The sequence below is a fragment of the Crinia signifera genome, chromosome 9 (assembly GCF_055691185.1).
Source record: "Crinia signifera chromosome 9, ASM5569118v1, whole genome shotgun sequence".
Lineage (NCBI taxonomy): Eukaryota > Metazoa > Chordata > Amphibia > Anura > Myobatrachidae > Crinia > Crinia signifera.
Window position 1 is genome coordinate 3,990,632 of NC_139225.1, and position 222,035 is coordinate 4,212,666.

Genomic DNA, 222,035 nt, shown 5'->3' on the forward strand with positions numbered 1-222,035 from the left:
ATTTGATGATTGGCAGCAGGAGGGCGTTCCGACTAATGAGGCCATTTCTATGATCTTGATATTTATTTCCATGCACGGAAAGCACTGGTCTGTCAATAGATCAAATGTTGGATGATTCTCTCTGAGACATACCTAAGTCCTGTACACAGACGGTTTGTTTTCTATCACATCTAATATTTTGTCTTTTGTTGTCCTTTAATAAAACGGTCGACATCCGTAAGCTGCTTAAATTGATATCTTTAAACATTACATGCTCCTCAACCAGGAAAATAATTTAGCTGGTTGGAACGAGAGGCTGCAAAATGAGAGTACGAATTGGGCTATATTTACTGAGGATTAGTGTCTACAGCTGCATCGCCGTTACAACAACAGGGATGTACTTTATGGCTGATATTAACTCGCAATAGGGTTTACTGTGTGAAAATGATTGCAGGCACTTCCACGTTGTCATCAGCAACGAGATGTAATGTAATAAAACTTTATTAGTCTGTCTTGGCAGGACAATAACGTCCTTCCATTGTCCGTGTTCAGGATATATCATTTAACCCAGGGCTGGCCAAACCATTCCTCGAGATCTAAAGCCCCGTACACACGGGGGAGATATATTGCTCAGTTTCTCCTTTTCATCAGCGACCAGAGACGGTCGCTGATGAAAGGGAACCTCAGCCGGCGGTGCCGCAGAGGTAATCCTGCGACCAGCGATTAGAATGGGGCTGAAAACGGGAGCGCGCACCCGGCGATTTATCACGGGGGCACACTCCCATCTCTGGCAATATGGTCGCCTGCGCCTGTGGGTCTGTGCATGTCTTGGTTATCAAAGAATGCAGAACATGTTTGAAAATGATCTATTTAGTATTAACTACACCTGTGCACCAGCTATGTGGTCTGGAAAATGTGGACTTTTGCTAGATTTGGTCAGCCCTGATTTAACCTCGGGTGAGATGGTTTTGGCCTACTTTACATTGTAAACTTATGTGGCAATACATAACAGAAATTGTCATCCACAATGGGGAAGAAAAATATATAGATGGCCCGGAGAGGTTAAAAAATAATATAACCGATTTGAATATTGGCCTCGATGTTCCTTGCAGCTAGTGTAATTTGCCATCTGCATTTTTAAACTGTCTGTACAGCCTGTCGCCTCTATTAATTGGCCTGTAGTCTGTGCTTCATTAAAAAAGGATGCACTTCATAATGCAAGAGAATGGTCCAACCTGTCACCCGGAACGGAGTCCAACAACCCCCCCCCAACATGGAAATTGGTAGTTATTAATTTATACAGCCGTACAATGTCCCATGTCCTGTAATAGGAATGATATACATTAAACGTGTGATAGGGATCATTGCAAAGAGTCGAAGACAGAAATGCCTCTGACTGAAGTGCGCTTTAATCTGTTTTGCTTCCTTATAGCAGCTGCTTAGGTGGGGTGGGTCGGTCCCCAAGGAAATCGAGAAAAAAAGGAAGGGTGATCAGCAGCGCTGAATTAATGATGGGGAATCAATTTTGTTAAAAAGAATACATTTAATGCAATACAAATGAATAAAATAATGATAAAGGATGTACATTTAAAAACAATAAAAAATGGTTAATCCAGATCTCACGTGGTAGGGAATGTCCACACTCGAAATGTGTACGACCTGCACTGTCCTCACTGTCAATGGTCCCTGTGAAGGGCAAGGTCCAAAAGGGAATGGAGACCCTTGTGGGGTGAGTGTAGTGGTTGAGGGAGTGGCTGATGTTTGGAGCCCAACTTCTACCTCACCATCATTTGTATCCAATTTGATATAAATGCTGGCGGCAGCCCAGTGAAACGCGTTTGTGGTGCTATTCTTGTTCCAGATCCGTGTTGTTTCAGTGGACCTCATCGGTGTACCTGTCCAAACATTTGATCCTCCTGTCCTGGACCTCCTAAACTTGATCGTTTCCTCAAATTGGATACAAATGATGGTGAGGTAGAAGTTGGGCTCCAAACATCAGCCACTCCCTCAACCACTACACTCACCCCACAAGGGTCTCCATTCCCTTTTGGACCTTGCCCTTCACAGGGACCATTGACAGTGAGGACAGTACAGGTCGTACACATTTCGAGTGTGTTATTACCAGTTATTTATATACTGTAGCGCACACATATTCCGCAGCGCTGTACAGAGAATAGTTGAACACTCACATCAGTCCCTGCCCCAGTGGAGCTTACAATCTATGTTCCCTACCACATGTACACGCACACACACAGACATTCTAGGGTTAATTTGTTGGGAGCCAATTAGCCTACCAGTATATTTTTGGATTGTGGGAGGAAACCGGAATACCCGGAGGAAACCCATGCAAGTACGGGGAGAATATACAAACTCTGCACTATTAGTCCATGGTGGGTATAACACCCATGACCTCAGCGCTGTGAGGCGGCAATGCTACCCATTACACTATCCATGCTGTCCTATACACACCTGTAACACAAAACTAAAAAACAACACTGGTACCGGATTCTTTGTGAAGTCAGAAGTTATTAACCTAGATTAACGAGTGAGGTGGAAATCACGGTTAAGTTTTACAAACACACGCACACAAACACACACGCGCACACACACACACACTGTTACATCCGCAGAAAAGGGAGAATGAAGAGATGTCAGAAGCTCTGACATAAAAAAGAATCCATTCGCTCCACAACTGAATCAACTTATACACTAGGACTTCAAGACAACATTTCCACATAAAAGGAAGCGGATGCAGATATCTGACAGAAGATCAGCGTATCCCTCAGTGTATGAGATGGCAAAGCAAGTTGCATCCTTTTATGTTACCTGCAGACAAAGGCTTAGGATGGCGGCTGTATATTCCTGCAGAAATACTAAGTACATCAACTGGTTGTTACCCGCGCACAGCTGGATCCTGCGCATCCTCTCGGAAATGATTAATAAATATTTATTTATAAGGTGCGATGACTTCACAGAGCTTTACACCTGGGGTAACAAGTGGGACTTGATGCAACAAAGAATAAGTTTAAACAATATTGTACCAGCTCGGCTTTCTTATCCGAATCACCCTTCACCGGCTCCCAGTTTGTGCATCTCTTCTATGCATTATATAAAAGATAATACAGCGCCAACTGTATAAATACAATAGAAGTCATCAAAGAGTTCCCAGGCAATATACAGTATTACTGCCCCAGGTCAACATTTGGGTCTTGAACCGATATTCAAATATGTCAACGAGAAGTCGTTTTGGACACTTAATTCAAGTGTTTTTATGCTGTTTGTTACCATTTACCTATATCAATTACCTAGCTCCCCACAGGTGCTGGCAATCATACATTATCCATACCTCCCAGCATGCCCCTCTCCATGAGGACACAATGCTCTGCTCCTGGGCTTCCCTGGTAATGTATAAATGCCAGCACCTGTGGTCAGTGGCGTAACTAGATACATGTGGGCCCCATAGCAAAAGTTTGTAAGGGCCCCTATTTATCACCTAATGCTGAATAATGTATACAGCACCTGATAATTTAACAGGCAAAGTGGGCCCCTCTCAGCTATGGGCCCCATAGCAGCTGCACCCTCTGCACCTATGGTAGTTACGCCCTTGCCTGTGGTGACACCTTTCTTATCAGTTACCTAGCTCCCCACAGGTGCTGGTAATCATACATTACCAGGGAAGCCCAGGAGCAGAGCATTGTGTCCTCATGGAGAGGGGCATGCTGGGAGGTATGGATAATGTATGATTGCCAGCACCTGTGGTGACACCTTTCTTATCAGTTACCTAGCTCCCCACAGGTGCTGGCAATCCTACATTATCCATACCTCCTAGCATGCCCCTCTCCAGGAGGACACAATGCTCTGTTCCTGGGCTTCCCTGGTAATGTATGATTGCCAGCACATGTGGTGACACCTTTCTTATCAGTTACCTAGCTCCCCACAGGTGCTGGCAATCATACATTATCCATACCTCCCAGCATGCCCCTCTCCAGTAGGGACCCAATGCTCTGCTCCTGGGCTTCCCTGGTAACGTATGATTGCCAGCACCTGTGGTGACACCTTTCTTATCAATTACCTAGCTCCCCACAGGTGCTGGCAATCATACATTACCAGGGAAGTCCCGGAACAGAGCATGTTCTCCCTGAAGGAGAGGGGCAGGTAGGCAACCATGGTTGTGCGTCCAAAATTTCTGCACCTATTCACCTGATCTTCAATTTCCAAATCAATGAACTTCTCAAGATTTCTGGAACTCAGGAAGTCCTCTGTTTCTACTGTGCAAGCTTAACTTGCAGAAAGGAGGCAGGATTGCCTATTTTCCAATAAGTTTCAATTTACTTAAGATTTTCAAAATTTAAAGAGGCATACCTCCCAACTGTTCCGATTTTCGCAGGATAGTTCCATTTTTTTGTGGTACTGTCCCGCATCCCACTGCAGCCTGCAGTGTCCCAAAGGCAAGGGGGGAGCGAAGTTGGGAGTCCCCCCTGCTCATTGCTGCTTTGCTGATCATTGCTGCTCTGCTGATTCAGGAAGACAGGGTTGCTGATTAGGTACCCCTGATGAAGTCTTGCATAAGATGAAACGCGTTGGGTATCTAAATCCATGACTGCATTGCAAAATTGTCAGGAACCAACCCGGAAGGGTGATATGTGATTAAATCTTGTCAAAGTATAGTACTGTGAGAAATTAAATGTTTTTAAATAAATAATTGTAAAATTTGGTTTGTTTTAATCAATTGTGATTTATTTTTATTTTTATTGAGAACCGGAAGGTCAATGGGAGGATGTTATATAGAAATTCACAACAAGGGCATAAGAACACCTCAATATTTTAAAACACTAGGTTATAACAAACCAATATTTATAAGCTGCTTTCCAATACCCATGATATATATATATATATATATATATATATATATTTCATTTAGTGAACTAAAAAACATAATTATTATTTTTGTTTGCTCTTGGACAAAAGCGCTATACTAAAATAAAATGCTGGGTGATATAAAGTAAAGAAAACTGGTAGTATTGTAAGTATAATTATCATTTATTTGGCGTTAGGTGAGAGGTCAATATGGCGGCAGTAGCCTGCGCAGTGTTCCTTTAACTGAACTTCCAATGCGAAGTGATGCGAGGGAGCAGTGTTGTTTGTGGTAATTAAATGAATTACAATTCATCGCATTGTTGCAGAGGGAGAATAGTACAAGTGTATTAGCATGTTCTGCTAACGCTTTCCCTGCTTATTTCAGGTCTGCGACAGCCCCTTAGGGGGGTGACCTCTGACCCCAGACTACAAGCGGAGCACTCCACAATGCATGTCAATGAGACATAGTCAGCTAAGCCCCCCTCCCTCACATTATCCACCGAGCCACTCAAGGGGAACTAATATAATGGTGGAGATGGGCACAGAGCAGACAAAGGAAGACAGGGAGAATATTAATCAGTAAAATAAACGAAGCACAAACAAGTCCGCTCCAGGAGGACGTACAAGCGCTGCGCCTGGTTCTTGTTACATTCGCAGGAATGTCAGATTTCCCACTGTCAGCTACCAGGTTATTTGTGTCTGGCAGCAGCTCTGTTCTCTGACATCACTGCGGCTGCTCATCAGCCACTGTCAGAACTAAGTTACCAGCAATCCAAGGGACATAGTACTCCCGGGCCGGGCCGCCTAATCACCTCGTAGGCGTCACCGTGAACCCACAGCTCTAGAACCCACATTACATTATGTCTACTGAATATGATTTTACATTGTTTGCATGTCGTATACATATCTTCAACAATAGGCATTGTCTTATAAGGAGAAAAGGAACTGTTGCTAAGAATTACAGCTAATAAGCAGATGGACACTTTATTCTGTGTTGGTTGCAACTGCACAGTGCTGGATTAACCAATAGGCTGATTAGGCTGCAACCAAGGGCATTGGGACTGGTGGTGGTGTGTGTATGGGGGGGGGGGGGAGGGGGTGGATAGGCTTTGGCTGGTGGCATTCGAGGATAAAAGTGAAGGCCTAATTTATTTCATGCTTGTTAGCTATCACCTGACCAATGTGCCTTGGGGGGGGGGGGGGGGGGGGGTAAAGTTCTAAAGCAGACTGCCAGTTGTGTTTTCCTTTAATGTGAGAATCCGCCCATGTACGCGGAATATCTGCGTGGCATACACAGTATCTCCACGATGATGGCTTTCCCACGTTGTCAGAGGAGGAACATTCTTGCTTTGAAACCCTTCGTCTTTTTGGGAATTCGAGGCAGCCTTAAGGATACACATTTGGGAAGAGCCCTGGTCTGAAATGTTTTTCCAAAACATATTATAAACTTTTTAAGTACCCCATATTGCCTACAATTCTCACATCCTGTTTAGGAAAGAAAGTGGGTTCTCTCCTCGGTCTTTGGAGGCTCACATTACAGTCACCCATAAGGACCCATTCCAGTACCCCAGTTACCATCCGATATGTCTTCTGATCAGCTAGGGTATGTATGGAGACCCTCGCAGAAACCATTAAACTCAACCCCAACATCACTAGCCTCAGAGTAGGCACCTGTAAATACAAACTAGTATTGTTCATGTGAGACCTGCTGGCTTTAATGTCTCTATCCCTAATTTAATGGCTAATTTCCAGAAGTTTGGCTCTGTAATTTTAAGGAGCTTCGGGGCAGATGTATTAAGCCAGGCGAAGAGATAAACTGGAGATAAAGTGGAAGGAGATAACACACCAGCCAATCAGCTGTGTTTGAAATATGACAGTTGGGAGTTGATTGGCTGCTGCGTTGTCTCCTCACCAGGCTTAATACATCTGCCCCATTATTCTAAATCTGTTCTGGCTCCTCCACACTCCATTGGTAGGCATACACAGTCCTTTCCTTTTATTGACAGACAGAAGTATCAGTCTCAAGTATCTTGGAGTTATACTACAGATCTCTCCTGACTTTTATGAAGTCTACTTTAAACCCAAACATCTTAGACTTCATTTGGATCTCAGAGAATGATGTTCTGATCGGTTCTCTTGGTTTAACAGAATTCCTATACTTGGGCTCTCCTGTTTGCTTTTAATGATGGCCACCTCCCTTTCCCCCTTTTTCCCCCTGCGTTCTAAAATTACCAGGCACACAACTCACTCTCTCCTTTCCTCTCCTTCTCTCCCTTACCTTCCATTTGGTGTAGTCTTCATCATGGTTTGTTGGGTTTCAATTGTCTTGCAATATGTATCCAAAGAAGAAAGTACTACAGCAGTTGTTCCCCAACTGGGTGGAGCGTGGCATCTGCATGGGTGCCATGGGTTGGAGGTCCAGGATAAAATATAATGATTTATGGTCAATGTGATTGGCAAAATGTGAGATGGTGGCTGCCAATCCTAATATATGTGGATAAACAGAAGCTCAACACTGTCCACCACTCATAGCTGACCCTAAGAATGGAAAGTGACCACAAGGGGTCTGCACGGGAGATGAACCCACCTGCTGTATGGTGTATGTCCATAAGCAGGCTGGAGAGGGATAGCCTTGCATGCGGACTTGCCCTAACCTACTGGTTCTTGCGTTCCAGCAGGTGGAGGAACACATGCACGGAGGGAGGTGTTAGAACTGAGGTGAGATTTGAGGGAGGCAGGGGTGTTAGATCTGAGGTGTAATTTGGGGGAAGCAGGGAGGATGGAGTGTTAGAGCTGTGGTGAGATTTGAGAGAGGCAGGGAGGAGGGGGTTAGAGCTGAGGTGAGATTTGAGGGAGGCAGTGAGGAATGGGTTGTTAGAGCTGAGGTTAGATTTTTGGGAGGCAGGGAGGAGGGGGTGTTAGAGCTGAGGTGAGATTTTTTTGAAGGCAGGGAGGAGGGGGTTAGAGCTGAGGTGAGATTTGAGGGAGGCAGGGAGTGTTAGAGCTGAGGTGAGATTTGTGGGAGGCGGGGATGATGGGTTGAAAGAGCTGAGGTGAGATTTGAGGGAGGCGGGGATGATGGGTTGTTAGAGCTGAGGTGAGATTTGAGGGAGGCAGGGAGTGTTAGAGCTGAGGTGAGATTTGTGGGAGGCGGTGAGGAGGGGGTTATAGCTGAGGTGAGATTTGAGGGAGGCAGGGAGGAGGGGGTTAGAGCTGAGGTGAGATTTGAGGGAGGCAGGGATGATGGGGTGTTAGAGCTGAAGTGAGATTTGAGGGAGGCAGGGAAGAGGGGGTTATAGCTGAGGTGAGATTTGAGGGAGGCAGGGAGGATGGGGTGTTAGAGCTGAGGTGAGATTTGGGGAAGCAGGGAGGAGGGTGTTAGAGCTGAGGTGAGATTTGAGGGAGGCAGGGAGGAGGGGGTTAGAGCTGAGGTGGGATTTTTATTTTCTTACTGTAGAGATAAGGTAGAGGAACATGTATAATAATGAAACCAGAGATATTGGACCTGATTCTCTTTAATGCATAATCTGTGTTTATTGAACAAATAAAACATTACAGAGAATTGCAATATACAGATGGAACATTAGGTCATTGACGGCACAATAAAAAGATATAAACTACACAAAACATTAGACAGAGAAAATCCAATGAAAACAAATAGACAAAATCACATAAATATAATTATATTGTGATTTCTCCTTTTTGTGATAATGGGAAAAACAGCAACTGCCAACAACAAAAATCAGGGCGAGGTAAGGGAAATGAGATGGGCAAAGCGACTCACTAAAGAGAGCGGGAAACAAATGAGCGGTCTTTTAAAAAAATGTGGTTCTTTTGGGTGGTCACTGACTCACTTTGAAATTTTGAAATCTGTTTGCTTTATTTACATTTCAGTTGATTCTAGTAATGTAAATCGAATTTCGTACATTAATCTCACAGGTAACGGTTATTTTCCGGATAAGGATAAATTCCCATACGCCGCTGGACCCACTTGTCCGATAAAGCCGCTAAAATGATTATCTCCACAGCGTCAGGCCTCAATGTGTTCAACACCACACACACAGGTGTATATTTTTGTGGGGCTATAAATGTAGGGGATGCAAATAATGATGCCCTCTGGATGCAATTAATGTTTTTACTTTATGAAACATGTGGGCATGGGGTGCCAATTTTCCCAATTCTCTGATCCTTACGTCAGCAGCAGGCTAATGTCGCAGGTATGCCGTACCTGGGCTTGCCATTATTATGATGATTTGCTGATACTTATCAGAGGAAGTTACATTCAGAACTGCTATTTTAATCAATGACTGAACTCGCACAGATCTGTCTACAATCCCCCAGCAGCTATCACAATGTGGATATATTTTGCTATGACAATTGTGCCGGTGTCAGTGCTTATAATCCAGTCAGCGTCATTGTGTGAGTCAACTCGCTTCTAGCTTACAGAGAGGTCTGATTCTATGACAGCAGTAAACCTGAAATTGCCATAAAATCACATAGAGAATAAAATAAATATATTTTAATTCTCTCTGTGATGTCAGTGCGATCAACAGCGACGGTTCCAGCTAGAGGTGACAGCTCCAGTGTGTGTGACACAGGTGAATCAACAGGAACAGAAAGTTCAAGCACCCTGAGGTAAAGGAAAAACAAATTCTAGAGCACCGCTATCTGATCTAAGCTAATAGAGACTGTTGTATGTGCTGAGAGACGGGAGATCCTCGGGGACGCTCTAAAAGAGACTGCTGTATGTGCTGAGAGACGGGGGATCCTCGGGGACGCTCTAATAGAGACTGTTGTATGTGCTGAGAGACAGGAGATCCTCGGGGACGCTCTAAAAGAGACTGCTGTATGTGCTGAGAGACGGGGGATCCTCGGGGACGCTCTTGGGAAGGGGCTTCACAATGCAGCTTTCAATGAACTCAAAGACGGTGTATGGGTCTTGATCAGCGTTAACATGTAAAACATCTTGATAAAATTGCTCCAGGTCCTCAGCGTTGGCGTGATACATGTCTAACCTCGGCTGGACCTTCTCCTCCGAGTCTGCCGGGTTCCGCTGCAGACGTCTGTACACTTCCACTCTGGAAGCTGGCTTGTAAAGGCTGTGATACCTGCACAATAATACACACTTGTTAAATGTACGTGACACCGAGAGGTTTCACCCAGAACCAAGTTTCTGAGATGCATTCCAGATATTGGTCTTGGTAGCCATTCTAGTCTATGAGCCATTTACCGGCACCCAAACTATTGTGTAGCCCTTGTCCACTGATATGTTTGATGTTACATCCCTGTCATCTTTAATTACTGATTGCAGTGAAAAGAAATTATATATATATATTGAATTGAAAATTAATTAGTATGTGCTTGGATGAGTTACAATTTGTTACTCATTCTGTGTTTTAGGGCCACCAAACCCTGCCTAATGGTAATGAGGGTAGGGTTGGTCAATGAGCTTAAGAGTGAAGTTGTTCTTATTTTTTCCCATAGAGCAGTGGTTCCCAACCTCGGTCCTCAAGTTCCCCCAACAGTTCACGTTTTCCAGGTCTCCACACTTAATCGCAAGTCAAATAATTAGCTCCACCTGTGGATCTTTTAAAATGTGTCAGTGAATAATGAGTGCACCTGTTGGGTGACCTGGAAAACGTGAACTGTTGGGGGTAGATCGAGGTTGGGAACCACTGTCATAGAAGAGAAATGTAGGATGTGGATATTGTTGCCCGATCCCAAACCTGAATCTTGCTTATGACACAAACAAACAAAAAACCCCAGAGGACAGGATCACACGGGAATCTTTGACGTCCAGGAGTTTCATCAGCGTGACGCTGTGAGACTGGGAAAAGCTCAAGTAATGATGCCAAAATCAATGGAAAATTCTGTTTCTCTGTCACACGAAACCAGAGTTCCCATTGATCATCTGTCGCTGCTCAGAATTCAGGAAACCCACAGAGTTCAAACACACCCATCTGAAACCTCACATGCCTACTGTTACCATCTCCTATCTGGGAGAAGCCTGGGGAGAAGACACAAGGGGCAGATGAAGGTGGTGGGTCATTACGACTGGTACCCTCATGGGTAAAATGCTGCAAATGGCGCTAATATCAAGAGACGGTGGTGTCAAATGACGTAGTGATCATACAAACACGTCCAACTGTGCAGGAGTTCTGGGGACTATCTGAAAAGTCATCATAGGGTCTGGAAGAGTATGTAAGTAGTTAAAAGCCCATCAAAATGACAGCTTCTGCAATGGACCTTCAGTGTTTACGTTCACTTCGAGCTGTGACAGTTTTTACGTTCAATTTGAGCTGTGACCGTTTATAACCCACAAACTCTCCACCCCCAGTCCCTATCTGCTATTATCTCCAATTTCTGTCTTCACAGCCCCCTCTCTCCATATCTAGCACGTTTGCAACAGATCAGTGTCCTGCAAAAATTGCTTTCACTTTCTGTTATGACATCTTTTAACACACAAAGGAGTAATTTGGTCTGTTGAGTGGCCACTGGTGGTACTTCACCTCATAGGGGTGAGGAGTAGTTAGTCTTTTATATATATATAGCCCTAGAAATTGGGGATAATTGCAATTGAATACTGTTGTAATTAATGTTAAAATGTAGCTGTGGTGGTTGTCAGTCCACGACTTTGATGATAAATTGTAGAGTTTACTAAAAAGTATGTTGAGCTATTAAACACAGTTTCAAAATCCAATATGAATAAACATAATGCTACGCAGGATAGTGGGGCAGATGTATTAAGCTTTAACAAGAGATAAATACAAGGGTGATAAGGAGAGGTAAACGTCCAGCCAATCACCTGCTAACTGCCGTGTTACAGCCTGTGTTTGAAAAAAGTCAGTAAGGAGCTGATTGGCTGGACGTTTATCTCTCCTTATCACCCTTGGATTTATCTCTTGTTAAGGCTTAATACATCTGCCCAGTGTAACACAAAACTGCCTTTAAAAGAAACGGGTTTCAATAAAAATTACATACAAAAAAAATATGTTTCTGCTCGAAACGCAATTCAATGTTCCTGCTTCCTCCCAGGCACTTGGCTGAAATGACATTTAGCACGTTAGGAGTCACAAGGCAGCTAGTGTAGTGTACGCTAATCCGGAGCATGTTCGCAAGGCCGCAGTTATCTCAGGCTTTATATAATCTTATTATAATCAGCGCAAATGTTGTTGTGCCGGTTGATGTGACCAGGCCGTCTCAAAACAATAACTGTCAACCAACCTCTCTCCGGAGATGGGATCTGTCATACGTAAAGACAGACGCTCTACAGCAACATCGTCTGGGATATCCAGGAAGAAGACCCTACCGAGAGAGACACGAGGAGATGGGATTAGATGAGATCTAGATGCGGAAAAAAACTCCATGATTCACATTTCTGAGGAAATAAATAAGACTGGATGAGGCTGACGCTTATATGGAACAAGCCCTCTCTCACTGAGAGCTACAGCAATGGTGACAGAATTAGGCAGCTGAATCAGGAGTATCTTCCCAACCGCAAGACACAATATGAAACTGTGTGTGTGTGTCTATATATATAATTTACAGTACGTCAATTTATATTTCAATTATTTGTACTGAGTACATTGTGTGTGTATATATATGTTGTTTTGCTCAAATCCACATTTATCCAAATGTACAAATATTTACGAGTCACACAAAAGCGACATCGGCAACAACCAGATTTCACCTGTCGCACATCTGTTACAAGCCCTTTCCTGGTGTACATTATTACGCCAGAATGCGCAAGGCCTAAGACGCTGTAATACTGCCTGTTGTGTTGTTAAACACAAGCATTGGTCGCACTAGCATCGGATTGGCGCATGTATACACAGAATCTAGACGCATGCGCACAAGAGATAAATCACACAACCGCGTCCAACATCGGCAGTGCGTCCTTTGTGTCCGCATGTAGTAACGATGTAATCCAGCCACACATAAAATAACGTGACATCATAGCTTCAGAATAAACATTCCAGCACAGTGACCTCATTGTCCCCTTCGGAGGAGTTAGCGGCCTGTCTCTATTCCTGTACAGAACTGTAAGTCGCACCGCAGCTTAGGGAGAAGGTTGCATTGATGCTTTGTGGACGGGTCAGTGCTTCTATTATTGTTATTTATTGTGGTATGGTTTTAAACGGACCACTTCCATATTAAGGGGGTCATTCAGGTTGGCTCATTCGCTGCTTAGCAAGCCTTCTAACGCCCCTGAAATTATTTTTCCCATGCTCCCAAATCTGTCAGTCTGGGCTGGTCGGGATCCAAGAACTGAGCTGGCGGCTGACATCTTGTGATGTCAGCCACTCGCCCTAGATGGCAGCTGTTCACTGGCGTTCGCATGGGAATGCCCCGTTTCCCCCAGCTGTGGCATTACCCTGCTGGATGTTTGGGCCCAGTGTTGGTTGCCAAAATACAGGGGACCCCTACTAGTTTTGTCCCCCTTATTTTGGAAACCAGGACGGCCCTTGAGTTGGTGCCGGTTTTAGAAATCCTGGGGATTCCCTATGTTTTGTTCTAAAACCAGGACCGGTTCTTTGAGCCCCAGGCTGGTTTGCTCAGGAGGGGAACCCCTCGCCGTTTTTTTTTTCCCCTAATTTTTACTTTTACACATTTTTTGGGACAGAACCGTGCACGGATCTCACTGATCTGTGCATGGTTCTGTCAAACTCGCCAGGCTGAACTATTTTTTTTCGATTTTTGATAATGTTTTCCAAAAATCGCACCCTATTACATTTGTGAGTTGTATACTTTATAAAGGGAAAACATTTGGATGCAAATTAAAGTGCGAAAAAAAAAAAATCGTAGGTGAAAATGTACGATTTTTTGAGGCAAAAAAATGCAATTCGCATCATATTAAATTTAGCCGTTTTTTTTTACTAAAAGTCTAAAAATCTCATCCTTTTACATGTCACCCCATATTTCCGCCACTAAACGATGCCTTTCAATCAATCAAACTCCGACATCTATGTGTACGGATATTTATTTGCTAATTGCTGCTGTGTAATTAGCGAATAAATGAGAGACTACTTAGGTGAATTTGGGGCATCGACTCCATCACACCACAAATGCTGCTGAAGCTTTTAATTCTCTTAGTCTGACATCTCTTTCCCATCACTTCCGACGTCTCATTTAAAATGACGTAAGTTGGCTAAATAGCATTTTACTAAATATCTATTCCGTTTAACTGCGAAGGCTTCATCCATTAACCACAGAATCAGGATTCCTGAAAAAGTCCCCAGGATAGAAAAGAATCAGCTCAACAATCAAGTGTGTAAATGTGATTTATTTATTTTTTTTGAATAAAAAGGACCCTGAATATTTTATGCATGTTTGTCACAAAACAGAAATAATAACGACTATACTGAGCTATTAGAATTAATATTTATGCTCCTTATCATGAAATATTCATGGGGACAGAGTGTGTAGGAAGGAGGGTGGGGGGTTTGATGCGGAGGTGGAGTGGTAGAACGGGGAGGGGAGGGTGATATAACAAGATTTAATATACATTGGGCTCTGTTTACTGGCTGGCTTGATGTTTAAAGATAGTTTGACAAGACTCGGTGGGAATCTGTCAGTCAGCCTTTGAATGGGAAGGGGGGACGCCTGCTACTGGTGACAGCATAAAGATTGAGTTTCCGACACAGATGTAAAAAAATAATAATAATAAAAAAAAAGTAAAGAAAAAAAAAACCCTTAAAGGGCACTCCTCCTTCTCGCTTCCTTTCCCTTATTTCATAGCCTGAGGCTCACTGTACAAGCGCACTCTACCCATCTCCCCTTCCATCAGCTGAAATTAAAGAATTAATGAGCAAGATATAGACTTTACAGCGGGCCCTCGGAATGTTTACGAGTTATTAAATTATAATGCGGGCGGCTGTATAATTTATCAGCCAATTAAAGGAAGTGTTAGTTGATTTGATGGAATGAGGACCTACAAAATGCATTTAACTAATAGAGAACCGCAGGCTTCCTTCCGATCGGCTCGAAGCCTCTTGGATTACGTTGCTAATTGCCTGAGTTTATGGGGCTGTCACCGATAGCCATGCATATTTTATTGTTTTCAAATACTTCAATTGTGTGTGTGCGTGTTGCTGCTGTAATATGTAGGAACCCAGCCAAAGTTTGGTGTAGTTAAAGTGCTCTTTGCGCAGAAGGCAGCCTGCTCTGGGGCAGGAGGGGGGGTACCGAGGGAAGGCGACGTACAAAATCCCCCTCCCTTCATTAGGCTGGAGGGGTAACACGAAGCCTCAGTGTTAAATGTCACTCTGCAATTACATGATTAAAAGGCACTAGCATAGGACAGTCTTTTGTTTTACATCTCGCTGACACTCATTGCGGTAGATGACTTCAAAGGGTTTGGGGGGGGGGACGTTTGGTTTTTAGAGAAACTAAATTATTAACCCATTGGGAGGATGCGTTCAAATGAAATGACAGCAACAACTTTGCACTATATACCAAGCTTCAGACACACGTCACTTTGTATGACACCGATGACACTCACCAATCCGTGTTTTAAAGTTTGGAGAACATGTAACAGCTCATATATTTGACATAAGTTAGGGGACATATTTGATGCTATCTTTTTGAAGGTTGGAAGCCGCGCTGACTCCATCTTGAAGCCATATGCATTTTTAGACACCACACAAGAAGGAGACAGGTGCCGCCATCTTGGTCTTGCACCGTGGGCAGTGGCACATCCCATACACCACACTGGCGTCCTGTGCCGGCAATGAACATAGGATGTAGGCAATGAGGATATGGATAATCCACTGGGTGGGTGAGATATACAGGGGCATCACCAGCATATGCAATATCGGATTGCAAGTCATCATCATTACCGGCTAATTACCGACACCCCTAGAGCAACTACAAAAACAAATAAGAAGTCTCCAAGAGCGGCCTTTTTGAGAAGACATCTTTGCTCTACTTGGCTTCTGTTTGCACCCCCCACACACACACACCCTTCCCCATTCTAAGGGAGGGCAGAAGTCTGCATTGGCACAAAGGTTTGTGTTCTCATGGGGCCTCCAAGAGACCCAACTACCACCTCAATGTGGCGTGAGACCGTGAGTGACATCTTTTCAATGGTTTTCTTTATTTTTTAAGCTAAAAGAAAGACTATTGAATCTGTTTGCTGCCATCTCAGCGGCTTCCACTGGAATCGTAGCAATACAGAGCACCAGGGTAGTAATACAAGATGGTACGTTGGTCTCAGATGCCCTGGGAGCATTGTCCACGTTAATTCAATGCTGATGAAAAAGCAGCTTCTTATTCTAGATCATAAAGAGCTTGTATCACTTTTAGTAGCTCTTATAAATAAGCCAATACACCTGGCAGGGAAGATCTTTCTTATACGTATCAGACTACAACGGTGATCTGATCTGTAGAAATACGCATTCGGAAAACGAGACCTGTTTGCATTAGCATAAGATTGACAAGGAGCTGCCAGCATCCTTTGGCCCTATTCACAAACAGCTGCTAACCCCGTCCAGGAGTAAAACTAGATTAGAAACGCAGCCTTCCTTTTATAATTAATTACAGGCCACAATTAGCACCGTTATCTCGGTTTTCATTAAGAGCAGGGAAAATAAAGGGGGGAAACTAGAAGGAGCAAGTGCATTTATGGAGAGCTCTGACACTGCGAGTAACAAGATAGCTGTTAATTAATAAAACTGTCAGGTGAATGGTCTCGTCTCAAGTCATCATTATCCGTTCCGTAATGAAATCTCACTATCTGTAGCAGCATCCGCCCCGAAGCTACCAAGTCAATTAACTTAATGCTATGCAAATGAGACGGCTCCCCTCGTTATTAGCTTAAAGCCCGCAATCGTTAATAGTATAATTGGGCCTTCAACAGGGTAATTAGACATGACTTTTTCCATTAGTCTTACAAGGCTAATTATTGTTGATGGGAGCGAGGGGACGTATCCCGGTGCAGTGTAGAGAGAGGGGCAGCTGGCTACGGCAAATATAGATACAGCCTTGAGGTTGAGATCATGAGACAGGTGGAATTATACAGCGGTTCCTTACACATAGTGGAGGCAGCCATATTGAGAGATAGATAAACACTGAGGAGAATTCAGCCAATCAGAACATAGCAATCTATGACCTGTCTGACTTGCTGGAGTTGGCTGCTTACACTGTGACTATGGGTACTTGTTGTCACACTCCCTAGCATGTCACATGTCCCTAGCATAGGAATGGACACTGAACATGTCCCTAGCATAGGAATGGACACTGAACATGTCTCTAGCATAGGGACGGACACTGAACATGTCTCTTGCATAGGGACGGACACTGAACATGACTCTAGCATAGGGATGGACACTGAACATGTCCCTAGCATAGGAATGGACACTGAACATGTCCCTAGCATGGTGACGGACACTGAACATGTCTCTAGCATAGGAACGGACACTGAACATGTCTCTAGCATAGGGATGGACACTGAACATGTCCCTAGCATAGGGATGGACACTGAACATGTCCCTAGCATAGGGATGGACACTGAACATGTCCCTAGCATAGGGATGGACACTGAACATGTCCCTAGCATAGGGATGGACACTGAACATGTCCCTAGCATAGGGATGGACACTGAACATGTCTCTAGCATAGGGATGGACACTGAACATGTCTCTATCATAGGGACGGACACTGAACATGTCTCTAGCATAGGGACGGACACTGAACATGTCTCTACCATAGGGACGGACACTGAACATGTCTCTACCATAGGGATGGACACTGAACATGTCTCTAGCATAGGGATGGACACTGAACATGTCTCTACCATAGGGACGGACACTGAACATGTCTCTACCATAGGGATGGACACTGAACATGTCTCTAGCATAGGGATGGACACTGAACATGTCTCTAGCATAGGGATGGACACTGAACATGTCTCTATCATAGGGATGGACACTGAACATGTCTCTAGCATAGGGATGGACAGTGAACATGTCTCAAGCATAGTAACGGACAGTGAACATGTCTCAATCATAGGGAAGGACACTGAACATGTCTCTAGAATAGGGAAGGACACTGAACATGTCTATAGCATAGGGACGGACACTGAACATGTCTCTACCATAGGGACGGACACTGAACATATCTCTAGCATAGGGATGGACACTGAACATGTCTCTAGAATAGGGAAGGACACTGAACATGTCACTAGCATAGGGACGGACACTGAACATGTCTCTAGCATAGTGACGGACACTGAACATGTCTCTACCATAGGGACGGACACTGAACATGTCCCTACCATAGGGACGGACACTGAACATGTCTCTACCATAGGGACGGACACTGAACATGTCTCTACCATAGGGACTGACACTGAACATGTCTCTAGCATAGGGACGGACACTGAACATGTCTCTAGCACAGGGACGGACACTGAATATGTCTCTAGCATAGGGACGGACAATGAACATGTCTCTAGCATAGGGATGGACACTGAACATGTCTCTAGCATAGGGATGGACACTGAACATGTCTCTAGCACAGGGACGGACACTGAATATGTCTCTAGCATAGGGACGGACACTGAACATGTCTCTAGCATAGGGACGGACACTGAACATGTCTCTAGCATAGTGACGGACACTGAACATGTCTCTAGCATAGGGACGGACACTGAACATGTCTCTAGCATAGGGACGGACACTGAACATGTCTCTAGCATAGTGACGGACAATGAACATGTCTCTAGCATAGTGACGGACACTGAACATGTCTCTACCATAGGGACGGACACTGAACATGTCTCTACCATAGGGACGGACACTGAACATGTCTCTACCATAGGGACGGACACTGAACATGTCTCTACCATAGGGATGGACACTGAACATGTCTCTATCATAGGGACGGACACTGAACATGTCTCTAGCATAGGGACGGACACTGAACATGTCTCTAGCATAGGGACGGATACTGAACATGTCTCTAGCATAGGGACGGATACTGAACATGTCTCTAGCATAGGGACGGACACTGAACATGTCCCTAGCATAGTGACGGACACTGAACATGTCTCTAGCATAGTAACGGACAGTGAACATGTCTCAAGCATAGTAACGGACAGTGAACATGTCTCAAGCATAGGGAAGGACACTGAACATGTCTCTAGAATAGGGAAGGACACTGAACATGTCTCTAGCATAGGGACGGACACTGAACATGTCTCTACCATAGGGACGGACACTGAACATATCTCTAGCATAGGGATGGACACTGAACATGTCTCTAGAATAGGGAAGGACACTGAACATGTCACTAGCATAGGGACGGACACTGAACATGTCTCTAGCATAGTGACGGACACTGAACATGTCTCTACCATAGGGACGGACACTGAACATGTCCCTACCATAGGGACAGACACTGAACATGTCTCTTGCATAGGGACGGACACTGAACATGTCTCTAGCATAGGGACACTGAACATGTCTCTAGCATAGGGATGGACACTGAACATGTCTCTAGCATAGAGACGGACACTGAACATGTCTCTAGCATAGGGAAGGACACTGAACATGTCACTAGCATAGGGACGGACACTGAACATGTCTCTACCATAGGGATGGACACTGAACATGTCTCTAGCATAGGGACACTGAACATGTCTCTACCATAGGGACGGACACTGAACATGTCTCTAGCATAGGGATGGACACTAAACATGTCTCTAGCATAGTGACGGACACTGAACATGTCTCTAGCATAGGGACGGACACTGAACATGTCTCTAGCATAGGGATGGACACTAAACATGTCTCTAGAATAGGGAAGGACACTGAACATGTCTCTACCATAGGGATGGACACTAAACATGTCTCTATCATAGTGACGGACACTGAACATGTCTCTACCATAGGGACGGACACTGACCATGTCTCTACCATAGGGAAAGACACTGAACATGTCTCTAGCATAGGGACGGACACTGAACATGTCTCTAGCATAGGGACGGACACTGAACATGTCTCTAGCATAGGGACAGACACTGAACATGTCTCTACCATAGGGATGGACACTGAACATGTCTCTAGCATAGGGACACTGAACATGTCTCTATCATAGGGACAGACACTGAACATGTCTCTATCATAGGGAGGGACACTGAACATGTCTCTAGCATAGGGACGGACACTGAACATGTCTCTAGCATAGGGATGGACACTGAATATGTCTCTAGCATAGGGATGGACACTGAACAGGTCTCTAGCATAGGGATGGACACTGAACAGGTCTCTAGCATAGGGATGGACACTGAACATGTCTCTAGCATAGGGATGGACAATGAACATGTCACTAGCATAGTAACGGACACTGAACATGTCTCTAGCATAGGGAAGGACACTGAACATGTCTCTAGCATAGGGATGGACACTGAACAGGTCTCTAGCATAGGGATGGACACTGAACATGCCTCTAGCATAGGGATGGACAATGAACATGTCACTAGCATAGTAACGGACACTGAACATGTCTCTAGCATAGGGAAGGACACTGAACATGCCTCTAGCATAGGGATGGACAATGAACATGTCACTAGCATAGTGACGGACACTGAACATGTCTCTAGCATAGTGACGGACACTGAACATGTCTCTATCATAGGGACGGACACTGAACATGTCTCTAGCATAGTGACGGACACTGAACATGTCTCTAGCATAGGGATGGACACTGAACATGTCTCTAGCATAGTAACGGACAGTGAACATGTCTCTAGCATAGGAATGGACACTGAACATGTCTCTGGCATAGGGACGGACAATGAACATGTCTCTATCATAAGGACGGACACTGAACATGTCTCTATCATAGAGATGGACAATGAACATGACTCTAGCATAGGGACGGACACTGAACATGTCTCTGGCATAAGGACGGACACTGAACATGTCACTAGCATAGGGACAGACACTGAACATGTATCTAGAATAGGGACGGACACTGAACATGACTCTAGCATAGGGACGGACACTGAACATGTCCCTAGCAAAGGGACGGACACTGAACATGTCTCTAGCATAGGGACCGACACTGAACATGTCTCTAGCATAGGGATGGACACTGAACATGTCTCTAGCATAGGGATGGACACTGAACATGTCTCTAGCATAGGGACAGACAATGAACATGTCTCTAGCATAGGGATGGACACTGAACATGTCTCTAGAATAGGGACGGACACTGAACATGTCTCTAGCATAGGGACGGACACTGAATATGTCTCTGGCATAAGGACGGACATTGAACATGTCTCTAGCATAGTGACGGACACTGAACATGTCTCTAGAATAGGGACGGACACTGAACATGTCTCTACCATAGGGATGGACACTGAACATGTCTCTAGAATAGGGACGGACACTGAATATGTCTCTAGCATAGGGACGGACACTGAATATGTCTCTAGCATAGGGACGGACACTGAACATGTCTCTAGCATAGGGACGGACACTGAACATGTCTCTAGCATAGGGACGGACACTGAACATGTCTCTAGCATAGGGACGGACACTGAACATGTCACTAGCATAGGGACGGACACTGAACATGTCTCTAGCATAGGGACGGACACTGAACATGTCTCTAGCATAGGGATGGACACTGAACATGTCTCTAGCATAGTGACAGACAATGAACATGTCTCTAGCATAGGGATAAACAATGAACATGTCTCTAGCATAGTAACGGACACTGAACATGTCTCTAGCATAGGGAAGGACACTGAACATGCCTCTAGCATAGGGATGGACAATGAACATGTCACTAGCATAGTAACGGACACTGAACATGTCTCTAGCATAGGGAAGGACACTGAACATGCCTCTAGCATAGGGATGGACAATGAACATGTCACTAGCATAGTGACGGACACTGAACATGTCTCTAGCATAGTGACGGACACTGAACATGTCTCTATCATAGGGACGGACACTGAACATGTCTCTAGCATAGCGACGGACACTGAACATGTCTCTAGCATAGCGACGGACACTGAACATGTCTCTAGCATAGGGATGGACACTGAACATGTCTCTAGCATAGTAACGGACAGTGAACATGTCTCTAGCATAGGAATGGACACTGAACATGTCTCTGGCATAGGGAGGGACAATGAACATGTCTCTATCATAAGGACGGACACTGAACATGTCTCTTATCATAGAGATGGACAATGAACATGACTCTAGCATAGGGACGGACACTGAACATGTCTCTGGCATAAGGACGGACACTGAACATGTCACTAGCATAGGGACAGACACTGAACATGTATCTAGAATAGGGACGGACACTGAACATGACTCTAGCATAGGGACGGACACTGAACATGTCCCTAGCAAAGGGACGGACACTGAACATGTCTCTAGCATAGGGACGGACACTGAACATGTCTCTAGCATAGGGATGGACACTGAACATGTCTCTAGCATAGGGATGGACACTGAACATGTCTCTAGCATAGGGACAGACAATGAACATGTCTCTAGCATAGGGATGGACACTGAACATGTCTCTAGAATAGGGACGGACACTGAACATGTCTCTAGCATAGGGACGGACACTGAATATGTCTCTGGCATAAGGACGGACATTGAACATGTCTCTAGCATAGTGACGGACACTGAACATGTCTCTAGAATAGGGACGGACACTGAACATGTCTCTACCATAGGGATGGACACTGAACATGTCTCTAGAATAGGGACGGACACTGAACATGTCTCTAGCATAGGGACGGACACTGAACATGTCACTAGCATAGGGACGGACACTGAACATGTCACTAGCATAGGGACGGACACTGAACATGTCTCTAGCATAGGGACGGACACTGAACATGTCTCTAGCATAGGGATGGACACTGAACATGTCTCTAGCATAGTGACAGACAATGAACATGTCTCTAGCATAGGGATAAACAATGAACATGTCTCTAGCATAGGGATGGACACTGAACATGTCTCTAGCACAGGGATGGACAATGAACATGTCTCTAGCATAGGGATGGACAATGAACATGTCTCTAGCATAGGGATGGACACTGAACATGTCTCTAGCATAGGGACATACACTGAACATGTCTCTAGCATAGTGACAGACAATGAACATGTCTCTAGCATAGGGACGGACACTGAACATATCTCTAGCATAGGGATGGACACTGAACATGTCTCTAGCATAGTGACAGACAATGAACATGTCTCTAGCATAAGGATGGACAATGAACATGTCTCTAGCATAGGGATGGACACTGAACATGTCTCTAGCATAGGGATGGACACTGAACATGTCTCTAGCATAGGGATGGACACTGAACATGTCTCTAGCATAGTGACAGAAAATGAACATGTCTTTAGCATAGGGACGGACACCGAACATGTCACTAGCATAGGGACGGACACTGAACATGTCACTAGCATAGGGACGGACACTGAACATGTCTCTAGCATAGGGACGGACACTGAACATGTCTCTGGCATAAGGACGGACATTGAACATGTCACTAGCATAGGGATGGACACTGAACATGTCTCTAGCATAGGGACGGACACTGAACATGTCTCTAGCATAGTGACAGACAATGAACATGTCTTTAGCATAGGGACGGACACTGAACAAGTCTCTAGCATAGGGACGGACACTGAACATGTCTCTGGCATAGGGATGGACACTGAACATGTCTCTAGCATATGGATGATAGACATTGAACAACAATGTATAAAAGAAACATTGATGTACATGGTAAATGTCTGATGTGTGATATATTGATGAGAGTTGCAATGTGGGCATCCATCACCTTCCACTGACCCCCTTGCTTGTTCCCCAGATCTATATGTGTTGTGGGCAAACTTGGCCTTAACATACAGTAAGGTCAAGCATCCGTGCCCAGCAGGGGTGCAATGGGGTAACTCCTAAACATTTGATAACTGCTGACCAGGTTTGCCCAAGATACCTTCTGTGAATGATAAGAGGTATTCAAATAATCTAATATATATAAAAAAAGAACAAATGTATTCTGTCCGCTCGATAATTGTCTGACATTGACAAGCTAACAATCGATCCTGTATTGATGTAGAATAATGAAACAAGAGCTCAGTTATCCGTCTTAGCATATCCCACAAACTACGCAGTCTCTGTATTAGAGCAGGGGGGGGGGGGGGGAGTGGGCACAATGCAGGGATCTGGCTCATGGGGCGGGTCGTGGAAGAGTGATCTGAGCAGGATTGTGGAGGACGCAGGGGACCAGTGTTGGGATGTGGATAACGTTGCATTACATGTGGATATATTATGCACTGTGTCACTATAGACATCCTGTTGCCTCCGGGCTATTTCTCTTGAGAGCGACTATGATGCAGATCATCTCATCTGGCGTCCTATATAATATATGAATGTATACAATCATACAAATGAGCGCACCAAACTGTTTGGCAATATACATGTTGTTTATGTTGAGGAAATATTTCCTTGGGGCACAGAATACTAAGGATTTTCTGTATTAACTTTTTTTGTTTGACTTGGGGCAAATGACAGTTACTGGCCCAGATTTTATATGGTCGGAATTCCAATGAATAAAGAGGCTTCAGCGACTCGCCAGGTCAGAATGCAAGAAGTGACGTCTCACTGGACATGCAGTCCTGCATCAAATGCACCTGGAAGTGCCAACGTCAACATACTGACAGTATAGGATAGGGGCCAGTGCACCTGCAAAAGGAGCACACACATATATATATATATATATATATATATATACACAGGGTTTGGCGGCGGCACTCACTGTATCAATAATAACTGACTCAAAGAGCTCAGATATATATTATGACGTTTCGGAATTTATTTCCGTCCTCAGATGACGGAAATAAATTCCGAAACGTCATAATATATATCTGAGCTCTTTCAGTCAGTTATTATTGATACAGTGAGTGCCGCCGCCGAACCCTGTGTATACTATTGCTGCAAAGCTTGGAGGGCACCGCATTGGTTGATATTATTAACATCGGAGTGCCGACCATCCAACCATCTCTATATATATATATATATATATATATATATATATATATATATGCACACACACACACACACTCAGCTAACTCCAGAGCAGCCCCATAAATGTGCACTCACCTGCTAACTACAAAGCACCCCCATAAACACTCACCTGCTACCGCCAGAGCACCCCTGTAACACTAGACAGCCCCATATATATGCGCTCACCTGCTACCGCCAGAGCACCCCTGTAAACACCGGACAGACCCATATATATGCACTCACCTGCTACCGCCAGAGCACCCCTGTAACACTAGACAGACCCATATATATGCACTCACCTGCTACCGCCAGAGCACCCCTGTAACACTAGGCAGCCCCATATATATGCACTCACCTGCTACCTCCAGAGCACCCCTGTAACACTAGGCAGCCCCATATATATGCACTCACCTGCTACCTCCAGAGCACCCCTGTAACACTAGGCAGCCCCATATATATGCACTCACCTGCTACCTCCAGAGCACCCCTGTAACACTAGGCAGCCCCATATATATGCGCTCACCTGCTACCTCCAGAGCACCCCTGTAACACTAGGCAGCCCCATATATATGCACTCACCTGCTACCTCCAGAGCACCCCTGTAACACTAGGCAGCCAGATATATATATGCGCTCACCTGCTACCTCCAGAGCACCCCTGTAACACTAGGCAGCCCCATATATATGCACTCACCTGCTACCTCCAGAGCACCCCTGTAACACTAGACAGCCCCATATATATGCACTCACCTGCTACCTCCAGAGCACCCCTGTAACACTAGGCAGCCCCATATATATGCACTCACCTGCTACCTCCAGAGCACCCCTGTAACACTAGACAGCCCCATATATATGCGCTCACCTGCTACCTCCAGAGCACTCCTGTAACACTAGGCAGCCCCATATATATGCACTCACCTGCTACCTCCAGAGCACCCCTGTAACACTAGGCAGCCAGATATATATATGCGCTCACCTGCTACCTCCAGAGCACCCCTGTAACACTAGACAGCCCCATATATATGCACTCACCTGCTACCTCCGGACCACCCCTGTAACACTAGGCAGCCCCATATATATGCACTCACCTGCTACCTCCAGAGCACCCCTGTAACACTAGGCAGCCCCATATATATGCGCTCACCTGCTACCTCCAGAGCACCCCTGTAACACTAGGCAGCCCCATATATATGCACTCACCTGCTACCGCCAGACCACCCCTGTAACACTAGACAGCCCCATATATATGCACTCACCTGCTACCGCCAGAGCACCCCTGTAACACTAGGCAGCCAGATATATATATGCGCTCACCTGCTACCTCCAGAGCACCCCTGTAACACTAGACAGCCCCATATATATGCGCTCACCTGCTACCTCCAGAGCACCCCTGTAACACTAGACAGCCCCATATATATGCGCTCACCTGCTACCTCCAGAGCACCCCTGTAACACTAGGCAGCCCCATATATATGCACTCACCTGCTACCTCCAGAGCACCCCTGTAACACTAGACAGCCCCATATATATTAGCTCACCTGCTAACTTCATATGAGTATGCTGTGAATGAGTTAGTGGCCCTGTATTTTGTCAGTGTTCATAGAAGCATCTGCACCCAGCCCATTCAAGACCTACAGTAATTGCAGCACGCTTTGCAGCGTCACCAGAATTTCCCAGTGTGCTCAGCTTCCTCTAGGGGCCGTAATACCTGCTTGCTGGAGAAGATTTATTAAACTTTGTCAATACCAATTTCTAGGGTAAATATGTCTTGTCGTTCTGCTTGCTAGATAAATCATGTTCTTCAGGCAATGTGGATGGCGGAGAATGGGGAATCCTGCCGATAGGATATACGTCTGTAGGAAAGGAAGTGCTGCAGAGATCACATTACAGTACTGCTATTACCATTGATGGCTTATTACTGAGCTGTATAGATTACATTGATGCCGGGAAGATTGATGGTCATTTGTGAGTTGGGTTTGGACTGTGATAGTTACATCTTGGTGAATAGTTTAGTGCAGTGAGGTACCTATAGGTGCGGGACGATGAAGGACTTATTCAGATATGTACGCAAATGCGGTGGATGACATACATCTCCCATGTGCAGGTGGGATCCTGCCTCATTAGGTGCAGTCCAGCTGCAACCGTTGGGTGAGTGATAGTCTGTAGCCAATAGAGGGGTGCGTCTTACACAACAGGGGGACGGGGGAGTCAGCCGCATTTGGTAGTTGGGCCATTGCTGGGGGGGACAGCTTCACTGGCTTTGGCTGTATGAAAACTCCAGCCACCCGGTTTAACCCAAGGGCTACTCAGATGGCCGATGTTTATGTAAATGATCTGATGCTGCGTCTTTGGATGCAGCAGCAGATCACAATAGTGTTTTGTTTTCCTGCTACGTACACCCCATGCTGCTTTCCAGGTCGGTCGGAGAATTAGTAAGGATTCTCGCACATGCTGGTGTACAGAGATGGGGATACAAACACGGCCATCGTGGGGAGAAGCTGGTCCGGAACATCACTTTGTATAGAACTAGCTCAACGCGTTTCGGTTTGTAAGGTTGGGTGTGGCGTCCGGCACCCGTAGGGTTACTCTTTCCTCTGGAGCAATGACAGACACGACCTGGACATTGGGTAATTACTAATCCCTGCTGGGAACTCTAATTTGATGGGGCCATAAAGCACAGCCCCTGAGCCACTTACCAACAAGCTCGAACTTATCACTCACTGCGAACTGACCAATCCTTTACCCTTCAACTTCAGGGGGTGCACACCACAATTCCCCATTTTCCCAAGGAGCTATGCCTTCTATTATTAATGCATTAACTACTTTATTTTATTTTTTATGTGTACATTGTGAAATGCTTATTATTATTTTATTTGTATAGAATCAAATATTCACTAATAGATACTTATGAGTGTATGATACACAGTGTTACCCAGGGCTGTTCGGTATGCGGTCACTGGATAGGTCTAAAGTCACTAGGTCGACCACTAATGGTCAACAGTGACTAAGTCGACACCTTGAAATGGTTGACATACAAAAGTTCGATATTGACCAAAGGTCGGTGCAAGCTTATGGTCGACATGAATAAGGTTGACATGAGTTTTTCTTTCTTTTGGAAAGGTGGTTTTTCATACTTTACTATCCATATGGGCATATACTGAGAATATAATAGTGTGCCAAGTGCAGCGAGGCCCGGTGCCCAAAGCACGGCGAGCCATGCGAGGGGATGCCATACACTCATAGGGTGCCCATGTCAACAGACACCAAATACAAGAAAACCTCATGTTGACCTTATTCATGTCGACCATAAGCTTGTGTTGTACTTGTGCCAAAGTCGACCTTGGGTATGTTGACCATTTCAAGGTGTCGACCTAGTCACTGTCGTGTCGGCCATTAGTTTGCTTAAACCAGACCTGGCCAAAAGGTAGATCCTGATCTACCAGTAGATCTTGGGGCATCCGCTGGTAGATCACGGCCAAATTAACAAAATACACGTGAACTTGAACATCTGACGTTTCAGAACGCCAGCTCCCGGTAGTGCCCCTGATGTCATGACGTCACCGGAACGCTGTGAAGAGCCCTCTGCAGCTGCTATATATCAGTCTGGCCCCACACCCACATATGCTGGGCTTACCGCTCTGTACCAGCACAGAGGCTCCTCACAGCACCAAGTACACCCTGAGCGACTCCTGGATGTAGTGTGTGGGGTGTAATTGTCTGATATGGGGGGTACAGTGGCTGCAGGCTGATGCTGCTGGAGTACAGCCGCCGCCTGCTCCATTAATATGATACAATACCCGAGTGGTTCCGTGCTTGTGTCCTGGTTATCAGTCGCTGGCTGACTAATAGATCCTATAACAGAAGAAAATTGCTGCGCGCTGTCGGACCACAGTGTAACAAATTATGAGCAATCACAAATATTCTGTTCAGGCAGGAGTCAGATGCGGGTACTTGGACTCCTCTAGGCAGGGACACAGCAAGCCAACAATGAACAATGAACCAACTGCAGTTGATTCATTGTTTATTGTTGGCTTGCTGTGTCCCTACCTAGAGGAGTCCTCACTCTACATGATCTAGGACCCATATACGATTACAGACGGAACTTGATGCAGCTGTGCTTTAAATACTAAGATCCTCAAAGGATCCGGCTTTTGGAAGGATATCTGCATTTTCCAAAATCCATATTCGAATACAGTTGGAACTTGATGCAGCTGTGCACTGTATATTAAATGATCCTCAAAGGATCCGCCTTTTTTAGAAGGTTCACATACCGGGAGTGAATATTCTCACTACCCACCAACATACGGAAATTTTGCCCCTGAGGAAGTCATATCGACGAAACGCGTTGGATGTATTTCCATGTCTTGTATGAATCATACTACACACAGATGAAAACTACATGTTTTTAATAAATGTTGTATTAAATCACTAATTGTGAATATCTTACTGGAATTTCCATTGATTCATGGTTATTGGTCATATTCTGGTGGTGGAATTTACAATAGGGGCGCACACTGTTTCTTTTTCTTCCATTTCTCCCACTTCCCCCACTAACAGGGGGGACTAATAGAGTTGCTGCCCCGATAGATATCAATTAGCGCATTGAAAGGGTATTTCTCTTGATATATATATGTATGTTTGTGTATGTACAGTTAGATTTACGGGTCTGCAGTAAGGGGTTTCCGGTACTTTCATGCATGCGGAATAGCAAAACTAAATATCAGCATATAGGCCACCTCTGAATCAGGCCCATTGACAATGGTAGATCTCCGCTAAATATGTGAACTAAAAGTACCTCCCAACATGACCCAATCCAGGAGGGACAAAATGCTCTGTTCCTGGACTTGCTGCCAGTAGTAGTTGCAGAGGTGGGACTGCACCAATGTTACAAATTCAAAAAGGGGAGCCACACCTGCCAGTGAGTCCAGACTGTGGTGTTTGGGGTGGCAGTTGGTGGGGCTCCCCTATCTGAATTGTGGACTGTGCTGCAGCCCTGCAACTGCCACTGACATGAATGTCTAGAAAGAGAGCATCTTGTCCCTCCTGGAATGGGTTATGATGGGAGGTATGATCCCGGGACACAAAAATCTGGCCACCCCTGCTAGAAAACAATGTAACTACAGTGACAATTGTGTTCATATAAAACCTCACATTCCTAAAGATTTATAGGGAAATCCTGCCGCCATCAAATAACATACCTCCCAACTGTCACGATTACAGCGGGACAGTCACGATTTTAGGGTCCTGTCCCGCTGTCCCACCCGCGGCAGGCATTGTCCCACTGCGGGGGATGGCAGTTGGGAGACCCCCCAATCTAATAGAATAGATGCTGTGCGCCTGCGCACAGCGTCTATTCTCGTATGAAAATGAGGTTGCGGCTAATTAGCATACGCCCCGCCCCCTTTTCGCCGCGCGAGTGTCCCTATTTCCCCAACACAGAAGTTGGGAGGTATGAAATAATACATTAGATTCTGGTGTGAATGTAATATTTAAAATAAGAAGTGAAATCACATTTCCCTCAGGTCAGTCATGCAAAAGAAAAAAGACCTGTGATGTCATAATGGGCCTCAAAGCACAAACAGCCAGCCCAGGCCAATCAGGTGGGGTCTGTGAGGTCATAGTGATGTCATAATCAGGGCTGTACTGAGGCTGTCTCACTCATTCACCTCACAGGACTCGGGCAGTGCGCAGCTCACCAGCAGGAGGACATACTCACATAAGGTTAGTGACTGGACTAGGGCAGGTTAGTGCGATGCGGCGGCAGACTAGGAGCGCGACTACTGTAATATATGACTGATCACCTGACCGACAGGACAGTATTGGATAAAAACAAATCTCCCACCTAGGGGGGCAGTACTAAGCAGCCACTAGGGCTGTGCCTGGGACACCTAAGGGCGGTGTCTGGATGGCGCTGGATAAACCCTGTATGGAGCGGTTAGGACGTGTCGCAAGGCACAAGGTGTCCTATGCTGCATCAAGTCCCCGTACGGATCCCTACTTATTAATGTGCAGAGGTGGGAGAGATGTATACGGTGCTGTACCCATTACTTTGTTATTATCTGATACTGTTGGTATAGTTATATCATACTTTGGGCTCTATGTAAGAGTGATACTAAATCCTGGCAGCATATTGTGTTAGTGTCCGTGTGATACACAGGATATGCCGCTGGTATTTACTATCACACACAGTATCTTTCCAGCGAGGACCAGCGGTGTCCCCTCCTCCGCTGCATCCTCTGCTGTGTTGCCAGCAGCCTGTTGGCAATGGGTTACTGACTAATGCACATACATGACGGCCGTCTGTGTATGTGTATAGAGATCAGACCCGGTGGGGACATAGGAAACAGAGTTAGAGCTGTCCTATATATATCATTGCAGCCCTAACCCCTTATAGCACCAGAGACGAGTCCTAAAGGGGTTCTGGCTGATTCTTACATGGAGTCCTAATACTAATGGGTAGCTAGCTACCTTGTCTCTTTCCCCCTACCTTGTCTCTTTCCCCCTACCTTGTCTGTCTCGCCCCTTTACCTTGTCTGTCTCGCCCCCCTACCTTGTCTGTCTCTTCCCCCTACCTTGTCTCTCCCCCCCATTACTGTGGACATGCGCGTGCCCCCCGGTGCCATCGGGTGCGTTCTTCATCATCCGGGGAAAAAGTTAAAATACAGATTTGGGGTGACAGAAGGGATGACGGGTTATATAAGGTTAGTGGGTGGGTGGTTTGGGCAAACTCTGCAAAGTCTCTTAATGCCTAGAGGGACGGGCAGTCCGTCAGCCATGGGTCCCCAGAGGTTTCCCCCACAGGGGGTTTTTCCTCTCCTGAGTGCTGATGGATGACTCCACCATCTTGTTCCTCTTATAGGACAAGTGTGTAAGAGTTCTGGAACAATCCTGTTCCAGAATTCCCTATTTTATAATGCAGAGCAAACATAATATATACATTTTACTTAAAATAAAAGTTTGAATTTATTTATTAAATATATTTTGTGTGAATTTGTCTTTATTTATATTAATAAATGCTCCAAAAGGTCAGGAGGTCGCAGTGAGGGCTGGTGGGTAAATGAGATTAGAGGTGGTAATGGAAAGTAAATGGAGTAGGCTTACACCATGATCTCTGAGGTGACCATACAAATGGGAGGGGCTTATGGAGTAGGCTTACACCCTGATCACTGAGGTGACCATACAAATGGGAGGGGCGTATGGAGTAGGCTTACACCCTGATCTCTGAGGTGACCATACAAATGGGAGGGGCTTATGGAGTAGGCTTACACCCTGATCTCTGAGGTAAACATACAAATGGGAGGGGCGTATGGAGTAGGCTTACACCCTGATCACTGAGGTGACCATACAAATGGGAGGGGCTTATGGAGTAGGCTTACACCCTGATCAATGAGGTGACCATACAAATGGGCGGGGCTTATGGAGTAATGAATCAATGCCTCCGACTAATATGCGCTCAATGTTCGGTAGGGAAACATTATATTTGTATGTGTTGTATGTGAATAATGCAAGTCGGTTATATGATATATGGGTTATAAACTCCTGAAAAATAATAATAATAATAATAATAAATACAAATAAAAAGAAGATTTAACAAAGGAGGAAGAGAAAGAGGAAGAGGAAGAAGAATTAGATTTCTACAATATTTTCTCCAGTTCGGCACAGGACACGTTACAGATAACATGAACGTATTACAGAAGTTTAGGTTTTCAGAGAATACAGAAATAATAAATAAAATACAAAGGTGTGACAGACATTTTGTGTTATCATTGCCAAGGATTATTCCTCCTACGCACATTGGGATTAGGAGAGATCATTGCATAATTATCAGAACCAGTCACGGCTCTTTCTACACAGGAGAGTCCCAGGGAGGCGGCCATCTTGGAAGCACAACGTAGGTTACAATGTGCAATTAGCAATACATGACAATAGGACATGAAATAAAAAGAAACCTATACCCCTTTCCCATCGCACCTACTGTGATTACCAGGTTCATGCCGGTTTCTTGCCGGTTCGACCCGGTAATTGGTGGGATGTGAAAGGGGTTACCGGGTCCTGCAAAGCGGTAGCAACACGGCAATATGAACCGGTAAAAAAGAAGGGTTCTTACCAGTTCGTTGCCGTGTTGCTTTGCGATGTGAACGGGTTAATAAGGTTGAGAGACCCATTTCCCGTTCACACCAATGGAGGAGGCAGTGCTTGGAGCAGCGCCAGCATTAAGCGTTGCCTCCTCCACCTCCCCCGATGATGCTCTGCCACGCCCCGGGGTGAGGTCAGTGAACCGGCAATATTGGCAGTTCGCTGAGTGGATGTGAACAGAGTAAAATGCAGGGTTGCCCAGGGACTGAGCCATTTCAAAGTCCCAGTGCGACCCTGCATTTTGTGATGTGAAAGGGGTAGAACAGGATTCACACTGCAGAGGTTCCAATCACAGACAATAATTACATAACTGACCGAAAGTAAAAAATAAATAAGAAAAACATTATTAATTCCGTGTTACATTTGGAAGATGTTAAACTCTGAATTGCATATAATATAGGCATGATCCCACGTGAATTGCTGACAGCTCAGGCGTGATAACTGTGGGCTGTGGTAATGGTTCCAGTGTATGTATGTATATGTATGTATGTATATATGTATGTATGTATGTATGTATGTATGTACGTACGTACGTACGTATGAAGGTATGTATGTATATGTATGTATGTATGTATGTATATATGTACCGTGTTTCCCCGATAATTAGACCTACCCCGATAATAAGCCCTACCCCAGATTTTGGACGCTGGTCCAAAATAAGCCCTCCCCCGAAATTAAGCCCTATCAAATTTCCCATGTATTTTTTTTTTTTTTTGTAACTGTAGCCCCCGCTCAGCCCCGCTGACCCCCGCTGCCCTCCGCTGCCCTCCGCTCACCTCCTCTCAGGCCCGCTCACCTCGCCTGCAACACCGCGGCTCCCGTTCCCAGGGATGCATTGCGGTAGGCGCGGCGTGACGTCACGCCGCGCACATCACCGCTCAGCTCAACGCATACAGACGGAGAGGAGTCCCTGCACAATAAGGTTTATACATGGCTTCAGGGAAACACTATAATGCTAATTACACCAAATAGCAGTCTTTCCTGGGAAAACCTGAGACTAGAACCAGGGGGGGGGGGGGGGGGGGGGGGGCAGGTGTGGGCGAAGCTCTTGGCTCATGGGAAGGCAGGACTTGTCTGGGTCTTTCTTACTGAGAATTTCATAAAAGGGAGATACCTGGTCCCAGTCACTAACTGGTCATCAGGAAGGTGTAAGCAGTAGCAGGTATTGTACAGTAGTTATCTGTTTTAGGTGTAGTACTGCATCTGTATGTGGGACATTTTTTTAAAGGCGCAGTGGGGCATGTTTTAATGGAGCAGTGGGGCATGTTTTAATGGAGCAGTGGGGCATGTTTTAATGGAGCAGTGGGGCATGTTTTAAATAAGCCCTCCCCCGAAAATAAGACCTATGGTCTTTTTTGAGTAAAAAAAAAAAATAAGACAGTGTCTTATTATCGGGGAAACACGGTATGTATGTATGTATGCATGCATGTATGTACTTGACAATGGTAGATCTCCGCTAAATATGTGAACTAAAAGTAGATCCCAGGACACGAAAATCTGGCCACCCCTGGCTTAAACCCCAGCAAAGCCAGGTACATTAGCTTGAAAATAAAAATAGTATTCCTGAGTCCTATGCTAATTGTACATGACAGTTCCGTGGCTTTTTGCTAAGCTATATAAGGGGAGATATCGCAAAAGTATTAACTATCCTTTAACATTCCAGGGAAGTCGGATGTGATATTGATTTTCCTATTTAACCCTTTCACTGCATTGGAACACGCTGTGTATTTTTAAATAAAAATCAATGAGGTTTAGGGAGAGGACAGATCCAGCCTGACAGGTCTTAAGCTGGTTCTCCGAAGGCGACCTCTGTTCAAACACAGGCAGTTCACTTACCGGCACCCGGTACGCTGCCAATGCCGGGAAGCTTGCAGTTCAAAGGTAGTGTGCATTTTAGATGGACTTGCTTTAAAAGTAATTGCTTCTGGTCTCTAGCGAGACTGACTGCAAACTGAGTAACAGACTTTCATAAACTAAGTTTTAACCCACGTGGAAGCGTCAATGACCCAATGATGTCTGTTCCAAATCTAATTCACCAAACTCTCTCAAGCAAAAGGGCTTCAAAGCCAGTCTTGTACAGCCGCTGTCTCATAGCCACGGATAGAAATGCTAGGAGGTCACAGGTGAATGTTCTGCTCGCATATAAAAAGTAAGAAACCGGCTTCATTTTCTGCCACGTTTTAGCTTTTTATTTCTCAAAGATTCCAAGTGTTAGCAATAGCAGCTGCCGTGTCATACCTATCAGCTCGATTTAATGCCCTGACCTTTAGGGGACCACACTGAATTCCCATTTCAAGCTACGTGACTTTTCTGTATGGGGGGGGGGGGGGGGGGGAGGGGGTCGCGTCTATTCCCGCTGAGCTGGAAGAGTTTCTGAAATATCACTGGTTGGATCTGATCTCAGTAGGGGAAACGGATTAATGATGTGGATTGTCAGGATTGTGTCATAAGAGAGAGAGTTTACTTTTTAAGCAAGTTACCTACTGATAGCATCATCCGTGTCCCATGCCGATTGGCCTCTCTCATGTCCTCCTATCAGATTCATCAGGCATTCTAGTAGCTTAAAAAGGACATTTATCACTGCTACTGATTGTCTAAGTATTGCCTACATTCAATATGAAAACTAAGACATTTCCAGAGGGGAAAACCAGACAGCATTGTAGAGATGTGTCCCCAGTATTAGTGGTCAGGCCATGCGGAGTGGTTTGAACCCACATTGTAGTAGTCAGTGCTAGGTGATTGCAAGTGATACCCCTCGCTAATGCACACTGGGGGTGACACGTGATAGGGTGAGATTTTCTGACTTTTGAGCGCTTTAGTAAAAAAACCTCTGAATTTGCCTGTTTGTGTAATAAGCACATGTAATAGGATGCGAATTGCGGTATAATTTGCACGTTTTGCCGGTGCATTTGCACATTTTGGGCTGCCAAATAATTTGCACACTTCAAATTGAATCCAGATGTTTTCCCATTATAAAGTATACTGTTGGCAAATGTAACAGGGTGTGATTTTACAATAGACAAGTTTCAGACTGGTGAATTTGACAGTATCATGCACAGATCAGTGAGATATGTGCATCGTTCTGTCAAAAACAATGTGGAAAAGCTTAAACAAATAAAAAAAAATGGCACGGGTTTCCCCCTCCTGAGCCAAAACAGCCACGGACTCATTGAGCCGGTCCTGGTTCCGAAAAGGGGGCGGGAACTGATCTCATGTGACCACCTTGCAACCCCAGCGGAACGCACAGTGTTTTCACAGGGACACCCATATAACGCTGGGCCTTCACCCACCGTTCGCACAGGGGGCCTGCATATTCTCACATACACAGGCCCCCACCATTGGAAACGGGGCTGAATTCGGGGGCTGAATTAGGCCCTATATCTGGATATTGAGCAGAATAATCTGAAACCATGTTTTGTTGAATATTCATTAATAAAAATTGACGCAAGTAAATCCTAATAATAAATAAGTTGATGGGTATTTCCTAAATAACACAGGGTATAGTTCTAAGCTGTTTTATTCTGTCGCGGTCTAAGTACAGCATTAAGATCCATTAAAACTGGGCACGATATCCGACTGAAGAGTTCAAATCTCACATGATAATGAATCTGGCTCTGTGAGTGCGGCACCGGCACACGGGCACATTCCATATCCAAAGATAAATATTCTAGAGCAGTCTCCGTAAACTGGCAGATAATGGCAGCAGGGACGGGTCACGGAGGTTTTATTAGCTCAATTAACGGGGAGTAAGAGAAGGCTTACACCAAGCTCTGCACACGCAGGGAGAACTGAGCTGCTAGTAATGGTGTTATTAACCTTTACCAACCAGCGGATTTGGCTGCAGAATCCGGCTCCATTCTGAGCTTCAGCTTTTTATTAATAGGCTGTTTATTGTACTTAATCCACACGGGAGTCAGCTGGGGAACAATTCTGGCGTCTTGTTATAGAGTCTGAAGAGTCAATATAGCACTTCTGCATTATAAGCTGTTATGCGGTAGAGAGCAGATGCTGCACCGTCCAATACATGATAGGGACAGGCAGGAAAACACAAGCTGCCTCCACATATATCCTACATCCTGGGCAAATGTGCACAAAGGTGGAGGTTTATCAAGCATCAAATCACAGGTTCTCAAACTCTGTCCTCAGGACTCCGCACTGTACACAGTTTCCAGCCGATAACTCGGTGTATCACCGACTGTCACCTTTTAACATGAACGATGAGCGGGCCTTGACTGAGTTGGGGAACCTGTGATCTAGACTCTTCTATAAATTCTAGCTAGAATCTGAATGCAGGACTTTCTTCGGGCTGCACCCACCCTATGGAATGCGTCCCATGCACAATAAGACTCTCCTCTAGTCTCCAAACCAACACGTTTTCCGTGAAAACACATATATTCAGTCAGCTTATCAAATTCCAGAACCAGCCGCATAACCTTCAACACAGCACTGCTGGAAGGTGAGTCAGGGAGAGCTGAGCAAGCCCCCAAACTGCTGAAAATGGGGGTTGTGGTGCCCCCTCCTGCCGCGGTCATGCCCCTGGTGTAATAGCTATAAACAGGACCTCAAACCACATTTATAAAGCTGGAGAGTGAGAGGATTTACACAAGCAGAGAAGGCTGCTGAATATTACTGAGCACTCCAGATGCTAAAACACCCTTCCCCTAAAAAACTATTACTATAATGGGCAATGGCTTAGAATGGGACCAAGACACGTCAAACACTTCATTGTTACTCCCCCGGACCATACATGCAGTAGCACCTATGTATGAGCTGTGAATGCAGTAGTGTCTATGTCTAAGCGGTGAATGCAGTAGCGTCTATGTATGAGCTGTGAATGCAGTAGTGTCTATGTATGAGCTGTGAATGCAGTAGTGTCTATGTATGAGCTGTGAATGCAGTAGCGTCTATGTATGAGCTGTGAATGCAGTAGCGTCTATGTATGAGCTGTGAATGCAGTAGTGTCTATGTATGAGCTGTGAATGCAGTAGCGTATATGTCTGAGATGTGAATGCAGTAGCGTCTATGTCTGAGCTGTGAATGCAGTAGCGTCTATGTCTGAGATGTGAATGCAGTAGTGTCTATGTCTGAGCGGTGAATGCAGTAGCGTCTATGTATGAGCTGTGAATGCAGTAGTGTCTATGTCTGAGCTGTGAATGCAGTAGCGCCTATGTGTAAGCTGTGACTGTATTAGCGTCTATGTCTGAGCTGCATAGCTCTGTATAATCTACATACAACTGGACATAGAGAGTGAAACATAATAGGTGGAGAGATTTAGAAAGTGAGAGATTTGGTAAGAGTTTTTTTTAAAGCGGCAATCAATTACACTGCAAAATCAAACTGGTATTGCAGTGTAAATGATTGCCGCTTTAAAAAACTGTAGATTTCTTACCAAATCTCTCACCCTATTACATTTCACCCAGAATTGATAAAACTATTCACATGTCTGCTGCAAGACTGCATCATCAAAACTGCAGGCGTGGTAAATAATTGCAGTGCAAGTATGTGCACATATGTGACTGTCACACCTCAGCTGGTAACCCTACGTTCCTGAGACTGTCACACCTCCTCTGGTAACCCTACTTTCCAGAGACAGCTTGGGTTTCCATGCTGAGCATCTGCTTTAGTCTTCAACAAATCCTTCTGAAAAAATGTAAGCTTGGCAAATGACAAGCGTAACAAGTCTGCCAATGTAAATATAAGACGTGCGCTTAGTTATCTCCAGCGTCCAAATTCTCTTCTAGAAAATTGACATCTTTACTGACAAACTGAAGACTTGAAACCAGTATGAGCAACGTACAACACAGGATATAACAGTCCTAGCCAATATATATATACTGTATATTTATTTATTACCAGTTGTTTATATAGCGCACACATATCCCGCAGCGCTGTACAGAGAATATTATTACCAGTTTCTTATATAGCGCACACATATTCCGCAGCGCAGTACAAAGAATATTTGAACACTCACATCAGTCCCTGCCCCAGTGCAGCTTACAATCTATATTCCCTACCACATGTACACACACACACACAGACATTCTAGGGTTAATTTTCCTTCTGGTAAATTCCTTCTCAGATGGACAAAACCATGTGCACTGCAGGTGGGGCAGATGTTATTTGTGCAGAGAGAATTAGATTTGGGTGGGGTTTTACTTCAAAGTGAGATCTATATTGCAGTTTAAAAATAAAGCAGCCAGTATTTTCCCTGCACAGAAACAAAATAACTCACCCAAATCTAATTCTCTCTGCACATGTTACATCTGCCCCCCTGCAGTGCACATGGTTTTGTCCATCTAAGAAGGAATTTACCAGAAGGAGTGAACCAGAATAAGGCACTTTGTTAGGAGCCAATTATCCTACCAGTATATTTTTGGAATGTGGGAGGAATCCAGAGTACCCGGAGAAAAACCACACAAGTATGGGGATAATATACAAACTCTACACAGTTAGGGCCTTAGTGGGATGGAACCAAGGTCATGGGTATATATATATATATATATATATATATATATATATATATGTATATATATATATATATATATATATATATATATATATATATATATATATATATATATATATATATATATATATATATATATATATAGCAAACGATGTGGCGTGCACACACTTTCTCATTCAATCGCCGGGGTGCCCGCTCCAATATAAAGGTATGCAGTCACGAAAAAAAGCTGCACACACCGGACTTGTCACAATGAAATAATTTCAGCCAACCATAAAGGTTATCAGCGACGTTTCGGGATTTTATTTCCCGTCCTCAGGCTTATACACATGTATAAGCCTGAGGACGGGAAATAAAATCCCGAAACGTCGCTGATAACCTTTATGGTTGGCTGAAATTATTTCATTGTGACAAGTCCGGTGTGTGCAGCTTTTTTTCGTGACTATATATATATATATACACATACATACATACATACATACATATGTGGCCCTGGTAGGCAGATCTGTACAGAAATAATAATTATTGGGGGAAGAGATAATCAGTCATTTTGCATTAGGCCATTACAAACATTGAGTAGCACCTACTGCTCCTTCATCCCAGCGGCGATGGCCACTGTGGGGGCTATTTCAGTAACAGTCAGGATGACGCTCCATCTGTGTTTTAGGCACCCCCTGTATACTCAAGGCCGGGGGTTCTCAAACTCAGTCCTCAGGACCCCACACAGTCCATGTTTTCCCGGTCACCCGGCAGGTGCACAGGTGCATTCATTACGCATTGACACATTTTAAAAGATCCACAGGTGGAGCTAATAATTTCCCTTGTGATTCTGTGAGGAGACCTGCAAAACATGCACTGTTTGAGTTTGAGAACCTGTGACCTAGGCAACAAGATCCCATGTCTGTGAAGCTGGCCTTAGCTTTATGGTTTAGCTATAGATGGCCACATGGTGACAGTCTGGGATAACCTGGTGTCAGTAAATACATTAAAGGGTGAATACCTACTGTAAATGTATCTATATGAGTCTATTCTCTTATAAGCACTATGGGCCTGATTCAGAGGGGGGGGTGTGTCACTGAAGTGTCAGCAGCTTGGTCATTGGTGTAGCCTAACTGAGACTTTATGCAAATACTGTATTTACCCGCACATCCGAATGTGCAAGGCCTGAGATGCCCGGTTTTCTGTATATACATTAATACAGACGAGTGCATCCTTATACAGACTATTATATATATACTATATATATTATATATATACTGTTGGAGGTGTCTGGTGGGGTTAAGCCACGTCTCCACAACAGTTGGAAAATTTTCCCTTTTCAACGATTTTCCATCTGATTTACATCCGACCTATTCAATTAAAGTGAAGATTTTTCGACTGTTGGAAAAATAGGCACTGCCGGAAAACACACGTATTGGCGAATTACTCAATTCAATCTATGTGTTTAGTATAATTTTCCACGATGCAGATTTGACTTTTTAACAAATCCGCATTGGTGGAAAAAAACGTCCAAAAAATAGCCGCTGTTGAATAATTATGTCCGGATTTTTCGGCTAGCCGGACCTCATTGAATACAGTATATTGGTGAATTTTTATTTCATGAGTAGAGAGTGATGGTATTTACTGAAAATGCAAAAACCAAAACACTCGCCGTGGCGTTTGCATCATGATGGGCAGGAAGGGCGGGCTGGTAGGGGGCGGATGCAGGCGGAGCGGCATTTGTCAGCTTGCTAGGCAGCGGATATGGATCCGAATCAGGCCCACAGTTTGGATTCAGCACAGAAGTGAGCAGAAGGGTTAATTCCGGTTTGCGGTAGATACGGCGACAGAATGTACAGAACCTTTCTAGAATTTTTTTTACCGAAGTGGAATTCTTTACAACTCCATTAGAAAAATGATATGGGGTTAGCGTGTGCCTTTATGGCAGCACTAGCAAATATCAAATATATATGCAAATATACAGGGGAATAAGTTTGTCTGAGAACCGTGACTTATATCCTCGGCTTTTATAGAACACTTACAGAACTGTATCGCAGGCATGAGATGACTCCAATATTGGGTTTGGAATTTGACAATATCATAAAGTATCTTTACAGCGAATGTAACTTTCTTAACTGTCCTACAAATATTATCTCCTTTTCAAATTTTTCTGGAGGCTAAAAAAGATACATACTGTAGGGTTATTTACTAAGATGGGAGTTCTATAGAAGATGGGATGTTGCTATTGGCAACCAATCTATTATCTTCGAGAAGGTGCTTAATAAATAATAAGTAAGGGGGTGTCTCTGATCTACTCGCTATTTTGCGAGTTCAGCCCCGTCCCAATGTTTAGGGGACTGCGCATGAGCAGGGCTGCCAACAGGGGGGGTCTAGGGGTACTAAAGTCCCGGGGCCTTCTAGTCCCGGGGCCCATATGGCAGCATTGCCATTAGTACCGCGCTGCCAGAGATGCGGACTGTGGAAAGCAGCACTAGCAAATTATGAATGTAGCAGCGGCACTAGTTGCCAGCCAATAGGAGCTTCCTGATTGGCAGCCAATCAGGAAGCCCGGGCTTTCATAGGGCAGCCAATCAGGAGCCTTATTCATAATGCTGGTGCTGTTGGTGGCTCTGTCAGCGTCTCTGGCAGGAAGGTGGAGGAGCCGATAGTGACCACCGGCTCTGCTATGTGGGGCCCGACCCTGCCCATTTGCTCAGTCCCGGGCCCCATGATTTGTGATGGCAGTCCTGCGCATGAGCATGGTTAATTATGCGCATGTGCACGTCAGGCTGCGTCTAATTGAACACTGCCCACTGCAAATTTGCGGCCCTGCAATCAGGTCTGAATGGGCCCCACATGTAATTTTTCTAATACAGGTTACAAAGTAAAAGCCAACATCTTATTGGTTAACACGAGCTTTTAACTCTTTTCTTGCTTGCCGGACAGTTTTCAAACAGTAAATAAATAAGCAATAAAAAGAGAGTCAGCAAGACCAAGTTTTACCTGTTAGGGACATATCCCGCATCTTTCAGCATACCAGCCTGCTCCACGTCCCTGGGGAATCCGTGCAGAACCCAACCACGTGTAGCACAATCCAATCTGCTAAGGCGGTCAGCCAGGACCCTCAGCACAAGGTTATCTGGCACTAAGAACAAAGAGAATGCAATCAGCTCTAGAGTAATGCGCCAAGTCACTGCTACGGACCAGCTTCTGTGCAAACACTATATTCATCTCAGTGTGCTGCAGATAGGCACCCGGAAACCATCAGCAAGTACCCCTATGAAATATCGTGCTCAATTTATTCATACGTCAGAAGTATATTAGGGGCCTATTAACTATTTCCACCTAAATATACAGTTTTCACTGGAGAAAGGAACATTTTACAATCTCATCTATTTATAAATTCCTTCATTTCTGTAAATAAATCACTGATATCTCAAAATCAGATGCCGACATATCTCTAAAGGGGCCTACACACGGGGAGATTTGCTGAGCATTCATCGTTCAGAACGCTCAGCAAGATTGCTCAGGGCACATCGATGTGTCATCACTGGCCCTGACCGGCAATCTAGCTAGATTTATCCAGCATGCTGGATATTAATCACCAGCGATAGCGACAGGCATGCTGGATATTAATCACCGGCGATAGCGACAGGCATGCTGGATATTAATCACCGGCGATAGCGACAGGCATGCTGGATATTAATCACCGGCGATAGCGACAGGCATGCTGGATATTAATCACCGGCGATAGCGACAGGCATGCTGGATATTAATCACCGGAGATAGCGACAGGCATGCTGGATATTAATCACCGGCGATAGCGACAGGCATGCTGGATATTAATCACCGGCGATAGCGACAGGCATGCTGGATATTAATCACCGGCGATAGCGACAGGCATGCTGGATATTAATCACCGGAGATAGCGACAGGCATGCTGGATATTAATCACCGGCGATAGCGACAGGCATGCTGGATATTAATCACCGGCGATAGCGACAGGCATGCTGGATATTAATCACCGGCGATAGCGACAGGCATGCTGGATATTAATCACCGGAGATAGCGACAGGCATGCTGGATATTAATCACCGGCGATAGCGACAGGCATGCTGGATATTAATCACCGGCGATAGCGACAGGCATGCTGGATATTAATCACCGGAGATAGCGACAGGCATGCTGGATATTAATCACCGGCGATAGCGACAGGCATGCTGGATATTAATCACCGGCGATATCGACAGGCATGCTGGATATTAATCACCGGCGATAGCGACAGGCATGCTGGATATTAATCACCGGAGATAGCGACAGGCTATGCAAAGTCGTTCGATATTCGAACGAATTGTGAATTCGTACAACAGCGATCAGTCTTGTGAAACGGATTGCAGGTACAAATACTGTAAACAGGTTTATTCTGACACTACAATTATAACTCTGCGTTATTGTCTAATAGACCTTACAGGCTATCCAGGGACGTGCACAAGTCAGTTTGTAATCATCTGATAGGTCAACAGCACTATCCCTGTGCTATACAATCAAATCAGCAAAACAAGGGACAGTGCTGCTTACTAATAAACAAGAAATGTACAGTTTGGCTTTGCCAGAAATAAGTGGTACACTAATCTAGCAGTTTTAATTAACCCATGCTGTAGAGACAGTTCTTAGGCACGGATCCGGAGTCTAGCTTAAACAGTGGATACATGAATTGGGATAATAGGAGAGTGAATTGTTTGTTTATTGTTTACTGCCATCTGCAGGCTCGAAGTGGGACCTGCATGTCCTGGATTATCTGCTGGAAAGGCTTGAGAACCACAAGCATCTGGGAAGGGTCAACATCGCTATAGAAGTGCTAATGAATCACCGGGGAAGAGAGTACACGCCATGCAAGAAATATTCCTTAAGGAACGCAAATGGCCATGCAAACAGCGACTCTAAGCACTGGTATGGAAACAGATGGAAGGCGAATTATTGTAAAGCAATACATTAGGAGCAAAACTAAAACTAAGGAACACGCAGCTCCTGCAGCCAGCAAGATTTCATATATATATATATATATATATATATATATATATATATATATATATATATATATATATATATATATATATGTTAATTATTCCATACATTGAGGAAACATAAGGTGTCATACAGGGCTTAAAGTGAAGGTGGTGGAACTCAATACACATACATAAAATGATATAAGTTTTGTAACATACTGGACTTTTTGCGTTTAGTAAAACCTCTATAATTTTATGTATGTGTATTTTGCATGTATTTAATTATGTATTCAACAGCACAATAATTGTTTATGTGCAAATCTTTAGTGAACCCCTGATGAAGCCTCACTAAGAGGCGAAATGCGTTGAGTGATTCAGCTTGTTAACACCAATTGTGCACTGACCAAATCTCCATGGAATTCTACTTTTTGAAAAAAAGAGACGTTTTAATAAAAATAATTATATGGACTTTGTTTGTACATATCATTTGAAATAACACTTGAAAGAAGGCTGAAAAGATCAATTGGGGGATCACATAACTTCATAAGGCGCTATCCCACAAGTGTTTGTGTATTGTTTGTACCAATTGTTTGTTAGTGAGGCAGCCTCATCATATACTTTCCTAAACTAAGCGCAAATCAGTATTGTTTTTGTATAATAATAATAATAATAATAATAATAATAATAATAATATAGTATGTTTATTCGTGATAAAGATGAGCCTGGCAAGTGTTACCTGTAAAGGCCAAAATCCCTTTACTCTATTTGTACACAATATAATAAAGCAGTGTTTCTTTAGGGGCCTACAAATGGAGCAATGTGCGCCAGCGATCTGAGCAATGCTAGATCGCTCAGATCTCTCAGTAAGATCGCTCAGCTCACAGCGATGTACCAGTGATGTGTGCTGAGCGATCTGACAGAACACTGGAGATCTGACTAGATTTATCCAGCATGCAGGATAAATCTAATGGCAACACACAGGGCCGGGCATCGCTACAAACGGAGAAATTGTTGGTAATTTTCTAAGCGATCTAGTCAGATCTAGTCAGATCGCTTAGAAAATTACCCAAAATCGCTGCATATGTAGGACCCATTAGACTCTGTATCCCTAAAAAGGTAGGTGGTCTAGAAAATGTGAACTTTTAGGAGTCCCGAGGACTGAGTCTGAGAAACACTATTATAATGAAGCATTAAGGCCGCCAGACCTTCATGCCACTGCTCTGAAGGAAGGAGTCACACACAATCCCCCTTGAACCGCCCAGGAGCTTGCGGTTCTTTTGCATACGATGTATAGTATGCGACCCCAGCAAGTGCTGCCGGATCCGAGAAATCTTACATGCAGCACATGTGATCTCCGGATCCGATGAGAATGGGACCGCGCAGCAGATAAAGCACTGTGATTTGACACTTTTCATCTGATTTCTCCTCCCGGTCTGTCATAATCGGGGGGCAAGGGCCCAAATTGTATAAGTGTATGGCCACAAGAGGATTGTATTTATAATCACAATATAAATATATTGCACGTTGTTGTTTATCACTGCCAATCGCTTGGGGAGACTAAACCATTACTGGGATTTGTAGGAGCTCTGACAAATGGGTCACAAAGGAAGGACAAACATTTCTGGGTAAATATTAGCTTTATAATATATATTGGTTCAATTTGTAGCTATCCTTATGGTGGTACTTTAGCTGTATGGTTAGCATTGCCGCCTCACAGTGGGCCATATCAAACTTCAAAAGTGATAACATGGAGAGTGATAAACAACCAGCCAATCAGCTATTACCTGTCATTTTTCAAACCCAGCCTGTAACATGACCGTTTGGAGCTGATTGGCTGGTTGTTTACTACTCTCCATGTTATCACTTTTTGAAGTTTGATACATCTGGCCCAGTATCAGAGGCCATGGATTTGTTTCCAGAAATCAAGATACTACCTGAGTGCATTGAGGATTTTTTTTCAGGGTTGCCCACTCCCCAGAATGGCTGGGAGGAACCCAGAAATTGCCCTGGCCACACCCCCAAACACACCCCTTTCCTGTCGTGTCAGTGGCTCCACCCCCCCTGCCACACTGAACTGGCTGCCCCCTCACGGAGAGGGCCAGTCTGGTCTATTTAGTAAGCCTTGGTGAGAGATAAAGTTGAATGAGAGAGAGAGCGAGAGATAAAGTACTGATCAATGAACTCCAGACATTTTTCAAACACAGCCAGTTAGGAGCTGCTTGGCTGCTACTTTATATATCTTCACTTTATCTCTATCCAGGGCTTAGTAAACAGAACCCTTAGTTTGTTCTTTCCATGTACAGGCAGGTGACTTGCCCTGGTCGAAATTCACAGGGCCATGCCTGGAAGCATCATTGGCATCAGACCAAGCTGGTCATGGTGTGTACCCATTACTGCGACTGCGGCAGGGAATTTACATTGTAAGCTTCACTGAGGCAGCAAGTGGTCTGCCTGAGTATCGTCCTCTGTGTTCTCTGTGGAACATCATTACACAAGACAAGTAACATGTAAGATGTGTAATGGATTAGAAGGTTCCCTAACGCTGACCGCACACAGCGATATTGCTAGCAATTACAAACAACACTGAATTTGCTGCATCTGTTTTTAAAATGAGCGCAATGCACGACAATGATTAACGTAAACAAATCAAGTAATAGACAGACTTATGCTGTGTACACACGGGGTGGCGATAGGGGCTATAATCGCTGGGAATATGGTCGCAGGCGACCATATTCCCAGTGATTGGAATGCGCACCAGCGATAAATCGCCGGGTGCGCGCTCCCGTTTTCTGCCCCATTGTAATCACTCAGCTAATTACCTCTGCGGCTCCCCCAGCAGAGGTTCCTTTTCATCAGCGACCATCTCTGGTCACTGATGAAAAGGAGACACTGAGCAATATATCTCCCCCCCCCCCTCCCGTGTGTACGCACCTTCAAACTTTAAAGTCAGTGATTGGACCATGCGAGCAGTCTTCTTGTACTACAAGGATCACGTGTTATTCGGCCAGTCAGACTAACAGTTACCATACACTACTGCCATTTCTTGCAGCAGTGTATGTCTGTCGACCTAAGTGGTGTCAACAATACGGCCGTATCCCCTTTCAGGTGCAAGAACAAAGGCATCAGTTAAATTGCAAACACATACGAACACTATTATGCTTCTGATTCAATTGTCAGACACATATTAGGTACAGTCTGCTGGTGCATCTATAGCAGGGGTTCTCAAACAACAAAAATGATTACAGGACCCCAGCAAGTGACCGCAGTATGGCCTCTACATGTGAGACATAGAGACATAGATACGTACATACATAGAGCAGCATTGGAGGGGCACAAAACAAGTGAAGTGACCGCTAATGGGATAGAGAGGCATATTAAGTGAGTAATGGGGTGGGGGGGGGGGGGGGGGTGGAAGAGGGAGGCAGTAATGGGGGGTGAAAGAGGGTGGCTGGGAGTATATGTATTTTTGTTTACTACCCTCGACCCAAGCCAGAGAGATCATTCCCTCGTCTCTAACCTCAGGTACACATATATCTCATTATATATTGCTCCGAAGTAGATTAAAACAATATTTTGTCTATATTGTCTAAAGTGCATGGGGTTCCCTTGGTCAGTCCGTACATGACACTCCCATAATGCCCCCACTGAATGGACCATTTATGCGTGCGCTACAAGCCACCCCATTTGCAACATTCCAACACAACAGCCCCTTTGAACGTACACTCTGCCTGCCCCAAAGTGGTTTTCAGAACCTTCCACACATGCGCAGTTACAGAAACCATCTGACCATTGACGTGTGTGTCTGTGAATCAGGCTCCTGGCTTAACTGTTGTGGATACTTTGTAGTTGTGTTTTATGTTACATCACCACCGTTTGTTACACATCATATGTGTGTGTCACAGCAGTGGTGGTACGCAACAAATAGAAGTGAATGGAATTTGATATTATTACAACTGAAGTGGTAGAAGAACTACCAGTATGGCCTACCACCGTATATTGGCCCATATTATATATGTATTATTGTGCTGTACGCTCCTCCATTAAATTCTGTCAGTTTCTGAGGTAACTTCAACAGTTAAAATGGCCGCCCACCCATAACCCATAAAGGAAGGAGAAAATAAAAAGCCAATGGATTGAAAATGAGCAATGTGTAATTTTATAGTATACCACTGTTTGAAGAGGTTTAAGTAACACACGATTGCTTTGGAACACAGGTGGGTCTATGTGCACCAGCAATGGCCCCCAGCAGGGCTGACCCCCCTCCTTACCTATGCGGTCAGTCATATATGGATCGGTAATGGGATTCTGGCCCCTGGAGCAGGGTTATAGAAAGGTGGGAGGTGAGTATGAAAGAGATTCTTTCCTTCCTTTCCTGGTAATGTATAGAGAAGGGAGTTGCTCTGCAGGGCTCTGAAAGCTAGTGAAAAATGTAACTCAACAGATTCAAACTGTCCTATTTCCACTTCAAAAGAGCAGAAGCAACCGAGCTCTTCCCAACTCATCTTCAAACGCCCGGTGCCCTAGAAAGTTTCCAAATAAAAAAACCGAAGGGATAAAAAAAAAAAAGGAAAATAAGTATTTTTTTTTTAAAGTCTCTTGTTCCCCCAAGCGCTGTACCCGTTACTGTAGCTGCTGTCTCTCCTTCTACTAATTATACCCATGTGTGTCTATTAATCAACTGGTAAATTATTTACACAGCCAAGTGCTGTTTGCAGCTACAGCGAACACACCAACAGTAAAGGGTTTCTGGAATGAAGCGTGAGGAGGTCCCCACTGAGTCTCCCCCTCCTCACTCCCCTTCTTATCCTTGTGCTTTCCTCTTCACTCTTCCTTACTGCTGGTCTGCCCAACTGCACCCCCCCCAAATCCTTCCAGGGGGGACATTTTACAGTGCAAATCCACCAGGTCAAAAGGGTTAGCTGAGTAAATTGTGGTAGATTACCTGACCATGTGCTCAGTGTCTGGGACTTTACATCAGGTGGAACTCCCTGCTTAGGTCAGAGAAAGCGGACATGGGACCACACAGGACCCGCTGCATAGCACATAAAGTGTACATTCCTTTCTGAACACCGAAGCTTGCAGTCTAATTCATCTAGAGTGTATATTGGGATTTGTAACAGGGTCTCTGAATAGTTGTTTTACATTAAACACATATGACGTACATAAAGGACATTATTCTGGTCCACGCGCAATGCTGTAAATTTCGCAGCGTTGCGTGTGGCTGTAATTTTTAGGATCGCTCACAGCAACGTTGGCACTCAAAGGGTTAAGGCAAAACCAGGTTTTTTTACCCCTAAATCATAATGTAGGGGCTGTATTTCTGTGATAACGCTCGGACCTCCAAATCACAAACTATTACATCTGGGACAAATGTTCTTGTTTGCTATAAACCCCGACACTGAGTATTTATGCCCAATATTGAAGAGGGAACGCATTGCCGAATGTCAGGTTTTACAGCCCAACTCTTAGTAAATAGGCCCCTTACTGGTATTTTAGGGGCTGGTGATATGGATTCCTTAGGAAATGTCTTGCCACTTTAACCATTGATTTTCAAGAGCCCAACTTGCTTTTCCCTCAATCACCTGTACTCAAGCAGGTACTCTCTCTAGAATATGCATGTCACCTGATGCCAAGCAGCAGCTGTAACAGCAGATACTCACCGCAGAATAGGGCAGGGCTCTGTACACACCTGGAAATCTGATCACACACACACACACACACATGCGCACAATCACACACACACCACACACGCACACCATCACACACACATGCGCACCATCACACACACACTATCACACACACACGCACACCATCACACACACACCACACACACACACACCATCACACGCTCACCATCACACGCATACCATCACACATACACCACACACGCTCACCATCACACACACACACCATCACACACACGCACACCATCACACACACACACCACACCATCACACATGCTCACCATCACAAACACACACCATTACACACACGCTCACCATCACATGCTCACCAAACACACACACACCATCACACCATCACACACACACACCATTACACACACGCTCACCATCACATGCTCACCACGCACACACACACGCACACCATCACACGCACACCATCACACACACACCATTACACACACGCTCACCATCACATGCTCACCATGCACACACACACGCACACTGGGGCAGATGTATTAAGCCTTAACAAGAGATAAATGCCAGGGTGATAAAGAGAGATAAATGTACAGCCAATCAGCTCCTTACTGACTTTTTTCAAACACCAACTGTAACATGGCAGTGGGATTGGCTGACGTTTATCTCTTCTTATCACCCTTGGATTTATCTCTTGTTAAGGCTTAATACATCTGCCTCACTATCACAAGCTCACCATCACACGCTCACCATCACACGCTCACCATCACACGCACACCATCACACGCACACCATCACACAAACCACACACGCACACCATCTCACACACACACACCCAGCGGCGTAGCTTTGTTTGGGGCACCCCCCCTCCCCGTCCGGCTGGCCCCCCGTGCCCCCTCCCCCCATTGACGCATGCTTACCTGTCCGCGCGTCCCGGCTCCCCTCCTGGCTTCAATAAATTCTATGCAGACGGACCACGATAAAATGGCCGCCCCTATACCGCAGACAGTTTCAGAGAACAGTCTGCTTTATGGGGCGGCCATTTTATCGTCTCCATAGCATTGTTGGAACCAGGAGGGGAGCCGGGACGCGCGGACAGGTAAGCATGCGGGGGATGGGGGGCGGGGGGATTACTATAGCACTGCAGCCCCCCGGCGCCCCCATATGCACAGCGCCCCCCCCCCCCCGCGACCGCGGGGGCTGCGGTGCTATAGTTACGCCACTGCACACACCATCACACATGCTGGTCAGTAGAGGTCATTTGCTGACTGGTTTCCGGGAATGCTGGAAATTAACCGGACTGATTTTGATTGGCTCCTTCTCTGGCAGAACACAAATGTTGGTGCAACTCAGGTACCTGAATTGTTCTTGGTAAATGAGACAGCATATAAAACGCTGGGAGACCAACCTTGCTGTGCGTTCTCCATGTATGGTTCAATCAACTGACCGACTTTTGTTTGGTCGGCGACGGCTTCCTTCAACACTTGACCGCATGAAACTGTTGATATAAATGGTGAAAAACTTTTACGTAGGTTTCATAGCTTCACCTGGGGATCTTTTAAAATGTGTCAGTGAGTAATGAATACACCTGTGCACCTGATGTGTGACCTGGAAAACATGAACTATTGGGGGTACTTGAGGAATGAGGATGAGAACCACTGGTCTAGGTCATAAGTTCTCAAAGTCGGTCCCCAGGACCCCAAACAGGGTATATTTTCCAGGTACCCTCACGGAATCACAAGTGAAGTAATTATCACCACCAGTGAGTAATGACTGCACCTGTGCACCTGCTGGGCGACCAGGAAAATGAGAGCAGTTTACATTTGATAAGCACTGGTCTAGGGAATGCATTTGCGAGTAGGTGGAGATAGCGCTAGGAACAAATGAACATTAATAATAATAAAAAGCCTTGACATCCAGGGACCGTAACCTGGTTTGTAATCCAGACTCCAGTATGCCGGCCGGCGTTGGATGGGTGCTATAGCAATCAGGACCTGACGCATTTCCCCGCCTTCATCTAGCTGTGGCTTTCTCAAAGATCAAGTAATCCCACTTAGCTAGCAGCTGGAACACACTATATTTAGGGTTGTTTTAGCGCTCACTCTCTGTTGCTGTCTGCCATTTGTTCATTAATAACCCTTGTACTTGAGAATGAGATCACACAAAGCAGACAGTCACAGAGTCATAGAGACTGGATATACAGAGACAAATGGCCTAAGAGACAATCTTACACTTACCGTTGACAATGTCATATTTGTTTGCCAGTAATGCAGCCTGGAGGCTCCTCCCACTGCCTGGCGGCCCATACAGAAGAACCCTTGGTGTATAAGGGGACAGGGAGCGTGGTTTGCTTAATACAAATGTAAGAACTGCAGAAGAGAAAAGAACCCAACATGTTAGTATACTATCTAACAACATAAAATACTCTCCGAACTAAAATAATACAAAGAAATGCAGGCGGTAAGTTAAGGAAGGTGTCGAAATTGGCTTGTTCATGTGGGCTGCAACCGGTATGCCGACATAAGGACACCCGTCTTCTCCATATGTTCTAGTGAGGATTTTGAAGTTTATTTGTAAAAATAAAGTAACCCAACACTAAGGGGTTCTGGATCGGAAGCAGTACAGCCTGATTCTGGTTCACTTTCAAAAGCAAATTCTCTCCCTAATGGACAAAACCATGTGCACTGCAGGTGGGGCAGATGTAACATGTGCAGAGAGAGAGTTAGATTTGGGTGAGTTATTTTGTTTCTGTGCAGGGTAAACACTGGCTGCTTTATTCTTACACTGCAATATAGATCTCACTTTGAAGTAAAACCCCACCCAAATCTAATTCTCTCTGCAAATGTTACATCTGTTTTTTTTTTTAAACTACTTACTTCACGATCCGTGTTGGCAAAGAGGGAGATCATAATAGTGTGCCAAGCGCAGCGAGGCACCGTGCCCAAAGCATGGCGAGCACAGCAAGCCATACGAGCAGAGCCGAATTTCCCATTAGGCACGTGAGGCACCGGCCTAGGGGCGGCACATGTTTGGGGGCGGCACTTGGATGCCTGTGATAGTACTGTCAGCCCAAAATGTACCAATAACTGCAAAATATCCACTGTACTGTACTATATTCCATCTTAAATAGAGTGTAAATGTATAGGACATGCAGATACTGCCCCTGTAACTGTCCTACTTAGTAAACATTATTGTTGTGCCTAGGGGCGCCCTCATCCCTAAATCCGCCCCTGCATACGAGGAGACGCGTTACACCAATTAGGGGTCCATGTTGACATAGACACTAAAAAAAACACCTTATGTCAATCATTCCCATGTTGACCTTTTGATTGTGTCGACCTTTTGACAATGTGGACCTACTGAATGTTGATCTTTTTCATGTGGTCGAGGTGGATCCGAGGGTTCCTGATGCTGAACAAGTCAGCCAGGTGATAGGCCGGGTGGGAGTGGGTTTAATTGTCAGAGTGTCAGGACGAGGCGGGTCCCAGGGCTCCTGATGCTGAACAAGTCAGCCAGGTGATAGGCCGGGTGGGAGTGGGTTTAATTGTTAGGGTGTCAGGACGAGTCGGGTCCCAGGGCTCCTGATGCTGAACAAGTCAGCCAGGTGATAGGCCGGGTGGGCTTGGGTTTAATTGTCAGGGTGTCAGGACGAGTCGGGTCCCAGGGCTCCTGATGCTGAACAAGTCAGCCAGGTGATAGGCCGGGTGGGTGTGGGTTTAATTGTCAGAGTGTCAGGACGAGGCGGGTCCCAGGGCTCCTGATGCTGAACAAGTCAGCCAGGTATTAGGACGGGTGGGCTTGGGTTTAATTACCAGAGTGTCAGGACGAGTCGGGTGTCAGGGCTCCTGATGCTGAACAAGTCAGCCAGGTATTAGGACGGGTGGGAGTGGGTTTAATTGTTAGGGTGTCAGGAGGAGGCGGGTGTCAGGGCTCCTGATGCTGAACAAGTCAGCCAGGTATTAGGACGGGTGGGAGTGGGTTTAATTGTCAGAGTGTCAGGACGAGTCGGGTCCCAGGGCTCCTGATGCTGAACAAGTCAGCCAGGTATTAGGACGGGTGGGAGTGGGTTTAATTGTTAGGGTGTCAGGAGGAGGCGGGCCCCAGGGCTCCTGATGCTGAACAAGTCAGCCAGGTGATAGGCCGAGTGGGCTTGGGTTTAATTGTCAGGGTGTCAGGACGAGTCGGGTCCCAGGGTTCCTGATGCTGAACAAGTCAGCCAGGTGATAGACCGGGTGGGATTGGGTTTAATTGTCAGGGTGTCAGGACGAGTCGGGTCCCAGGGCTCCTGATGCTGAACAAGTCAGCCAGGTGATAGACCGGGTGGGCTTGGGTTTAATTGTCAGGGTGTCAGGACGAGTCGGGTCCCAGGGCACCTGATGCTGAACAAGTCAGCCAGGTATTAGGACGGGTGGGAGTGGATTTAATTGTTAGGGTGTCAGGAGGAGGCGGGCCCCAGGGCTCCTGATGCTGAACAAGTCAGCCAGGTGATAGGCCGAGTGGGCTTGGGTTTAATTGTCAGGGTGTCAGGACGAGTCGGGTCCCAGGGCTCCTGATGCTGAACAAGTCAGCCAGGTGATAGACTGGGTGGGCTTGGGTTTAATTGTCAGGGTGTCAGGACGAGTCGGGTCCCAGGGCTCCTGATGCTGAACAAGTCATCCAGGTGATAGGCCGAGTGGGCTTGGGTTTAATTGTCAGGGTGTCAGGACGAGTCGGGTCCCAGGGCTCCTGATGCTGAACAAGTCAGCCAGGTGATAGGCCGGGTGGGCTTGGGTTTAATTGTCAGGGTGTCAGGACGAGTCGGGTGTCAGGGCTCCTGATGCTGAACAAGTCAGCCAGGTGATTGGCCGGGTGGGAGTGGGTTTAATTGTCAGGGTGTCAGGACGAGGCGGGTCCCAGGGCTCCTGATGCTGAACAAGTCAGCCAGGTGATAGGCCGGGTGGGCTTGGGTTTAATTGTCAGGGTGTCAGGACGAGTCGGGTGTCAGGGCTCCTGATGCTGAACAAGTCAGCCAGGTGATTGGCCGGGTGGGAGTGGGTTTAATTGTCAGGGTGTCAGGACGAGGCGGGTCCCCATTATTGTGTACACTGGATGTGGCTGAAGGTGTAGCCCCACTAATGTGATGACTTTAAGTAAAATATTTGTTACCAATTGCTGTGAGAGGCATGGTATGTTCTGTGGCTAAAAACCTACTGCTTTTACTGCACCTTCACTACACGGTTCTTACAAATGTCAGTTTTATATATTGTATCGTTTGTGTTCATCATTGAAATTTTCCCTGCAAGGCATTATAGATACTGTAGTTGGTGGTGTCATCAAACCCAAAAAAATATACAGGTATTCAGAATCATAGTTAGCTTTTATTTCTAGTTTCAGTGTAGCCTTGTTCAGAGAGGAACCTGCAGAACAGACAAAGGGCCTGAATCCCACCCGCTCACCAGCCAGCGTATACTATATATGCTGTCTAATGAGTGGGTAAGCGCTGGCCACCGCACCGTAGAACGTCCCCCCCTCACACTCACACACCCCCTCCCCTCTAGGTAACGTGTTCGAAGAACGTATTTGAAGAACGTGTTCGAAGAACTGATTTTTCTCCCGTTGGGAGATAAAAGTTAGTGAAAACTGAGTTTATTTCAACCGGAGACGGCCGAAACGGGTCCGGACGCTGACATCATGTGATGTCATGTGATGTCAGCCGCCCATCCTGAGCAGGCATTGGCCGACTGCATCCCCAGGGGAATGCCCAGCGTTTTCGTGGGGACACCCATAAAACGCTAGGTGTTCCCCTGCTCTGGCCCAGTGGCCGCACACACTGGAGTGAATGGTTCGTCGAGTGTGAAACTCGCCAAAGTCGCTTGCTCCCAGGGACTGCACATGTGCAAATACCCAACCCCCCCCCCCCCCCCCACCACCACCATTGTAACAAGGCCAAATTCATCCGCGTCCAAAGTTGAATCACTCCCAAGATAGAGGGGTAACGTCTTAGCTCCTGGGGTGGATGTCTCTTGTGGCATTCAGTGGTTCGCAGACCGTGAGATGATGGCAGATTATTATTTTGGTGACGATTACGTTATAGTATCTGTTTGTTGTGCTTAATTATGCTGCAAGTTTAGTGTAAAACATCTGACATGAACCAAACATTACTGCGATGTAGCAAAAATAGTTCATTTATTATGTGAGATGCAAGTGAGGGCACTTGAACGAAACCACCTCTTTCTACGCGATTGACTCGTTTTTCCTAATATCCTCCGGTCGGATAAAGGCAGAGAACGCTGCTGACAAACGCTGCTAATTTTCAGCAAATAACTGTAAGTTAATTAGGAGTAATAATCCCCCAGATGAGCTGCTTGACTAACAAACTCGGATAAAGAAGGAATTTGAAGCTTGATGAGCGTTGCGTGAGGTCTACTGGGGATTTCCTCGGATGGGCCCCTCTGTTTTTATTTTCCTTTCCCATCCCTAATTTATTTCTGCACATTATTAATTAATAATAATTAATATTCAAGCACCCATGTTTTTATTTATTGATTTGTGCATGAATTCTTTATGAAAGCTGATATCAACTTTTAGATGTAATTAAGCAATTTGAAAACTAATTAATATGTGATGTGAATAAAGTGACAATGTGATCGTTTATATATTCATACTTGTAAGGCGATGTGTTGTGTTTGACATGTCTATAGCAACAGGTCAATGTACAACTGGGTATTCAATTAAAGGTCCCGGTCAGTAAAGGAGAGGGACTTCATAGGGACTGGGATATCTGCAGACCACATCAATTCCTTAACATCTTAACAGCATTGTGTAAAGCAATGAATACAAAAAACATCATTACTTACTTCCCTCCTGCAGTCCCGCACCGTGAATGGCTGTCAGTCCTCTGATTGGTAAACAGCGCCAGCCATCTACCAATCCGCATGCTGACAGACAATTACTGTCTGGCTGCAGGCTGAGAGACAGGTATAGAATGCTGAGCGAACAGGCGGTATACCCTAACTTCCTCCTAGGAAGCTCCGGGGGGGGGGGGGGGGGCACCAGTCCGCCCCTGCTGGGAGGCCCCTAGGATAGCCAGGCCCTGGGGAGGCGAGGAGACTGGGGAGGGGGGTGGGGCAAGGAATACGAGATATGCTGTCACCTACGATACACAGCCACTGCCGCCCACTACTACTAGGTGACAGCAAACTGTGTAATTGTACAGGACAGCAGGTATTTTTCAGTGTGCCCCAACACCGCTGGCTCCCCCAAGCCACAGCTGGGGCTGCCACACCATAGTTATGCCACTGCATTTGCCCAGTGTGCTTATACTTTAAGATGGCCCTGCTTCTACTCTCTACTCATTTAAGTGTTAAATATAATGTTTTGCATTTATTATTTATTTTTACACGGAATGGGCCTACAGGACTTGGTGCTACATTCATTTTTTTTTTAACCCTAATTCATTTGTCAAACTAAATGAATCGACTCATCTGACTTTCGTCGACACAAAGCCAGAGTTCCTGAGGCTGTTCATGGTTCAGCACATCCGATATATCCTGCAAAGCTCTTACCCTCTCTACCTCTTGTGTTTCTATACTGTACATTGGTGCAGAACTGCACGGTTTGCCCCACTTTGGCCTAATTGCAAACTCTTGCCTTGTGAGAAGACGTCCATGCACGGCTGGTCCGCATTGATCTTCTTCAATACTTTGGAGAATATGTGGAGAATTCCAGGGATGTTTCTGTGATACTGGAGCAGCTGTTGTCCCGTTTCCTCCTCTGATATCCCTTCTGGTACCACCAAGTTCTTCTGAACTTCAGGATCATCCGGCCAATCAAAGGTTGTGTGGTAAACCTCTGCAATACATGCACATGTACTAAGCAAAATGTACTATGGGCCTTATTCTAGTTCACTCTTTCTGACAAAATCCTTCTTAGATGGACAAAACCATGTGCACTGCAGGGGGGCAGATGTAACATGTGCAGAGAGAATTAGATTTGAGTGAGTTATTTTGTTTCTGTGCAGGGAAAATACTGGCTGCTTTATTTTTACACTGCAATATAGATAAATCTAACTATCTCTGCACAAGTAACATCTGCCCCACCTGCAGTGCACATGGTTTTGTCCATCTAAGAAGGATTTTGTCAGAAAGAGTGAACTAGAATAAGGCCCTATATCCAGAATAGTCTCTTTATACTTCAATGGTGACATCAAATATATTATGTGTGTATGTATATATATATATATATTTCTGTTAGATAAATTATCTGTTTCTAGATAATTTATAACAAATGCAAGAAAAATACACAGCAATTCCAAGTATACTATTGGTTGTTTATATACATCCACCAATTTTGTATATGGCTGATTAGTCCGGTCTATGTTCCACATACATACGCACATACAACAGGCCTGATGCAAGGTTGACCGCATGGCGGCCATATTGTGCAACCACTCTGCATGTGCCAATAGAAATGTAGATATTCCCCGCCCATATCCTTATGATAAGTTTTATACCTGTAATGATTATCACTCACACCAGCCCGATGATCAGTGATTCAGATCTATCTAAATATGTATATTCGCGTAGGTATAACTTAAAATAAATCTGACACAACCTCTGTAAACTTTGCCAATGTGAAATGCTCCATTACTATGAGGCATTTGCAGGTGGAAAACATGGAAGATCTGTCTGCAAAATGATCTCGCGTTCAACTCGGCATCGTCCCCGACACGCACAATTTGTGACATACAACGTCTCGGTTACCTCCAGTTGTGGGGTCAATTCTCTTTCCCATGTTTCTTTCAATCAAGACAATGTCCGGAGCATCCAGCACCACTATAAGCAACACAAGTATAAGGATAAGACACAGGAGCATGTAATATCGCCACCAGACTAGCTGTAACAATGGTAAGGGCCCACACAATCGAGTACATGATGTTGTGGAAAACAATATGTTACTTACAGTAATAGAAAAGGATCATAATGATTATGATAATAATAATAACAATAATAACAACAGTATCTAATTCTTACCGATCTGCTTGTGAGCTAACATGTATCAGTGCAGTAAGTAACCAAGTAGTGAATTTATGAAGCGGGAACCACATGCAGGTATATAGTTATAGTGCATTGATAACTAGCTGTGTGCTCAGTGCTGTTTTAAGGACTCCTTACTAAGGAGCTCTGAGGGGTTCGGTTCATTATGTCGAAAGTGTCTACATCGGCATGCATGAAGTTGACACATAAAATGGTCACCACAAATGTTTTAGGTTTTTGTGATGTCAATTTTTATCTTGTAGCGCATGGACTGCCATTTTGTGTACTGTTTCGCTCGCCATGCTTCAGGTAAGGGGCTCACTCCGCCGCGCCTGGACCTTTTCCAACCGTAATCCACAAAATGGAAGCAATTGTGGAAAAAAAAACACGTCAACCATTATCATGTCAAACTGTTAAAAAATAACCCTGTGCTACAGTACTGTAATGTAATGCTACAGACCCGGACATTCTAGGAGCAGTTTTCAGAACTGCTCAGTCCAGACAGGTTTTCTGTATAGCCCTGGTTTATTACACAGTACAATAACTCACCAACATGATCAGGGGAAGATCCATTTATCTGTAGTAGTAATCCCTGTTCCCTGGTCCGGGGAAATCCCTCTAGGACCCAGCCCTGAAAAAATAAAAATAAAACAAGTAATCAGTGGGATATTGGGGAACAAATGTACCTGCAAATGTTTCCTGAATTTCCCACAACTGACAACATTTTTCTTGCACCAGTCTGGCAGGAACCTGACATTATCACTAATCTGTGGGTACTAATTATCCTGGGTTTGCTGGATGGGCCCAGCAGCTAAGGTTGGCAATGCCTCCTTTGCAGCACTGGTGAATGAGACAAAGAGCCCTGCCCTTTTCAGTAACTGGGCCCATTCCCGCTGCTGGCGGTCCTGCTGCTTGGTAACCTGTACCTTTTCACTATATAAAAAACTCTGTCAAATTCCTGCTGCCTCCATTCACATCTCCTCATGTCACTGCTCCTGTCACATGCAGCTCTGTCCTCACTGACATTCCTGATATACTCTGTGCTGCTGGGGACCCTGCACCTCCCACTATATAACTCCCAGTCTGTGGCTTCCTGCTGCCACCATTCCCCTCCTCACATCATGTCACTGCCCCTGCCACATGCAGCCCTGTCCTCACTGACACATCCCTCATCTCCTGATATACTCTGTGCTGCTGTGGATCCTGCTCCTCCCACTATGTAACTCTGAGTCTGTGGCTTCCTGCTGCCCCCATTCCCCTCCTCACATCATGTCACTGCCCCTGTCACATGCAGCCCTGTCCTCACTGACACATCCCTCATCTCCTGATATACTCTGTGCTGCTGGGGACCCTGCTTCTCCCACTATACAACTCTCAGTCTGTGGCTTACTGCTGCATCCATTCCCCTCCTCACATCATGTCACTGCTCCTGTCACATGTAGCCCTGTCCTCACTGACACATCACTCATCTCCTGATATACTCTGTGCTGCTGGGGACCCTGCTCCTCCAATTATATAACTCTCAGTCTGTGGCTTCCTGCTGCCTCCATTCCCCTCCTCACATCATGTCACTGCCCCTGTCACATGCAGCCCTGTCCTCACTGACACATCACTCATCTCCTGATATACTCTGTGCTGCTGGGGACCCTGCTCCTCCCACTATAAAACTCTGTCTGTGGCTTCCTGCGGCCCTATTCCCCTCCTCACATCATGTCACTGCCCCTGTCACATACAGCCCTATCCTCACTGACACATCACTTGTCTCCTGATATACTCTGTGCTGCTGGGGACCCTGCTCCCCCCACTATATAACTGTGTATGTGGCTTCCTGCTGCCCCCATTCCCCTCCTCACATCATGTCTCTGCCTCCTCACATGCAACCCTGTCCCCAGTGACACATCCCTGACATACTCTGTGCTGCTGGAGGGCGGGTCTGGCGGGATGGTGGCACATGATGTAGTGAGATTTCCTCTGAGCACCATATTAGCCGTATTCTGTGTGGTGTGCCCCATATTAGCCATATTATGTGTGGTGTGCACCATATTAGCCGTATTATGTGTGGTGTGCACCCTATTAGCCGTATTGTGTGTGGTGTGCACCCTATTAGCCGTATTATGTGTGGTGTGCACCATATAAGCCGTATTATGTGTGGTGTGCACCCTATTAGCCGTATTATGTGTGGTGTGCACCATATTAGCCGTATTATGTGTGGTGTGCACCATATTAGCCGTATTATGTGTGGTGTGCCCCATATTAGCCGTATTATGTGTGGTGTGCACCATATTAGCCGTATTATGTGTGGTGTGCACCCTATTAGCCGTATTGTGTGTGGTGTGCACCCTATTAGCCGTATTATGTGTGGTGTGCCCCATATAAGTCGTATTATGTGTGGTGACAAGACCGTAGAAAAATGACAAGATCGTAGAAAAATGGGAACGGGGGGAGGACAGGGCGATAAGTAAAGTATAACGGGGCAGGAAATGGATGCAAGGGAACAGGAATGTAACAGGGGTGGGTGTAGTACCTGAGGGTAGCTTGCAGATACTGGGTCAACTTACTAGTGTTGTAGACGCATGCTGTACGTGACCTATAGTTTGTTGGGGATGGACGGTGTAATAGTCAGCATTACTGCCTCAGAGCCCTGAGGTCTTGGGTTCAATTCTCACCATGGCCCTAACTGTGTGGAGTTTGTATATTCTCCCCGTGCTTGCATGGGTTTCCTCTGGGTACTCTGGTTTCCTCCCTCAATCCCAAAATATACTAGTAGGTTAATTGGCTCCCAACAAAATGAACCCTAGAATGTCTGTCTTCGTGTACATGTGGTAGGGAATATAGATTGTAAGCTCCACTGGGGCAGGGACTGATGTGAATGTTCAACTATACTCTGTACAGCGCTGCAGAATGTGTGTGCGCTATATAAATAACTGGTAATAATAACTACTACAGTATTTGGGTTTTTTCATACAACAAAAAGCAATTAATGCCAATAATGTTATTTATCGCTCTTAAATAAATAAAAACACATTAAATTATACCCTGAAAATGAAAGCATAAATACTTATTTTTGAAAAGCCGTATAGAGTGGCTGGGGGTAAAGTTTCCTGGAGGAAATAAGAGGCAGTATTGCTGGATGGGAGTAGTAGGCACTATACAGGGGGAGTTGGTCACAACCTAGCGCCCCGAGACTTTGTGCACATTAAACGCTGCGCAAGGCTGATAATGATTATTTCCTGTACATTTTACATTTTTCCTGGGGTCTCGGAAGCTCTCAGAGATACACAAGCACACAAATAAAGGGAGAAATCAATCAATCCTTTAATTAGAATATATTATCCGGCGCCTTGACACAACACACTGAAATGTCTATTCCACCACGGAGCTGTGCTGCTTTGTTCAGAACAGGTTAATTGATATTCTGATGTGCTTTACTTCTCTTGCTGGCGCTGCCTCCATACCCCCAGTGGTTTGGTTCTGTTTGATCCCACATCGAAAAACCGTATGCTGGGGGCACCCTCAGCACAGCTCGAAGCTGGAGGTCTCAACAGCTGTGCACAGCCGACTATCACAGGCGGGACGCGCTGATAGCAGATGCCACAGATAAGATGAAATCTAGGCTTATAAATATATATATGTGGACAGTCACAGGGTTAGAGGAGGCTGGGGAGCCGCACAGAAGCAAGGAAACACAAGCCACAGTCAGGGCTGACTTACAAACAGACTTCCTTATGTACTCCGAATCCTTAACACTGGTAATGAGGATGAGGTTACTCTGTGCAGACTCCGTACATGTCTCTAGGTCTTAGGCATAGTGTCGGACACGATTAACCGAAAACACATCGCTCATGCATATACATGACATAATATATTACTAGATTTAATAATGAGCAGGATCATATGGGATTTTAAAATTGTATATATATTCTTCTACTTTGGTCTGGAGTGCCGCATCGTTTGAACGTATATATATATATATATATATATATATATATATATATATATGTAAACACACACATACATATGCACACTGTATATATGCATGCGTGTATGTATGCATGTGTGTCCAAAGTTAAGGCAATCAATTGCAGGAAAATAGCCTCCGAGACACACCGGCTGAAGACGCAATCTTGCTTCCGTGCAGGGCAGGCTTGGCTGGGATCGCATTCGATATATCCCAGGTGGCTCATGGGGGCATCGCAGGTGACTTCTCCAAAGTCTCTGTAATGTATGGGGACCTTAAGAATAATTTCAAACGGTGTGTACATATACGTACACACAGTGCAATTTTGGCTATGGACGATTTTGCCTATGTACCATTTCCCTTTAACTCCCCGGAGGCCAAAACCACCGATATTGAGTATACACAATGTACAATTTTGACTATATCACGCTCCAAATGAAAGTGTTAATAGTTTATTTTTATCAATAAACAAAATACAAAGTGAATGAACAGAAGAGAAGTCAAACTTAAATAAATATTTAGTGCAAATATTTGGTGTGCCTTTAAAACAGCTTTAATACTTCTAGGTTAGCTTGCACAAAGTCAGAGATTTTGTAGGATTAGTCAGGTGTATGAGTAACCAATCATACCAACCAGGTAATAATAATCATACTGTTTACATGTAGGTTGAAACACAGTCATTAACTGAAACAGAAACAGCTGTGTTAGAGGCTTAAAACTGGGTGAAAAACAGCCAAACTGCTACAAAAGTGAGGTTGTGACAGTTTCATGTCACGGGTCATACATGTGACAAGACTTGGCAAAATAATGAGACACAAGGCAGTTATACTGCATCAGCAAGGTCTCTCCCAGGAAAATACTTCAAAGCAGACTGGGGTTTCAAGATGTGCTGTTCAAGCTCTTCTGAAGAAGCACAAAGAAATGGTCAATGTTGGGGACTGTAGACACAGTGGTCAGCCAAGGAAACAGCGCAACAGATGAAAAATACGTTATGCTTACTTCCCATTAAAATCAGAAATTTTGTTTTCTGAAGGGGTGAAGAGAAGTACAATAATAATAATGGGTACATTTACTAAGACGATATTCTATTGAAGATTGGCTGCTGCCCCCAGTGACCAATCAGATTCTAGCTAGTCTCTTCTAGAAGGTGCTAAATACATAAGTAGAATATGTTTGGTTGCTAAGAGCAACATCCCATGTTCAATAGAACTCCAATCTTAGTCAATTTACCCTTGATTGTCTGCAGGCAACAGTAATGGATGGTGGAGGTTCCTTGCAAGTTTGGTGGCTGCATCTCTGCAAATGAAGTTGGGGATTTGTTCCGGACTAATGGTGCGCTCAATACAGACAGGTAATTACCCATCATGCAATATCATCAGGGTGACTCCTAATTTATTCTGCAGCAGGACAGTGACCCCAAACATACAGCCAATATCATCAGGGTGTCTTCTGAGTGACTTTAATAATAGTCATTTATTCTGCAGCAGGACAGTGACCCCAAACTTACAGGATACGGTCGTATTATCGACCACACTTAGGTTGACAGTCATTAGGTTGACACCGTTGCGGCGTCAGGCAACTAGGTCGACAGGTGTCTAGGTCGACAAGGTACAATGTCGACATGGTTTTAGGTCGACAAATGCGTTAGTTCGACATGGGTTAGGTGTACAGGTCGCGAGGTCGACATGGGTTTTTTCACTGTTTTTTGAGCCGACATGTGCCGACAGGTGGTATATCATGCCCTACCATCCACTAGGGCGTGGCGGGAGAATAAAATAGTGTGCCGAGCGCAGCGAGGCACCGTGCCCGAAGCATTGCGAGCGAAGCGAGGGGCTGCAGTTCACTTCCAACTGTGTCCATGTCGACTGGGTCGACATTCGGGTCACAAAACAGTGGAAAAACCCATGTCGACCTTGCGACCTAACCTAGGTTGACCTAACGCATTTGTTGACCTAAACCCATGTCGACCTTGTCCCATGTTGACCTAGACACCTGTCAACCTTCATCCATGTCGACCTAGAACCCTGTCAACCTTGTGGCCTGTCGACCCAACGGTGTCGACCTAATGACTGTCGACCTAAGAGTGGTCGATAATACGATCCACACCTCAACATACAGCCAATATCATCAAGAACTATCTTCAGCATAAAGAAGAACAAGGAGCCCTGGAAGCGATGATGAGGCCACCACAGAGCCCTGATCTCCACATCATCCGGGCTGTCTGGGATTACAGAAGGACATGAGCAGGCTACATACACAGGAGATCTGGGGTCAGTTCTCCAAGCTGTCTGGAACCTCCTCCCTGCTGAGTTCCTTCAAACCTGTGCACAAGTCTACCTAGGAGGATTGATGCTGTTTTAAAGGCAAGGAGTGCTCGCATGCTAGTGCAGGTATTCGGGGGGGGGGGAGCATTCTGCGGGTGCCGTTCACCAGTTCATCTGCCTGGCAAACAAGTCTGAATCAGGCCCCCAGTGCTGTACAGGAGACCAAACACCCCGAATGCTGAGAATTACCTGCAGTAGACAGAAGGGGTGCTGCAGTGGATTTTGTCAGTGTTAAAAAAAAGAGTATATTAAGGGAGAACAATTTCCAAGGATCCGAATTCTGAAAACTCATCGGTGTCCCAAAACCATAGCTGGAAAATCTAGAGTTTATCTCAGAAGTCCTGAAAGTTTCTGTAGATGGAGTTACTGATGACTCTATATGGGTCGCACCTGTATTTCAATGGTTATGTTGCACATAAATCGTTTACATCATTTGCTGACAAGGAATCGCTGCCCTATGGAGTATGCACAGCACAACGATGGGGAAACAGCTGTAATTCACTCCCACCATCCAGCTATACTGACGGATCTTTATTCTGCGAAATGAGCGACTGGCAGAGCGAGATTCCTCCCAAGGCCCCCTCTCCAAGTTGTCTCTGGTGGGGTGGGGGGCACGGCGCTCAGTATTCAATGGGACATTAGCCAGCCAGTATGAGCCCCCGTGGGCAGACAAGTCATCAGCTGTACCCGTTCTAGCACAATGCCTGCCATAAGTTTCTCTTTCTGTGCTATAATACCTGGCAGCCGGCTCTCCTGTACGCCTCGGCGCACTTACATGAGATTTAACACTCTGCAGGAAGTCTCAGCAGGCCTGTTGATCAATAAAAAGCCTTCTCCTCTGAGGCTGCGCTTGACATCTTTAAACCGGGGGAGTGTCAAAAAAATGGGAAAGCAATCCTGCCCTTCGAATGTCAGAGCATGGGAATGCAGCAATTAATGCCAGCGCAACGACACAGCATGGAGGAATAAAACACACAGCTGCCAGCCGCCGGCCAGCATATCATTCCAATATGTTCCCGTTATACAGTCTGCGAGCAGGAGGGGGAACGTTGGGCGCCCTAAAAGCACAAATTGGACAAACTGAAAACTTATTGTGTTTTCTCCTTTCTTGATTGTTTTCTTCCGTGTCACTTTACTGGAAGTATAAAGACATCTTCGCCTGCTGGGGAATCTGAATGACATTTTAAGATACTGGCTATGACTAAGAACTCGCGCCCACATGAACGGTTCAGGGAGGAAAAACTGTCAGGCAAAAAATAATAACAAAAATAAGAGAGAATTTAATAAAAAAATTTTTGGGTTGAACCTACAAAAATCCTTGTCCCAATATAGGCCCTGATTCAGGTTGGGTTAATAAAGAGCCGAATTTGCAGCAGGGACCAATGTTGCGGGAGTATGCATGGGTATCGGTGAGTATTACATTTGCTGAGGCGTTCACACAGTGGTGCAGAAAGGGGGCGGGTGCATGGGGAGGTTCTCACAAAAATGGTGGGTGCAGCCAGAAAAACGTCACCCACTGGTTTTCCTTGTCACACTCTGCCTCTCCTGCCTCTCCTATAACCCTCTGCCTTTCCCGGTCACCCACTGCCGTCTTGCATATTGTGAACTTGGGTTGGGGTGGGGGAGGGGGGGGGCAAGTTATATTTTTTGAACCTGGGCTTACCACCCACAAGATCTGCCACTGCACCCAGCTGTATGTAGGTGAGTTCCTCCCTTATCCTATCACATGAAGGGGGAGATGTATCATGCCTTGGGAAGAACATTCTGTACCCTAGATGTAGTGCAATACATAGTAGGACATCTTCCCACAGTGGATGATAGGAGAGGTACAGGGAGAAGAACATTCTGTACCCTAGATGTAGTGCAATACATAGTAGGACATCTTCCCAAAGTGGATGATAGGAGAGGTACGGGGAGAAGAACATTCTGTACCCTAGATGTAGTGCAATACATAGTAGGACATCTTTCCACAGTGGATGATAGGAGAGGTACGGGGAGAAGAACATTCTGTACCCTAGATGTAGTGCAATACATAGTAGGGACATCTTCCCAAAGTGGATGATAGGAGAGGTACGGGGAGAAGAACATTCTGTACCCTAGATGTAGTGCAATACATAGTAGGACATCTTCCCAAAGTGGATGATAGGAGAGGTACGGGGAGAAGAACATTCTGTACCCTAGATGTAGTGCAATACATAGTAGGGACATCTTTCCACAGTGGATGATAGGAGAGGTACGGGGAAAAGAACATTCTGTACCCTAGATGTAGTGCAATACATAGTAGGACATCTTTCCACAGTGGATAATAGGAGAGGTACGGGGAAAAGAACATTCTGTACCCTAGATGTAGTGCAATACATAGTAGGACATCTTTCCACAGTGTATGATAGGAGAGGTACGGGGAGAAGAACATTCTGTACCCTAGATGTAGTGCAATACATAGTAGGACATCTTCCCAAAGTGGATGATAGGAGAGGTACGGGGAGAAGCACATTCTGTACCCTAGATGTAGTGCAATTCATAGTAGGGACATCTTCCCAAAGTGGATGATAGGAGAGGTACAGGGAGAAGAACTTTTAGTAACCTAGATGTAGTGCAATACATAGTAGGGACATCTTCCCAAAGTGGATGATAGGAGAGGTACGGGGAGAAGAACATTCTGTACCCTAGATGTAGTGCAATACATAGTAGGGACATCTTCCCACAGTGGATGATAGGAGAGGTACAGGGAGAAGAACATTCTGTACCCTAGATGTAGTGCAATACATAGTAGGGACATCTTCCCAAAGTGGATGATAGGAGAGGTACGGGGAGAAGAACATTCTGTACCCTAGATGTAGTGCAATACATAGTAGGGACATCTTCCCACAGTGGATGATAGGAGAGGTACAGGGAGAAGAATATTCTGTACCCTAGATGTAGTGCAATACATAGTAGGGACATCTTCCCACAGTGGATGATAGGAGAGGTACAGGGAGAAGAACATACTATGGGGGTTATTCTAATTCACTCTTTCTGACAAAATCCTTCTTAGATGGACAAAACCATGTACACTGCAGGTGGGGCAGATGTTACTTGTGCAGAGATAATTAGATTTGGGTGGGGTTTTACTTCAAAGTGAGATCTATATTGCAGTGTAAAAATAAAGCAGTCAGTATTTACCCTGCACAGAAACAAAATAACTCACCCAGATCTAATTCTCTTTGCACATTTTACATCTGCCCCCCTGCAGTGCACATGGTTTTGCCCATCTAAGAAGGATTTTGTCAGAAAGATTGAACTAGAATAAGGCCCTATATTATGTAGTGCAATACAGCAATACACAATAGGTTCTTCTTTTTTAAAACTTGGCATCAGCCCGATGGCCACAGCCCAGGGCCATCGGGGACAACACTGGGCTTCAGCATGGGAAGGTAAGTTCTGGAGGAGGCACCCCTTGTTTGGGGAAGTCCCCACTTCCCCAGGACCCCTGCCCATGCTGACTGGTCAGGGGATGAATGCTTTAGCTGGGGGGACTTGTATAAAAAGTCTCCCCCCGGCTGTGGCATTAACCTGCTGGCTGGTTGGGCCTGGTGCTGGTTCTTGAAATACGGTGGATCCCTACTCATTTTTTCCCCGTATTTTGGAAACCAGGACCAGCCCTTGAGCCTAGTGCTGGTTTTATAAAATCCAGGGGAACTCTATTTGTTTTGCCCCGTGATTTTATGAAACCAGGACCGGTTCTTTGAGCCTGGGGCTGGTTATGCACTTTTTTTTACACAAAATCGCACATGTCCGAAAATGCTAACATTTTCATGACTAAAAATCGCACCATATCGCACTTTTTTGCTGCTAATTCGCATCTCCTTAAATAGTCGAATTCTGGCAAAAACTGCGGTTTGAAAAAGTGCGATTTCGGAAATGCGATAAAATCGCATCCTATTAAATGTCACCCACTGTGTCTAGTTTTAAGAATAGGTCATTTACATCTACAGTTTGTCAGAGAGAGCAGGTCCCTCAAACCTCTTTGTGAACCAGATGCACTAAGCTTCAAAAGTGATAAAATGGAGAGCGATAAACAACCAGCTAATCAGCTCCTACCTGACATTTTTTAAACACAGTCTGTGACATGGCAGGTAGCAGCTGATTGGCTGGTAGTTTATCACTCTCATTTTATTACTTTTGAAGCTTAGTGCATCTGGCCCTGTTTCTGTTATTATCCATTTTTTTTTTTGGGGGGGGGGGGGGGGGTTTATTACTGTTTGTTCTCAACTGTAAGGTGCAACATAATATGCAGGTGCTATATACTGTAAGTAATAATAACAACATTATTACAAGAGATAGATAGATAGATAGATAGATAGATAGATAGATAGATAGATAACTGTCTCTGAAATTGTTATCCGACCACAAAGGAACCCCTTGTACTTTATAATCTAGGCAACATTCCAGTTGTCATATGAAATAATAACATATGTTATGTATAAAGCAATGAGGGTGCTACATAAGAAATAGGCCTAAAATGATTATTATGGATTACTGTACCAATAAAACCCATCTCAGGCTGACAGAGCAGTGAGGGGGGCTCAGCGGTCACAAATAATTGAAGTGCAGCATTTTGCATTGCAAAAACCTTAATTCTACCGTGTAAGTTCAAAGGGAGGAGCTGCATTATTGATTACAGCGTACAAGTTTCGGCATTGGAGCGCAACTAATCCCTTTCCTCATTTATTTCTTCCTGTCCGGGCTTTTTAGTTCTGGATCACAACATGCTGATTACAAGAGATTACGACTGCAGGGTGAAGTTTAACTGTGTCAGCGCTGTGCAGGAAGCTAGATATGTTGTTGTGCTGCTGTCCCTGCAGACTGCTGAATGGCATGCTGGCCTACTCTCTGAGTACCCAGAAGACCTCGGGCAGGTCTCACCGAGAGGCGACCACCCTGTGTCAGCGCTGTGCAGGAAGCTAGTTATGTTGTTGTGCTGCTGTCCTTGCAGACTGCTGAATAGCATGCTGGCCTACTCTCTGAGTACCCAGAAGACCTCGGCAGGTCTCACCGAGAGGCGACCACCCTGTGTCAGCGCTGTGCAGGAAGCTAGTTATGTTGTTGTGCTGCTGTCCCTGCAGACTGCTGAATGGCATGCTGGCCTACTCTCTGAATGTCCAGAAGACCTCCGGCAGGTCTCACCGAGAGGCGACCACCCTGTGTCAGCGCTGTGCAGGAAGCTAGTTATGTTGTTGTGCTGCTGTCCCTGCAGACTGCTGAATGGCATGCTGGCCTACTCTCTGAATGTCCAGAAGACCTCGGGCAGGTCTCACCGAGAGGCGACCACCCTGTGTCAGCGCTGTGCAGGAAGCTAGTTATGTTGTTGTGCTGCTGTCCCTGCAGACTGCTGAATGGCATGCTGGCCTACTCTCTGAATGTCCAGAAGACCTCGGGCAGGACTCACCGAGAGGCGACCACCCTGTGTCACCCACTACCCCAGTGAATTGGAAGCCCTAGTGTTTGTTGGTGCAATTTGTGCACTTTAGCATTATTGCGTCGGTCTCTCACTGCACCAGGGCACAAATTGAGGTATTTTACAGCAGGGTGAGCAATGCCGTGCTCCTCCCACAAACAACCTTTCACTTGGACCTTCCCGTCAGCATCTCCCAGACTGGTGGTTTAAAAATTTGGCAAGTTCCTATAAAGCATGGAAAAGAGACAGGTGTTTCAAACTGATGATCCAAGCAAGCATTCGCTTCAAAGATGGCCGCCCAGTTGCTTTCCGTTAACAATGTTCTTCACCAACTTCCTGTATAGGGACCGCATGTAACGGTATCCTTCCTAAACCAGTTCTGTTCCTTTCCTGAACCTTCATTTGTTGCCAAAAATTAAGGGTATTGTAGTATATGAAAATCTAGGAATTCTGGTGGTGATAAACAAGTTTCTCCTTTCCTATTGGACTATTATAACTATATTGTCCTTTCCTATTGGACTATTATAACTATGACAGAGACGTCCCCTAATGCCGCCAGAGCTGCACATGTGTATGAGAGCAAGCAGCAGGGGCCCGGATTTGTATTGAGACGCACTTATCATACTTTTGAGAAGGACACAATCATTAGACCGACAATATTAATGGGGTAGACATGCATTGGTTCGACTACTGAAGGTCGACAGGTCTTAGGTTGACACCTGAAATAGGTCGAAACGGGTAAGATTGACAGGGTCGGAAGGTCGACACGAGCATTATGTCGACAATGGGAAGGTTGACAGTCAAAGGTTGACATGACCCGTTTTTTTTTGAGTCAACATGTGCCGACAGGTGGCATTTCATGCCCTACCATTCACTACGGCGTGGTGGGAAAATACAGTATAATAGTGTGCCGAGCGCAGGCGAGGGGAGGCGGACACTTAGACAGTGTCCACGTCGACTATGTCGTCATTTGGGGAAAAAACCCACAAAAAACTCATGTGAACCTTCCCATTGTTGACCTAATGACTGTGTCGACCTGGTGAGACGCCCAGAAAACTGTCATTTTTACCACCGATCCACGTGACCACCCTCAAACAATGCCTGACAATTACTTACTGATAAATCCTCTGACACAACACCGCGCCCACACATGCACAGTGCGGCTTAGGCGCATACAAGGTCCACGGATAATCTCCCAAATGCGCAGAAATCATTTACATTTTGAATATTAAAGTTTAACACCCACATTTGATGGAACTTTTTCATACTGTCGGGAAAGTTGTCCATTTCTTTCACACGTTGGAAAGATCTAGCTACTGGGCGAGGAGGAAACCTACAGGAAATGTGTGCGATTCTCACTACAGAACACCGGAAATGAAATATTCATACTGCACATGAAAGAGAAATGTACAATGGTAAATCAGAGCGTGTCGGGGAATCCTGCAGTACATCGCTGGCCCCTATGTCTCAATAGGCTGACGAAGCACCAGCGCTTCTAGTCTGCCGGTACAGAATGTAACACCTGTCTCAGGAATCACAGAGGTTTACCTTGCAGATTGGGATGCCCCCTCTTTAACATTAAATGCTGTAATAGTAAATCTCAGGCGGCACAGCTAATGGATCATACAGAACGTGCTGAACAGCGCAGGCGATGCCTTCACGTTGGCATCTTCCTGCTCCCGATGCTTTTTATCCGTGCCACCTGCCCCAGGCAATCAACAAAGCTCTGCTTGTTCTGTCTTTCATCTCATTTGTTCACTGCAATTAGCATACGCAAGCTTTCATCATGAACTGCGATTCTGCTAACAGAGCTTGTTCCCACCGCTGCACCGCCACCACTTCTGTGCCGAAACGGCCGTGTCTTCTCTGAAACCACCTTACTGCTCAATGTCGGTTTGCCAATAAGGTTTTGGTTGATGGACTTTATTGATGGGTATTTGATTGTGGGGCATTTGGAAACAGATTCTAGTGATTGGAGGGGGGGGTGGTGTTGTCAGTTAGGTTTTGCTTTTGGACTCTAACGTGGTTACCTGGCGTAAATTATTGGTGAAAGGTTTAACTAGTGTGTATGCGTGTGTCAGAATGTCTGCGCACGTGTACATGACATGTTTATACGCAGCTGTCTATCCTTCTAAATGTGCAGCCAGTGTGTGTCTATATAGTATTGGGTATAATAAATAAACGGATATGAACATACGGTACTTTCCTAGCACGGCGCCCATCGCATCGTATACCATAAGCCATACAATGGTATGCGATGCGATGTTATGCGATGGCAGCCGATGTTATACAATTTTAAATCATATACCATTGCATTGTATGCCATTGTATGCCATATACAATGGTATATGATTTAAAATTGTATAAGCACCCTAATGGGTGTTTTCAATGTTAAATGGGCCCCCTATAAGATTATTATTGTATAAGCACCGTAAGGGGTGCTTACAATGTTAAAAGCACCCCCACGCCACCCCCACTATCAACACCAGCGGCAGTACGCATCCTCCGACCTTTTTTCATACCCCCACCATCCACGTAGGCATGGAGTTGATTCTAGATAGTGTGGCGAGCGGAACGAGTCACCGAGCCCGAAGCGTGGTGAGGGGATGCGGAATACATGTAAAGTAATAGGCGTGCGCTCGCCACGCTTCAGGCTCGGTGGCTCGCTGCGCTCGCCACACTATATAAAATCAACGCCGATGTGGATAGTGGGGGTATGAATAGGTCAGAGGACGCATACCGCCGCCGCTCGCCACCCTTCGGGTTGGTGTTGATAGTGGGGGTGCATTTAACATTGTAAGCACCCATTAGGGTGCTTATACAATTTAAAATCGTATAGGTGCAGAAATCGCATTGCATTGCATGAGACTATATGGCATGCGATGCGATACAATGCATAAGATGCCATGCGACAGAAAATCGAGGGCGTCGTGCTAGGAAACAAGTACAGAACATACTGATGAGACTCAGGAGGCCCCAAGCCAGACTGTCACGTTATATTCCAATCCTTTGTCTCCATTTAGGCTTCTAACACCAAAAAAAAAAAACACCTTTCTAACACATTTAATCTCTTCCAAACCGACCCCAGGATGCTGTAGGCAGATCAACAATAAATAGGTTGACCACTATTGGTCAAGTGTTGACACATAAAAAAAACATACCTTGGGTCTACATGGTCAAAATGTCGACACATACAATAGGTGTTGCCCAAAGCATGTTGGGCGAAGCGGTACACTTATATGGTGTCAAGGTATGTCAACCGATATCCCATGAAAAATGCATGTACAGCTATTCCATGTAGACCTATTGCTTGAGTATTGCGTTTACCTATTGCGTGCGTTCGGCGTTTACCTGCTGGCTGGGCGGATAATCTTCTATATTGGCAGTTCTAAAGGTGCCCACACATGGTACGTTCTGTGCTCGATGCATTTTGTACTAGATCATATCGCATCTAGTTCTAATCCCAGCGATATGTTACAACAGCGTGCGATTTGAACTAGATGCGATATAGTATAAAAAGTACTGGCTGCGCATACTTTTTTGGCTGGCGATGTGAACCACGCGGGAGCGTGCACCGCAAGCCAAAAGCCATGTGAACTGCAAGCAACCGAGAATCGCACCGTGTGTAGGCAGCATTACCCCCAAGGTTTCACATGCACCATTGCACAAATAGGAATATAGGCCAGCACACTGAGAAAATATTACAATAGAAGGTCACAGACTTGTGACCTCTGCCAGCGAAAGAGGGGCAGAAATTTATCATCGCTGGAACAGGTGTTACACCTGTGCCACCTGTGACTCTCCACTTATTTCGAAAGCGGCCAACTGGCACAGCTAGTTCCCATTCATACTAATTAATAGTTATTAAGAGAAGGTATTACCCATAAAAGCCAAGTAAATAAACCTCTCCGCTCCCTCCTGGAATTCAGTACGGACCCCGTTCAGTTCCTCTCACCCCTTCCTGCTTACCCGTTTCACACAGTCCACTTTTGACAGCCGCTCTTGGATGAGTCTGGACCACAGCGCGTCTGGGATTTCCTAGAGAAACACAACAAATACATAAATAAAAAGTACGCCATGAGATAAGAACTTGCACCAGACCATCTGTACTTTCTCTTGTAAAAGAAATGGGGGGGGGGGGGAGAGGGGGGAGAAATACACAACTTTCAGGAGAAAGGAGGAATAAGGAAAGAGCAGTCACTGTCTGCTGTCATCTTGTCCCGGTGGGTGGCGTGTGTCAGAACCTCTAGCTGCCGGAGAGCAAATCTGTGGCTTTGAGTACGTTTCCTTCCAAAGGTGTTTCCCGCTGCTCCCAGGCAGGGCTGGTGTCTAGTGCACAACTTTGATGTGTCATGTCAAAACAGACGTGCGTGTACCAGGGGGTCCACTTTACACAGCGTCGCCAAACCAATTTAACAAAAAGAAAAGCTAACTACTGTACCACAGGCCTAGTGGTGCCAGAGCCACAACCTCAGAAGTCTCTCCTCAGTTGTCACATCTACACCTTTCCTCAGGATCCTGATTTTATGTTAAAACATTGATTTACCTCATGTATGTATATATATTTTTTGTAATAATATATTTATGTCAAGCAAACAGGGAATGGTACTTGTTTCCTAGCACGGCGCCACCGATTTTAATTGTATGCAATCGGGTTGCAAAAATCGGGCCAATCGCACCACATGCAACCAAATCGCATGCGATGAGATCGACCCGACGACCTGATTTTTTACATTGGAACCAATGTTAAATGGTCCCTGAGACCCGATTTTACATTGGCCCCAATGTTAAATGCCCCCCAGACCCCCTTTTTCATTGTATGCCCCCCATTGTTAACGCCTCGCCATGATCAACATGAACCCGAAGCGTGGCGAGCGCAGCGAGGGGCGGCAGTATGCATCCTCCGACCTTTTCATACCCCCACTATCCACATCGCCGTGGAGTTGACTTTATATAGTGTGGCGAGCGCAGCGAGCCACTGAGCCCGAAGCGTGGCAAGCGCAGCGAGCCCCGCGAGGGGACGCGCATTACTTCACAAGTATTACGCGTGCGCTCGCTGTGCTTCGGGCTCGGTGGCTCGCTGCGCTCGCCACACTATATAAAGTCAACTCCACACCGACGTGGATAGTGGGGGTATGAAAAGGTCGGAGGAGGCGTACCGCCGCCCCTCGCTGCGCTCGCCAACACTTCGGGTTGGCGTTCATCGTGGGGTGGCGTTAACAATGGGGGGGGGGGGGGCATTTGACATACAAATTACCCATCAGGGTGGGTATACAATCAAAAATTGGGTATGGGGGCCATTTAACATTGGTTCCTATGTAAAATCGGGTCCATCGCATTGGTCGCATTGTATGCCATTATAATGGCATACAATGGACCCGATTTTACATAGGAATTTAACATTACATACAATGCTTACAATGTAAAATCGGGTCGGTTGCGTCGGTCGCATCGCATGCCATTATAATGGCATGCGATGGACCTGATTTTACATTTGTTGGGAAACCTCAAAAAAAGCCCGAAATCGGGTCGGTCGGGTACCATCGCATACCTTAAGTTAAGGTATGGATACTTGTTTCCTAGCACGGCCACACCGATTTACATCGGGGTGGTCATGTCGGAAAAATCGGGTCGATCGCATCGCATGCGATTTGGTCGCATGCGATGCGATCGACGCGACCGACCCGATTTTTTGATTGAATGAAATGTAAATCGGGTCCCGATTTTACATTGGATTCAATGTAAAATATTTCCTAGACCCCCAAATTTAACGACGTAAACCCCACCCCACGATAGACGAGGGGTGCCACCGAGCCCGAAGCGTGGCGAGCGCAGCGAGCCCCGCGAGGGGACGCGGATACCTGTGAAGCCCGCGAAGGGACGCGTTTACCTGTGAAGGTATCCGTGTGCGCTCGCCACGCTTCGGGCTCGGTGGCTCGCTGCGCTCGCCACACTATTCTATTCTCAACTCCACGCCCTAGTGGATAGTAGAGGAATGAAAAGGTCGGAGGACGCGCACCGCCGCCCCTTGCGGGCTCGCTGCGCTCGCCACGCTTCGGGTTGGTGTCTATCGTGGGGTGACGACGGGGACATCTATAATGTGAAATGGGTCATATTGGCCCATTTCACATTTTTCACATTTTTTTAAAGGTGAGATGGACTTAATCAAGTCCATCTCATCTTGTGCCATTATAATGGCACAAGACCGACGCGATCCTCACGATTTCAATGTTAAAAAATATTTTAACATTGAAGCCTATGGGGAAATCGGGGGCATCGCGTCGGTCGCGTCGGGACCAATGTTAATGGTCCCGACCGACGCGATGCCCCCGATTTTGTACCTTTGCCGGCAAAATGGACCTGATTTCAAAGGAAATCGGGTCCATCGTGTGGATCGTGTACCTTAACTTAAAGGTACACGATCCATAAGATTGTGGCCGTGCTAGGAAACAAGTACCAAGGTATGCAATGGGACCCGATGGGCGCCGTGCTAGGAAACAAGTACCCAGGGAATCTCTCAGTTTCCAGTGTTTTCTGTTGATTCCGCCATTTTTTTTAGATATTACCTAGTTTCTGCCTTGGCGTTGTTTTATGATTTATAAACGTGCGGTGATTCCAGAAGGAAATATGTCGACTTTGTTCAGTCATGAAATTTGCCAAAACGGACAAAGCCAAAAGGATTTTCAGAATTATTGTGCAGTCAGAAATCTCCTCGCAGGTTTATTGCGCTGCGTCCTGTAAACGAGCAATCGGTGGAAGCCAACAGGGTATCATAGGAAATATATTGTAGTAACAAACCCTTGCCTAATACCTTTATACAGTAGATAAACCAGCTTTATGTCAATGAGTGCATGTCATTTAATCCTAATATTGAAGGGGAGGAATTTAACATGCACAAGCTCTGCTAAGTTATCATTAACGACGGCACGGAGAATATGTCCTCTCATTAAGCGCGAGTGAAAAGCGAGTGGCTGATCATCGGAGGATTAACTGGCTCTGCGTATATACAAATCACTGGCACCCTCTATTGCTTCTAATCCCATCTAAAGATCTCAGGCATCCCTGCAGCTTAACAAAGAGGTTCGCAATGATGTCTGCTAATTGCACGCCGTTCCTTCTAGATGTACCAAGTGATGCAAAGAACTGCTGGTGTGAATGAGGGAAGACATCGAGTACTAGCGACGCAAGGATTCTGGGCTAGTAGAAATTGGGAAACATTGATTTATAGATAGAAGGAGAGCATAGAAAAATAAAAATCAGAGATCGGAAAAACCTTAAATAAATATGATGAAAAACATAGATCATGAGAATGAAAGTTTCCATTGCAGTAGAGTCAGAATCAGACCCATTAAGTTTTATAAGCTTCTCTATTGTGTGTGTGTGTGCGTGTGTGTGTGCGTGTGTGTGTGTGTGTATGTGCCGGGTATCAGGTTATCCCAAAAGCATCAGAATGTCTGTTTATTTTGGTCTGAAGAACTCCAGGATCCTGCTGGTGACCCTCTCCTCTAACTCCCCTAACCCTCCCCACTACCCCTAGCAGCCTAACCCTTCTCCCTTGTATGCTCCCACATCCATTCGCATGAGAGTGTACGGGGAAACAGAATCATTCGATGGTCATCCATTACACGTCAGCCTAGACTGACTTATTTGCAAGCGCCTGGACGCTGACATCCTGTGACATCAGCCGCCTGCTCCAAACGTGCTTCCGTGCGCCTGCGTTCACATGTGGACGCCCCCGGGTTTTTCTGGGAGCCCCCACCGTTTTTGTGGGAACGCTAGGAAACACTGGACGCCTGTACACCCCTGTCCGCACCGCTGTGTGCGAGCGTCTTACGACTGGTCTGCACATGTGTATTTATGTATTTCCCGATACGCATGTGCAGACCTGCAACATCGGACCCTGCAGTAGATTCAGCTCGTTACGAGCCAATGTGAATGAGCCCCTTAGTTCCTAACCCCTCTTCTTAGTCCCTAACTCCCCCCTGCGACCTAACCATAAACCACCCCTTGTGCCAAATCCTAAGGCTTCCTCCCCCTGTGGCTTAACGCTTAGAGACCCCGGAGGATTCATGATTGGGATACCGGCTGTTGGGATTACGGCATCAGGATTCTGATCCGTGTCACAGCTGTGATGTCTGTACAGTAGGTGCCGGTCAGGATTCTGATCCGTGTCACAGCTGCGGTGTCCGTATAGTAGGTGTCAGTCAGGATTCTGGCGCTTTCCATATACTGTGTGTGTGTGTATATATATATATATATATATATATTTATATATATACACACACACACACGCACACACACACGCACACACTTGTAGTAGTAGTTATTTCTGCAGAGAACCTTACACATGCCATTTGGGGATCCATTGAGAACACACGGAGCGGTGGTAATGTCTGCGGTAGTACGAGCGGGGCATTATTGTACATATAATTGATACTTTTCTGCGTGGATGCGTTTGGAAATAATGCATAAGTTCCAGCAGCTGTACCTGGCCTTTATCTGTGTACGAGAGCGCTTCTTCCACCAGTGCGGAGACATCATTTGACAACAAATTCTCTGGAGTGAGGTGAGTGGCATTCAGACGCCTACATAGCAGCTTTGCCTGTGGGGAGAGGAGAAGAGGAGTCCAACTTTTTGCAAAAGAAAATTGGTTTCAAAGGCCTTTTCTTTTCATGCCACGCGAACCTCTGGCGCCTTCCAGCTAGTGCTTTAAATAAATGATCTAATACCAAATGCATGTTTAAACACAGCGCTATTTCTCTGTTGTGTATGGAGGAAGGACATGGAGGGGTCAGAAACACACAATCAGGATGGCAAAACAAGTTATTACCAAAATATACAGTATATATCTTGTTGTATAATCTGTGTGAGCCTTTTAAAATGCACCAGTCAGCCGCACACACCGCCGAGGCAGCCATTTTGTGTGCTGACCCAATGCTCGGGAGTACCTAATGATGTTCAGTTTTATTTTGTATATATTCCTGTTTACCACACAATACAGATACCCCTAAGATTCACATAGTGTCTCCTGCCTCCACATCCTAATGAATTGGTAGCCTGCATTCTTATGAATACTGATTCGGTTTCACAATATGGCTGCCTCCACTGAGAGCGACAGCCCAGCCACGGCTGGAACAGAGCTCCATGCTGTCCTGTGCTTGACCCTTCCCCTAAATGTGTGATGTTATGACATCACACATGGGCGCTAGGCAGCGAACCCTTAAACACTCCAGCCGGCACTACAGTACAGGTGTCATGCAGGTGCCTTGCGGAAGCACATGTACTGCGCCTAGGGAAATGGGACACCTTACACACCCCTAGTTACAACTCTGACTGTACCCGAATCAGAGAGAAGCATCGCAAAGTGCTTAACGTGTTATTTTACGCATACGAGAAAAGTTTCTTATCCGCATTTCCAGAATTTTCTAGGATTTTGTGATATAATACGGTTTATTTTTTTCCCCAGAATTGCTTTGGATATGGATATTATTTTTTGCCCATTATTATATTGTATGATTTATTATTATGATTAGTATATGCTATATATCAGACACCGTGCATTTAGATTATGATGAGAAAGGCCACAGTATACGGATCATACTGTATATAGGTCACGAGGATCCTCCACCATTTATATATTTAAGGACTGTGCTATGATTGATTACAGCTGCTTAACTTTTACATTATTATTATTATTAATATTATTATAATAATTAAATATATCCCCCGAAACCATGTCCAGAGCTTTCTCTGCCGCCCATGAGTTGCAGGCATACGTACCATTGTTTGTTTTCCTGATGCGGGTGGGCCCAAAACGAAAATTCTTGGAACTGTGGAGCACAAAAATAGTCATTATAATCAAATTCAGCCATCACTAATCCTATAGTGCCAATGGGCCTGATTCGGACTCTGTCATACAAGTGCAGAAATCTTCTGTGATTTGCGCACTTCTGCGCATGTGTGCGTGCCAAAGCACACATGTGCGATCCCTGAAACGGTTATCACAGGTGATCGGGCAGCGACCTGATCGTTGTGTAAGAGCGGCCTGGATAAGGCGGGCCTGTCTGGACAGCTTGGGGGGAGGGACTACAACCAGACCTGCTTCTGGCTTCACAGCTGGGCTGCGCAGAAAGGGGGCAGACGGTAATGTGTGAGCGGTTTGCTGTGTAGTGAAGTACTCGCACTTTGCGCCAACAATGTGGACACATAGCATGGTGGGACAAGGCGAGAGGGGCAGCCTACTCCTTGCTGGGTGGCTTCCCTGCAGCCTAGTACTGGCAGTTGTCATTTTGCAAAGTTTCCCAAAATGACAATGGAGTCTGAATCAGGATATGCAGAAGACTGTTACAGGGCTGTGTGTTAGCTGGGCTGGAAAAGCGAAATATTATTGCATTGTAGCCTAGCACTGGATTCATCATTACATACTGTCACACTGATCAAGTATTGGCAGTTCTAGCATTCTATCCAGATATCTGTTATCCAAATTATTCCCCCAAAAAACGAACAGACATCTGTAACTGGCACTACTGGGGACATGATATGTAACCGGCACTACATGGGACATGCTATGTAACTGGCACTACTGGGGACATGATATGTAACTGGCACTACTGAGGACATGATATGTAACTGGCTCTACTGGGGACATGATCTGTAACTGGCACTACTGGGGACATGATATGTAACTGGCACTACTGGGGACATGATATGTAACTGGCACTACTGGGGACATGATATGTAACTGGCACTACTGCTAACATGATATGTAACTGGCACTACTGGGGACATGATATGTAACTGGCACTACTGGGGACATGATATGTAACTGGCACTACAGAGGGCATGATATGTAACCGGCACTACTGGGGACATGATATGTAACTGGCACTACAGAGGGCATGATATGTAACTTGCACTACTGCTAACATGATATGTAACTGGCACTACTGGGGACATGATATGTAACCGCCACTACTGAGGACATGATATGTAACTGGCACTACTGGGGACATGATATGTAACTGGCACTACTGAGGACATGATATGTAACTGCCACTAAATATGTGCAAGATTTATTTCTTAGTATTCAAATTCAGTGCATGAGATAGTACACAAATATGTTTTAAAAACTTGTTTCTTGCACAAATAAAATATTTGTGTGTGTATTTCATGTGGTTGGTGTGTTTATACAACATAAGTGCATTTTGTGTTCACACATTGGTAACTTCCTCAAGATACCTTATTGGAATATAAAAATATTTTAAAATATGGAATAATCCGTTATCCAAATAGCTTCGGATCCCAAGCATTTTGGATAAGGGACACTCATCCTGTATTCTATAGTATTCTAAAATTGAGTGAAAATTGGAGATGAATATTCTATTTGCTGCCAGGAAATTATTTTAAATACCATTGATGGTGTTGGTAAGTTTTTGTCTTTCTTAACCCTTTAAGTGCCGACATCTCTGTGAGAGATGTTCAAAATATCCGCTATAAATGCCAGCGTCGCTCACATTTGTTATATAAATTTAAAAAACAATGCTGTTTTTTTTTAATGATATATATATATATATATATATATATATATATATATATAATTTAAAAAAAAATAAAAAACCAACATTGTCCTATATAAGCTAAAAATTACAGGTCATTATGACAAATAAAAATGTTTGCGTGGACATTTTTCACACCTGCGGCATTAGATGCAAGCCAGCATCAGACTGTCACTGATTGGCTGTGTGATGCTGTTTTAGGGAAAGAGGTGGGGCCAGGCTCCGTGTTGAAAAAAATAAAAGGTGGCGCGGCGCTGCGGCAGCATAGGTGCCGTAAACTACTTGATGGTGGGGGAGAGATTCAATATCGCAGTATGAGGTGTCTGCTTGCAATACACCCCCATTATTGTATGCAAGCTGTGAGTGCCCCATACAGCCACAAAAATGCACAGGCCTGCTCCTTAAAGCCTTTTTTGGGGCACAAATAAAAATGACAAAATAAACCTGTACAGCTTCAAAAACAAAACAAAAAGGAAACGCCGAAAATGTTTACTGGCGGAAACCAAAAGCCGAAGGTTCTACAGATAAATAACCGCTGGCAAGTTTTTCAAACTCCCAAAATGACTTTTACCAGATCGCAACATAAAGGGATTTTTCGTCTTATAAAAACTTGATCATGTTACTCAGAAATGCTTAAAGTCAATTGGCCTGTGGATTTTTTATAACTCGCTAGTTTCCTTCCTTGATTAAACTCTCGGTTTTCTCTCCAAACCCAACTCCGCGCACCTTGCAATTCCAACTGTGCGTGCTGGAATAATTTATTAACATAGTCATGAAAGAGTGCTCTGTTGCCAAGATTAATCAACTTCTGCAAAGCACATCAAAGGAAATCTCCAAACCTCTCCATCCACAGATCCTTTTGAGGTTTAACGAGGAAAGTGATTTAAAATTCACAAGAAAACCCTCAAGGTATTGGATCTTTTATGCACAGCTTTTTTTTTGGACAAACGTTTGATAAAAAAAAGGAAACCCTCTATTATATGCCTCGTATCACACTTTAATATTGCCCCGGGCAACTGTAAATGTTCGGTTTGTACTAAATATGCTTTTTCTTTACCGTTCTTATTGGATGGAGTTGAACAAGTCAGTGGTCGTATACGAGGAATTCCACTCATCGCACAATGACGAATTACAATGATAGTTCTTTAAGTAATACTTTGCCGTTGTAATTGAGCGGTATTGGAATACTCATATTGCTTTGTCATGAGCTTCAGTTATAAACTTGTTACGGACATGACTGTATTGGGCAATCAACTGGAACAGAGGGTTCTCATCCCGATCCTCTCGTACCCCCACAGGTCAGGTTATCTGGATTTCTTTAATCGTGCTCAGATGACACTTGAAATAGGGCCGAAGGTCAACACAAGCATCAGGTCGGCAATGGGAAGGTCGACAGTCACTGTACCGAATGTCGGCATAGTCGACAAAGACACCGTCTAAGTGTACCGCTTCCCCTCGCATAGCTCGCTACCCTTGCCATACATGGTGCCTCGCTGCTCTCAACATAACTGTCGGGATTGTGGTATGGACATTACTACATCTTGTCTATAGTAATAGGCTCCATCCATTGTTGGCACCCGCCAGATCCCCTTCACTGGCGAGCGCCGGAGATAGGGACTGGGACGTGTGTGCGTCGCACGCGCGTCCCAGTATCACAGCGGCTGGGCAGCGTCTCCCTGCCCGTCTCCACTTCAGGGAGATGCTGCCCAGTTGTGGGGGGGGGGGGGGTTTGGGGCGGCGAGGGGGACCGGCGGCGACGGCGGGGAATGGCAGCATCTCTACTTTGAGACCTCTCCACTTTTTTCTCTGCTTCATACATCTCCCTACAATTCCATTACTAAGAGAGGTATTTAATATGGGGCTCCGACTGCCGGAACATCCAGACAGTTGGAATCCCAGCCGCTTTCCGTCTAATCCGACAGTAACTCGACAGTCGGAATTCAATCTATCAGCTGTCGAGTGTCGGAATGTCCGTGAATCGGCATAGAGGGCATTGGATTACATAAAAAACGTTCGAAAATTCATCCATCTGCCCAATCCGACAATAGAGATCCGCCATTAAAAAAAGTTGGATCTGACACCCATCAGAATAGGTGAGTGTCAGTAAATATAGGTTCATGCTGAATACCCCCCTATATTGGTAAAGTGGGAAAAGCCTCCCAATTCAACAGATTGCACCTTCAGTAATGGAAACATAGAAAAGCCAAAATCCGTTTCCTCGCCTTGTACCATTATTTCGGCTGTATTCACCGTGGAAACTTACGGGAAGTTTTCCTAAAGTTTCTAAGCTCAGAATTTAAAAAAAGAACGACAGAAAATTCTACTTTGCTTTTCAACTGAATTTTTTCGCCAAGGAAACCGAAATGTCTCCTGTGGGATTCCTCACACTCAATATGCAAGAATTTCAAGTGGCACATTAAATAAAATGGTGGTGGAGAAACAGCGCATTGTTTAGGGCTAATTAGACCTAATATTTCTTGCATGTTTATTTTGATTTATTTATTAATTTGCATCAGACCACTAGAGAAATAGATTGTTTGTGTGGGTATTGTGCTGAGGGAATTGTGCTGCTTATTAATGCACCGTGTACTTGGAGACATTAGGTTTTATTCTGATTATATCTGTGATTAGTAGCAATATTATGCCAAATATTCTCTCGCTGCTGACAGTGTACGATACGAGATCCATAATCATTACATGGATAAGTGCCAAGATTGGCTTATGGGATAAGGAAGAGGTAACCTATAGCAACGACTCACTTGAACTAGACTGATCAAAGCTAATTGGGTCCTATGGGATACTGCACATTGTTAGTGATACCTCGGGGACAATTCTGGTTCACATGTAGTGATCCAAAATCGGGTCCTGCCCTGATGGTCGGGGGTTGCTCACTCACTGGGCAGTTCACAGAGGGGAGGGAGGGAGGGGGTGGAGCTGGGCCATGGAAACCCCCAGCTTTTCAGGGGGGTCCCTTTGAAAATGCTTAGGGTTCCCATGGTTACGCAAGCGGGCTGATGCCTGCCGGAGCGGGCGTCTGACGTCACATGACGCCTGCCTCCCGCCTTGTCTTCATCCCAGGGGCCGCAGACTTCTCAGGGGAAATCATTCGATGGTCACCATGCGAGGGGATGTGTCTTCCTCACAGGGGATATGGCGGCGGGGGAGGGGGGTATTTGGCGTCACAGGAGTCAATTATACTACTTTCAGACCGCAAATGCCGTGTCGCACACGGGATTAGGACACGGGTCCCATCCCCAGAGCAACACGGCATTGCGGTCTGAAAGTTCCGACACCGACACGGCATATTGCCGAGTCGGTGACGTCACATGGGGCGGTGCTGGGCGGCGGCGCGTCATCGGGGGCTCGGGAGGAGGCAGTACTTGGAGCTGACAGTGCTGCCTCCTCCATACTGTGAACGGGACACGGGTCGCTCGACCCAGGCACCCGTTCACACTGCACTTGACACGGGTCATAGCCGTGTTCAACCCTGGTCATTACCAGGGTTGAACACCCGTGTTGCTCGACCGGTGGTGGCCTTTTCAGACCGCACCGTGACCCGTGTTTAGGCCCCGCGAACACGGCAATAAGCCGTGTTCGGAGTGCGGTCTGAAAGCGGTATAAGCAGAATGAGCCCCCTAGTACTTTTTCATTCTGGGGGAAAACAATCCACAGTGGCTCAATGCATTCTGCTAAATGTCTCCTCATCCATCCCACACCACTGAAATAACGAGGGAATCATTACAGCCGTCATGTTCCAGAGACAACACTGCTACAGCGCATGGTCAACATGAGTTTTTCACGTTCGCCCCCCCCCCCCCCTCCCCCCCCCTCCCCCCCCCTCCCCCCCCCCCCCCCCCCGACGACATGGACACTGTATCAGTGTACCCCTGCCCTAGCCATGCTTTGGGCATACGATTCTGTTCTCCCTCCACACCCTAATGGATGGTGGGGTATGAATACCGCCTGTCGGCACATGTCGGCTCAAATAAAAAGTGAAAAACTACTGTCGTCCTTGTGACGGTCGACCTCCCCATTATTTACCTAATGTCGACCTTCCGATCCTGTCAACCTTAGCCATGTCGACCTGTTGCATGTTTCAAACCTAAGCCCTATCGACCTTAAACGGTCAACCTAATGAATGTCGACATTCATAGTGTCGACCTAGCGACTGTATCCGTATGGCACGCGTCATGTCACTATAGCTATTCCTATTAGTGGGAGGGAATCAGTAAGTCCTAGCGCCAACATGCAAGAATGGCTGCCGTAGTGAGAGGGTGAAATCTCCGCCCTCCGGCAATCATTGCCACGCCCCCACAGAGCATCAGCTTAGTGCTGCTCCAGCAATCACTGCCACGCCCCCGCAGAGCATCAGCTTAGTGCTGCTCCAGCAATCACTGCCACGCCCCCGCAGAGCATCAGCTTAGTGCTGCTCCAGTAATCACTGCCACGCCCCCGCAGAGCATCAGCTTAGTGCTGCTCCAGTAATCACTGCCACGCCCCCGCAGAGCATCAGCTTAGTGCTGCTGCAGCAATCACTGCCACGCCCCCGCAGAGCATCAGCTTAGTGATGCTCCAGCAATCACTGCCACGCCCCCGCAGAGCATCAGCTTAGTGCTGCTCCAGCAATCACTGCCTCGCCCCCGCAGTGCATCAGCTTAGGGCTGCTCCAGTAATCACTGCCACGCCCCGCAGAGCATCAGCTTAGTGTTGCTCCAGCAATCACTGCCACGCCCCCACAGAGCATCAGCTTAGTGTTGCTCCAGCAATCACTGCCACGCCCCCGCAGAGCATCAGCTTAGTGATGCTCCAGCAATCACTGCCACGCCCCCACAGAGCATCAGCTTAGTGCTGCTCCAGTAATCACTGCCACGCCCCCACAGAGCATCAGCTTAGTGCTGCTCCAGCAATCACTGCCACGCCCCCGCAGAGCATCAGCTTAGTGATGCTCCAGCAATCACTGCCACGCCCCCACAGAGCATCAGCTTAGTGCTGCTCCAGTAATCACTGCCACGCCCCCACAGTGCATCAGCTTAGTGCTGCTCCAGCAATCACTGCCACGCCCCCGCAGAGCATAAGATAAGTGCTGATGCATTGTGTTCATACATTACCCCGCTTATTGCCGTGCCATCTTTTGGACAGCATAGGTGATATCAACAGGGTTACTCCTTTCACTCACATCTCCTCCTTTGTACATGGGAGAGAAGTGCTATCGGTATGACTAGGACGCTTCATGTGCCTAGATCAGGGGTTCTCAAACTCAGTCCTCAGGACCCCACGCAGTTCACGACAGGTGCACAGGTGCATTCATTACTCATTGACCCATTTTAAAAGATCCACAGGTGGAGCTAATTATTTCACTTATGATTCTGTGAGGAAACCTGCAAAACATTCACTGTGTGGGGTCCTGTATACCGACTTTGAGATCCTGTGGTCTAGATGATACTTGAAGTTGCCACCATTGTGTCCTGTAAATCCATGCCATGAACCATAAAACTAGGTGCGCTGTCTAAAAAGCTGGAGGTGCTAATTGTATATGGAGTGAGCGGAGTTAGTTTATACCTGCACTCAGTACCATTGCTATATATATATATATATATATATATATATATATATATTAACTAGATAATATGTAGCAACAATCCTGAGATGGGTAAAAAATCTGCCCTCTCAGCATTTCTCAGGATGAAATTTTGGGGGTTAAGCCCTGTACACACGTGGGGATTTATCGCCGAGCGATATATCGCTCGTGATGAGCGATATATCGCTCGTGATGAGAGATATATTGCTCAGTGTCCTGTTTGCATCAGCGGCCAAAGATGGTCGCTGATGAAAAAGAAACTGCCGGGGGAGCCCGGCAGTGGAAATCAGCATTCACATATGCTAAAGGAGCCGCCCGCCGCCCCACGCCACTCTCCGCCCCCTGCATGCTGTCACCCACCAATCTGAGTATACGCAGTGGGTTCGCGCACCCTGTCTTTGCACATGCGTAGAAATGCGCAGTGACAAAACATCGGACCCCATGCGAATGTGCGCCAGCAGCGAACGGACCAGAATAAGGTCCATTGTGTATTATAGGCATCAGCTATGATGTTCTGTTTGCAAACATAAGCTGCACATATCTCTGAGTATTCACAGCTGTACAGTGCAGAATCTGCCAGATGGGGGCAGCAAAGTTCATGAATCCCATTACACACCATATGCAGCTGTATGAATCTGATATTCTCCTCATTCCTCACGTTGCTGAATATAACGCACACAACCTGCTATTCCTTCATCTGAGCTGCCACTGAGTTTAGAATTCATTAACTGGAATCCAGCAACTAACTAATCCAAGGATCCCAGCAACCGACACGCTGGCAGATCCGGCAGGGAAAAGGGCCCAGTTCACTTCTGACAAAAAGCCATCATTACCCGGCTTATAACAGCACCGCCAATCGTACGGGGAACAGAGAGCATTAAACATTGATATCTGCAAACATCTGCTGTCCGAGCGCGCTGCAAGTTTCCACAGCGAGCGCATTTTATTAGCTCTCTGGACCAATCTATTGCGATTTGGAATGGTTTAAAGAGAAATATGTCTGTAAAAATATAATGAAGTGAGATACATTGGTCTCATTAGGCGATCATTACAACTACAGCCACCAGCCATAACAATAACATTGTACAGGTCACCCTCCTGCTGCCGAAACTGACCAATCGCAGCATAGATTCCTCAAGACCTCTGCAGGTGTCTTGTGGCAGGGCCGGACATGGATTCCTGGTGCCCGGAGCAAGACAATCATTTGTCGTCCCCCCCCCCCAAAAAAAAAAAAATAAACCATCACCACAATAAAGTCAGTTTCTGTCTATTAGTATATACAATCTATATAAAAACATATGGCACAATTAATAATTTTGCATCAAGCATACCTCCCAACTGTCCCACTTTTTGCGGTGTCCCGTTTTTATGGGGCACACAGCGGGAGGGGGGGGGGGCAGTTGGGAGTACCCATTGCCACTCGTTTGGCAGCGTTGAATAGACGCTGTCTATTCCCCGCAGGCACAGGGGTAGTAACGGCAAACCTGGGGCGTGGCCACATGCGAATGACGCAATTTGAAGGCCATGCCCCAAATTTCGGGCATGTGAAGGTCCCACCAGTCCACCATGGAAAGTTGGGAGGTATGCAACATGTATTATTAAAGTACCCAGACACATATAATAATTATATTAATTATATAAGGACCAATAGCAATCACTTATCCCACTCAATGGCCGCAGCAGCATGGATGGCCTCTTGGCGCACGCAGCACGGCAGTTGCAGTGCACGGCGCACCTTTCAGTGCATGCAGTGTGGTGTCCACTCCGCCGCCCGCCACGTCACATGCACGGTGCGACAGGGGGAGGAGAGGAGGAGAATGGCAAGTTGTGCCGCCCCTCACTGGGACCTTGTGTAGCTGGTGGTGGCCGGGAATACAGCGGCTGGTGGCCGGCTGAGAGTGCCGCGGTCAGTGCCCAAATGCCTCCCTAGTTCGTCCGTCTCCCCCCCCCCAGTTAAAGCCCTGCTTGTGGCATCTGGCACCAAGATATTAGTAGAAGTATAGCAACCAATCACATTCTAGAATTCCAGAATCTGGTTGCTACGGGCAGCATCACCCCTTTTCACTTTTTAGAAGCTTTAGTAAATGTGCCCCTCATTATCACAACTCTAAAGCTGGCCATACATCAGAACGGCTTCAGGCCCGAACGCACAATTACGATGGGTCGATGGATTTTCTTCTGTGCACACGGTGAGGTGTTTAGGTAGGATGGGAGGTCCTGCAGGTCGTGAGGCCCATTCTCAGATCATGCTGGCCATACATTACCATGTCCTCGCATGGCTCGCCATGCTTCGGGCACGGTGCCTTGCTGCACTTGGCACACTTTTATATTCTCACAGTATGAACCAAGCCGGTCTAAACAACAAAAAAAAAAACATGAAAAATCAGTGTCGACTTTTTGAGTGTCAACCATTTCCATGTCGACTTTCTGTCAATGTCGACCTATGGTAAGTCGGACATTTTTTAGGTGCAGATAACGGTTACTCAGGGTCCTGCCTCTTTGGCAGTTGAATGCTCTGTGTCGCACCACAGATCTGTCACCTTATAGATACTGTACCAATATTAGGGGTTTGATTCCTACAGATGAAACCTTGGAGCTTCAGGTCCGGATATATTAATTAAAAGATCATTATAAAAGTTAATTAGTAGTAAAGATGCCAGCGGAACCTAAATTCTCCTTACATTCGCATTAAGTAGCGCAATACGATCAGGAGAATTCACTTTCATCTCTGTGCAAGGCAGCAGCGCCCCCTGGGGGCCAAATTATTCAGCAAAATACTAGCCGCCAATGGTATAGCAAATCATAGCTCATACGTTAAGATACTTTATTTCACTACAGAAAAGCAGCTCTGAAAAGACATATGACTGGTGATTAAAGTGGTCAAGGAGAGGTGGTGGAACTCCCCTTTCCAGCTCCACCCCAATACCACGCCCCTGTTTTTTTATTTCAGCTGGGTCCAGCTTCCAGCGGTTTTCTGATGTGGGTGGCAGCGGTGGCGCTACACTGTGTACAGCTGTTTTTGCTGGGCTGCTAGCTAATGAGTGGACGGATGCTGAGAGGCAGGCAGTGATTCGTCAGCTGCAAATCACTGTGACTGGAGGGACACTGGGAGGGCTGTGGAGGCGGAGCTCTATTAAATGCTGGTTGCAGTGCTTAGTGCAGCCTGATCCAGCCTGTCTGCCTGCTGTTGGGGAAATTAATAATGACATTGTGGCCAGGCATGGTGGGCGGAAGGAGGCAGAACTGAGTTCCGGCTTCAATTACAACTGTCGGAACTCGGTTCCACCCCGTGCCGCCCCACTTTACCCCTGCATATAGAGCCCATGGTTACACACAGGCATGTCTATAACACAACTACCAAGGGAGTAAGCAGCACAATACTGCACCTATATCACACCGCTGAGGTCATGGGTTGGATTCCCACCATGGCCGTAACTGTGCAGAGTTTGTATATTCTCCCTGTGCTTGCGTGGGTTTACTCTGGGTACTCCGGTTTCCTCCCACAATCCAAAAATATAGATTAATTGGCTCCCACAAAATCAACCCTAGAATGAAAGTGTTTGTGTGTGTGGTAGGGAATGTAGATGGAGACCCTCGTGCGCCTCAATGGACGCGTCCATGATTTCCAGATCCAGGCGGCTGGCGATACGCCAGCAACGATGAGGCGGGCCCCACCTGTAGCACCTTCTAGAAGATAATTGATTGAATCTGATTGGTTGTTATGGGCAACATCCTATCGTAAAAATAACTCCTCCCATTTAGTATATTTACCCCCTTGTGTCTACAGTCACTAACTCTAATATCAACGGCATAAAGTACTCCAACCTGGAACACTGTCTATCAGTCGACCAATCAGATTCAATCTATTATCTTCTAGAAGATGCTAAATAAATAAGAAATAGAATCTGGCTGAACTCGCATCTTAGTACACAAACCCCAGAGTATCAAAATACAGCAAATCATAAACTGGCAATTAGAAATTGTACTAGTAACACAACAGACATAGGGGTCGGTCCGAAGGGTGCAAGTTGCCATTTGGGTGCTGTTTTAACACTGAAAATGGCACCCAAATTAAGCCTAACACCCGAATTTGGGCCGAATTTGAATAAAATTGCTCGCACCCCTATGGAGGTGCCCGGTGCCGTGATCCGAAAGAAATAGGATTGATCCCATACCCTACACTGCCGTTTAGGGACAGCCTGGCTTACCGTCATCGTTATCTGTACGTAAGTGGTCCAGCAGATACTGGATCGGGTCTTCTGGTCGGTCCGTGAGGAGCTTCTGAACCATTTTCTGGAATATAACACATAATAAATGTATAGTTTACTATTGTAAAGCGCAACGGAATCTGCTGCGCTATAGAAGAAACTGCAAATAAATAAATAATAATAAATAGTCAGTAACAGGTACTAGGGAATCTCCAAAGGTACCTGCGCCTGTTTTATGTTTAGTTTAGCACTGTACCTGCAGTGCACATGGTTTTGTTAATTTAAGAAGGACTTTGCCTTTGCGAGTGAACCAGAATAAGGGCCTAAATAGGAGTATTCATCCTGCAGTCAAAACAAACAGAAATCACTTTTTCTGAATGGTATGGGCTTATGGGGCCTACACACGGGGAGATGCAGCTGAGAGTTCTGAGGGATGCTAGAACGCTCAGCGAGAGCGCTCAGCACACAGCGATGTGTCAGTACTGGGTGCTGAGCGATCTGTCAGGGTCGGTGTTCTCTGCTTATGGTTTCATGCCCTATTCAATGAATTGGTATTTTTACCATGCAACAAACTAAGCGTTAACGAGCACTAACCTGTAGATTTATTGCAAAGTGCTCGAGGCGATGGGTTTCCCTGCGTGTTATATGCTGAGTCTGCATTTCAATGTCGATTTTCCCTCGCAGCCCCTGCGAATCCACACTTTTGGCTTATCATGCGGGTTCTCTAAATGTGTGGCCTGCCCTATTCAAATAGCTGCATTATCAGGATTCTGAACAGCGGGAAGCCGTTGTGGGTCTTCTGACTGCTGGCATCCCACCACTGCTTATGTATTCTATATATATATATATATATATATATATATATATATATATATATATATATATATATGTATCTACCCATGCAGGAGGCAAGCTAATGCAGAATACGGAAATTCCCCTAATTCTCAAGGTAAACCACCGACTGATACAACTGATCAAACTCTGTGCATTGGAATAATGACACCGGGTCAGAACCCAGAGGTTCTTACCTTCACCACTGTAACTACGTTGACAGGTGCGCTCAGTGGAGTACTGGGGTATATTTACTAAAGTGTGGGTTTACAGAAGTAGAGATTCCATCTATAATGTTCTAAAGGGTGCTAAATTAATGATAAGTAACATCTGATTGGTTGATATGGGCAACATTATTTATTATTATTTATTAAGTTTCTTAGCACACACTAGGGTGGCCAAGCCCAGGATCGGGATCGGCGGGATCCCTGGATTTGCCCCCCAAAATGCCTGGATTTCAATCCCAGGATTGGAGTTTCCAATTTCTGGATTAGACTGCACATGCGAAGCCTAATGCCGGGCAGCATCTGAGCGGGTGCTCAGCAGCTGCCCAGCCTCTCCCGTCACGGGCAGTGCGGCGCTGCGCAGCGTAACGATGTCAGAGGTCACGCTGTGCAAGCCGCACAGGCTTCCTCCGTCCTGTGTTGCACAGCTCACCTCCTTCCTGGGCCTGGCATGCCCACCCGCCCACCAACGGACCAGCACGCCCACCAACGGACCAGCACGCCCACCCGCCTACCAACGGACCAGCCCGCTCACTCACCAGCAAACCAGCACACACACCAGGTGACCAGCCTGTGCTCCATCAGCCCAGCTCACCCATCCGCCTGGCTCCACCTCTGTAAGTAAATATGCGGGGCGGCCGAGGCGGGGTTTTTTATTTAATTCTGGGATTGGCATCCCTAGCGCACACATATTCCGCAGCACTGTACAGAGAATAACATCAGTCCCTGCTCCAGTGGAGCTTACAATCTATATTCCCTGCCACATGTACGCACAGACATTCTAGGGTTAATTTATTGGGAGCCAATTAGCCTACCGGTATATTTTTGGATTGTGGGAGGGAAACCCGGAGCACCCGGAGGAAACCCGGAGCACACATCGTTAACGATAATAAGTTTAACCACTAGACTTTTTTTATTTTTTAAAGAAATCGCTGAGAAGGGCCCTTCAGGCGGCTGATTCGCAACCCATTGGCTTAAAAGAGTATTGCTCGCGATCTTGAAACAGCACTGACGCAAATATTTACTGACACAAGCATTTTACTGGCATGTTAGTCCACATTAAATGTGTCTAGAAAGCATTTGTGTGTTTATATATATATATATATATATATATATATATATATATATATAGATATATATATAAATAAATATATATAGAGTAGTACTACAAGTCTCAGCATGCCTGGGCCCTGCAGCCGGTGAGACACACAGCATTATCCCCCGAGGGTCCCATTACCTGGATGAGGTCAAACACCCTGTGCTCCTCGGCATACACTGCCATCTGCGGGGGGATTCTGAGGGGTTTCGCCGTGGCGTCCATCTCTGTCCCGGGGTAGCAGCAGCGGCCGGGTCACTAGGCCTCAGGTCCCGGGATGGTGGCAGCGGCGCTCCCTAGCAACCGCAAACATAGCAACAGGCGTTACCAAGGACGCGGAGACGCAGCAGCAGCAGCCTCCTGCCGGCGCCTCAGGTAGTTGTCCATGGAGTAGGTGAAGTCTGGATACATTCTGTGCACATCCTTTATCTCCTCAGTGGTCAGGTCTCGGACTCTATACTGTCCCAGCCTCTGTCTCACCAGCTTTACATCTGTGTGGATCAGGCTATATACAGTGTGCACAGCGCCGAGCTTCTCTTCCTGCATCCTCCTCACTGCATCAGATTTAGCATGACCATATAGCAAAACTGAAGCAGGGCATGCTGGGATGTGTAGTTCAGCAACAGCTGGAGTGTCAAGGTTATCCATCACTGACCTGATGCTTGTGTTGACCTAATGTCCCTGTCAAACTAAATCCATGTCAACATTTTTGAGTGTCGACCTAATGCGTGTCAACCTTCCTATAGTCAGGGGTGGATTGGCCCACCAGGAAACCGGGCCATTTCCCGGTGGGCCGGTCCAGATTTCCACCTGGCTGGGCCGCCGACTGTGCTACCAGGGCCGGCTGCCTAGTCCTGCGCTGCCGCCGGCGGGGACCTGGAGCGGGCAGCCCGCAGACAGTTCCATCAGGATGTCACCCCGGCGTTCGTCTATGTCAGCGCTGTGGCAGAAGCACAGTGGTAGCGGTGGCGCTGTCAGCGCTGGCAGGCAGGGTGCTGAACGGAGTCCTGGTGCGGCGCAGACCGTGCATCCTCCTGGCCAGCCTGCTCTTCACCGCCGGGGCAGTGGTGATGGCTGCTGCCCAGGACAAGGAGACCCTGCGGCCATGTGGTGGTGGGACTCGGCATCAGTGAGTGTTAGCTGACTGTTACATATCATTCCATATGTTTCAGAGATCTTTAGAGTACGAGGCACACAGAGACAAAGATGCAATGGACGGGCGTACCCCACTCACAGAGTCTATGGTGGTGTACAAACACGTAGCGTTTTCTTTATCCTGTTTTACCCTTGATTTTCATCTATATGATTCTCTCCTTTATTCTCCCGATGTTTGTGTACATAAAAAATAAAAGAATGTGATTTGTGTAGATTTGTATTAAAGAGTGATGGGTCCCATAGACAGGACCTAGAACTGGGTTGTTCCTTTTTGTAAGCGCACCTCACTCACCAAATGAAAGGTGGGGGTACATTTATAAAGGTTTCTTTTTAGGTGTGACAGGTTTTAAATATATGGATGGGCGTACCCCACTCACGGAAGTTTGGAAGATGTATAAGCCCGTAGCGGGTACTTTACTTTACGTCCTCTGCTTTTCAGACGATTTCAGGATCTCCCATCCATGTAGTGTATGCAAAAAAGTGAAAAAATAAACAATGTGTGGACTTGCTTAGAAAAGGGGTGGTGGGTCCCTTTAAATGGACCCACCACCCCTTTTCTAAGCAAGTCCACACATTGTTTATTTTTTCACTTTTTTGCATACACTACATGGATGGGAGATCCTGAAATCGTCTGAAAAGCAGAGGACGTAAAGTAAAGTACCCGCTACGGGCTTATACATCTTCCAAACTTCCGTGAGTGGGGTACGCCCATCCATATATTTAAAACCTGTCACACCTAAAAAGAAACCTTTATAAATGTACCCCCACCTTTCATTTGGTGAGTGAGGTGCGCTTACAAAAAGGAACAACCCAGTTCTAGGTCCTGTCTATGGGACCCATCACTCTTTAATACAAATCTACACAAATCACATTCTTTTATTTTTTATGTACACAAACATCGGGAGAATAAAGGAGAGAATCATATAGATGAAAATCAAGGGTAAAACAGGATAAAGAAAACGCTACGTGTTTGTACACCACCATAGACTCTGTGAGTGGGGTACGCCCGTCCATTGCATCTTTGTCTCTGTGTGCCTCGTACTCTAAAGATCTCTGAAACATATGGAATGATATGTAACAATTGGCTCTTTTCTCTCATTTGGTCGGTCTCCCACATCGAAAGCACATCGAGAGTGAATACCTAAGGTGGTGATTATATCGATTGAGAAATTGATGTTCTACATCGTTCATTTCATCGCGCCTCAGAAGTCCGGAACTCCAACTTTCTGTATTGTATGATCTTATATTTTGTTATTTGGTGATAACTATAGGATAGTACAGACTCGAGGCTGCGCCAGCGCCAGCAGGTAGCCATTTCCTATACTTCTTTTTTTGTATATAGTGTTAGCTGACTGACAAGTGTCGATACACTGAAAATGTCGACATGGCTTTAGGTCGACAGGGTCATTAAGCCAACACAAGCATTAGCTCGATGTTGGAAAGGGGGACAATCAAAAGGACAACACGGGGTTTTCATGTTTTTTTTGTCCCGAATGTTTACACATGGACACCGTATCGGTGCACCGCGTCCACTCGCTATGCATCGGGCACACTATTATATTCTCCCTCCATGCCCTAATGGAAGGAAGGACGTGAAATACCACCTGTTGGCACATGTCGGCTCAAAAAAAAAAATGTGAAAAACCCCATGTCAATATTTTCACTGTCGACTTCCCAATGTCAAATTAATGCGTGTGTCGACCTAATGACCCAGTTGACCTAAAGCCATGTCGACATTTTTCATGTGTCAACCTGAGGCATGTTGAACTTCAGTGGTTGACCTAGTACATGTCAACCTTTTGTGTGTCGACCTAGTGACCGCATATCCATTGTCAACGTGGCACAAGAAGCAATACGTTGATGGCGGAAATATAAAACAAATATATATTGGACAGGTGTATTACCACTGCATGCGCACACTGAGAACATCGGCCACTTGCGTCCAACATCGCCACCGCGTCCGCCTCAGTCTCAGTGTGCGGGCAGATAAATGAAATCTTTGCTCATACCTACCTTTAGAACCTACAAAATCTTGCTGCATACCTTGTACTGTGTGTCATTCGCAATCTAAGCTGATACAGTCTGTTTGTTAAATAATATTATCTGAAGTTTGGCTACTGGCCTGCAGCACATGGAAACGTATAGGAGTCTTGCACAGATAAATAGATTATCATAGTGGATTTCCTCCCTATAGTTTGGTAATTGTTGGTTTAGTAATCATTTGTTTACACGGTTTCTAGCGAACGAGAACGCTGGCTTCTATTATCCAGTGTTATATCAACTGACTCCCATTCACAGGCGCTGTTATTCTCTTGCATAACACACTCTAGATGGGAGAGTAAATAGTAACACTGGCGTCCTCTCTGTAAACTAAATGCTTATAGTGTTGGAGAACAGGGCGCTCTCACCCAGGAGGAATGTACAGAGCTGGCAGCTGCTCAGAGCCCTTCTCTTACTCTGTGCACGGAATGCAATAAGTGTCCCTGCTCTCTGGGATTAGGAAGTTAATGTGTAAGAACTAGTTATTATAATGGACAAAATGGTTGTCACAAAACTCGCTGCGCCCACAGTGTTCTTCCCAGATCTGTTCTTTTTTCATCTCTATGCTGCTCCCTTACACCCCACGCCATTGTCTGCTCCCTAGGAATGGGCACAGCACCATATATCATGTAGGCAGGTAGGTGGTGAATCGAGCAATGCTTCCCTACTGTATATCATTTTCACTTTGGCGGCAGTATGGTCCTAGAGTATTGGTTCACAACTTTCCTCAAGCTATTGTGCAAAATCAGCTGTGGACACCTCCTGGGTATGAACTTTACATTTCCGTTGGCCAATGTCTTTGATGATCCCTGTGGCTTTCAAGACTTCTGAAGGTTCTGAGACCTCTGTGTATGACCATTGGCTTCTCTCCAGTATATTCCCTGAAGGTTCTGGGACCTCCGTTTATGACCATTTGCTTTCCAATGGCTTTTCTCCAGTATATTCCTTAAAGCTACTGATACCTCTGTGTATGACCATTGGCTTTCCATTGGCTTCTCTCCAGTATATTCCCTGAAGCTTCTGATACCTCTGTGTATGACCATTGGCTTTTCTCCGGGATATTCCCTGAAGGTTCTGCGACCTCTGTGTATGACCATTGACTTCTCTCCGGTATATTCCCTGAAGGTTCTACGACCTCTGTGTATGACCATTGACTTCTCTCCGGTATATTCCCTGAAGGTTCTGCGACCTCTGTGTATGACCATTGACTTCTCTTCAGTATATTCCCTGAAGGTTCTGCGACCTCTGTGTATGACCATTGACTTCTCTTCAGTATATTCCCTGAAGGTTCTGCGACCTCTGTGTATGACCATTGGCTTTCCATTGGCTTCTCTCCAGTATATTCCCTTAAGGTTCTGCGACCTCCGTGTATGACCATTGACTTCTCTCCAGTATATTCCCTGAAGGTTCTGATACCTCTGTGTATGACCATTGGCTTTTCTCCGGGATATTACCTGAAGGCTCTGCGACCTCTGTGTATGACCATTGGCTTTCCATTGGCTTCTCTCCAGTATATTCCCTGAAGGTTCTGCGACCTCCGTGTATGACCATTGGCTTCTCTCCAGTATATTCCCTGAAGGTTCTGTGACCTCTGTGTATGACCATTGGCTTTTCTCCGGGATATTACCTGAAGGCTCTGCGACCTCTGTGTATGAGCAGTGTTCTCCCACCATTTTTGCAGGCCTCAATAACCCGGAAACCTTTGATTTCTACACTGTGAGTAAATTCGAAAACATTTCTGTGTATTCCCACCATCAAAGCTGGTAATCTGGCACCTGCCACAAACCTATTTGCCAAGAAGACCAAGGAGGAACATAACATTCATTCCTTGTGTTGTACAATGGCTGCAGGATACCCTCTGATAGGAGACAAATTGCTGGTGGGAGACAGAGAAGTGCTCCCCTCTCCTCCCTGTGCTCTGTGTGAGATCCTATATGCCCCAGAGGAATGTTGGCGATCCCCGGTAACCTACTGAAGAGGCGATATTATCAGCAGGTGATGGACAGTAATTGAAGCAACTCCAATAGGATTGAGATAGTCGTGATTATGAATCTAGGTTTGTCACTGGCTAAAGCTTTGTACCAGGCAATATTTGCACTTTTCAGACTGGGGCAACTTATTCATTCATATAGTGGGATCCATTAGACAACATAGGCTTCAACCAAGAGTGCTGTAGGAATTTCTGCAAGCCTGGATTAATTGCCATATTTGCCTGAATCTGAAAATTATGAAGAACCCATTGTGAAAAGTGGAGATGTTGCCAGGGCTGTGTGGGTGTGGCCAGTGACATGTGGGCGTGTATCGCTAAGTATATGAAAGCGGAACAACCACATCACTCGGTGAGTAAAATGGCAATACAGTTTTATAACGTATGATTTATGTCTGACGGGTAGCTGGTGATCATCATGCTGTCATGGCGATGGGTCTATTTTTAGGTGGAGGCCTGGAGCTGTAATCCTATCTGCCCCATTGTTAATCTGACCCTGAATTGAAGGGTCCAGATTAAAGTAATTCCATTTTTGTATATATTTTTTCCTTTTGACAAACAGAGGTCGCAATGGCCCCAAGCTAGTATATTGTCTGGGGCTTTAACCGTGCCAAGATCAGCTCAACCGTGCCCATAATTCCTTAACTCTTTGGGTGCCAAGTGAATTTGTCAAAATAGGTGTAAAAATTGGCAAGTAAACATTTTTTATTCATCATAACCTGTAATGTTACCTTATATAGGAAATATTTTTTATTTGCATTTATATAACAAATGTGAGCTGGGATTTTTAGTGGATATTTTGAACATCTCTCACATATTTGGGTGTATTACTATTTACAGTTTTGGTACTTGTTTAGTTTCACGGCGGCAGCACAAGGACACTGAAGCTAGGAATATTGGCAGCTTGCCAAACTGACTTGAGCTACGCTATCAGCGTAGCGCGGCAGCGCGTGCCGCTCTAGCTATGAATTTTGGCAGCCTGCCAGCTGCCTGTACGTTATCAGCATCCTACACTGACTCCACCAAGGCAGCCCAGCGCTGCTACCCCTAAGCTCCTGTGAAGCCTAGTGAGCACCTCTCACACAGCGCTTGTGCCCGCATGATATCCTCTCTCCTGTGGAGAGGGGATCATGCAGGCGCCGGCGGAGAGGCGCTCCATCTTTGTGATACGTAGGCGCGTCTCAGATGCTCCAGCAATGAGACTACTGCGTCTGAGCAGCGTGTGCCTCCCCCTGTCCAAAGAGTGGGTGCGGACGCAATTGCGTATCATGCACAATGAAGGAGGCATTTGCCAGTGCTCCATGTTACATACTGGCAAATGCCTCCATTTCATACCCCCACTATCCACACCATCCCAAAGGGTGGCGAGCGGACGCGTTACCCCGACCTTTTCATACCCCCACCAACCACGTCGGTGTGGAGTTGATTTTATATAGTGTGGCGAGCGCAGCGAGCCCCGTGAGGGGACGCGGAATACATACGTTCAAGGGAACGTATTATATATTGTGAGCCCATCTGTGGGAGCGTAGCCCCGATAGTGTCGTTATTTACTGACATGTTGGTTCGGAGGGCAACATAGATGATGGGCAATATATAAGCAGATGGGCTGTGTGTACAGGTGGGGACTGCTGGTGACTGACATCACTACAGGGTGCCTACAACACACTGGGAGACATTTACTAAGATGTGTATTCTACTTCACATGTGATGTTGCTATGGGAAACCAATCAGATCTTGTCTACTATCTTCTAGAGGGTGCTAAATACATAAGAAGTAGATTCTGATTGGTTGCCCATAGCAACATCACATGTGAATACACAACCTAGTAAATTTTACCCCATTGGGTGGACGATTGCTAAATGTATCTGCACTTACAAACCATCAGATATAATATCTCCCAACTGTCCTGATTTTTGTAGGACAGTCAGTTTTTTTGTTGTGACCCTCTTACGTCCCATCAGCGGGCAGCAGTGTCCCACAGGGGGAGGGGGGGGGGGGGGGGCAGCTGGGAGTCCCCTTGTCACTTGCTGAATAGACACAGAGGGAAAGGGATGGGGGGTATGGCCAGCAGCTCTCACAAGATGTCAGAGGGAGGTGTGGCTCATGGGAGCATGATCCCATGAATCCATGCTCCCTTTTGGCTAGGCTTCACCCCTTACGGGAGCGGGGGCGGAGTCCAGCTGCGCCTGTTTATAAAGTTGGTAGGTATGAGATAAGTCGCCGGTACGGCCAAACGGTTGATTCTTCTGCCAGATGTGTACCCAGCATTAGTACATAGACCCCAATACCTCTCTTTATCTCTATCCAAGCTTTGATACACCTCCCCCTCAGTGCCCTAGTGTTAGCAGATAAGCTGTGCATAATGTACGTCAGGGAATGTGGCGGCAAAGGGTTTGGCGTGAATCACTTTTTTTTTGTAAAGTGCTGTGTAATAGGACGGTGCTAAATAAGTTCATAAACAATACTGTGTTCTTTAATGTTGACATCGATATAAAGACAAAGTCTTGTAAAAATAAAATACAACTACAGGTATATTTGCCACACACACAGCCCTCACTTTCCTTAAGAGGAAGCAACCCCATTATGTATACAAAGGTTGTGCTGCAGATGACTGATCACAATCGTCGCCTAGCAACAGACCAAACAATCACACTCAGCTCCCCACACAGGCAGAGAGGAAGCTTATCATTACCTCCAATGCCTTACACTGCGAAGTCTCCCAGAGGTACAGAGCAGCTCTGAGCTACAATTACCTGCCCCAGGTAAGGAAAAGAATACACAGCATCTGATTTCCGCAGCACACGCAGGATTGCCATTGGCCATTGGGTTTTCTGGGGTAGGAATCAGGAGCTGTCACAGCATAGAGGTTGGGTAGCAAACAGACTTATGTATCTTTAATTATCACACTTTGCAACACAATATAAACATTACTGAGATTAACAATGAGCTAAAAATGTGTATTATAACTGCACACACTGCAATTTCTTACACACACACATATATATATATATATTTATATATATATATATATTTATTTTCTCACCTGGACGGTATTTCATTCTCCACTATTGCTCACTTATTACCATTCCTGCATGGGACAAGAATTTAAGGAATACTTTACATACTCATTGCAGGTAACCCTTCAAGGACACATTTATTTCCCAATAGATAATTAAAATCATCCAATTAACCCTTTGATACATATATAGGGAGGCTATCAGGATACAACTCCATTACATCAGCTACTATTGAAGACCTAGCCTATTGTGAGCTTTCAAAACAGTTCTATATGAAAGATCTTTTTTACCCCTGATGAAGTCTTTCCAAAGACGAAACGCGTTGGGAATGAAGCATCTGTGATTACAAACAACTGTTAAACATCAAGAAATAATACAGCCACAAGGAGTCATTGTAAACTTTTATTACATTGTTATTAATATTTTTTTTTTTAAATGTTTGAATGCTGTTGGTTTGTATATCTGCACTAAATTCTTGGCGCTGTTATCACTATTGGGTTCTTGTGTAGTTTCACGGCGCCAGCTACTTCCGGGCTGCGGGTTGGGTACGCTCGCCAAACTATCTAAAATAAAGTAACTTAACTCCACCCCAACGTGGATAGTTCATACCCCCACTATCCACGTTGGCATGGAGTTGATTTTAGATAGCGTGGCGAGCCACCGAGCCCGCAGCGTGGGCGAGCGAAGCGAGCCCCGCAAGGGGACTCAGACGCACGGCGCCATGAAACTACACAAGTACCCACTATTGTATTGTGTAATATATATATATATTTATTAGTGTTCACATATTCTCCTGTGTCTTCAGAGGATGGCACCTACCATGAATGAAGCCAAGCAGACCCTTAAGACTTTGGAACAACGGTATAGACTCCTGCAACAACAGCAGACAACTTTCATCACGGCTTTGGAGCGAACCCGTGAGAACGCCAATGATCGGGTCATAGGTGTGCGCAACCTGCAACAGGTAATGTACCATTATATAGTATAATGGGGCAGTACGGATGGTGTATTGGTTGGCATTACTGCCTCACAGCGCTGAGGTCATGGGTTCCATTCCCACCATGGCTATAACTGTGCGGAGTTTGTATATTCTCCACGTACTTGCGTGGGTTTACTCCGGGTGATCCGGTTTCCTCCCACAATCCAAAAATATACTGTATGACAGGTGCAGCACCGACTGGCAGCAGGGATGCAGAACAGGGAGAGCGCCACTCCTGCCCAGCGCCTCACTGCTTCGCATCCTCTGGGACCTGGTATCGGAGCCTCTCCTGCCCAGCGCCTCACTGCTTCGCATTCTCTGGGACCTGGTATCGGCGCCACTCCTGCCCAGCGCCTCACTGCTTCGCATCCTCTGGGACCTGGTATCGGCGCCTCTCCTGCCCAGCGCCTCACTGCTTCGCATCCTCTGGGACCTGGTATCGGCGCCACTTCTGCCCAGCGCCTCACTGCTTCGCATCCTCTGGGACCTAGTATCGGCGCCACTTCTGCCCAGCGCCTCACTGCTTCGCATCCTCTGGGACCTGGTATCGGCGCCTCTCCTGCCCAGCGCCTCACTGCTTCGCATCCTCTGGGACCTTGTATCGGCGCCTCTCCTGCCCAGCGCCTCACTGCTTCGCATCCTCTCGGACCTGGTATCGGCGCCACTTCTGCCCAGCGCCTTTACTGCTTCGCATCCTCTGGGATGTGGTATCGGCACCTCTCCTGCCCAGCGCCTCACTGCTTCGCATCCTCTGGGATGTGGTATCGGCGCCTCTCCTGCCCAGCGCCTCACTGCTTCGCATCCTCTGGGATGTGGTATCGGCGCCACTTCTGCCCAGCGCCTCACTGCTTCGCATCCTCTGGGATGTGGTATCGGCGCCTCTCCTGCCCAGCGCCTCACTGCTTCGCATACTCTGGGACCTGGTATCGGCGCCACTTCTGCCCAGCGCCTCACTGCTTCGCATCCTCTGGGACCTGGTATCGGCGCCACTTCTGCCCAGCACCTCACTGCTTCGCATCCTCTGGGATGTGGTATCGGCGCCTCTCCTGCCCAGCGCCTCACTGCTTCGCATCCTCTGGGACCTGGTATCGGCGCCACTTCTGCCCAGCGCCTCACTGCTTCGCATCCTCTGGGATGTGGTATCGGCGCCTCTCCTGCCCAGCGCCTCACTGCTTCGCATCCTCTGGGATGTGGTATCGGCGCCTCTCCTGCCCAGCGCCTCACTGCTTCGCATCCTCTGGGATGTGGTATCGGCGCCTCTCATGCCCAGCGCCTCACTGCTTCGCATCCTCTGGGATGTGGTATCGGCGCCTCTCATGCCCAGCGCCTCTGCTTTGCATCCTCTGGGTATCGGCGCCACTCCTGCCCTGTGCCTCTGCTTTGAATCCTCTGGGTATCGTCGTCTCTCCTGCCCGATACCCAGAGAAGGGGGGTGCTGTAAAATGGAGGAGGCATGGCCACATCCCTGTGAAAGAATAAATAAACGAGGAGAGAGGACAGACTGCCATCTGAGCTGTCTCTCTCTCTCTCTCTCTCCCCAGCTCATCACACAACACTGAGCAGCAGGTGCTGAGCTGGGGAGAGACGCTGTGCTGCAGCGGCATGTAATCTCTACTCCCACTTCCTGGCACCCTGCAACGGGGGAGCGGGATACATTGCAGAGTAAAAAGTACCCACCTGCATAAGTCTCTTCTAGGGATTAGGGTTATACAGTAGCATGTAAACTAAAGGGTATATTTACTGTTGTCCATAGCAACCAGTCTGATTCTGTCTATAATTTTCTAAAATGCATCAGAGAAATGACAGACAGAATCTGATTGGTTGATAGGTGGAACAGATAGAATAGAAGATACTGAATCATGGTGCAATGGAGGCATCTGGAGGTGATGTCCATGATAGAGAGAATCTTGTTAGTTACTATAGCAACACCGCTACGTGTCAGAACCTTTATGAAATGTACCCCGAATATTTGGTAATGATTTATATATCTATGGAAATTGCAGGTGCGTAACTACTTAGACAACTACTGTAACAACAGCACAGACAAGCGCATTCTGTCCCACTTTCTGGATACCTGTACGCAGTTGGGAAATCTGTGCGTTATGCTGGAAGCTCTGCAGTCCGAAACGATATCCGCAAGAGGCATCATAGAGGAGACCACCGACCTTCTCCAGGTCACCAACGATCTGTCCGCCCTGAGAGCCAAGTAAGTGAATAGAGAGCCAGCGAAAAGGACTGGGTCAATCTCACAATGTCTGTGCTGGGATTCCAATGGGTTATGACATTTTAACCGTGTGAGCATTAAAACAGACTCAAGACTTACCTGTTTACCTGACCGTTCATACATATGCCCTGCATATCAGACTGCTATCATTTAGATCGCAGCGCTGATATGGACAGGGGCGCATATAATCAGAGAGTGCTGAAAAGGAATACTCCAAATGAAATAAAAACAACACTTTAATAAAAAATATTTTTTTTTAAAATAAAAAGTATGTCACAAATACTTGAGTACCGTATGTTTGCAATGTTTCATTGTTAACCCATGAAACCAGTAGAAGGTGGGCCTGATTCAAACCTGATCGCTGGGCTGTAATTCTTCCGAGCCCAGTGATCAGGTAAACACAGCCCTTGTGCAGGGTTGCCAATAAGTTTGCAGCCGCACACACAGGGAAAAACGATTTGCAATCACTCACTAAGGAACGAGTGCCATCCTCAAATGCCCGGCATCTGTCACTTAACTTGAGAACGGCCATTGATGGCTGTGATTGCATAGACAGCTTGCAGCTGAACAGTTAGGTCTGAATCAGGCCCAGAGACACATAAATTGCTGTGGCTATGTTATCGCACATACATGTAGCATGGCTGCAGGCACCAGGCATGTTCTATGCCGTCCATTACAATTCAATGCAGCCTTTCACAGTCATTCATCTCTGGTGTCGGCTGAAATGGCCGACGTGTCGGACGTGTAATGAGGCCTCTTTAGCTTCTGTACCGGACCATTAGCGGTTGGAAACGCTAAATGTACTAAAATCTGAGGTTTTTAGAAGTGAAACGCGTTACCCATAGCAACAAATGAGATTCTACCTATTATCCTTTAGAAGGTCCCAGATAAACAATAAGTAGAACCTGATCATTTATCGGCTCTTCCACAGATATCCTCACGATGTTCTGAACCACCTGAGCTGTGACGAAGCAAAGAACTTTTATGGCGGAGTCGTCAGCCTGATCCCGATAGTTCTGGATAACATCCGGGAGGCGGTGGCCAGGATGGAGAGCTCACAGCAGTCGTACAACATGGGGACCAAGAATGGCGCTGGTCAGAGAAACAGGAGACCCAATGCCACCAAGCCAGGTCATTGTAGTGACAAAGCGAGCACCGGGGTTCAGACCAGAGTCAGCCAGGGAGATTCAGGTCTCCAGATAAACCAAAGCAATGGCTACATAGACTCATTCAAACCGGCCTGGAGGCCACCGGGGAGGTCCTATACCACTTAGATGGCAAGGACACCCCCACCCTAAATAATCAGATATAATTGAGACATCAGCCAAATTGGGAGTAATTCAGGCCTGCTCGCTAAGCTGCATATATTCGGAATCTAGCCAGCAGGTTAACACCCCACCCCCCACCGCGCTGTGAGCAGATGTGCACGCCTACACATTGGCCTCCATGCGCCCGCACAGAGGACAAATCATTTGCTGGTCGCTCACGATTGAATGATTTCTCCTTTGTTTGCAGCAGACGAGCACCGGACTTACTGTTCTGCTGCACGTTATTTCCACATCGGGGGCGGGTGGTGACGTCATGTGATGTTTTCCACCCTGAGCAGGCAGAGGAACACCTGCATTCCCATGAAACGCTGGGTGTCCACCCAGAACTCCCCCTGCCTGTCAATCAGGCATCAAGCCCCCCGTCGAATAAAAATATCGCCAAAGCAGGTGCGCCGCTAAAATATTTCCAGATGATTCATTCTTGTAATCTGTGCCAAGCATGTTATCGATACAGCGCGATTTTACCAAATATGGCGGCTGTTCATTACATGTGTATAGATGCCATATAAGCTGTATTCACCAATGACTCCTCCATCACCTAGTACCTAGCACACTAATTCACAAGGCTGATATTCTACTGTATCATGGACTAATGGAGATATATTTATCTAGGCTAGTCATTCAAATGCTTTACTCTCAAAACACATTGGCCGAGATATTATTGGAGCAGATTTTAGCGGCCGCGAAAAAGTCAGATGGTATAATGTCCAACTTTGTCCTGTAACTCGGCCAATGTAACTCGGCCAACACTTGCAGACAGACACAAAACAGATCTTGTTTGTATCGGACTATAAAAGTTTTTTGGGTTGTTTTGGTGTGGGGGGAAGAGAGGGGGGAATACGTTGTTTTTGTCAGTAATGTAAATCAGTAACAAGTTCACAATTACAGCAAATTTAGAACAAATATTTTTATTTTATTTTTAAAAATCCAAAACATACTTTTCTTTCTCAAAATAGCTCAGTACATGTCATTTTACACACAAGCAGCTTCTACTGATTAGAATGATATGCAGTATGCCTATATGCAGTGTGTACTCAAGCAGATACAATTGCAATCACACACAGAATATAGGCATGCTGCATATCATTTCTCGCATCCCGTTGTAAGCTGCACTGGAAGTGCTAAAATACAGTACATGATCGATTTTGTGAGATCAAAGTATATTTGGGATTTTTAAGGTTAAAAATGTGAAATATTTGTTTCAAATTTGCTGTAATTGTGTACTTGAAAGTGAACACTGCCTAATACAACTCCAACCCCCCAAAAAAACAGCTCAACTTATATTAGACTTTAAAGAGCTGTTTTGTGTCTGTCTTTGTAACTCGGCTCCCATTATATTGTCAGAGTTGGATTATTTTTTATAAATATTGGATTTTTTTTCATCTACGAGTTGTATTTTTAAGGTGGGAAAAACATCTGCATCCAACTTTTTACCGGCTGCTCTTATTTGGAGCTGAAAACCTTTTCATTTTTACGAACTCGTCCGCTCTTACATTCGCTGACTTGGGAAAATCAGACATTTCACAGAATTAGACCAAAATCGTTTCCTATTGCATCCTGGACATTGAGTACGTTAAGAGAGGAACAGTTCCGGTGTTCTTATGCTTGTAATTCACCCAATGTTATCTCTTCCCTGTAGGGTAAATAGCTGCACACTCATCCCTTGCTGAGGAACATCTTCAGTAACACAGAATGCGTCACTTACTTGTACCTCACATTTGGATAGGTTCTGGAGTCAATTCTAGAATTAAACGCATGTTAAAAGCTTCACCCTAGATGTGTCTTTATTTCAATATACCTCGGTCATATCATTTGAAAAGACAGACTCAACCTTCATAAAGGGGTCATTCAGACCTGCTCACTGGGCTGCGTATATGCGCTGCGAGTGGATGTGTGCCCCTACAGTGAAGATCGGATGTGTACCCTGGCAGAGGGGAAATTGTTTGATGGGTGCACAACATCGGATGATTTTTCCTCTCTTCGCACATAAAAGTAAGCCTGGACTTACTTTTATGATGGACATTCGGAGTGGCTGCTGGTGCTCATCCGCCTGCCCCAAACAGGTATCTGCCCAGCGCTACCATGGCTGCACCTAATGCTTTTGCAGGCACGCCCATAAGAGAAGGCATTAGGCTCTGGGGGCGTGCGCACTCCACCACCAATCGGAGACAGAGCACGTATGACTCAGCCCCCAGGTACGACCAATGAAATGTAGCTGGTTATAGATTTCTGCTGAAAGCGCTGTAACCTGCAGTCATTCAGTCCTCTCTTGGGGCCTTATTTTGGTTTATTCTTTCTGACAAAATCCTTCTTAGATGGACAAAACCATGTGCACTGCAGGGGGGCAGATGTAACATGTGCAGAGAGAATTAGATTTGGGTGAGTAATTTTGTTTCTGTGCAGGGAAAATACTGACTGCTTTATTTTTACACTGCAATTTAGATCTCACTTTGAAGTAAAACCCCACCCAAATCTAATTCTCTCTGCACATGTTACATCTGCCCCACCTGCAGCGCTCATGGTTTTTCCCATCTAAGAAGGATTTTGTCAGAAAGAATGAACCAAAATAAGGCCCTTGGTCCAGTACAAGAACCTGATTCTATGGGAAAATTTGAGCGCTAGGGACAGGTGTACTGTGCCGCGTACAGATGGCTGCCTTCTGGTAGAGGGATGCCGCCCTCACTTTGGGGGTAAACGGGAAAAAAGAACCAGTGGGCGCCTTCTGTACGCTAAAACAATTTATTACACAAAAACACAATATATACACACAAAATTATACTAAAAGACAGTGGTTTGCATGCATGCAATACTTTAATAAAAAAGATTATAAAAAAGCCATTTCACTGCATATGCATGAGAAGTAACCAATAGTTACCAGTTCCTGATTGGATGGATAAATTGCCAGGTGTGGACAGATGTTTCAGTCTCGCACAAATTTGCTGTGGGCAAGATATTATCAGTCTTTCCAAGTGGGATGAGGGCTTCCAGGACGGATACACACCGTATATGTAGCAAAACTCCTTATTGGTGCTGTCTCCTCCGATCATGAGGGCATCTGTGAATTGGCCTGGTGGATGTACCGAGCCAAGTGCCTGGTGTTAACTGAACCCTTTCTCCGGGTGCTGCGCCTGCCGTCGGCCCGACTTTGGGCTAGGATGGACGGTGCTCCACTGGGTTAGGAACAGCCCAGCACTTCCATGTGCTGGCGTGTGCAGCGCAGACCTCTGGTGCAGACAGCGGCTGCTGGACTCACTTCCCAGCCGGCTGTCTGTATGCGCAGTGGGGACCTGGTTGCCGCAGATAAATGTCAGGCGGCGGGCTAGTGTTATTAGTGAAGTGCCCTGCAGGTCCTCAACTGCTGATCCTCCTCTAGGGACTCCTCAAGACGCGTTTCTCAGCGCTCAGACTGCTTTGTCAATTTTAGGAGTGGAGAGTATGGTTTGGGGGATGGTTTTATGCACACCAATTGATTGAGTGCAGGTGTATTTCTCCTTTGCAGGTGGCAATTTAATGGCTGAAGTTCCTGCCTTCCTTAGCATTTGGAAGGCGGCTACATTTTAATCTCATATATTGTGTCTAAAATATACATAACAATTACACAACTTTAAAAATACATATTTTACGTTATTTATCATTTGCACTGACAGACTGTTGCTTAATTTATATACATCGAGTTGGTTCTATTTCACCACATGATTCTATCCTTGGCCTATAGGGCCGTATGATCACACATTCAGACTTAAAGGGGAAGGCATCTCTTTCACTATTTTTGTGTCAATATTTCCACTCATGTCGACTTTTGTTTTCACTCCAGTGGTGATCCCTACTACTCAGATAAATCTGTATATAGTCGGGGCTTACAAGCTTCTAGTATAATGGAGACTAGTACAATCAATTTTCCCTATTGATCGAAAATAGAGAATATAATACGTTGCAGTATAATGATGAATAATTATAGATGGTGATAAAAATAATAAAAATAAATATAAAAATAAAAAATAAATATAACTGGTGACATGTGATGTCCAGGCGCTGTACACCAATATGCCCCACCAAAATGGGATCTTGGCAGTTGATGAAACACTGAGGAGAGATATGGGAATCTCAGAGGGGTGTCGAGATGTCATCAATTGAATTTATTTTATCACATAATCACTTTCTTTTTGATGTCACTACCAACAGGTCCTCGGTACAGCGATGGGGACCAGGTTTGCGCCCAGCTTCGCTAACATCTACATGGGTAAATTTGAGAACCAATTTATTTGGAATGGAGACTGGGCGGCGAACCTGGTCCTCTATGGTCGCTATATCGACGACCTGTTCTTCATCTGGCACGGGAGCACCGATTCCATTAATGATTTTGTTCTACACCTTAACAATAACACTTTTGGTTTATCCTTCACGTGCACACACCATCCTTCACAATTAAGTTTCCTTGACGTAACAGTGGAGGTGGTAGAGGGAGCGCTGGCGGTAGCCGGCTTCAAGAAGCCAGTTGACGTATGTAGCTTCATCCCCTACTCCAGCAATCACAAGAAAAGTTGGCTCAATAACGTACCAAAGAGCCAACTGCTCAGGATCAGACAAAACTGCACGTCAGATGCTAAGTTTCAAGAGCAGACAAACCATCTGATAGACGAATTTAAAGGCCGAGAATATCCCCAGCCTGTCCTAGATGAGGCTTTGAAATATGCTGGTAACTTAAATAGGAGGGAAATACTTGACAACAAAAACAGACAGAGAGCGATAGATGACAAAAAAGAAAATAAAGAGAAAAAGATTGGGAAAGTACACTTTATTTCTAAATATAATGTGGCTGCGAATAAGATCACGAAGATCATCAAAAAGAATTACAAATTGCTCAGTACTAACCCTGTTCTCATGAGTAACCTGGAAGAAGAGCCCTCTATCATCTTTAAGAGAGCGCCTAATCTAAAAAACATACTAGCACCCAGCTTTTCCAAATCAGATAAGAAAAAGGCCGGCGCTCAGAGCACAATTGTGGGTCCTAAAGTAGTAGGATTCTATAGATGTAACCACACGCAATGCATGACATGCAAACATGTGGTAAATAAAACACAAAAAATCACATCTACTAACTCAGAAAAAACGTTTAATATTGAATCCTTTATCAATTGTACAACTAATTACGTGATATATCTACTGATATGCTCCTGCAACATCTATTATGTGGGTCGCACTACCCGCTCCCTCAAAGTTAGACTGCTCGAGCACAGGAGAAATATCACAAAAAAATGCACTAACCACAGTGTCCCCCGCCACTTTGCAGAGGTTCACGATAGTGACCCTGCAAGTTTGAGAGTGATAGGTCTTGAACATATAGACATCACAAGCCGTGGAGGAGATGGATTCAGGAATCTGTGCCGACAGGAGGCGGCATGGATACTGAAACTACAAACATTGAAACCTCACGGCCTAAATGAAACCATCGACCTCAAATTTATTTGATTTGATGTGCTCTCTGTGATATACGGTTAATAAACTTACCTGTGCCCCATCATTAGCTCCCCAATGCGATAGTTGAAAACATCAAGGAATTGACTATAAAAAAGTCTAGCACATGGAGGGATATGCACAAGATATATCAAAAACGATCCCTCGACATTAGAACCCTCATTATGTACCCACTGTGTATTTTGAAATATATGTATAAACCTGGTGGTATGATTGCCACAATGTTATTGATCTTTGTAATTTGTCTCTCCAACCTCTCTGTTCGTTCTGAGGTATCCAAGATACCATCATTTAAAAACACCCCTGAATGTATATATGAATACTTGACAGTAAGGATTGACATTATGCCTATAATTCTGATATATTGATATTATGCAGTATATGTCTTTAGATACTAGGATATATATATATATATATATATATATATATATATATATATATATATATATATATTTTACATTTAATTTTATTACTTTTATTTTTTATATATTCATCTCATTTTTTTTATTTTAATTTCTCATCATTTTTTTATTTATTTTTCGTATTTTTTATTATCTTTATCCTTATTTTTATTATTTTTTATTTTTATATTTATTTTTATTATTTTATTTTTAGATTTATTTTTATTATTTTTATCACCATCTACAATTATTCATCATCATACCGCATCGTATTATATTCTCTATTTTCATTAATAGAATCAGTGCTCCCTTGCCAAGTAAAGAACAGGTCGTCGATATAGCGACCATAGAGAACCAGGTTCGCCGCCCAGTCTCCATTCCAAATAAATTGGTCCTCAAATTTACCCATGTAGATGTTAGCGAAGCTGGGCGCGAACCTGGTCCCCATCGCTGTACCGAGGACCTGTTGGTAGTGACATCAAAAAGAAAGTGATTATGTGATAAAATAAATTCAATAGATGACAAGATGAAATCGCGACACCCCTCTGAGATTCCCATATCTCTCCTCAGTGTTTCATCAACTGCCAAGATCCCATTTTGGTGGGGGACATTGGTGTACAGCACCTGGACATCACGTCATGTTTTTTATTTTTATTATTTTTTATCACCATCTACAATTATTCATCATCATACTGCATCGTATTATATTCTCTATTTTCGATCAATAGGGAAAATTGATTGTACTAGTCTCCATTATACTAGAAGCTTGTAAGCCCCGAATATATACAGATTTATCTGAGTAGTAGGGATCACCACTGGAGTGAAAACAAAAGTCGACATGAGTGGAAATATTGACACAAAAATAGTGAAAGAGATGCCTTCCCCTTTAAGTCTGAATGTGTGATCATACGGCCCTATAGGCCAAGGATAGAATCATGTGGTGAAATAGAACCAACTCGATGTATATCAATTAAGCAACAGTCTGTCAGCGCATATAATAAATAACGTAAAATATGTATTTTTAAAGTTGTGTAATTGTTATGTATATTTTAAACACAATATATGAGATTAAAATGTAGCCGCCTTCCAAATGCTAAGGAAGGCAGGAACTTCAGCCATTAAATTGCCACCTGCAAAGGAGAAATACACCTGCACTCAATCAATTGGTGTGCAACCATCCCCCAAACCATACTCCCCATTCCTAAAATTGACAAAGCAGCCTGAGCGCTGCGAAACACGTCTTGAGGAGTCCATAGAGGAGGATCAGCAGTTGAGGACCTGCAGGGCACTTCACTAACAACACTAGCCCGCCGCCTGACTGACATTTATCTGCGGCAACCAGGTCCCCACTGCGCATACAGACAGCCGGCTGGGAAGTGAGTCCAGCAGCCGCTGTCTGCCCCAGAGGTCTGCGCTGCACATGGAAGTGCTGGGCTGTTCCTAACCCAGTGGAGCACCGTCCATCCTAGCCCAAAGTCGGGCCGACGGCAGGCGCAGCACCCAGAGAAAGGGTTCAGTTAACACCAGGCACTTGGCTCGGTACATCCACCAGGCCAATTCACAGATGCCCTCATGATCAGAGGAGACCGCACCAAGCACCAATAAGGAGTTTTGCTACATATACGGTGTGTATCCGTCCTGGAAGCCCTGATCCCACTTGGAAAGACTGATAATATCTTGCCCACAGCAAATTTGTGCGAGACTGAAACATCTGTCCACACCTGGCAATTTATCCATCCAATCAGGAACTGGTAACTATTGGTTACTTCTCATGCATATGCAGTGAAATGGCTTTTTTATAATCTTTTTATTGAAGTATTGCATGCATGCAAACCACTGTCTTTTAGTATAATTTTGTGTGTATATATTGTGTTATTTGTGTAATAAATTGTTTTAGCGTACAGAAGGCGCCCACTGGTTCTTTTTTCCCGTTTACAAGAACCTGATTGTAGCGAGCCAATAGATGGATTTATGCAAATGAAGATATGTTACAACAGTGGTAATAGTGCAAAACAATCGGTTTTATTTGTTCACAGTTAAACACAAGCAAATAGTCTTAAACATTTCTGGACATCCTGGTGTAGACTGCTCCGAGCGGACAATCTGTGTCTGCAACCTGCCTAGCCACCGGCAGTAATGTGGCTTCCACGTGTCACCGCTGGACAGTAACAGTGGCAAGAACTAGGCATCAATAAAGGGAATTAGGGAACTAGATTTTAGGTCATCAGCTGCTCTGGTGACGGCCATGTTATACCATGTGAAAATATACCAGCCATCTTCATACAGTATAAGACAATCTGAGCTCAACCACAATCTGGGATAGGGCCGTCTATCCCAACCCACAGTCTAAGAGAGAGCACTTACCTAAAACACAATTTATCAGATGACCACCTATCCCACTCCGCAATCCGTGAGAGGCAGCCTATCCAACACCACAATCCGGGAGAGGGAGCCTATCCAACACCACAATCTGAGAGACGGAGCCTTACCCACCACACAATCTGAGAGACGGAGTCTATCCCACCACACAATCTGAGAGAGGGAGCCTATCCCACCACACAATCTGAGAGACGGAGCCTATCCCACCACACAATCTGAGAGAGGGTCACCGATCCCACCACACAATCTGAGAGAGGGTCACCGATCCCACCACACAATCTGAGAGAGGGAGCCTATCCCACCAAACAATCTGAGAGACGGAGCCTATCCCACCAAACAATCTGAGAGACGGAGCCTATCCCACCACACAATCTGAGAGAGGGAGCCTATCCCACCACACAATCTAAGAGAAGGAGCCTATCCCACCACACAATCTGAGAGGGAGCCTATCCCACCACACAATCTGAGAGAGGGAGCCTATCCCACCACACAATCTGAGAGACGGAGCCTATCCCACCACACAATTTGAGAGGGAGCCTATCCCACCACACAATCTGAGAAAGGGTCACCAAACCCACCACACAATCTGAGAGAGGGAGCCTATCCCACCACACAATCTAAGAGACGGAGCCTATCCCACCACACAATCTGAGAGGGAGCCTATCCCACCACACAATCTGAGAGAGGGAGCCTATCCCACCACACAATCTGAGAGAGGGAGCCTATCCCACCACACAATCTGAGAGGGAGCCTATCCCACCACACAATCTGAGAAAGGCAGCCTAACCCACACCACAATCCAAGAGAGGGCCACCTACCCCCAAACTAGGAGAGAGCCACCTACCCCCTAATCTAATTCAAGAGAGGGCCACCCACCGCATCCTGAGAGAGGACCGCCTATCTCAAACCCAAGCCCAGAGAGGGCCACCTATGCCAACTGCAATCCAAGAGAGGGCCACCTATAGCACACCATAATCCAGGAGAGGGCACCTAACCGCTCAGTGACATCACTGAGGCACAGGCTGATTAGTGATACCATTGGGTGCGATGACCAGTATACTGAAACATGGTACAACAATATATATATATAGGTGTTAAGGAGTTTGGTGGGAAGATGGGGTGAGGAGGGGTTGTAGGGAGAGTACAGATAATAGATAATAATTGTAGCTCAACTATAGCCTTATTCCAGTGTTTTAAATTATTCCAAATCATAAATGAAAACATGACGTATACAGATTAAATGCATGAATTTAAGATCTCGGCATACCTGTGAAGAAAAAACTTTGCAATGACCAATTTATAATTTTTTTAAATTATTTTCTTATTAATATACATCCAGTTTAGCACAATCATAATAAGTTAAATAAGCTAATACCGGTATACAACCTAAAACTCCCGTATAACAAAACAAACATTCAACATTAACTAGTGTATATATATATAGGAACCTGCTAACGGCATTTTACCTCTATGTGTCCTTCAATTGTTATAGTTGGAGTTACCAAGGTCAGACTCCGATAAGTGCTTTATCTTAATGGGGAGACCGCGTTACCATGCTATTCTCACCCAATGTGCAAAAGTTCCATTAAATCTTTAAGTGAAGTGGAAATGATACTTCGATAGGGGTGAAACGCGTTGATCTGCCGGCAGACCTTTCACCTTAAAGACTTAATGGAACTTTTGTACATTGGGTGAGCATAGTACCAGAAGGTGTTCTCTCCTTTAAAATAAAGCACTTATCGATACTTTTAACATTTATATTCGTGTTCACTCAGTAGCTTTGAAATCCCATGCAGTTCCCCTTCCCTGCCTGTGGTGTCGCTGTCTGCTGTGTTGTCTATCACATTGTGGCCTGTATCTCAATAGAGACCAGACCATACTAGAAGCACCAAAGCAGACAGTGACACCTCAGGTAGGGAAGGAGAACTGCAGGGGTTTTGAAATATTCTGGGTGTTAGAGTGAACACTAATATATGGAATTGATTACTCCAGTTAGAAAAATGAAAGGATACATAGCAAGTGTATTCCTATATTCATACGGTTGAATGTTGTCTTACACAAATGTTTTATGTTGTACACCGGTATTAGGGAATTTAAATTATATTGATAAAAAAAATAGAAAACTTTTTAGAAATTGATATTTGCAAAGTGTATTATATTTATACTGGAAGTTTTTTTTTATCTTTACAGTCATATCACATAGTAGGGGCATCTTGAAGCATACCCTTCCCTACTTCCAACAAGCAGTAACATATAAACACAAAAACTGACCTGTTGAACTAAGTGCAGGGTTAACCCCAAACCTATTTCTCGGTATGTCGAGTGACTGCTCTTCCCACATCCGATACCAAACAGACTACAAATCTCCGAATTTCCAAATACCCCAATGAGGGGGTCTAAATAGTGTGTGGAGTTTCTAGTTAGTCCCCATTCCTGCAATTATAAAAGTGATCCGAGAACTGCTGCATCAATCTAAGAAGGCCCTGAAGCTGTGACTAGGACACGCTAACTACACAAACTGCAACGCACAGAGATGATAGTATAGTTCCAGAAACCATATCCAGCAGAGTATCCTATCAAAGTGTTTATAAAGTTGCTTTAAAAAAAAAAAGTTTAGTAATTTCAAACTAAAAAAAGAAAAAAAAAAATTCCCTAAACTATGAAAAAAATAAGACATTAACATTGGGGGCAGTAGATTTTGGGTAGAAATTAAAGTTCTGATGCTCCTCAACGTCAACATAAATTGCTGTTGCGATGGCCTGTGCAGGGAACGTGTGTGTGTAGTGTTTCAATCTTGTTGGGATTAGTCAAAGTGCAATACAATTCTAAACCTGAAAACCAAGTGTTCTGTCCAGACTGGCTTCCATTGAGCTTGTTCCTAAACACGAAACGGCCAATTTACCAGTGGGGGAGTATTCCCAATACACTGCAGAATGAAATGATGAAGGAACCAAAACGCAGCGTAAATAGATGTAGGGCTGTGGGTAAGGGTGCATGGACACTGGTATGAAAAACAGAAAAGGGGTTGGTCCCTTATGAGATTTTGGCATCCAACTAATATATTAAAGTTTTAAGGCCACTTTTATCAAGCAATATGCTGGTGTGAGCAAAAGAGCCATAATCCAGCATCAAGGGGGGACAACGCACAGGCGATAGATACATCCCAAGCTGCAAAAAGGGTAGACTGACCTGGCGCCAATAAAGTTCTTTCCAGTTATTAAATATTCAGAACATCTTGATATGAAGCTCACCCCCCAAAAAGTAACAATTTACTTAAACTAATCTAATACCACCGATCGTTCCCAGCCCAGCAAACAAGACCATTAACTAAGGAGACCATGATTACAAGAACCAGGATAAAAATATATGGCAAAATGTTCTAGCTCATTTCACTCAGTCACAGGTCCCAATCAATATTCATGGTGAGAAGGGGGGGGGGGGGGGGGGATGGAACAGAATTAGGTTATGGTGGTTGTTGGGAGTGTGGCGATGGTGGGCAGACAGGAGGGGGTGCAGTGGAGATGATGGTGGGGGGGGGGGGGAACGAAACAAAACAGGTTGTGGCGTAAAGAGATTCTTCCACCCCTTCCAGTTCCGGCGGCCCGCTACTGTTGCACTGCAGAAGTAGCGAGACATTTAATGAAAGTCCAGACACCAAGGATTGAAGCCAGGAGCAAGGTAACACTGATTGCTTATCTCCTAACTGTGGTCATTGTGTGTCCCGTCATAGTCCATGATTTGAAAATCCCGCACAGTTCCTGAACTGCTTGCGGATGAAGCTCCGGCCGCGGACCCTGGTCCCTGGCAGAGCTCAGTTTTTAGGATCTCTGAGAGGCTACTGATTCCTTCTTCATCACAATGGCTCTCACTCTTGTTGCGAAACAGCTCACGGGATCGGATGCCGAGAAAACTTTTAGCGTTTGGGTACGAGCCAATAGTCATGGGGCCGCTGGAAGGCATCTCCAATATCTCCCGGTGGCTGAGCGGCAAGTTCACTCCTTTCTCTGGGGTGGACATGGTGCTGCTGCCGCTCCGGGTGCTGAGGGAGATGCTGTGCGCTAAGCCTTTGCTGCAGTTGGCATCTTCATTGATGGAGTCATCAGGACTAGAAATACTGGCGCTGTCAATGCCAAACCTGCAACAGGAAATATTTCATGTGATTAGCTGCAGTGCGGAGCCCTCGGTTCAGGAGGAAACGCTTGTGTGTGTTATTTTTGGTCGGGTTAGTAGAGTAACGGGGCGCTTACTTTTCGGGGTCTGCCTGGTTTATACCTGAAAGGGTTTCCCAATGGTACCCTAGAGTAAGCAGTATTATAGAATTGTGGGTGGTATAAACACTTGGGCGCTCCCTTTTAGTTTGAACAAACAAAATAAAAAATAAAATAAAAAATAAATAAAAATGAAAATAAAAAAGTGAACATTTCACACAATTTTTTATTTTCGTTTTTATATATATATTTTTTATTTTTTATTATTTATTTTATTATTTTTTTTCCCCCTAATGCTGACACAGTCGACATGGACATGTATCAGTGCACGGAGCCTCGCTACGCTTTGAACACTATTCTCCTTCCATGCCCCACTGGATGGCAGGGCATGAAATAACGCCTGTTGGCACATGTCTGCTTAAAAAAAAAAAGTGAAAACCCCCATTTCGACCTAATGACCCTGTTGACCTAAAGCGATGTCAACCTTTTGAGTATATTGTCCTAAGGCCTCTCGACCTTTTGTATGTCAACATAGTGACGGCATATCGTGGTGTGGGGGTGGTTTGGTTTAAGCACTAGAGGGAGGGTTAACCACTAAGAGGGTACAGTTAGGTTTAGGCTCTATGTATGGAGTGTACTAGTGCACTTTACATGGGATTCCGACAAATTGTTGCGACGTATCACATAAAGGGCGGTATTTGCTATACACGCTGACTAGCTAGCTGGTAGGACAGGCTAGTTACATATACACGCTGACTTGCTAGCTGGTAGGACAGGCTAGTTACATATACGAGCTGACTAGCTAGCTGGTAGGACAGGCTAGTTACATATACGAGCTGACTAGCTAGCTGGTAGGACAGGCTAGTTACATATACGAGCTGACTAGCTAGCTGGTAGGACAGGCTAGTTACATATACACGCTGACTAGCTAGCTGGTAGGACAGGCTAGTTACATATACACGCTGACTAGCTAGCTGGTAGGACAGGCTAGTTACATATACACGCTGACTTGCTAGCTGGTAGGACAGGCTAGTTACATATACGAGCTGACTAGCTAGCTGGTAGGACAGGCTAGTTACATATACACGCTGACTAGCTAGCTGGTAGGACAGGCCAGTTACATTTACACGCTGACTAGCTAGCTGGTAGGACAGGCTAGTTACATATACACGCTGACTTGCTAGCTGGTAGGACAGGCTAGTTACATATACGAGCTGACTAGCTAGCTGGTAGGACAGGCTAGTTACATATACGAGCTGACTAGCTAGCTGGTAGGACAGGCTAGTTACATATACGAGCTGACTAGCTAGCTGGTAGGACAGGCTAGTTACATATACGAGCTGACTAGCTAGCTGGTAGGACAGGCTAGTTACATATACGAGCTGACTAGCTAGCTGGTAGGACAGGCTAGTTACATATACACGCTGACTTGCTAGCTGGTAGGACAGGCTAGTTACATATACGAGCTGACTAGCTAGCTGGTAGGACAGGCTAGTTACATATACGAGCTGACTAGCTAGCTGGTAGGACAGGCTAGTTACATATACGAGCTGACTAGCTAGCTGGTAGGACAGGCTAGTTACATATACACGCTGACTAGCTAGCTGGTAGGACAGGCTAGTTACATATACACGCTGACTAGCTAGCTGGTAGGACAGGCTAGTTACATATACACGCTGACTTGCTAGCTGGTAGGACAGGCTAGTTACATATACGAGCTGACTAGCTAGCTGGTAGGACAGGCTAGTTACATATACGAGCTGACTAGCTAGCTGGTAGGACAGGCTAGTTACATATACACGCTGACTAGCTAGCTGGTAGGACAGGCTAGTTACATATACACGCTGACTAGCTAGCTGGTAGGACAGGCTAGTTACATATACACGCTGACTTGCTAGCTGGTAGGACAGGCTAGTTACATATACGAGCTGACTAGCTAGCTGGTAGGACAGGCTAGTTACATATACACGCTGACTAGCTAGCTGGTAGGACAGGCCAGTTACATTTACACGCTGACTAGCTAGCTGGTAGGACAGGCCAGTTACATTTACACGCTGACTAGCTAGCTGGCAGGACAGGCTAGTTACATATACACGCTGACTAGCTAGCTGGCAGGACAGGCTAGTTACATATACACGCTGACTTGCTAGCTGGTAGGACAGGCTAGTTACATATACGAGCTGACTAGCTAGCTGGTAGGACAGGCTAGTTACATATACGAGCTGACTAGCTAGCTAGTAGGACAGGCTAGTTACATATACACGCTGACTAGCTAGCTGGTAGGACAGGCCAGTTACATTTACACGCTGACTAGCTAGCTGGCAGGACAGGCTAGTTATATACACGCTGACTAGCTAGCTGGCAGGACAGGCTAGTTACATATTTGCCACAGCTGGAACCTGAGCGATCTCACCTTTCCTCCGCAACCTCCGCCGTTTCGGCTTTCTCTTCTGACTTTTTGCACAGACTCTCTCTCTCCAGCTGGCTGTATAGACTTAGAATCTCCACCTCAAAGACCTGGCTTATCCTCTTCTGGGCTTTATACTTGCTCTCTGCGGCTTGGAGGAGTCCTCTGAACACATGGAGTTAATGACACAGAACACCATTAGAATCCTTATAATAAAACTTTCCCATTGGCTAACGCGTGACAACCTGAGTATCACAATGGGTGTAGAGACAGATATCAACGGGAAACCTACCTGCATACCACTTACTGTATGGGGGTCTATGGGGGACATTTACTAAGATATTCGTTGCATTTCACATGGGATGTTGCTATGGGCAACCAATCAGAATCTACTTCTTATTTAATTTGCACCTTCTAGAAGACCGTAGATAGTATCTGATTGGTTGGCCAGAGCAACATCTCATCTTGAATAGATGTGTGTGTGGTCAGCAAGAACCTACAGATTGATTGGCGACCTTACCTAGAATTGCCTTTTCCCCACATTGGCTAGGGCTGTAAGGACAGTCACTCTTTGGGAACACCTACACTGTAATCAGTTAATACTTACATGGCTCATCTACTGTAAGTAACACCCAACAGGGCAATTTACAGCTAGTATTCTTGTGATATTAACAGTCATCTTGTATTACATGGAGAGAAAGTTCTATATTTGTACATTAATCACAAAGATACCGTATTGCTTAGTAGTAAAGCTGGGGAGACCCTATGGAAATCTCTGCCAGACACGGTCGATAATTGCTTAGTGTGCACTCAGCACCAAGGCCCAATGGCTGGTCTGTACCCTGTTGGATCAGCTGTCAATATAGCACACAACGAACAAGCTATGCATTGCTCAGAAAGTGCAGTACGTTTCTGCTGACAGTCGCTCAGAAACATACATAGGAAGATCTGGAACTAAACTATTATTGTGTAGTGTTCGCCTCGCCAATTGTCACGATCGTTTCGCTAAACTGTGTAAGCGAAACGAGCGCTTTCAAATCCCTTGGTCAGAAGTTACCTGTTCTTCACTTTAACGTCTTCCAAAAACTTCTTCTGATCCTGGCAGAGCTGCTCCTTTTTGGCCAGCTGGGCCTCTAGTTCTGCTATCCGTTTCTGAATGCTCTCCAACCTTTGAGTTTGCTGCGCAACCGTCCAGCGAGCTTTCTCCAGTTCCTTCCTAAAAGAGGCCTTCAGCATCTCCACTTCCTTTAGGAATTACAGAACAACGGTGAGGTCCTCATGTATAGTACATATAAGGTCAAAGATAGCGGGTTTGTGGCTTCGGAACGACATCGTCTACCACTGTCATGGGGCAGAGATGGGCTGCTAGGAAACGCTACAAAACCTATCCTACCTTATCAGCGTTGGTGTTTTTGTGCTGCAGCTGCTCCACGTACAGCTCATTCACCTCCCCGAGAATTAGGAGCTGCCGGTTTAGAAACTCCATCTGATGCTGCACGGACTCACTGTTTGACAGCTTCATGAACAAAGACACCAAATACACAGTTCAGCGATAGGTTATTGAGGATTAAACAATGATAAAATATTCACTGTGTATTTTACATTGACAGCAGAGAACAATTAAGTTCTGAGGGGACAATTTCACACTGTATTCACAATTACTTTAAGTAATAAGAAATATAAAATACTAGGAGGACTCGTAATGCCCCTTTGAAGCTAGAATTCTCTCTTACCTGTGCCAAAATAGTCTGAAACACCCTTAGACCTCCCCTTTTAAAGCCCTCGGATTGAATGTGCTCCAACAGTCTTCCAGATGCTCAACAGCCCCCGCCCCCCCCATCCTCACACTTTCACTAGAGCTCAAACAGGAAGTAGGGAAAGCACACTGCAACTTCCTCCTGTCACACTTCCACCAATCACATTACCTGAAGCCAAGCCGGTCCATAGCGCACAGCTTGCTCTTAGCACTTAATGGTTCACATGAAAAACTAGAAGCTTAACGGGTCAGAAAAACTGTGCAGCAGTGTGGTGTATAAGGGGGGATGAGAACGGGAAAACTAAAGACGGTACAGGACAGAGAATAAAGAACATTTCTAACCTTCTGAGACACCTGGCTGAGTCGGAGCTCAGTGTTGCACACTTTATTGTTTGCTTGCTTCACCTCTGACCTCAGATCAGTTATCATACTTCGGCAATCCTCCAACTTCGTCTGTGTCAATACAAGGCAAGCAGTCAGCAAGATATCACACAAGATTTAGTCAATACTACCAAGGTTTCCCCCAAGTGAAACCCCCCCCCCCCCCTCCTCCCCAGGGTTCCCACCTGTAATTCCTGGCTCTGGTTGAAGAACTCTTCCCGGTCCTGCTGGAGCTGCCTGATCTGGCTATGGAGCTGGGTTACCACCGTGTCCTTCTCTTCCTGTAGCCTCTTGTACCGTGCCTGCTCCTGAACAAGACTGTGTTTCATGGACTGGAGGTCTACTTCTTGCATCTTTAACAATGCTTTCTGCGAGCAAAGAACCAGGCGGTTATGGCTGCGAGATCCTCCTTCAGTACTCACTCCCCCCCTCCCCCAGGGAAGCAGAAAAACGACTCACCATAGCAGCATTCTGTTCCTCGAGGGTCGTCACCTTGATCACCTTACGCAGAAGACCCCGGTTGCGCTGGGCATGTTGTTGCCTTTTGAAGCGCTCATACAAAAGCTGGTTGTGTAAAAGCACCAACTGGTTTCGCAGTGTGTGGATCTCATCAGTGGGAGGAGAACCTGACAAGCACATGTAGGTCCATAAAGGCCAGATCAGGGCTTCTCAAACTATTTCACTGTGTTAATGTGTGTACACATGAGTCATACCGGCGGCCTGCCGGCACTGGCTGGCAGGGGAGGGGTTAGGGAGCTGTGGCCAGGCTGTATTGGAGCAGCCTGGCCCTTGTTCCGAGATAGTAGAAATATATTGTGCTGCGCAGTTTATTCCTACTTTCGATTCCGATGCCACGCATCGGGATCGAATTGCGATTGGGTGCGGCCAAACTCGGTACGATTTGCACTAACTTGCTATCGATTTTTACTATAAAATCAAAATTGATAGCGCAAATCGCACCGTGTGTACACACCATTAGGGGACACTTTATGCATAGCTCATATATAAGATATTGGAACAATAAAGCTGAGCCCATTCAGCTAATTTTGATCAGGCGGGCAGCACACTTACACACTAGCATTATCAACGTATATGTAAATAGGCCCCACTCTGCCATAATGGATTCTCATCCATACAGATGCGATGTAACCTTAATCAATTTTTGAGTTAAGAAAATCTAGCTTCATCTGATCTCAATAAACGTACACCCCAAGGGTCCTTCTTAAATAAGGGCCTACCTGGCTTTCAGTCAATAACCACTGATCTATTAGCAATCGCCATGCTCTCAGTGCAATGCCAACGGAACCTGCGCACACCTAATTCTATTCCAGTTACATACCCTCACATCACAGCGATCACATGTATCGCTTAGAAAGCGGCTGTGGGACTATCTAGGACAAACGCACCAAACTAGGTTGGGTTTGTTCAAAAAGGTTCCATACATTCAAACAATATAATATTTTAACAATAAAAACTCTAAATAATACACGGAAATAAGAATGGCATACCTCCAAAGTGAGTCCAGTCAGCCGATTTGCTGGGTAAAGGCAACCTATAGAACAAACCAAAAAAAACAGTTTCCACGCAGTCTGGCACAGCGCTAAATCCTACATCTAGAACAGACAGATGCACACGGGACTGTCTCTGAACATGCTTAGCAGGATTGGGACTTAAAGACCGTAATCAGATGCTGCTTGTGTAAATGGGAAAGAGCAGAAGTAAAGCACCAAGTATCAGTGTCATTTGTGAATTTCTTTTAACTTAAAACTTGGCATTAAATGAGACATCGGAAAAGCAAAACAAATCAAGTTTCACACATTGCCAATGGCTGAGAGGCATATTTTTATACTCTCGCCAGGGTTATATTTTTGGATTGTGGAAGGAAAACCAGAGTATCCAGAGCAAACCCACTCCACACATTTAGGGCCATGGTGGGAATGGAACCCATGACCTCAGTGCTGTGCATCAGTAATGATAACCATTACACTTTGTTTAGCATATCATGGAACAGAATATAAAGACCAAGAAGGAAATGATGTGTTCCCCCATTTAGACAAGGTGATAACTGTTTGTCAATAAATGTAATTTGTGAGAGCAGACCAACAACAGACACAGAATATTAGTACATAACAAACCCGCTACCAATGCCCCCTGTAAAACTAATCCTGGCCAGCAGGGGTCGCTCCTTACTTGTTCAGCTCTTTGGTGTGGGCATCAGCTCCTAGCTGTATGAGCCGGTCAAGCACCTCTGCAGGAGACACGGACGTGTTGCTTTCTTCCGTTTCTTCGCAGCTCCCTTTGAATTTTTTGTACAGCTCCTCAGACTTTTTGGAGATGAATAGGCTTGCTGTTTTGGGCAAAGCCAGCTCGAAAAGGTGCTCATAGGGGGCAGAGTTGAAACAGGATCTGCAGTGGGCCTGAGTTTTGCAGGGGCTCGGGGTGAGGATGTTTCGGTCATTAGGCAAAGAGTTAATAGTCTGTGGCTTCCCTGAGTCGACATTCTCCTTGCCATTGGGCGGCTCAATGGGGGTGAATGCTTGTTTAGAAGAGTCCCGAGACCCATTCAAGCGGAGCTGGTCAGCGGTGGGGGTATCAAAACTTTGGGACACGTTACAAGAGGAAACCTTTTTCTGAGAAGTGGGCTGACTGTCGCACCGAGGACAGAATGGCGAGTCGAAGCCTCCGCGACGCACAGCGTGCTCATGGTCAGACGCGATCTGCGACAGCTCCTGCGAAATAGCAGCTGGAGAACAAATAATCTGGCCTTAATCCCTCGTCTTCACATTGCGATGAGCAAACAGTGCCTGCAAATGACCTAAAGCAGAGTTTCCCAAACTTCGCCATGTAACCCCCATACAGACTAGAACATATAGCGAGCAATAACATTCAGAAAGGGCTTTATGTAAGAGAAGGTGTACACTCGATATCGTTAACAATGCGCGCTCCCACCCGTCGTTAACAACGATTGTCTACTGAACATGTTGTAGACATCAATCATGTTCTGCGGGTCCTGATGACGTCACTAAACAATATCGGCGGCTGATATCGTTCACTTTGTGCGTATACTATCAGCCGTGGCCAGGTCAGCTAGTAAGTATGGGCCTTTACAGTCCCACATTTAAGTACATCCGTGCTTGAGATCAGATGGTTAAATCAAATTAACTGGAGGTACTAATTAAGTCACTTAAGTTCAAGCATGGCTACCCTTAAAGCCTGTACTGTAACGGCGGAGTTTGGGCAACTCTGGCCAATAGAACGCCATCACTGTGGTCTGTCTTCCCGCTACGACCTTTCCCAGCATGGAGGTAAAAATACGTCAAATAAAATAATGACCAGTATTCTTTACTTTGGGAAGAAAGTAATTGTAATAAAGTCTGCAGTCGATGTATATTATAGACATGACCATATGCAATAAATATATGGGTGCAGAAACAAACCTGTGAAGCCCTGAACCAAAAACAAAAGAGTTTGAAAATGAGCATTTTATTGGATTAATGTTTTACAAGCGATCAGCAGCACTGGTTAGGGTGGGGGAAAAAAATTACCAAAAATATAATAAATGGCTCCGTATATACTGCACACATGTACAGAGCAGGGTGCTCCGCATAAAATGGACTTATGTGTAGTATATGAAATCAGCACTGTATGCAGAAATGTACTCCTATCCGTTCTGTGCATGGAAATGGGAAGGTTTGATGACCACAATGCATAGTGTGTTGCCCATACACACAGCACGATGTAATGATCTATCTTTGGATATAATCGGGCATTGGCAGTGTGTTGCACAGCCAATTTGATAGATCTGTGAGAAACACCATTCAATATATATATATGCATGTACACATTTTGCTAATGTCCCATCGATATATATTGACCGTTCGAATTAACCTTTAGATGCAGGAGCATAGTCTGAACTCTAGACAAAACTAGTGATTACATGAACACCTTAATCCAGTGTTTTTCAACCACTGTGCCGTGGTACACTAGTGTGCCTTGAGCTGTTCTCAGTGTGCCTCCAGATCTAGAGATGCCCGAACCAATTTACAGCCACCACCAGTTCAACTGTTATTTACTGATCTCTTCACCATAAAGAGCCAATGTATTTTATTTTTGTTACCTGTGGGGACCAGTGTGAGAGTTTTTTTTTTTATATGGGGGCCAATAGTTTTTTTTGTTTTTTTGAGGGAGCCAATGTGTATTGCCCTGTGGGATCTCATGGTGTGCCTTGGCAATTTAAAATCTTATTTAGTGTGCCGCAAGGTAAAAAGGTTGAAAATCACTGGTCTAAGTGATCTAAGTTATCATATCCTGAATGTTCATTTCCAAACCATCAAAAAAAAAAAAGCAGAATTCCGTGGCCCCTGAGCCCCCACCGTGATCAGTCACCACAGTGACACACAGCCTACCTTTACTCTTTATTCCTACAGGAGGAGACAATTAAAAACACAGCAAACTGTTTAAAAACAAGTAAGGGATGGGGCAGTAACCGTACATTAATGGCACACTATATATTACAGAATTCCACCCCCAAGGAGGAACATTTATCACACTGCAATAATGCATTTACATGAGATGCCGGAACAGCCAACGTCCTGCAGCACACGCATGTACTACACACTTACCTTCCTCCGAGCTATTGGGGTCAGCACCTAACACTCCTATGACTGCAGGAAGCTCACACAGAGACACAGTCTTCACAATTTTGGGAGAGTCATCTGTGGGGGATGAAAAGGAAGGTGATCAATGCAAAAAGAACCTTCTATTCCTATGCGCGCTCAAGTCTTACACATAGAAAAACTTCATTCAAAGTGATGAAAAAGAAAGAGCCATTCCGGAATGGAACATCGCGCCCCCGCCGGCTTTCCAAGTTTTCCCAGTGCACTTCAGAGATGTAAGGGAAAACGTGCAATGTCAGATACACCGAATACACGCACACACCAATAGTAACACATCCTGCCATACGGTTACACAGTACAATATTATGAATTGGGGTTTGCAATAAAGCAGACAAACAGACTGAGTATGTATTTGCTACAGTTGTATGTTAGCAGCTGCATGTAACATGACAGCTATTATTTTGCATGTGTGTTACTCCCTTCATGGCATCAGACATCACTAAACAATGTACTTTAGCAACTGGAAAATATATTTTGTGGTATCTGAGCTCCCTCAAGTGGCCAAAATGTGAACTACCAAACATACGTACGGGAATCACTGTAGAGAAAACTTACCTGAGCCCTTTTCTCCCTCACTGAGCGGTTGCTTGAGCTTCTCCTGATTAGACGATTCATTCTGTTAGGGGAAGTTGCATGTCAGCAGCGTGCGGCAGAGGGGAAAGGAAACAAACATCTCCCTTCTTATATCACTTACCTTTCTGGGGGGTGTCGTGGTGGATGGGATATGTGCAGCGAGCAAGGGTTCTTCAGAGACGGGAACTGGAGGAGGAGAGGTTGCTGGTGTTCCCCTGGGAGTTCCTTTACTCCCTAGAAAATAGTTCAAGTGGTTTACTATACACAATGTGCTCAACCTAATACCAGTCAACAAAAGGAGCAGTCGACAAGGAGGCACCAAGGGGACAACATATGGCAGGAGATTAAGGGGGTTATTCACATCCATTCGCATCCCCTGTGCATTCGCGTGGTGCGTGCACCCACGCCAGCGCCCTAAGACAGAACAGTAAGTGGAGAGATGGGAAACTGAAGCAGCAGGCAGGACAGAGAGGGACAAACACAGGTAAATGGAGGAACAGACGGGGACACACACACACCCAGGCGACCCTGAGGACAACAGCCAGTCTCTTTATAACGTAGTATTTATAAACAGTTTCTTATATAGCGCAGCATATTCCGTTGTGCTTCACAATAGGAGACGATGATAAACCAAAGTGGGTATTTACAGACAAAGGTATGAGGGCCCTGCTCGCAAGCTTACAATCTATTCTGTACATGGAATAAACTGATAACACTGCAGAAAAGCATTATTGCACATGCTACTTGTGCGTCACTGAAGTCAAGGACCTTCTGATGTCACTGTCCTTAGAGGTCCGGGACTAAGGAAGTGCAGGGAGGATGCCCGGGACTGAGGATGCCCATGACTGGGGGGCTGGGGGGGTTTTACAGGACAATGCTGAGATCAGAGAAGCCAGAGGGGTTGGAAGGCAATTCCTCAATCCCCAGGAAAACAATTCAATCCACCCTCATCACTATACAAGTGTGAACCAGGCATTAGATATCCAGTGCGCCTACACATGTACAATGCAGTGCGCCTACACATGTACAATGCAGTATGCTGCTGATCATTACTAGATAGTAAAAAACAAAATAATAATAATAGATAAAGACTATATGTTCCTATAAAGGATTGTACGAAGAACAATAGACTGCCGATGGGTAAACCACGCAGGCCAGATGACGTTCTCTTACCAACACTTACCAGGGGTGCCGAGAGCTTTGCTAGGAGGTCGGGAAGCGGGCAGGGAGGAGGAGTCCGGCGGTTGTGCACTCACCGGTGAGTTGGGCGGCGTGGTCATTCCACACATGGTGGAAGGGCTCCAAATAGATTCCTAGTCGTTCAAACAAGCAAAACGATTACATGTCACCAATGCTCCGCACAACAGAAAAGGTGATCAGCACAAGAGAACAACTGGGATCAACAGATGGGATGCCAGCAGCCCGGTGGCCGAACCCCGACACCTGTCACAATGCCGATGCCATACGCCTTTTGTCCCCCATATTTTTTGAACTCAGGGTTAGATTTATTAAGCTCGGTGAAGTGATAAAGTGTCTGTTTTTATCACCGGCCAATCAGCTCCTACCTGTATTTTTTTTATAAATAAATGCCCTACATTTTCATGTCTAAAAAACGGCACATTATCATTACTAAAAATCACACTAAATCGCATGCGAATTCAGACTTAGTCTTAAAATATTTTTGTGAAATCGCACACTATTACATTTGCGAGTAAAAAAAAAAAAGTGCTATTTTTTTGCATGCGATTTAGTGCGATTTTAAAGCATGACTAAAATCGCACCCTATTACATATCACCCCTGGTGAAGTTTTGGAGCTCAAAGTAGGTTCTCAAAAGGACACTTCATGAAGGCACAAGGATCTTTGAATGACAGGTGTCATATTGATGTTAGAGGGTGTAAAAGGGAAGTTCCCATAGTCCAAACCTCAGACACACGGAGAGCTGTAAATGAGGACAGTGACTCCCCAGTGTGGTTCTGCTGGAACCATGGCCCCATAATAAGCACTGGTTCCTCAACATTACATAAAGGGCATAAGGTGGAAGCTCCATACTGCCCATTAGATAATGTGGGGTACAATTTAAACACAAGTATAAAACACACAGATATTTGTTCAGGAGATCACCCCTTTATGAGAGAATGAATTCATCCAAATCCTGCTTTTACACCCATCACCATGTCCAATAGCAGCTTACCTGTGGTATCTCTGCCTGCACAAAGAGCGTCTGGACACCAATATAGTGCAGAATAGGCCCCTGCGTACACCGCCCAGGCGTGGAAAAGGGAGTGGAGGAGTTGCTTCCTAAATGAGAAGAGTGAAGTTAGAAATAGAAAAAGTTCAAATCTTGATTTATAGATATAGGCAATCCTTTGTAAGCTCCGGGTACCCGTACTTCTGCCACGATCGAGCATCAGCAGTAGACATAGTACAGCTGGGTACACACTAGGCGATAGGTCATCCGATCTGGCGAATCGGACCGACATAACGGGCACATCATCTAGTGTGTTCTCGCTATGTCACTAATGATGCCCGCTCCCGCACGTTGTCAGTGACATTGCTAGTAAGGGCCATGCTGCCAAATGCAGCATGTCCGTCACCGTGTCACTGCCACCACCAGCAAGTGTGTACTGGCGTTGCCAATGCTGGGTCCCATTGCCCACAATGTCTCTGGGTACACACTATGGGCAGTATTCAATGAAAATTTTGACGATGTGCAGCGAATCCTGTTTATGGATTCGCTGCACATTCGCCACTGCCCGCCGCGTTCCGGAGCCTCGCCGGCTCCAGTATTCAACGAGTCAGGGGCTCACTGCCCCTGACTGGCGAATTTTAACTCCTGCGGCGATGCAACAGGGAGCCTAAGGACGGCGGCAGGCAGGGAGATGAAAGTCTCCCTGCCTGCCCCAGAACGTTTGTGGGGGGGAGGTGGGCTCCCCGGGAGCCAGGCAGCACCCCGGGATAGCCAACAGGGGACCAGGTATTCACTACACCCGATCGTGCATATGTAATGATCGGGTGCAGTGAATATATGAATATCTAATGAGCGGCTCGGCTCCCGGCCCCCTGCTGGCTGCTCTGTGTAAAACAAAATATATATATATATATATATATATATATATATATATATATATATATATATATATATATATATATACATATATATACATATATATATATATATATATATATATATATATATATATATATATATATATATATTTTTATTTTTTTTTTTATTAAATATATATTCATGTGCTTACAGCACATGAATAAAAATAGCATGCCCCTCCTCAGAATAAAATTCCTGATTTTTTTACACCAAATGTAAAAAACAAAACACTTTATTTTAAAAGTTCACATTCCACTTCACCATAAAAAGATAGCGATTGCTACTCGGTGAATCATGGCGATAAAAACCTTGAAATTTATTCGCCATCTGGTCATTGAATAGGGTGATTCACCGTTTTAGTCAAAAAAAAAATCGCCGTACAGCATGAAAATAGCACAAAATCACCATAAAACATGGCGAATCAGCCTCATTGAATACTGCCGTATGTCTAGTGTTACCAGAATTCTCTTCATCCCAGTCTATAAGACTTGCCAACTACATACCATAATTGCTACAGATTTCAGAAAAAGGGCTAGGAGCCGTGTCCTGCTGTCTTTGCCGGAGACGGGTAGAAAGGGGAGAGTATCCTTCTTCATAGGAGGCTTCATTGGGGTCGAGGGAGATTTTGGCACACTCGACAACGATGTCATGAGTTTCCAACCTCTTCCACCTAAAGCATAGAGAGGACAGACAGAACCTGAAAACTAGACACTTTAGGGTATAATAAATCTAATTAGATCATGTGATCCACAACTTTCCATAGGTCAGCAGACAACGAATCATAGTAAATGCTACCTACATAAACGATTGGGCTTGTTGGACGCTGTGGATAATTCACTACTGGAGAAATAATCAGTGTTCAGCGGGTGCATAAAGACACTGAACACGTGTAAAAATAAATGCAATGTTCTATGTTCGCTGCACCACTATGTACGGACAAAGAATAACATAGCAAGAAGTCAAAATTTACACATCTTTAATTGTAGCGAAGCATCTTCTATTGACAAAGACACGTAAAAAATTTTTGTGGTTCTAGATGTAAAATGACAGTAAAAAAGGTGTTTATTATAAATGACTTGAATTGGGGTGGGGTCCACAACCCTTTGGGTGAAATGTAATAGGATGAGAGATTCAGAAAGTGAGAGATTTGGTAAGAAATCTCTACTTTCTTTAAAGCGGCAATCATTTACACTGCAAAACCAGTTTGATGTTGAAGTGTAAATGATTGCCGCTTTAAAAAACCTGGAGATTTCTTACCAAATCTCTCACTTTCGGAATCTCTCATCCTATTAAGTGTCACCCTTGGTTTCTATCCATTTTCATCTGATTTTCTATTGCTGATATCCTAAGTGTCCATTCACAGATTGATTCCAGATTCCATTCTGGATAGGAAATAGCTGGTGAGTCACACGGCTTCACACCAGCTAAGAACAAAGCAAATAGATCCGTACCTGCTTGGGTCCAGTTCATGGTCTTTAGAACCAGTAACCAGCTCTGGATGGATTCGCACATGTTCCATCATTGGCTGGGAGGGTAAAGGTTGCAATAGTGGAGGGGAAAAAAAAAAAAACAGATTTAATGACAGCAATAATAACTTCCATCGTAAGAAGAGGCTTCCTCCCAAAACATTTTAATTTAATTAATATGCCTTTGGATTTAGGGGGGAGATGTATCAAGCCCTATAAAGAGTGGATAAGTTGCCCATAGCAACCACTCTTGCTAGCATGCACTTGATTAAAAAAAATTACCCTCAAAAATGATTGGTTGCTAGGGGCAACTTCTCTACCCTTTACAAGGCTTGATAAATCTCCCACAGTCATTTTAAATTACATCTTTATTATATTAAATTAAAACAAATCTTGGGTCACGCCAAACGTTAAGTGTGACTGGCAGAATACCCTGAAGAATCGCGTAGTATATCCCCCTCTTATAATTACAGAGGGCCAAATGCTGAGGCTTTAATTATTCATAACAAAAATGAGTTACTGTTCGGGGTGCATGAGAAGTTACAGTACCCTCTGGCTCGCACATGAAACCCCCTCTCTAATACGCCTTTCACATCGCAATACGGGTTCGGACCCGGGATCTCGATCCTGGGACCAACCCAGCACTGGCCCTTTCGCGTTTAACCCTTCTTAAAACCCGGGTCAAATTGCAAGTTGGTCGACCCAGGTTTTAAGCTTGGGTGCATTCACACCACACATCGATCTGGGTCGACAAGTCACCAACCTGGCAATTACCCGGGTCTGAAGTGGGGTGTAAATGGGGTATTTGAATACGGCTGAAAGGACAGCCTGTGTGCTATGCCTGACTGCAGTAGGCAGCGCAGTAAATGTAGAGCTGGGTGCTGTGAGACTCCCACAGCTGTCCTGATTTGACTCTCACAGCTGTCCTGATTTGACTCTCACAGCTGTCCTGATTGCACATCCCCACTGTCGAGGGATCTGGAAGTTACAGCAATCTTGCAGATCCCTTGACTGGTCTGGCGGCCTTCTGCTTTTCCACCATTTTACCTTGACGATCTCTTCAAAAGTTTCCAGGTTCTCCTTCATGCTGTAATGTGAGCGCAGGAAGGAAACAAAGTTACATGGATACATCCCATAGAGACGATGGAAGAGGGCGTACACACTGGCATGGAGATGGACGAGGCAAGTCTCTGCTACGTGACCTGCCAAAAGCAAAAACAGATGTGCCAATTAATCTACATGCAAGCCCTTCAAATACCAAGGGGGGGGGCACAGCTGTAGTAGAAACTCATCATTAAACAGAACACGGTGTTCCGTATCAAGGCCTCTCTGATAAAAATAGCATGTGCGGCTCTAGTCGAGACCTCCGCTTATAACCACTTCATAACCTGCTCGCTGTCACTGTGCATCTTCTAGTACAGTTATTACTGCTGCTTATAGCACCATCCCCACCAAACACAAGGTTCTGTAGTCGCTGTCACTGTGCATCTTCTAGTACAGTTATTACTGCTGCTTATAGCACCATCCCCACCAAACACAAGGTTCTGTAGTCGCAGTCACTGTGCATCTTCCAGTACAGTTATTACTGCTGCTTATAGCACCATCCCCACCAAGCACAAGGTTCTGTAGTCGCTGTCACTGTGCATCTTCTAGTACAGTTATTACTGCTGCTTATAGCACCACCCCCACCAAACACAAGGTTCTGTAGTCGCTGTCACTGTGCATCTTCTAGTACAGTTATTACTGCTGCTTATAGCACCATCCCCACCAAACACAAGGTTCTGTAGTCGCTGTCACTGTGCATCTTCTAGTACAGTTATTACTGCTGCTTATAGCACCATCCCCACCAAGCACAAGGTTCTGTAGTCGCTGTCACTGTGCATCTTCTAGTACAGTTATTACTGCTGCTTATAGCACCATCCCCACCAAACACACGGTTCTGTAGTCGCTGTCACTGTGCATCTTCTAGTACAGTTATTACTGCTGCTTATAGCACCATCCCCACCAAACACACGGTTCTGTAGTCGCTGTCACTGTGCATCTTCTAGTACAGTTATTACTGCTGCTTATAGCACCATCCCCACCAAGCACAAGGTTCTGTAGTCGCTGTCACTGTGCATCTTCTAGTACAGTTATTACTGCTGCTTATAGCACCATCCCCACCAAACACAAGGTTCTGTAGTCGCTGTCACTGTGCATCTTCTAGTACAGTTATTACTGCTGCTTATAGCACCATCCCCACCAAACACAAGGTTCTGTAGTCGCTGTCACTGTGCATCTTCTAGTACAGTTATTACTGCTGCTTATAGCACCATCCCCACCAAGCACAAGGTTCTGTAGTCGCTGTCACTGTGCATCTTCTAGTACAGTTATTACTGCTGCTTATAGCACCATCCCCACCAAGCACAAGGTTCTGTAGTCGCTGTCACTGTGCATCTTCTAGTACAGTTATTACTGCTGCTTATAGCACCATCCCCACCAAACACACGGTTCTGTAGTCGCTGTCACTGTGCATCTTCTAGTACAGTTATTACTGCTGCTTATAGCACCATCCCCACCAAACACACGGTTCTGTAGTCGCTGTCACTGTGCATCTTCTAGTACAGTTATTACTGCTGCTTATAGCACCATCCCCACCAAGCACAAGGTTCTGTAGTCGCTGTCACTGTGCATCTTCTAGTACAGTTATTACTGCTGCTTATAGCACCATCCCCACCAAACACAAGGTTCTGTAGTCGCTGTCACTGTGCATCTTCTAGTACAGTTATTACTGCGGCTTATAGCACCATCCCCACCAAACACAAGGTTCTGTAGTCGCTGTCACTGTGCATATTCTAGTACAGTTACTACTGCGGCTTATAGCACCACCCCCACCAAACACAAGGTTCTGTAGTCGCTGTCACTGTGCATCTTCTAGTACAGTTATTACTGCTGCTTATAGCACCATCCACACCAAACACAAGGTTATGTAGTCGCTGTCACTGTGCATCTTCTAGTACAGTTATTACTGCTGCTTATAGCACCATCCCCACCAAGCACAAGGTTCTGTAGTCGCTGTCACTGTGCATCTTCTAGTACAGTTATTACTGCTGCTTATAGCACCATCCCCACCAAGCACAAGGTTCTGTAGTCGCTGTCACTGTGCATCTTCTAGTACAGTTATTACTGCTGCTTATAGCACCATCCCCACCAAACACAAGGTTCTGTAGTCGCTGTCACTGTGCATCTTCTAGTACAGTTATTACTGCTGCTTATAGCACCATCCCCACCAAACACAAGGTTCTGTAGTCGCTGTCACTGTGCATCTTCTAGTACAGTTATTACTGCTGCTTATAGCACCATCCCCACCAAACACAAGGTTCTGTAGTCGCTGTCACTGTGCATCTTCTAGTACAGTTATTACTGCTGCTTATAGCACCATCCCCACCAAACACAAGGTTCTGTAGTCGCTGTCACTGTGCATCTTCTAGTACAGTTATTACTGCGGCTTATAGCACCATCCCCACCAAACACAAGGTTCTGTAGTCGCTGTCACTGTGCATCTTCTAGTACAGTTATTACTGCTGCTTATAGCACCATCCCCACCAAACACAAGGTTCTGTAGTCGCTGCCACTGTGCATCTTCTAGTACAGTTACTACTGCGGCTTATAGCACCATCCCCACCAAACACAAGGTTCTGTAGTCGCTGTCACTGTGCATCTTCTAGTACAGTTATTACTGCGGCTTATAGCACCATCCCCACCAAACACAAGGTTCTGTAGTCGCTGTCACTGTGCATCTTCTAGTACAGTTACTACTGCGGCTTATAGCACCATCCCCACCAAACACAAGGTTCTGTAGTCGCTGTCACTGTGCATCTTCTAGTACAGTTATTACTGCTGCTTATAGCACCATCCCCACCAAGCACAAGGTTCTGTAGTCGCTGTCACTGTGCATCTTCTAGTACAGTTATTACTGCTGCTTATAGCACCATCCCCACCAAACACAAGGTTCTGTAGTCGCTGTCACTGTGCATCTTCTAGTACAGTTATTACTGCTGCTTATAGCACCATCCCCACCAAACACAAGGTTCTGTAGTCGCTGTCACTGTGCATCTTCTAGTACAGTTACTACTGCGGCTTATAGCACCATCCCCACCAAACACAAGGTTCTGTAGTCGCTGTCACTGTGCATCTTCTAGTACAGTTATTACTGCTGCTTATAGCACCATCCCCACCAAACACAAGGTTCTGTAGTCGCTGTCACTGTGCATCTTCCAGTACAGTTATTACTGCGGCTTATAGCACCATCCCCACCAAACACAAGGTTCTGTAGTCGCTGTCACTGTGCATCTTCTAGTACAGTTATTACTGCTGCTTATAGCACCATCCCCACCAAACACAAGGTTCTGTAGTCGCTGTCACTGTGCATCTTCTAGTACAGTTATTACTGCTGCTTATAGCACCATCCCCACCAAACACAAGGTTCTGTAGTCGCTGTCACTGTGCATCTTCTAGTACAGTTATTACTGCGGCTTATAGCACCATCCCCACCAAGCACAAGGTTCTGTAGTCGCTGTCACTGTGCATATTCCAGTACAGTTATTACTGCTGCTTATAGCACCATCCCCACCAAACACAAGGTTCTGTAGTCGCTGTCACTGTGCATCTTCTAGTACAGTTATTACTGCTGCTTATAGCACCATCCCCACCAAACACAAGGTTCTGTAGTCGCTGTCACTGTGCATCTTCTAGTACAGTTATTACTGCTGCTTATAGCACCATCCCCACCAAACACAAGGTTCTGTAGTCGCTGTCACTGTGCATCTTCTAGTACAGTTATTACTGCTGCTTATAGCACCATCCCCACCAAACACAAGGTTCTGTAGTCGCTGTCACTGTGCATCTTCTAGTACAGTTATTACTGCTGCTTATAGCACCATCCCCACCAAACACAAGGTTCTGTAGTCGCTGTCACTGTGCATCTTCTAGTACAGTTATTACTGCTGCTTATAGCACCATCCCCACCAAACACAAGGTTCTGTAGTCGCTGTCATTGTGCATCTTCTAGTACAGTTATTACTGCTGCTTATAGCACCATCCCCACCAAACACAAGGTTCTGTAGTCGCTGTCACTGTGCATCTTCTAGTACAGTTATTACTGCGGCTTATAGCACCATCCCCACCAAACACACGGTTCTGTAGTCGCTGTCACTGTGCATCTTCTAGTACAGTTATTACTGCGGCTTATAGCACCATCCCCACCAAACACAAGGTTCTGTAGTCGCTGTCACTGTGCATCTTCCAGTACAGTTATTACTGCTGCTTATAGCACCATCCCCACCAAACACAAGGTTCTGTAGTCGCTGTCACTGTGCATCTTCCAGTACAGTTATTACTGCGGCTTATAGCACCATCCCCACCAAACACAAGGTTCTGTAGTCGCTGTCACTGTGCATCTTCTAGTACAGTTATTACTGCTGCTTATAGCACCATCCCCACCAAACACAAGGTTCTGTAGTCGCTGTCACTGTGCATCTTCTAGTACAGTTATTACTGCTGCTTATAGCACCATCCCCACCAAACACAAGGTTCTGTAGTCGCTGTCACTGTGCATCTTCTAGTACAGTTATTACTGCTGCTTATAGCACCACCCCCACCAAACACAAGGTTCTGTAGTCGCTGTCACTGTGCATCTTCTAGTACAGTTATTACTGCTGCTTATAGCACCATCCCCACCAAACACAAGGTTCTGTAGTCGCTGTCACTGTGCATCTTCTAGTACAGTTATTACTGCTGCTTATAGCACCATCCCCACCAAACACAAGGTTCTGTAGTCGCTGTCACTGTGCATCTTCTAGTACAGTTACTACTGCGGCTTATAGCACCATCCCCACCAAACACAAGGTTCTGTAGTCGCTGTCACTGTGCATCTTCTAGTACAGTTATTACTGCTGCTTATAGCACCATCCCCACCAAACACAAGGTTCTGTAGTCGCTGTCACTGTGCATCTTCTAGTACAGTTATTACTGCGGCTTATAGCACCATCCCCACCAAGCACAAGGTTCTGTAGTCGCTGTCACTGTGCATATTCCAGTACAGTTACTACTGCTGCTTATAGCACCACCCCCACCAAACACAAGGTTCTGTAGTCGCTGTCACTGTGCATCTTCTAGTACAGTTATTACTGCGGCTTATAGCACCATCCCCACCAAGCACAAGGTTCTGTAGTCGCTGTCACTGTGCATATTCCAGTACAGTTACTACTGCTGCTTATAGCACCACCCCCACCAAACACAAGGTTCTGTAGTCGCTGTCACTGTGCATCTTCTAGTACAGTTATTACTGCGGCTTATAGCACCACCCCCACCAAACACAAGGTTCTGTAGTCGCTGTCACTGTGCATCTTCTAGTACAGTTATTACTGCTGCTTATAGCACCATCCCCACCAAACACAAGGTTCTGTAGTCGCTGTCACTGTGCATCTTCTAGTACAGTTATTACTGCGGCTTATAGCACCATCCCCACCAAACACAAGGTTCTGTAGTCGCAGGAGGAAACGCAAACCATCTTCCGCTAAATACATTCTGATGTTGGGCTGCCTACTGAGACAACTGCAGGCCGCTGCTCTTATCCGCCATGGCATGCAAATAGTTGTACCATTGAGAAGACGTTGGCCAACCCGTCGGATAGTAGAGCAACCTATGATACATATCGGCTAGTACCAGTGGAACCGAGCCTTTTGTGCACAGCATGCCCCAGACACTAAAGCCGCCCTCCCCAGGAAGGACAATCCACAGAGATCCATGCAATTCTCATCTGCATCCCCAGCGGTAACTATAAGCGCTTGCACCCAATGTTTTAAATCAGGCCCGGTGTGACCAATTTTGCAAAGAACACGTGAACTTAAAATACGATAATTGTTAAGCTATTGGGACTTCAACACATTCAATGAAATAACTATCAATAAGTAATGTTTTCATATATTTTGTAGGATACTGGTCAAAGAATAAATTGAAATCTGTAGCCTCACACCATTAAACCAGGGACCTGCTATTATGGACTGGTTCACTAGGCTGGATTCTATAGCAGCAAGGATGATCTCTTCATGTACTGGGCTGAGAGGTTTCGGAGGCTTAAGTAGAACGACTCCGTGGGCTCATGGGTACAATCGGACACCTTGTTCTGGGCTTCCTTAAGCTGGCTATACATGAGAACGATCTCCGGCCCGAATACATGATTTCGCTGGGTCATGCGATCGATTGTGTACACTGTGAGGTATATCAGTGTGATGCGTGGTCCCGTGGGTCGCTTCACTGATCATATGTGCTGCATGTATGATCAGTTGTGATGGTTGAAAGCAGATCGTATGTGTTTTATAGCATGACTTGACACGTCGTGGTCTATCACTTATCTCTGTTACCTGTTTCCAGTCAAGTATCTCTGTCCCACCCCTCTCTTCACCCCCTCCTACTCCTCCTCTGTGTGTGTCCTGGCTCGTCACTTCATCTTTATATATATTGGGAGCATTTGACATTTGCTGCATCCACACTCATCTAGCCTCAATACGCCATGTAGGGAAATGCCTGGCGTCAGTGTTCCCCCAGGTCTCATGCAACTCTAATAACGCATCTTAGGTCACAGCACAATGCAACTAGGATGCACAAGGTCCGTAGGCTGATGGGCCTAATTCAGACCTGATCGCAAAGCACCTTTTATCTCCAATGGACAAAACCATGCTGCAGTGCAGGTGAGGCAGAAGTAACATGTGCAGAGAGATTTAGATCACCCAAATGTAACTCTCTCTGCACATGTTACATCTGCCCCACCTACAGTGCAGCATGGTTTCATCCATTTAAGGAAAAAGGTGCACTGCAATCAGGTCTGAATTAGGCCCAATATACAGAGGACAACAAAACCTTTGTATAAAGATTCAGAGACTCAGCCACACACGGATATACAGGTATCGCATCTCAGATAACGTCTCCTCGTGCATCCTAGTCGCATTGTGATGCAATGACGTGAGCTGCCAACAAGGGATGTTTAGCGGGACTTCATCAAACATGTATAAGTACATAACTATTGTTCTTCTACAACTGCTCTACCATTGTGTTAATCATTGTATATGTTCTCGTGCCTAAATAAAGATGGAGAAACAAAAAAAGAGAAAAGAAAACCGTCTGCCCGCTCCATATAGTGTGGTTTCAGGAACGTCAACATACTACAGCAGTGCCGACATGGTCTCCTCAGTACCAATAGGAGCCTTAGGAAGCTGCGAAGTGCAGACAGAATATTATTCCTGGGAAACGTCCTCACAAACATGCAGAACATACACAATGCTTATAGAGGTTTGTAAAGCGTAATATCCCACAGGGAGAACCATGAATGTAGCTCAGACACCTTGATTACTGTCCAGATTCCACTACAAGGAAAAGCATTACAAAAATGGAGATAGAAAAGCTGAAGCCTCACCTGGGTTCTTCAAGCACCAGGCTGACAGGCGGCCAAATATGTCGAAGAACTCGTGCAGATACTGTTTCCCGGACTGTGGGATCATTGGCAGCATGGTAATTAACACTAGGACGCCAGTGGTGAGAACGATGACATCTGTGTCTGTCTGTAATGCACAATAAACAGCTTACACAGGGGACTCTGTATAATGGTCAGCCGCATAAATGTTGGATCCTTGTGCGTACTCAGCAGGTATAGAAATATAATCAGTGAAAGGATTTTATTGCTTCATATTTAGGAGCCACTGGTGCGAAAAGCTGAACGTTCAATGTAGGTTCTATGTGGGCTAAAGCAGTTAGATGTGTGACTGGGATCGGATACATGGGGACACTGTAGAATGCGGCAGTTTTACAGCCAGGCGGTATCTGGTCAGAACGCTGCAGTAATCTAAACCTCCAGTCTGACACTCAGAGGTATCAAATATTCTAAAGAGGACAATCAGACTCAAGTTATCATTTAATAGAATGTACTATATAACACATCCACATCTCACCCCTCCCCCACCATCCAAGTAGGGGTGTACATATCCATATCCCACCCCCAGTAGGCTTTTTTAAACAAACATAGCACTATATGAAAAATGTACCTTAAGACACTTTAAGAGGGACTGGAGGACGGGTGCTTGCGACAACTTGTGCTTCCAAGATGGCTGGCGACGAATTACATGGCCCAGTAGCATCAAGGTTGTTAGGCGGGTAGCCGCTTTACCTAGGTACTCATTGATCTTGTCCAATAGGTGCTGTCACAGAGAAGCTTGTGTTTAAACATGGGTTTTTTTTGCAGGATTTACACATTTGAGAACTACAAACATCAGGCATTACATCTGGGGGGGGGGGATGGATACCAAAGATTGCATTAACACAGCCTTAAAACAAAAATTCCAATTTTCCCCCCATCAGTAGGTGTGATGTAAAATTACCTTTATCAGACCATGTAATTCAACACAGATTAGGTGCCAGTTGTCTGGGGGTGGGAGAAAACTGTAATTTTGCAATCCACCCACAGTGGTGAATGCAATTAAAAGGAGTGTACACACGGGGCAAATCTTCTCAGTGATTCTGACTACATCAAAAATACGTAGTAGATTTGCCTGAATCGCCCCTTGTGTGCACAACGGGCGATAATGACGAGTGGCCCCGCAGCGTCGCCATCACCCGGCCAAATAGTCAGTGCAGGCTAGAACATGCTTACTACACTGTGCATTTGGCCGCGGCTCCTGGGGGTGGCAGGATGTAATCAGCCATCGCTCTGACGCCATAACTACATCTTGATAGACACAGGGGTCAGACGAAATTGCCAGGGCTGAGTTCCGTGTGTACACGGCGTGACATTTATACCCCTTCAAGACCAGAAAATCTAGGCTGCAAATAGGATTTTGTACCATGTCCAAATGGGTGTGACCTAACTGAGACCCTTTCAGACTTAACAACGCATTCATGGGAAATAACCCAGGATATATTTGTTAGTCTAAAAGTAGTATTAGACACACCTGCACTGACATGAAGACAGGAGCTGCAATAGGAAAGATGGGAGTCATAGAGAAGTGATTCGCGGTTTACCTTGTCATGAGGCTCTGGTACCATAGAGAGGACGAGCATTGCTTGTTCAGAATTCGTTTCCAGGTAATGATCCACCAGGTTATTTACAAGGACATTAGAGCGGTCTATGATTGAGCAAGACACAAAACCATTAAGTCTGCAGAAGGGCAATGTCTGTTTATTCCACAAAAATTAAAACTACAGATTTTTGCTACATAGAGGCCATAGTAGGATCCCCCTGCCAGTCACCCTACGTTGCAGACACACACACAGGACCGTAAGAAGAGACTGACATTTATACAGGTCCTCTGCAAACGGGGTCAGCCAGTGAGCTGGGAATACAAGGGCCACGTTGCTATCCTGTAAGTGTTTTTAGATAGTAATTAATTTCCTAAGTAATAAAAGGAGCAGATGTATGAAGCAGTGATAAGGGAGCCAGAGGAGAAGTGGCCCATGACAACCAATCAGCACGGAAGTAACATCTGTCATTTGCACAATATTAAATGATACAGAGCAGGTGATTGGTTGCCATGGCTCACTTCTCCCTTATCACTGGTTCATACACCTACCCCATATTACTACATTTATTGTGCTAGAGCTGGCATCCCCAACCTCTGTCCTCACGGCGCACTAACAGTGCAGAATGTAGCGATATCCTGGCTCCAGCACATACAGTGAAATCAAACTAACTGTACTGATGAAGTCACCTGTTCTCTAGTCTGGCCATCACTAGAGCATCCTGTGCCTTGAGGACAGAGGTCGGCAATGCCTTTGCTAGAACATAATAATTACAGGCTAAAATTATTTGAGAGAAGTGACCCAAATGTTCGGCCGACAGCCGGCTCCACTGCAGGAAACATCTACCAAAGACCGATCCTAGTGCATACCTGTACCTGTGTGTAGGTGGTCTCTTATCAGTCTGTGGATCTCATCCAGGTGTTGCAGGTCAGTGGACTCCAGCATGTATAGATGCTCCAACACATTCATTGGGTGGGCCATGCTCCAGTATAGGTGACGGTGCTGGTACCAGGACTACGGAGGCTTACAATCACAGCAGGGTCCTCATCTGCGCCTCCTCCGACTGTAGGGGGAAACAGCACACAGAAAAGTAAGTCATTACCATACCATACACAAGTGTCCTCAAATCAATATTAATCAGTATTCGAGAACAAAAACTGGTGGTTTCTTTAGTAGAAGGCATTTGATTTCCTCCAGCAAACATCTGCGGGTGTGTATGACCTCCCAATTGTCATCAGACTGACATCGGAATCCCGACCCTCGGGACTCCGACAGGGGGGCGAGCGATACTAAGACCTTGCTTGCCACAAGTTCTATTGTCCTTCTATGGAGTCATGGACACTACAAGGAACAGCAGCCCCGGTAAGTTGGGATCGGGAGGCCATCTGGCACCCAGAACACAACGGTCACTAGTAACGAGGTCAGTGTCCTGCAGCTTATCCATCCGGTCTTGCTCATCAGATCTTAAGGCTTCTAAAAATGTAAAACCCCAGTTACCAATTTAGCTCATATATCAGTGATGGCTATCCTTGGCACACCAGCTGTTGTTGAACTACACATCCCAGCATGGCCAAATAGTAAAACTGATGCAGGGCATATTGGGATGTGTAGTTCAACAACAGCTGGAGTGTCAAGGTTAGCCATCACTGTCATATACTGTAGTTATACCTGTAAAGAACTCCCAATTAGTCCCATACAGGCTGCCATTGGCAGTCACTCCACAGACCTTCATAGACATGGCTTATGAGTGGTGGGATTTGCTGGGGCAGGACAAACCTGCCCCAGCAAAACCCACCACAGATCGTAGGACACCCCCCCCCCACACACACACACACACACCTTCGTTCCAGCAGGCTCAGGATGTTCACAGCGGCACGGGAGGACTCGGGCACCTGAACTCCTGAGCGCTCCCGAGTCCCCCCGAGCCTGCCGCCTACATCCCTGCTGTAAAGTGAATGGTGGCTGGCAAAGCGGCAAGGGAGCTCTGGCGTTACGAACTCCGGAGTGTGAGTGATGCGGGTGTGACGCGTGGGGCTCTAGAGGTGGTGCGCCAGTGGTCCACACCTGGACACCACTGGCGCGCATCTATTCCACATTAGTGGTATGCCCAGAAATTTTCCAGGACAGCCCGCTGCGGCAGTGCAGCTGAGCCCGGAAAATTTCCGGCAATACCACCCAAGGGGTTAATATAAGCACATGCACAGGCTGGGTATAAATACATTTAGAAATAATATTTATGTTATTTATATAGCACTTTTGTCACAGTAGGTGAATAGGACATATACGGATTTCACAAGCACAAGACATAAAGGTGAACAGGAAAGAGAAAAGAGCTAGAGGGACAATAGTGAAATGCTCGACCCCCAAATAAATGAAGGAAGATTCTGGATGTCCTTCATCTACAGATCACAGTAAGGGGCCCGTTTATCATTCTACATTTGTGACTGAATCCTCGAAAACTGCAGTTTCGGGGGTTAGCTGCAAGTATTAAGTATCCCCCCGAATGTATCAGGAGGAACCGCAGGAGGAATCTCATATCCCTGCTGTGATCCCTCCTGCACCACCGCCGCCTCCCCCATAGGTTTCTATGGAGGATGTGAAGTTGCCCGATGTACCAACATCGCATCCCTGGGCTACCGCCATTCTGTGCACTTTGGTTCCTAAGGGCCTTTATGACACAATTGAATTAAACAATGTGTGAATGTCTGGGAAGGTGATGATATACAGTATACAGCCAATGTGAAACATCTCTAAACATAAATGACACTAATACAGAAGTGGGTATCCAATCGAGGCTCAGCAAACCGTGCACCAGCGGCCGGAAATCACTGGTATATATCATATGCGGCCCTTTTTCATAGGATATCTCTCATGCGATCCCAACCAAACCTGCCTGGCTCAATTCTGCAGCCGGTGCGACTCACAGGCTCCGGTGCGATGTCCACGGGACCTCACATCGCATCAAACCTGCTGTCAATCACATGCAACTTGGACGCTATTGATCACCAGAACCGAAAGGAAAAGAGAACAAATTGCATTTAAATCGCTCTAGTATATGGCCAGCTTTAGAAGAATATAACCAGTGTCAGGCTGGGGCATGAAGGGCCCACTGGGGGAGGCAGTGTTAAGGGCCCATGTTTAGGGGTATGACTTAACCATTAGAAAGTACATTTGTTAGCCCACCTGATAAATATATATAGTAAATACCGCTAGTGCATACATTGCACCATCGATTGAAAATCTATTAGTTATCGGGCGCAATAACGATCTCGCCAAAAAAGTAAACTAAGCGATCAGAATATAGATTAATTCAGACCAGCAAAAAAAAAAAAAAAATCCCTCTAAATATTTATTAAAAGTCAGGAGAATTTTATATTGGATTTGATACACATATTGCTACACTAGGGGGGTTATTCTGGTTCACTCACAAAGGCAAATTCACTCTCAGATGGACAAAACCATGTGCACTGCAGGTGGGGCAGATGTAACATGTGCAGAGACAGTTAGATTTGGGTGAGTTATTTTGTTTCTGTGCAGGGTAAATACTGGCTGCTTTATTTTTCCACTTCAAAATAGGTAGCATTTTGAAGTACAGCCCCCACCCAAATGTAACTCTCTCTGCACATGTTACATCTGCCCCACCTGCAGTGCATATGGTATTGTCCATCTGAGAGTGAATTTGCCTTTGCGAGTGAAACAGAATTACCTCCTATGTCGAAACTGCAATCGGTGCTCAGAGTAAACTTGGAAATTTTGTTTATTACAGACCAACAAATTCGTATTCCCCTTCACCCAGCCTAAAATTGCGCTTGCTGGTTTTGTGTGACAAATAATCCTTTGAGCGCCAACATCTGAGAGAGATGTGCAAAATATCGGATACAAATGCCAGCTTCACTCACATTTGTTATATAAATTCAAACACAAAAATATGTAAAAAAAAGATAATGTTTCCTATAGAAGGTAACAGAACAGGTCATTATGATGAGTAAAAATGCTTGTTGGCAATTTTCACACCTATTTTGACAAATGTACCTGTCATTTAAAGGGTTAATTAAGCTTTCACCATTCAGAGGACACAAACATATACTCTCATCGTGCCAAAAGCAAGGATAGACTTTACCTAAACAATAACATATACATATAACAGCCTCAGACACACATTACTAATAAGACAGTCGTTGTAACCCTCCAGCTAATTGAAGCTACGGAAATAAGACGACACAGTCCAGAGCACTGAATCTGTGGATAACACTTCCCATAAGGCCACAAAGAAGTCTATGTGGTTCCCAGGCACAAGGTACAGTACAGTCGCCAGTCTCCACCTGCCTGGTATTTATGCTGTGAAACGCCAGATTAATAAATAGATGGGATCAGTCTACAAGAAGAATCTAGGCTAATAGCTGCTCATTACCGCATGTGACCAATCCAACATGCTGACTCTGCTAGAAGGGGCCTGCTCGGTGCTACCAAGCCTGACTGCATTCTCCAGGATTCCTAGTAGGGGAGCGTGACGGCGAGGAAAGGTGGAATTGTCGCTGCAATATAGAACACATGCACCTACTGGCATGGGCAAAAAACAAAGTATGCAATAGTGAACAGATGGGGTCTGCCAAAGCAATGGCCAAAAGTCACCAAGTAACTGACGCAAATAATGAACCTGTCAATCATTCCTGCAGACAATTTACAATATTATTTAAGTTAAAGTAGGAGCTTCTTCTGGATTAGAAATCTGTATAACATAGGACTATATAAGCTGAGCCTCAAAACAGACAACATAGGTACAGTCTTTATACTTATATGGAGACAAACAGGGTCCTTTATATTGCAGCATATTCACAACTGAAGGTCTGAGACATTATGGTGGCCCAGGTGTTAGTAGCTGTATGGCCATGTAATTACTGCCCACACTTCCCATGCTGATGGAAGAACACATGTCCATCTCGCACCCTATAGATTTATTGCTAGCGGGTGAGAATCTAGGCTATGAATACGTGTAAGTTACCACTCACAATCACTTCTTCAGCAGCCATAGTAAATATAGAACAATGTCTTACTATTATAGTAAATCAGCGTGTGGTATCAAGATCGTCCCCTGACAACAGCAAACCATAACTAATGGCAATCGTAAGAAGAACACCTACCAATAACATTATTTGCACAATTAGTGCACCGAGTAACAAGAGTCTGACACTACTCACGGTCTGATTATCAATGCATGAGGCAAACATATGCAATGGCGTGCTATTAATGGACTACCCCAACATACTTCTATGAGCTATTTACAGTTTTCCTGGAAGCATGCGATTTTAACACAGAGGAACAGACCATTTCCTAGACCGCGAGAGTCTCCATATCAGGTTACCCTCGTGCATACTGTCCTAGCAGATAAATGAGAAAGGTTGGCGATTCAGCAGAACTGTCTGCCACGTATTTACCTGCACCCCAGTTCTTATACAGCCACAACATCTTACACACATAACACAAAATACACCCAACCAAGTACACACCGAGTGTATATATTATCATCAACTAGTGAGCACGCTCAGAGCAAGTGCTTCGAAAGCTAGTCTGCTACCTTGTGATCCCCTCTGTTTGTGTGCATGTGTGAGAGAAAGAGGTAGTTTCACTTGCTGCCAGTAGATGGCAGTGTTTCGGAGACACACAAACGGACACTAGACATATATAGATGATATTTGAAAATAACGAAACTATATACTAAAACTTCGATAAACTTTGCTAAATACTTAAGGTCTGGCTCAGTCCTGTTCGCTAGGCTGCATAGCGAGCAGGGGAGCGCCGCACCAGCGAATATTTACATGGTGACGCCCATAAAATGCCTGATCCCGCCCCCATCTGGAGTTGGCCTTAATATAATGACCTTGGAAAGATAATGAATTGTAGGCTGGGTCTGCCATCCAAACACCTTTTTGACCAATAACCTAGGTCTGTCCTGGGTGATACCCCTTTTCCACGGTTGCTAAAACACAGCTTGTTGCCATGACTCGGGAGTGGCACAGTGGAACAAGGTTAAATCGGGACTAGTGACCCAGGAACCCTGCATTGTTGGTCACAGACACAACCTGGGTCGCAGTGCAGTGTAAATGGGTAAGACGGGACAATGACACCTGAAAGAGCCAGCAATAACAGATTCTCTCATCTCCAAGTGCAGGGGCTGCACCTGTATGTGGTGACATCACTGACCCAGCAGTAAGCCGGTCCTGTCATCAGACTGAATTGGATCACACCCAAGTTGGACCAAGTACAACATCCCAGGTGGGACCCAGCATTTTAATCTAAAAAAGCTGTATCCGGGTCAGTGGTGGATCTTCCCTCTGCTGGAGCTGGCAGTTGACAATCTCCAAGCACTGGGGAGTAATCCCTCTAAGCTTTAAGGATGACCCACGTCACCAGTTTACACCAGGGACTACCCTTGGACCTTCACGGATTCGACAATGATAGCTACCAGGGTCAGATTTCCAGGTAACTGGGCAGGGGTTGTTTTTGTATCCAGACTTACCGGCAGTCAGGATAATGCCGTTGGTCTTATGACTGGTGGAATTCTGACTGTTGGACCCTCATCCCACACCCGGATAAATCTGGGTGCACATTAGTTGATTATCTTTAACAATATGCAGGATAACTATATAGTTAATTATATATTTGTGCATATCGGCTACTGGGCCCGATTCTGGTTCACTTGCTAAAGCAAATTCTCTCTCTCTCTAATGAACAAAACCATGTGCACTGCAGGTGGAATTTGCTTTTGCAAGTGAACCAGAATCAGGACCACTCTGTATGCACTATCTTTAATGATGCACGTTCCTGTTGATAGTTATCGACTCCCTCTGTCTTCTGTCTGCAGTCAAATTCTTACTAGATCATCAACGACAGCATGCTCCTGGATGTGGCCGCTAAATTACATCGCTAACGATATTGTTCAGCGTGTATATGCACTTTATCGTTTGTCCTGTAGTTTCACTCATGCATAATATAGTCTAATGCATACCCTGCTCCAGGCTGCCCCAGTAACCAACCAAGGTGTACAACAGAACAGTTATAACAAGAAGTAAAATACACTCATATATTGTACAGATATGGGAAGTGAAAGGTCGGCAACTATAAAAAGCAGGCTGTTCTAAACGCAGATAACCACACTTATGATCATAACAACACCGCCCACCAATCACTCCAGGATGGACTCACAGGAAGTATATATATCCTTCCATCCAATGAGCTTCACGGCTGCCCAAAACCAGGATGGTGATATTAGAATGCTATAGCGGAATTAAATAGATCATTTTAATGAGTAATACAACAGTCTCAGAACTGTACAGGACACCTGAGGTGGTAGAGCTGGTAGACAGTGATAGTGGGTAACGGGCTCTGTTATGTACAGGACACCTGAGGTGGGAGAGCTGGTATACAGTGATAGTGGGCGACGGGCTCTGATATGTACAGGACACCTGAGGTGGGAGAGCTGGTATACAGTGATAGTGGGTGACGGGCTCTGATATGTACAGGACATCTGACAGTATAAGGTGGGAGAGCAGGGATACAGCGATAGTGGGTGCTATAGTGCAGGACACTGTCAGTAAAAAGGTGGCAGAGCAGGGATAGTGGGTGCTATAGTGCAGGACACTATCAGTATAAGTTGGCAGAGCAGGGATAGTGGGTGCTATAGTGCAGGACACTGTCAGTATAAGGTGGCAGAGCAGGGATAGTGGGTGCTATGGTGCAGGACACTGTCAGTATAAGGTGGCAGAGCAGGGATAGTGGGTGCTATGGTGCAGGACACTGTCAGTACAAAGTGGCAGAGCAGGGATAGTGGGTGCTATGGTGCAGGATACTGTCAGTATAAGGTGGCAGAGCCGGGATAGTGGGTGCTATGGTGCAGGATACTGTCAGTATAAGGTGGCAGAGCAGGGATAGTGGGTGCTATGGTGCAGGACACTATTAGTATAAGGTGGCAGAGCAGGGATAGTGGGTGCTATGGTGCAGGACACTGTCAGTATAAGGTGGCAGAGCAGGGATAGTGGGTGCTATGGTGCAGGACACTGTCAGTATAAGGTGGCAGAGCAGGGATAGTGGGTGCTATGGTGCAGGACACTGTCAGTATAAGGTGGCAGAGCAGGGATAGTGGGTGCTATGGTGCAGGACACTGTCAGTATAAGGTGGCAGATCAGGGATAGTGGGTGCTATAGTGCAGGACACTATCAGTATAAGGTGGCAGAGCAGGGATAGTGGGTGCTATAGTGCATGACACTGTCAGTATAAGGTGGCAGAGCAGGGATAGTGGGTGCTATGGTGCAGGACACTGTCAGTATAAGGTGGCAGAGCAGGGATAGTGGGTGCTATGGTGCAGGACACTGTCAGTATTAGGTGGCAGAGCAGGGATAGTGGGTGCTATGGTGCAGGACACTGTCAGTATAAGGTGGCAGGGCCGAGATAGTGGGTGCTATGGTGCAGGACACTGTCAGTACAAAGTGGCAGAGCAGGGATAGTGGGTGCTATGGTGCAGGACACTGTCAGTATAAGTTGGCAGAGCAGGGATAGTGGGTGCTATAGTGCAGGACACTGTCAGTATAAGGTGGCAGAGCAGGGATAGTGGGTGCTATGGTGCAGGACACTGTCAGTATAAGGTGGCAGAGCAGGGATAGTGGGTGCTATGGTGCAGGACACTGTCAGTACAAAGTGGCAGAGCAGGGATAGTGGGTGCTATGGTGCAGGATACTGTCAGTACAAAGTGGCAGAGCAGGGATAGTGGGTGCTATGGTGCAGGATACTGTCAGTATAAGGTGGCAGAGCCGGGATAGTGGGTGCTATGGTGCAGGATACTGTCAGTATAAGGTGGCAGAGCAGGGATAGTGGGTGCTATGGTGCAGGATACTGTCAGTATAAGGTGGCAGAGCCGGGATAGTGGGTGCTATGGTGCAGGATACTGTCAGTATAAGGTGGCAGAGCAGGGATAGTGGGTGCTATGGTGCAGGACACTATTAGTATAAGGTGGCAGAGCAGGGATAGTGGGTGCTATGGTGCAGGACACTGTCAGTATAAGGTGGCAGAGCAGGGATAGTGGGTGCTATGGTGCAGGACACTGTCAGTATAAGGTGGCAGAGCAGGGATAGTGGGTGCTATGGTGCAGGACACTGTCAGTATAAGGTGGCAGATCAGGTATAGTGGGTGCTATGGTGCAGGACACTATCAGTATAAGGTGGCAGAGCAGGGATAGTGGGTGCTATGGTGCATGACACTGTCAGTATAAGGTGGCAGAGCAGGGACAGTGGGTGCTATGGTGCAGGACACTGTCAGTATTAGGTGGCAGAGCAGGGACAGTGGGTGCTATAGTGCAGGACACTGTCAGTATAAGGTGGCAAGGCCGAGATAGTGGGTGCTATGGTGCAGGACACTGTCAGTACAAAGTGGCAGAGCAGGGATAGTGGGTGCTATGGTGCAGGATACTGTCAGTATAAGGTGGCAGAGCAGGGATAGTGGGTGCTATAGTGCAGGACACTGTCAGTATAAGGTGGCAGAGCAGGGATAGTGGGTGCTATGGTGCAGGACACTGTCAGTATAAGGTGGCAGAGCAGGGATAGTGGGTGCTATGGTGCAGGACACTGTCAGTATAAGGTGGCAGAGCAGGGATAGTGGGTGCTATGGTGCAGGACACTGTCAGTATAAGGTGGCAGAGCAGGGATAGTGGGTGCTATGGTGCAGGATACAGTCAGTACAAAGTGGCAGAGCAGGGATAGTGGGTGCTATGGTGCAGGATACAGTCAGTACAAAGTGGCAGAGCAGGGATAGTGGGTGCTATGGTGCAGGACACTGTCAGTACAAAGTGGCAGAGCAGGGATAGTGGGTGCTATGGTGCAGGATACTGTCAGTACAAAGTGGCAGAGCAGGGATAGTGGGTGCTATGGTGCAGGACACTGTCAGTATAAGGTGGCAGAGCAGGGATAGTGGGTGCTATGGTGCAGGACACTGTCAGTGAAAGGTGGCAGAGCAGGGATAGTGGGTGCTATGGTGCAGGACACTGTCAGTGTAAGGTGGCAGAGCAGGGACAGTGGGTGCTATGGTGCAGGACACTGTCAGTGTAAGGTGGCAGAGCAGGGATAGCGGGTGCTATGGTGCAGGACACTGTCAGTGTAAGGTGGCAGAGCAGGGATAGCGGGTGCTATGGTGCAGGACACTGTCAGTATAAGGTGGCAGAGCAGGGATAGTGGGTGCTATAGTGCAGGACACTGTCAGTATAAGGTGGCAGAGCAGGGATAGTGGGTGCTATGGTGCAGGACACTGTCAGTATAAGGTGGCAGAGCAGGGATAGTGGGTGCTATGGTGCAGGACACTGTCAGTATAAGGTGGCAGAGCAGGGATAGTGGGTGCTATGGTGCAGGACACTGTCAGTATAAGGTGGCAGAGCAGGGATAGTGGGTGCTATGGTGCAGGACACTGTCAGTATAAGGTGGCAGAGCAGGGATAGTGGGTGCTATGGTGCAGGATACAGTCAGTACAAAGTGGCAGAGCAGGGATAGTGGGTGCTATGGTGCAGGATACAGTCAGTACAAAGTGGCAGAGCAGGGATAGTGGGTGCTATGGTGCAGGACACTGTCAGTACAAAGTGGCAGAGCAGGGATAGTGGGTGCTATGGTGCAGGATACTGTCAGTATAAGGTGGCAGAGCAGGGATAGTGGGTGCTATGGTGCAGGACACTGTCAGTACAAAGTGGCAGAGCAGGGATAGTGGGTGCTATGGTGCAGGATACTGTCAGTACAAAGTGGCAGAGCAGGGATAGTGGGTGCTATGGTGCAGGACACTGTCAGTATAAGGTGGCAGAGCAGGGATAGTGGGTGCTATAGTGCAGGACACTGTCAGTATTAGGTGGCAGAGCAGGGACAGTGGGTGCTATAGTGCAGGACACTGTCAGTATAAGGTGGCAGGGCCGAGATAGTGGGTGCTATGGTGCAGGACACTGTCAGTACAAAGTGGCAGAGCAGGGATAGTGGGTGCTATGGTGCAGGATACTGTCAGTATAAGGTGGCAGAGCAGGGATAGTGGGTGCTATGGTGCAGGACACTGTCAGTATAAGGTGGCAGAGCAGGGATAGTGGGTGCTATGGTGCAGGATACAGTCAGTACAAAGTGGCAGAGCAGGGATAGTGGGTGCTATGGTGCAGGATACAGTCAGTACAAAGTGGCAGAGCAGGGATAGTGGGTGCTATGGTGCAGGATACTGTCAGTACAAAGTGGCAGAGCAGGGATAGTGGGTGCTATGGTGCAGGACACTGTCAGTATAAGGTGGCAGAGCAGGGATAGTGGGTGCTATAGTGCAGGACACTGTCAGTATTAGGTGGCAGAGCAGGGACAGTGGGTGCTATAGTGCAGGACACTGTCAGTATAAGGTGGCAGGGCCGAGATAGTGGGTGCTATGGTGCAGGACACTGTCAGTACAAAGTGGCAGAGCAGGGATAGTGGGTGCTATGGTGCAGGATACTGTCAGTATAAGGTGGCAGAGCAGGGATAGTGGGTGCTATGGTGCAGGACACTGTCAGTATAAGGTGGCAGAGCCGGGATATAATGACACAGGGTTCTAAGACCTGCATATAATGACAGTGCACCTGTAGTAATGAGGGGGCGTGGTCTCCTGGCTGTCGCCAGCATCACCCATGGCTAATTACACCTCACCCCCCGGCTACCCCTGTACCTGGGCGGGATATCCTCACTCCACCTGCTGCCCGCTCCCGCCTAACACCACACACCGGCTCTCACACCGGGAACCCCGCTTGGATGTCCCCGATTTTCCACTCACTAACACACAGCCTGTTTACCTCTCAACTCCTCAGGGCGCCGCCATCTTGCGTCGCAGCGCTTCCCTCTCCATTCATTTCCCTTCCGCCTGAGAGAGAAAATAGTCCGGCAAAGCCTCTCTCTTCTGACCGCCCCGAACCCTGTACCCTCCAGTGTCCCTCCGTGACTCCCACCACTACGGACGTAGACGTCTACATTGGACAGGCCGCCATTCGGTAAAGTTATTCCAGGTATTGGCGGGCGGAAGGATATCATGTGTGTCTCGTGACTGACTGCGCCAGATCTATTTGCCTGAGGTGACATCACCGGGAGGATTACTAGTCCCAGAGGGGGCGGGGCCAATGCCACTTGATGTCCAAGTGTCAGTGTCAGGCTGTCCACTGTCACTCGGGTAACCCGTCATCTGCGGCTGTGCTGTGGGCCTACTGATACTTGTAGTGTTGTTTAATAATACCAGTCAGGTCCAGACTGATAATAGGGCAGATGGAGCTGCAGCACCAGGCCTCCACGAACAAATAGGCCCACCATAATGACAGCATGATGATCACCAGACACCAGCAGGCCACATGGTTGGCAATAAAGCATAAGCATTAATATTCCTATCTTACACATGCAATTTCTGTACTTTATTATATTTAGGGAGACATTGGGGCTTATAGTGTATGTGTTGCACATGTCTACATGACATTGGTGTCGCCTCCGCAACTTCTCGTAATAGGCCCTTGAAGAGTTTTGGCTCCAGGCCCATTCGGCCCTTAATTCGTCCCCGGTACCTGTTGTGGGTGCTATATATACAATATAATGTTATGCAATATAATAATTCTTTATGTGAGTATATACGTGCATAGTACCACTTCTTTTACTCAGTTTACTAAAAAGTAGCACCATCGGGGGTGGGGGAGGAGGCAATGCTCGGAGCTGGCGCTGCTCCAAGCACTGCATCCTCCATTAGTGTGAACAGGAACGGGTCACTCGGCACGATTAATCCGTTCACACTGCGCAGAAACCCGGCAAAGAACCGGTAAGAACCCTGCTTTTTTATCGGTTCATAATGCTGGGTTAAGCCTTTCAGATTGCACCAATTACTGGGTGGAACCGGCAACAAACCAACATGAACACGGTAATTAGGTGCGATCTGAAAGGGGTATTATACAGACATTTACATACCTCCCAACAGCCCCGATTTTAGCGGGACAGTCCCGATTATCAGGGCCTGTCCCGCTGTCCCACCCGCGGGCGGCAGTGTCCCGCGGTGTGGGGGGGCTGTTGGGAGTCCCCCCCCTGTCAGCTGCTAAGCAGCGGGGAATAAACGCTGTGCGCAGGGGCATGGCTAGAGGGGGCTGGGGCATGGCTAGAGGCTCACAGAGCCTCTGGGTCATGCCCCCATAGCGGCAAAATGGGGGCGTGGCCTTGCGGGAGAGTATAGGCCACGGCCCCCGAAAATTTGGGCGCGCCTACGGCGCGCAGCAGCAGCATCCCGACTTCTGTACACGCAAAGTTGGGAGGTATGCATTTAGAGTATTATCGTCCTGCATTTGGAACCACGTCTGCAGAACTTTAGCACCTTATAATGTAGATAGAGACAGCATACCTCCCAAAATTTGGAAATTAGGATTTGGGACCTGCCATCTGTAGATGCAGCCAGCTGAAAAAGGGGACGGAGCTACTCGGTGGGCATGGCTTCGTGTAGCGAGGGCATGGTCTAGTATAGCATTAAAGGTGCACACACACAGAGTAAGATTTTTTTATGATGTGTCAGTACGATTTGCAGATATTAAATGACCCATCCACCCTCTGATCGTTTACGCAATCCTTCTGTGTGTGGGCATGATATCTTTTGGCCAGGAGTGTTCTGGATTTCAAGGGAAATTGGTAAGAAATTGGATTGTTCATACAATCTTACTGTGTGGGGGCACCTTAAGAATCTGTCAGTTTATTTTTTCTAATTTACATAATGGACCCCAAAAACTTTAAGAGCCACAAAATGGTGCTTAGGTATAAGAGTTGGGTAGCTGGTAGGTACATGCAGTTCAAGCTGCATTAAGCCGGGTACAAACTAGCGCAATATAGCCACAACTTGCCGCATCGGAGCAACAAATCTTACATATCGCCAAGTGTGTCTATGCCCGATTGCACACTTCTATCGGCCATGTTGCACGGATAACCAGTGTGCAACCCAGACCATTGTAATGAAGGATGGAACAAGATGTCCATTTGACCTGACATCGGATAAACTGCCGACCGGACTGATGTACAGTATACCTGGATTTAGTTTGCAGAGATTCTTACAGAATAAACAGACATTTTGGCAGCTTTTGCTCTCGGCTGTCAGACGTTCCCCCTAAGATGAGCATGTGCATTTCTGTAAATGACACAACTGGAATTCTTTACCACTATGTGTAGACCTTATTAAAATGATGTTTATATATACTCATATACTCAGTCATACATTTAAAACTCATATTACAGCGCCATCTAGAGTACTTTCTCCAAACTACAGCTTGTTTTTCTGCAAGAACAATGAAGACGGTGGGAGCAGTGAAAAAGGCATACAAAGTGTTTTTTTTCTGTCATCTGCAGAATTGCTTTTCCATATCTTTGTTTTGCAGCTGATTGCTGCCTCTGTCTGCAATTCCAAAGCGCAAGCACATGACCTATGTGAAATTGTAATATTTGGCACAGGTACTATGCAAATCAGTTCTGACTTGCATTTCTGTACTTACAGAGCTGCATAAGGTTTAAAGTTGAAAAATCACAGAACAACAATAAGCAGAATCAGCTGATGCACAATACAGTCTACTAATATAGTATATTGAGCAAGACATCAGTGTATACATGTATTCAGAAGAAATCACAGGTGTAATGTAATAGGGGGAGAGAATCGGAAAGTGAGAGATTTGGTAAGAAATCTTCAGTTTGATTAAAGCGGCAATCATTTACACTGCTAAATCAAACTGGTCAAGCAGTGTAAATGATTGCCGCTTTAACAAAAAAACAAAAACGGGATATATCTAATGGTGCCCATACACACACCGATCCCGGCGTGCGTTCTGTGCTAAACGATGCGATAAAAAAGCTAGTACAAAAAGTATGTGCAGCACATACTTTTTGTACTGTGCGATGAGGTGCCGCTGGAGCGCGCATCTCATCGCAAAGCATCGCACCGCCGGGATTGGTGCGTGTATGGGCACCATTATCAAATCTCGCAATTTCTGATTCTCTCATCCTATTCCATTTCACCCAGTGGCGTAGCTACGTTTTGGGCGCCCCCCCCCCCCCCCCCCGGCTGCCCCGCCAAGCACCCCTACCCCCCCCCCCCCCCCCGCCGCCGCCGCGCCGCCCATGCAAACCCCCCCTCAATCCCCCACAGCCTTACCTATAGCGCTGGTCCCGGCGGCTCCGTTCTTTTGCTGAGGACCACCACAAAATGGCCGCCCCCATACAGCAGACAGTTTCAGAGAACTGTGTGCTATATGGGGGCGGCCATTTTGTGGTGGTCCTCAGCAGAAGAACGGAGCCGCCGGGACCAGCGAGATAGGTAAGTCTGCGGGGGATTGGGGGGGGGGGGTAACTATAGCACCGCAGCCCCCGGCGCCCCCACATGCACAGCGCCCCCCCGCATTGGCGGGGGCTGCGGTGCTATAGTTACGCTGCTGATTTCACCCCACATGCATTAAGAATGATTCCAACCAAATCTCAAGTTAAACAAAATAATAGAAGTTACACTGACCCACAGTGGCGGATTCAGGGGTGGGGCACCCGGGCACGTGCCCCCCCTGTCATTTTATCCTGGATCCGCCCCTGCTGACCCATGTGAAAAGTCACTAACTTTGGGTCTTGAATGTATAAGCTACGGTTTGTTCTACTATGTCAAACTCTCTCGTGCAATGTTACATCTGCCCCCCTGCAGTGCACATGGTTTTGTCCATTAAAGAAGGAGTTTGCTTATCTTAACCAAGCAGAATAACCCCCAATGGGTGTTATTCAGACCTGATCGTTCACATGTGAATTCGCTGGCCGGGCGTTTATTGATAGACTGCGCATGTGTACGGTCATAGCGCGCATGTGCGAGGCCATCCTGCGATCAAATCCTGTACTCTTTTTACCATTGACCATACGCAAGTTGATTGACAGGAATTCGGCATTTGGGGGTGGTAGCCGGCCGTTTGCTAGGAGTGTCAGGGAAAACGCAGGTGTGCCCAGGAGTTAGTGGCAGGAGTCATGTGACATCAGGTCTGGCCCCAACCCAACTGTTTCTATCGCATCCACCAAGTAAGTCTGCCTTGTAAGTAGGTAATCACCGATCCAGCTACACTTCACAAGCCATGCTAAGCAATTCGCAGGCTTGTACAGGGCAGCATTTCACCCTGGCGGGGCGGCGTCTACCTGATCACAGATCTCTGAAATGTAGCAGAGCACCAACCAGGTCTGAATAACCCCCAATAGCAAGAAAAACAGCAGAAGATGGGGCTAATTCAGGCTGGATTGCAGAAGGGATACATCCCACATTTTTCACGATAGTTGGAACTGTGCATGCGCTCACAGCTATTAATGGTGAGAACACCTTTGCCTGATTATCTGCTAGAGGCTTTTGGGGGGGGGGGGGTAGTAGAGGCCAGTGGTTAGGAATAAGCGGTGGATGGGGGGACGGGGGAGGGGGGGGGCTGACGGCTGTTTTCCCAGGAGTGGCCAGGTCAAGGACTGCTGGAGGCACGGATTCAGTGGTCTCTCAAGCCACCCTTTGATAGGTAGCCAGAGATAGATTATACTTACTCATGAGCATCGCAGCCGATGGTCACAATATTCCTCCTAAACTGCAATCGCATCACAGGAGGTGGTGTGCAGGCAGGGGGTGGTATGCAGGCAGGGGGTGGTGTGCAGGCAGGGGGTGGTGTGCAGGCAGGGGGTGGTGTGCAGGCAGGGGGTGGTATGCAGGCAGGGGGTGGTGTGCAGGCAGGAGGTGGTGTGCAGGCAGGAGGTGGTGTGCAGGCAGGGGGTGGTGTGTATGCAGGGGGTGGTGTGCAGGCAGGGGGTGGTGTGCAGGCAGGGGGTGGTGTGCAGACAGGGGGTGGTATGCAGACAGGGGGTGGTGTGCAGGCAGGAGGTGGTGTGCAGGCAGGGGGTGGTTTGCAGGTAGGAGGCGGTGTGCAGACAGGGGTGATATGCAGGCAGGAGGTGGTGTGCAGGCAGGGGGTGGTATGCAGGCAAGGGGTGGTTTGCAGGTAGGAGGCGGTGTGCAGGCAGGGGGTGGTTTGCAGGTAGGAGGCGGTGTGCAGGCAGGGGGTGGTATGCAGGCAGGAGGTGGTGTGCAGGCAGGGTGTGGTGTGCAGGCAGGGTGTGGTGTGCAGGCAGGAGGTGGTGTGCAGGCAGGGTGTGGTGTGCAGACAGGGGGTGGTTTGCAGGTAGGAGGCGGTGTGCAGGCAGGAGGTGGTATGCAGGTAGGAGGTGGTGTGCAGGCAGGGTGTGGTGTGCAGGTAGGGGGCGGTGTGCAGGCAGGTGGTGGTGTGCAGGCAGGGGGTGGTTTGCAGGTAGGAGGCGGTGTGCAGACAGGGGTGGTATGCAGGCAGGGGGTGGTATGCAGGCAGGGGGTGTTTTGCAGGTCCTCCTGCATTTGCATTGTTAAGGTTTGCATATGCTGTTATACACACACACACACCATACCTCCCACTGTCCCCCGCTTTCCACAGGAATGTCCCATTTTTTGGGGGCACATTCCCGCATCCCGCACGGGCGAGCAGTGTCCCGCGGCGTGGGGGGGGGGTCAGTTCAGAGTCTCCCCTGTCACCGTGAATGCGCACAGCATCTATTCATGCCGCCACAGTGCCAAAAACGGGGGCGTGACCTTGTGGGAACATAGCAGGTATAGGCAACGCCCACTTCCCCACTAAGCCACATCCCCAAAATTTTGCACGCACAAGCATCCCTCCTCCTGTCCTCCTTAAAGTTACACATATCTTAAGGTATGGGCTTAATGGGCAGCCATTCATTGTATGAAAGGAAGTGGAGAGATTGTGCAGGACTGCAGGAGCGGCATGTTGTGATATGCTTTTAAAGAAATCCCTGTTAATGGGTTGGAGGAGCCCGATGCACTGCATTACCTAGGGCCCCCGATGCACTGCTTTACCTAGGGCCCCCGATGCACTGCATTACCTAGGGCCCCCGATGCACTGCTTTACCTAGAGCCCCCGATGCACTGCATTACCTAGGGCCCCCGATGCACTGCTTTACCTAGAGCCCCCGATGCATTGCTTTACCTAGGGCCCCCGATGCACTGCATTACCTAGGGCCCCCGATGCACTGCTTTACCTAGAGCCCCCGATGCATTGCTTTACCTAGGGCCCCCGATGCACTGCATTACCTAGGGCCCCCGATGCACTGCTTTACCTAGAGCCCCCGATGCACTGCATTACCTAGAGCCCCCGATGCATTGCTTTACCTAGGGCCCCCGATGCACTGCATTACCTAGGGCCCCCGATGCACTGCTTTACCTAGAGCCCCCGATGCATTGCTTTACCTAGGGCCCCCGATGCACTGCATTACCTAGGGCCCCCGATGCACTGCTTTACCTAGAGCCCCCGATGCATTGCTTTACCCAGGGCCCCCGATGCACTGCATTACCTAGGGCCCCCGATGCACTGCATTACCTAGGGCCCCCGATGCACTGCTTTACCTAGAGCCCCCGATGCATTGCTTTACCTAGGGCCCCCGATGCACTGCATTACCTAGAGCCCCCGATGCATTGCTTTACCTAGAGCCCCCGATGCATTGCTTTACCCAGGGGCCCCGATGATTGCTTTACCCAGGGCCTACTTTACTCTAAAGATGGCCTTGTGGCCAACATCGCTGGGTGACCGTATCATACTGCCCACCAAGAACCTGCAATTCGGTGTACCATTATGCAATAGATAGGTGCTGGCTGCTTCAGGAAGGGAAACAGAGGGGAGTTGTAGGTCCTCACACATTGGGCATAATTTGGTCCGGATTGGATTGCTGCAAATGTGCAGCGGCCAGTGCTCAGGTAGACCCCCCCCCACCCCCCACCCCCGATAACTGAAATCCCACCTTGTGAATTAATGTGTACGCCGTGCGAATTCCCAGCTGTGCAAACAGGTCTGAATCAGGCCAAATATTCATAGGGGCGACAAAATCTATAGTCACTTACCAAAAACATTTGTCTCAGGCCGGCCCCGGATGCCAAGGGCCTTCTCCATTCTGTAGCAGCCATATTGCATCTGTGCTGCTGGTTTATTCAGTTCTCGATGAGTAGGAGAGAGAGAAACTGACGCTGCATCTAAATAATGGATAATGTAGGAAAATCTAACTACAATATAATATATATATAATCAATATTTAATTTAATAATAATTTATAATATAAAATACATATAATATTTACCAGGGCAGACTGTGACGCAATGCTACTTTCATTCATTTTCCATGGGAAAACACAGAACTCCACACCCCGTAAATCAGTTTGAGATGAATTTATATTTATAGAGGCAGCCGGGCATAACAGCAAACAGCTCGGATAATGAAACAGGTGTAATGCGGGTGGCAATGAGGGCACCATGCCAGGGCATCATCAGAGAGTAAACAAAGCGGTAAGAAGAACAATTGTTATACAGATCTGTGTTGTGTAGCCCAGACCCAATTAAGGGGGTTATTCAGGCCTGCAGAATCGCAGGCAGGGCGATAATCCATCAACAGCACATATGTACGGATGGCAATATGCATTCACAAGGCCGTCCTGCAATAAAATCCAAAGTCATCGCTGTCCGGGATGCAGTTTAAATCACGGCGGTCGGGATCCCGGCATTCAGAATCCCGACGCCGGAACCCCGACCGCCGAAATCCCGACCGCCGAAATCCCGACAGTTTCTCCCTCCGTGGGTGTCCACGACACCCCTGGAGGGAGAATAAATTAGCGTGCCGAGCGTAGCGAGGCACCGGGCCCGCTGCATCAAAAGCGGGAACCAAGAAATTTAATAAACAGCTAATAGCAATGGACAGCAGAGACTTATTTTAATCTTTCAAAATCTTTTTCTCAATACCTACTACCTCTTTTTTTAATATTTTCACCTCTGTAATCCCTAACACAGGGGAACAGATCATCGGGTCCTATATAATTAATAAAATTTCAAAAATATGATTATGAAATGATGGCCTGTAAGTTAAATACATTTAAACACTTATACACATATTAAAGATTTGACACAATTTTATTTTTAAGTAATTTAAAACGTTGTGAATGAGGAGTGCGTCCTAGGAAACTGATTTCTTTTCTTTTTTGTGCATGAGGTATGTAACATGTATGTATATATGTGCTGTGTAATCCCCCCTGCACTATTTGGTTGGCGCTGCAGCTGTCTCGGTTTGTGGGTTCCCACCAAAACAAGTGTTTTAGGGAATTCTTGCAAATCTTAATAATAGACCCCAATAAACACTGCTATCTAATACAGTTGTTTCGGAAAACACATAACTCACACTCTGTTGCTTTAAGAATCCTCACTGTTGGTTTCTCTGGATTAGTCTGCTTGCAAAGTGGAATCTGACTTAAAAATACAGTAATTAGGGATGAAATTCAATCACTACATTAGAAGAACAACAGCAGCCTGCAGCCTGAGAAAGCCAAGTCGTCCACAAAATGCTGGAACAAAACAAATATGAGGCAAATGTGTCATTGAAAAGATTTTAAATGAACTCTGCCAATGTAAACATTATACGGAACCCACAACCAATTTCACACGCCTCATTGTCCTATAAAACGCTTGGTTAGACCGCTGTTCAGACGCAGGTGTAGAGACATGCAAATGAGTAGCACATATACACCCCGTGAAGACGGGGATGGATTATTAGATAGGCAGGTGTAAATTTACTAAAATGAGAGTTCCAGTGAAGTTCGGAAGTTATTTATTTAGCACCTTCTAGAAGATAATAGAATCCAATTGGTTGACAAAGTCAAAGGTCCACATTGAAAAGGGTGGCATGGGAAAGGCCGGAAGGGTGAAAATGTCAATCTGGAAGTGGTAGAGACATGAAAATGTTGTCAACAACTCGCTGCTTAGTGAGTGGTCCTGAATCAGGCCCATAGTGTGTGCAAGGCCTGCCATTGGGCCCAGAGGCATAGCAGACCTGTATCCATGTTCTAAGGTGGCATACTAATTTCCCCGATTTGCCTGCTAAGCTAAGCAATTGGGTCTGATCAATTTCACAGCCTGAATTTTGATTGGTTGATGGTATAATGGTAATGTGGCAGAATTTGAACTCTACGCCACTGTAATGTGGCACTCTATGACCTGGAGGGCACTGTAATCTGATCTGCACATTGTAATGTCCATACAGTAATAAGAACTGGGGCACTATAATGTGTCATACCCTGATCTGTGCATTGCAATGAGTAGGGCACTATAATGTTACATACAGTAATAAGAACTGGGGCACTATAATGTGTTATACCCTGATCTGTGCATTGCAATGAGTAGGGCACTATAATGTTCCATACAGTAATAAGAACTGGGGCACTATAATGTGTCATACCCTGATCTTCGCATTGCAATGAGTAGGGCACTATAATGTTACATACAGTACTAAGAACTGGGGCACTATAATGTATTATACCCTGATCTGTGCGTTGCAATGAGTAGGGCACTATAATGTTCCATACAGTAATAAGAACTGGGGCTCTATAATGTGTCATACCCTGATCTGTGCATTGCAATGAGTAGGGCACTATAATGTTCCATACAGTAATAAGAACTGGGGCACTATAATGTGTTATACCCTGATCTGTGCATTGCAATGAGTAGGGCACTATAATGTTACATACAGTACTAAGAACTGGGGCACTATAATGTGTCATACCCTGATCTGTGCATTGCAATGAGTAGGGCACTATAATGTTCCATACAGTAATAAGAACTGGGGCACTATAATGTGTCATACCCTGATCTGTGCATTGCAATGACTAGGGCACTATAATGTTACATACAGTACTAAGAACTGGGGCACTATAATGTGTCATACCCTGATCTTCGCATTGCAATGAGTAGGGCACTATAATGTTACATACAGTAATAAGAACTGGGGCACTATAATTTGTTATACCCTGATCTTCGTGTTGTAATGAGTAGGGCACTGTAATGTTACATACAGTACTAAGAACTGGGGCACTATAATGTGTCATACCCTGATCTGTGCATTGCAATGAGTAGGGCACTATAATGTTACATACAGTAATAAGAACTGGGGCACTATAATGTGTCATACCCTGATCTGTGCATTGCAATGAGTAGGGCACTATAATGTTACCTACAGTACTAAGAACTGGGGCACTATAATGTGTCATACCCTGATCTGTGCATTGCAATGAGTAGGGCACTATAATGTTACCTACAGTACTAAGAACTATTGTGCTTTAATGTGGCACAACATGAAATGGAGGCACTATAGTGTGGCATAATATGAACGGGGGCACTCTAATGTGGCACAATGCAAACAGATGGCACAGTATGAACAAGGGACACTGAATGACACCTCTCCCTTGGCCCATCCCTCCAGACCCTGGTCTGTACTATTGCTCCTCTGTGAGAGGGAAATCTGATAACTGAAATGATTGTAACCCTATCTCTCTGACATTGTGAAAGAGGTAGCCACCCTCGTGAGCTGCCTTAACCTTCTGAAAGCCAAGTTGTTCAAAAAAGCTCAATGATGTATATCTGTATGACTTCATTTTATATGTATGACCTTATATATGCCAGAACATGTGTGTTATCATCAATGGAAACAAGAGCAGTATTCCTGTCAATGAAGAAAGGATATCATGTCCAATTCTGTGAGAACATATTAATCCAGTAAAGTATTTTTGTAATTTATTATTATATAATATGTATTTCAAATATCTTAGTTGTGCTGCCTTGTTCTATTTTTCTATTTGAGTACAGGTTGAGTATCCCTTATCCAAATATCCGTTATCCAAATTATTCCAAAAACCATACATTCCAGAAAGTGGAAAAAATATATATTTTGCTAACTGACACTACTGAGTACATGATATGTAACTGGCACTACTGGGGACATGATATGTAACTGGCACTACTGGGGACATGATATGTAACTGGCACTACTGGGGACATGATATGTAACTGGCACTACTGAGGACATGATCTGTAACTGGCACTACTGGGGACATGATATGTAACTGGCACTACTGAGTACATGATATGTAACTGGCACTACTGGGGACATGATATGTAACTGGCACTACTGGGGACATGATATGTAACTGGCACTACTGGGGGACATGATATGTAACTGGCACTACTGGGGACATGATATGTAACTGGCACTACTGGGGACATGATATGTAACTGGCACTACTGGGGACATGATATGTAACTGGCACTACTGAGGACATGATATGTAACAGGCACTACTGAAGACATGATATGTAACTGGCACTACTGGGGACATGATATGTAACTGGCACTACTGGGGACATGATATGTAACTGGCACTACTGAGGACATGATATGTAACTGGCACTACTGGGGACATGATATGTAACTGGCACTACTGGGGACATGATATGTAACTGGCACTACTGAGGACATGATATGTAACAGGCACTACTGAAGACATGATATGTAACTGGCACTACTGGGGACATGATATGTAACTGGCATTACTGGGGACACGATATGTAACTGGCACTACTGAGTACATGATATGTAACTGACACTACTGGGGACATGATATGTAACTGGCACTACTGAGGACATGATATGTAACTGGCACTACTGGGGACATGATATGTAACTGACACTACTGAGTACATGATATGTAACTGGCACTACTGGGGACATGATATGTAACTGGCACTACTGGGGACATTATATGTAACTGACACTACTGCTGACATGATATGTGACTGGCACTACTGGAGACATGATATGTAACTGGCACTACTGGGGACATGATATGTAACTGGCACTACTGAGGACATGATATGTAACTGGCACTACTGGGGACATGATATGTAACTGGCACTACAGAGGGCATGATATGTAACCGGCACTACTGGGGAAGCACTGGTGCTGTCTGTCTGTGTCTCTGGTGTTGGGATTTTGACTGGAGGGGCTGCAGCCCTATAGCAGGAACCTCCTCTGAATATAACCATTTAATCATCTTACAATAACTAAACCTGAAATAAAGACTCGGAGACATAGGTTTGGCAGAAATTGTTAGATTAATTTATTTGCGCTAAATTATTTAATTAATTATTCATTAATGGTGGCCCAGAAAGAATGCCTATTTAACTAAGCTCCCCCCCATAACTAGCATACGTAATCAAGCCTACCTTAACAAACGGTATCCACTCCACCTACTGCATTGACTACCCATCCGTCTGGGTGGGGAGGGTGCCCCAGCGAAGGCCTAAAGCTGGGTACACATCTATACAATCCCTATTTCTTGCAACCGTTTGGCCGACCGTACTCCCGTCGGACCGTCCACAAACAACAGCCGACACGCGCGTACACACCTGTACAATTTTACTTGCGACGTCCGATGTACTCCCGTCCAAACAGTCGCAATAAAAAGATTGTACCACCGTATACACTGTCTCGATTTGGGCTATTGACACGTCACATGTGATCAAAATTATCATAATGGGCTGGGTTAGGGCATAATTATAGCAGTCACCCTTTTACCTATTAAAAAAAAAAACGGCGTGGGGTCCCCCCCACAGCCGTAACCAGCACCAGGCTGAAAGATTTTTTAAAACCAGCCCCAGGCTCCAGGTCCGGGGCTGGTTCCCAAAATACGGGGGACAAAATGACCAGGGGTCCCCCGTATTTTAAGAACCAGCCCCAGGCCAAACCAGCCAGCAGGGTAATGAGAGGTGAGCGCACCGAAAACAAACCATATACGCTGCAAACAATTGCCAACGCAATTAGAAACCACCCACCAGCAGTCCAACAGGGAAGGGAGGGCGAGAATTGTTTTAGGAAAGAGAGGAAGACTCCTCCCTTTCCTGTCCTAATATCCCAGCTAACAGTGCCATTCCTAGCTTCCTTATTGGTTAACAGAGTCACATGCTCTCCAAGGTACACACAGCTTTGTATGTTTAATTCACTAAATGTCTCTTCCAGTCATTACGTTGTTCTTAACAAAATACCCCCCCCCCCCCCTCCCTATTCATATTCTCAAGCATTCACTTTCATCATATTGTTTGGCATCAGTCATTATGTCGGCATTCAGAATGTCGACACCGCAATGATGATATGTACAAATGTCGACATTCACAATCAATGATTTAAATCAAATAGGGGGAAATTCAATTAGCTACAAATTTGGGTATGAATGCTTCATCCATGAATAGGCTTTGCCATAATGTCCTTTTAAACTGTGGCACAAATGAATGACACTGGTTCTGTGGCTGTCTGACTGCAAACCTGTATTTCACCCCGTTTTAATCAGCCACAGGACCTCCAGGAGCTTCCCAGTGTAAATTATAGATAGTACAGTAAGCCTTCCAATAACAGTATCCATGTATACATGTGTGATAACTGTTACACCATGCCTCCCAACTGTTTTCTATTCAAATCATGACCTGCCGCCCGAAGACACAGGCAGCCAGAGAAGGTGCAGAGCTACTGGTCGGGTGGGAGTGGCCTTGTGCAGAGGGGTGCAGCCTAACACCAAAATCCCCATTTTCAATACTTTGGGGGTGTGCCCAGTGCTTCCCGAGCACCGATTCGGCCGTTGTACAGAGGGGGTGTGTCGCTTGATGCGGCGGCAGGCCGCTGAGGCATTTCCTGGGGGGGGGGGCTAGGGAGGGTGTCGGGTGATGCGGCGACCGCTGCTAAGTAAATCCAGAGGTAGGGAGGGGGATCGGTTGATGCCTAGATGCGGGGGAGTTGTGGCCGGTGCCACTCACCTCCATGGGGGTATAACTAGCATGTGAGGGGATGTGTGGGCTAACACAACCGCCCCCCCCCCACGCGCATGCGGCCTCAAGGAAGAGGATTTATTCGATTATCGCTCACCATCAAATGGTTTCTCCTGCCTTCGCTAGGAAAAGTCAGCCTGGAATGTCTTTTCTAGCGCCTGGTACTGGCCAAAAATCGGGGCGTGTCCTGATGTCATGTGATCAGCCATCGACACACCCCGCTTCCGCCCCCTGCCCGCCCCTCCAGCCTGGCAAGAGTGAAACTAGCCAAAGTCGTGTGCATATTCACGTATCAGAGACAGGGCCGAATTCGGTGTATGGTGCGAGTGTCATTACTCGTTACCAAGTAAAGAGTTAAAATAATGCAATTAATGATCTTTTTCTTTTTAAATATGTGTATAAATAACAATAGGTGTTTTGTAGCCAAGGTCAGACTGTAGGACTCTTGTTTTATGCAAACTTCTCTGGGAGCTGATAATTCACCGTTTCTTTCATGCAAAGCAGACTCGCTGTGCAGCGTTATCCAATTCCAATCGTCATCATGAACCTCCTAGTGCAGGACAACACTGACTCACCTTCTGCCGGAGCAGGTTCCTTGCATCGCGTATGGATATCATGTTAGTGGTGACCCCTGACGTGCCAGCTCACGCAAAGGGCACAATTTGCATTCAGTCTTAATAAGGATACACATATTTTCACTGGTTCTCTGACTTGTGTTACCTACATGCACTGTGCTCTCTGTAAACCCCCTTGACCCAGGCCCTTATTTGCATGTTTTGCCCTAATCCGTACAGTACATTGGAAAAGATTAGTCATTAATCATTGTAACTGTTATTTTACGGCCCACATTGGAATAGTAACAGTTACAAAGGGATTTGCTGCTACTTTATCTCTCTCTCTCCACTTTATCTCCTTAAAGCTTTGATTAATCTTCTCAGCTCTTTGGTCTGTCCTCCCATCTTTACAGAATAAAAAAATGTATTACCCGCCGGTGTCCCACCGCACTCCTCTCCCTCGTTGCCAGCACAGGTACTGTGGGGGCATTTATGTATTTGGCACTGTGGGGACATTTATGTATTTGGCAATAATGTGTAAAAAGGGGAACTTTGCTGCCCTATTTTGAATATTGTAAAAAACTGTGCTGCGTAATATAAATTGGTATTTTTTTGTGGACATGCCCCTTCCCCATGAAGCCACTCCCCTATATTTTTGGCTTGAGCACCCACCAGTAAAAACATAAATCGACACCTATGCCCCCTTGCTCTGCTCAGCTCCAGGCAGGGGGACTCCCAACTGCCCCTCCCACCATGGGACAGTCTAATGAAAATCGAGACAGTTGGGAGGTATGGTCTTGTGAGACAGTTGGGAGGTATGGTATTGTGAGACAGTTGGGAGGTATGGTCTTGTGAGACAGTTGGGAGGTATGGTCTTGTGAGACAGTTGGGAGGTATGGTCTTGTGAGACAGTTGGGAGGTATGGTCTTGTGAGACAGTTGGGAGGTATGGTCTTGTGAGACAGTTGAGAGGTATGGTATTGTGAGACAGTTGAGAGGTATGGTATTGTGAGACAGTTGGGAGGTATGGTATTGTGAGACAGTTGGGAGGTATGGTCTTGTGAGACAGTTGGGAGGTATGGTATTGTGAGACAATTGGGAGGTATGGTATTGTGAGACAGTTGGAAGGTATGGTATTGTGAGACAGTTGGGAGGTATGGTCTTGTGAGACAGTTGGGAGGTATGGTCTTGTGAGACAGTTGGGAGGTATGGTATTGTGAGACAGTTGGGAGGTATGGTCTTGTGAGACAGTTGGGAGGTATGGTATTGTGAGACAGTTGGGAGGTATGGTCTTGTGAGACAGTTGAGAGGTATGGTCTTGTGAGACAGTTGGGAGGTATGGTATTGTGAGACAGTTGGGAGGTATTGTGAGACAGTTGGGAGGTATGGTCTTGTGAGACAGTTGGGAGGTATGGTATTGTGAGACAATTGGGAGGTATGGTATTGTGAGACAGTTGGAAGGTATGGTATTGTGAGACAGTTGGGAGGTATGGTCTTGTGAGACAGTTGGGAGGTATGGTCTTGTGAGACAGTTGGGAGGTATGGTATTGTGAGACAGTTGGGAGGTATGGTCTTGTGAGACAGTTGGGAGGTATGGTATTGTGAGACAGTTGGGAGGTATGGTCTTGTGAGACAGTTGAGAGGTATGGTCTTGTGAGACAGTTGGGAGGTATGGTATTGTGAGACAGTTGGGAGGTATTGTGAGACAGTTGGGAGGTATGGTCTTGTGAGACAGTTGAGAGGTATGGTCTTGTGAGACAGTTGGGAGGTATGGTATTGTGAGACAGTTGGGAGGTATGGTATTGTGAGACAGTTGGGAGGTATGGTCTTGTGAGACAGTTGGGAGGTATGGTCTTGTGAGACAGTTGGGAGGTATGGTCTTGTGAGACAGTTGGGAGGTATGGTCTTGTGCCAGTAATTACAAATTTTCATGCTTTAGATTGTAATATGAGCCAACACAACTTGAAAAAAAAAAAAGGGGGTTCCAGTGCCTAAACCAGGGTGTAGGTGGGAATGCACACCCGCTCAGGGAGAGAAAGAAAAGGCTGCTCAGTGGTGTGTGCTGAGCTCCACACACCCTCCCTTAAAATGCCAAGGCGCTCCTGCGTTTTCTCTGACACTCCCAGAAAATGGAAGGTTGCAATGGGCATTATGGTGTGTGGCATATTGTGTAAGTGGCATTACACAATATGCCACACACCAGCTCCAGGCCGGCAGGTCCCCATATCAAAGTGGCAAATGTTGGGATATACTGTATGTGTTTTTGTTTTTTTTACTGAAAGCCAATAGCGTCATTTATTGAATTTCTCAACATACAGATATTGTGTATGGTCAACATAAGATTGTGGGAAAAAAAAGTGTAATTGGTTGGAATAGGTTACACCAATATTATGCAGTATGCAGTTTTACACTTTATGTGCCAGATCTTCACAACCAATCAGCAATTAGTTGATCTGTTAGACAAATACAACGGTTGTCTGATTGGTTGCTACACAGATTTTGCATAGCATTGCGAGGAAGTTAGTCATTGTGCCGTGTACACATCACAAATGTTTATCCTGCACAGCTAAGTTGATTCATTTACCACTAGGGGGTGCTGGTCTCAAGCATTATTCATTATAGACGTATTTTATTTAGATAAAGTTCTATATTATGAAATATAGGTCTGACGTCTACAGGATAAAATGTTGTGTAAAAGCACCAGTCTGCACACCCAATCTTTACCACTTTTTAACAAACTATTAGGTCATTTAGTGACCTTAAGCACTTAACCCTTTCAGGTCCAACGTCTAGTCGGGCTCAACAGCCCTAGCGCTAGTAGCAGATCCAGTGGTGAGACACTTTAACATAAGAACATTAACATCGTTCAAAATTCAATGGAGACCATTTTTTAATAACAAAAAAAAAGACAATTAATTTAAACATTTAAACCAGACTGTTTGAATTGCAATATAAAAAAATTTGGACTGCAAAAGGTTAAAATACGGCAACATTTACCAGTGAGCAGGGACAGGATAACAAGTTAACACAGTGGGCGCTTAGAACTGAGCTGGTCCGTCAAGCAGCAGTTATATTATGGGATGTCGCTCCCACATCAGATGAACAAAAACAAAAAGAGGACTAACTGCGCTAATTAACAGGATGTGCAGCAGTTGATTAAAGGATATACATGTAATAATCAACAAATCAACAATATAAACAAAAACACTTAAATTCACTTAAAAGCTGTTTTCGAGGGGTGCAAATGTCCCTTAGCATATTCACCCATATAATCCAAACTGTCATATAGTTCCCGTGTCAGTTCCCATAAGGCCCTTCTAAATAATGACAAATAAAAATGGCAACTCCACTTGAACAGAGTCCTCGTTCCTCCTAGTAGTAAGTAGCCAGATAAGCAGTTGTGGTGATGTATTGTAGTAGAAGATGGTGTCCACAGCGTTCCTTTTTTGACAGGCTGGTTCGGTCACTGGGTATAAGTGTATTGATCTGGGTGATGTAGGCCGGAATAGCAACACCTGGCTGTAGTAATACCAACGCATTTCGCTGTTTCCTCATCTTCTTTATTCTCTGATTTTTATATTGTCCAGGTTAGGGGTTTATGTACCCTATAATTTGACAATGATGCGCACCTGTTCCAGGAGCTGGGCTGCAGGATAATAAAATAAACAACAACAAATACATGGGCAGCCACTGATTGGCTGAGAGAGCTCTCTCAGCCAATCAGCTGCTGCCTATTCATTTGTATGTTGTTTTTTTTAATTTGCCCACCGCCTGGCTCTGCCCATCCAACTCTCCATATCTCCCTGCCCGGCGCCCGGCTTCCTCCCTGCCCAGCTCTTGGAGTTTCCTTACATTGGATGCGATGTGATGTGCCACTGAACGGCTGCCCATAAGATCTCCGGCTCCGATCCGATGTGCATGGGACCCCGCATCACATGTCAAACACATCCATCTTGGGCCGATGTCTTGGTACGATCCGTCAGGATCGGGTCAAATCGGCCCAAATCAGACTAGTGTAGTGGGGCCTTAAGCCTTAAAAAGTGATAAAATGGAGAGTGATATACCACCAACCAGCACCTTAATGTCATTTTTCAAACACTGACTGATACATGACAGGAGCTGATTGGTCATTAATCACTCTCTATTTCATCACTTTTCAAGCTTTGTAAATTTGGCCCCTTATCCGCAGTGTGGTTAGTGATCTTGTGTCACATAAAGTTGACCTTTTGGGAGAAAGATGTGAGTTGTATTTCACATGGGATGTTGCTACGGGCAACTGATAAAGATACTATCTACTATCTTCTAGAAGGTGCTATTATAAACAAGAAGATTTTGATTGGTTGCCCATAGCAACATCCCATCTTTGTACATTAGAACTCCCATCTTTGTACCCATCTACCTTAACCACTGTTGACCAATTCATATTGACCAATTCACTGCCGACTTAGACCCTGTAGATCTACGCACAGCTATTTACTGCCCTGTGAAAGACTGTGAACCAAGATTTTGTTGATAATGTCGAGATATCCTTTAATCAGGGTGTGTGACTGGGAGGCTTCCGAGTACTGTGGTTACAAACATGACATGTTGTCCATGTTATCTCCAAGTTACCCCATGACAGGACTGTAATCTCACTGAGCCCAGCTATCTACACAGAGATTGTCAGTCCTGCGTAGCACGGATTCACATGTGAACTTACTATATCTATACAATGTGGTGTACATTCCATGGTAAAGATCCTTATCAATAGGACTTTGGGTGAAATATACATCTATAGAAAATCAATACACAATTCGCAGCGCTTTCAGTACACTAGAATTACCCCCTACGTGCGTACTTTCACTATAAGGCTACTTTATCATAACTGTCACGAGAAATCCTGTGCATTACTAAATGCTTCTTTTTTTATCTGGTGATCAGTAATATCACAGGGGGAGATTCCAAAATGTCCTCATGGCCCGATGACCCTACCTAGATCAGTGGCGTCTGCGCAGTCATCTTCCAAACTCCCTATACCTATTGCAGTGATCTTGTCCATCCTGTGTACACACTTGGGGTAACTGTTATTTGGTAATCAGACGTGTTGGGTGTTGCAATGCAATCTGGGTGCTATATTAGCCCCCAATATTGAATTGCAGTATGCAAATGAACTGGAGCCTCATCCCTGTGATGTGCCCACTTTACTGCCGGCACTCCTGCACAAGCTCCTTCTTCAGACCACATATGTGTGGCATCCATTGCTGGGGACAGCTCTGGAGGACTGAGTTGGGCCGAGTGTGGGAATTGCTTTTCTAAACCCTAAAAGCAGAACAGGCCCATACACACTGGGTGATTTTGAGCTGAATGCAGCTCACCTTAACTATCTCAGCTGCTTTCAGCTCAAAAGTTGCCCAGTGTGTACGGCCTGGCAATGAGCGGTGAGCACTGATGCACCTTCCTGCATCATCACCGCCACCGCTGCTGTGAGCATCCTGCTATGGAAAGCCGTCCACTCTTGGGAAACTCGCTTAGATGGTCGAGAGACCTCACCTGTACCTCCGCCATCTTTCACTTTGGCCATATCAGCCAAGATATTTATCTCCCCTTTAAGTTGATCTCTGCTCCTTTGGTTGGGACGGGACAAAGAGAGCTTAAATTACTGTATGTTCAATATGATGATCTCCCCACTCTACGGCTGTCATTTCAATGTACTGATTCCTGGGCACTCTTTGGACATATTGCAGACCAACCTAATAGCCCTAAATACGATAAAAACGTATTATACTTATTTCAGCGGTAGGTAAGAAGGCCATTTTACAGCAATGGATACAGACCTCATCTCCTTCTTTAGACATGGCAACTTCACGACTTCTTTTATAATTCACCATGGACTCGTTAGAGACCTCGTTACACAAAGAACTACCGACTCCAAAGTTATTCAACTGCTGGGAAAAATTTATCCAGACCCTACCTCCCCGTACTAAGCTGGCGATTCGGTGCTGCTTTCAAAATATATCATGGTACTCCCTCCAACTTCTACAAAATATCCCTCCTATCACTATATAATTGGATTCCTAAATAACACCCCACTTCTACCTCCTATTCTATTCCTCCCCCACATTCTTTTCCTTCACTCCATGCTCCCTGTCTTCTCTGTTTCCTTATATCCTGTGGACTAACTGGATCTGTCCGTGGATGGGCCGGCGACCCGGGTCTGTAATTGGGGAAGTACATTGTTTTGTTTTATTATTTTATACTTCATTTTGTCTGTATTGAACCAAGTTATTCCTTCCTTTTACTTCCATTTATTTTATTGTTATAATTTTTATCTTATATTTTTACACTATTATGATCATGTTTAGAGATATCTTCTCTTACCTATCCTCTGGGAACTGTAAACAGACCCTCCGGCTCTTATGTTGCTAAAATAGGAGATAACTCTTTCATCTATTTTCATAGTGTTGTTCGTTTAAGAAAATGTTGAAAAAGGTTTTTGATCCTCATTAATATTGTGTATATCATAATCCATTGCTTGATGTACTATTTTTGCTTACTGAGGCTCAATAAAAGATATTTTGAATCAATATGATGAACTCAATACAAGGGAAGAGTAAATGACAAAACCTGGGTAATTTATTTATTTGTTAACAGTCTCTTATATAGCGCACACATATTCCGCAGCGCTTTACAGAGAATATTTGAACATCAGTCCCTGCCCCAGTGGATCTTACAATCTATATTCCCTACCACATGTACAGGCACACACAGACATTCTAGGGTTAATTTTGTTGGGAGCCAAGTAGCCTACCAGTATATTTTTTAATTGTGGGAGGAAACTGGAGCACCCGGAGGAAACCCACTCAAGTACAGGGAGACTATACAAACTGCGCAAAGTTAAAGCCATGGTGGGAATGGAACCCATGATCTCAGCGCTGTGAGGCAGTAATGCTAACCAATCCATTACACCATCCATACTCTCCATAATAGTAATAGTATACAAATATTTCTACAAACACAAAAAAGAAAATGTAGCTAGAAAAGATATTCCCAGATATTGAAGTATCAGAAATTCTGCGTGAAAAACATAAAATTTGCCGCAGCCGGCCATAATGTCCAATTGCAACTATCGACTCTAGAGAAGGTTCTGAGACTGTTTATCGTGTTCACACATTAAGGAGAAGTTGCGCTGCTGGTTGTGTTAAACTTTTGAGCCTGCTGGAGTTTTGATAAGCAAATATTGTCATTGCTGACAGCTTCCCCATTGGCTGCAGTACCACCAGATTTTGACACAAGTAATCAGATTGAAAAATCAGGGCGGGGGGAGAGAGAGAAAGAGACTCAGGCTAAAAAGAAGGGCGTGTGGACAGCTGTGTTAAACATCAGTGTAACACCAGCAGCCAGAGGAGGTACAGTATTCTCCTGCATCAGGAACAGCCAGGTACCGTACTAGTAATATTCAGTGCTACGTTTCTTTTTTTATCTGTTCTCACTTTTACATCTCTGAATTTTGAAATATTTTGGAGCTTAAGAAAAAAAAAATATATATATATATACAGTATATATATATATATATATATAATATATAATATATATATATATACACGTGTGCTGCGAGCTGGCACTCTGCTGTAAGCCGACAGATGCCCTGGTGCCTTCACATCAATCAATCATATATATATATTATTATTATTATTATTATTATTTTTTTACCGCAAATATATGCAATTTTGTTTTATTGTTGTTGCAACTATTTAGATTTTATTGCATGTATGTATGTTTTACAATTTTTTTTTTCCATTTTTCATGGGTGTTTTTTTTTTAAATGTTTTTGTTGTCTATTTTATTGTTGTAATTGTTGTAAGTTTTGTCTGTTTATGACCTAAAACTGAAACTGAAATGCATAAAGGCACTGCATATATATGTTAACTAGTGATGCGTAGAGAATCTGGGTGATATGATAAAAGCTTATTACAGAAATATCACTCATATATCGGAACACGATGAACTGACAAATGCGGATTAGTGTTTCAATCAGCTAGAATTTTTTTAATTTTTACTATGAATTTAGCCACGTGTCGTGTGTTGTAGTGTAACAGCGTTTGGCAGGTAGTTATCTGATTAGATCTTTGACATAGGCGTCTGTTTAGTGTTTTTCTATATAATAGTCAGTGTCTCTGTAGAACACTCTAAAAATGATGGAAGGATGGTTCCATTCCCACTAGATTGTAAGCTCCTCAGAGCAGGGCCCTCTTTCCTCTTGTTGTCAAAGCTCTTCTCTTCACATGTCACTTACAACTCTCCCAATACACACACTCAGCGACCATCTTCATCCATCTCCATCTTTGACCACCAGCCCCTAGTCGAACGTTGAACAAGTCCTCACTACTTACATCTAAGCTGTAGTGTGTATTGAGTTGTGGCGCTCTTTTTACCTGTACTCTATTTTTGTTATTTATTTACGGTAATGTTAAGTTTTGTCTCCCTGTACTGTTCCATTGTGCGGTGCTGCGAAACACTTGTGGCACCTTATAAATAAAATATAATAATAATAATACTGGTAAAATGGGATAAGTCTGATTTACCTACAACTGGATTACTGACAATCACTTGACCGACACTGTTATACCGGCATAACACCTACTGTTCAAATACCTACAGTCAATATATCAACATTATTATTATTATTATTATTATTATTATTATAATTTTATTTATAAGGCGCCACAAGTGTTTCGCAGCGCCTTACAAAGGAACAATACAGGGAGACAAAGCTTGGCATAACATTGAATAAATAACAAGAATACAGTACAAATAAAGAGCGCCACAGTTCAATACACATTACAGCTTGGATATAAGTAGTGAGGACTCAATCAACATATAACTAGAGGCTTGATGGAGAGGAGTATGCGGACAAAGATGGTCACTGAGTGTTTGAGTATAGGAGAGCTGTGAGTGACATGTGAAGAGAAGAGGGCTTTGACAACAGGAGGGAAGAGGGCCCTACTCGGAGGAGCTTACAATCTAGTAGGAAGGGGAGACAGACAGATTACAAGAGGTGCAAGCGAGTGGGTGGTGGTTAGATAGCAGGATGTAAACAGGCAAGGGGTCGGAGAACCAGCTGGTTTATGCAGTGGAAGGGTACGCTTTGATGAATACGTGAGTTTTCAGTGCCCGTTTGAATGTTGGGGAGAGTCTAATGGAGCGAGGGAGTGCGTTCCACTGAAGAGGTGCAGCACGGGCAAAGTCCTGTACTCTAGCATGGGAAGCAGTGATCAGGGTGGAGGAGAGACGACAGTCGTCAGCCGACCATAGAGGGTGGGAGGGTGTATGAATGGAGATGAGGTTAGAGATATATGGAGCAATGGAATTAGAGATGGCCCTGTATGTGAGTGTGAGGTGTTTGAAGAGGATTCTGTAGGGGAATGGAAGCCAGTGCAGATTTTGGTATTATGATCGACATGATCATAATTCCGAACATGATAAATACCGACACAGTTATAATCACATGAACACCTTAATAGAATAGTTAACCACGTTCCCCTTGTATGGCTCACTGCGCTCGGCGTCCCATTATATTTTTCCTCTATGCCCACTGGGATTGTAAAGTATGAACAAGACAGTTTAAAAAAAAAAAAATGAAAAACTATATTTGGTATTATTTGTGTCATTATTTTGGCTGTCGGCATTGTGGATGTGTCTGCGTTTTCTTCCTGACGGTTTTTGCCTTGTCAGTGTTGTGATGTTGTCTGTGTTTTGATTGTCGGTGTTGATTTCTGGCTAAAGGTTTTGGGGATTCTGTCAATCGATATTCCATCCGTCGGCAACTTAACTACATACCGGTAAAATAGTTTGGAAAACTATTACTACAATCTGAAATATAGAAAAGAAAAAATTAACATTTACAAAATATAAAATCTACATTTCATGCGGTGTTTGTGGTGTCTGTAGATCTTCGCATGAATTCCGTATATTCCCAAAATACTTGTATTAAACAAATGTGTTAACTCATTTGTTATAACCTAATTCTACTGAGGTATATCAAATAAACAAACATATTTACTTTCTATATATAGCTCTAGGAAATGTACGTTGAATCAGAATATGCTCAATGTGGAATTATTTAATCAACCTTTATTTAATTAAGTAGGTGTATTTACAAGTGTTGCTTGTGCCAATAGGAAATCTGAATCCTTCACAAAACAAATTTGTTGGACAAATAGAACTAATTTGAGATGTTAACGGTGAACAATGAAAGTACAACTTCTGCCATGTGTTAGACATTCAGTAAAAAGCTATAGCTGCATTAAATGGGAAAATAACACCCACAATAATACAGGAAATATATTAGATAGACTATGTAACTGATATATATATATATATATATATATATATATATATTAAAAACTAGTAAGCACGCACAATGCAAATGCTACCTTGTGATTGCCACTGTGTTTGTTCATAAGTGAGAGAGAAAGAGATGTAGTTTCACTCGCAGCCAACAGATGGCAGTGTTTCGGAGACACACACACACACACACACACATGATCAGTATTTGTTTGTGTGTGGGTGGGAGGGGGGGGGGGTGTTCTATGTATGGAGGCACAGTACAGTACTCAGTATGTTGCAGCCACAGTAATGAGGCAGAAAGTTGATATAAAGTTTGTAGTAGATCTGTTCTCACTGTATTTTGTTTCTGAGTTTGTTTATTTATTTTACAGATTTTAATTTTTCAATATAAGAATAAAAAATTACACCAAAAACAATGTGCTGGTATAATGTCCCCTCAGTGTCACCACTAAAAGTATTAAGTAAACTCAAATAACATGGTGTAATAGTCTAATATATGTGGTGCCTGTCCATAATATACTGTTTTTTTTTGTTTGTCATTGACAACATATGTAAATTATCCTTCAGACCATCTCACTTGTATAAAAACCATGTTCTTACCTTAGAATTCATAGAGATTAATACAGTACATGTACAGAGAGTAATACAATCAATCCTTATGCAAAGCTGCTGTCAAAGTATATATAAAATACTATAATAAAATAAATGAGTATATAGAAAATACTAGTTAAAACAAAGCCCATCAGAATGCTGATTTCTGCAATGTTGCATTCTTCTGGCCATATCTGTGGGAGACAGAAGTCCTCTAGAGTGGCTCAGTATTACTGTATCTCTCATCTGATGAAAAAGGTTTCCATCTTTGCATCGGTGATTTCACTAACCTTAAGAGGTTTGGCCAGATAAGCCATCCAGATACACTTTTTATGGTTCTCTTATTATAATTATATAACACCACACAAGGGTCTTTTGAGAAAGAATAAAAAACTCTTGGATTTACAATATGAACCGCACAGCACCACTTTTATGATAATAGTAAATCCTATATCATCCATAAGATTACACTGTTGTTCCCCTGATGAAGTCTTTTTAAAGACGAAACGCGTTGGGCCACCTGTCATATTCTTGTTTTGTGACTACTCATCGAAGGATCTAATAAAACAACCACTTTTTTGCCATTTTATTGAAATTGGATGATTTCATAAGGGCTGTATATCCATATATTGGTGCCTCACCACTATTGGGGAAGTATATATATATATATATATATATATATATATATATATATATATGTATAAAATGTCTAGTGTCTGTGTATCACCAAAACACTGCCATCTGTTGGCAGCAAGTGAAACTATAGAAAATATAACTTTTTTAAACAACATTTTTTATTAGAATTTATATAACAAATGTGAGCGACGCTGGCATTTTTAGTGGATATATTGCCCATCTCTTACAGAGATGTTGCCACTCAAGGGGTTAATATGCATGTAGCCATATGGATGATTGTGCTTTATAACCAATGCAAGGAAAATGGCACTGATGATCCCATTTGAATGTATGTATCTCTGGTGTCTTATTGTGTCATAATATTGGTAAGGTGCAATGAGGGAGATTGCTGGGAGTCAGGGAGATTGCTATTATTTCAGGGAGTCTCCTGCAGAATGAAGGAGAATAGGCAACTATGCCGCAAGGATCAGTCAGAAGCATATAGGAGTTTGGATCGGTAGCTAACGTCCTCTTGCCTCATTGGCTACTTTAATGTGTTGGGTTTTTTTTAATGGAGGGGAGTCATGGAGAGCAGTAACCCCAAAATTACTGTCTGTTCTGCTTCTTTGTTCAAAGACTTTTCCCCACATTATTTCCAAAGACAAATAAAAGTTTCTGTGGGCAGCCTGCCAGCCCTAATGTGCCAGCCCCACATCAATGCCGGACTGTGTCTGGCTAATACAATACGAAATCCTTGCAGGACAAATGCAAATGTCAAACAAATGAGTTTTCACCTGAATCAGGTCTGGTGCCAATTTCGGATGAGTCTTGTGTTCCTCGTTGTAAGATTTTGCAGATTTACAGATCACAACTACATGATAACACCCAGCGGGGGTGGAGACTAATACTCGGAGACCACCAATCAGGGGAGAGGTTGCCGCTTAAGGGCTTGATTCGTTGAGTTGATGTTAATTAATTAAATCGCAAATTGAGCAATAGGTAAATGACTGCACATAGGTACCGTACGCATCGCGAGCCTGATTAGCAATAAAAAATTAATTTGTGTAGATCGTAAACGCAAAGCGGACAGAGCTTGACTGACAAGAAGCTGGCGTTTGGGAGTGGTAATCAGCAGATTTCTCGATCAGCCTGTCTCTGTCTCAGATTAGCGGAATTCTCAGACTTACATTTGCTCAAACTGCAAAAACCTTTAGATGGTGCAGGAATTGTGTATGGATTTGCGCGTCGATGCCAGTCAGCGATCCATTCGCAATTCTCTTCCAAATTTACACGGGGCGGGATCTCTTTTTGGCGGAATCTATTTGCAGTTATCTGCAACTATGCAGATTCACAATCAGGTCTGAATTAGGCCCCAAGGGGGGTATTCAATCCTTGCTGATATTTACGAAAGTCGGAAATGTCTACAGTTTTCGCCTATAATTGATCGAATTCTCTTTTGACCTATTCAATGTTTTTCTTCCCCCCCCCCCCCCCCCCCCAACTTTCAGAAACATTCTGGAAGTCAGAGAAGATGTGGATCAGCGAATCCACATTCTTTTAGGAAGAAACGGCCGCTGATTCAACAATGTAGCATCCGTTTCCGCCAATGCAGATTCAGCTTTTCAAAGATCTGAACCTGGAGAGAAAAATCCTGGGCGAAAACTGCTGGGATTGAATAGGTCCTGGCCGGTATTTCCACCTATTGGAAATATTGTCCAGGAATGACAAGTTGGGTGCTAGAGGGATATCACTAAAGTGATATCCCTATAGATTGTAAGCTTGCAAGCAGGGCCCTCCTACCTCCATGTCGGTTTGTATCTACCCAGTTTGTTGTATCACTGTTGTTTCCAATTGTAAAGAGCAACGGAATCTGCTGCTCTATATAAGACACTGTAACGGAATCTGCTGCGCTGTATAAGACACTGTAACGGTATCTGCTGCGCTATATAAGACACTAACGGAATCTGCTGCGCTATATAAGACACTGTAACGAAATCTGCTGCGCTATATAAGACACTGTAACGGAATCTGCTGCGCTATATAAGAAGCGGTAACGGAATCTGCTGCACTATATAAGACACTGTAATGGAATCTGCTGCGTTATATAAGACGCTGTAACGGAATCTGCTGCGCTATATAAGACACTGTAATGGAATCTGCTGCGCTATATAAGACGCTGTAACGGAATCTGCTGCGCTATATAAGACACTGTAACGGAATCTGCTGCGCTATATAAGACACTGTAACAGAATCTGCTGCGCTATATAAGACACTGTAACGGAATCTGCTGCGCTATATAAGACACTGTAACGGAATCTGCTGCGCTATATAAGACACTGTAACGGAATCTGCTGCGCTATATAAGAAACTGTAACGGAATCTGCTGCACTATATAAGACACTGTAACGGAATCTGCTGCGCTATATAAGTAACTGTAACGGAATCTGCTGCGCTAATAAGACACTGTAACGGAATCTGCTGCGCTATATAAGACACTGTAACAGAATCTGCTGCTCTATATAAGACACTGTAACGGAATATGCTGCGCTATATAAGACACTGTACCGGAATCTGCTGCGCTATATAGGACACTGTAACGGAATCTGCTGCGCTATATAAGACACTGTAACGGAATCTGCTGCACTATAAAAGACACTGTAACGGAATCTGCTGCGCTATATAAGACGCTGTAACGGAATCTGCTGTGCTATATAAGACACTGTAACGGAATCTGCTGTGCTATATAAGACACTGTAACGGAATCTGCTGCGCTATATAAGACACTAACGGAATTTGTTGCGTTATATAAGACGCTGTAAAGGAATCTGCTGCGCTATACAAGACACTGTAACGGAATCTGCTGCGCTATATAAGAAACTGTAACGGAATCTGCTGCGCTATATAAGACGCTGTAACGGAATCTGCTGCGCTATATAAGACCCTGTAACGGAATCTGCTGCTATATAAGACACTGTAACGGAATCTGCTGCGCTATATAAGACACTGTAACGGAATCTGCTGCGCTATATAAGACGCTGTAAAGGAATCTGCTGCGCTATACAAGACGCTGTAACGGAATCTGATGCGCTATATAAGGGACTGTAACGGAATCTGCTGCGCTATATAAGACGCTGTAACGAAATCTGCTGCGCTATATAAGAAACTGTGAATAAATAAATAAATGCACAACCGCGACCAGTGACCAAAGCATGTGTTTCTCGTGTGTTTTCACATACATTCCTGCCACCTGTATATCCATAAAAATATACTTGTATTTCAGAAAATGCCACGGTCCTTTTTGGTAAAGAGCAAGAAGACTCACACGTACCAGCAGCACCGCTACACAGAGGACACGTTGCGGCCCGGGGAGAGTTCTCTCACAGCATTTTATCATGGTAAGCAGCAGTCACAGCCACTGTGACACTCAGAGAAGATCTAGCTGTAGATTGGACATTTGTACGCATGACGTACTGCGGATAACATGACTGTGTACACGCACGGAAATAAATCTTAAACAATTTCCTCTTCAAGAACAAAATGTCCATAATGTGATTTATAAAATAAAAAACATCCTTAAGTACATTTATGACTTCCCTATTTATATTACACGTAACCATTGTTGAGCTCTGGTCTGCCCTGAGGTAAAATGGCCGCTGCCACAGGTATATATCTGGTATTTGACTAATGATTATTTTGTTTTCAGAAATATACAAATTTACCTATCGTCGCAAAATGGCCCTGAGGAGAAGGTGACCATGGCAACCAATCAATTCACCTACCTTTTATTTTATTGGAATGTTCTTCATTAATGCTCCCTCAAAGCTGTTTAGTTGCTAGGGGCAACTGTTCTACTGCTTGAAGTTGATACATCCCCCTAAAAGAGCTCTGAGATAATGCAAGACTGTATGGAACACTGGGGAGCTTCTCCTATATTGAACGTTGTCTAGCCTTTTGGGGGGATACGGTCATTTGGTCTACAGCATATTTGTTGACACCGTCAGGTCAATATGGTTCTAGGTCGACATGGTTCTTGGTCGACATGGGTCTATGTCGACGTAGGTTTTGGTCGACCGGTCATTAGGTCGACACAAGCATTAAGTCGACAGTCAAAAGGTCAACAGTAAAAAGGTCGACATGGGGTTTTTCACTGTTTTTTGAGAGGACATGTGCCGACAGGCGGTTTTTTATGCCCTACCATCCACTAGGGCGTGGTGGGTGAATAAAATAGTGTGGCGAGCGCGGCGAGGCACCGTGCCCCAAGCATTGCGAGCGATGCAAGGGGATGTGGTGCACTGGAAACTGTGTCCATGTCGACTGTGTCGACATTTGGGTAAAAAAACCTGAAAACCCCTATGTCGACCTCTTGACTGTCGACCTAGACACTGTTGACCTAATGCTTGTGTCGACCTATTGACCTGTCGACCATGTCAACCTAGACCCATGTCGACCTGGTCCCAAGTCGACCTTTCCCCATGTCGACCTAACGGTGTAGACCTAATGCTTGTCAACCAACATGCTGTAGACCAAACGATCCCCACCCCCTTTGGGACCTCGCTCACTTGGCCAGTGACGTGGACAGCCCGCGGGCTTAACGAGGTGATTCACTGTATAGCAGAGGGAGAGCGGGGTCCAAATGTGATCACACCGTATTATACCGACTCTCTGTTGATGCTGCTTCGCCATAATGCGCCCCCCCCCCACCCCTCCCTCTCCCTCTCTCTCTCTCATGCTATGAACTGTACCTCATATGGGATCGGTATGAAATCCCAGTGGTCAAAATCCCGACGCCGGAATCCTGACCGCTGAAATCCCGACAAGGGCGGGACGTGGATCGCCCCCCTTGCGTGCTCGCTGCGCACGCCACGCAGCAGGCCTGGTGCCTCGCTATGCTTGGCACACTCATTTATTCTCCCTCTATGGGTGTCGTGGACACCCATTGAGTAACAAAGTGCTGGGATTTCGGCAGTCGGGATTTCGGCCGCCAGGATTCTGACCGCTAGGATACTGACTGCGTCCCCCTCATATCTATATAAATTGATTACATGGGCATCTGAAGAGCACTGATTATATTTATGTAGCACATTATTAGAACAGCATAACATACAGTGCTATCTATGAGGTGTGGCTTTGTGATTCATGAACAGAATGCTGAGAGCCAACAGTTATTCCTAACCCTTCAGGCTCATTCAAATGAAGTTTATTCAAATCCACCATTGTGTCAGTTTTCTGTGTAATCTGTAAGCAGGTATATAGCTGTTTCCTGGGAACTGGCCGGTCTGTCTGTCCGGATCTCCTTTCTGCAGAAACATTGTAATGTTGTATTAACAAGATCATGTTTGTCTGTGATTTGGTTGCGCTACATGATCACGAATAATGGTGAGCTGCTAAGTACTAAGTTGCACCTCTGTTGAGGTCTGAATTAAACAAGATGGCGGCATATACATTTTCCATATTCCAAATAAAGGCAGCTCAGGTTTGTGGCACTAATAGGCTGTTGCGGCTTAAATGGCGTAGCCAGGTGTGTTACATACATGATAAGGATGCGATGCCAGGCGTGTTACATACATGATAAGGATGCGATGCCAGGTGTGTTACATACATGATAAGGATGCGATGCCAGGATATGTTTTCTCAGCTCAATCAAAGACGGATTTTCCGACATAACTTGGCTCAGTGTCTATATAAACATTGTGGTTTCCTTTACACACACACTGTGTCAATAGATGTGTTTTGTAAAAAATACATACAAATGGAACGCATAACTGTGGTTCTAAAGCCGTCCGTATAACCAACATTACACATTACAAAGCCTATTTATCCAAAACGACATACAAACCGTGTCACACCAATATTTCAGAGAATGCATCGTTTTACTGGGGACTATCAATGTCATTGGGGCACACGCTTTGTTAGTGTTGACACAACCAGCTCCTTGTGAATGAATAAACTGAATAATGGCTGAGCAGCAAAATGGCTGCCGCTGTCTCTCGCGTATTAAGAGAAAGACACTGATTATATATTGGTTGGTGACAGAGGTGTTTTATGAGAGGAAGAAGCCCATGCGCAGCCTCCTCTTCCCCTCTCCTCTCTGCCAGGATTATCGGAGTGAGGTAGAGTCTAAACACAGAGCCCTCAGACTACACTGCGCGTGCGCAGATATCTGGGAAAGTGGCATCCATTTTTCCATTGATTTCCTCAGCGCTGCTGTCATCACCACTGCACTCTGGATGGTAAATATAAAAAAAATGGGTGCGGTGTGGACCCCACTGGGATATAGGGGCCCGGGGGTGTGCTGCACACACTACATCCCACTGGTTGGTGACCAGTAGAATGATTATTTTTTCACACAGACTATTTACTGTACGTTCATGGGGATCGGTAATATCGGTCAGACTTATATACTTCAGTGGCCACTTCCCATGCGCTCAAATTATTTATTGCAGGATTAAAGTGCCCATACACTAGTGTGGTAGTTTATGGGGCATCCGACCCCCCTGAGCCGCCCGGCACCTTTCCGGGCACCAGGATAGCATGAGATATATTACATGCTGTCCTTTCACATGCGGTGTATCACATGTATCCCCATCCCCCACCGCTGGGAGCGGGGCTGAGTTGGAGGTCGGATGGGCAGCAGGTACGACCTCCGGCTCAGGTCTGATGCGCACAGGACCACACATTGGACCCGAGAGAGACATCAAACGAGTTCTCTGCCTGATCCGTCGGGATTGGGTGATATTGGCCCAAGTTGGGCAAGTGTATGGGAACCTTTAGGGGTAAATTTGCTAAAGCTTCTACAAATTAAAAGAGGTGATGTTTCCCATAGCAACCAATTATGTCTATAATTTTTTAGGATGCAGTAGAGAAATCTGATTGGTTGCTTTAGTGAATCCTTTAGGCATTATATAATGTTTCTTATTTAAATTCTGCAAACAATTCATGTATTTATACTATCAGACATATACCTTCATTTCTGTGGTCCTTGGCCATTGTATCCGGTTCATAGATCTACAGTCATAGGCAGTAGGTCGACAGCAGAATGTTGATACGCAAAAGGTCGACAGGGTCAAAATGTCAACAATCAAAAGTTTGACTTTAAAAAGGTCAACATCGTAAAAAAAGGTCGACATGATTTTTTCAAAAAATTTTTGTGTTTTTTCATACTTCATACCATCCATATGGCAACAAAAAAATGTGAAACATTGTGAAAATGTCAACCTTTTGAAGGTCAAACTTTTGATTGTTGACATGACCCTGTCGACCTATTGCATGAGGGGTATATAGGTACAAAGACAAACTGGTCAAGAGATATACAGGTACGAGGGACATCCTGGTGGGAAAGAATTACTGGCATGAGAGCAGGTATAAGGGACATAACACTGCGAAGGAAATACAGGTAGAATGGACATAATGATATGAGGGACATAAAGTTACAAGGAACCTGCAGATACAAGGGACATATACAGGTACGAGGGACAGATACAGTACAAGGGACATATACAGGTACGAGGGACATATACAGGTACGAGGGACATACAGGTGAGAAAGAATTACTGACTTTGAAGTTTGTGAAATTCATTCCAAAATTCCATTGCTAGTGCAGATGTGCACAAAAGGAAGATAGTAACTGAATATAGGAATATAGGATACTGCTGCTGCTGCTACTACTACTACTACGTCTACTACCAGTGGCGTAAGTTCGTTCCAGTTGCCCGGAGGCAAGATACATATTGGTGCCCCCCCCACACACATACAACCCTATATAACCTTATAGAAATATATATTTCTGTTTAGATAGATAGATAGATAGATAGATAGAGAACACATATATATTTCAGAACTCAGCCACAGAAGCAATATCACTGGCTTTTAAATAACTGAATTCAACTTCCAGGAGGTGGAGAGGTGCCCCCTTGGGAGCAGGAGCCCGGCGGCAGATGACTCCATTGCCTCCCAGAGTTCTGCCTCTGTCTACTACTAATTGTACTATTACCTCTATTACTACTACTTGTACTACTACGTCTATTACTACTATTACTACTTGTACTACTACCGCTACTACTACTACTAATAATAATAATACATACTGTATGTACTTACAACAGGTCAGCCTGCTGGAGAACCACCTGAAGTCCCTCCACTGTGCGATGCCCTAACAGTAAAAGAAAATACAGCTGAGGACTTGACCAAGAATAAGTCTCACGACTATCCAGAAGATGACAGGGGGAAGCCATTGTTCATGAGCAGAAGTAACTCGCCACCTCCATGCCCAGGTAATCTGCCCGTGTCTGAGTGCCCTAGTTGGATAACCAGTTCCTGTATAATAAATGACGATGACACTTGCAGGACCTCATGTTTCTATGTCTCATTCTCCATTGCCATCTCCAGGCATCGCACTGACCTCTCTCCCTATGAAGGCCTACAGCTCGCCCCCACTCACCACTTTCTACAAGCAGAACTTTTCCTGGGAAACCCTGCACTCGGCTTATAACTTCAAGCAGATCCCCTCCCATGTACATCGCTCCATACTGCAGCACTCCATATACAGCGGCCCTCCTGCTGCTGACTCGGACTATGACCACCCCATTAATTACAGCATGGGGTACTCCTCCGCCATGGACACTTACCACTGTGTAAAGTGCAGCAAAGTAAGTCGTTGTTCAGTTGTAAAGTTTAGAACCATGGGGGTGACCATAATTCATTTTGGGGAATTCATTTTGTTGAATGTGCAGATGCCGGGAACGAACGTCTTCGTCGAGTTTCACACTTGCTGAGCCATTTGCTCCAGGGGGTAGATGTGGGCGGACACCGGGCTGGAGCAGGGTAACGGCCAGCGTTTTATGGGCGTGTCTATGAAAATGCTGGGCGTTCCCCTCGCAACGCAGGTGGGTCGATGCCTGCCAGGAGTGGGTGGTTGAAATGACGTCAGCGCCCGCCCCCTCTTCGGTGGACTCTGGTGGAAATAAAAGTCTGTTTTTGACTTGTATTTCCAAAGGGGAGAGAAATCACCCCAAAAAACTACAGTATGTGTCTCCTGCAAGTTCCTAAAAGTAGGTGCACTGCCTCCATGCAATCCCCAACACCCCATCCGCACCTCTTGTAGCTTTGTCCAGGCAAGAAGCAGGACAGCTGTTGATGCCCTAAAATAGGGTACATGGCCTCAGGAATAGGTGGTGTGACTTTGTAAATAGTGCCGCAATTGTGATCCACGTCTCATTGTGGGCACTCTGTGATCTGCTGCCCACGACACCAGTCCCTCTCTCCTGGGGAATGGGCACGACAGAGAGAGGCGGCCTTCCATCCCCACCCACCACTGGGGGACACTGCGGACTGTGAGTGGGTCATCGGGACAGTACCTGAAAAACAAACCAAAATCGTTACAGTTGGGACGTATGCTACTGCTCCTGAGTCGGTTTTCAGCAAAATGGTACATGCGCAATTTTCAGCGAGATTTCTGTAGCGCACATTTCTCAGATCTTTGGAAACATGGTGCTGGCTCCATGCTCCTGGTGATGTGGGCGCCGGGTGTTTGGTGTGGGCAACTCACACCTAGGGGCCTGGGTGCTTCTCTCAGCCTGCACCCATTATAGATACACCCATTATCTTTTTATTTATCTATAGAACATATAACACAGCACCTAAGTACTCATCCAGTCCCTGGCCAGTGGTCTTACTCTAGGATATTTGTGTCGGTTCTCCTCCAGGTTTTCTCCACATCCCATGGTTTGGAAGTCCACGTCCGGAGATCTCACAGTGGGACTCGGCCATTTGTCTGTGATATCTGTGGGAAGTCCTTTGGCCATGCAGTCAGCCTGGAACAGCACCTCAATGTCCACTCGCAGGTGGGGTCCTCCGAATAATAATAATACGGTTTACAAATGTTTATTTTTTTAAATATCAGAAATTGTGGGGTAATAGCAAAAATAAAAACTATGATACAAGAAAATACATTTGCAGAAACATAATATCGCTCAATTCCGAGCTGATCACATGGGCGTGAATTCGCATGGCCAGCATTGCTAATGTGCTCGCTGTCCGTATGGATGTGTACGGCTGCACATCTATTTGCAGCATTACAAATAGGTCCAAAACCATCATAACAGGCTCCCATCTGATGATTGTTACACTGGGGCACCGGTCATCGCAGGCTCAGAGTAGTTGAGACTGCAAGTGTAAATGATTGCCGCTTTAGAAAACTGGAGATTTCTTACCAAATCTCTCACTTTCTGAATCTCTCAACCTATTAAATTTCACCCTAAATATCACAACAAATAATCCAATATTGCAGGCAGCAATGTTATTACCAGAACTTGTTACATTTCCCAAAATATGTAGTCACTAATTTTGTCTAGAAATATCTTGCAACAAGCATTTAAGCACATACAGTATACACCCATATATGGAACTAGCCACGCCCTTTGGGTGGAGCATGACACACCCCCTTCATGGGGCGCTGCGCAACATGCTACTGCCAGCTATAATCTCCCTGAAACTAGTTTTCAAAAGTAGGCGAGTATGCCTTGTGTACATCCGTGCCAGGACGAGGCACCCCCATGCGTACATGTAATACCGATTGGTGTGTCCTTATATACGCTGGTCCCACTATAGCAAGGAAACTGAAGTATGGGTTCCTCCTCCATAATGTGACATAGCCCTAGTCCGTTCACCAGGAGCTGGAATTCCCTAGGGCAGAGGTTCCGAAACAGGTCTTGAGGTTTTAAGTGTATCTATGACTCAGCGCAGATTGTAAAATCAAATTGATTGGGGGGGGGGATACTAATTAAATCACCTGTGGCAAAGCATGAAACCTGAACCTTTGGGGTGCCTTGAGGACTAATATCAGAAAATAGCGTGTTTCTTTGTAACACTACCCGTGGAACTACAGGGACTAGCATGTCATGGATGAGAGAGCATACCAGTGATTGTGAACTACAAGTCCCAGCCTACCCTTACATTTAGGACTTGATATGAGTTTTACAGGTACATTTACGAAGATGGGATATTGCCCTTAGCAACTAGATTCTAGTTATTATCTTAAAGAAGGTGCTAAATTAATAAGAAGTAGAATAAGATTGGTTGCTATGGGCAACATCCCATCTGCAATAGAATCCCCCATCTTAGTAAATGTACCCCTTTAGTGCCCCACAATATCAGGGCCTTTGGCGTCCCCCAGTGATCTGAATGTAATATAACTGCTGCCACCCTACAGGAGAGGAGCTTTGAGTGTAAGATGTGTGGAAAGACATTCAAGCGTTCCTCGACGTTATCCACCCACCTGCTCATCCACTCAGACACCCGGCCCTACCCCTGCCAGTTCTGCGGCAAGCGCTTCCACCAGAAGTCTGACATGAAGAAACACACTTACATCCACACGGGTGAGTGATACCGCACCTAAGATATGGGTATTATGACACAATTATAAGTATGATCATTGTTGTTGCTATGTAAGGTGTCAGTGGGCTCTACAGCCAGGGTTACAGAGGGAATCTGAGAATACATACAATAGGGAAATTAATGTTTGTTACAGTACATGAAGGTGAGAAAACACAAACCAGAGAGGGCCCCGATTGTGAGAGAGCTTGGACTCTAGTAGGTAAAGTGTCACCTAGTGGAGGTTGCAAATTATTTTAGAGCATACCAGTGTGAGTAGTGTAGGTATAATGGTGTACCAGTGTGAGTAGTGTAGGTATAATGGTGTACCAGTGTGAGTAGTGTAGGTATAATGGTGTACCAGTGTGAGTAGTATAGGTATAATGGTGTACCAGTGTGAGTAGTATAGGTATAATGGTGTACCAGTGTGAGTAGTGTAGGTATAATGTTGTATCAGTGTGATTAGTGTAGGTATAATGGTGTACCAGTGTGAGTAGTATAGGTATAATGGTGTACCAGTGTGAGTAGTATAGGTATAATGGTGTACCAGTGTGAGTAGTGTAGGTATAATGTTGTATCAGTGTGATTAGTGTAGGTATAATGGTGTACCAGTGTGAGTAGGATAGGTATAATGGTGTACCAATGTGAGTAGTGTAGGTGTGATGTGTAGCAGTGTGAGTAGTGTAGGTATAACGGTGTACCAGTGTGAGTAGTGTAGGTATAATGGTGTACCAGTGTGAGTAGTGTAGGTATAATGGTGTACCAGTGTGAGTAGTGTAGGTATAATGGTGTACCAGTGTGAGTAGTATAGGTATAACGGTGTACCAGTGTGAGTAGTGTAGGTATAATGGTGTACCAGTGTGAGTAGTGTAGGTATAATGGTGTACCAGTGTGAGTAGTATAGGTATAATGGTGTACCAGTGTGAGTAGTATAGGTATAATGGTGTACCAGTGTGAGTAGTGTAGGTATAATGGTGTACCAGTGTGAGTAGTGTAGGTATAATGGTGTACCAGTGTGAGTAGAGTAGGTATAATGGTGTACCAGTGTGAGTAGTGTAGGTATAATGGTGTACCAGTGTGAGTAGTATAGGTATAATGGTGTACCAGTGTGAGTAGTATAGGTATACTAGTGTACCAGTGTGAGTAGTGTAGGTATAATGGTGTACCAGTGTGAGTAGTGTAGGTATAATGGTGTACCAGTGTGAGTAGAGTAGGTGTGATGGTGTACCAGTGTGAGTAGGATAGGTGTGTTGGTGTACCAGTGTGAGTAGTGTAGGTATAATGGTGTACCAGTGTGAGTAGGATAGGTATAATGGTGTACCAATGTGAGTAGTGTAGGTGTGATGTGTAGCAGTGTGAGTAGTGTAGGTATAATGGTGTACCAGTGTGAGTAGTGTAGGTATAATGGTGTACCAGTGTGAGTAGTGTAGGTATAATGGTGTACCAGTGTGAGTAGTGTAGGTATAATGGTGTACCAGTGTGAGTAGTGTAGGTATAATGGTGTACCAGTGTGAGTAGTATAGGTATAATGGAGTACCAGTGTGAGTAGTATAGGTATAATGGTGTACCAGTGTGAGTAGTGTAGGTATAATGGTGTACCAGTGTGAGTAGTGTAGGTATAATGGTGTACCAGTGTGAGTAGTATAGGTATAATGGTGTACCAGTGTGAGTAGAGTAGGTGTGATTGTGTACCAGTGTGAGTAGTGTAATTGTGATGTGTAGCAGTGTGAGTAGGGTAGGTGTGATGGTGTACCAGTGTGAGTAAGGTAGGTATAATGGTGTACCAGTGTGAGTAGTGTAGGTGTGATGTGTAGCAGTGTGAGTAGTGTAGGTGTGATGTGTAGCAGTGTGAGTAGTGTAGGTCTGATATGTAGCAGTGTGAGTAGTGTAGGTGTGATGGTGTACCAGTGTGAGTAGTGTAGGTGTGATGGTGTACCAGTGTGAGTAGTGTAATTATAATGGTGTACCAGTGTGAGTAGTGTAATTGTGATGGTGTACCAGTGTGAGTAGTGTAATTGTGATGGTGTACCAGTGTGAGTAGTGTTGGTGTGATGGTGTAGCAGTGTGAGTAGTGTAGTTGTGATGGTGTACCAGTGTGAGTAAGGTAGGTATAATGGTGTACCAGTGTGAGTAGTGTAATTGTGATGGTGTACCAGTGTGAGTAGAGTAGGTGTGATGGTGTAGTAGTGTGAGTAGTGTAGTTGTGATGTGTCACAGTGTGAGTAGGGTAATTGTGATGGTGTACCAGTGTGAGTAGGATAGGTATGATGGTGTACCAGTGTGTAGGTGTGATTGTGTACCTGTGTGAGTAGGATAGGTATGATGGTGTACCAGTGTGTAGGTGTGATGGTGTACCAGTGTGAGTAGTGTAGGTATAATGGTGTACCAGTGTGAGTAGTGTAATTGTGATGTGTAGCAGTGTGAGTAGTGTAGGTGAGATGGTGTACCAGTGTGAGTAGGATAGGTGTAATGGTGTACTAGTGTGTAGGTGTGATGGTGTACCAGTGGGTACTGTAGGTGTGATGGTGTACTAGAGTGAGTATAATAGATGTGATGGTGTATTAATGTGAGTACAGTAGATGTGATGATGTACCAGTGTGAGTAGGGTAGGTGTGATGGTGTACCAGTGGGTACTGTAGATGTGATGGTGTATTAGTGTGAGTACTGTAGGTGTGATGGTGTACTAGAGTGAGTATAATAGATGTGATGGTGTATTAGTGTGAGTACAGTAGATGTGATGGTGTACCAGTGGGTACTGTAGATGTGATGGTGTATTAGTGTGAGTACTGTAGGTGTGATGGTGTACTAGAGTGAGTATAATAGATGTGATGGTGTATTAGTGTGAGTACAGTAGATGTGATGGTGTGCCAGTGTGTAGGTGTGATGGTGTACCAGTGTGAGTAGGGTAGGTGTGATGGTGTACCAGTGTGAGTAGGGTAGGTGTGATGGTGTACCAGTGGGTACTGTAGATGTGATGGTGTACCAGTGTGAGTAGGATAGGTGTGATGGTGTACCAGTGGGTATTGTAGATGTGATAGTGTATTAGTGTGAGTACAGTAGATGTGAAGGTGTACCAGTGTGGGTAGGGTAGGTGTGATGGTGTGCCAGTATGAGTAGGGCAGTTGTAGTGTACCAATGTGAGGATAGATGTTAGTGTTGGGAGTAAGGTAAGTGTACTGCAGATGGGGCAGATGTGACATGTGCAGAGAGAGTTATAGTTGGATGAGTGATTCTGTTTCTGTGCAGGGTAATACTGGCTGCAGATGCGGCAGATGTGATATGTGCAGAGAGAGTTACTGTATAGTTGGATGAGTGATTCTGTTTCTGTGCAGGGTAATACTGGCTGTATTATTTTTACACTACAATTTAGATTTCAGTTGCTCTTGTGAAGTGAATCATCCAATCAATGCATTTTCTCTTCCTCTCATCCTCTCAGGAGAGAAACCTCACAAGTGCCAGGTTTGTGGAAAAGCTTTCAGCCAAAGCTCCAACCTAATCACACACAGCCGCAAGCACACGGGCTTCAAACCTTTCACCTGTGACCTGTGCGGAAAGGGCTTTCAGCGTAAAGTGGACCTACGGAGACACAGGGAAAACCAGCACGGACTGAAATGACCACACTGCTGTTAATGGCAGTCCCATTCTATGCCCAGACTGCACATCTACATAGACCTGAGTGCTCCTTCCAGCTGGTGCCAACACAGAAGGCTGAGTGCAGATACAGGACATTGCAGTTAGGCCTGAGACACAATAGACTTGGTACATAGACGATTGGGGCACCACATCGATGTAGGATTATTGCACTATATTTCAAACTCTTTATATTTCACAGATAACATCCAGACAGATGATGGCCCATACACACAAGAGGATATAGTGAAAGATATCATTCAGTGTGTACACTCAATATAGTTATCAATGCACGCTCCCCTGCATCCTTAACGATGATTGATGTTTACTGATCATGAAGGTCAATTTGGCTTTATAGCCATATGACCCGCATGTTCAGTGGGCCCTGGTGACATCACTAAACGATAACAGCGGCCGATATTGTTCAGCGTGTACACACAATATCGCCCGTCTGCAGGTGTCGGCTAGTGTGTATGGGGAATAACAAATGTGGCTTCTCCCATTTATCCAATAACCTCAGAGGACTCTGACAATGCGGAAGAACTTGCCTTGTACACCTTTATTTATGTTTAAACTCAACTTTAAGTATATTTTTTATTGCACATGTATGCAAATTTCTATCAAACTTTATTTTATTCTTAATATTATTATTTTAATAAAATATTTTATGGCTTAAATATTGCTCAGTAGTATTACTTGTGAAGAGCTGATGAAATAATACCTTTGTTTATCTTATACACCTTTCACACCAGAAAATGTAGGGAATTACCCGGGAATATGGTCTCGGGATCATGCAGGGACATTCCTGGATTGGCCCCTTTCACACCAGCCTAGTTCCTGCATTTTCTGTAGGTAGCTCTGTAACCCGGCAGTCCCCCTAGCGGCTTCAGTTCCCTTAGTGGCAGAAGGGGCACCCAGCAGCTCCCCCCATCAGTCACCTCACCTGACTTCCACACCAGCCAGTAACCCGTGAAAGTGCTTGCTAGCAGGGTTGAAATCCCGGCACATCGGTGCCGGGATTTCAGCCTGGGAGCCTTTCACACCAGCGCTAGTGCCAGGTTGTTCCCGGGGCCAACCTGGAAATTTTGGCTGGTGTGAAAGGGGTATTAGGTGGTGTAGTCAAACCCACAGAAATATTTTAAGGGGCCCAATGCTTATATAGAGATACCTCTTTCAACAGTGGTTGCCCATTTTATGCCCCATATGATTGCCCTAGTTAATTTTATGCCCCATATTAGTGCATTATTTCATGGGTACTTGTTTCCTAGCACAGCGCCCATCGCATCGCATACCATAAGGCATACGATGGTATGCAATGCGATGTTAGCCGATGTTATAAAATTTTAAATTGTATACCATCGAATTGTATGCTATTGTATGCCATATACAATGGTATACGATTTTAAATTGTATAAGCCCCCTAATGGGTGTTTTCAATGTTAAATGTGCCCCCTATAAGATAAATAATTGTATAAGCACCGTAATAGGTGCTTACAATGTTAAAAGCACCCCCACGCCAACCATACTATCAACGGCAACCCGAAGCGTGGCGAGCGTAGTGAGCCCGCAAGGGGCAGGGGTACACGTCCTCCAACCTTTCATACCCCCACTGTCCACCGAGCCCAAAGCGTGGGGAGCGCAGCGAGCCCCGCATGGGGACGAGGAATACATGTGAAGTAATGCGCGTCCCCTCGCGAGGCGCGCTTCGCTTGCCACGCTTCGGGTTCGGTGGCTCGCTGCGCTCGCCACACTATATAAAATCAACTCCACGCCGACATAAATATGGGGGTATGAAAAGGTCGGAGGACGCGTACCGCCGCCCCTCGCGGGCTCGCTTCGCTCACCACACTTCGGGTTGGCGTTGATAGTGGCGGTGGCGTGGGGGTGCATTTAACATTGTAAGCACCTATTAAGGTGCTTATACAATTAAAAATCGTATATACAATTTAAAATCGCATCGCATTGCATTGTATGCCATTGTATGCCATATACAATGGTATGCAATTTTATATTGAATACAATGCCATACGACTGAATATTGTGGGCACCGTGCTAGGAAACAAGTACCATTTCATGTTATGCATCATAGTAATTCCCTAGTTCATTGTATGCCCCATAGTAGTTCCTTAGTTAATTGTATGCCCCATATTAGTACCCTCGTTTATTTTATGCACCACAGTAGTGCCTTAGGGCTCAATTCAGAATGGATTGCAAACCAAAATCTTTCTGTAATGGACAAAACATGTGCACTGCAGGTGGGGCAGATGTAACATGTGCAGAGAGAGTTGGATTTTGTTTCTGTGCAGGGTAAATACTGGCTGTTTTATTTTTACACTGCTATTTAGATTTCACACCTTACCTAAATCTAAAATGTCCCTTTCTGCATTGTACAACGTCCCCATTGTCCACTTCTTCACTCTGTGCACTGTAGGAGTAGAAGAGTCAGCTCCTTGGGAGAGGCAGAGACTATGTAATAGTGTAGCACAGAGGCGCTAGGAGGATGTGAATTTTAACTTAATGCTAAAATGATGTTGGGGATGTTAGAGGTAAAACATATGAGGGAGCCAAGCAGAAAATGGCACCGGAATTGTTTTCATAGTCCAGGTAGATAATAGAGTAGAGAGAAGGGGCTGGAATTACAGAGAGTACTGTAAAAGAATGAATGTGAGTTGTGAGACAATTGGGCAATGTTCAAAAAGGAGAACTTCAAATCCACCTCCTTGTCTGCTTCCATGCCTGGGGTTGTGGGGGAAGTGGACACCCCCATGTGAAAGGGCTGCAGGTGGAGAACTATTTGTTTATGTGAGCCATGTTTCTGTTATTGCCAGAAGGGTGAGGTTATTTGAGAGCTGGAAGTCATGGTTGCAGATTAGGCAATAAATATGGTGCATAAAAGGGGCTTTCTGTAGAGTGTAGAATCACCCAGACAGGGCTCCGTGACCGTCATCTAGTGGCCACCGGTGCACCACAGCGGTGAGGAGCAGCATTAGGCTTTTATTGTATAGAACGGGGATATGGGATTAAGAAAATAAAACATTGCTTTGTGTTATCCTTTATGTCCTTCATTTGTTTTTATGATGTGATAACTCAGATGACCTTGTCCCTCTCTCAGATTTGCATTCCTGAGTAGAATGAATGAATGGAGGCATTTTAGTCTTCCAGCTTCACCTCCCCATCATTTGCTTTGCAGATCAGATTCTTCCGGTTTCAAGGAGTCATTAAAATCAGTTGTTCCTGTTAACTTTCGGTGAAGCGAAACCAAACATTTGGTTTCAACATTGAAAAAAAAAAAAAATCAACTGCTGACCATTATGTACAGTATACTCAGTGGCGTAACTAAGCCTCCGCAGCCCCCGCCATGGCGGGGAGGCGCAGAGTAACTATGGGCGCCGGGGGGGCTGCGGTGCTATAGTTACCCGCTGCGCTGCTGCCCGGCCGCAACTGCGGTCACTGTCCCGTCACTCTCTCCCGGCGCCGGCTCCTGCTGATAATGAAAAGTGACACTTAGAAAATGGCTGCCCCCCGTATTGCAGACAGTTTTGGCAGCCATTTTCTAAGAGTCACTTTTCATTATCAGCAGGAGCCGGCGCCGGGAGCGAGTGACGGGACAGTGACCGCAGATGTGGGCGGGCAGCAGCGCAGCGGAGACTGGAGCAGCGCAGCAGAGACTGAGGGAGACTGGACGGGACAGTGACCGCAGATGCGGCTCTGTCAGGTATGGGTATGGGGGGGGGCGCCGAAAAAGTTTGGCGGGGGGGGCGCAAAATATATAGTTACGCCACTGAGTATACTGGTAGGTTGTTCCCTGGGGCGGGTGTGGTATGGGGGCCCAACATTGTGGATTCCGATGATTATTAGACCAATTTTCGGAATCCCAACTGCCGGTACTACAACAATGGTGTGAGTGTCAAAGAGACCCCCCGCACTTCCAAGAAGACCTCGTCTGGTCTCTGCAGGTCACACCCCTTTTACACTGTCCACCTGGTAATTAACCGGGCCATTTTGCCGAGTGCAGCCTGACCCCAAATCACACCACCCGCAAATTGCCGACTTAAAGCTTTTCAACCCGGGAATTTGCTGAGAAGCCCGGGTTTTTCTGTGGTGTGAAAGGGTCAACACAGGTCTTAAATCCCGGCACTCCGACCCTGCTCTTGAGCAGGGTCGGAGTGCCGGGATTTAAGACCCATGTTGTCCCTTTCACACCAAAGGAAAACCCGGGTTTTTCAGCAAATCCCCGGATTGAAAAGCTTTAATCCGGGAATTTGCTTCTGGTTAGAAAGGGGTATAAATGAATGGTAATTTACATACAAATTCTTTGGCAAAAGATGTTGCCCACAAACTGATACACTTCAGGACACAGGTACTAGACCAGGCCATGGTTTCCATCTATATCACAGATTACAATGTAAATAGTCTAATAGCAATAGGCATCAGCAGGGCCGGATTAAGGGCCTCATGGGTCCGGGGATGATAATGCTTAATGACCTTGTCTGGGGCTGTAGTTCCATCCACTCTATTGTTCTGTGCAGGCCCGGGGCTATAGTTCCATCCACTCTATTGTTATGTGGAGGCCCGGGGCTGTAGTTCCATCCACGCTATTGTTCTGTGGAGACCTGGGGCTATAGTTCCATCCACTCCATTGTTATGTGGAGGCCTGGGGATGTAGTTCCATCCACTCTATTATTCTGTGGAGGCCCGGGGCTGTAGTTCCATCCACTCTATTGTTATGTGGAGGCCCGGGGCTGTAGTTCCATCCACTCCATTGTTATGTGGAGGCCTGGGGCTGTAGTTCCATCCACTCTATTGTTATGTGGAGGCCTGGGGCTGTAGTTCCATCCACTCCATTGTTCTGTGGAGGCCCGGGGCTGTAGTTCCATCCACTCCATTGTTATGTGGAGGCCTGGGGCTGTAGTTCCATCCACTCTATTGTTATGTGGAGGCCTGGGGCTGTAGTTCCATCCACTCCATTGTTCTGTGGAGACCTGGGGCTATAGTTCCATCCACTCCATTGTTATGTGGAGGCCTGGGGATGTAGTTCCATCCACTCTATTGTTCTGTGGAGGCCTGGGGCTGTAGTTCCATCCACTCTATTGTTCTGTGGAGGCCTGGGGATGTAGTTCCATCCACTCTATTGTTCTGTGGAGGCCCGGGGCTGTAGTTCCATCCACTCTATTGTTATGTGGAGGCCCGGGGCTGTAGTTCCATCCACTCCATTGTTCTGTGGAGGCCCGGGGCTGTAGTTCCATCCACTCCATTGTTCTGTGGAGGCCTGGGGCTGTAGTTCCATCCTCACCCATCGTTAATCTGGCCCTGGGCATCTAGTTAATGCACAATATATTTACATGACTTTCTATTTGCTCTCAGATATACAGAAGTCTTTTATCTCTTTTTTCTGTCATGGTTTGTTACAGCAGGGGCTAAAGTGTCCAAGTCCAATATAAGCAGAAACCTTAAAGGGCTACACACGTGATGACTGATGAGCGATCTGTGCAATGTAGATTGCGCAACAAGATCGCTCAGCACACACTGAGCACAGGCTGAGCGATCTGTCAGGGACAGTGTTCTCCGGTGCGACCTATGGCCATGTCCGGCATTCTCACTAGATTTATCCAGCATGCTGATATTAATCGCTGGGCGATAGCGATGCATGGGGCCGTGCATCACTAACGCTATGACCCCTACACACGGAGCGATGTAAAGGCATTTTCTAAGCGATCTACACTTAGAAAATGACCCTACGCTACGGGATTATGAAGCATATGTGCGGTGTGCATCCACTATAGATATGCCATTGGCCACTACTTGCGGGGCCAGCGCGGAAGGTGTGGGGTGACGGGATGGGAAAAAAAGCCCAAAGGCTTCTATAAATTGACGGCAGAAAAATCTGGCATTACCCTCTGGCATTACCCTTCATTCTAAGAAGCATTAATAAATGTACCCCTTACAGTAGGCATTCTGGCTTGTGTGCATACCAACCAAATGTCCCAATTTTCGTGGTCACGTTTTTTTGGGACCATCCCGCGTCCCACCCACGGCTGACAGTGTCCCATGGTGGGAGGGGGAAGCAGGGGGAAGCAGGTGGAAGCCCCCCCGCACATTGCTGTTCTGCTTAGCATTGGTGAATAGCATCTATTCGGGGAGACAGAAGGACGGGGGGCACGGCCGATTCAGGGTGACACGGTGTAATCCGTATTCGGCACCAGCCCTGGCGGTCAGGGGTTTTGCATGTGCATGCTCATTTCTGCTTCGATGAGTTACACACTCGCCAGGCCGTTCGTTGCAGGAAGGGTGACTGGGGGGCAGCCGTGGCGAAAACGGCTCTGAAGAAGTGTCTCCATGTAAACGCTCGGTGTTCTCCTGGAAACACGGACGGGCTGACCCCTGCCGGGGGCGGGTGGCGGCTGACCCCTACCCCCTCTTCATCAGACACCGAACTTCTTAGCGAGCGGTGTTGAATCCCCCCATTAGTGCGGTGAATTGAATTGTGCCCTCAGCTTGGCACACCAGAGCGTGCATTATGGTGACTGGCATGCGTGGCCTCCTCCGTTACAGCGAGGGGAATGACCGTAACTAACTCTAACAAGCAGAAGCTCCCGGTAAGAAGTGGAGATGATTGTTATCGAACCAGCCCATGGGTCATTTATGGAACACTCCCAAATAACGTTAACATGAGCTCAATTTGCATTGACATTTAAATATGACTCATGTTTATTTAGTATCCCGCCCTCGCTCTAATTTTGGGATATAATTTTATCTATACATAAAACGTTTATATTTCTATAGGGGAGAAATCATCTTTTGAACTGGGGCGCTGCAGTATCTCACTCAAACCTAACAATGGCTTTTTTTAGGTTTTGAGGCTCCCTGATATCAGTAGCACTTGTGGGGTGTGGCTCATTGGGTCGACCCAATAAAAGTCAACATGCTTGTGTTGACCTTATGACCCTGTCAAGCTAAGCCCTATCGTCCATCACTGGTGTACCCAATGCATGTTGACCTTTCCTCAACCAAGTGACCATATACCTGTGAGTCAGGGCCGGATTAAGCCTTCGGGGGCCCGGGGTCACTTTAGACAGGGGGGCCCCCTCCCATTTGTCATTACTGACTGCAAACTGCATGGGAGAATATTACACAGAGTAAAGGCAGTATAAACTTGGTCAATGGGTAACTGCAGCGGGGATTAATATAATACCACATGAAAAGCTTGTGTTTGTCCCTCTGTACCTTACTCTGTAGGAGCCCTGACAGGCTAAGCGCTGCCCCTAAATAAAAACCCTCCCATGACGAGGCTGCTGCTGCTGTCCTTCAGGGGCCTTAGAAGCATATGATGAGCTCCACCAAGCAGAGCTCAGCATAAATAGTACAGTATGAGGTGTTCACCACAGTGTGCAAACAAACGGTTACTTAAGACATGTTCAAAAGGGGGGTTTCTTCAGTACCCCAGAAATACAAATGAAAAAACAAGGTGAAACAAATCCTTCAAAGAGCTCAACACAAGCCTCTCAGCCTCTGACCTCTTGTACAAAGTCTCATGGGTCACACTGGCAGATAGGTGAAGCCCCCCCCCCCCACACACACAAAAATCCAGCCCAGCTGTGAGTAGTGGGCCAAGGTGCAAAAATATAATTTATGCCCCTTTCTCCACTCAAAACAAGTCCAGAATATGCCATATGTCAGTGGGTTACCTATCACATAATCACAGTGTATTCTATATACTACCACTGTAAGACCTGGGGCGATGGCAGGCACAGCCATAAATGTCACATGTAAAGTATAGTATAATAACCGGCATGGATTAGGACATGTGTCAGTGTCCCGAACAGGACCTGCATTGTCTGTGCCATCATGACGGAATATACATAGTTTAACTATGCAAAGCTGTAATAGCAGCTACAAGGATTTAAAGGCAAATGCAAAAAGCAAAGTAAATAAATCTTAAAATGAGAAGAGATATATACAGCGTACAGTAGGCCTGTGGATCACATAGATATTCTTAGTAGTGCCATTTGCTTTATCACTTTATTTCCATATACAATGGAATTGAATGCAAACATATGTCCGTACCCTGGGGTTGTATCTGTGTCCAATGACATCACAATAGCTCTTACTGTCTAGGCTACGTCCATATTGCCAATATGTGTATAAGATATGCAAAGTTACTGTATAGCATGTGCTTAACTACCAACTATTCCTTGTTCCACCACCCCTTCAATATAACTATATACCGTCCCTATGTGCAAGCCTCCAGGAAAATGGCCGTCATGGACAAATCGGACAGCATCCCCATCGCTTGGCCAAGCAGAAGGATCTACCCACATGTGACTAACAGAAATCATGGAAAAAGCTTTAACCTTCGAGTACAATAGAATCGAGGTCACTGCGACTAGTGCAAATACAAGATATATGTTGATTTACTTCATTCAATTAAAAGAATTCCTCTGATAATATAGCTTGTTTGGAGATGGAGTGGCATGGTCTTTAAAAATGACAATAGATATGTGCTCCCTTAATTAATTAATTAATTCATTAATTAGTACTTATTTATAGTAAAAACAAGTTGGATAAGATGCCTTTATAACGGAATAAATGAAATTCTTCCATATGTTAAATTGTATGCATTTATCCCGTTATAATAAAGGCACCTTATTCAATTAATTTAAAGTATGAATAAATATTAACCAGGGGAGCAGGTATCTATTGTCATTTTTGAAAGAGGACTCCGTCTCCAAACTAGATATGTTATCAGAGGAATTACATACATTTCATTAAATCAACATATATCTAATCACAATCCTATAGATCACATGCAGCGAGTGCAATACTATTCATAACATATTTCATTATTTTCATCATTTGTTACTACTTAGGCTAAAAAATTGTATTTTTTTAAAACTGTTTTCATATAACCAATTAATATTAGCGTCGGGAGGAGCGGTAGTGACCAGACACTATCATTGGCTATTAACCTGCGATTAGACCCCGGGGTGCAATGGTAAGACTGTATCTGAGTTTCGTGCCTCCCCTGTGCTGGGGGTATATATAATGTATTATTCCCCCGGCTCAGGGCAGTCTTGACCGTCTTTATGTATATATATATATATATATATATATATATTTATATATATATATATATATATATATATATAGCATGTGAGAAGTTGGATCTACAGAGATGTGTCAGAAATCTGGAGGTTGGGGAGGAACAGAGCAGTAATGACTGCAGACTTGGCAATTCTGTGATATCTTTATCTGTCCCCACCGCCTGCTAACTGTCAGCAAGTAGAGTGTCAGCCTAGAGGAGGAGGAGGCGGAGGAGAAGGAGGAGGAGGAGGAGGAGGAGGAGGAGGGGACAGGCAGAAGACATCACAGTTATCAGAAGTCAATGTAAAGCTTTCCCAGCCTGATTGTGAGGCGAGCACGGTCACTCAATAACTGACTCACCAAACCATTAAATGGGTGCACAACATTTTACTGCTATACTGTATGTCCCCATTTAAATAGGGATTGAAATAACTGTATTTGAGTTTAAATATCCAGAAAACATGGTCATCATTGTGCAGCGTTTCATCTTATTATCCAAGATAATAGAGTAGAGTAACAGCGCCTTCCTGTTAGCTGGCTGTATAATCTCATTAATGTGCTCCACGTTATACCCCCATGTTAAACCTTTACGGTCTCACACTGGCCCTTATTCTGCTTGGTGCGGCCGGAGCCGCATATGCGGCTCCGACCGTGCAGGCGAATCCCCGCCTTCCATACGGATCGCCACCTGCCGTCCGTACGCGGATATGTGGCGATCCGCATGAAATTGGACGGGGATACGCCTCCTCCATGGTGGGAGCAGCCCCTGCATTCGATGGTCGCCGAACATCGAATGCAGGGCCGCACGCTCCACCAGGGTCCCGCAACACAAGACCACACGGACACTTGTCCGTGTGAAATCTTGTATGGGGGCGGGCAGCGTACCCACGCGTCACGGCCTCATTACCATGCATACGCCCCGCGTTTGCATGGGAACGCCCATGAAACGCGGGGCGTATGCATAGGGTAATGAGGATAAGTAGCCCCTCACGCCCCCTGTGCGGCGTATAGAGAATCCTTGCGGCGAAATCGCCTGCACATGCGCAGAGTGACCTCTGCACATGCGCAGAAGAAAAACATCGGCGGCCCGTACGCAAGCGGGAATATCCGCATCGATCAGAATAAGGGCCACTGTTTCCCATTATAAAAGTCCAGGCGTATTATTACAGTAATATTATATCCGCACACGGCTCCGATGCCTCCTTGCAGTCTGCACCTTGTGGGTTTTCACACTGCGCAAGCTCAGGGGATTCAAGTGCAGGCAGCACGGGGCCCAACACATATCAATCAAATCTACAAATCCAACTGAAGAGGGTAACTGTGTAATAACAGGGCAGTATAATATAACCAAAGTCCAGTGAGGGGCATCAACACCACAGTGGGCTGAGGACGAAAGTAGGTTTCTGCAATTGGGCATTAACTCCCCGGCCTAACGCTAAGACACCTGCACGTTTATGATCGCAATGCCGGCAGTCAGGATCTCCTTGATGTCAACTTTTAAGTGCCGGGCTTCTGCCCGCTAGTGAGGATGCCGACATCAGTATTTTGTCCACCAACATCCCAAGGGAATGAAACGCATCTCAGTATACAAAATTTTGTGTATGGTTCAGGCCCACTGTCATCAGCCCAACTCTCTGCGGCCTACTCGTGATTACTAATGCACCCATTCCATATGCAGGAACACTAGTTTTTGCATGTTTTAAGTAGGGATCATGCTCATTATTAGGGGCCCAACTGTGTTCAACAAACTCTGAAAATTTTACATTTTAAAGTGTGTTTGCGAAAACCAACCAAATCTCCAAATGCCTCAAGGATTCAAGGATGCCCTCTCCTTCCTGATGGAATAAGGTTCTGATCAAATCCCTCTGCTGCCTCATAGCCAGCATCTTTGCACATGCATGAACCCAGACGGCTGGAACATCTTTGGTAAGTAACAGTGTTACAGGCAGAGACTATATCTTCTAGCACGTCCCATGCTTGGCGTTATTCTTGACTCCTCCCTCTCCTTTAACCCCTATTTTCTGGCGGCAGAACAAACCTACCAGGGCAGGTTTGTCCTGCCCAGAAATACTCACCACAGAAGGGGCAGCCACTACATACCTGACCTCTCTTTACACTCACTCCTGCTCTCTTTGCTCCACAATTGAATGTCGCCTCTCCTGCCAAATTGGTTACTTCTTCCCATTCCTGCCTCCAAGATCGTGGCTGTTGTGCTCCTTATCTCTGGAATTCTCTACCCCTCCATATCCGACTCTCCACCTCCCTACAAAACTTTAAGCAGCCTCTCAAGACCCACTTCTTCATTACAACCAGCCATCTCTCATCCTTACCTTCTGTTTACGCTCTCTTCTACCTCTCCTGTGTCACTCCTGTCTGCCTGCCCCTCCCATTTAGAATTTGAAGTCTCACGAGCAGGGCCCTCTCTCCTCGTGTACTTTTCTTAGAATATATGTATCTTTGCCACCTTAGTTATTGCCTCTGTGTCCCGATCCCTGATGGACCTGTTTTTATTAACCATGTTTTTGTCCAAAATTGCCTTGTACTGTATTTCCTTATTTGTTTTCTGTTTTTGCTCATTTATGTATTGTTAGGTGCTGTGGAACCCTTTTGGCGCCATATAAATAAACAATAGTACTAATAATAGTTGCATCATCAAGACACCTGGACCACCCACTTCAATCAGAGATGTGTCTGGGAGAGCCACCTGAGATTAGTAGGAAAGTGTGATGTAGAACCACATTATGCCCTCTCATTGTGTCGTTATTATGCCCCCACATTATGTGATCACTACAAACCCACATAATACCACTATGGCTAAGGGTGTCGAGAGGGGAGTGGAAGCTGGTACTAATTACAACAACCTCCTTAGTACCCTGGCCCAAAGGTACTCACTGTGGTCCTCATAACGATGTCCCCATCATTGGTGATCATACAGTAGTCCGATTTCACCCGATCCCGATGAATTGGGCAGAGAAATCGGCCCAAATCGGATGTCTTTGACATTCCCCATGGGTCCAATGTGCGGCCCCGTGCGCATCAGACCTGAGCCGGAGGTCGTACCTGCTATCCATCCGACCGGCAACTTGCCCCCCCCCCCCAACGGGCTTGCATGCGATACATTGCATGTGAAATGGCCGCATGCTATGTATCGCATGCGATCCTGCTGCCTGGGAAGGTCCGGAGCGATTCAGAGAGGGTCAGATGGCCATACACTGCTGCAATACATCGCAGTAGTGTATGGCCACCGTAACACCGGGCCGTAGTCATAGGGAATGGATGTGGAACAACTGTCTGCGAATGCTGGGTATAAGTCCTGGTCATTATATGTAACTGTGCCCCATATCTTTATTTTCACTACTGTTTAAAACTTCAGTGACATTTTCCTGACTTGGACAACAAAATCATTGTAGAGTAACCAGAGGGGAATGTAAAAATAACCGAATTATCGTCCCTCTCCACAGGGTCCTGCCCGGACATGGCAGTAAGGATTTGAGGCTGTGGTCAGCCAGTGTTCCTCATAAATTATCTTTCAGCAACATCTGAGGACTATAAAGACAAGCCAGGAGAACGTGATGGCGAGGGGAAACAGCGTCACCCTGGAGGCCTGTGATATTAACCATTCCCTGACAGGAAACGTTAAGAAAGATTAAAATATAAAAGCCACAAAGAAGTGCGGTAGTCAGCAGTCAATCACCTTCCAGAATAAGGGGCAGAATTCAGGGAAGGACACTATGTATTTTGGAATATGTGGTGTAATTATAGCTACCAGATTAGGACCACTCATGGTGAAATCCTCATGTACTGGGTGAGGATACTGTAACATTCCCATTCGTTCAGTTCACAGCAGTGTAGCAACAAAATGGCGGAGCTTTGTTTGGCATTGCTGATGTGACTTGTCTTTGTTTCCGACACTGCTGTAAGCGTTGAACTAATGATGAGGACTCTTATTATTTATCAAGCTCAGGAAAATGGAGTTTGAGTCTGGGAACGGACATCATCTTCATGTGTTTGTCCCTACTGTTCCATTCCTATGTTTTGGAAGGAGGTCCGGAGTGCTTGAAGCGATCCATTTAGATCCCTACGCCGCCGTCATCCCTTTCCACACACACGGCTGTCTGTGTAATCTGCCTGTCCATATAAACTGTCGCTGCTAGTAACTAGCTTTTCAGAGCAGCTGCCCAGGAACCTTACACAGGGGGAGATTCTCTAAGAATCTCCGCCCCCCTTCGCCGCCCATCGCATTTATAATTATCGCATATGTTCTAACATATGCGATAATTATAGCAAAGGACAGCTCTTGCGTTAAGAGCTGTCCTTTGCGGTGGGAGTCGCCGGGTCCCAGCAGGTCCCGGCGGCTCCCCCCTCCCTCACACACCCGGCGCTGCTGCACCGGGCTTTCCTCCTCCCTGCACCCGGAAGAGGATCAGTGCAGGGAGGAGGTCACAGGTCCGGGCAGCACTGCTCTGTGCTGCCCGGACACAGGTGAGGGGGCGATGCGGGGTGGCGGGGGTCCGTGCGGGGCGGCGGGGGGGTCGGCGCGGGGGGGGGGTCGGCGCGGGGCGGCGGTGGGATGCGGTAGAAGCCCATTGGCTTCTATGGGGCATCGCCAGATTTTTCTGGCGATGCCCCCCGCCACGTTAACCCGGCGGGGGATGCTTACAGCATCCCAAAATGCGGTAAAAACCCGGATAACGGGGTTTTTACCGCATTTCTTGCTTAGAGAATCTCCGCCTTACTGAGGTACTCCAGCTTCTTTTATCCACAGCAACTAGCGCCAATTCGGATACTTGAGACAATCAGGACACTGGGCCAGATTCTCTAAGCTTCAAAAGTGATAAAATGGAGAGTGATAAACAGCCACCTCCCATGTCACAGACTGTGTTTGAAAAATGTCAGACAGGAGCTGATTGGCTGGTGGTTTATCACTCTCCATTTTATCACTTTTGAAGCTTAGAGAATCTGGCCCTTAATAAGGAATAGGTCCCACCGTACATACTGGCATATTTGGCTCTGTCCTAGCGCTTTTGCATCCTTTGTATGTCCCTGCCCCTGATCTTTACCAGGGTCACAACTTAGAAACGGGAATTTACCCACTTGAAGACCCATCAAATTCCCAGCAAGTCATTCAGAAAGGGGTGTCAGTCAAATGGTAGAATGTTCATTGCAACTTAATAGTGATTATCCAAAAGTAAATGTTAATGCCAGCCAGGTGCATATGTTGTGGCATCCAAATGATCAGAAAAGGCATCTGGAGAAGCCATAGAATAGATCATGGCCCTTATTCTGGTTCACTCGCAAAGGCAAATTCCTTCTCAAATGGTCAATACCATGTGCACTGCAGGTGGGGCAGATGTAACATGTGCAGAGAGAGTTAGATTTGGGTGGGGTTTTTCTCCAAAGTGAGATCTATATTGCAGTGTAAAAATAATGCAGTCAGTATTTACCCTGCACAGAAACAAAATAACTCACCCAAATCTAACTCTCTGCACAAGTTACATCTGCCCCCCTGCAGTGCACATGGTTTTGTCCATTTGAGAAGCAATTTGCCTTTGCAAGTGATCCAGAATAAGGGCCCATGTGCCTTTGGGTTTTATAAAATGGTCAAATATATCCACAGACAGTTGCGCTAAATTAAGCAGACTTTGGGCACGTTGCCTCTGGATGCAGGAGAGAGTAAAGAGCACCCAATGCTCTATCCGTGGACTTTTGCATGCTCACCTCCCTTGCTACCCCCTCCTTCAGGAGGGTGCAGCCTGGTTGGCACACGGGGGCAGGTCCGGTGGGATGGTGGGCTGTTTGGAGAGCATGGTGGCATGATCAAGTAATAGTTTCTCCACCCTCCGTTATGCAGTGCATAGGAAATAGGCCCTGTACAGTGAAGGGCGTGGCGGCTGCGATGATACAATACAGCGCAAATCGCATAAATCGGATCCCCTCAGACCGCCCACTTGTGCATTGTCACAGTTGGCTGAGGGAGGGTGTGAGCAGCTGGAGGGGCATGCGGGAGACTTGCCCGCCTTCCTGTGCAACCGGGAGAGCCACACGATTTTCGTGAGCCTCCTGGCCTTCCCAGTAAGGTAGCCGAATGCCTATGTCAGCCCTGACCATGTAGAAGACAGGTAACCTGCCCCCCAGAATGCGACGAGCATCAGTCGCTATCCCAATACTAGCATAGTCATACATGTATCTTGTACGAGGATCACGTCTCCCCAATAATCTGCATATAATAGGTATCGTTTCAGCCGCATTGCATCAGATATAAGGACACGCGGCCATAGATTTTGCTGAGAACGTTACAGACTGTGTGATTTCTCCAGCCTTGTTTTGCACCCAGAGCCCGGGAGATATGTGCTGAATCATTGGGTGAGGGCGGGGTGGTGTCTGCTTATAGGATCCTGGGAGACACTGATAACGAGAAGCAGCCACCGCCATATGCCACAGATCTGTAAGCTCTTCCTTTTCACTAGCCGAATGTTTGCTGACATTTTAGAAATGGTTTCCCTGTGCCTTCGCGGGATAACATCTTTGTAGTCACTGTGTTTCCAATCCGAATATCGAATACAACAAAAATGGTCTCTCCCTCGCTCTCCCCCCCTCTCTCTCTCTGCCCAAACCCTCTCCCACCGCCATCTTGCTACATAAATCTTCTGCATACAAATCTTATATTATGCAAACAATGGGAGTATGTACTAAGCCGCTGTGACTGCTTTAGCACAGATGTGCCTTCTCTCCCGGATTGGCTAGGATCTCCGGTGGTGCTTCCAGCTGTGACCACCACTATTCAAGTCTCCTGCAGCTGTCCGCCATCCGCCTGGTGCTGCCCGCTCTCTGAGTTATGCTTTATGTAGCAGAGGCGGGGCCAGGAAGGATCACATGATCTCACTGGTGCACTCCTCACCTATGCTGCACCATACCAACTGCATGCCTCCCGCTCTTCCGTCCTGGCTCCCCTCCTGGACGGTAACTATGCTTTAGCATATTTACATGCTAATGCTGGTAAATCCCTTCCCTCACAAAGCCTGGATTCTCACTCTGGGCCTGGTGGAGCAGGAGGTGATTAGGCAGGCCCCTTCTGCATGCTGCCTTGCAGGACCTAGCATCGGATCACATGTGACACCATCAGCCGACTGCGTCGATGGAGTCACGCAAATCGACACGACGTAGCTAATATTTAAATGACAGGAAATCTCAGTCAGAAGATGGAGATCCTGTCATCAGCATTCCCGCAAAATGGAGGCAACAAGCAGGATACTTAATGCGTAGTATGGAATTGTCGCATACTCAATTTAGGAGCTATCTCTACTTTGTAATATGCTTTTGTGATGACCTGACCCTTTGTGTTTGGGTTACAGGGCAACCATTCCTGGCCAAAGGGCCTAATTCAGTCCCGATCGCACAGCTGCAAATTAGCAATAGACTGCTGTACTACAGGCTGTACTGTGATGAAATCCTGTTTCTTACAAATCACTGGCCAGTCACAGGTTGATTAACAAAACTCCGCCACTTGTGGGTGGTAACTGCCCATTTTATAGAAGGGTCAGGGAAATGCGGGCATGCCCAGGCGTTTGGGGTTAAGTCATGTGACATCAGCTCCGCCCCCAATCAGCCTGTCTCTATCCAGCTGGCTGAGTAAGTCCTGGGCCACACACACTGGGGAATCATTACATGGTGAGCGGTTGCGAATGTATTTGCAACTCTTTGCAGGCCTGCAATATTTTCACAAGCCGTGCTAACCAACTCACAGGGCGGGATTTCCCTCTGGCAGGGCAGCGTATACCTGATCGCAGTGCTCTGAAAATTAGCAGCCGTGCGATCAGGTCTGAATTAGGCCCAAAATCTTGACTGCTGAACTGTTGCGATTGCCACCGTGGTGGAACTGGGTGGTACAGTTACACTTGCACAGTGGTCCAGTAGCCTCCCGCTAGCTAAACCTTCACCAATAACAGCCGCCTTTCCTCAGTGGATTAGGTCCGCCAAGTACTAGGATGCCACCTGGTCTTCCCACGGATAGGGCTGCTATTGGAGACTGCCAATTACCGGGATGCCCCCTGGTCTTCCCACGGATAGGGCGGCTATTGGAGACTGTGCAAGGTAAGTACAGCAGGGACACAAAGGAAGGACCAGACAGATGAGACAAACAAGTACCTAAATCTCACTTCCATGTATGCCTGGCGCAAGACCACTGCGGCAGATGGCACGCACTGGCGACACGGTACTGGAGATGAAGTAACCGAGTAGTGGGTAGTGAACCTCAGTGGTTAACGTGTTTGTGAACCAGTTGCAGGTAGCGTCTATGCTGACAGACAACAGATGGAACTGGATTGTGAGCCAATACTGGTTCCCAGACAGGACTGGACTGAGCACAGCACTGGTATAAGACAGGTAAAAGGACAGAATCCACAAACGGAGAAGTCACTAATAGCAACACCAGAATATTCCCATAGACATACACTGAAGCTCAGCAAGAGCAGGTACACACAGGACATAGGTAAATCCAAAGGATCACACATAGAAGCCCAATCAGAGCAGGGACATACAGGCACAGGATATGCATAGTCACAGGTACATGCAAATAAACAGATTATTCAGAGACTACAGGAGTGATCAGGTATGGCCAGCAATAGCACTGGAAACTAGCAGTATAACTAGCACAGAGCTTAGGACTGGGTAATATAGGGAGCAAGCCCCAATCAGGATGGCTGGGGAAGAACAAGCCTCCTGTTGCACAAATGAACCGCAGCTGGATAGCCAGACACGCAGCTGAGACTGCATACAGAACACATACAGAAGTCAGGCTGCAGTTACAGAACTTCTCTGTTGTTTATGGTGTTACCATCATATAAAATGGTAACTACTTACCCTGAACCCCAAAGTGTTCAATACAAAGCATTTTTAAAAAAGCTTGCAAAGTATGCTGCTAGCTGCAACGTCATGAATAAGGGTCCAGTTGTGGAGACGTAGTAACATTGCAATGGCTAATGCACATATGTGAGATGCAATAATTCTACTGAGAACAAACTGCGCATGTGCGGGAATTGTCCAGAGGCAGCAACATGACTTGTGGCATTAGACAAGCAACAAAAATCTCAGCTTAGTAAGGTACCTTTATGCTCAGGCGCCATAGCAGTATTCTGCTTAAGAGAAACCACAGTTGTATGATGAAGCCATAATAACTTGTTTTGGAATGCAGTATTTGGGATGTTTGCAGTTGAAATCCAGACACTGGTCAGAGTCCGGTGCCGGAACTCGAACACCGCTCACAATGCCAAATCTGGAATACTGACTGTCGGCATCCCAAACATAAGTATGCCGGGGCTGGTTGGGGGGGAGGGGTTAGAATACTTACCTAGCAGGTGTCTGAATTCTGCATATCGGGATGCAGCAGTCGCCTTCTGAAAGCTGGCATCCTAAGCACCGGGAGGCCAATACCATTTTACAATACTTCAGAAATTGACTTTTGAAGGACATAGTGACTGATTAATCACCATCCGCACCAGAGCATGCAGATGTGCCACCAACTACAACAACATCCCAACTATCAGAGATGACCCCCCCCCCCCCAACCCTGACCATACTCACCTACCCCTATGACCAACAGCCCTCAACCCCTATGACCAGCTATCCTCACGAGAGTACTGATCAGCGGTCCCAGGGTAGGCAATTATGATTTAGTTTATTCATATTCTCATACCTAGGGGCAAAGCTATGCAGAAGCCAGAATTCGCAGTGAGCCCTGTCAATCACCAGCTGAAGGTGGTGTTATTATCACAGTGAACAGATCACATTTCCCATCATAATGAAGGGAAATGCAATCTGGCAACTAAAATAAAATGCTAATTAAAGCGTTTGGAACTGTTTTTCACAAAAACTGCTCCAATAACAATATATTTAATAACTTTAATATATTGAAAAGGGTGTGAAAACTTTTTTTCACATTATTTAAATTAAAAAAATTATAATAAATCTGCCCCCAAAACTTTCATAGCTTTAGAAACAGAGACTACAAATTGAAATCAGAGGCAGTTGGTGGATACGCCATTTATACCTAAAATGTATACATAACCGAGTTAAACGTCAAATCTTGTAAAACTGTATGATGCGTTTTTTCTAATTTATCACCAAGGCGATCAAAATCATAATAATCTATAGAGCAGTAGACTATACTAAATCATTGTTATGTAACAGCGCCACCTTCTGTCTGTGAGTAGTAGTGCACCATAATCATTGCGCAAATCATTTATCAGATGTTTGTACTTTCACTCCTCAATGCTTGGGGACAATAATACAAAATAAATAGAATAAGAAAAATAATAATAATAAAAAAAAACATATTAGGACATAAGTGCTTGTGTTTCTAGATGCCTAAAATATAAAATAGATGAATGTTTAAAATAAGTGCGGATGCTGGACATGATTCAGAGTTGATGGTTAATCTGCGGATTCGCAGGTCGAGTGATTATGAAATGACTGCGCATGCGTACGGATGGATCCTAGTGTGCATGCCTGAGGGTGAATAGCGACAGAAGTTTCATATGGATCGTAAAAAAAGCAATGTGCCGGAGGTTGCCTGACAGGATGCTGGCGGTTGGGACCTCCGGGAGCGTGTGAAAAAAACACAGGCGTGACATAACATGTAATGGGCATAATGTGTAATAAGCATTATGGTGTGTGGCATAATGTGTAATGATGAGCATTATGGTGTGTGGCATAATGTGTAAGGGCATCACAGTGTGTGGCATAATGTGCAATGTGAAATCAGAATTACAGTATCTGAGTGTGATTGACACTATCACACACACACACACACACACACACACACACACACACACACACACACACACTTATTAACAATATTGTAAGTTTTTCTTCATCACACTATGCAAACTGCAAGTCTATAGCACACCCGTCTGGTGTGAACCGTTTTGTTAGGGAGATGTCTGTTCTCTGTTGTATGGGCGGGGGGAATAACGGGCTGGTGCACTGTGTAGGAACGTTTCTGCTGCGGAACCTTAGTCTTGGTGCTACCCGGCTCTTATTTGCTGCCGGATCCGCTGTTTGAGGCCGGGGAAGCCATGGAGGGCTCTGGTACGGTCACTCTGCCCCGCAGCCAGAAGCAGATGGTGTGCGTGGAGTACCCGGGGCTGGTGAAGAATGTGGACAAGATGCTGCTGACCCTGGGCGGGGAGGAAGGGGTGTCCCGGGTGAGAGGCTTTATTGCCAGTAGCAGGCTCTGCACTCAGCCTGGCTGTCTACATGGGGACTAAGTAAAAACCGGACCCGGATAAGACACCGGAACGCCGGACCAGACATCAAACTCTGCATTCCAGAGCTTATAGTGTCTGGTCCGAGGGGTGTCCCATGCGGGGGTGTCTTGTCCGGGGGGATGCCTGTGATTGCTCACACCAGGGACATGGGGAAGGGGAGATTACAGCCTCCCTGTGTGGTCTGGACCGTTCCAGTTTTTATTACACCCCGGACCATGCGGTGAGGCTGTATTCTCCCCCCTCTCCTCTCCCAGGTGACAGGTGCGAGAGCAGCCCCATCAGATGGAGCACCCCCGGACAGGACACCCCCAGACCGGATACTACAAGCTCCGGAATGCAGAGTTTGATGTCCAGTCCGGCATTCCGGTGTCTTATCTGATTCCGGATTTTACCCATACCCGTCTACATGTTATATTCTGTATAGAGCCCTTTACACTGTTATATTCTGTATAGAGCCCTTTACTCTGTGAGTGGTGGGGTGAGAGACTCGGTCATTGTAGTAGGGGAGCCGCTACTCAGATGTGATTTCCTATGTGCTTTATCATATGTCCCCATACATGTCAGGGGGGGTAGGCACCAAACTCCTATTTTAGGATCCAGGACATTAAACACTTAATAATAAATAAAAACTCAAAACCTTAATTTTAGGAGCAGTAGTAAATAGCTCCAAGAGTAAGGTCAGAGGTAGAACTACCATTGGTGTAACCGGTGCGGTGCATCGGGGTCCCTGAGGACTAAGGGGCCCGCTGCTGTCCCTGCCACCCAATGTTTTTCTCTGTCACCCGCTGCCATGTTGCATATTGTGAACCTGGGTTGGGGTGCCCAAATTATAATGTTGCACCTGGGTTCACCACCTACAATTTCTGCCACTGATTAAGGTTTGTGGTGGGACAGATTGGGTGTGGTATATTAGGTTGAAAATGTCACATCTGATTCAATAGGTACGAGCTGACAATAAGCAGTGCTCTAGAATATTCTAATGAATATTCCCCCTTTCACACTGAGCTGAGATCCTGGGTCATTGCCAGGGCAAGCTGGTGTGACCCGTGTTCTGGCTTGGTGTGAAAAGGTCAACCAGGGTCAGCTGCAGTGTGTAATGTTGACCCAGGTCATGCCAAAAAGGCTGCTGATTGGCAGGCATAGGAGTGCTTGGAAATGACATAACCTCCAAGTGTTTGGTGTGAATAACAATGATCCGGGACCATCCGGTGGCTCTGACCCCTGTTCCGTATCCCAGGTCAGGCATGGTTTGGAGGTGGGGTTTCAGTGTGAAAGTGGTATAAGTGAGTTTTGAGGGATTCTTTGAGACAACAGTGCTTGGTGCAGTACAGGCAATGTCTTGCAGATAAGTTTGATAGGCTGTTATCATCATGCAGGAGAGGGGGAAGTTTAAATTTATTTTTTAGAGGATAGGGATCCATTGAAGGGATTGGTGGAGTGAGGAGACAGTGCAATATGAGAGAAATCTAAGTCTTAGCTGGATTAAGGTTTAAATAGAGAAGAGCGCTGAGATGCTGCAATAGTCGAGGCAAGATGTTAAGGGAGAGGATTCTAATCCTGGCAATGGGCCTTATTCTAGTTCACTCCTTCTGGCAAATTCCTTCTTAGCTGGACAAAACCATATGCACTGCAGGTGGGGCAGATGTATCATGTGCAGACAGTAATGCGGGGTACACACCAGGACGACCCGCTCACGATGCACATTGTGAGCTGGTCGTCAGTGTCTCGTCCGACCACGATCACGCGGAGCGCACGTGAGCGGGTTCCGATCCGATGGCGACCCGCACCCGGGTGTATGGTCGTTTCCAGATCCTACCTGCTACAGGTAGGATCTGAATAACGACCGTCCGACCCGCGGGACCGCGTATCCGATCGGAATCGGATCAAAACAGGACAGAAAAGGACCCAATCACCACACAATCTACATCCAATCGGTCGGAATTGGATCTAGATTGATGGGATCGGACCCTTGTCATCCTGGTGTGTACCCAGCATTAGATTTGGGTGATGTTTTACTTCAAAGTGAGATCTATATTGCAGTGTAAAAATAAAGCAGTCAGTATTTACCCTGCACAGAAACAAAATAACTCACCCAAATCTAATTCTCTCTCTACATCTGCTCCACCTGCAGTGTACATGGTGTTGTCCATCTAAGAAGGAATTTGCCAGAAGGAGTGAACCAGAATAAGGCCCAATGTTCGGTAGATGGAACTGACAGCAGTGGGTGGGTGTGTGAATGGCTGTGTGCAGTGAATGAGAGGACTAGGAACTGCAGGGATGGTGGTACAGCCAGCACTGGGGGGTCAGGTCAACCAAAAACTTATTGGACATCTTAAGTAGAAAGCAGACTGAAATAGATCAGGAACAGTATCATTAGCATAAACATTGCAAAGGAGACAGAAGGTCCTGATCCAAATGTAAACTGTGGTGGTGTAGAGTTGGGTAACAAGTACAGAGCCTTGGGGACTCCTGTAGAAAAGGGAGAGGTGGAAGTTGAGACAAATACGACTCGGAAAGAGACATAGGTGGAGAACCAAGGGCCTTATTTTGGTTCACTCTTTCTGACAAAATCCTTCTTAGATGGACAAAACCATGTGCACTGCAGGGGAGGCAGATTTAAAATGAGCAGAGAGAATTAGATTTGTGTGAGTTATTTTGTTTCTGTGCAGGGTAAATACTGGCTGCTTTATTTTTACACTGCAATATAGATATCAGTTTGAAGTAAAACCCCACCCAAATCTAATTCTCTCTGCACAAGTTACATGCCCCCCTGCAGTGCACATGGTTTTGCCCATCTAAGAAGGATTTTGTCAGAAAGAGTGATCTAGAATAAGGCCCCAAGAGAGAGGGCTGCTTCTCACAGACCAAAGAGTGAGGGGTGGTCCGTGGTGTGAAAGGCAACAGAGAGGCCACCAAGAATGAGGACAGAGAAATGACCCTTGGGTTTAGGGGAGAGTAAGTCATTGGTGAATATGGTAGGAGCAGTTAAAGTATAGACTGCAAGGTGAGAAAGTGACATTGTAACCCGAATGTAATATGAAGCGTCTCACTGATTATTATTCAATGCTTCCCTGTAGGTGTATGCAGACCCTTCAAAGAGACTGGAGCTATATTTCAGGCCTAAGGACCCTTACTGCCACCCGCTGTGCGCCAACCGCTTCCCCACCACAACAATGATCCTGCGAGTAAAGAAGAAGACCCGGAAGAAGAGCCCTAATGAAGCAGGAATGGGAAGCCAGGCCCAGGAGGGAACAATCAGCATGGAAATCATTGGAGTTGTGGGCACAGTCTATAAATTCCAAGGTCTGATTTTGTTTATTACCATTTAATATACAAATTCTGTTAATATGCGTAATATTTATAAGCGCCTGTAAATAAATCAGTACAAATGGCCTGTTATGATGTCAGTGTATAACTCCCTGAGCAACCCTTTGGCCGCACAGAATGGCTGTGGGAATTAAAACACTGGCACCTGCTCAGACGCTGCCCGGCATTAGACTTCGCATGCGCAGTCTAATCCTGAAAATCTCGGGATTGGAGACTAAAAATCCCGGCGTATTAGGGGCCAAATCCCAGGATTCCGCCATCCTGCGATTGGCCACCTTAGTGCTGATGTGTGCGCCCGCATCATCGCAGGCCACCGCTGCTCATCTGCTGGTATTACCAGCAGATGAGCGACAAACTGGACAGCTTTCCATAGCGTCCTGCTATGGAAAGTCATCCACCCCTGGGAAAATCGCTGCACAGGGAAAAAATCGCTCAGTGTACTGTATATGTACCTTTACTACTCCTGAAGTACCGCCAGTGACCACTAGAGACCTCTCAATGGACCAAATTACTCCTTAACAGAAAGCGAAAGTAAAATGATCTGTTTCAAACTTGCTGGGAAGACAGATTGGGGGTAGGAGCAGATAGGACTAGATGTCATTTGACTGGCTTTTAACTAGTAATTTATAAAGTGTCTCTTTTCAGCTATATTAATTTACTAGTAACCCAAGTTTTTCTTATTAGTGGGTTTGTTTTTTTCGTTTGTTTGGAAACCACATGTGCATTCAGTGGACTGTTTACACCTAAGTACATTTCCTGTCCTATCGGAGTTCCCATTGTAACATTTGGTTCCGTCTCCAGGCATGGCTGATTTCCAATACTTGGCTTTTTCCTGCAGCCCTGACGGCTCGCGGACCTCGCTGTATGACAAAGTTTTACTGAAGAAGCCGGAGAAAGAAGAATATTTCCACCAGGACATCAGCCTTCATATCCCACCGCCTATTTTCTCTCGATTAGACACCCAAGTGGATTATTACTACCGTCCCAACATCAATCACAGGTATGTGCAAGCTCCTGCATTATTCAGCTCTCTGGGTTCCCCAGCAGGGCAGTCTTTCAGCACCTTCTAGGAAAAAACAACAAGAGAAGCACAGCGCTGTTTGTGGAGGAATAATCACCATGGGATGTGGAATTAAAATGAATTTATTATAAAACACATGAACCTAGTACACTCACTGATAATAAGTAAAATTCTAATAATAAACTTCAAATAATAAAAAAAATATATAGAATAGTAGTACGTTTATTTATAAGGTGCCGCAAAGTGTCCGCAGCGCCGTACATAGCAAACAAAAAACAAATGACAAGGTAACGTACAGGGTGTGTTGAAAAATACAGTATAAATAGGGGTATAGCTGGTAGAACTAAAATCAGCATCAGTTCTGAAGTAGGTGTCGGAATCGTCGAGGAGACTGAAGATGAAGTAGAGGAAGGGAAGAACAGGACAGGAGGACAGGTGAGGTAAAGAGGTAGGGTGAGTACGTGAGGAAGGAGGGCCCTGCTCATAAGAGTTAACATACTAAAAATAGGTGGGTGGACGAACGAAATACAACAGGATAAGTAG

General features: G+C 45.6%; 5 protein-coding genes across 11 annotated transcripts in view; 3 read left to right on the forward strand and 2 right to left on the reverse strand.

Moving 5' to 3' along the window:
* Window positions 1-8,345: 8,345 nt before the first annotated feature.
* On the reverse strand, window positions 8,346-94,903 carry AK8 (adenylate kinase 8). Its single transcript, XM_083160929.1, has 13 exons — window positions 94,504-94,903; window positions 92,212-92,296; window positions 80,651-80,700; window positions 79,359-79,472; window positions 74,840-74,908; window positions 59,701-59,782; window positions 58,879-58,950; window positions 57,767-57,967; window positions 52,375-52,506; window positions 51,546-51,635; window positions 42,478-42,619; window positions 12,061-12,141; window positions 8,346-9,944 (listed from the first exon to the last, which is right to left on the reverse strand). The coding sequence occupies exons 1-13, from the start codon at window positions 94,585-94,587 to the stop codon at window positions 9,668-9,670; spliced, it is 1,479 nt and encodes a 492-aa protein (XP_083017055.1). The 5' UTR covers window positions 94,588-94,903; the 3' UTR covers window positions 8,346-9,667.
* On the forward strand, window positions 93,726-108,862 carry SPACA9 (sperm acrosome associated 9). Of its 3 annotated transcripts, none has more exons than XM_083160930.1 (5): window positions 93,726-93,883; window positions 103,367-103,525; window positions 105,544-105,746; window positions 106,696-106,895; window positions 108,732-108,862. In XM_083160930.1, the coding sequence occupies exons 2-5, from the start codon at window positions 103,370-103,372 to the stop codon at window positions 108,734-108,736; spliced, it is 564 nt and encodes a 187-aa protein (XP_083017056.1). In that variant the 5' UTR covers window positions 93,726-93,883; window positions 103,367-103,369; the 3' UTR covers window positions 108,737-108,862. The 3 variants fall into 3 exon arrangements, with proteins under 3 accessions (XP_083017056.1, XP_083017058.1, XP_083017057.1); XM_083160932.1 differs by lacking the exon at window positions 93,726-93,883 and adding an exon at window positions 94,617-94,737; XM_083160931.1 differs by lacking the exon at window positions 93,726-93,883 and adding an exon at window positions 102,154-102,306.
* Window positions 108,863-114,968: 6,106 nt separating this feature from the next.
* TSC1 (TSC complex subunit 1) lies at window positions 114,969-156,018 on the reverse strand. 5 transcript variants are annotated; one of them, XM_083160935.1, is made up of 23 exons: window positions 155,791-156,018; window positions 144,845-145,032; window positions 143,973-144,076; window positions 143,000-143,152; window positions 142,375-142,519; window positions 134,970-135,124; window positions 133,908-133,981; window positions 132,960-133,126; window positions 131,542-131,648; window positions 130,532-130,661; window positions 129,470-129,582; window positions 129,331-129,391; window positions 128,722-128,814; window positions 128,506-128,520; window positions 126,290-126,842; window positions 125,608-125,651; window positions 124,559-124,725; window positions 124,285-124,467; window positions 124,061-124,171; window positions 123,356-123,478; window positions 123,020-123,207; window positions 121,969-122,127; window positions 114,969-119,482 (listed from the first exon to the last, which is right to left on the reverse strand). In XM_083160935.1, the coding sequence occupies exons 2-23, from the start codon at window positions 144,948-144,950 to the stop codon at window positions 119,047-119,049; spliced, it is 3,387 nt and encodes a 1,128-aa protein (XP_083017061.1). In that variant the 5' UTR covers window positions 144,951-145,032; window positions 155,791-156,018; the 3' UTR covers window positions 114,969-119,046. The 5 variants fall into 5 exon arrangements, with proteins under 5 accessions (XP_083017061.1, XP_083017059.1, XP_083017060.1 ...); XM_083160933.1 differs by having other exon boundaries at window positions 144,839-145,032; XM_083160934.1 differs by lacking the exon at window positions 155,791-156,018 and adding an exon at window positions 155,667-155,781 and having other exon boundaries at window positions 144,839-145,032.
* A 21,581-nt stretch (window positions 156,019-177,599) lies between these two features.
* On the forward strand, window positions 177,600-197,466 carry GFI1B (growth factor independent 1B transcriptional repressor). Its single transcript, XM_083160469.1, has 7 exons — window positions 177,600-177,687; window positions 185,083-185,197; window positions 189,905-190,072; window positions 190,188-190,447; window positions 191,504-191,641; window positions 193,009-193,174; window positions 196,606-197,466. Exons 2-7 carry the CDS (start codon window positions 185,086-185,088, stop codon window positions 196,782-196,784), a joined length of 1,023 nt encoding a protein of 340 aa, XP_083016595.1. The 5' UTR covers window positions 177,600-177,687; window positions 185,083-185,085; the 3' UTR covers window positions 196,785-197,466.
* Window positions 197,467-216,901: 19,435 nt separating this feature from the next.
* Window positions 216,902-222,035, forward strand: part of GTF3C5 (general transcription factor IIIC subunit 5) — a 14,026-nt gene continuing 8,892 nt past the window's right edge. The window contains exons 1-3 of the mRNA XM_083160938.1: window positions 216,902-217,081; window positions 220,222-220,447; window positions 221,273-221,471. Of these exons, the coding sequence (XP_083017064.1) occupies window positions 216,953-217,081; window positions 220,222-220,447; window positions 221,273-221,471 (554 nt within the window). The 5' untranslated portion in view covers window positions 216,902-216,952. The remainder of the gene's footprint in view (window positions 217,082-220,221; window positions 220,448-221,272; window positions 221,472-222,035) is intronic.

Excerpts from the sequence above, each read along its gene's own strand:
- SPACA9 (XM_083160930.1), top strand. The coding sequence starts at position 103,370 with ATGGCACCTACCATGAATGAAGCCAAGCAGACCCTTAAGACTTTGGAA. Across the intron at positions 103,526-105,543 it reads GTGTGCGCAACCTGCAACAG|GTGCGTAACTACTTAGACAA; the intron begins GTAATGTACCAT and ends TGGAAATTGCAG. Across the intron at positions 105,747-106,695 it reads CTGTCCGCCCTGAGAGCCAA|ATATCCTCACGATGTTCTGA; the intron begins GTAAGTGAATAG and ends GCTCTTCCACAG.
- TSC1 (XM_083160933.1), bottom strand. The coding sequence starts at position 144,950 with ATGGCCCACCCAATGAATGTGTTGGAGCATCTATACATGCTGGAGTCC. Across the intron at positions 131,649-132,959 it reads TGAAATCTGTAGCAATTATG|GAAGCAACTCCTCCACTCCC; the intron begins GTATGTAGTTGG and ends CTTCTCATTTAG. Across the intron at positions 129,583-130,531 it reads CAAAGCTCTCGGCACCCCTG|GGAGTAAAGGAACTCCCAGG; the intron begins GTAAGTGTTGGT and ends ACTATTTTCTAG.
- AK8 (XM_083160929.1), bottom strand. The coding sequence starts at position 94,587 with ATGGACGCCACGGCGAAACCCCTCAGAATCCCCCCGCAGATGGCAGTG. Across the intron at positions 92,297-94,503 it reads GGGTGTTTGACCTCATCCAG|AAAATGGTTCAGAAGCTCCT; the intron begins GTAATGGGACCC and ends GTTATATTCCAG. Across the intron at positions 51,636-52,374 it reads CAAATATGACATTGTCAACG|TTTCATGCGGTCAAGTGTTG; the intron begins GTAAGTGTAAGA and ends TTATATCAACAG.
- GFI1B (XM_083160469.1), top strand. The coding sequence starts at position 185,086 with ATGCCACGGTCCTTTTTGGTAAAGAGCAAGAAGACTCACACGTACCAG. Across the intron at positions 185,198-189,904 it reads TCTCACAGCATTTTATCATG|GTCAGCCTGCTGGAGAACCA; the intron begins GTAAGCAGCAGT and ends TACTTACAACAG. Across the intron at positions 193,175-196,605 it reads ACACACTTACATCCACACGG|GAGAGAAACCTCACAAGTGC; the intron begins GTGAGTGATACC and ends TCATCCTCTCAG.